Source organism: Stenella coeruleoalba (genome assembly GCF_951394435.1).
Source record: "Stenella coeruleoalba genome assembly, chromosome: 4".
Taxonomy (NCBI): domain Eukaryota; kingdom Metazoa; phylum Chordata; class Mammalia; order Artiodactyla; family Delphinidae; genus Stenella; species Stenella coeruleoalba.
In genome coordinates, this window is record NC_137149.1 from 79,299,566 (window position 1) to 79,587,923 (window position 288,358).

The following is a 288,358-nucleotide window of genomic DNA, read 5'->3' on the forward strand; positions in this document are numbered from 1 at the left end:
AATGTAAAATTTTTCAACAAAATATTGGCAAACCAAATTTAAGACCACATTAAAATGATTATGTACAGTAACCAAGTGGATTTTTCCCTGAGATGAAAGGAAGGTTCAACGTACACAAATCAATAATTGTAATACATTACATTAATAGAATGAAAGATAAAAATCATATGATCATCTCAATAGTTGTAGAGAAAGCATTTGACAAAATACAACATTCTTTCATGAAGAAAACCCTCAACAGTTTGGGTATAGAAAGAACAAACTTCAAAATAATAAAGGCCATGGACAACAAACCCACAGCTAACCTTATATTAAATATTGAAAAATTGAAATCTTTTCCTTTAAGATCAGGAAAAATATAAGGATGCCCATTATTATCACTCTTATACAATACACTATAGTACTGGAAGTTCTAGCTGGAATAGTTAGGCAAGACAAAGAAATAAAAGGCATCCAAATTAGAAAGGAAAAAGTAAAACTGTTTACTCTTTTACGGATGATATCATTTTTTTAATAGAAAATCCCAAACACTCCACCAAAAAACTGTTGGATCTAATCACCAAATTCAGTAAAGTTGCAGGATATAAGATCAACATGTAACAATTAGTTGCATTTCTACATATTAATAATAAAACATCTGAAAAAGAAATAAAGAAAATGTCCCATTTACAACAGCATAAAAATACCTAGGAATAAATACATCCAAGTAAATGAAAGGTCTATTATAACCAAAACTAAAACCTCACATTTGTTAGAATAGCTATCAAGAAGACAAGGTATAACAAGAGTTGGTGAGGATGTTAAGAGAACTTTTGTGCACTATTGATGGGAATGTAAATTTGTTTAACACTATAAAAAGCATTATGGAGTTTCCTCAAAACATTTAAAAAAAAGGACTATCATATGATCCAGCAATTCCACTTCTTGGTATTTATCCAAAGGAAACAAAAATACTAATGCAAAAAAGATATATGCACGCCTATGTTCACTGCATATAAACCAGGTAAATGCCCACACCCTACTCTTAGATTTTCTGATTTAGTTGTCTTGTAATCCTGTTTAACACTCAATAGTTTTTGTTTTAATTGCCTCAGATAATTCTAATGTACAGCCTGATCTGAGAATCATTGACTAGCTCCTGCTTTACCTTTATTTCTCTGGAGGAAACTGGTATCCCTGTTAAGAAAAGATGTTTTTCTACAGACCAAAAAACAAAAAGCTAAATTTAGAAAAGCTATTTGATACAAGGTAGTGAGCAAGTAATTTAAGATTTCTTGTTCTCACTTTTTATGTATAAAACCTGGAATATAATGAATGCCCACCTCACATTATTATTTGAAAGAATATATGTGGTAATGTATATGAGGTGGGGTTTTTTGTTATAATAGCACATCCTAGCTATATTCTATTCATTAATTCATCTGTTTTTCTATTAATTAAATAGGTACTTATTGAGCCTTTAGTGTATGCCAGATGCTGGTGATTAATTAGAAAACAAAAACAAGTTTAAATGCCTTCCTAGAGCCTAGATACTGGGGGTGGAAAAAACTGTAAGTAAATAAATAGATTGATAGATAACCTAATGTCAGGTTGCATTAAGTGACATTATGAAAACAAATAATGGAAATAAAATTAAAAATTAAGAGGGCATACTTTTTAGTTTGGATAATCAAAGAACTCTTGATGAGGTAATATTTATATAAAGACCCAATGAAATGATGAAATATACCACTGGAATATCTGAACAGAATGTTCCATTCAGAGGTAACAATGAAAAAAGACCTGAGGTTAGTGTTATTTCTGTTATTTTTTTGTTTGGCTGGTTTTTGGCTTTGGTTTTGTGTTTTTTGATTTTTGTTTTTTTTTTTTGAGAGATTAGCTAGTGAGCCAGGGGCCTAACAATGTAGTCTTACAAAGTACAACTAGACTACTTTTTATTTTAAGGTTGAAAAGGAAACATTTTAGATATTTTAAAAGTATAATGATGTAAACCAGCTTTATTTTAAAGGATCTTGGAGAGTGGTGTAGGGGGCAAGACTGAATACAAAGCATGTAGGTAGGAGTCATTTGCATTGGCTGTTCATTTGACAAAAGGAATGTTGGTACAGGTGTTGAGAAGTGGTAATTTCAAAGATATGTTTTGAAACCATAATCAATTTGCTTTGTTGATAGATAAGAGGTAGGGTTGGAAAAAATGTGACAAATCCAGGATAACTCCAAGCTTTATAATATAACAAGCAGTGGATTTTACTCACATACTTTCTCTTTTAATCTTAAAATAGCCCTTCAAGTTCAGTGACATTATGCTATTTTACAAATTAGGAGATTTCAGAGAAGTTTAGTTTCTGTGCATCACACAAAGCATAAATTTTATTTCATTATGTTTTAATTTTACTCTAAATTTTTGATATTGTGAGGAATTATACAATTGTTAATGTATTTTACATGTTTTTTTCATTTACTTTGCTGATACTATTTTCAATCCCAATTTATTCTCAGTGATGTAATGAGAAGGCAGTAAGAAACTCAAACACAGGTGAGATTATCAAGAGAAATTTAGATTCAAGAAGCATAAAATATGGGCATAAAATGATAGCACTTTGTTGTTTCTGGGGTATAAAGGGTGAGGGACGTATGGGCTGGGGCTTCTGGGAGAAATTTGTCCACCATATTGAGTAACATGGACTTGACTTTTGAATCAGTTATTCTCTCAAAACCAAATTATTTAATGGTGGATTTTTATGTCTAAAGCCTTGAAATTACTAATCTCTTGATAGACTATGGGAAATCACAACAAAATAGCTAACTCTTTAAAGGTAAGTATATACTTTCAACCAAAAAATCACTAGAATTGACAAAAATGAATCATAACTATTGTAAATATTGTCATTTCCTGCCCAATTTTGTAATTTTTATTCCTTGAATTGAAATAATAATTTATTGAAGAAAAATCACCTCTAGTTTCTTTATTTCAAAGGTCAATAATTAATTACTGTGCATTAATACATAAATGATAAAGTACTTAAAAGCCTACCAGTTTCATCTTTTTATGTTTAATTAGAACAATATGGTTTCACTTTCCAGGAATCTGTCAAAATTCTGGATGTGGTTTAACCACCATGGTAACTGGCCACCAAGTCTGTTAATATAAATCAAAAAGTTATAGCTAGTTGCCTGAAGAAAATATTCCTGACTCTCTTCTGTCTGCCTCTGTATCTCCATGACTTTAAATTGTTCTGACAAGCAGCACATGATTATTTTGCAGTGGATACCTCCTCAATAAGAAAATCATAGTGAAGAACGTAAAAAAACAGTTGACAACAATAACCAGATTTCCACACATTCCATTCTATTTTAAGATTGTTGCTAAGCTTCAGCACAGCTGGTTTTCCAGAGTATAAAGAAATACTTTACCTTTCTCATGGTATTAATACTTCATACCACTCTCTCTTTTATGTGAAAAAAAAAACCTTGCCTTCCATGTCACAGGTTGGTAAACAGTAACCTCGATTTCAACCTGTGTATTACACTTTATGAAAATACTTTAGTATCGTTTGCTTTGGTTTGGTTTATCATCCATACTTAGAAAAGGGAATTACAAAATAAATGGCATTATTCACCATTAAAAACTCTTGGCTTCAGGAATACTTATTAACATGAAAAGGTCAAATCTCTAAACCAGAGAGTGAGTTAAACAATTGGTCGTTTTTCTGTTGTACCTAAAAATGTTTTCCTCAGCTGACACCTATATACCTAGCATTTTACAACAGTACCACTGACATGTAGCCACTGTAATTCTAATAGAGTTTGAGTTCTTGGTCTATGTTCTAATGTAAAGTTATTTAGGTGCTATTTTCATTCTTGTTGCCATTGATAGGTGTAAACATTGTAATTCAATGTCTCTCTGTACTCCATTAACACCTCACTCCATGAAAGTTGTATTTGCTTTTCTGGACCCAACTGGTAATATAACATAGAATAGTGGAAACTTGTTATTACAAGATGATCTCAAGTAGATCTCATGAAATGCTCTAAACCTTCTCTCAAGCTTTCTGGAAATGACCCTAAGTGAAGGGGGCTAGCAAAAAGCTTTCATAGTATGTATATATACAAAAGAAGGACCTATGAAAACAGATGAACCCTCCCCAGGAACCGAAATTCAGTAAGGCGGAACCAGTATATAACAGAAATTATTAGAACATGAAACCAAAGATATAAGCTAATTCGAGCTTGCAAGGTCTAATAGGGCATATTAAAGATTTTGCTCTTATTCTCAGAATACCAGGAAGCCACCCAAGGATTTCAAACTGAGAAATATATGCTCTCACTTCAGTTTTGGAAATTTCATTTTGGCTGAAGTGGAATAGGATAAGAAAAATGTGAGACAACAGTTGTCAAAATGAATAAATGGTAAATGAAGCCAGAATTGAGCCATTTTACGGAGCAGGGTAAAGTTGTTCCATGCCCATCAAAATTGTCCTTCAGAGTGAATCCTGAATCTACAGTCAGGACAACATCCTTTCACCTTACAGCCTTTATCACATATTAATTTACAAATATCCTTAGAAATGATATGGTATGAGTTGTTGCTTAATGGGTATAGAGTTTTAGTTTTGCAAGATGAAAAGAATTCTGGAGATTGGTTGCAAAACAATGTGAATATACTTAACACTGTTGAACTGTACAGATAAAAATTGTTAAGATGATAAATCTTATGTGTACTTTACCACAATTAAAAATTTTTAAGTAAAAAAAAAAAAAGGAAGGGGGCATATTTGTGAGTCATTTAACTGTTTACAAAACACTTTTCATTGTTCTTTAAATGTGATCTATACCAAGAAAGCAATGTTAGTTTCATTAGCAGATTACAATACTGGAAACGTAGAGCAGTTAAATGAATTGCCACAGGTTAAATAGATTTGTAAATGGGAAAACTTTTAAATTCAGGACCTTTGATATGTAATCCCATATTTTTTATACTACCCCCAAAATGTTTTGAAAACATATTTTGGTACTACGAGAAGGAAAAGATTTTATCATTGAGTAAGTGTTAGAAAGTGTATGTCAAAAGTCCATAAGAACAAATAATTGTAAAAAGTCTCAAAGCCCTGACAGCAAATTCTTATGCTTTTTATGTTCTTTCTTTGAGTAAAGGTGTTGTACACAATTGTAATATTCAAACAATATGTATTTTATTTTTATATGGTATTTTTTGCCTTTTTTTCAGCTTTATTGAGGAATAACTTCCAAATAAAATTGTAAGATATTTAAAGGGGGAAAAAATCCACCTACCTCCAGTCACACTTTTACCTGTGTTCCTCCCTGCCTGGTATAATATCATTCCATTTTTCAAGAAATACCTAGTACTAAAGAAAGACAACATCATTCACCTTAGTATAAGTAAGAATTATGAAGACTAGTGAGAGAAAAACAAATTAGTCTCAGGAAAAGAAAAAGCATGTGGAAATAGTGAAGACCATTCAAAGACTATTTACTCAGAGCTTGCTGGCCAAGGGAGTCAACTACCATCATCTGCCTTGGCAAAGACTCTAAGTCAGGGAGGGGAGTGGGAAAGCTTTATAGTAAAAGGAAATAGAGAAGGCTTATGCTGTGCTCTGATTGGGGGCTGATGGCATAGAAGGCTAGTGGCAGGCTACCTAGAAATGGAACATCCTATCTTCCTATGTGATTGGTTTGGGGACTGTACTTGGCTCTCTCTCGTTGGTCCTGAGGAACAAAAATTAGGGAATCTGGCAGTCATTGACCAAGTCCTGACTGTTCTGTGCTGAATGCTTCAGAGATTGTGGGTTGTCTTCTTGGGCTGTTTGCTTTACAGGTCCAAGTTCAATTGTCATGTATTCTCCATTGTATATTCATTCTCTCAGGCACATGAGAAATGTTTAGAAATATCAGATTAGTAATAAATGAGAAAAAGCAAGTACACTGGAAGGTTTTCATGTAGTGGCAAAAGTTTCAATAGGAGTCAAAACCCAAGGTGACCTCAAAAGAAAATTGTGACACCTGTAAAACCTAGAATATATACAGTCATTAAATGGTGTTTATTCAAGCTAATGTAAATAATCTTGGTGCAACGAGAGAAGAAAAAGGAAAAAATAAAAACAGTAACAAAAAATATATATTTTTTAAATAATTTCTCCATATTTTATCAGAAACAAGAGTTCTAGCTTCTCTCTCAAACACCTGTCAAGTTCTCAATTCTTGACTACCAGAAATCTCCATTATTCATTTAAGGAAGAAATCATTCAAGCATACACAATTTACAAAAATAAATTATGCAAAATCCTAAATTGAAATCCATTCAGTATATTTCAATGTAATTTTATGAATTATGTAGTCATTCAGTTGTCTCAAATCTACTTAGCTACATTTTTCTTCACATAATTGAGTCAGTCCACACAGAAATAAAAGTAGTTAAAACAACTTTTAAAACAGTTATTACAATATCATTAAAATCATCCCAACTTAAGATTTAGTCCAATAATGAACCCAAAACAATTAAGAAAATGGGAATAGGAATATACATATTTGTAATTACCTTAAATGTAAATAGACTAAATGCTCCCACCAAAAGACACAGATTGGCTGAATGGATACAAAACAAGACCCATATATATGCTGTCTACAAGAGACCCACTTCAGACCTTGAGACACATACAGACTGAAAGTAAGAGGATGGAAAAAGATATTCCATGCAAATGGAAACCAAAAGAAAGCTGGAGTAGCAATTCTCATATAAGACAAAATAGACTTTAAAATAAAGACTATTACAAGAGACAAAGAAGGACACTACATAATGATCAAGGGATCGATCCAAGAAGAAGATATAACAATTGTAAATATTTATGCACCCAACATAGGAGCACCTCAATACATAAGGCAAATACTAACAGCCATAAAAGGGGAAATCGACAGTAACACATTCATAGTAGGGGACTTTAACACCCCACTTTCACCTATGGACAGATCATCCAAAATTAAAATAAATAAGGAAACACAAGCTTTAAATGATACATTAAACAAGATGGACTTAATTGAAATTTATAGGACATTCCATCCAAAAACAACAGAATACACATTTTTCTCAAGTGCTCATGGAACATTCTCCAGGATAGATAATTCTTGGGTCACAAATCAAGCCTTGGTAAATTGAAGAAAATTGAAATTGTATCAAGTATCTTTACCGATCACAACACTATGAGACTAGATATCAATTACAGGAAAAGATCTGTAAAAAATACAAACACATGGAGGCTAAACAATACACTACTTGATAACGAGGTGATCACTGAAGAAATCAAAGAGGAAATTAAAAAATACCTGGAAACAAAAGACAATGGAGGCACGACGACCCAAAACCTATGGGATGCAGCAAAAGCAGTTCTAAGAGGGAAGTTTATAGCAATACAATCCTACCTTAAGAAACAGGAAACATCGCAAATAAACAACCTAACCTTGCACCTTAAGCAATTAGAGAAAGAAGAACAAATAAACGCCAAAGTTAGCAGAAGTAAAGAAATCATAAAAAACGGATCAGAAATAAATGAAAAAGAAATGAAGGAAACAATAGCAAAGATCAATAAAACTAAAAGCTGGTTCTTTGAGAAGATAAACAAAATTGATAAACCATTAGCCAGACTCATCAAGAAAAAACGGGAGAAGACTCAAATCAATAGAATTAGAAATGAAAAAGGAGAAGTAACAATGGACACCGCAGAAATACAAAAGATCACTACAATCAGCTCTATGCCAATAAAATGGACAACCTGGAAGAAATGGACAAATTCCTAGAAATGCACAACCTGCCAAGACTGAACCAGGAAGAAATAGAAAATATGAACAGACCAATCACGAGCACTGAAATTGAAACTGTGATTAAAAATCTTCCAACAAACAAAAGCCCAGGACCAGATGGCTTCACAGGCGAATTCTATCAAACATTTAGAGAACAGCTAACACCTATCCTTCTCAAACTCTTCCAAAATATAGCAGAGGGAGGAACACTCCCAAACTCATTCTACAAAGCCACCATCACCTTGATACCAAAACCAGACAAGGATGCCAAAAAGAAAGAAAACTACAGGCCAATATCACTGATGAACACAGATGCAAAAATCCCCAACAAAATACTAGCAAACAGAATCCAACAGCACATTAAAAGGATCATACACCATGATCAAGTGGGGTTCATCCCAGGAATGCAAGGATTCTTCAATATACGTAAATCAATCAACATGATACACCATATTAACAAATTGAAGGAGAAAAACCATATGATCATCTCAATAGATGCAGAGAAATCTTTTGAAAAAGTTCAACACCCATTTATGATTAAAAACACTGCAGAAAGTAGGCATAGAGGGAACATTCCTTAACATAATAAAGGCCATATATGACAAACCCACAGCCAACATCATTCCCGATGGTGAAAAACTGAAAGCATTTCCACTAAGATCAGGAACAAGTCAAGGTTTCCCAACCTCACCACTCTTATTCAACATAGTTTTGGAAGTTTTAGCCACAGCAATCAGAGAAGAAAAGGAAATAAAATGAATCCAAATTGGAAAAGAAGAAGTAAAGCTGTCACTGTTTGCAGATGATATGATACTATACATAGAGAATCCTAAAGAGGCTACCAGAAAACTACTAGAGCTAATCAATGAATTTGGTAAAGTAGCAGGATACAAAACTAATGCATAGAAATCTCTGGCATTCCTATACACTAATGATGAAAAATCTGAAAGTGAAATCAAGAAAACACTCCCATTTACCACTGCAACAAAAAGAATAAAATATCTAGGAATAAACCTACCTAAGGAGACAAAAGACCTGCATGCAGAAAATTATAAGACACTGATGAAAGAAATTAAAGATGATACAAATAGATGGAGAGATATACCATGTTCTTGGATTGGAAGAATCAACATTGTGAAAATGACTCTACTACCCAAAGCAATCTACAAATTCAATGCAATCCCTATCAAACTATCACTGGCATTTTTCACAGAACTAGAACAAAAAATTTTGCAATTTGTATGGAAACACAAAAGACCCCGAATAGCCAAAGCAATCTTGAGAACGAAAAACGAAGCTGGAGGAATCAGGCTCCCTGACTTCAAACTATACTACAGAGGTACAGTAATCAAGACAGTATGGTACTGGCACAAAAACAGAAAGATAGACAAATGGAACAGGATAGAAAGCCCAGAGATAAACCCACGCACATATGGTCACCTTATCTTTGATAAAGGAGGCAGGAATGTACAGTGGAGAAAGGACAGCCTCTTCAATAAGTGGTGCTGGGAAAACTGGACAGGGAAACATAAAAGTATGAGATTATATGACTCCCTAACACCATACACAAAAATAAGCTCAAAATGGATTAAAGACCTAAGTGTAAGGCCAGAAACTATCAAACTCTTAGAGGAAAACATAGACAGAACACTCTATGACATAAATCACAGCAAGATCATTTTTGACCCACTTCCTAGAGGAATGGAAATAAAAACAAAAATAAACAAATGGGACCTAATGAAACTTCAAAGCTTTTGCACAGCAAAGGAAACCATAAACAAGACCAAAGGACAACCCTCAGAATGGGAGAAAATATTTGCAAATGAAGCAACTGACAAAGGATTAATTTCCAAAATTTACAAGCAGCTCATGCACCTCAATAACAAAAAAACAAACAACCCAATCCAAAAATGGGCAGAAGACCTAAATAGACATTTCTCCAAAGAAACTTTACAGACTGCCAACAAACACATGAAAGAATGCTCAACATCATTAATTATTAGAGAAATGCAAATCAAAACTACAATGAGATATCGTCTCACACCAGTCAGAATGGCCATCACCAAAAAATCTAGAAACAATAAATCCTGGAGAGGGTGTGGAGAAAAGGGAACACTCTTGCACTGCTGGTGGGAATGTGAATTGGTACAGCCACTATGGAGAACCAGTATGGAGGTTCCTTTAAAAACTACAAATACAACTACCATATGACCCAGCAATCCCACTACTGAGCATATACCCTGAGAAAACCATAATTCAAAAAGAGTCATGTACCACAATGTTCATTGCAGCTCTATTTCCAATAGCCAGGAGATGGAAACAACCTAAGTGTCCATCATCGGATGAATGGGTAAAGAAGATGTGGCACATATATACAATGGAATATTACTCAGCCATAAAAAGAAACGAAATTGTGCTATTTGTAATGAGGTGGATAGACCTAGAGTCTGTCATACAGAGTGAAGTAAGTCAGAAAGAGAAAGACAAATACCGTATGCTAACACATATATATGGAATTTAAGAAAAAAAAATGTCATGAGAACCTAGCGGTAAGACAGGAATAAAGACACAGACCTACTAGAGAATGGACTTGAGGATATGGGGAGCGGGAAGGGTAAGCTGTGACAAAGCGAGAGAGACGCATGCACATATATATACTACCAAACGTAAGGTAGATAGCTAGTGGGAAGCAGCCGCATAGCACAGGGAGATCAGCTCGGTGCTTTGTGACTGCCTGGAGGGGTGGGATAGGGAGGGTGGGAGGGAGGGAGATGCAAAAGGGAAGAGATATGGGAACATATCTATATTTATAACTGATTCACTTTGTTATGAAGCAGAAACTAACACACCATTGTATTGCAATTATACTCCAATAAAGATGTAAAAAAAAAAAATTAGTCCAAAGGAAACAGTTTTTCTTTGTTTTCTCCATTCTTTTCTCTTGATTTTTTTTTGTGTCCTTTTCTTTAGTTACCCCTTTCCTTTTCCTTTCTTCATTCACTCTCTTTGTTACTTTCCATTTCTTTCTCACTTTCCTCTTTCTTCTTTCATTCTATTCTAGAACCATTTGCTTTCTTTCATTGTGAATGCATTGATGATGCTTTTAATTTTCTGATGCTTTGACATGGAAGAGAGTGACATTCCTAGGGCTAGCCAATTTATAGCGATAGGAATGGACTAGCATGCAGGTGTGCCTTTCACATGCAAATCAGCCAATCCAAAGCCTATACTATCAACCCTCTCTTTTGTCCAGATCTCATGTCACTTTCTTTCTGTCCTAATCACCCCAGAGCCAGGAAATAAACATCTAGGGACAGCCCTTATACCCCAGAGCCTACTGAAATTATTCAAACTTGCCAGTCCCAAACCTGCTCACCCTGCCTTGTCTTTCCTGTGGAAACCACAATAAAGGCTCCTACCACTGCTTCTTCCTGCTCCTTCTGCCTCCTGCCTGACTCCAATGTTTCTCCATGTGGCCCTGCATGGCATGGCAAGTCCCTCCTCTTGGGAACTGTGAGAAGCAAACTATCTCTTCAATGGCAATTGCCACCAGATCTGTTGTCCTGACTGTACCCGAATAATAAAATCCACATTTTAAAATAGTAATATCTGATGTGAAAGGTGGCAAAGGACTGCTGAGTGAGAGAAAAAAGTCAGCTTACAATATTTTTTTTTGTAGACTTTCTTTGAGTTTAATTGGTTTTCTGATGAATTCTCAAGCCATGAATGTATATAGTCCTTAATGAGCACTCATGCCCTAACCTTGTGTAAGGAAAGCATTCTAAAGTCAATTTATAGTAGATGGAATATTACACTTAAAGCATCTGGAGCACTTTTAATTTTCTTATCCTCAGAAAATAATAGAGAATTATCAGACTTGCCCCTGTAACTAGTTATGCATTTCTTCAGAAGAAATTGAATAGTCTCATTCTTCAAAATAGCTAACCTAGAGGAGCACCCAAATAATTAAATCCCCTTCCTCAAAATGAAGAATTAAAAGCAAAGACATCTTGCTAGAGACACATATGCAAGAAAAACATTCCATAAGACTACCAAGAATAGACTGCATGAAAAAAAAGAAAACATAAAGTTGGCTGATGTCTAAAACCAGTGTCCTTCAAAAATTTTTGATGGCCTGTCTCCTCAGTACAAAATCTTGAGTGCATCCCTCAATATAAAAATTTATTTCAAAGTATAAATGTGTGTACTGACAAATTAGAGTAGTGAAGCACAATCTATTTCTCGATTTCTAGACTCATACAAAGAAATAGAATTTATTATTTTCTTTTTATACCTCAATGCATTATTTATGACAGTCTCTCCAATGCACATACCTCTTGGAGAACTTCAGGTAACATATAGCTTGCTATCTAGTCCAGATTACTGAAACAGCCTTCTGCCTTTGTCTCTTCTTTTCTGGCCTCCCCCAGCCCTACTAACATTCTTCATACAGCAGCCGCAGTGATATTTTTAAAACATTAGTCAGTTTTTGTCCTTCTCTTTAGATTCCTCCAAATCTTCCAACTGTCAGAGTTTGAGTTTCCCAGATGTAGACTGTGAGATGAGGTTTGGTATGCAAGTGATTTTATAAGGAAATGTTCCCAGGGAAACTGGTAAGGAACTGTTCCCAGGGGAAACTGGGAGAGCAGAACAGAGAAAGGGAGAAATCCAAGCAAGGTTCTATCACAGGCAAAGTCCCAGAGAGGGTCCTTTCAGCCTAATCCCAAAGAACTCTGAAGAGAAAATTAACCCTCAGTATTTTCTCAACCAGAGGCTGCACCCATGAATCATCTAATTACTGGTAGGGAGGTCACAGAAATAAATTTTCAGATGCTTTTCTGCAATGTGGATAAGGCAGGCCACTGCCACTGAAAAGCAATCATCTAAAAAAAGAGTCACAGGCACTAGTTCTTGGAAAAAAAGCACACTGAAGCTGAAATGTGCACAAAAATGGTCATAGAGATCTGAGAGAATTTGGGCACCAATATTATTCATTACATAATCTCACTGAGAAAAGAGTCTAAACTACTTACTATGGCTTTGTGAGATTTAGCCCTGACTCTTCTTCAGCCTCATCTTGTATCATCTCCCACCCCATCCCTCACCATACGCAAACTAATCAATGTACATTCTCTTGCTTTAGCCAACCAAGTTTGATCCATGTGGCTTTATTCCCTTTGCCTGAACTCACTGACCCCCTTGTCGTGTGTCTGATTCTAACTTAAGTTGAAATGGTTTCTTTTAACAGAGTCCTTCCATAGAAATTTCCACACCCCTCAGACTCTTGGCTATAAGAGTTTATTTTCTTTATAGTACTGATTGCAATCTGAAATCATCCTATTTATTATTTTATTGTCTCTATCCCCCCTCATTGTAATGTAAACTTCATGTCAGTCTTAATCATCCTTTTATCCCCACCACACAAAACAGTGTCTGACATGTGCTAGGTGATCAATAGTTGTTTATTTAATAAATAAATAAAGGGCCATACATGACCTCCTTATATCTTGCTGTCTGCTCCATCGTAACTTCCTTAGATACTTATCCTCTAATAACAGGACTGTTCTTAGGAAACGGTAAGCATCTCATCAAGAATAAATTAAAGCAAGAGTTTAAGAAGGAATTTCCTCAGCATAAAATGAAGCAGCTACATAAGCTATTAGAGTGCACTGCCATGTTGTTCAAACTGCCTGTTTGTGATTGTCAAAAAATGCATCTTTGATTGATCTCACTGAGGTCCCTTGCCTTGGACTTCACAGCTTGGACAAATATGAGAATCTATTTCTGTTTATATAAGCTGTATTCTAGAAGGCAGCAATATACCTGAACGCAGCAGGAACAGAATAGAGCCTGAGATTTCTGATGTATAAAATGGCATATGTGGGTGTCAAAATTTAACTCACAATACTTCATATATACTAAGAGAAATATGCCTAATTTAGTTTGCCTATAAACAATGACCATTACTCCCCATGTTTCCACTCATGGGTTAGAGAAAACACTCTCACTTTGGATACTTCTAGTTTAAAACTTAATACAATTCAATAATTTAAAGAGTCTACTGAATAATTTAAATAATTTAAATCCAAGTCCATGATTTAAAGACTCCATTTAGATAATGATCAGTCTTACTAGAAAAATTGCTCAGTCACTCAAGTATCTCAGGCATGTACCTCTTTCCCTGGATCCTCCCTAGGGTTGGGTACAAATATACAAAGGAAGAATGTGCCTTCTGTACACGTCTGGCCAGAGGAAAGTCTCAGCGACTTTCGTTGTCATGTCCTGTGGCTTCACCCCAGGACTATGTCCCCAGTCTGTCCCTTGGCTACTTCCAAATGAGTAAAGTATGAAGCTAATATGACTCAAAGTCTTGTTTTTCTCTCCTTTTATGTTTGGTCTAAGTTCTAAGATATTCTTTTATTATAGGTAGAAGATACAAAGGTATAAAAAATAATTTTATAGAATATGTATAGCTCATATTTATATAAGAAAATGGATAAGTAATCTTATTAAAACCATTATGTATGCTTGTCAATCTAATGTGCATGATGAGTCAAAATTATTTCATGGGCTTCCCTGGTGGTGCAGTGGTTGAGAGTCCGCCTGCCAATGCAGGGGACACGGGTTCGAGCCCTGGTCTGGGAAGATCCCACATGCTGCGGAGCAACTGGGCCCGTGAGCCACAATTACTGAGCCTGTGCGTGCGATGAAGAGTGGCCCCCGCTTGCCATAACTAGAGAAAGCCCTTGCACAGAAATGAAGACCCAACACAGCCATAAATAAATAAATTTAAAAAAATTATTTCATTTACATTACTATATATAATTTAATGTCTTGCATTTTGTCACAGAAGTCTAACATTTTACAACTAAAATGAGTCTTGGAAATCAAGAAATTAAATCCTTCATTTTTTAAATGGAAAAGCTAAGATATGTAGCAAAATATGGGACTTTTCCCAAGTCTCAAAAATCTGGGAGTTTCAAATGTGGAATTAAGGTATCAATTCCCAGCATAATGTATTTTCTTCTTTTCTATAAGGTTTAGCATCACATTCTATGCATTTCCAAAATTGATCTTAAAATACAGGTGACATTTCTTAAGCTCTCCTTCTCTTTGATTTCTCCTTGATATTTGACAGTCTTGACAGCATGTAATGTGCTACTGCACATTACTGTATATCCTCCAGGTTAGTAGGTCTTGTTTTTAAATGCTTCCTTTCCTTTATCTCATTCCGAAATTTAACTAGAAGAGCACCTACTTCTCTCCAAAGCTGTTACCTACTCTCTAGTATCTTTTCTTTCTCAGGACTCTCTCTGTGAGTCACTGACTCTGTCCTCTCAGTGGTTACTACTAAGTAGGTGATTCACAAATCATCTTTTAAGAAATCTCTTTCCACTTCCCCCTGTTATTTCCTACCCACACAAACTGAATTCCTTTCCAGGTAATCACATTCCTGTCAGTAGACAGCAATTTTTCCATAAATTTAGGTATTTGGTATAACCCAGTTGCAAACTTAAAAGTACAAAGTAAAAATTAATACCGATAATCTGTGCTTGAGCTCCTATAATTTTTTTACTTCTGATTCAAAAGAAGTGGGCACTTCTGGTGGAGATGGAGGTATGGAGTAGGACTTGCAACCTTGAGGTTCCGGTGGTTCTCACATGCTAACCATCTTGAAATGAACAGGAAAATTCTATTTCTACAGTATCTGTATATAAGGCTTCTCTCTATATAAATATACCTTACGTTATAAAATTCTACTCTCCTCTGCCACAGATATACTATCATGTGGAACTAAAAACTCCAAATTTTTCTAAGAAAATAATTAATTTTGATTAATGTGATTCATAATTAATGGGTAACTTCTATTTGGCCTATGTAGCATTTAGTCTGAGCCTAGTAATTGAGACTAAGATATTATACGGCCATTGAAATGTTTCCAGGGAATGTTATTTTTTTTAATATTGGAGAATATTTAATCAATAATATTATGAGGAAAACATAGAATAACATCTATAGGAAAGCCTGAATTAAAAATATAGCTAAAATTTAATAGTGTTTCCCATTGCAAGGATGTGGGAAGACTGGGGTGGTTATAGTTTTGTGTACTGATTCTCAATACTTCTATTGATTTTCAACTAAAAGAACTTAGTACTTTTATAACCAGGAGAAAACTAAGATAGATATAAATGGAAATGCATAGTTAAACTCTGTTTTATATATTTGGGACTTTGTCAAGGAAATTGCATTAAGTATACACCTTTGTCCACTATCCTCTATTGTGAGTTCAAGAATTGTCTTTTGGTTTATTTACTTATTTATTTACATCATTTTATTCTGGCATATAATACATCTTCTAAAGCATATTCTCTTATTTTATGTATAATTATTTCATGTATATTTATATTCATTTGTATGCCTAATGCTGTGCTATAGAAATAAGTTTTGCATTTTTCACTCAGCAACATGCTTTGAAAATCTAGACGTGTTGCTTTGTGTAAATGCTTTGCTCTATCAGGTGCACATGGGTTCCCATATCCCCACATTCTACCAACACATTTTTGGAGTTAATTCACTCCATTTTAGCCCTTTATTCTCCCATAAAACTTTAAAATAAGTTCTTTCAATATCTCAAATAAATACAACCAGAATTTTGGAGTGACATATTTACAAATTAATTTTTGTAATTTAGATTAATTTACGATAATGTTACTTCTTATTATTTAAATCTTTAGGTCTTTTGGTTGATTTTTAATATTTTCCCATATAAGTTAGATTTTATTAGTAAAGTCCAGTATTATTTTTATGAGTGCTTATGTTAGTGGTGTCTTTTTATTTATTATAATCTCTTGTCAGTTTTTGCTATAGTATGTACATGCAATCAATTTTTGTAAATATACCTTGTATATAGCAACCATGAACTGTATTATTTCTAATAGTTTGATGAAATTATTTTTTAGATTATTCACATTTTCTATAGTAAATCTATTGTTTTGTAATTTGAAATAATATAAAATATGAAAGAATGTGTTCTAATATATTTGTAAATGTTATCATATTCTACATATACTTTAATTCTGTTAGCATTCTTCCTTATCACTACAACTGAGAAAATTCTCAACTGTAGGACTGAAGAAAAATCTAATTTACCAACAGTTATATGCTATGATTTCTCCTGTCATTAATCTCTGGCAAAACAATGTTTCTAGATCACTTTCAGAATGACTTTGAGGCACTTAATATTATGGAGCTCTGCCCCCCACCTCTGTACTCCACATCCCATTCATTCAGAGGAGACACCATTAGACCTAGTACTAAGCACTAGAGAAGAACCTATGTGTTTCTCTCCTAAAGTGTCTTTCTACATAACAGCATTTTCCATTAGAAAAACTCTCGTACTCTCTCACCACCTATTCACTCACGTTTCCCCAGAAAATACTTGATGTATCTGATTATGGGGTTTAGCAGAATGAGATAGATCTATGATATCTAGCTTCTCCATATGGGGGATCTGCCAGGCAGCAGAAGTCCTACCCTCTTCTTGGTCTCAAGTTGATCACTAAATTTAATTCAATGTAACTCTTACCATGGCTTTAATTTTCTAGTAGTAAAATGTAGCTTCCTTCACAAGTGGTAGATTTTCCTAATAAACAAATACAGCAATAAAGAAGGAGACCTATGAAAATATCCTATCTACTTGTATTTAACCAGATAAACAACTCACTGAAATTATTGGAATTCCAAAGGCTGAAGAGTTTCTTACAAAACCTATGCTTGGTATGTATGCCTCTAAGAATAATACTTGCTCAGAGAATCAAGGAGAAACTGAGGTGATTGGAAAAACATGGTTCAAAAACATGGTTCAATTCTCTCATCAGATATAAGATAGCAAAATAATTAAAACAAAAGAAATGCTGATTATTCTGGGTATAAAGAAAAAAATGCTGCCTGCCATTCCAGTTGTACAAGATTAAGCCATTAGCCACTGCAGTTGTCCACAAACAGTGCATCCTGAGCCGTACTGAGGATGGAGAAAAACAGGAAGTATTCTGTGCTTTGGATATAATGGCCCCTAGATAGTCAAGATACATATCTGAGGATAATTTTTATGACCCCAGGTGCTTGCATTTTCCCATAAAGAAAAAACACTAAAATCATTACTTGAGATGTCTGTTTTTTGTGACTGTCAGTAATTATTTTATGCTTAGCTACATGTTTTTCCCAGTGAAAAAGTTCATACATATCCTGGCTCCTCCCTTACTTCTTCAGAGCAGTTCATCACAGCTCTCCCTGAGGCTGTCTCACAGGCTATAGTCCTCAGTAAGGCCCCAGAATAAAACTTAACTCACAACTTTTACATTGTGCATTTTTCCTTCGGTCAACATGGGAAAGAGAAATTTCCTCAGGGGAAAAGTTGAATCTTAGAAAGAAATTAGACAGATATAAACTGGAAAATGATCTGCAAGGCCAGGATAGAGAGATACAAAAGGGAAAATGAGGTAGACCTGAATGTAACAACTGCTCTTAAAGAGAGTACCAGGAAAGATTATGTTGTTCTAGTTGTTACCAATAAAATAATATGACTCTGGCCCAAAAATGTCAAGATAGACTAAAATGATTTCCAAAGCAAGATTTAGAGACGAGGGAAAAATTGAGAATTTCCCCCTTACACATGCAGATGCAGTGCCTAATATATGAGCAATTAAAAACATAAGGATTAATACAGCGCATCAAGTAGTTATTGAAAACTTGAGCAGATTTTAGAGAAGACTAGAAAGATCACTGTACAGTGCTGAAAGAAAAACTGAGTTGATACCAAAGTGGTTCCTTTACTAGTGGGTGGAGTACAGGGTTACCTGTGCCCTGGACATACATGATGAAAAGTGTATTAAATTAGGATTCCAATAAAATGTAGAGAAACTTTAAGCAGGGCTACGACTATCACATAAGGCAAAACGGTGCAAATTAAAATAAATTGTTCTGTGCTTTGGGTACACAGAGTGTCATGTAAGGGCACAGAGCTCTATGATGGGGATGCAGGTTGAATACCTCCTTTTGCAGTTCACCACCTAAAAACCAAACGCAATAGCTCTGAAATTAACCATACCAAAGGTAAGTCAGGAAGAACTGTAGTAAATACAGTTCAAGCTTGAAGTAGATGTTAGTGTGACAGGAAAATAGCTCCTAGGTGGGATTACTTGACTCAGGATGAGGCAGTGGGAAAAGACTTTTTGAACGGTGGATATATTTGACAGGCCTGTATTTCTCATGAAGACCCCAAGGAAATAAAACTAGAAAAGCATGTTAAAACAGAACAAACAACAACATATAAGACAAAAAGCACAGAAATTGTAAAACAAAAGTAGGCATTTAGTTTCAGCAAAGAATATGCCTGCATGTGCTAAGAAAAGGAAAAAAGGGTCAACCTAAGATGCAGGTTAAAATGTTAAGGAGGATCATTTGATACTTCCTAAAATAGTAGGAATGTGTTTCTTAACACTGTCTGCACATACTGATGCACCTGGGGTACTTTAAAAGAATAATTAAGGCTCCTGTCATAGCTCAGATCTATTGAATTAAGATCTCTGGGGTAGTGGGGGTGAGATTTTTTTTTAAAGAACTCCCGTAATGCTTTCCAAATACAGTCAGAGTTCAGAGGCACCACACTAGAGGCATTTTCTGCTACTGCATAAAGATATGAGTTGGAATGCTACTTACAAAGCTGAGAAAAGACAATGTCTTGAGACAGGCATGGTAAAGTTGTTGTGCACTGCTGAGCCGCTAGTGAGACACCTTTGGATGGATTAAGAGTTCCTTCAATTTAGAAATCTTCAGGAGATAATTCCACAGCAGAAACAATTATGGGGCCTAGGGGCCAAGTTTCCCTGGGAGGCAAGTTTCACAGCATAAGCAATTCCATAGCACGAGATGATAACTTTAGCCAATGAGCAGGACACGAAATGCCTGATCAGGAGACTATAAAAAAACCATCTCACCAGGCAGAGCTCACACCCAATACTATACTGGAAAGAGAGAGACATGGAGATTTAGGGGGAAATGAAAATTAGGCATCTTCAACTATCCTGCATTAAGACCTGGGGTTGCCAAAATTGCAAATTTCTATTATCAAAGGACAGAAATGATTCACATGTCACTCTCTGAGAGAGAACCAAATAGAAGTCATTTTATACATTTCAAAACTGACCACAGATTCCTGAAACTGGACAACAATACAAAACAAAACAAAATGACCATTAAAACCTCTTGTTTTTCCTAGTGATGATGCTAGAACTTCTCTAGTCTTTGTCTATTGCTTATGAAATAAACCAGTAGAATGGATTTCCTCTCACTCCAATGGCCTTTCTTACCCCTTTCCTGCTTCTCACTCCTTTGTGAATACCCATTCCAAAAACTTTTAAAACGCTAACAGCCAGGTTTCCATCCTTCCTTCTCCTGTGAACCCAATCTTCTTGCCTCCCTACCAATGAACCAATAAGCCACTTTATACATTGGGGAGTCAGTAATTTCAAATTATCTTACATTTGTCTTTCTTCTCCAAGCTTTAATTTTTTTCTCTTATTTGAAAATGCAGTAAAAGCGCTACCAAAATGTGAGATGCAGGGTCTAAAAATTTAATCAGATAAAATGCTGGGTCATGTTGTTGTGAGGTTAATGAAATGACTGGGGATAAACCTGTGCAGCTAATTGGTCAGAAAATCAAAGTCTGGGAAATCCAAATCCCTCCAAGTCCTGCCTGCAGTTTGGTGCCACCTGGTGGCAGTTGTCCAAAGCAGCTTAAATAATAAGTTGGGTCTTGTGACAGGATGGAACTTCTGGGATAGAAGCAGTGATTCCAGGAATCTGCTTAGGAATGGACTCATTTTGTTGACCCAGCCTGGAGGGATTGGGCCAGAATAATGAGGATATGAGGACATACTTTCTCAAGATACAGCTGTCTGCTGTTTTCCCCCTTGGCCTTGCCTTCCCTCTAGAAGGAAAAGACTTTAGACCACTCCCATTCGAGAATGTGGTTTGGGCACAGAATGAGAGCTAATCACTAATGTCATTACTTCCAAATTGGATTAACTTGGATTAACTCAGGGCAAACTATCACAGGGTTTTGCTATATTAATTTTCTGGCTTATGCTTAATTTTACCTTTTAGCATCTTTTTCAAGACTTTTGTCATACTTCTCTTGGACAACCACAGCAGCTTCTCTGCCTGTTTCCCTGAATATTGAAGATTTAGCTTAAATATAATCTTTTCTAAATGCTTCCCAGTCTCCTTTCCCTGGCTTGCATGCCCTTCCTCTGTGCCTCCTTAGCACACTGCATAAGCATTTATATGAGGCATATCAGCCTCTCATAACACGTTGCTTAGTCATCTGCCCTTTTGATTTGAGCTGCTTTAGGGCAATGTCCTATAATCGTTTAATTCCCATCATTGACCACAGTGCCTAGAAAATTGCAGATGATTATCTAAGTGTAACTTTATATATTCCTTGCATTTTACACATTCATAACACTACACATCATTTCTTCATTTGCACTCTGCTACTTTAAAGAATGGTTTACTCATAGCAGCAGAATCACAGCTTATTTGAGCTGAAAGAGTCTTTGTCTACAACTTAAACATTTACTTTGTTGATTTAATATAGAAACTATTGACTCTAGGATATTAATTTTAACATTACCACTGTTCATATAAAGTCATCTTACCTTTTATCTTTCCTTTTTTCTCCTCTTTCTTCATCAATGTCAGACAACTATTAATCAATAACAATTTTTTGTGTATCTACCATGGGCAAGACATACTGCTGGGCAACGTGGAGATTACAAAAACACTGCAAGAGCTTATCCTTATATTCTTGGACGTTAAATGTAGTTACAGAAATGATGTTGAGAATGATGATGATAAAAAAAAATAACAACACTATCATCTTGTAAAAAGTAGATTATGTACCAGTTATTATACTGTTTTATAATGACTTGAAAAGGCATATAAACATTTCCTACCCCATGGATGATCAAACGAGGCAGATCTGAGGATACCAAACACCTGCCCAGATGTATAGAGTGAATAAATATAGAGCCAGCACTTGAACTTCAACTCTTTAGATCAGTGGCCCATGTCCTGAACTATGGCATTACTTACATATTAAAAAAGACATAGGCAGGATAGAAAATTTTGATATGGAAGATGAAAAGGAAAAGATTACCTTCCAGTGGACTTTCAGGAGAAGTTTTGCAAAGGAAGTAGGATTTGAACTGGATCCTGGGATCTGTGGAGAGGAAATGAATGGCAGAGTGAATTAAGGAAATATGTTTGGAAAAGAGGTGACTAGATATCAAGTTTCATATTGGAGAATTCTATAGACAATCTTTCTTTGGTTTTTAATACATAAAACTCTCATGTCCTCCCTCTCAATATGGTATTCACATTAATTTATTATACCAGGAGAGATTTTGAGTTCATAGAGATTCCTCTTTTAACTAACTTTTTGCCTGGCACCTTTGAGAAAAAAAATGAGAAGATAGAAAATAATTATTCTAGAGTAGGTCTAGTCTGTGATCATAGGACAGGACAATGTAACTATAGGGTTCAAAAAAGTAAACATCGGGCTTCCCTGGTGGCGCAGTGGTTGAGAGTCCGCCTGCCGATGCAGGGCACACGGGTTCGTGCCCCGGTCAGGGAAGATCCCACATGCCGCAGAGCGGCTGGGCCCGTGAGCCATGGCCGCTGAGCCTGCGCATCCGGAGCCTGTGCTCCGCAACGGGAGAGGCCACAACAGTGAGATGCCCGCATACCACACACACACAAAAAAAGTAAACATCATTTGTACTAGGCATTTTTACTCTCATTGGTAAATAGTATACAAAAATGTCCATATTTCTGCACATCTTTTTGCTTTTAAGCTCATATCCTTTGAAAAGTAATATATTTTATATTTTCAGTTAGGAACATAATAGCAACTTTTTATGATCCTTAATATGATGGCTGGAAAAGTTTTCTTGCTGTTTCATTAATATGCTAAGAGGTCACAGAGAGCAAAAGAATGAGCAAAAGGACAGAAGCCTATATTAATTCTAAGATAACTGGAGAAGTAGTATAAGAATGAGTATTATGAATATTAGTCATCATATTTTGATATATAAGTGAAATGGTTGTTGATAAAATACGTTTTATTGGGGAGGGGTATTAAAGGGAATAGATATATTCCCTTAAAAAATCACTTTAAGGCACTGTAACGTCCAAGATTTCATTTTTTAAAATTTGTTGGAGTAGGGGAATATTTTCAAAATGTCATCTCCAGTTATTATCTGTGACAGAAAAACTATTCAGGAAGAAACTGTAGGTTTAGATTTTATATTCTGGTATGATCCATTTTGTCAGTGTTAATTGCTGTTTGCCAGCCTGAGTTTTACTCTTGCACAGGCAAGGTGTCTGTGATCTTTGAGCAAAAGGAGCAAACCTCTTTCTGCTTCCTTTGTAGTTTATCTGTCCAAAATCTTCTAGTAGTCTGCAACTATGTAGCTGGGTCAAATGTACTGTTTCTTTGTCCATGAATCATTTTTGAAATCAGGTAAGAGATATGAAAGTACTCTGAAACAAAATGGTGATTGAGAGCTCTATGTGGTATTGCCATTACTATTATTTTCTTATTATTATCTTCCTACTGTACATATAAATCTTCCCTCAAGACATCCAGTAATCAGCCTTCTCAAAAAAAGAAGTAGCTAAGAATTCTGTCGAAATCTCAGTTTTGTTTGTTTTACTGAGAAACTTTTGTGTCTAGAATAAGCACATCCTGCCATTTCCTTTTGTCCCCAAATGTGTCTCTCACACACAAAGGCCAAATTAAGTGTGAAAATAATGGCAGATCTAAGTTCCACCATATCAACAACAGTTTTAAACTACCATTTTCCTGGACTTTCCACTTCTCTAAATATATTTTATAAAATATATTCACTGGAACATAATTCCTTAGGATATTAACAGATATCATACAACAAGGGGTTCTGTGGTTTAAAAATGTATTAGATTCAAGTAGTCATATAAGCATAGTAATAATAATTTTTATAACTATAATTTATTCACAAGTTTCTGGAAAAAACAGCCTGTGGGGCTTCCCTGGTGGCGCAGTGGTTGAGAGTCCGCCTGCCGAGGCAAGGGACACGGGTTCGTGCCCCGGTCCGGGAAGATCCCACATGGCGTGGAGCGGCTGGGCCCGTGAACCATGGCCGCTGAGCCTGTGCGTCTGGAGCCTATGCTCCACAACGGGAGAGGCCACAACAGTGAGAGGCCCGCGCACCGCAAAACAAAAAACAAAAAAAAGAACAAACAAAACAGCCTGTGAAATATTTTCTCAATCTTTCCATTTTACAGGTGAGGAATCAGAAATTTATTTGGAGCCTTTAAATAAATGTTGAAAGTCACATAGTAGTAGAACCAAGACTTAAATCAAGGCTTTTCTATTTATTTTAAAATTTCTTTTACATTAAAAGATAAAGAGTTCTTATTTTTTACTCCAGACAGTCTTAGGGCCATTAATATATTAACATGTTAATGTGTAATATGCTGTATTAGGGTTTTACAGAGAAGCAGAACCAATACATATAACCTCTCTCTCTCCCATAGATATATATATAATATATATAATATACATATTATGTTATATATATGAATGATATTTATTGATAGATAGCATTCATATATGTAGATATAATTTATATATCATATATATATATACACACATCCCGGATGGATGGGCAGATTTATTATAAGGAATTAGTTCACAGAATTATGAAGGCTGGGACCCAAGATCTTCAGTTGGAGTTGACAAGTTGGAGACACAGGAGAGCTGATGGTATAATTCTAGTTGATTCTAAAGGCCTGAGAACCATGCAAGCCAATCGTGTAAGTTCTAGCCCAGAACCCAGCAGGCTTAAAACCCCACAGAGACAATTTTTCAGGTTGATCCTGAAGGCATGAAAAAGACCAGTGTCCCAGCTCATCAGCTCCTTTTGCTTAGGTTTTTTATTCTGTCAAGTTCTTCAACTGATTGAATGAGGCCCACTCACATCAGGGAGAAAAATCTGCTTTATTTAGTTTACTGATTCAAATGTTAATCCCATTCAGAAACACCCTCACAGAACACACCTAGAACAATGTTTGATCAAATGTCTGGGCATCCCATGGCCCAGTTACATTGATCAAAAAAATTAACCATCACACATGCTAATATGTAAACCTTGGGACCGAAGTGAGCCAGGGAAATGGGTATTTTCTATACATTTTTGATGACAAATTCCATCCCTTCGAAGAGTAAATCTCAGAACCAATGTTCTATAGAACATCTTGGAGATTTGGTACTCGAGACTTTAGAGAATTACTAAATTATATCACACTCTCTCCAGAACCTTTGGAAAGTATTGTTCTTTTTGAATCAATGAACCCTGAGAAAGCAATAACCCTAATAGAACCTACTGGAACAGAGGGGCTTTCTCTTTTAAGTAACTATGGTAGATTGCTGCAATAATAGTCTCAAATTTGTTCATACCTCTCTGTACTAATGCCCTTGATCCCTTCACACACTGACACTAGACTTGGCCATGTTACTTTCTTTGACCAATGAAGCAGCAGCAATGAAACACAAGCAAAGATTTGAAACACGATTGATCACTGAGGTTTTTCTTTTCTGCTGATTTTGGAACCTTGCTAGATGAGAAGAATATAGCTCAATCTTCCCCAACACCTCAGCTGACAGCCAGTAAACCTTCAGAGCTGACATCTAGCTAACTAACAGTTGACTGCAAATGCTTGAGTAAGCCTGGCCCGACCAGCAGAATAATCATCCAGGTGAATCCAGTCCAGACTGCTGAACTGCAGAATCATCCATGCTGTTTTAAGCCAGTAACGTCTTGGGGGAACTTTTTACTAAAAGTCTGGAATTAAAAGTCCTAGTTCTACCAAATTTGGGCTGTGTGACTCAGCCCCTGAAAAACTTAGTTCCTCCTCTTTAAACTTAGGACAGTAATAAAATATATTAAATAATTTTGCTTTAATAGTTAAATCAAATAATGGATAAGGAATTTGGGAATTATTTTGTAAGCTATAAACACTATACACATGAGTTACTATTACTTCTCTATGAGATCTTATCAGTTATTATTATTAATCATAATGCTAGGTATCAGTGGTATTATTTGTGTGATGTTATTTGCTGCCGGATCAATCTAGTGCTCAACAGGTATAGATTATTTGGTCTCTTGGCCAGACCTATGTAGACGTGGTCCCAAGGCCAAGGCATAAAAGGGTTCAGAATGGACACATAACCAGAATTCTGTGTGCCTTGTCCAGTGAGCCCCTTATGTTGTTCACATGGATCTTCGCTGGACATCTTCAGTAAGCCCAGTGCATGTAGAAATCCTTGCACAAAACTCCAAGGTCAGGCCCAGTTAGGCTTTCTACTGCATGGGAGAAAAGAGAGGCCAGTTTAAGCCATCTCAGGTCACCTGTTAGCAAGAGCTTCCTTCCATATGTTAACTTGATTTTTCTCTGTTTCAGTTTCTTCCTCTACTAAAGTGGGAAATTAACAGTAACTACTGCATAGTATCATTGAGAAAAATAAATTAGTTAATGCTTATTAGAAAAAGCATGTGATCAAAACCATACCTGGAATATTTCAAGTACTCATTAATACACATTGCAAATATTCAAGAAGTAAAGAGCTGTTATTACTCTTCCTATTACTGTAAAATATTAGTACTATTATACTGTTACTATTTTGTTACATTGTTGTTCTTTGGACTTTTCAGTCTACAACTCTGCTAGGTCTTTTATTTTTTTGAGCACACATAAGCAATCATAAATGTGCAAATACTCCAAATTGATCACCTAGACAACTTTTATCAGCAGGTACAACATATTCAAATGCTGAACACCTAATCCTAAAGTAGTAGTTTTAGGAGGTGGGAACTTTAGGGTGATTAGATCATGAGGGTAGAACCCTCATGAATGAGATTAGTAACCTTGTAAATGAGACCCCAGTGAGCAACCTTGACCCTTCCACAATGTGAGTACACAGTGAGAAGTGGAAGTCTGTAACCTGGAAGAGGGCATTCAGCAGAACCTGAACATGCTGACACCTTGAGTTTGAACTTCCAGCCCTCAAAAGTGTGAGAAATAAATTTCTGTTCTTTATAAGCCACTTGGTCTGTGGTATTGTGTTATAGCAGCCTGAATGAATGAAGACAATGCCTAAGCATGTTATCTTTAGATAAATTAAGTCAATATATTTTTTGTGTAAGTTATTGTAATTATAGGAATAAAAAAATGGGACTTTATTCTTTTAATTCTAAAATCTTGAGCATGTTCCCACTAGGGCTAACGTTAACAAAATATCAAAATATTTTTACATTGTGCTTTTTTTTACCTTTTGTATTTGCTTTCTATTGCTATGTACAAATTACCACAAACATAGAGGTACAAAACAACATATATTAATTATCCATGGTTCAAAAAGTTGGGTATGGTTTAATTAGGACCTCTGCTCAAGGTCTCACTGGGCTGAAATCAAGATGTTGGTAATCATTTTGTTTTTCTTCTGATCTTACTGATTGTTGACAGATTTTAGTTCCTGACAATGATCGTTCTGAAATCCCCCTTTTCTTCTGGATGTTGACCAGAGATCACCCTCAGTTTTGGAGAACGCTTCAATTTCATGCCATGTATCCCCCTCAATAGGCAGTTCAAATGTGGATTTTGCTTCTTCAAGGTCAGCAAGAGAAATTTCTCCTGCTTCAAATCTTTTTAGTCCCCTTTTTAATGGCTCACATGATTAAATTAGGTGAACCAGGATAATCTCTCTTTTGATTAGCTCAAAGTCACTGATTAGGAACCCTAATTATATCTTCAAAATCTCTCTGCCATATAATGTAACAATCACAGGCATGATAGATCACAAGTACCTTTCAAAAGGAGGAGATGTTATACAGGATATGTACACCAGGTTGGTGAGAATCCTGGGGGCAAATTTAAGATTCTACCTACTACAGCTGTAATCTTGATATTTTGAAATTTTAACTTGGATGTTTATGATAGCTGCTAAACCACAAACTCTCAAAGATTCAAGAACAAAAATTTACCTTTTAACATGAACTCAGAAGTTGCTACCTAGAGTGATCATATACAATTTAATTGACAACAGCAATCAATGATTGCTATTCGCTCGGAGTGCATATATAAAATTACTAGCATTGTGTTAAATTGTCTAAATAGCTACAGATGTTTACATTGAGAGTCTAGGTAAACATCTGGCCACTTAAATCTTTAAAAGAAAAATATGAGATTGCAGATTTTAGCTCTGGCATATAAATAGATTTTAAACTGTCACTTCCATTCATATACTAAGAAAAATCTGAATAAACAAAAAAATCAATAATTTTTAACTCATCAGAGAACTGTGGTATCAGGACAAATTATCACCCCAAAAGTTGGACAAGAAAATATAGAGTCACAGTGGAGATATGTTTTACTAGAACAGAAGCTGCTAGAGCCACAAATAGGTAGGAACACTTAAATGATGAACTGCTGGAGACTGAACATAGACTAGCATGAGAGTGAGAAACACCTGGAAGCTGCAGTCTTAAGGAGCTCTCCACAATTTCATAGGTTTTACACTCATGTTCTCTACTAGGATCCCATGGTGAAGAACTAAGCATGGTTCTGGCAGGAGGAGGAAAGCAGTTAATTGGGAAATCGCTCAGATTATTCTCTATAACAAAGACCTACTTTCCAGGGGAAAAACTTTACCAAAGTCTTACCCCAGTTGCAGGAGAGAATTCCTCCTCTCCATTCCCCATAAGCTTTCCTTTCTCACCTAATGTAGGGGAGATACTATATACTGGAAAAATATTTGTGAGGGTATCAGCATAGAGACATAGGCCAACTAAAGGCCTGTGGTTTAATCAGAAGATGACAGAACACTTCCCTCCCTAACTTCCATGCCACCACATCAACAGGGTTATATTATAATGAAAGAAAATTACCACTGACCAAACTGCAAGACATAGCCCCTCTCTGAAGAGGAAAACTTAAGAAAGCCTAAAGTTAAGAGTAGAAACAAAACAAGATAAATGAAGTTTGTGGCACCTATCCTTACAGTAAACATTAAACACAGCCCAATTACTAGCCGGATTAACATAAAACCACACACTATAGGCCTATTTACCTCAGTTTTAATCACCTGATACAACATGTCCAGTTTTCAACAAAAAGGTACACTCACCAAGACAGATTATACTCTAGACAATAAAAAAATCAACTAAACAAATTTTAAAAATAAAAATCATAGAAGATATGTTGTCAGATCATAATGGAATTAAATTAGAAATCAATAATCAAATGATACCCGAAAAATGCCCAAATATTTGGAGCTCAAAGAGAACCTGAATCAAAGAAGCAGTCTCAAGGAAAACTCAAAAAGTATTTTGAACTAAATGGCAATAAAAATACAACCTATCAAAATTTGTGGGATGCAGTGTAGGCAGTGCTTCGAGGAAAAAATATAGCATTAAATGCATGTATTAGAAAATAAGAAAGATCTAAAATCAGTAACCTAAGATTCCATCTTAGAAAACTAGAAAATGTAGAGCAATTTAGCTTAAAGCAAGTTAAAAAAAAAATGTCAGCAGAAATCAATGACAATGAAAACCAAAAAATTTAAAAATTAAAGCTAATTATTTGGCAAATAAATTGATAAACCTATTGCCTGGATGATCAGAGAGAGGAGGAGAGAAAAGAGAAAGATGGAAACAAATTCCAGTATCAGAAATGTAGATCATGTAACCATACAAAAGATTATTACTCACCAATAAAAAGAAATGAGCTATCAAGCTATTAATACACATGGATGACTTGTAAATACATATTGCTAAGCAGAAAAAGCCTGTCTGAAAAGCATAAACATTCAATTATTCAAATATATTAGTTCTAGAAACAGCAAAACTAAAGAGATGATAAATAGGTCGCTGGTTGGCACTGTTTGAATAGGTTAAAAACAGTTTAAAATTTTTTGAGAATAAATCTATCTGTATGGCACCATAATGATGAATATGTGACACTGCGTTTGTGACAACCCATAAATCATTATAGCATGAAGAATGAACCTAAATGTATATAAAATGTTTAAAAGTCATTCAGGGTATGTGGAGCAGTGTACAGTGAAGCGGAGGCAGAGCAGCTCCGTGAGCTCCTCTCCACTTTGCAATAGAGAACCCCTGACTGGCCTCTGAGGGTGAGCCACACACATGCCCTTGTGCCCGGCAAGCCCGAGAGGTCACTATCATATGACAAAGGCTTTGCTGCAGTTCATCTTCCTCACTGCGTACTTTCCATTTGTCTTCCTAGCCATGTGGCTGACAGGGTCTTGGTGCTCTGGCCGGGTGTCAGGCCTGTGCCTCTGAGGTGGGAAAGAGCCAAGTTCAGGACATTGGTCCACCAGAGACCTCTCAGCTACACATAATATCAAACGATGAAAGCTCTCCCAGAGATCTCCATCTCAATGCTAAGACCCAGCTCCTCTCAACGACCAGCAAGCTACAGTGCTGGACACCTTATGCCAAACAACTAGCAAGACAGGAACACAACCACACCCATTAGAAGAGAGGCCGCCTAAAGTCACAATAAGGTCACAGACAGCCCAAAACACACACAAAGATGCGATCCTACCCACCAGAAATACAAGATCCAGCCTCTTCCACCAGAATACAAACACCAGTCCCCTCTACCAGGAAGCCTACACAACCCACTGAACCAACCTTACCAACTGGGGGCAGACACCAAAAACAACAGGAACTACGAACTCACAGCCTGTGAAAAGGAAACCCCAAACACAGTAAGTTAAGCAAATTAGAAGACAGAAACACACAGCAAATGAAGGAGCAAGGTAAAAATCCACCAGACCAAACAAATGAAGAGGAAATAGGCACTCTACCTGAAAAAGAATTCAGAATAATGATAGTAAAGATGATCCAAAATCTTGGAAATAGAATGGAAAAAATAAAAGAAACATTTAACATGGACCTAGGAAAACTAAAGAGCAAACAAACAGTGATGAACAACACAATAAATGAAATTAAAAATTCTCTAGAAGGGATCAATAGCAGAATAACTGAGGCAGAAGAACGGATAAGTGACCTGGAAGATAAAATAGTGGAAGTAACTATGGTAGAGCAGAATAAAGAAAAAAGGAGGAAAAGAATTGAGGACAGTCTCAGAGACCTCTGGGACAACACCAACATTTGAATTATAGGGGTCCTAGAAGAAGACGAGAAAAGAAAGGGGCTGAGAAACTATTTGAAGAGATTATAATTGAAAACTTCCCTAATATGGGAAAGGAAATAGTCAAGCAACTACAGGAAGTGCAGAAAGTTGAATACAGGATAAATCCAAGGAGAAACACGTGAAGAAACATATTAATCAAACTATCAAAAATTAAATACGAAGAAAAAATATTAAAAGCAGCAAGGGAAAAAAAAATAAAAATAAAAAACAAGGGAATCCCTATAAGTTTAACAGCTGATCTTTCAGCAGAAACTCTGCAAGCCAGAAGGGAATGGCAGGACATATTTAAAGTTATGAACGGGAAAAAACTACAACCAAGATTACTCTACCCAGCAAGGATCTCATTCAGATTCAACAGAGAAATTAAAACCCTTACAGACAATCAAAAGAGAAGAGAATTCAGCACCACCAAACCAGCTTTACAACAAATGCTAAAGGGCCTTCTCTAGGCAGGAAGCACAAGAGAAGGAAAAGACCTACAATAGCAAACCCAAAACAAGTAAGAAAGTGGGAATAGGAACATACATATTGATAACTCCCTTAAATGTAAATGGATTAAATGCTCCAATCAAAAGACATAGATTGGCTAAATAGATACAAAAACAAGACCCGTATATATGCTGTCTACAAGAGACCCACTTCAGACCTCGGGACGCATACAGACTGAAAGTGAAGAGATGGAAAAAGATATTCCATGCAAATGTAAATCAAAAGAAAGCTGGAGTAGCAATTCTCATATCACATAAAATAGACCTTAAAATGAAGACTATTACAACAGACAAAAAGGACACTACATAATGATCAAGGGATTAATCCAAGAAGAACATATAACAATTGTAACTATTTATGCACCCAACATAGGAGCACCACAATACATAAGGCAAATGCTAACAGCTGTAAAAGGGGAAATCGACAGAAACACAATCATAGTAGGGGACTTTAACACCCCACTTTCACCAATGCACAGATCATCCAAAATGAAAATTAATAAGGAAACACAAGCTTTAAATGATACATTAAGCAAGATGGACTTAATTGATATTTATAGGACAATCCTTCCAAAGACAACAGAATACACTTTCTTCTCAAGTGCTAATGGAACATTCTCCAGGATAGATCATATCTTGCATCACAAATCAAGCCTTGGTAAAATTAAGAAAATTGAAATCATATCAAGTATTTTTTCCAACCACAATGCTATGAGACTAGATATCAATTACAGGAAAAAATCTGTAAAAAAAAAATACAAAGACATGGAGGCTAAACAATACACAACTAAATGACCAAGAGATCACTGAAGAAATCAAAAAGGAAATCAGAAAATACCTAGAAACAAATGACAATGAAAACATGATGACCCAAAACCTATGGATGCAGCAAAAGCAGTTCTAAGAGGGAAGTGTATAACAATACAATCCTACCTCAAGAAACAAGAAACGTCTCAAATAAACAACCAGAACTTACACCTAAAGCAATTAGAGAAACAGGAACAAAAAACAGCAAAGTTAGCAGAAGGAAAGAAATCATGAAGCTCAGATCAGAAATTAATGAAAAAGATATGAAGGAAACAATAGCAAAAATCAATAAAACTAAAAGTTGGTTCTTGGAGAAGATAAACAAAATTGATAAACCATTAGCCAGACTCATCAAGAAAAAACGGGAGAAGACTCAAATCAATAGAATTAGAAATGAAAAGGAGAACTAACAACTGACACTGCAGAAATACAGAGGACCATGAGAGTTTACTAAAAGCAACTATATGCCAATAAAATGGACAACCTGGAAGAAGTGGACAAATTCTTAGAAAAGTACAACCTTCCGAGACTGAACCAAGAAGAAATAGAAAATATGAACAGACCAATCACGAGCACTGAAATTGAGACTGGGATTAAAAATCTTCCAACAAACAAAAGCCCGGGACCAGATGGCATCACAGGCATATTCTATCAAACATTTAGAGAAGAGCTAAGACCTACCTTCTCAAACTCTTCCTAAATATACCAGAAGGAGAAGCACTCCCAAACTCAATCTACGAGGCCACCATCACCCTGATACCAAAACTAGACAAAGATGTCACAAAGAAAGAAAACTACAGGCCAGTATCACTGATGAACATAGATGCAAAACTCCTCCATAAAATATTAGCAAACAGAATCCAACAACACATTAAAAGGATCATACACAATGATCAAGTGGGGTTTATCCCAGGAATGCAAGGATTCTGCAATATACGCAACTCAATCAACGTGATACACCATATTAACAAACTGAAGGAGAAAAACCATATGATCATCTCAATAGATGCAGAGAAAGCTTTTGACAAAATTCAACACCTATTTATGATAAAAATACTCTGGAAAGTAGGCATAGAGGGAACTTACCTCAACATAATAAAGGCCATATATGACAAACCCACAGCCAACATCATTCTCAATGGTGAAAAACTGAAAACTTTTCCTCTAATATCAGGAACAAGACAAGGTTTCCACTCTCAGCACTGTTATTCAACATAGTTTTGGAAGTTTTAGCCACAGCAATCAGAGAGGAAAAAGAAATAAAAGTATTCCAAATCGGAAAAGAAGAAGTAAAACTGTCACTGTTTGCAGATGACATGACACTGTATATAGAGAATCCTAAAGATGCTACCAGAAAACTACTACAGCTAACCAACGAATTTGGTAAAGTAGCAGGATACAAACTTAATACACAGAAATCTCTTGCATTCCTATACAATAACAATGAAAGATCTGAAAGAGAAATTAAGGAAACAGTCCCATTTACCATTGCAACAAAAAGAATAAAATACCTAGGAGTAAACCTACCTAAGGAGACAAAAGACCTGTATGCAGAAAATTATAAGACACTGATGAAAGAAATTAAAGATGATACAAACAGATGGAGAGATATACCATGTTCTTGGACTGGAAGAATCAACACTGTGAAAATGACTATACTACCCAAAGCGATCTACAGTTTCAATGCAATTCCTATCAAATTACCAATGGTATTTTTCACAGAACTAGAACAAAAAATTTCACAATTTGTATGGAAACACAAACGACCCCGAATTGCCAAAGCAATCTTGAGAAAGAGAAATGGAGCTGGAGGAATCAGGCTCCTGGACTTCACACTATACTACAAAGCTACAGTAATCAAGACAGTATGGTACTGGTGCAAAAACAGAAATACAGATCAATAGAAACAGGATACAAAGCCCAGAGATAAACCCACACATATATCGTCACCTTATTTTTGATAAAGGAGGCAAGAATATACAATGGAGAAAGACAGCCTGTTCAATAAGTGGTGCTGGGAAACTGGGCAGCTACATGTAAAAGATTGAAATTAGAACACTCCCTAACTCCATATACAAAAATAAACTCAGAATGGATTAAAGACCTAAATGTAAGGCCAGACACAAAAAAAACTCTTAAAAGAAAACATAGACAGAACACTCTATGCCATAAATCACAGCATGATCCTTTTTGACCCACCTCCTAGAGAAATGGAAATAAAAACAAAAATAAACAAATAGGATCTAATGAAACTTAAAAGGTTTTTCACAGCAAAGGAAAACATAAATAAGATGAAAAGAGAACCCTCAGAATGGGAGAAAATATTTGCAAATGAAGCAACTGACAAAGGATTAATCTCCAAAATTTACAAGCAGCTCAAGCAGCTCAATATCAAAAAAACACACAACCCAATCCAAAAATGGGCAGAAGACCTAAAGAGACATTTCTCCAAAAAAGATATACAGGTTACCAACAAACACATGAAATAATGCTCAGCATCACTAATAATTAGAGAAATGCAAATCAAAACTATAATGAGGTATCACCTCACTCCTGTCAGAATGGCCATCATCAAAAAATCTACAAACAATAAATGCTGGAGAAGGTGTGGAGAAAAGGGAACACTCCTGCACTGTTGGTGGGAATATAAATAAACTGGTACAGCCACTATGGAGAACAGTATGGAGGTTACTAAAAAAATAAAAATAGAACTACCATATGACCCAGCAAATCCATTATTTGGCTATACCCTGAGAAAACCATAATTCAAAAAGAGTCATGTACCACAATGTTCACTGCAGCTCTATTTACAATATCCAGGACATGGAAGCAATCTAAGTGTCCATTGACAGATGAATGGATAAAGAAGATGTGGCACATATATACAATGGAATGTTACTCAGCCATAAAAAGAAACAAAATTGAGTTATTTGTAGTCAAATGGATGGACCTAGTGTGTGTCATACAGAGTGAAGTAAGCCAGAAAGAGAAAAGCAAATACTGTATGCTAACATATATATATGGAATCTAAAAAAAGAAAAAAGGTTCTGAAGAAGCTAGGGGCTGGACAGGAATAAAGATGCAGATGTAGAGAATGGACTTGAGGACATGGGGAGAGGGAAGTGTAAGTTGGGACGAAGTGAGAGAGTGGCATGGACATATATTCACTACCAAATGCAAAATAAATTGCTAGTGGGAAGCAGCCACATAGCACAGGGAGATCAGCTCTGTGCTTTGTGACCACCTAGAAGGATGGGATAAGGAGGGTAGGAGGGAGACGCAAGAGGGAGGAGATATGGGGATATATGTATGTGTATAGCTTATTCACTTTGTTATAAAGCAGACACTAACACACCATTGTAAAGCAATTATACTCTAATAAAGATGTTAAAAAAAAAGTCATTCAGGAGACTGGAGGACCCCAGGATATACTCTAGACCATGACAAGACAATTTGACTGTATTATAAAAATATAAAACGTCCCTCACATGGTGGGAAGAAAGGTTGATACCCTAAATAATTTTGAAAATCAGTAGAATCTTTAAAACAAAGCCAAAAGGAACTGTACATAAGCACTGTCCTGTTGATGATAAACTACAGAGGTATGATATTTTTATACATGTATACTGGCATGTAATAATTAAGTTAATGGATAGCAAATGATGGGAACAAGGTTTCTCACTGTTGTAGTGGGAAGTTACACATAGTGGGAAAGATCCCACTTTACCCAGTTACCCACTGGGTAACTGATTAAAATTGGAAGCATCAATATGAACTTTAATGTTTATTAATATACACCTATAGATATTTTTAGATGTGTATTATTATATACACAAATATGCCTCCTTACTCTGTCAGGTGACAGGACCTAGAAGCAACAACATTCCAGTAGTAATGAGCACACGTAACACCCAGATCTTGATTTCTAATATGATTTTCCAATAAAAGGAACCAAGTCTCCTCGGAAAAATGGCTGGTTTTAAGATGAGGGCAGGAAATATATAAGATGAGCCTAAAGCATCTTGTAGTGCCAGGGAATAAGAAATTGCTGAAACAATTAAATGTTTAAAAAAGAGCAGAATAATGGGAGTATGCCAAAAAGGTACAAGAGCCAAGTGAAAGAGCTCCCAATGGCCAACGCTATAAGAAAGTGTGAAAGAAAATAAGGTAGTATTAGGTTATAACCCAAAGTATGAAATAATTACCCATGAGTATATACTGGTATAAATGATTAAATAAATATTTGTCAAACAAATTTCCAGTACAGAAGAATTCTAAATAATTTATGTAGATATTCTTACCTGAAGGAGATGGAGCATTACTCCCACTCCTTAGGTGTGAGCAGTGAATAATTACTTCTTCCCAGAGAATACAGCATGAAAAAAATGGGGGCAAAAGGGTAATTTCACAGTGGAGAAACCTGACAAGCACTACCACAGCCAGGTCATCAAGGTTCACAACAACAGTGATGTCACCGTGACAGTATATACGCTTGATATGATGTGACGGAAACACTTTACCTCTGTGGTCTTCTTCTCAAAAATGCATAACCCAGACCAATTACAAGAAAAACATCTGACAAATTTCAATTGATTCTACAAAACACCTAATTAGTGCTTCTGAAAAGGCTAAAAATCCTCCAAAACAAGGAAAATCTGAGAAAGAGCCACAGCCAATAGGAGACTCATGAGAAATGACTACCAAAGGTAATGTGATGTCCTGAATGAGATAATGGACCAAAAAGAAGAAAGAATGGAAGGAAAAGAAGGAGAGAAAGAGAGACATAGACAGAGGAGGAAAAACAGTAGGTAATAACTAAAGAAATCTGAGTAAATTATGGGCTTTAGTTAATGATAATGTATGAACATTGATTCATTAATTGTAATGAATGTATCATACTAATGTAAGATGTTAATAATAGGGGAAACTGAGTGAGGGGCATATGGGAATACTCTGTAAGTATCTCCACAATTTTTCTATATACCTAAACTATTTTAAAATTAAAATTGTTTTAATATTATTTAAACAATCTATTATGGACTGAGTGTACCCTTCTTGCAGATTCATATGTTGAAGCCCCTAACCCCCAATGTGACTGTATTTGGAAATAGGGTCTTTATGCAGGTACTTAAGGTTAAAAAAATGTCATAAGAGTAGGGCCTCAATCTGATAGGACTAGTATCCTTATAAAGAAGGGACACCAGAGATCTTCCTTCCCTCCCTCCCTCCTCCCTCCCTCTTTCTCCCCCACCTTCATTCTCCCCCTCCCTCTGAGGATATTAACAGATATGCTATTAGATGTACAACTAAAATAAAAATAGAATGCATGTGCCAATTGTTGGGGAACTGATTTTGAACGATGAACAAGCTTAGTATTCAGAGAAAAAGAATTGTGCTTAGGCAGCAATTGGAACTATAACTCACTCACAATCTGTTATTTGCTGTGTGTTTTTGCATTTCATAGTACTAAAGGGTTGTATTTCATATATTACTTCATTCAAACATGGTATGTTATTTTTAAACATGTAGTGGTGACTGAAGTTAGTAAGAGTCATTAACCTTTGTAATCTACTTAATTTGACAGTCAAATAATTACCTCACTTGTGACTTAACTATTTATTCAAGGTAGGAAGTATTTTCATGTGCCTATACCTTTGGATAAGCCTCCTCTTCCTGCTTATATTTTGGGATAAATATAGTCTTAAAGTAGTATGTAAAGTTTATAGTCTCACTACCATTACACATTTATTCACATTTCTCCTTTATGAGAAGTTATACCCTAACTAGAACAATAACTAGAATTTTATATTATACTAAATTAACCTGTCATAGTTTTGCTGGGTACAAATTCAAATAACGATGCTTGGAGGTACGGTGTCTCTCCTTATTCTCATTTAACGTTAAATATATGCCCTCATTTTTGACTTAATTCAAAAGAATCATTGAAATAATTTTCCATTTTATTTTAAATGGAATTCACAAGGATTTCCACCCACTCCAGAATCAACATTATTTGGAGAGTATGAAAATTGGAATTTTAATTATAGTTCTTCTCAAAGAAAAATGAAATTACATTAAAAGTTTATTTGACTAGAAACAATATAAAGCTATTAACTCATTGGACTCTGCTCACTAAAGCATGATTCTTAATAACCTTCATTAAATATCAGAGCATTCTTTTATTAACTATAATAGCTAATAATTGATGCTTAGACCACTAAAATTAATCATAAAAAATGTATAGTTCTGAAAAAGTACATGACAATTCACCATTTTATGTCTTAGATGATGCTTTCCTTAAGTAGAATACAAGTTCTTTGGTGGCAGGGATCTTTATTTTACTCACTTCTGTATCCCCAGCACCAGAAAAGTGCTGACATAATAGACAATGATTAAATATTTGTTTAATGAATGAATGCAACCATTATGATTTTCACAAAAAGTATGAATTTGAATATTAACATTTTTTTCATCTGAACAGACATTTTACCAAGAAATACATATAAATGGTCAACAGGTATATGAAAAGATGCTCAACATCACTAATCATTAGGGAAATGCAAATCTAAACCACAATGAGATATCACTACAAACCTGTTAGAATTGCTATTATTGAAAAGCTAAGAAATAACAAGTGCTGGCATGGATGTGGAGAAAAGGAAACACTTGTGTACTGTTTGGGGGAATATAAATTGGTGCAGCTACTGTGGAAGACAATCTGGAGGTTTTCAAAGAATTAAAAATAGAACTACCATATAATCCAGCAATTCCATGCCTGGGTATTTATCTCAAGAAAACAAAAACACAAACTTGAAAAAAAATCCACATCCCCATGTTCACTGTAGTATTATTTACAACAGCCAAGACATGGAAACAACCTAAGTCTCCACTGATGGATGAATGGATAAAGAAAACATGGTATATATACAATGGACTATTACTTAACTGAAGAAAGGATGGACATTGAGAGCATTATGCTAGGTGAAGTGAGACAGAGAAAAGACAAATACTGTATGATCTCACATATATGTGGAATCTAAAAAAAAAAAAAAGATCTTAGAAACAGAGAGCAGATTGGTGGTTGTCAGAGGCAGGGGGTAGGAGGTAGGTGAAACGGGTGAAGGTGGTATAAAAATCTTTTTAATTTCTCTTTTTTTCTTAAATAATACTGTGGAACTTATAATCCTAGTAGAACCTATGTGAATTGTCTCTTAACAAGGTTTGAGAAAGAAATCCTATAATGCAGATAATATAGATCCATATTGCTATGTGGCTACTAAAAATATCAAAAGATTTATAGGCTGAACCAAAGACAAGACTAAGCTCAGATAAGAATATTTTTTAGAAGTCTTAGTATAGTCTTTAAAAAAATTTGTAATACATCTTTATTAGAGTATAATTGCTTCACAATGCTGTGTTAGTTTCTGTTGTACAACAAAGTGAATCAGCCATAGGCATACATATATCCTCATAGCCCCTCCCTCTTGCGTCTCCCTCCCACCCCTCTAGGTGGTCGCAAAGCACCGAGCTGTGCTATGCAGCTGCTTCCCACTAGCTATCTATTTTACAATTGGTAGTGTATATGTGTCCATGCCACTCTCTCACTTCGCCCCAGTTTCCCCCTCCCACCCCCCACCCCGTGTCCTCAAGTCCATTCTCTACGTCTACGTCTTTATTTCTGCCTGGGAACCACTGTTCTGATAAATACAAAATCAAAGGTAGGCAAACAGTACAGTGAGCAATCTAGAAATTCTTACCAATGAAGATTTAGCTGTATTTAAATTGTTGAAAGATTGTCATGTAGAAGTGAATATGATTTATTCTTTGTTGCTCCAGAGTGTATAATTTATTTTGGAGGCTGTTTTGAAATCAATATGAAGAATATTTAACAGCTGTAGTGGTGGATGTACAGAGGGAGTACCCACGGGTGGAAGGAGACTCCCTGGTACTGGATATATTCAAGAAAAGTTTGACAAGAATGCTTGACAGTCAGAGAATTGAATAAATATTCATGAAGACCGTTCGTAACCCTAAAAGTCCACAAGACTGTGTTTCTTTCCACATATTTACAACAACTATCCATTTCGCTACTCTAGAGTCAGAAAAGTATAAATTTGGTATGAGACGTCTTTAGTTGGAGTAGTGATTCTGCACACTAATTTTGAGAAATTGGATTATTATAGCTGGAAGTGTTAATACATTCTTCAGAGAACAGTCAGTTAGGATTCAAGAAGATATATAAATCTAAAATATGATATATATAATAAACCATTTGTGGAACACCTATATGCAATTTTCACTTATTTCCCAAATATTAATTTAGTAGGGCTACTGTTTACCAGGCAAAAAAAAAAAAAACTGCTCTCAAGACATGCAGAAGTGAATCAGTACAATACAGCCTTCATAGATCTAACAGATTGTCTGTTATGTGTTCCTCATGATATAGTCATTCTAATACATACCTTACAGGAAACAAAGGTTCAGATGGTTTAATAGCTTACTAAGAACTACACAACTATCTGGTGGCACAGCCAGATTAGAACTAGAACTGTGTATTTTCAAAGCCCCTCTAGGTTAGGCCTTTCTTCCAAAATATCCAAAGATATTCACATACTTTCCATTTTTATTTTCATATAAATAATTTCCTATATAATGTTAATTATCACTACCTCTGCTAAAAATATAGTGAACTTTAACTTCTTGGGATTTACAACATTTTTTCATTATTACTACTAGTCTTTTTAGGTGGTTAATGTTTAGATGAAAACATTTTAAGAGCTCAACAGTCCTGTCATTACGTTTAGAATCATGATTGTCAATATTCATAAAACAATGAGGATTTATAAGTCTGTCACAAGCTTACCCCAGATCTTGAATTATCTCCATTTTTAATGGGGAAAAAGAAATTGTAACCAGTTAATTGAATGGACTGAACTCAGTAGGATATAGTCAGGATATAGTCAGATTTTTTAATAGAAATATAATATACATATAGAAAAGTAAATATTTCATGTGAGTACAATTTTACAAACTGTGAAGGACTGTATAAAATCCATACGTGAAAAACCCTAACATCACTTGCACCCAAGCAGTACCCCTCATGTTCCCTTCCAGTCACAATACCCCTGCCTCTAAGGATAACTGCAGACTTACTTATAGCAACATAGAGGGGCTTTGCCTGACTTTATATATTATACAGCTGAAATTAGTTCATGATGGCTAACGAAGATGAATATGTTTTCACGTATTTATTGGCCATTTGTGACTTTATTGTGAAGTGAATATTCAAGTTTTTGTCCATTTTTCTATTATAATTTCAACATGTAGAGTCTCAGAATTTTTGATCTTGGCACTTGAAATCCACTAAAATATAAATTCTACAAGACCAGCAATATTGATTTTTTCCTGTTTTTCAATATCGTATTCTCAGCTCCTAGACCAGTAAGTACTTGTGTTAGTGAATTTTCAGTAAATATTTAATTAATATAAGAACCTTAATCATAGTAAACTACATATGGAAACAGAGGTATATATCAAGCTAGGATTTATATGTAGGAATCTATCTTAAAGCTTTAGTTCTTTGATTAGTTGTCTTTTGTTTAAATCAATTGATTATCCAGGAGCTAGAGCAGGTTTGTGCTAAGTGTATTATTTAATCGTTTTCTCTTCACATAGAAAACCTCTAGGGTTCCATCTATATTTCCCATCATGAAGGCTTACTCTACAATTTTTTTCCTCTTTAGAAAACCCCTTTGTCTTCAACTTGTATGTAATTGTCATATTCAATCACAGTATTAATCTCAACAGTATTCTCCCTCCAGCTCTAACTGTCTTTTCAATATGAGAGGTAGAAAAGAAAACACAGCTTCTTTCAGTTCGACACATCAGAGGAAGCTAGAAATTCAATTTACTGACTCCCAGTTGGTTTTCTCTGTAGTACAAACATAATACCACTGAGTGAACTTTAGCTACTATATCTACATAAAGTTCTGACATTCATAGTCACAAATCAACATGTGTACAGTCTTCTTCAAATTCAGAAGGTGCAAACAAAAGGGAATAAGGGAAAAACAAAACAATTGTGAGCAATGTATTTAGGTGGGGATTTGATTTATAAACTTTCAGCTCAGTTTACACTTGAACTCTACACACCCAGTTGTCATGGTATTGTCCCTTGAAGTTGCTAGGGTGTTTGACTCAGAAAAGACTAAAATAAACAGAACAGAGGACTGATGGTTAGGAATAAGAAAATAGGAATGGTAATAAATAAAGGCAATGCCTGGGTAAAGGATTATAATTGTGGATTCACACACATAACTATACATAAAAATATCCAGCTGTCATATATAATCAAGACAATACCTTCTGAAGCACATCATTAATAAGTTAAAAACCAAGCCTTCCACTGGTAAACTTTTCCATCTGACAGTAAAATTACAAACACTAAATCATCACACCTCATCAAATATTACTGTATTATAAGGATGCTGCACTGAACTATACTGAAATTCTACAGAACACTGAACAGTATCCGAATATTACTTGCATTACTCACATAAATATTACAAAATAAAATGACACACTAAGAAGACAGAGGCATTTTCATAAAAGGAAATTCTTTTAAGTTGATAGTTGGTGCCATCCTTGCTTTTTTTTTGTTTGTTGATCACAGTGTGAATTGAAAGCAGGGGTATAGCAGAGAACCAGGGAAATTACTGGTAATAGCAGGTTCTAAATTCACTCTCCATCACAACATCAACCACTATAAAGAATGGTCAATAATAAATATCAGGATAGAATGCGTCCTTGTAACACTCATTTTTAAAATGTGTATTCTTAAAATGTAGAAGTATGAAAATATAGGAGCAATGCTCTATCACAATATTTTTCCTAACTTTTATATTATATGTTAGCTTGAAAAATAAAAGCCTTCTCAAAAAAGATATGTTAACACTATTTCTTTTTTTAATTAACAAAATACAATTTTTAAAACATTTTAACACTTACTTGAGTAAATCATCTACAAGCCAATCATTTGCTGAAGCAGAATTTATGTAACCCGGTCACATTTAGAGTATTCATTGTATTGACAATAAAAGATAATTTGGTTTCTGGGATATCAAATCAATGTGTAGGAAAAACGTTATCAAATTCATTATTGATGTCTTTCAAGACTCACAGTAAACTAAACCAGATAAGAACACAGCAGATGAAAAAACAACAACAGCAACAAAGTCCCCTCGTATATTACACAGTCAAGAATACAAATAACCAGTTTTCAGGTCAAGAGGAAAAGAAAAATGAAAAAGAAGAGAATGAAATCTATCAAATAAGTACCAATCATGAATCCCATTTTGACTTCACTCTTACATTTTTGATGTTATAATTTGCCATGCTTTATTAACCTAAATTACATATTTATAGTCTAAATTATAAATTAACCTAAATTTAGTAGGTTTCATGTGCAAATACTCTTTCATAATTATAAATTATTTATATTGTTTTTTATAAATTGTGTTGCATAAAACCAACTTGAATTAAAATAGAGACAACAGGAGAAATATTCAAACAGATTTGCCATGAATCACAAGTAACTTGTCAAAGGCCTAATGGGAAAGATCATTATGGTTGATCTTACATATTGACTCACTCACAATTCTATAGGTACTCACGACGTAAAAACTACATTTCCTACACTACTTTGAAGCTAAGGTTTTGGAGGTAAAATTGATTTCACTGATTAACTGCATTCCAGTCAGATTTGGAAGACAGAAATCAAGCAGAAGCCCTCTTCCAGGCGTTCCTTCTGACGACAAGCAATATCATAGTGACAAGAGTACTGAGAGATAATTTTAGTGGTCGTACTCTGTGTCTCATGGCCAAACCTTCACAGGAAACAGAGGTAGTTATAGACAAAGGTAGCAGCAGTTTCCTGATCTCTGGGTTGCAGGCATGGGAGTGTTCTTGAAATCAGGTGGCCCCCTAATTCTCACTCCTCCAGCCCTTCCAGTCATGCTCTAAGCAATTAATTATATGTATAAAATTCCTAGTAATTGAAATATCTAAGGGGCAATATTTTCCTGTACTCTATTCTTACTGATAGGAAAGAAAAATATACTGGATATTAACAAAGAAACCTAAATACATACATCCATATAAAAATATATACATAAATATATCATAGAAGATATAAATAAATGGAGATACACATCATGTTTCAGGAAAGGTATGAAATGTTTTCTTCATGAACATGTAGTATTATATAAATCCCAATCAAAGTACTAAGGGAATTTTTATGAAACTTTTAAAACATGATTCTAAAGTGTTCCTGTAAACATAAATAGTTAAGAATAGATAGAAAGTATTCAAAAAAGAAAAGTGATATAGGTATTGTACTAGATATTAAGACATATCTAGAGATATTAATACAGTAGAGAAAAGTCTGTAGAAGTCTGTAAATAGATGCAAAAAGGCAGAATCAACGACAGAAAAATTTTTTGTTATATCTAAGTGATTATACAGTAAATGAATCATCAAAATCAATAAGGAAAATATGTTAAGCAATAAATGATTTGGTGGAAAATAAATAAAAAAACAAAAAGCACAAGTTTTGCCTTACACAATTCAAATTTAGTTCCAGATTGATTAACAAACTAAACCTAGAAATTGATATCACATATACTAAAGGATTAGTTGAGGGTCTATTTAAACACTATCTAAATGATTTAAAAATGGCATGGACTTTTTTGAACAAAAAGTCACTGCAACAAATCACAAAGAAAAGTAAATTTTGTCACTATGCAAATGTAAGCCCTTTTTTGTTCCCCTACAACCTCTTCTATAAGATTGGAGACAAAAAATTGAGAGAAATATTGGCAGTGAATATGAGAAACAAAGGTTAATTTAATTATGCACAGAATACAAAGTGAAAAAGAAAGCGTGTCACTGGAAAAATGAGGAGAGAACTTCAAAAGACAATTTATTTAGTAATAAACTAAGACATGAATTTAAGACCAAATACCCTTCACATTTTAAAAATAAGTTTCTGGAAATTTTCATTATTAAATAATTAGAGATGCAGAAAAACAGACGGTGTAAGAAAGACCGTAGTAGTAGTTTAAAATGATGAAAATTAAAAACGATCTAAATGTCCATGCTAGGGGAACTTTATGATAGAATGATGAGGGGGGCATTGAAATCTCATTTTCTTACAATAAAAAGAGAAAATGCTCAAAACGTAGGAGTACGTGATAAAAATAAGCATTTATACTTTACGTGAGAAGTCATTTAAAAATATTTAATAAGTATCTATTTATTTAAATATACTTCTTGGAAGTAAATACACCAGAGTATCAGTTGATTGCAGCATTAGAAGTGATTTTTATTTACTTTAAACTTTTCTGTACTTTCTGTGATAGCATATCTTAATTGCATAATCCAACAAAGTAAACAATATTTGAATACAAGTGACAGATTTAACTTATACTAACTTAAGAAGGAAATGTATTGCCTTGTGAAATAGAAGTTTCCTGCCAGTATGAACTTCTAAAGTAGGCTTGATCCTGGGACACAAAAAATGTCAAAAAATGCTAATCCCCTAATTTCTCAGCTCTACTTCATCTGTGTTACCTCCATTCCCAGGCTGACTCTTACCTAACTGATCAGGATTTTTGTCCATTTTGTTTATTTCTGTATCCTAAGTGCCTGTGCTAGACACATGGTAGGTGTTGCATAACGTTTTGTTGAGTGAGTAAATAAGTTAATGGGTGAATTAAAGAGACATGGCTGTAGTAATGCCAGCTTCCCATCTTCCCAGCTTCAATTCAGCAGAAAAGAGTTTGTCCATCTGTATCTGCACCCTTATTCCAAATCTCATGAATTCTCTTGGACCATCTCTGAACCAAACAATGTGATTCTCTGTCTAGACCCGGGTATAGGGCAACCTATAAGATAAAAACCTACCTCAATCAAGGATGGAAGAATGGGTAGTACCCTAGATGAAAACTGAAGTATCGTTATCAAAAGAATGTGGTATAGTTGTTAGGAACTCGAAAGGTGGCAGTCACTACTGTATATCTGTATAATAAAAATAGCCATACTAAACCCAATCTTAATATTTAAGTCATGCCTATGAAGCAATAAATACACTTCCCTCAATTAATAAAGGGAAAACTTAAGAAACATCAGGGTTAATGCTTTGCAAAATGCTTTGGATTTGGTTGATTGAGTCAGGAGTCTCCAAGTTTGCAGTTGGCTGCTGAAGTGAACTCAATAAATCCTTTTCTTGGTAGAGGGGATCACACAGAATAGAGTCTAAGACTGAAGCAAACTAAAAAAGTGATGACCTGTTAAGACATATTGGATACCTTTTATTAAAAAATAAAAACAGGGCTTCCCTGGTGGCGCAGTGGTTGAGAGTCCGCCTGCTGATGCAGGGGACACGGGTTCGTGCCCTGGTCCGGGAAGATCCCACGTGCCGCGGAGCGGCTGGGCCTGTGAGCCATGACCGCTGAGCCTGCGCGTCCGGAGCCTGTGCTCCGCAATGGAAGAGGCCACAGCACTGAGAGGCTCGCATACCGCAAAAAAAATAAATAAATAAAATAAAAATAAAAACAAACTATAAGAATGGATGACCCCACTCACTAAAGGCCTTTCCATTACACTTTTACCTTCAGTATTCTTCAATGAATTGGTAAAATGTTTTTTGAACTGGTTTCAAGGCACAAATTCATTGATTCACTCAGAGGCTTGGCTATCAATACAGCGTCTCCAGGATGTCTGGCGTACCAGTCACCTCCAGGCAGTGTTTTAAATGAAGGGTAGGTAAACTGCCTTTATATTTTTTGTAGCGTTTCATCTATTGATTAAGAATTATACTGAAAAATGAAATATGAAAAATGGCCTATTGCCTAAAATCTCCATGTAATATGCTGATGATGAAACTCAATCTGATACTATAAACCATTCCATAATGTCCTTTTAAAAGTGCTTTGTAAACATTTTACAAGGAGACCCCTAACATTTTTCTTGAGGTTTGCTCAAATAAACCATTTCTCCATTTTGCATGTATGGAAATTGAAATGTGAATGTTAGTGTTTCAACCCTGAGTCCTGGAGCTGATTAGTTACTTGAGATACCTACATTGTATTAATTCAGTGGACATCTATTGAGAGTTTAGTCACCTAAAGGCAGTATGGCATACAGACTCTGGGATCAAACCCTGCTTTACCACATACTAGCTATGTGAACTTCATACAGTTTTTTTAAACTTCCTCTTTTTCAATCTCTTCAACTATAAGAGATATGAGAGCACCTACATTTATAAGGTTTTGTAAATAAGTTAACACATGTAAGTAACTTAGGAAAAACTGACATAATAAATGCTCTATAAATATTGGCTAATATTATATGTAAGGTGTTATAACCACCCAACATGGCAGAGATTAGTAGGTGAATACCCAAATTATGTAGACTAGAAATGTATGACTCGTTTTCTGTTAAGTGTAGCCATATGACAAAGCTACAGCTAAGGGAATATAAGTGAGGTATGCCAGTTCTATAAAAACTTCTTCACATCCCATGCTCATTCTCCCTTTCGGCTGGCTGGAATGTCAATGCCAATGTTAGCTTTGGAAAGTACTTTGGTGAAAATTGCAGAATCTCTGACAGCCTGGGTTCCTAAATGTGTACAAGCTAACCTGTACACTTGCCCAGGACTTTTCCACAGGCATGAAATACGCTTCTATTGAGTAGAGGCATTACTTTGGGGGATTTTTTTTTTTTACTATATCCTATGCTCTTCTAATTAATATAGATAGCAAGAAATAAAAGATCAATAATACACATTGTTTCATTAAAGGAACTTTTAAGGTTATGAGAGGCAGAAACACACACAAATTAAAAGCTTAATGTTGTGAGAAATTTCCAAAAGAAAAATATCTTGAATTATCAGAACTCAAGGGGTTTCCAGGAAGACAAAAGATAATACCCAGTTGGGAAATCTTTGAATGTTTTTTGCAGTTGTGCCTTTTGACCTATGGCTTCAAGGAAGGATAGAATTATAACAAATACACATAGCTTGTCAGGCATAGGGAATAGCATGAATGAAGAGGAAAAGTGAGAGAGTGTTAAATATTTTAGGAGAACAGCCAATACTAATTTGCCTGGAGTAAAAGAATGAGTTACCAAGAATGAAAGGGTAGGCTAGTATCAGATTTCTACAAAAAATTTCATATGTAAATATTCAGGATTGATTTGATATGGAATGGAGAATACCAGAAGGTATGAGAGCAGAAGGTAGTGATTATGGTTATAATTAAGGAAGATTTTATACCTCTTCATGATGTGACTCTTGATCTACTTTCTGCTTTTCGTACTTCATCATTCAGCAATGTCAAACTACTTAAATATTCCCAAATTTTGCTCTCTCACATCTCTATATCTTTGCATATGTTGCTCCCTTATTTGCAGTACTACCTAGCTTAGATATCATCTTCTTCAAGAAAACTCACCTAACTTTCTCAAGGTTAAATATTTCATTATTCAGAGACAACACTATGTATATGAGTCTGGAGCATAGCAGGTGTCCAATAACTATGTGTTTAATGAATATACTTCTACAATAGAGTGCTTCATGCTATCTTTCTTATAACACAATGAACTCATGGAATACTTTTATTCTGTCTCACCCCGTTTGTGTCACCAGCATTTAACTCATTTTTGGATTCATAGCACACCTTGAACTAAATTGACATGTGGTACAGATTAACATACTGAGAAAATAGAAGTAGGAAAACTCTTTAAAAATGTACCAAACTTTTGTCCTTAAATAAGCACCATAAAATTTTTTTCAAACTCATTGTTCATGTTATCAGATCAACAAAAAAGCAGCACATTACTGAATTAGTAGCTAATGCAATATAAATGAGTCTGGGATGCCACAGGCCATTTTGAAAAGCACAGTGTTCTTTGGATTGATGCTTTTAAATAGTTGTGAGACTAAAGCTGATGTACTCTCAGCAAGCTTAGTGGTATCACAGAAAAATAGGCTGAGATACCAAAAGTTTAATTGTATAGATAATCATACACTAAATCTAAGTCAGATATAATTTTTAAATATAACATTAATATAACCTAAAATATGACAAAGTGTGGTGCTATTGTAATCCTTTTGAGATTTATGAACCAGACTTAGAAAAAAATTCTCTGAGGAATGCAACTTAGTTGATCAGCTATCTCTGGCCACTAGAATCTTAAATATTAATGTCAGTTTGGTCTGCTTGTTTCTTTTTAAAAATATTTAAAGTATTTTTAATATCAAAATTTAAAAAAGATTTAAAATATTTGTTAGTTTTTTAAATTGATGAGTTGAAATTAATAGCCATTATAACTCTATCTAAATAATAAATTGTAATGTTAGTATACTGGTATATATAAAGACCACAAAATATATGTGACATAAAATCCATTGTTCTTATGTGTTAGTAAAACTTACATGCATGAGCCATTAGGGAACTGTCAAGTTTTTCTCTTGCATTCTGCTTAACTTGAATTGACCATATCTTTATAATAGAACGACATGCTAATTTCAGAGACATCTCAATCTATTACAGAATACCTAGTCCTTAAGATACAGATTTCATCATGTGTGCTTATATGACCCTAACATTTTATCCATGTTGCTACCGATCCTGCAGGGATTCCCTTAAGTACCATGGTTGTACATGATTGCCTGGGAATGACTTCTATGCTGAGATGAAAGAGAATTTATAGATTTTTCTCAACTTTCAATGAGAGTAAAACACCTTCCACAGATAGCATCATAGAAGATGTTTCTTCCATTCTTACGGGTTATGCCATCTGAGATTATATCCTGTGTTGAACAATTAGTATTTCCTCTAGTTACAATCAATAAAACTGAAGAAATGTGCTCACTTATTGCCTCACTCTTCTTTTGGTTTATGTTTTCTTGTTTTATATCCTCTTAGCATAGTTTACATAATGATAAAATAAAATAAGTGACATTTGTGAATAGACTATAGAGAGTCTACACTGAGAGGCAGGCAAAGTGATTAAAAGCATCAGATCTGGAGCCAGTGGAACTGGTTGTAATTGGTTGTGTCACATGACATTGGACAAATTGCTAATCCTCTATGACTAGATTTTTTTTATGACTAAATTTTTTCATCTGCAAAATGAAAAATAATAATAGTACTTGCCTCTTAGGATTTCTATGAGGGTTAAATGAGTGTATAATATATAAAACCCTTATAAGGTAAGCACCATAAAAGTGTTTGCTAGAATATCATTCAGCTATAAAAAAAAGAAGGAAATCTTGCCATTTGCAGCAATGTGAATGACCTTGAGGGCTTTATGCTAGATGAAATAAGTCAGAGAGGGAAAGACAAATACTGTATGATCTCACTTAAATGTGAAATCTAAAAAACAGAGCAAAACAAAACAAAAAACTGAGCTCATGGATACAGAGAATAGACTGGTGGTTTCCAGGGAGGGGGTCCTGGGTGCAAAATGGGTGAAGGGGGTTAAAAAGTACAAACTTCAAGTTATAAAATAAATAAGACACGGGGATGTGATGTACAGCATAGTGACTATAGTTAGTAATTCTGTATTGTATATTTGAAAGTTGCTAAGAGAGTAGATCCTAAAAGTTCTTCTCACAAGAAAAAAATTTTGTAACTAAGTATGGTGATGGATGTTAACTAGATTTATTGTGCTGATCGTTACACAGTATATACAGACTCCAAGTCATTATGCGGTACACCTGAAACTAATATGTTGTATGTCAATTACAACTAAGTAAATTTTTTAAAAGAATATTTGTGGGCAAAAAAGTGTTTGTTTTTTCAACATATGGTGGTTTGTCCTTACTGTGAGATTATACGAGAGTGAGTGGAAAGTGTGAATTAGAGACTATTTTATAATATAATATAATGTAATATGATTACTAAAAAGGCATGTAGTTATTTAAAACATTGAGTAAAAAGCACTACAAATCTAAATTTCATTTGTGTCTCTAATATTTCCTAGGAAACTCTTTCAGGTGTCTCTCCTATTCATTATCCTTAGTAGATATTCCTAAAATTTCACCTGTCTTTTCACAGTGCTATATTATTTATTCCTTAGCCTCAGTCTACTTTACTCAGTAAATCAAGGATAGCAACCAAGCACTCTTTCAACTTCTTCCAGGCTAAGAACAAAGCTATTAGAATCCACACTTTCCCTTTCTTTCTTTCCTGCTCCTTCAATGAGACAATATTCAACAGTTGTGTTTTCTGTGTCATCATCACTCAACTTTTTAGAGACTCTGTTCTATCATCAACTCTGTAGTGGAACAAATCTCCTTGGAGGTTTATAAGTACCTCAAGCTCAGCATATCCCAAACTGGATTTGATTATTAATCCCAGAAAGCCAATTTTCTCCCTCTTTTTCCTATCTTAATGAAGGAGACCACCATCTATCCAGCTACCCAACCTTAAACCTGAAGTCATCCTTGAATACTGTTACTCCATAATTTGGCACTTTTAATCTATAATTTTATTTTTGCTTTAGATCCAAATATTCTCCCCACTTTCCCTAAAACTGCACTACCTCATTTACCATCATCCATATACTCTTGTTTGAATAACTGCAACAGCCTTCTACCTGAATGTCCTACCTCTAAACCTGAGGTATTAAAAAAAACAAAGAACAATAATAATTAAAATTCCGCTCTCTAGCCAGTGGTATATTGGAGACAGCTCTTACTGGTTCATGAAAACCAATTGTTAAATATTCAGGGATATTTTTTAGTGAATTGTCAAACCATTGGTAGCTTGAAATTGTCCATGGAGCAAGTATTTGCATCGTAGAAATTAATAAACACTCTAGTTGATTTACTAGCACACAACAGGTCTTCACTCTGAAGCAAGACATACTTTTAAAGCATGATGATATCATTCTCATGCTTAAAATCAGTTAGTGGCCTTGCCCTCTTCCTTCTCAACCCTGGTGGTTGCAGTGGAATAGTAAGACATCAACCTCCACACCTTTATTGTTTTTCTACTTAGCAAACCCTTCTGTCCCTGTGAGCAGACTTATCACCCTTGTGATAACTCAATAGAATCACCAACCCCCAAATCTTAGAATGGTCGCCTACATCTCATTGTTATATATATATCCCTCTTCTCCAGTGGCTTTTTGTCCCATAATTTGGGTAATGTTATCATATGACTCTGGTCCTAGACACCCTTTGTAATCTGAGCTATCCTCTCCTCCCATCCTATCTTCTTCTTCCTTCCAGCATGGCTGGGGCCCCAGCTACTCTAGGGTGACTTTAAAAAATCTGACATCATTTTTCTAGTTTAGTTCAGTCACTGGGGACAAAGGAGGCACAGGGTCATCACTTGTCATCAGGAACCAGAGAATAAAAATACACCTCACACTCTGGGCAAATTAGGTTTCACTGTACTCTTACATAACTATAAGCTAAACCTGTCTATCTGGAGTGTTTGGTTATAGGGGGGCAAAAAAATCACAAGATCAAATAGCTCCTGCAGCAGAATGTGGCTCATTCTCTCATCCTCACCATCACCACTAAAAATAAAAATGATCAAATTATGAAAAATTACTGAAGGAGACAAAGAAAAGCCTGAGAAGGATAACCTAAATGAAGAAGAAAGAAAACTTAAGATCTTCCTACAGTAACACTACTCGCAGTCATTGTGCTGAGTAGAGATCTAAGGATAGAAGTGAGAATCTTTGCCAATGGCCTACCATTCTGTCATCAATGACTGTGAGGCACTCATGTCAGCAGATTACCTGAGCATCACCTTCTAGCACTTGTCTATCAGTATTAGAACCTTTAGTTCAATGACAAATGCTCCCTGACTCTAACCCATTCTTGTCACACACCTGTTGACATCCAAAGAGAATGCCAAGAAAAAAGTCCTACCAGCTTACCAGCTCCTGTGCACAAGCTAAACTAAAACTCTCAAAAGAGTTGATACCCTGAGGTCAAATTACTTTTGACCACATATTTGATATCCAGATCATAAAGAGAAATGTGACAATTTGTGATGTCCCTGTTTTTTAAGCAATCACAGTTGAATAATAGACATATGTCCTCATAAAGCATTAAAGCATGGTCTATAAATGTTTATTTCTGAATAAAAGAAAGCTATAAACTCCACATGGGCAGAAACTTTGTCTTTTTTCGTCACTACTGTATCCCCTACACATAGAATAATTGTTGGCATATTCTAGGGGTTCAATAAATATTTGTTGATTTAACAAATACATGGGAGTATGAACACACTGTTAGAGGGATGCAGAGGAGAGAATGGATAATTACATTTCAGAAGCACCAGGCACTCCTCTAACCCCCCATGATACAGAGTAAATCAGTAGTGCTACCTTCAGGGCACTATCCTTTGGGACGAGGCTCTAAAACTTGGAACAAGATCTTGGTTTTGTCTTCCTCTCAACGTGCAACATAGAACTCAAGTGTCTATGTTCTGACCAATGTTTTAACTAAAGAAAAAGCACTAATTGTATCTAAAGGCCTTTGTTTGAATTAGAAAGAGATACCAATAGTTCAGATGTGCTGGAATATACTTATAATGAAAAGAAATGCATCCTGGCTATTTGAAGTGCCCAGGCATTGGGCCTCTGTGTATCTCTAAGCCATCAGCCAGGACTCTGGAGCTGGTGATGAAGCTCAGTGTACCTATCATTGCAGGAAGGCAGAAAGTGGCATCACTCTGGCTTTGATCCATGACTCAGGCATATTTGTTGCTAACACAGACATAATTGGGGAACTCCAGATTTAAAAGGTCATATTGCCTCTTACAACGTTCCAACAGAATAATTTAGGTCACGAGTGATGTAGAGATAAACCCCAGTTGGATAAAATCTTATAGAAAGAACCATTGTATAACCAAGCAAAAAGGCCAAACTCACTTTCCTGGTGATAACCCATTCTCTGGACCTGAGGCTGTGACCTTGATTTGGGGACAATGAGGCTTTTGAACACTGGCTCTCACCCTCTTTTTGTTCTCTGACCATGGGGTTTCATATTCAAGCCAACTGAATTTAAAAGATTGAACATCAACTCATAGCTCTCTTTTAAATGAGTCAAATGCTAAATGTTCCCTGATGTTGATTATACATTTAATGAAGACCAATGATATGTATCATTATTGAGCCTGCCATCGTATTTTTGAGGTCATCAGGTTTGTGACAACAGTGAAGGTCAAATACTAGAAGTTGATCAAATCATCTGCTGAAATCCACGTCTCAAATGGCTTATAAGACCTGCTAAGCTTTTCAGCTTCTCATCTCGGTCAGTATAATTGATCATTTAATTTTCTTGAAATAATTCTGTAAATATGTCAACATTTTACAATTGCAAATAATGTAAAGCAGGAAGATTGGCTGAAAAATGAGAAAAAGGTGATTTAAAAGAAGAAAAATAAGAAGTGATTAGTAAAAGAATGGGCAAAATGCATGATGATTCATGAAGAGATGCAAATGACATTTACATGTGCCAAAATCAGAGTTAAAAATCTGACTGAGTTGTTTCTGCAATGATGATGGAAACAGAAAGGGAAATGCAATACCAGGTGTTTTCACAGTAATGACTCAATGATTGTTATAGTGAAACATGGATTCTAAGCTGGTAGTGAGGGAAAATGAAGATGGATAGTTAAGGAGTTTGGGATTGACATGTACACAATGCTAGATTTAAAGTGGATAACCAAGAAGGACCTACTGTATAGCACTAGGAACTCTGCTCAATATTCTGTAACAACCTAATTGGGGAAAGAATTTGAAAAAGAATAGACATATTAAAAAAAAGAATAGATATATGTATATGTATAGCTGAATCACCATGTTGTACACCTGAAACTAACATAACTGTTAATCAAGTGTACTCCAATATAAAATTTTAAAAAAAAGATAAAATGGAGCTGGTGGATAATGAAAATATGAAGGCATTAAAGATTAGAGCATTAGACTTTGTTGAAGAACCATTGTAAGTGTACAATGCCTGTTAGCATTCATTAAATATTGAATGAAATTAAATAAAACATCAAGTTCAGAGTTCTTGTGTATTGCCAACCTCAGAACTTGGCACTGAATTGTAATCAGTGGGGACTACAAATTGGAGGTGTTGCAAATTGGAAACATGACCTAGGAAGCCATTTCCCAGGACTACGTAGAAACTTCATGCAGTACAATGAAAACTGAAATATTAGAATCATGAGCATACCTACTTATAAAATATTGGGTTCAGGTACTCACTGAGGAACTAACAGAAGAATAAACCAGTTTAACAAATATTTTGGTTCCCTCCATACTCCTTCTGCAGGAGGAAAGTACTTTAAATTTTAATGTTTCCTGAGTTTAAGGAAAAAAAAAAAGTGTCATCTAAAGCAGAAGTTAAACATTGTTAATCAGGCACTTCCCTGGCCTTCTAGGTCAAAAGATAAAATGCTCAAAATGCATATAAAGAAGAGAAACTTGACATTTGGGGAGAGTTGTGTTCTTAATTTTTAGTTGGAATTTCCTAATTTAATTGTTTTTCAGAAAGTTAATAACATTGTATTTTAAGTATAAATAGAAAAAAATAAAATCCTGTGACTAGAAGTATTGATTTTCAAATATTCATTTTAGACATACTGTCCAGTTGACCGATATGATTTTGGGCAAATTATTTTTAGCCAAATCACCCGGTGCTAGAAAACAGGCAATTACAATGTATTGGGAAATACACGAAGAGCTGGGTAAGGGTAAGATGCCATGGAAGCTCATAACCCAATCTGCCTGGGAGAAACCATGGGTCAAAGGAGAAATCCCAGAGGAAGAAACACATAAGGTGGAAACTGGAGGAACAAATAGGAGTAAACAAGGTAAAAGTGGAAAAGAAGGAATAAGAGGATACAACATGTGCAAAACTCTAGAATGACAGGAAGGAATCACGCTTCTCTTTGACTGGAGCAGAGAGGACAAGAAATGAATTGTCAGCACACACCATAACACCTCATACGTATTAGGCACACTGTAAATACTTGTTAATAAATTATTTTATTTTGCATATCTATATGTTGCATATGAGTATGTATTACTTTTGCACTAAAAAAACCCCAAACATTAAAAGGAAACAATAATACTCAGCTTTTTGATAAATCCTATGGTGCCCCAAATTAACAGTTTTTGCAAGACAGATGAATAAGGATGTTCATTTTTACCCAGTCAATTCAAGCATATTTTTCATGTGCAACAATTTCTAATTGTACCCCTAAACATTGTTCTCATTGCCCAGCAGACTGTAAGCAATTTGAGAAGAGGTGTCTAGTTCACCATTGTCTCATCAGCACCTAGTTCAGTACCTATGGCACACTGTACACATTTGATAATCTGGACTGAATACCTCCTCTTTCCAATAATTGTGCACTTAGTTTAGAATTCTCTGTTGATCTCAATCTGTACATTCAATACCCCTTGAACATTTTTCACTTAGATGTCTCACAGACACCTCAAAGTTTCAAAGCATGTGCTCCTTATATTAATAAATGGCACCACCACAACTGATGTCATTAACTTTTGATTACCCTAGATTTCCCCCTTCTTAATTATTGACTCTCTTTATTAATTACAAAGACCTATAGATTCTCCCTTTCTAAACACCTTGACATCATTTCACCTTTGCTATTTCTCCTGCTATTCTCCAGGCTCTCATTCCTTATTAAGTGGATTATAGTCATAACCTTCTAATTCCACTAACTTTCATCTCATTGTTACTACAGTGATCTCTCTAGGATGAAATTTGACTAGTTTTACCCTTTTTAGAATCCTTTAATATCATTAGGATAAATTTTAAACTCTAAGGTACCTTCTAATAATCTTTTAGATTAAGAATATCCAGTTTTATAAAGAATTTATAGCTCCCAAGAGAATTTATAAATACTCCCAAAATTTTGTTATAAAATATGAGCTATCTACTATATATATATCATGAGTTATCTACTAAAAATAAATTGTAGGATAATTTCTTCCATGATTCTAACATTATCATCAGATTAACTCCCTATTACAACTATTCATAAAACCCATAAACTTTTCATATTTTTTTTTTTGCTCACCCTTTTTTTTTTCTCAATGATGATTTTGACATTCCTAGACATACAGACATTTTGGCCTAGGTAACATGACACCTCAGCATTCTATGTAGTACAATAAATCATAGACACTGAGGAAGGATTAATAATAATCCCTTATATATTTTTTCCAAAATTCTTCTCTCTTTTCTTTCACTGATTTCCAAAATGTTTCCCTGCCTCATTAAGTATTCACTGCAGGGGACAGTCAGTATTCTTACCTTGTTTGTTCTACATTATACCTGCTCGTGTCTCTTAACTGCAAGCTCTCTGGGGCAGCAACCTGTTATTTGTCTAGGACTGGTCACCATGTATATTTCCTGCCTTAAACAGTAAATAATAATAACCATCTGGTAGCTGTAATGTAAAGGAACAACATGAACAGAGCTACAAAGCAAATTATGATTCACAATGTCACAATCATTGTGGGCACTCACATTTGCATCAAAGTGGTAGAAAGTCCAATTTCCTTGTCATCCTCATCTAAACTATGTATGTCTACGTGCTATGCTATATAGTTTTTTTTTCTTCCTCCTACATACTAAAATCCTTATAGTTAATTCACAGTTAGTTTAGGTATTTCATTTCCGCTGTGGTATTTTCTGACAATAATTTCTAGCTTGTTTCTATCAGTTCTCATTTATTGTTTTTAGGTGATGAGGCTTCAATTTGGACAGACAAGTAGTTAAGTTCATTCAACTTCTGTGCCATTTCTTCCTATGAATACATTATCGGTGTTTCTTTTTAATGCAATCAAAATTTACTACTGAGAATCTCATTTTCAATTGACTCAAACGCCTTAGCTTTTATCTCACTTTATTCATAACATTATTTTATTCTTATGCTTTCTCTTGAAAAATATAGATTAAAAGAGGGGGGAGTTCCATTAGAATGTCTACAACTACAAACCAATGCCCTATATAATAAAGCTATACTCAGATACCAGCTGATTACACATAGAAACAAAATATTATTGACTGTTACAAAGAATTGTATAAGTAATTCTATAGAAGGAGAGTGTTCTATTGTGTATAACCATATGTTGGTAGATTGCAAAAAAAAAGTGGCCACTAATTACTCTATGCAACCATCTTTGCATTGTGACTTTACTCTCAAGTGGTGAAGTCTATTTCTCTACCTGTTGCATCAGCATTTGGTCACTTACTTTAACTAACTGGATATTAGCTAGCAGGATGTAAGAAGAGTCTTTAAAACCACTTTTACACTGTGGCTTATTCCATCTTGCTCTTGGGAACCTTTCAATCACCCTGTGAAGAAGCCCAGGTTAGTTTAATGAATAAGGAACTACATGAAGCAGAAACAAGCCATAACAGTTTAGGCCCCCTAGACCTGTCAACTGCCAAAATGAAAGTCAAAATCATCCTAAACTCTTCAGCCACAGTCAAGTCACCATAGAGATCAACTATGCTAACCCAGACCAGTGGAATTACCTAGAAGCTGGCCCAGAGGATTGTGAACAAACGAAATGGTGGTTGTTTTACATTTTGGGCTAGTCTGACATGCAACAATAGATAACTGATAGAACAGATAACTGCTTGCTTTTTGTATTATGAACAGGTAGAAAACACAATGGTGCCATGTACAGCTTCAAATTAACAAGTTATATCTTGTTTCTTGCCACCAAGATGTAACTATCCTTTAACTTCCTTTATTCTTCCCTATGTGTTTTTTTATTTTTAATCTCAGCCATCAAAATAATGTCTATCCAAAATCTCAAACCACCCAAGAAAGCCCAATGAAATGAGGGGAAAATTCAGAAACCAGAAGAAAAGAGTTGTTAAGTACATATTTTAAGTGCTATCATTGTCATTGATCTACTACTTAATCTGATCATAATGCCTGTATATATTTCTAGAACCTCAGAAAGCAAATGTGCTTTATAGAATCATATGAATTTTTAACAATAACCATTATTAAAACTAGCTACTCAGAAAGTTGTAATAGAACTTAATACAAAAAGTACATTTACAGAGCTTTGTAATTGAAAACCATTTTAGCCTTTTGTAATAAGAAAATTATTGGAAAATGATGAGTCCATAATTTAACTACTTAAGAAAAATAACCAAATCACTGTTCATTTGATTATATCTTCTTCTGGCCAGGTAATGTTTCATAGACTTCTAAGTCTTAGCTCTGGTCAATAAATAATACCAATTATTATAAACCATGTTGTGAATTTCATAATATCTACTGGTATTTTTCATTATTATAATTGCTATAATCACAAGCACCAAGAGGATCTTAAAAAAATCAAGAAGTTGTCTAAAGTCTTACAGTAAATCTCTCAGAGAAAAGAGTCAAAATCACATCCTTATGTGGTTCATTTTTGCAAATCAAAGTATTCAATTTTAAACCTTTTAAATGTAGAATGAACTAAAAGAATCTTTAGTTGCAAGAAATATCTTTATCTAGTGTCTTTTTTCCCCTTGGAGAAAATTATTCACCTGTACCAATAGATTGCATTGCTCAAACAAGCTTTGTTTCTGTTCTGGGTAGAGAAACCCCAGAAAATAAATATCTATATAATAGTATATTTACAGCTCTATCCAATAGGGTTTGCTTTGTTTTCCATTTGTTTTCATTTTTATATTTATGGTAGGCTATGGACAAGCCTGCCTTAGGCCACATGATAGCATTAAGAAACAGAATACAAAACTAGATGATACTGGCAAAGCAAGAATGGTAGAATGACCTTACTGGTAACAGGGGAGACGTTTAATTACAATCTGGACCTGTCCTCAGGCTAATGTTTTTGTTTTTTTTTTTTAAAAAAGTCTGCTCTCATGATCTGCTTTAACATGATAGATTCCTTACTCTATAGGAGCTGCACTGCCCATTGAACTTGGAGTGTGCCCTCAGGAGGAATAGGGCAGGCAGCAGAACTGGCCCACACTTAAATGTTGATCTCTTTTACTGTTTGCTTGCTAAGTGATTAATAAAATGAAAGAGAGCATCGGGCTTCCCTGGTGGCGCAGTGGTTGAGAGTCTGCCTGCCAATGCAGGCGACGCGGTTTCCTGCCCCGGTCTGGGAGGATCCCACGTGCCGCGGAGCGGCTGGGCCCGTGAGCCTTGGACGCTGAGCCTGCACGTCCGGAGCCTGTGCTCCGCAGCGGGAGAGGCCACAACGGTGAGAGGCCCGCGTACCAAAAAAAAAAAAAGAGAGAGCATCAACCAAGTATAAATGGTCATTCTAAAGTGTCCTCTAACCTGGATCCACCATCCCCACCTAGCAAAAGGTATCCTCACATACTACCTTAGAGCTACTTTGCAACTTCTTCAATTAGTTGGGCTTTCTGCTTTCTAGCATCTCTTTCCATGGCATGACTATAATCACGGCGAGCATATTAATAGCATTGTCTAGCCCTAAAATACACCCAAAGGTAGCATTATACTTTTTTAACCCTCTCCTCTCAAAATAATAATAATTTACAAACTTTATATATACTCACTATTTTCTGTGTCTATGGAAATTAACTGGGACTCTACTATAATGTATTATTTATATTGCTCCTAGAATTTAAGACCTCTGGTGCTTTGAGTGTTGTTATTTACAAAATTATCTTTTCCCAATATCGTATGACAAATAGGTCACTAAGTAAGGTGAAAAATGAAACAAGATAGTAAGACTTAAGACCTGAGACCTGTGAGAACCAGACTAGGAGGGGAATAAAGCCTTTTGCTCTAAAGTTTACAGTCTGCTAGGGCTTGAGTTGAATATTTGTTTTGTGTGAACAACTTAAAGATTGTGAAAGTCATATGGAAATTAAGCACATATAAGAACAATAATTAACAATAATGATTTTTTGTTGTTTAACAGCAAATGACTAAGATACACTAGAAATTTTGTACGTGAACCAAACAGTACAAAACTAAATCAGGGACGTGGGATAAACTACTTATTGCAAGTAAGCTCTGGATTTAGCTCCTGTTTTTCCTGGCAACCAAGGCAATAAGGAAAATACAGTAAATACAGATTTCATTGTTGGACAAATGGGAACATCAAAGTGCATTTTGACAGCAAGTACATTCTTCACACTAAAGTCTAGGCAACACCCACACTATGCTTCTCAATATAAGGTTATCATAATGAACAGTGTTTTCAGATTTGATCTATAAGCATTCTTCAAAAGACCATGTCTTATAATAAGCCTTGGAAGATAAAGTCCAGGATGTGAAACTAAAGGATAATATAAAAAAGGCCTTTGTATAAGCAACTAAAATAATATCATCCAGGTATTTTAATTATCATGCTCTAAATTAATAGAAGGAATACATTTAGATAAACTACTCTTTAAAGAGGATGACACAGTTGACCTGCTGCTTAAGACTCTGTTTTAGACACCAGATGTTTGCACAGAGATTTTGGCAAGTGCTAGATTACATATGATTCAAAGTTCAATTTTCTATTTCTATTTCTATAGAATTTTATCCTGTAAAATAGTTACAAGAGCAATATCTTATATTTTTATAGATCTTTATATTTTATAAAACTTTCACATGATCTCATCTTATCTAAACAATTCTGGATTATAGACATTTTATTTTCCATTTTACAGACAAGAAAACTGAGGCCTATAGAGAAAAGTGGATTGTTCCAGATCATTTTTATTTACCAAATCGGCGTTAAGTATCTATTCACTACCTTCCCCCCGCCCCATTCTAGGCACTGTGTTTGCAATGGAGATATACTGATAAGTGATGGCAAGACAGATGTGGTCTCTAAGCCAGGCCCACCACATAAATCATTCCTTCCTCTATCAGGTTATCTGACTTCCACTGCAAGGCCCAGCATACCCTTCATCTCTAGGCCAAGACAAATTTCTACAGATACATCTGAGTTACAGCACCGAAGAACATATACTGAAAATTTGTCTCTAATATTGGTCAAGACTAATCCCATTTTTCACCTGATTTCTTTACATCATTGCGAATGTAAACAGCACAATCTCTAGAGGTAAATTCTTATATTCAAGTCTGTAGTCGGCCACTAACCAACTTTCCAAAATATGAGAATATTACTTTACATACCCAAGATTCAATGTCCTCGTCTGTAAAAAGTGGATATTAACAATATCTATCTCAAAGGATTTTCATGAATATCAGATCTAATATTTTACTTAAAACATTAGGCACACAACAAATGCTCATTAAAACAAAGTGCTTTTTATTACCTTAGTCCCTGCCAGTAGCACAGCAGCACACGTGAATCTCAGCTTACATTAGAAGTTAATTTTCTCCAACACAACTTAATTACCTACGCCAAATCTATTCTGCTCAGATGGCTAAGCATTTAACCTCAGTTCTCATCCCTACACCAGGGTTATGCTAGGGGCCTGGAGCCCTCTGTAGTGGCAAGCTCTTGGTTAGGGAGGAGGCTGGAGAAATAAGGTCCTCAGTCATCAGTGACTCTGTTAATTGCCCTTACCTTCTGTGCTGCACTTGTGGCTGGGAAATCGTGGTCGTGGCTGCCTTGGATTCTCTCTTCTGAGATGTCCGCTGACACCATCTCTCTCTTAGGCTTTGCTATCTCTCTATTCCAGGACCCACATATTTCCATGTGCTCTTCCTTCTATTTATCCACAGCCCAGACTAATTTCCTTTTAGACAAGAAAAATATCCTTTTCCCATCATCGTATTAGTTTTAAATCCTCTTCCTAATTTAGGGTTTAATTTTTTAGAGAAAAAAAAAAGCCACAAAAACTCTTTCCATCTTTCCCCATCCATCTTCTAAATAAATGAAAGGGGGAAAACATAAACTCTACCGTTTCAAAATGTTATTTGATATAATACTTCTGGTCCTTCAACGTTGAGACGCCGCATTGCTCTGTTCCTATAGCCCAGGCGCCTTCATTCAGAGGCCTCTTTATAGGGTGCCTTCAGCTGCGGCCTCTCCCAGGTGCTTCTGCTGAGACAGCCTTATGGGAAGGGAAAGCGTGAAGACACTTTTCCCCACTCTGACTCAGTGCTCAGTACTTTTCCACTGTTAGTCCCTCTGTCAGTCTGTCTGTTTCTCTCTCTCTCTCTTCCCAGCCCACAGTGATACAAAACGTCAGAAGCCTTTTGTTTAGAGTGCCATTAGGAGTGAGACATCCCCACCTGGTGACATTCCATGGGGAAAAATGAAACACTGGGAGAGCCAGCACTCTCTCCTGTTCAACCTCTTGCTTATACTTTCACAGTAAGTGATTAAAGGTGTGACTGTTGCTCTCATTTTGGTTTGTTTACCCCTGGCAGTTCTGGCTCAGGCCAGCTCTTGACAACCGCCTGTTCTTAGAGCAGGTCTGGACTTCTGTCTGTTGCTATATTCCCCAGAACCATATTCTCTCTACTTTATTCAACTTCTTTACACCTGCTACTGTTTCTGTGGCCTCTTTTCCACTCCCTTGTATAATTCTGAATTCAGGTCCCAGGATGGTCTGCCCTGGTCCTCTGCAGACAACAGAAACTTCAGCAGTGTGACCTTGAGGTCACGATATATCCTAGAATAAGGATGCTCTCCCAACTCCACCATTTCTCATCTACAAAAAAATACATGTCCTTTAGATACCATAAAATTTCCTTTGTGTTTTGGAAACAGATGAACCAAATTATATGAGCCTATTATCTGAAAGAGGTTTTTTTTAAATAATTAATTAATTAATTTTTGGCTGCGTTGAGTCTTCGTTGCTGCACATGGGCTTTCTCTAGTTGCAGCGGGCGGGGGCTACTCTTCATTGCAGCGCACAGGCTTCTCATTGCAGTGGCTTCTCTTGTTGCGGAGCATGGGATCTAAGCACATGGGCTTCAGTAGTTGTGGCATGAGGGCTCAGTAGTTGTGGCTCACGGGCTCTAGAGCACAGGCTCAGTAGTTGTGGCACACAGGCTTAGTTGCTCTGCGGCATGTGGGATCTCCCTGGACCAGGGATCAAACCCGTGTCCCCTGCATTGGCAGGCGGATTCTTAACCACTGAGCCACCAGGGAAGTCCTTGAGTTTTAATTTGTTTTCCCTCCCAGGAATTTCTCATGTAGCTTGTTGTGTTGAATTTTGTATTTGCTTTGAAATCAGAGAAATGTGGGTTCTGATCTCAGCTCCTCCACTTCCTAGCTCTAAAGTCCCTGAGTTTCCATTTTAATGTAAAAAGTTATTAATATCCCCACAGGATTGTTAGTAAGTAAAATCAGATAGCATATGTAATATACCTAGGAATGCACCTACCCCAACTGTATACACTCAACAAAGGTTAATAGCATTTTGTTTCCTAAGTTGAGAGTAAACAAATACGCATTAAAAAGATGACTAGAATTTTTATCTGAAGAGAAGAAAGGAGTGTTATTAATTTATTGTTATCTTATCAATAAAATAACCTGTTGATCTGTTGATTTTTGATGGCACTCTATCCTAAAGTGTCCAGCACAGTGAATTATAAATACACTCTCAAATAGCATTTTTAAAAAATTGAGATGTAATTGACATATAACATATGTTAGTTTCAGGTGTACAACACAGTGATCCAATATTTGTATATATTGTGAAATTATCACCACACTGAGTCTAGTTAACATCTGTCACCACACATAATTACAATTTTTTTCCTTGTGATGAGAAATTCTAAGATCTACTCTGTTAGGAAATTCCAAATATATAAACAGTGTTATTAACTATTAATACATGGTATTTTGAATTACATTTTAGATAGATTATTTTGCTTATTTAGGTGTTGAAGGATAATTCCCCCAAAAAACATTGTTAGTAGAGTTGACATGAAAATTTTTTCATGATACTAATAAGGTGACAGCTATAACTACATTTTAAGTCCACATTTATTTATTAATAATAAAGCATGTCATCAGCATACAGAAGAATCTAAGAATTTCTACATACTATGATATGGAGAAATCATTTTGGTTACTTTATGTCAATTATGTCAGTATCTGCAGATCTAAGTTGAAAGAAAGAGAGAATCAGAAATCACCCAGTTCTGTACCATGCTAAATTACAACACGAAGTCTAAAAGACCTCTTTCCCACTATGAATCTTGATAGTATTAAGGTAGTGGATTTGAAGAATAATTGCACCCTTAGCCAAAACTGTAAAGCTTGAACAAAAGACATATCCAATATATGGCATTGATGAAATGACAACAGATGTTTTAAATAGTTTTATCAGCTTTGTCATTGAGATGAGAAGCAGAGTATGGTGGTCGTCCTTAGTAGAATCCCATCTAAAAATTTAATTGCAACCAACAACAATATACTCAACTCGTTAATAAAAATAACTTGCTAAGAAAAATAATATTTTAATGGATATAAATTAAAATGGTTCTAGAATTTAATGTGATGTGTCAGATATATTTTGGTAGTCAACCTCAAACCAGGCTTTCAGCTCCAGGGAGTGAATGAGCTTTCTATAATTACTGATCTCTGGATCATGCTTCCTTCTCACTTTTATTCATCCAGCAATAGGCACAGTAGGGGCTTCCTATAATTACTGAAGTCTAAGTAACGCCACAGTCCCCCCATTTGCTTTTGAAACCCTTCCAATACTATTATAACCAATTTCTTGCAATAAATTCTTATCTTATCTGAATATGTACAATAGTTTCTGTTTTCCTGTCTGGACAATGACAGATGTACCGTGGGTGATATCTACCATTATGTGATCCATACCTACCTGAAGGGGATTACATCTAAGAGGTTAGGAATAATATTTGTTGATTTGAAATTAAATGAATTTAATCTTATTGGTTTACAAAGTAATTTCCCAAACATTATTTTATTTGATTTTTACAATGCTTGAAGGATAAGGTAATAAGTGATATTTTTAAAATATGTAAATTTTTATATATGAGAATCGAGAGTTTAATTGACCTCTTAATGATCATATAGCTAATTCATTTATGGTATCACTATGATAACTACGGTATCAGCAGCATCCTTAGCTGTAAGCAACTGAAACTGAATCTGGATATTTTAAGCATAAAGATAACATATTAAAAAATATTGGGTAACTCATAGAATTATTGGACGGCTCTGGTACCAGGCTTTGAAATGGGCAGGAGCAAAGGGATGCTGGACAGCAAATTGACTAAACACTCAGATACCAAAGCCGTGCTACCTGAGTTTGAATCTCAACTTTGCCACTTAATAGCTGCCTGATTTGAGGCACACTGCTTATTTTTTTTCTGTTCCTTGTTACTTCATCTGTGCAATGAGGGTAAAAATAGTGCCTATCTCAGATAATTTTTATAAAGCATAGATGAATTTAACCAGTGTAACGTGTTTAGAACAGTGATATCTCTATAAATATTAAAATGAACAAATGAAAATCCTGCCAGTCTGAGGATAACAACCACTCTATCTCCTCTCCATTGGTTTCATACTTTCTATTGCCAGACATTGGATGCAGCTCCTGGCACTGCAGGACAATTGCAGCTGGGAACACATGGCTTTCCCCTCCATGGCCAGGTTGAATACTTCAGTCTCCCTGCCCCCATTACCACACCCTGATTGTTAATGAAAAATCACAAATTCATGCCTTAACTGGCATAAAGCTCAAAAGATCTTGCTCAGGTTCTATAATTGCAGGTAAGTTCTATGCAACCAAGGCACACAGAGTAGAAAATTCCCCGAATATAAGAAGGGGGTTCATATGCTGGGCCGACCAAAGAAAAGGAAGGGGGAGAAAGAGAAAGAGAAAGAGAAAGAAGAAGAAGGAGAAGGAGAAGGAGAAGGAGGAGAAGGAGAAGGAGAAGGAGAAGGAGAAGGAGAAGGAGAAGGAGAAGGAGAAGGAGAAGGAAAAGGAGAAGGAGAAGGAAAAGAAGGAGAACAGGAGGAGGAGGAGAAGGAGGCGGGGAGGGGAAGGAAGAAAGAAAGAGACTAATGTCCTCTATAGCTATTTGGTACCAAAGCCTGAGTTTTTATCTGAGGATGAAAAGATGAATAAGATATCATTACTAGGGCTTCCCTGGTGGCGCAGTGATTGAGAGTCCTCCTGCCGATGCGGGGGACGCAGGTTCGTGCCCCGGTCCGGGAAGATCCCACATGCCGCGGAGCGGCTGGGCCCAAGATATCATTACTATATATTAACAGGAGGCATTTAGGAGTGGGAATGGTACCTTACTCATCTTTTACATGACCAAACAATCTAATAATCCTATGGACCAGCCCATAATTACAGATTTCCTTTAGAACTCGTATCCAAGTTCTGCATGTGGATAAACTTTGAACAGAGTAGATTGCATTTTTCTTTTCTCTTTTCTTTTAACATCTAACTTTACTCAGTTTCCCCATGTTTCTTGACTCTAATAAAAAAGATCTGATAGGCAGAGTGAGTCAACATAGAGAACTTCTATTGTCATGCAACAACCAGCAAACTCAATGCATCATGTATAATCGTTGGGTAATATCTTATTCTCCCCTGGAAGATTGTTTCCTCACATCAAAGTTTTCAGTCCAGATGAGCTTTATTGCACATAAATAGGACTTAACAACTCTCCTTTCATTCTCTTTTTTCAATCTCTTCTCCCGATAAATGAAACCAATAGGGAGTATCTTGTATTCATAGCACATACGCACAAAATGTGAATCTATGAGGACGAGTCTGATTTATTTACAAACATAATGGTACTTAAATATTCAAATAAGTGCTGTAACAGTTGTCTCCTTTGGGTCAATATGCTATTTTAATGATGCTATTTGTGTTCGATCACATATGGAACTTTCAGAAATTACCTTCTCAATCAGTTTAGAGCCTAAAAAGTTATTCTCTTCTCTCTAAGTGAAATTTCAATTTTTTACCAACCGTATAAAAATGTTACCCAAATAATATAGTTTAATTATAAAATTTATCAGACTTGGTTGTGTATAACTTTTGCATATTTAAAAAAATATGAAGCCATATTGTAAAAATGTATTTTCCCCTAAAAAGGATTTTTAAAAATATTACTGGCTTTGGAAATAATTCCTAAGTATAAATTTTACTGTGTGACTTTTTGAAACCAGTGTCATTTGATTGTACCAAAATTCGTGGTTGTATTATTCATAATATATAAAATGAATTGCTTTTCCTTAACACACATATAATCTGAAACTGATTTGTTTAAGGTCATGTTACATCCTATGTAACACTTTTTTTTTTTTTTTTTTTTTGGTACTCGGGCCTCTCACTGTTGTGGCCTCTCCCGTTGCGGAGCACAGGCTCCAGACGCGCAGCCTCAGCGGCCATGGCTCATGGGCCCAGCCACTCCGTGGCATGTGGGATCCTCCCGGACTAGGGCACGAACCCACGTCCCCTGAATCGGCAGGCGGACTCTGAACCACTGCGCCACCAGGGAAGCCCTGTAACACATTCTTTTAATTCTGGTTTCTAGTTATTTCACAATACGTACTTACCAACAAGGGAAATATAAAATACATGGCAAGAAAGAAATGGAAAGAAAATGGAGTAGAGAAAATAAATGATACAGTCCCACCATTACATAGGCAGCTATTTAACCCCAGAACCTTCACGCCTCCTGGCTAGATTTCTCTGAGACAACAACTTGAAAACTAATTCCATTTCCTTAGAACTCCCTAAAAGCTTCAATTAAATTGTGTACATACACTGAAGCTGAACCAAAGGTCACCTACCCAAGCAAACAGGGAAAACACATAATTGTAAAACATTCAATAAATGTGTCTTAAACAACTACAGAATGTGCCAGGTTAACCTCCAAATTATACAGTAGAGTAAGGAGCTAGCCTAGAAAGCTGGCACATATTTGTTTTCCCTACTTCGACCTCCCTCTTTCTAATAGAGCCTATGATGTTTCTTAATCATTAAGAAATTCCCATTATTATTTAATGTGCTTCTTTAAATTCCAATGAATCATGTCCATTAGCTTCATCTAGATAAACACCTTAATGAATATATTATAATTATAACTGGCTTTGGACTCTTAAAACCAAAAAAAAATGTCAAGCATTAAATGAATCTTTAAGTACCTGATGTCCTATATTGTGCTTAGGTCACTGAAATATGTACCATTCGATAATCAAACAAAAACCCATTTCAACAAATTTAAGGAGGAAGACATAAGTGGATAGGTAGAACAAAAAATGTCTTTTCATGGCAATTGTTCCTACAATATTTGGAAGAGCAGAAAGCTGTCACTTTCTCCAACTTTATTTGCAATATTTCTGTAGCCAAACCTATTTTGTCTACATTATTTGTTGGTGAAGTTATTTGTTTTTGCAAGGCCATGGCAGTAAAAACAAATAGAATATAACTATAGTGCATCACATTGCAGGCCTGCTGTTTTATTATCTCACAAGTGTGACAATAGAAATAGAGCTTATATTTTAGAAAGTTAATTCATATTTCAAGGTGCATAAGTATGGGTAGTTTTACAAGCAAATATTGAACACTTATTGCCCAATGACTAGAAAAAAAGAGGGAAAATGTTGAGGAGGGGTTTAAGCAACATTTTGAAAATAAATCAAAGACTAAATATGTGAAAATAAAAGGTCACATCATTATAAGTTGATATGTTCAATTTAGAATGTGTTCTCTAAAGAGTTTTGAAGGCCTGGGCATTCCTATATTTAAAGAGTAAGGCCTCATACAAGATAAAGAACTGGCATGAACTATTTGTTTCCTCTGATGAAAGTAATCTGGAGAAGCTATAGAAGCCAAAGAAAACTTGGACTTAAACCAGGAATTAAAATTAAAAACAACAAAAACACCCATAGCAACAACAGAAATGTCAAACCCCTGGGGAGATAGACCATTTTCTTGAACTGGTGTGTACTAGATGCAGGAAGAATGAGGATCAGTGTGACCACCTCGGCGCAAGGATAGTCATAGAGGTTTACATTCTGTTCTTGCCTCTCCACCAGCAGATTCTAGAAAATTATACTGGGCCCTTCACCAGAGAAATCCAGACTTAAGCATGGAAGCCCAAGGGAGAATTATCAGGTGAGCAAAAGCCCTATTCCCTACAACAGGAGTTGAAGGAAACAGAAGAGGACTGACCAGAAAACCATGAGAATTCATTCCTCCACAATGTCCCGTTCAAATACCGGTATGATTGAGTTACAGCCTGGAGACAATGGCTCTCACAAAGCTGCTTCTTTTTAAGGGTTTATAATGAAAACCTCACCCAAGACAATTCTTGGTATATTATGGCTATGGAGTTGTTCACTCCAGCACTCAGTGTTCCCTTATTCCTAAACTCCATGAGTCCACCACAGACTAATGCCTGTCTTTAGCCCTTTTCATACACAATCCAGATGGTGTAGCTGACACTCCTCCCTAGAGCAGCATGAAGTCACACCTGAGGTACATAACTACCTTAAATATAAAATGGCTCACTGGAAAACATATCATTCAAAGTAGAGTTACTGCAGTCGACACACAAATAATTTTAAATGATAATGACATATAATTTATTCTTAGGAGATAAGAAGCAATATAAGCAAAATTAAATCAGAAAGAAAATACAACAATCAAAAAGAAGAAAAATTAGGTGAAACAAATGAAACAGTGTATTAGATAAGCAAGTAGAAAGATGAAGCCTGATGAAGAACATGAGTTAGAAGATCCGATGCATGACAAACGTAGCAGAAATGAATAAAGAGATATAGAGACATACAAAAGGAGATAGATATGCTGATATCAGATAATATCATTCCCAGAAGATAAAAGGCATAAGAAAAGACAGGTAAAAGATGAAAAATGCCAGCTTTAAATGATCTATACATTAAAAAAGAGGATAGATACAGTGAAATGTAAAAACACCAAAGACAAAAGAAAATTCTATAAGCCTACCAGAAGAGATCACCTACAAAAGTACAAGGATCAAAGAATTTCTGAAGTCAATGGATACAGGAAGATAGTATAATATTTCTAAAATATTAAAAGAAAAGGGTATTGAGCCAACAGTTTGATACTATAATTTAAATGGACGATATAATAACAACAACAACAAAATCCCTGACATACAAGACAATGTGCCATACAGGGCCCTGAATTGGAAGCGCTTTTAGAATAAAGACTCAAATAATAAAGAAAGTTTGAAAACTAAATATTTTAGCTGGTATTTGAGCTGCAATCAATGTGTTTATAAAGTCTTTTCACTCCACCATATTGACTCTAAAATTAAGAGTAACGTTATCTATTTTTGATGTCTTTGTATTAAAAGTATGGTAAAGCAGCAAAAACTAGAACAGTGGTTTTAAGTTTTTAGTAGGATTTAGATAATTATTTAAAATTCAATTCACTTAAATTATATAATTTCTTTACATATTAATCACAGCACCTTTCATTATAAGATTATAACTTTATGATCATTGTATAAATCAATATGTGTCTGAGAATGAATGTGAGATACCCAAAATAACTAGGGGCAGCTAACTTTCCAACTGAATTGGCTTAAAGCATTTATGTAGCCCTTATCATGTGCAAGACATCGCAGTGGTACCTAACATGAGTGAGGGGAGATAACGGTTATACTACAATGGTGATAAAAAGGATAAAAGGATAAATAGTCATTTTAACTGTCTCCCAGTCCCCATAAGTAAATCTGATTTGTTCACCATCAAAATAAATCTAAATACAACTACTTCTCACAACTCCGCTGGCACCATCCTGTTCCCTTATCGCTGCTCCTATAGCAGTGGTCTTCTAACTATTTTCCCTATATCTAAACTTCTCTTCCTTCTATATAATTTCCCAGAGTGATCATTTTAACACTTTGGACAGATGGGAGCATTCTCCTACTCAGTCTACTCAGTGGCAGCTACTACTCAGTGGCTACTACTCAGTCCTACTCAGTGGCTTCCCATACATTGAAAAAAGCATGTTTCACGTGCACTGTTCTAACTGCTGACATGCGCTAACCTATTTGTTCCTGAAACATACCTATGTTCCTGATGAGTAAATTAAAGCATAAAGAAATGGAGCATCTTACCCAAAGTCACCTAACCAGTGGGTAGCAGTCAACTCTGGAGCAGAGGTGCTTCAGCTGGGTCTAAACTGCCTGATTGATGAATGTATGCTTCTCCTCTATCTTTTTTTCTTTTGCCCTCTTAATATTAGACTCCCACCCTTAGCAAGACACATGGATGCTTCAGATAAAGACCATACTGTCCAGCCTCTCTTGGGGCTAGTTGTGGTCATGTCCTTAAGTTATGGCCAAAAAGATGTAAGAAGAATTGTTCTAAGGAAGCTAAAAGAGAAACTTCCTCACCAGATATCTAGAGGGTGCCTTTGATCCTTCTTTTTTATCTCTTTATTCTTCCTGATTGTTGTGATGCAGACATGATGGCAGGTGCTTGAGCAGACCTCTTGGAGCCAGCAGAAAAGACCTACACTTTAAGGAGACAGGAGAGTTAGAATGGGATTGGGTCCCTGATCATAACCAGCTCTGGATATGCTACCTCCAGACTTTTCTTACTTGAGGAAGAAATGAACTCTATCTTATTTATGCACTGTTATTTGTGTGATTTTTGTCTCATGTAGCCAAACTAATCCTACCTAAAGAAACCTTCAAGTAAAAACGTTGAGTATTTTAATTAGATATAAGAGGAGTTGTGGTCATTTACATTAGATATGAGTTATATGTATAGCCTGTAGTTACAAATAGCACATAGATACTATTCAAAGGCATGGAATGGATGAATATTTAGAATGCATACAGTCATCATTATCACATTTCTTAAATCAATGAGATAAATGCATGGGTGAGATTATTATGTATTGGATATTATGGAAAAGCTAGATATTTGTAATATGTTTCCAATTTCTGAGATTATCAAACTACTACTAATAAAATATATATTAAGGACTTATTATGTGCTGGGCACTGCTACATATTGATTTATTTGGGATTGATTTATTTGATATTCGCAATAACTCTAAGAGTCAGGTACTAATTTTATCTCCATTTGAGAGATACGAAATTGAGGCTCAGAGAGGTGAATAACCAACCAAAGATCAAAGCATTTGTAAGCATTGGAAGCTGGAGTCGAACCCCAACCATCTGACAGTGTGTAATACATATTTGATGCCTGTGTCAGAGACTGAATAATTCTGTTTTATCATGATTACTTGTTGAGTGTTCATTTTCCCTTAGTTTGTGATACTCTCCAGGCCAACAAGCCATACGCAGTAGTAACTTTAGAGCCAGTGAAGTGCCTGTCACTGAGGAGTCACACTGATGGATTATTAATCGAACTGCGCATCTCAATTTTCACCTTCTTAAAAACAACCAAAGGAATAGATTCTAAAGCCATTTCTATTCCCAATATTAAACACTTAAATTTCCACCAATTACATTCTTTTCTTGGGCTGAAGTAAATCTATTCCTTACCATCAGTGAAATGAACTAATGAGTAATTCACATAGTACCCTGCCTGACACAATCAAAAAATTATCCTGGAATTTTCATTTAAGAATGTAAATCTGCATATATTAAGGTTGAAAGTCTGATTTCAATTAAAACATGTAACTTGATTGCAAGATAATGTAAAGGAAAAGTTTCCTTTGGATAAAACCCTGCCGATAACACTTCTATGATGCTCATTGCTTTTAAAATATTAGAGCAGTATGATAAAAAATCAGACATTCTGTTTGGGTTTTGTGGATTTGTATCACCTGAGCTTTCTTCCTCTTTTGAATCTATTTTTTGTTTTGTTTCATACAGAGGCCACTTTATTTATTTCAGCCAAGATCTGAAAATTCTGTGATTTTTGTTCATTGTTACCCATTTGCTTAGTTTTATACCCACTTTCATGCATATAACCACAGAGTCACACAGCTAGAATTTTGGAGATGCAAGTAAAATGCAGAGTCCCTTCCTGGTAAATAAGAGGCCACATACCACTCACTCCTCCTTTCTCTGGCTTTGTTTGCAGAGCCGCATATGTGGAACACAACTGTTCTGTGTTGTCAAAAGTCAAATGCTTTCAGCAGTTGCCCTGGCTCAATTTCTACCTCCCAGCAGATGTATGAATATTTCCCCAGCCGTCCATCACAAATCGGAACCTGCATTCTGCCAAACAGAGCCAATGCATTCCAGACACAAATTCCGGAAACTGAAGAATGAGAGACTCATAGAATTGGATACAACCAAAATAAGTTCCCAGTGAGATATCCTAACCGTTACCAAGGTTCACCTGACACATTCCAGGTATAAACATCACTAACAAGTGCCAGAAGCCGGGGGAAACACTGACAGAATGGAATAAAGAGGCTTCCCACAACCCATTTAGAAAACCCTAATACATCCTCATGACTCCCACTTGCCAAAACATGAGCATGATGAATAAATGTGATGGATTATACACATTTACATGAGCAAAATTTCCAAATGTGAGCATTAAAGAAAAAGTAGGAGAGATGGTTGGCATGGCATGATTTACATTTTTTTCTTTCCATAATGAGTTGTTTCAAGTTGGCACTACCCATGGATCCCCAGATGAAAGACACTTGATTTTATTCAGGCCTGGACTCTTTTCCTTTTTTTCGATTTGGACATTAGGTATACACTGCCAATCTCCACTAGTATCATTAGTTACACACATACTTCAGATTCCCCAGTTGGACCCCTTTCTAAAGTTTTTGGACGGACCCATACCTAATCTGTAGTAGCGGCAATGCTTTTAACAGCAGCTCTTTCCCATATTCCGTATTTTTCACCAACCTCTTAAAGATCAAAGCCATTAAGTACAGAGGAAGGGAGTCCAGGCCACCACTGGAGAAAGCAAAAACAAAGGAAGGGGCCTCTTATTAAGTACTTAAATGCATCAGCACCATCCTAAGCATTTTACATGTATCATAATTTAAACCTCTGAGCAACCTCCTAATATGGTTGTCATCATTATTGACATTTTTATCACAGATGAGGAAACTGAGTCCCAGAAAATTGACGCTAACTGTCTAAGATCACAACAAGTAAGCAGTTATGTCAGGATTCAACCCAGCCTGTCTCATTCCAGAGCCTCGTCTCTTAACTCCTATACTCTGGTTCCTCTCATTCATAATGATAGCCAACATTATTTAAGCACTTTCTAGGGTTTTTCTAAATATTCTGCAGACATGGGGCCATGAGTAGCTGTCTCTTTCCAATTTGCTCAGCAGACTGGGAAAGAACCTTACTTTCCCAGATATTCGAGTCATGTAAAAGTGGTGGAAGCCAGTATAGCTGTCAGTCTACTTTTCCATGATGGACTTTAGAAATGAAGAGGCAAACATATGGTGTAGCTGGATGAAAATAGCGTCCTTGGTTCACATCATTAAGGCTATCAGTTAACCTTGCACCTTACAAAGCTAGGAAAAATAGTACAAAATTGGTCTTTCAATTCACTATGATTCACTATTTTGTTAATATTTGTTTTATCCCGCTTGGCACTCTCTTCTTATACGCCCAATTTAATATTTAAATATGAAGGAGAAACTACTTTGAGCCATCTGAAGGAAAATTTAATCTGAATGCAACGTGGTTCATGTTCACTGTTTCTTTCTTTACTAAGATTATTCAAAAATGATTCAGATCATTGAGTTCAGAGCTCTGATTCAAATTATAACTGGAATGAGGAAATGGATAAGCAATCTCAATAGGTAGAGGAAAAAGGTAAAGATTTAACTAGAAATGTAGCAGAATCAAGTATTGCTTTTTTAAAAAAATGATTTTCATGGCTTTTAGTATGTTAAACACTTAATAGAAATCTGCTGAGTCCACAACGTTAGGAAAGTTGAGGGTCTCATGGTCTGTCTGAGCATGAGTGAGAGAAAGACAAGGAGATAAAATTGTTCTTCATGGGAAAGTAAGAACAATGTTGAGGTTTGGAGTTTCGTGGCCTAGTGCAAGTAGCAAGGGTATCAGGTAGAGAAAGAGGCCCAGGGAGTTGGTGATAAGCTGAGCTCTAATGAAGAATATAGCCATCAAGAAATTCCTTAGGGCATGGAAGAGATGATAAAATTTAGGACAGTGGCTTCTATTTGAATTTGAATTTTGTTCTTCCTTGGGCTCTAATTACTCTTTGCTACCTCTTTGGTAAGTGTCCATTCTACACAATAACCTCGTGTGAGTGGTGATTTAGGAAAATGAAGGGAAGGATCAAATTGGCTGGGTCTGACATGATGGCAGTTGTAGGAGCTTAGGGTGGTGATAAGAATGAGCTCAAATGGTGAAGCCAGATGCAGTGTCTTTTAGAAGAGGATTGCAAGCCTCCTGAAAATGATGTGACCCTAGAAAGTTAGACCAAGAAAGATATAGAAAAAAGGAAAGAAAGAGTGGGGGAAGGAGGAAGGGAAGGTAGAAGGAAAGGAGAGAGAGAAAAAGATAAAGAAAAAAAAGAGAGAGTGCTTCTTTTTAAAGGAATTTAAATTATTTTAGTAAAGGGGCTACAAAGGATGATGTCCGGCCTCCCACCTCCCCCTACTGCCACGAATAACTATAGAAAGAGTCAGAGCAGATGACCCCCAAACTATTCACTGCATCAAAACACAGACCCAGATCCCAAACTAGAAATATGATAATCACATTATCATCTTTTCTCTAATCAAAACAATGACCTCAATCCAATGGTTTTATTCAAAACAGAGTAGAAAAAAATATTGCATTAGGCCTGTAATTGTTTAGCTTTGTCTGCCAATAACAAATAGAAGTATCATGTACATTAAGGAAAGGAAACAAATTTTAAACAGAGTTGACACTTTTAAAATCTGGCTGTGCATCAGCTTTCATTTAGTGACCAGGATGCCCATGAGTGCATGCATAAATGAAGTAATGAGAATATACTTTTGAGTTGAGGATGAAACTTTTTAGGTACATTAGAAAAAAAATAGTCATACAGACCAGTTTTTATCTAGAAGACAAATGAAGGGAGAAGGACACAGTGTTATGTTTACAAGTTCATGAACACAAGAAGATATAGATGAAAACACAGCTTAAATAAAGTTAGTAAAAAAAAAAAGAAATTTTTTTTTAAAAAGAGGAGAGAAAGGAAAGAGTTTATTATATGCAAATGTCTATTTTTCAGGACTTCTAGGGAGATAAAATGTAGGACAAGATAATAAGTAGAACTATCAGGCCATAACAAATACACTGAACTCTATATATTTGTATTAGAAATGCATGTCTTAGACTTCATCCATACCCCACATGGATGGTGTCTTAGTCTTTTTGGGTTACTATAACAAAAATACCATTGACTGGGTGACTTAAACAACAGCATTTATTGCTCACAGTTTTGGAGACTGGAAAGTCCCAGGTCAAGGCACTAGCAGATACCGTGCTTGGTGACAGCCCACTTTCTGGTTCACAGACAGCTGTCTGCTGTTGTGTCCTATGTGGAAGAAGGGGTGAGAGAGCTCTCTGGAGTCTCTTTTTACAAGGGCACTAACCCCTCTCATGAGTGCTCCACCCTCATGACCTAATTAATCACCTCCAAAAGGCCCTGCCTCCTAATACCATCATGCTGGAGTTAGGATTTCAACATATGAATTTTGGGATGACACAAACGTTTAGTACCTAGCAAATGGTGTCACATAAATAGACATGAAGTTATTGGTCAGTTTCTAGTGAAGGACTGTACAGGTGAGTAAGAGGCTGTGATGGTTCATAGCCTGACTGTTCACAGAGTGGAGGTAAAACTGATTATTGTCATAATTTAACAAGGAACCAGGCTCTTCCTAAGTGAAAACACATGTCATACAGTGGACATAACTTTTCTTGGAGTTTCATGTTATTTAAAAATGAAGAATTGTTTTCAGTCCTGTGTCCTGGCCCTTCCTTTACTCTACTGACTGAGTGTTCCTGAAGACTCCATCTCTGAATCTGTGAGAGAGTATTGAGTACTCACTCAAACAGGAAGATACATACACACTTTCTTTTCTGAGCTTCAAATATCACATGCCAGCAGTTTAATATTCATCAACCCTGGACAGATTTAGTGTACCTTCTCAGTATATAAGACATATCTCTCACCTCTCTCTTCCCACTGTAATTTGGAAATGAAAAACTAAAAGTTCATAGTCATTTAAATTGTATTTTACTCTTGACCCATGGTTGAAATTTTAGAATTGAAGTCACTAACTCTGTCTGTATGCCTATTGGTCTGTAATTCAGAGAGGGGAACCATACTCAATATCTTGTAATAACCTGTAATGGAAAAAAATCTAAAAAAGGTTAGATATAAATATAAATATATGTATAACTGAATCACTTTGCTGTTCACCTGAAACTAATGCAATATTGTAAATCAACTATATTTCAATAAATTTTTTTTAAAAATTGTATTTTACAAATCTATAACCATAAATGATAATGCTATAGACCTTATTTCTGTCTCTACTACATTTAGGACTGTGTATGCACAGCTACTTTAAAGAAAAGTTTGGTAGTTTCTATAAAATTAAACATGTCCTATAACACAGCAATTCTACTTCTAGATATTTTCCCAAGAGAAATAAATATATGTATATCTCCCTTCACCAAAGACTTGTTAAGATAATCATAGCAGCTTTACTCAAAGTTATCAAAACTGTATACAACCCAATGTCCATGTGATACATTCATACAATGGAGTACAACTCAACAATAAAAAGAACCAGTACATACATACCCAACATAAATAAATCTCACAGACATTATGCAGAATCAAAGAAGCCATACCCAAATGAGTACATACTGTATGGTTCAATTTATGTGAATTTCTTGAACAGGAAAAATAATTTATGGTGAAACAATTCCGAATATTTGTCTTAGGGAATTGATTGCATTTGGAGAGGTAAGAGAATTTTCTGGATGATGCATTCTGTTGTTTGCCTACCTTTTCTTCTCCTTAATAAAATCTTTTAGTTTTAATTTAATTAATTTATTTTTTCATTCATTCATTCATTCATAGTTATCTATCTCATCCCTAGTTCCAGAGAGGGATCCTGATGACTGTAATTGTTGAAATGGCAACTCAAGTGAACCTAACATGCTTAAAAGATGGAATTACAATCTATGTTTAGGTTAGAGCCTTCTCTGTTGCTCTTCCACAGGACATGAACAAATAAAAATTACCTTAGGTATTCCTATCAGCTATTTTAAGAATACGATGGGAATCAGTATCAAAGTGAAGTCTACAATTAGAATGACAGAACAGAGATGTAAAAAGAACTTGGGTTTTGGTCAAAGTCTAGCCATTAACTAACTCTGTAGACTACCTTTCTCTGTACTTCTTCATATTGAACTTTATACATTTTATTAACTCTACAGCAGTCTCTGTGAGGTAGTCTGCTGCAGAAAGCCAAAGCATGCTAAATGGAATGGCTCCATTCTTCATTTGGGATTCCTGTAAAATTATTTAACTAAAAATATACTGGCACCTGGGTTTTGCTATTTTATCCTGCCACAAACAAGGTTTCCTTGATTTCAAGAAAATTTCCACACCCCAAACTTTTAGATTATGCCCTGTCCCAACTAACATCTAGATAAGAATGGTAGGAAATTAAATCTCTATGATCCCAAACCTGTTTCTCTTGCAGGTTTCGTCATCTATGTAAATGGTATCTCCATACTTCCTGTTGCTTCCACCAAAATCTTTGGAAACATCATTGACTCTTCTCTTACATCCCACAAATAATCCATCAGGAAATACTCTCAGTTCTGTCTTCAAAATATTTCCATACTATTGTCATGTAAGCTACTGTTCTTATTCTTAGTGCTGTACACTGAAGTTAAGAAATGACATGTCATGATTTTTCTATAAAATACCTTTAAATGAGTTGAGCTAAAAAAAAATTGAATGTGTATATACCCACATACTTACATATACACATAAATAGAGGGATGTAAAGCAAGTATAGCAAAATAATAATAGGTGAATCTAGGTGAAAGATATTTGGTTGTTCATTTTACTAGTATTTCAATTTTTTATAGGTTTAAAATGTTAGAATATAAAGTTTGGAGAAATGCTGATTCTAAAATACACAATTTTTTCCAGAATCTAACCACTTCTTACCATCTCCAGCCGACCCTTCCTGCTTGTTCTTAGCCACTCTCTTCTCTTGCCTAAGCTATCACAGTAGCCTCATAACTCTTCTCTTCTGTTTATATGTCTCCATAATCTCTTCTCAATAGCAGCAATAATAATTCTCCTCAAAACTGTATCACATCATCCAATGCTTAAAAGTTTTTTCAATGTCTTCTTATCTCTGTCATAGTCAAAATTTTGACCATAACTAAAAAGGATCTAGCATTTGCCCTGGTCATCTCTGACTTTTGCTTCTTTGACTCTCCCTTTGGCCACTGCACACCAACTACACTGACCTTCTTGCCATTACTCTGAAAGTACATTCCCTCTTGCCTGCTCAGGATCTTTACATTTGCTATTTCCTCTGCCTAAAATGTCTTCATTTAGAGAGCTATGTGGTTGACTTTACCATTTCCTTCATGTCTCTGCTCAAATGTTAACCATTTGGTCAAAAATGTCTTGATCGCCTGCAACAAAGAGAGCTAGCTCTCCACCAAAGATGGATTTCCTCTTTTGTGGTGTAGAGCTGTTGCTGGTAAGTGGCTACCCAGACATGGACCACATTTTCCAAGTACGCTTTCATCTAATGGGACCATGTGGTTGTATAATACTCAGTGAAATCAGTGAGGGAGGAAGTAAAGTCCATCACATTTATGCTGACCCTATAAACTCTCCTGTGAGATCGCTACACTTTCTCCTGTTACCAACCATCTAGATGTTGATGTTCCAGGTGATATCAGGAGCCACACTTTGAAGATAGTGGAGGGTAGAGAATGACTTCAAAGAGCAGAGCACCCCACTGTCACTACCACCATTTATACTTATATATGAACAAGAAACTTCTATTTGTATAAGTCACTGATGTTTATCTGCTACAAAAGCTACTATATACTTCAAGCGAGACATCATCCTATGTACAATAGAAAGCCCCTCATCTCCTTCTAATACACTCCATTTATCTGCTGTCTGTTTCCCTCAGTAGATCATAAATTGAATGACTCTAGATAACCTCTTGCTTTTGTGTGTTGTTCTTTCACCATTACTTGAGGCATGTACTTGCATCCACTTCACTGTCCACAGTCTGCTCCTGTCACAGTCTAACCATGGCACTTCCTTACTTCTGGTTACTTGAAGTCATCCTTTAGCTATCACATTTTTCTCAAATCCCGCTGCCTATCCATCAACAAATCTATTGGTTCTACCTTCAAAATATAACCAGAATATCACTATTTCTTACTATTTCCACTGTTATACCATCATCTGGTGGATTACTGAAGGAGCTTCCTGTGCTCTTTATGCTACTTCTATGCCCCACTTCATTCTATATATTTTTTAAAATTTTATTTTATTTTTGGCTGCATTGGTTCTTCATTGCTGCACACGGGCTTTCTCTAGTTGTGGCAAGCAGGGGCTACTCTTCATTGTGGTGCGTGGGCTTCTCATCACAGTGACTTCTCTTGTTGAGGAGCATGGGCTCTAGGCACGCGGGCTTCAGTAGTTGTGGTGCTTGGACTTCAGTAGTTTTGGTGCACGGGATTAGTTGCTAAGTGGCATGTGAGATCTCCCCGGACCAGGGATCAAACCCATGTCCCCTGCATTGGCAGGCAGATTCTTAACCACTGCACCACCAACTTAAGATATTTAGTTAAAACCCAAGTTCAATCATACTACTTCTCTGTTTAAAACCCACCATCTCAGAGTAACAAGTCATGCTTACTATGGTCTCCCAAGCCCAGGAGACCCTCTTTTTATTCTAACCCGCTTTTTTCTTACTTCATTTCTTAATATTGTCTTAATATCACTGCTCTAGCTATAGTGGCCTCTTCTGTGAACATGGATTAAATTTGCTTGGCCCTCAACTGAGGGCCTTTTTATGTGTCCTTTTCCTAAAAAGCTCATGTGTCAGATCACTGCAGGGCTTGCTCCCTCACATTTTTTGTCTTAACTCAAATGTCACCTGAAAATGAAGGCCTCCCTGGCTACCAAACATTTTCTAAGCCCCTTCTTCATTTATTTTTATAGAGTATTTATCACTAACAAAAATATTATATATTTTAGTTTAAACTTTTTATCTTATATATCTTTGGGCCAGAATTCTAGTTCCACAAGAACAGTGGGTTTTGTATGTTTGTATATGCCATATCCCTGTGTTTAGATAAGTATCTGCTATAAAGTAGATTCTCCATAAACATACACTGAATAAAATAACTATAAAACTTAGGAAGAAATATAAAGCAGTTAAATATAGAGTGACTGGAAATGATATCTTAGAAGGAGAGTCAGGGAAGGCCTCTCTAAATATGTGCAGAGACTTGAATCAAGTAATGGACAAAGCCGTTCAGATATCTAGGGGATGAGAGTTCCAGGGAGAGAGAATGGCAATACAAAAGGAATGAGACACGTGTGTGCTTGGTGTTTTCTAGGAATCTAGCAAAGAGCAAAGTATAACTATAGCTTCAGAGAGAGAAAGAAGTAGTAGGAGGCATAGTCAAAGTTTTTGCCAAGTGAGATTATATTAATGTTCTAGGATATGATAAGAAATTTGGATTTTAATTCTAAGAATTGACTACTTAGTTTCAGGAGCTGTGGCAGAAGATAGGAATACTATAGTGACCAAAATTTCTCAAGCCCTGATCTACTGACAATCTAGTGAGAAAAATACATGTTAATGAACCAAATCACATGCATACATGCAAATTACAACTATTTATGACTTCCTCATAGTATACCTTGTTTACCTCAAATAGATTTGCTCAGAGTGGTAGAGGTATAAAGTTCTACCCTAGGTCTTCCAATTAATTGACTTTGAAGAATTAATTAGTTTTTTGTTCTTGTTTCTTTCTAGAAATTTCAGGATAATATTTCCACAGTGAGAGAATGTGAAATAAAATATTGAAATTATATCTAGAAATTAAAAAGAAAACCACTAAATAAAGGGCTATTTTCATACCATGTCATAGATGTGAAAAAATGCTCTTCCTTTTTTTTACTTACATGAACTCCTCTTTCCTTCCACTCTTTTCCGATGACCTCATTTCTCCCTTTAATTCTCTTCTTTTCTCCTCTTTGCTCTTTGTAACCCAGAAATATCCTGAAACAATCCCTTCCAACTTTCAAAGGACAGTATGCTTTAAGCCATTATTCTCCAAAAAGGTTAGGAGAAAAATGATCCATTGATCGAAAGAAAACATTATAATTATATGTACATTTTATTTATATATAATAATAAGAATATGTTAGTTTACTAATACTAAAATGTTGAATGAAAACAGTACATTATATAAGTGGAAAACAAATACACATATATTAGGGATGGTTGCCTTAAAAAAAAAAAACAAATAAACAAATGAACAGAAACTGATGTCGTGTATGTATCCAAAGAATAAGAAGACTACTTTTACACCTATGGGCATAAACAAAATGCTCAGTTCTGTTATTTTCTTCCATTTAGAACACTCTTTCAACATTATGAATCTTAACTTTTGTTCCTGACTTCAATCTGATTACTCTTAATTATCACTGGGAATATCTTTACAAAATTATAATAATCCATCTGCTATCAGACTGAAACTTTCAAACAAGCCCAAAATCTAGGTACCATTATCCCTATCTTAAAAATGAAGAAATTAGAGCTCAGAGTGACTAAGTCAATCAACATTAGATAGCTATAATAAGGGAAGGTTGCATCTGTTTGTTCTATCCTCAGCCTTCGAAGTGCCAGGTACGCACTAGGTCACCAATAAATATTTGTTGACTACGTGGTCATGCTTAGATCTAAATCCAGTCTTCTAGAAATCAAAACTTCACTATCTCTTGCAGTACATGCTAAGATATTTAGGTTTTATTTTGTGAAAATAGGGGAATAACTCAGAGAAATTTGAAGTGGGGTGGGAGTAGTGTTTGGTCATTTTATGGCTAGATATGGCATCTGAGTAATGAATTTTGTCACAGATAGGTGGGCAGTCAGAAAACATTAATAATGATGCTTATAAAGATACTATATAGTAACTATTTTTTACAGGAAATATCTACACATTTATATTTGTATATATAATGTCATTTTATTCCTTCTCACATTCTTTAGAGATAAGTACTGTTTAGGAGATTCTTTAGGATCCAACATTAAATGGCTGTGCCAGGATTTATGACCTGGGCTGTCTGACTTTGAAGCCATTATGCTAAATACTTAAGGGAGTGCTTTCCTGGTCCAGGTGAGATACAATGAGGCTAATAATTAAAGTAACAGAAATGTGTATAGATAGCAGAGGATTGATTAAACAAGTAAATTGGTGACATCACTGGCAAATTTTGAAGAATAAATAAATATAGAAAGAAAAGATAATTAATGTCAAAGACAAACTTAATGTTTTTAACCAGAGTAATTGTAACATCATTGGCAGAGATCACAAGAACAGGATTAAGAGGATGGAGATGAGGTGGATAATGATTTAAAATATGTTTCTAGAACATTCATTCCCGATGAAGTGGAATGTAAATTACAATAGGGCAGTTGGAGAGAAAAGGTAAAACTGAAGAAACAGAAAAGAATAGCTTGAATATATTAATAGGTTATATAAAGATGAAAGAGATATAAAATTTCTACTGCTCAGATAATGTACTTATGCTTATGTGAAGAGGAAAATCATAAATCTTTTCTCTGAAAAATTGTTTATAAGATGTACTACCTTACAAGTAGCATGGATAGAATAAATGTTCAGTATGATTTTTGTAGTTGATGATGATACTTATTTGGAAGAAACATCTACATCCAATATTTCCTTCAAACAACATCTTGAGGGCAAAGCTTTACATTTTTCTCTCCTCCAACAAGCCCTGAATTCTAGCCTTAATTTCCTACACAATAGATCTGTATTGATTAAGCTTAAATGTTTGAGATTTACGAAGTTAATTCATTGCTCAGCTAGAGTGGTAGGTCATATCATCTCAACCATAGAGGGCAAGGTTGTACACCAAAGGCTGTTTCAGTACACACTCTTGTCAATGTGCCTTTCTTAGTCAAATACGACATACATTTTGGCCCTTGAACGTGCTTGCCCAGCTCCATCTGCCATTATGGCAGTGTGCCCATTCACAAGATGCTTTGCCAGGTTTAGCTGGACAAAGGTACAGACAAGGAGGGGTTAGAAAGGGAATTTGCTTCACATGCAAATGAACACGCTAAACTAAGAAAATGTGCCTGATCCTAGAAGATATCACATCTGAACTGTGAACACTGAAAACATTTCACACCATTTGATCAGCATAATCAATAGCCTTCAAAAGCTTGAAGATTCAGTTTGTTCCCCAATGTGTTAATAATAGGTCTCTTTCATTAAAACTGCAGGAACTAACTGCTGACTCTTCAGCACACTGCTTAGACTTTAAGATCAGTAAGACCTTATAAAAGGAAAATTTATATTATAAAAGAAATATTAATATGTAAAATTAATAGTGTTGTAGAAGAATAACAGTCTTCTTGATAGTGGCTAAATGATCATGTTCAAAGTGATCATTCTATACTCTACATTCTTTAGCTTGCTCATTTTGCTATCTATAATTATATTAGTCCCTCACCTTATGAGATTATAGGAATTCCACCACCATAATATGTCACACAATTTCTCATGAAAGTATGACATTCACTTGAGTCATATTTTTCAGAGAGTCTAGTCATCTAAGAGATCATCACCATCCTCTTTTCTTTAAGAAAAAAAAAAAGAGGTTCTTTATGGTATTTGGTTACAATCATTACATAGGTAGTCAGTCATCAGAAATAAATTATTATTGCTGGTTTTGCTATGGCATCAGAATTACATTTCTTTAATTGACTTATTATCCATCAATTTCTGACAAATTATAGGTTTTACTTATTTAACCACTTTTTTTTTTAACTATCTGTTATATTACTGATGAATGGAAAATTCACCAGAATTTCTGAGGGCACCAAACTCATTTTTCACCTTCAGACCTATAGATATGTACTGCCCACATTCTTGCTAGCTGGCTTCTTTTCATAAACCAGTTCTGATCTAAATAGGTGTCTTTATTATATCACTTCATCTCACTGATTTTCTTCTTAGCACTAATTATTATTTGAGCATATATTTATTTGTTTCTTTACTTGTTAATTATATCTCTCTCAATAAATTTTTAACTTCCACATCTAGGGTTACCTGTTTTAATTCACCAGTTTATGTGCAGCATCTAACCCAGTATCTTATGCTCAATAATTACCTTTAATGGATACATATATGAAAAAGATTATCTTATATTAATAAACTTTAATGAGGCACCCTTCTTTCAATGTTCAAAGTTACTATATTACTTTAGAATTCCTAGCTGCAGACAACAGAGTCCATTCTAGCTAGTTTAAGCAGAAGAGCCCTTATTAACACCTATTATTAACTCATAGAATTGGAGGAAGTCCAGGGAGCTAAACTTGATGCTAAACAGTCAAAAATGACCCAACCAGAAGATATATCCAATGTTACCATCCGAAATGGTGTTGATTTACCATCGGCTGTTCAACAGCATGAAAAGCAAAGGTTCATATATTCAAACATAAGAATGCTCTTAACATATGTTGTAGAAATAAAAGGACTCCCAGACTATGTTCATGAAAAGAAACAAGTAGGCTTCCCCACCAGTATTTATTTTTGCATTCCTAGTCTCATATATGTGTGTCTATTTGGTGGAAAAAAGTCTCATTGGAATTCTGATGCACTGATCTCTAAAAAATGCAGTTTAATTTAATTTTATTTTTAAACATCTTTATTGGAGTATAATTGCTTTACAATGGTGTGTTAGTTTCTGCTCTTTAACAAAGGGAATCAGTTATACATATACATATGTCCCCATAACTCTTCCCTCTTGCGACTCCCTCCCTCCCACCCTCCCTATCCCACCCCTCTAGGTGGTCACAAAGCACCAAGCTGATCTATCTGTGCTATGCGGCTGCTTCCCACTAGCTATCTATTTTACATTTGGTAGTGTATATATGTCCATGCCACTCTCTCACTTTGTCCCAGCTTACCCTTCCCCCTCCCCATATCCTTAAGACCATTCTCTAGTAGGTCTGCATCTTTATTCCCATCTTGGGCCTAGGTTCTTCTGACCATTTTCTTTTTTTTTAGATTCCATATATATGTGTTAGCATACGGTATTTGTTTTTCTCTTTCTGACTTACTTCACTCTGTATGACAGACTCTACGTCCATCCACCTCACTACAAATAACTCACTTTCGTTTCTTTCTATGGCTGAGTAATATTCCATTGTATATATGTGCCACATCTTCTTTATCTATTCATCTGTTGATGGACACTAAAGTGGCTTCCACGTCCTGGCTATTGTAAAAAGAGCTGCAATGAACATTTTGGTACATGACTCTTTTTTTTTTTTCCCTGTTACGCGGGCCTCTCACTGTTGTGGCCTCTTCCGTTGCGGAGCACAGGCTCCGGACATGCAGGCTCAGCGGCCATGGCTCACGGGCCCAGCCGCTCTGCGGCATGTGGGATCTTCCCGGACCGGGGCACGAACCCGTATCCCCTGCATCGGCAGGCAGACTCTCAACCACTGCACCACCAGGGAAGCCCCATGACTCTTTTTGAATTATGATTTTCTCAGCGCATATGCCCATTAGCGGAATTGCTGGGTCGTATGGTAGTTCTATTTTTAGATTTTTAAGGAACCTCAATACTGTTCTCCATAGTGGAGATAATTTACATTGCCACCAACAGTGCAACAGGGTTGCCTTTTCTCCACAGCCTCTCCAGCATTTATTGTTTGTAGATTTTTTCATGATGGGCATTCTGACTGGTGTGAGATGATATCTCATTGTAGTTTTGATTTGCATTTCTCTAATGATTAATGATGTTGAGCATTCATTCATGTGATTCGTTGTCTATTCTGGTATTCCACAGATGAACGGTACGTCAAATTGATTGTGGAGATTTAATCCGCTGCTCCTGAGGCTGCTGGGAGAGATTTCCCTTTCTCTTCTTTGTTCGCACAGCTCCTGGGGTTCAGCTTTAGATGTGGACCCGCCTCTGTGTGTAGGTCACCTGAGGGCATCTGTTCTTTGCTCAGACAGGACAGGGTTAAAGGAGCAGCTGATTCGGGGGCTCTGGCTCACTCAGGCCAGGGGGAGGGAGGGGTACGGATGCGGGGCAATGTTGCACCAGCCTGAGGCACGCCATGCGTTCTCCCGGGGAAGTTGTCCCTGGATCACGGGACCCTGGCAGTGGCGGGCTGCACAGGCTCCTGGGAGGGGAGCTGTGGAGAGCGACCTGTGCTTGCTCACAGGCTTCTTGGTGGCAGCAGCAGCAGCCTTAGCATCTCCTGCCCGTCTCTGGTGTCCGCACTGATAGCCGCGGCTCACGCCCGTCTCTGGAGCTCCTTTAAATGGCGCTCTTAATCCCCTCCCCTCGCACACCAGGAAACAAAGAGGCAAGAAGAAGTCTCTTGCCTCTTCAGCAGGTCCAGACTTTTTCCCAGGCTCCCTCCCGGCTAGCCGTGGTGCACTAGCCCCTTCAGGCTGTGTTCACGCAGCCAACCCCAGTCCTCTCCCTGCTATCCGACCTCCGAAGCCGGAGACTCAGCACCTAGCACCACCTGCCCCGGCAGGTGAGCAGACAACCGGTCCTCTGTGCGGGAATCTCTCCACTTTGCCCTCCTCACCCCTGTTGCTGCGCTCTCCTCCGTGGCTCCGAAGCTTCCCCCCTCCACTACCCACAGTCTCTGTCCGCGAAGGGGCTTCCCAGTGTGTGGAAACCTTTCCTCCTTCACAGCTCCCTCCCAGTAGGGCAGGTTCCGTCCCTAATCTTTTGTCTCTGTTTTTGTTTTTTTCTTTTGCCCTCCCAGGTACGTGGGGAGTTTCTTGCCTTTTGGGAGGTTTGAGGTCTTCTGCCAGCATTCAGTGAGTGTTCTGTAGGAGCAGTTCCACGTGTAGATGTATTTCTGATGTGTTTGTGGGGAGGAAGGTGATCTCCACATCTTACTCTTCCGCCATCTTGAAGCTCACTATGAAATGCAGTTTTAGCTTTTTAGCCTCTGGTTTACAGGAATGTAGGCTATAAGAGGGACATCTGGGGTTGAATGAGCCAATCTACAATATTGTCCACAATGTCTGTGGCTGGACAAAATGTAATGCGATCAAAAAATTGAAAAAAGCCAATGGAGCTGAAGCACAATGAGGGTGAGTATGCACTCTATACACATCTTCCCACTTGATTCTCACCACAATCTACTAACTCAGGCAATCAACTCTTTAACCCTATTTGACTCCAGAACTATGTACCTAAAATTTACCTGTATTTCTTTTACTATCATTACCAAATACTGAACAGCACAAACATTTAGCAATTGCTTCAATATTATATATAAAATATAGTAACAAATGGATGTCTCAGGATCTTAATAACTTAAAAAAAAAATCCCAAAATATTAGAACTAACTTTCCAGTACCTTAGTTGTCTTTTATTTTAGAATCTAAATTTTAAAATTCCCATTATTACCCATATGTAAAGCCCTGAGTTGCCCCACATGATTCTGGAAAATGAGCAGTCAATATTAGTCCGTCTTGTGGGAAACAGTCCAAAAGTATCCTGTTGGTCTACTTAAACTCAGTCACGCATAATTTACTGGATAATCACTAGTGTCCTAATCAATATCTCTATCTACCTACTCACTAATCCAGTTCAAGATGCACCAGACTCAACACTAGCCCTTGGCAAAATTGAAATCTGTGGTGACTTCACTTCTCTGTTTACCAACTCTTCTTTCTGAAACTCAGACTATTGTTCTCATAAAATTTAAAGCAAAAAAGGACTTTAAATATTTTTTTTCACTTCCTCTGTCTTCTTTCTGAAACTCAGACTATTGTTCTCATAAAATTTAAAGCAAAAAAGGACTTTAAATATTTTTTTTCACTTCCTCTGTCTCTATGTGAGGAAATTGAAGCTTTAAAGAGAAAATGACTGACCTAAGACCATTAAATTACACAATGATGAGGTCAAAGCTAACAACCTTTGTCTAAGGCATGCTGATTCCACAACCCATGAAACTGCCCATGGTCTCTTTCTAAAATATTCCTAGGACTGCCTGTGAGTCCTAGTCAGCTCTATCACAGAGGTCACTAATTTAAAAGAGAAAAGAAAAAAATCCCTGCCAGTATGTGATGGAATAAGTACGAGATGGAATAACTAAGGTTCTATCCATTCCACTTAATTCCAGCTCAAGAAATACACATTTACCTTAAAGCTGCCTTGAATACCTAAAAAATCACTGGGTTTCTAGTGTAGCTATAGTATGAACCATATTTTATCTTGGGCAAGTAATTTCATCTCTCTGGGTCTTAACAATAAATAAGAAATTTGGATTTTATGACCTCTAAATTCCCTTCCAACTTAAGAAATTCATGAAGTAGTAGCACTGCTGCTGTATCCACTAAAAGAACAACATCAGGCCAATGATGGCAAATTCACATTTTATATATGCCAACCATCTGTCACAGTTTGACCAAGACAGTGTTAGTTTACGCCTGTGGTCCCCAAGTTCTGTAATTAAACACTTTCACTCTCAAAATTATTGAAAGATAAACTGTAAAAATATACGTGTAGGAGAGGTCAGTGCTGGGCCAGGCTGAGATATTTATGTGTCATGTAAAGCATTGATAGTGATAATAACAATTTCTATATTTATGAGAGCAAATTTGATATGTTTAGACACTTTTTCTACATTATGGCATTTCAGGAATGCAGTGCTATTGCTAAGAGGATGATCTCTTTAGTCAGATTGCTGGATTTGAACTTAGTTGTGCCATTCACTTACTAACTATGTAAGTAAACAGAAATCTCAGTTGCTCATCGAGAGAGAGAGAGAGAGAAGGGTATCTTATTTATAAGATCTAAATGAGTAAATTCAGATCAAATACTTAAAAATAATACATGGTAAATAAGATTTCTCAATGTACATTAGGTATCATTATTCCCAAAGCAGTTTCTGGGTTGTTTGTTTTTTTGACATAGAGTTGCATGAGCTTTTTGTATATTTTGAAGATTAATCCCTTGTCAATCAAAAAATGGGCAGAAGATCTAAATAGACATTTCTTCAAAGAAGACATACAGATGACCAAAAAGCACATGAAAAGATATTCAACATTGCCAATTATTAGGGAAATGCAGATCAAAACTACAATGAGGTATCACCTCACACCAGTCAGAATGGCCAACATCAAAAAATCTACAAACAATAAATGCTGGAGAGGGTGTGGAGAAAAGGGAACCCTCTTGCACTGTTGGTGGGAATGTAAATTGATACAGCCACTATGGAGAACAGTATGGAAGTTCCTTCAAAAACTAAAAATAGAACTACCATATGACCCAGCAATCCCACTTCTGGGTATGTACCCTGAGAAAATCATAATTTAAAAAGAGTCATGTACCACAATGTTCATTGCAGCTCTATTTACAACAGCCAGGACATGGAAGCAACCTAAGTGTCCATCGACAGATGAATGGATAAAGAAGATGTGGCCCATATATACAATGGAATATTACTCAGCCATAACAAGAAATGAAATTGAGTTATTTGTAGTAAAGTGGATGAACCTAGAGTCTGTCATACAGAGTGAAGTAAGTCATAAATAGAAAAACAAATACTGTATGCTAACACATATATATAGAATCTAAAAAAAAAATGGTTCTGAAGAATCTAGGGGCAGGACAGGAATAAAGATACAGACGTAGGCAATGGACCTGAGGACACAGGGAAGGGGAAGGGGAAGGGGAAGCTGGGACAAAGTGAGAGAGTGACATGGACTTATATATACTACCAAATATAAAATAGATAGCTAGTGGGAAGCAGCCACATAGCACAGGGAGATCAACTTGGTGCTTTGTGACCACCTAGAGGGGTGGGATAGGGAAGGTGGGAGGGAGACACAAGAGGGAGGAGATATGGGGATCTATGTATACATATAGCTTATTCACTTTGTTATAAAGCAGAAATTAACACACCATTGTAAAGCAATTATACTCCAATAAAGATGTTAAAAAAATAACTTGTAATGGGGCTTCTAAGGAAAAAAAAAAAGAAATATATAGGGTAGATCACATTAGACCTATTTTTATACATTCTCAGTGAAGTTTGTGGGAGATTTAAAATCTTGCCTAAAAGGTGGTATCTTTCTTTTATTCAATTTTCTAACATGCTCAGCTGTTTCTTCTCATGGGGCTTACAGATTTCACTCCCATTGTCTCAGTCACTCTACCACTTTCCAAATGGCTGCCTCCATTATTTCTCAGAGCCTTAGTTTAATGACCCTTCTTCAGAGAAGCACAGTCTGATCCACCAATTCCAAATGAGCTAAAAACCCCAAGTACCATTACTTTCTTTTTTTTTATTAAAAACAATTTTTTTACATCTTTATTGGACTATAATTGCTTTACAATGGTGTGTTAGTTTCTACACTATAACAAAGTGAATCAGCTATATGTATACATATATCCTCATATCTCTCTCCTCCCTCTTGCATCTCCCTCCCACCCTCCCTATCCTACTCCTCTAGGTGGTCACAAAGCACCTAGCTGATCTCCCTGGGCTATGTGGCTCCTTCCCACTAGTTATCTATTTTACATTTGGTAGTGTATATATGTCCATGCCACTCTCTCCCTTTGTCCCAGCTTCCCCTTCCCCACTCCCCATGTCCTCAAGTCCATTCTCTACATCTGCATCTTTATTCCTGTCCTGCCCCTAGGTTCTTCAGAACCACTTTTTTTCTTTTTTTTTAGATTCCACATACATGTGTTAGCATATGGTATTTGTTTTTCTCTTTCTGACTTACTTCACTCTGTATGACAGACTCTGGGTCCATCCACCTCACTATAAATAACTCAATTTCATTTCTTTTTATGGCTGAGTAATATTCCATGTATATATGTGTCACATCTTCTTTATCTAGTCATCTGTCAGTGGCCACTTAGGTTGCTCCCATGATCAAGTAGGGTTTGTCCCAGGAATGCAAAGATTCTTCAATATATGCAAATCAATCAATGTGATACACCATATTAACAAACTGAAGGATAAAAACCATATGATCATCTCAATAGATGCAGAAAAAGCTTTCAACAAAATTCAACACCAATTTATGATAAAAACCCTGCAGAAAGTAGGCATAGAGGGAACTTACCTCAACATAATAAAGGCCATATATGACAAAACCACAGCCAACATCGCCCTCAGTGGTGAAAAACTGAAACCATTTCTGCTAAGATCAGGAAAAAGACAAGGTTGCCCACTCTCACCACTATTATTCAACATAGTTTTGGAAGTCCTAGCCATGGCAATCAGAGAAGAAACAGAAATAAAAGGAATCCAAATCAGAAAAGAAGTAAAGCTGTCACTGTTTGCAGATTACATGATACTATACATAGAGAATCCTAAAGATGCCACCAGAAAACTACTAGAGCTAATCAATGAATTTGGTAAAGTAACAGGATACAAAATTAATGCACAGAAATCTCTTGCATTCCCATTACTTTCTGTCACATCACTCTCCTTCATAGCATGGATCTCAATGTTTATTTATACTTATCTTATTGGTTGCCAGCTTGTGTCTGTTTTCTCTAGTAGACTAGATAGTGAGGTCAAGACTAATGTCAGTCTTTTTCATTATGGTATATCAAGGACTGAATCCAGTACCCAGCACATAATAAGCATTTTAATGAATTTTTTTAGGAGTTTTGTTATGCATTTGTTCAATGAATGGACAACTTGTAAGTGCCTAACTCAGGATTTACATCTATATCCACTCACTTCAAGTTCTCTGCACACTATGACACATGCTTTGTTGGTGCATTCATTGCACTGCACCTCTGTGTTAGTTGATTCATTCAAGAAATCACATGGAACCTGTAGAAAACCATTAAAAATAAACTTGAAGCTAAAAGTCTTAAAACACACTTTCTAATCATTCCTCCAGGCTGTAGTTTCTCAAACACAGGATAAGAAATATTTATATTAGGTATTAGCCACATGACGATGTCATTTTTGTAGGTTGATATCAGTTAAATAATTTCTAGCCCCAAAGAATCATCCATTTATAAAAATGTGTCTTCTTGGGTTATAATTTCCGACTGTGCATAGCTGATCTGGTAATAAAACTAAAACGATTTGGGAGGCAAAGAATTGACTAAAAAGCAAGAACAAAAGGAAATTGTCCAAAATTGAGTATTTACCACAAGTGTCAAAGAATAAATTAAAGAAACTAATTTTTAATAAATCTTGTTTGAGGATCTTACATCTATGAAAATAATGCTATTATGAATTATAATTTTTCTTTGTTTTACTTGATTTAGGCTAGACAAGGAATGCAAAGTCTGTATTAATATTTTGTTTATATAATTCAAGAATCGTTAAAGGAAAGACTAAAATGAACTAAGGCAATTATATATGAGAAAACAATATTTAATGACTAAAAGTAAGTAATATGTGAGATGGTCATGTTTCTACCCATTTTTTAGCAAAGGTTACTTTTCTTCTTTTATTTTTTAGTAGGCAGTCTGCAACCTAGTTTCATGGTCTCTCAGGGACTGGGGTTCTTTAAATAAAGATTAAATTAGATACCACAGCTGACTCCAGTATTTAAAAGAAATTATTTCTAGGTTTTCTCTAATTCTCCTCATCACATTCAGTTTAGATCTTAGCATCTTGAAAGCTTGTACATTTTATATTTTAAACAGGTAACTGAATAAAATTGCAAGCAAGAATTAATTAAATCTTTGAAATCATCTCTCTCCTTCCTGTTCTTGCTGAATCATACACTGGAAGAAACTTCATCTGTAGAACTGGGAAGATTAGCAGGAGAGACTGTTTAGACAGTTTTCGCATTAACAGGCCGACCAGTTGAAATCACTCCCAAGACTTGATTTGGCCTGCAGCCAGATGGTTGATACTGTTAATAGAGAAAACATCTGTTTACCCTAATGTGTTAGTTTAGTGTGCTTGGAGGCTATCGATATGAGCTGCTGTGCACAGGTATTATGAAAGGAATGAATAATCTTTTTTCATTTGGAAGTCAACAGTAGATAGAGGAATCTTGTTTTATAGTCCCCATATTAGTCCCGTGCTCAGACCCTAAAGATAAAGAATTACAGAAAAACCAGGGACCACACAGTGCTCTCATTAATTCTAAATACCTATTTCCCTTCCTTTAGTCCTGAGTGAAATCAGAAGACTTTATATTCTTGTCCATTTGGCTAAAATGAAGCAATTAATAAAGAAAACATATACACTGCATGTAGCTAATTAGCAAATTCAACAATATCACCTATTATTTAATTCTGTGACTTGTTCTGAAACTGCCTCAGAACATCATCCTAGAACTGTTTTTTGGGGGTTTTTTTGTTTTTGTTTTTGTTTTGCGGTACACGGGCCTCTCACTGTTGTGGCCTCTCCCATTGCGGAGCACGGGCTCCAGACGTGCAGACTCAGCGGCCATGGCTCACGGGCCCAGCCACTCCGCAGCATGTGGGATCTTCCCAGACCGGGGCACGAACCCGTTTCCCCTATATCGGCAGGCGGACTCTCAACCACTGCGCCACCAGGGAAGCCCCATCCTAGAACTGTTTTTCATCTAAAAGAGAAACACCTGATTTACATGTTTTATGGAGGCCATGTCAAAGTCACTGATGGCACTAAGAAGCCATCTCTGCAAATAGATGAAGCCTTGCAAACTGTACAAATGTGTGAGAAAGACATAGAAGTTGGGTATGTCTTCAGAAACTTGGAATAACATGTTCACAGAAGTTCTTATGAAGGTCATAATGTGACCAAGCTCCTGTACTATCTTGGGTAATTATGCAAACCTTCATAAATAATTATTGGTTATTGAAGTACAAGGAAAACAAGTTTGAGTTTATATGGAGAAGGTCATAACTTAAATGTAGACCATCTCATTGCTTTGTGGGATAGGCTAATGAAAAATGTACTTGCTCACCACAGCAAGAATCAGGGTATGAACTAAAGCCATAAAACTTTTATGGAGCTTCTCCACAGATACCACACTGCTTTCTTTGCCTCACTCTCTGCAGTGCACTTGATAGGAAAAAGCTAAGTGCAATACCTTCACTTCAAAAGAACTGCTCAAACTTCAATTGTTTTGCTTTGGAGCCAAAGCAAAGAGTCCTTCTGACCGTTTTACTGGCTGCAAGTCTGGTGGGAGGTAAAGTTGTGCTTCATTATAGTGCTGCAAGTATGAAGTATAAATCAGGTTTCACAAATATGTCCATTTGATGTACTCAATTGACTGTAAAATAATTATGCTCTGCTGTGTAATTGTTGTGCAGTGGAAGAAAGCAGGACTTCTAAACATGTAACAGAAAATGATTATGGGACCTGAATTAAGACTGTATTTTCTCCCACCATCTTCTGTAGTGCAACAAAAGCATTTTGTAGCAATTTCATCTTAAATCTATAGTGTGCAAGGCTGCCTAGGAATTAGTTGTTGTTGTTTGTGTGTGTGTTTTCATAATTTTTCCTGATGGTCTACTTCTCCCCCTGCCCCACCATTTGAAAACCAGGGCATAAATGTAGCACATTTCAGTGAAAGTATTAGGAAGTTCATTTTTTCTAGCTACGTTTTATTGACCAACTAAAGGGTGAGATACAAGGTTTGGGGAGAAAATATTCATTAGCTACAATATTTTGTTTCATCTTTTTGTTCTGTTTTAAGCTTTTACTGGAAATCTGGTAGTTTATGTTTCAAAGTCTACTCATCTGGGAAGCTTTGGACATATTAATAATATAAACATTTCAGGTACACCTTGAAAGGTATGTTCAGTCACATAGCAGCATCCACTTCCCTATCGTGGTACAACCTGACAGAAATGTCAAGTTCTGTGCCCTTTTTTATTTTTCCAGATATTTCTATTAAGCTAAGAAGAAAAAAAAATTACATTAGAAAATGAGTTTTGAGCTTTCAATTATAATATGTTCAGTCCTGTACTCTCCTCTGTTTATAAAATCAACTAAGTGCTCATTGTGTGAAACTTATGACAGGTTACCTACAATCCTATTGTTAACATTTCCATTTGTCAAGTGTACATTTTAATATGAAAATATCTTCCCACATCAAATCATCAGGGTTCTGGCCGTTTGTTAATCAGTATGTGGCCATGTCTCTTGGTACACTGAGTTATGGTCTGAATGTGAGCCACAGTGTGGTATGTACTACTTTATAAATGCTATTATATGCCTGTATTAAATATACAAATCACAGGGCTTTAACATTTAATTGCTCCTTACATGAAAACCTATCACATTATCTTTCCCTTATTCACCTTAAATTTTTCAGTAGCTGAAGAACTTTGTAAAGTCTAGGGTGAAGCCATTATTCTTATGTCTAGATTTCTTCAAAGACCATCACAATCCAGGGAATGGTACTTTGAAGTGTATCTTTTTTCTACTTGTCCTTTGAATCCCCAGGGGGTAAGCATTTAATATTGCTTTAATCCAGAGCCAAAATGACTTCCTGCTCCAGTGCTGGCCTCAATTATAGTGCTAGAAAATTATCCTCTCTTAATTAAGGAAATCAGTGCTGTCTTGGAGCACTGAACATTCCAGTTCAATTTACATCTTCAGATAAATATAAAATATTCTGTTTTTACATGTGTTCTGGCTGGATTTTTGGAATATAATTTATTTCTACCTACTTCATATATAAATAGCACATGTAAGTATCTAGAAACTGTCTAATTAGAAAGATGCAGACTACAGATTCAAAAGAGGATAGAGTCAATAAACAAGTCCTAATGGCAATACTCAATTTACTTAAATTTATTGAAAGTGATGTTTTTTCTGGAAAAAGAGGATAATGCTAGAGTAGCTTTCAAGAAAGTTATTAGGATAATTTGGTGATAATGCAAAATTGTTTCTCATTTAGATGTCGTTCATTAATCTAAAGCATTATCTAGATTTAAATGGTTGAATTCTCTTGCATTCCTATACACTAATGATGAAAAATCTGAAAGTGAAACTAAATAAACACTCCCATTTACCACTGCAACAAAAAGAATAAAATATGTAGGAATAAACCTACCTAAGGAGACAAAAGACCTGTATGCAGAAAATTATAAGACTTTGATGAAAGAAATTAAAGATGATACAAATAGATGGAGAGATATACCATGTTCCTGGATTGGAAGAATCAACATTGTGAAAATGACTCTACTACCCAAAGCAATCTATAGATTCAATGCAATCCCTATCAAACTACCACTGGCATTTTTCACAGAACTAGAACAAAAAATTTCACAATTTGTATGGAAACAAAAAAGAGCCCGAATAGCCAAAGCAATCTTGAGAAAGAAAAACGGAACTGGAGGAATCAGGCTCCCTGACTTCAGACTATACTACAAAGCTACAGTAATCAAGACAGTATGATACTGGCACAAAAACAGAAATATAGATCAATGGAACAGGATAGAAAGACGAGAGATAAACACACCCACATATGATCACGTTATTTTTGATAAAGGAGGCAAGAATATACAGTGGAGAAAAAACAGCCTCTTCAATAAGTGGTGCTGGGAAAACTGTACAGCTACACATAAAAGAATGAAATTATAACACTACCTAACACCATACACAAAAATAAACTCAAAGTGGATTAAAGACCTAAATGTAAGGCCAGACACCACCAAACTCTTAGAGGAAAACATAGGCAGAATACTCTATGACATAAATCACAGCAAGATCCTTTATGACCCACTTCCTGGAGAAATGGAAATAAAAACAAAAATAAACAAAAGGGACCTAATGAAATTTAAAAGCTTTTGCACAGCAAAGGAAACCATAAACAAGACAAAAAGACAACCCTCAGAATGGGAGAAAATATTTGCAAATGAAGCAACTGACAAGGGATTAATCTCCAAAATTTATAAGCAACTCATGCAGCTCAATATCAAAAAAACAAACAACCCAATCCAAAAATGGGCAGAAGATCTAAACAGACATTTCTCCAAAGAAGATATACAGATCACCAACAAACACATGAAAGAATGTTCAACATCATTAATCATTAGAGAAATGAAAATCAAAACTACAATGAGATATCACCTCACACTGGTCAGAATGGCCATCATCAAAAAATCTACAAACAATAAATGCTGGAGAGGGTGTGGAGAAAAGGGAACCCTCTTGCACTGTTGGTGGGAATGTAAATTGATACAGCCACTGTGGAGAACATTATGGAGGTTACTTAAAAAACTACAAATAGAACTACCATATGACCCAGCAATCCCACTACTGAGCATATACCCTGAGAAAACCATAATTCAAAAAGAGTCATGTACCAAAATGTTCATTGCAGCTCTATTTACAATAACCAGGACATGGAAGCAACCTAATCTTATCTGTCCATCAACAGATGAATGGATAAAGAAGATGTGACACATATATACAATGGAATATTACTCAGCTGTAAAAAGGAATGAAACTGAGTTATTTGTAGTGAGGTGGATAGAACTAGAGACTGTTATACAGAGTGAAATATGTCAGAAAGAGAAAAACAAATACTGTATGCTAACACATATATATGGAATCTTAAAAAAATGATCAGGAAAACCTAGGGGCAAGATGGGAATAAAGATGCAGACCTACTAGGGAATGGACTTGAAAATACGGTAAGGAGGAAGGGTAAGCTGGGACAAAGTGAGGGAGTGGCATGGACATATATACACTTCCAAACATAAAATAGATAGCTAGTGGGAAGCAGCCGCATAGCACAGGGAGATCAGCTCGGTGCTTTGTGACCACCTTGAGGGGTGGGATAGGGAGGGTGGGAGGGAGGCAGATGCAAGAGGGAAGAGATATGGGGACATATGTGTATGTATAACTGATTCACTTTGTTATAAAGCAGAAACTGACACACCATTGTAAAGCAATTATACTCTAATAAAGGTGTTTAAAAATAAATAAATAAATAAATAGTTGATTGACTAATTTTCCTCCGAATATTATTCCCGTAGGTGGATATTTGTCCTTAGATACATCTTAATTTTTATAAGTTCTCTGTCCCAATTCTCCATTAAAGTTCTATGAATTGTACTCATATTTAGTATTTGTTAGAGCAGCACTCTCCAATAGAACTTTCTGTGATGATGGAAATGTTATAGCAATATTGGTACAGTAACCACTAGCCAACATGTGACTATTGAGCACTTGAAATGTGGCTAGTGCAACTAAGAAACTAAATATTTAGCATTACTTTTCATTAATTTTGTTTTAAATTTAAATGGTCACATATGGCTAGTACTAAATTGGACAGTGCAGAGTTAAAAGACATCCATACAAGTTCTCAGCAACTCATTCAGGCATGAGTCTTAAGGCAAATAAAAATCTTTTGTGTGCTTAATCATATTTATGCAATTAGATATTCTGCAGCAGTTATTTATTTATTATTTCATATTGTATTACCCTAAACACAAGAATTAATGTCAGCTTAAAAATCACATCTATGCCTTATCATACTGATACCCCTTTAGGAACTGAGCAGTTCAGCAAAATTACCAGATCAGAATACTTGTGTATAACATTTTAAATTGGAAATCCAAATGTCTTATTAAGCTTGGGTGAATTTTAATAACATAAGGTTAGATATACGTGTGGTAAAATTTAAAGTAAACACGTTTAAGATCAACCATATCTAAGAGAGAGTTAAAACAAGTCTTATTGATATACAAAGTCAGTTCTTAATTCTCCTCCATCTTCCTTGAACACAAGATCCCACCACAGGACCTTTGCACTGGCTATTTGCTGCACCCTTCCTCCAAGGCCTCATTACCTTATCTCTTCCAAATGGACACTAATATCGCCTTCTTGGCGTGGTCAACTCTAACTACCCTATTCAAGAGCACATCTCACCTGCCCCTCAACACTCCCAAATTTCCATACCTTGCTCTGTTTTTCTCCACATCATTTATTACTTTCTGACATATTATATAATTTATTCAATTTATTCACTTACTTCTTTTATTTTTGTGTCTTCTAAACAGATGTGAGATTCATGAAAGCAAGTAATTTGGATCATTTTTGCTTACAAATGTGTAACCAACTCCGGGTCCTAACTAGGCAGTTGGTAGCCATCAATAAATTTTAGATACCATCCAAAAGACTTAATGAGTTGTCTAATTCACAGATTGGCAATGGTGAACTTTTTCTATAAAGTGCTAAATGTATATATTTTAAGCTTTATAGGCCACATATGGTTCCTGTTGCAAATTCTTTAAAAATATAAAAGTTTCTTGGCTGGCAGACAGTATGAAAGCAGACTGTAGGCCAGACTTGGTCCATGGGGCATAGTTTGCTTATCCTTGGTTCGATTGAATGGAGAGATGCAACAGAACAATACTCACAAGATGATTAGCCCTAGAATTATTTTTATTTGATATTATGAAAAGTTTTGTGATTTTGCGTGTGGTGTCCAACTTCCTTCAACTAAAAAGAAAACACTATTGAGGTGGATTTAGTCAGACTGGCCAGAAAGTGATCTATATTGACAACTACGGCCTTTGCATTCCCCAGTCTACCAAAATTGTTCATCTCGGTCCCTTATAAAATGTTAATACTAAAGTGATGTTTTTAAATAGATCATGAACCCCATTTAAGAAACCAATAAAGGTTATATACTCTTTTCTTGTTAAAAATGTGCATGTACAGATGATTTTGCACACATTTTCAGGGCTTATGAAATCACTGAGACCTGAGGGTTAGAATCCCTTCTCTTCTTTTTAGATTTGCTGTCTCTCTGGCTCTCACTTGTTTTGTGCAACTAATAGAATGCACAAATTGGCTTTAAATGGCTTTTGTGTCTAACTCACTGTTAAATGACATAGTAGAGGCTGTCAGAGAACTTTAGTCAAACACAGCACCTAGTAATTCAGCAAATACTTAAAAGCATTCTTTGCCTGAGATATCATTTCAGGCAGATAATTCCTTCAGTAATCAGGATTTCATCGTAATGAGGAAACTCAATTTTGTGTTGCCTTTGTTTGTTTTTAGTGATCAAGCCCATTCCACCCTTAGACCACTCCAGGTTGATAAGATCCTCATTCTTTTATTTTGAGTGTTGAAAGTCTTAGTATAAGAAAAAACAAAATCATAATAAGTGTTAATATTCTTTCATTTCTTTAGTGGGGTTATCAAGAAGTCTAGGAATTGGATGTTTACCCATCCTCCTAACATGAATCGTTACCAATGTCATATGAGCATATTCTATAAATGAGGTATGCAAAGATAGCCATTTACCAATCTCTGAGTTTTCAGTGTCAACTTCAGGCCTACAGTCTTAGAGATCATCTAGAACAGCAATCCTCAACCAAGATATTGATATGCCTTGCTGGTGAGAGAAAGGCATGTTAAAAGATTTGTTGCTGATCATATTTAAAATATTGCTTTTCCCAAATAATTTAATTTGCCAAAAAATGCTTAAAGTTGGTTGTAGTTATTCCTAGAATAGTAGCTAACTGCCATTTAGTTGAACATTTCTGAACAAGTGGAAAACAGTAAACTCATATGGGGGATTGAGAGCCCTCCAGCATAAATCCATGGGATCGTGCTGGTTACGAGAGCATCATCTTTCATGTGTGTTTCTGCAGAAAATAATAAATGGTGAGGACAACTGATCTAGAAAAATATCCCTCCTTATTGAAAATATACACTCAGCATCCTTATTAAGGAAAATTGCTGCATAGTGTCACTAATATTAGTGGGCATCCTGTTTAATAATTCTCAAGGACTTAAGAGGCACATCGACTGCTTAGGCTTAAATGAATATAAGCTGAAAATTATTCTGTTGCCTAGTTAAACACAATCTACTTACTGAGGCTGTTTGGAAGGAAATGAAGATAATGTTATAACAAAGCACATCCAGCATTAACAATGTCAATGTCAAATTCACACATATTGCTTGGAAATGATGGAAATTACAATAAGAAAAAAGCAATGACAGAACTATGATAATGACAATCTTTTAAATAGAAATGGATTGTTGCCAAAAAAAAACAATAAAAGAAAGAAGTGATTTACCTGTTTGATTATTCATAAATCCCATTGCCTTTCAATAAGACGTCTCTTAGTGTTGTTATGTCACATCTGTAGATAAAGAAAAACCAAAATGTATCCCGTTAGCCAAGTATTAGATAATATAAACAGATCAGCTTTTGAGATGCATAACAGTAGTAGGAGGCCCAATAAATTATGGATAGAGGGGATTCTCAACAAGCTCTTTCCTCTCTCTTCCAAAATAATAAATTTTTTAAGATCAGAGTTCATATCACATGAAGTTAATAAAGTAGAAAATGACACTATATACCTTCATCAAATAATATAGCAAAAAATTTATAGCTCAGCTCCTTGAAAATCTGTCTTATTTAGCCTGCTGTTCTGTGTAACAATAGCCAAAAGCAAATGCGGAATATAAAGCATGTTAGGCCAACTTTTTAAAGTTTTTAAAAACCCTTTTACTTTATTTGCAGATTCCTCATGACATATGTTTTATTTTTTTTCTGTGGGTGGCATCTATAATGCTACAAAAGTTAACATGTAGTATTAAGTAGTTGGAAGTGGCAGAGAGTTGCATGATGAGTAACTAGCTAAACCACCAAAGGAAGGATAATTGGCAAGACGACTTTATGAATAAGATTTGTGCTTATCCCAGGTCTGTCTACAGATTACTTCATAATGTTCATTACATAATGTTCAACAAATATAAGAAACTCCTATAGTTAACAAACATTTAAAATCAATCTTTATGAATGGATAAAGAAGATGTGGCACATATATAAAATGGAATATTACTCAGCCATAAAAAAGAAACAAAATCGAGTTATTTGTAGTGAGGTGGATGGACCTAGGATCTGTCATACAGAGTGAAGTAAGTCAGAAAGAGAAAAACAAATACAGTATGCTAACACATACATATGGAATCTAAAAAAAAAAAAAAACGTGGTTCTGAAGAACCTAGCGGCAGGACAGGAATAAAGACACAGACATAGAGAATGGACTTAAGGACACAGGGAGGGGGGAGGGTAAGCTGGGATGAAGGGAGAGAGTGGCATTGACATATATACAATATCACATGTAAAATAGATAGCTAGTGGGAAGCAGTCACATGACACAGGGAGATCAGCTCAGGTGCTTTGTGACTACTTAGAGGGGTGAGATAGGGAGGGTGGGAGGGAGACGCAAGAGAAGGGGATATGGGGATATATGTATATGTATAGCTGATTCACTTTGTTATACAGCAGAAACTAACACAACAATGTAAAGCAATTATACTCCAATAAAGATGTTAAAAAAAATTAACCCAACAAAAAGTAAATAAATAAAATAAAATAAAATCAATCTTTAGAATTCATGTGGCATTTTTAGACTCTAGTATTTTTGTTCTTTGTTGCTTAATCCTCATTACCTGTTCATGTGGTAAATGCTTTTCAATACCAGTTTTATAAATGAATACATTGCGATTGAAACAGACTCAGAATAATCTTTACATGTAAATAATACTCTGGGAGGTTTATTTGTGCTATATCATAAAGTTTCAAGATTCTATTAGTAATCATATGATGACTAAATGCCCACTAAGTGGCAATGTATGCTTTGTGCGGCTGAAAATTTCTTGAGGTGACCACTTACTGCTACCTGAGCATTCATTCACTCATTTGGCAAAGCTGAATTTTAAACGTTTTTTTTTTAATTTGAAACTGTATCTAACCCCTACTTTTAATGCCATCCCTTAGTGTCATACAGAAGTAAAAACTAGCTTCTAAACACTTTGCTTTTGTATATTTGAGCTGCCTACATTTGGTGAAATAATCAGGAATTTTCTGTAAAATTTATTTTAAGGTGTACCTTTTTAATATGATGAAACATTTCATCTGAAATATGAAATGATTGCAAGATATGGCTAGACAAATCATCTGTCTACCTACCATCCATCTAAAGAAATAGTGTCACATCATAATATAATTGAAAGCTCCTAAATACTTTTGCTTAATTTTCTCTTCTCCTCCCCAAAATATCTACTCTCCTGAATATAATGTTTATCCTTTACATGCTTTCTTTCAAAATTTTAACTTATGCATATTTATCTTTTAGCAATATATAGCATTTTGGCTATTTTTTAAAATGTATATAAATGGTATTACACACTGCAATCACTTTCGTTTATTGGCTTAATATTTCGTTTGTGACATTCACTTATATTGATATATGCAGCTCTAGTTCACTCTTTTCACTTCTGCATCATATTCAATTTTATCAACTTTTAAAATTTATCTTTAATATACACTGAAAAGGACACAAATCATGATTGTACATCTCAATGAATTTCCCAGAACTGAACATATCTATGTAACAAGCACCTGATTAATATCAGAACTTTACCACATCCAAGAAGCACTTGTGGCTTCTCTGGTCACATGCCCTCCACAATAGCAATCACTATCCTGACTTCTACCACTACAGTGTAGTGTTACATACTTGATTTTGAACATTATATAACTGGATTCACACTGAATGTATTACTTTGTGTCTGGCTTCTTTTATCTAATATTATGTTTGTGAGATTCATCAGCATTGTTTCTTGTTGAAGATTGTTCATTGTTCATTCTCTAGATATCTTCTTAGAAATGGCTAATCCTTCTATTCCACAAGTACAAACAATTCTTATTATTCACAGCATTTGCTTATAAAGTTGTGGCAAATACAGAACTAGCAAATACTGAATTATTACCTCAAAGGAAATACAGAATTAGATTCCTATGAGCCTCAGATCACATTTTTATTACTCAATAAATGCATAACCTTGTTTTATGTGTGTTTCAGTTTAAAGACACCTTATTTAATATATTTTTTTGATTTAATAACATTGAGTTTAACAGAAATAGTACTATAACTCACTCCTAAATAAAGCTTACCTAACATTCATTTTCTGTTAAAGCACACCACAGCCTTCTTTCACTTAGGAAAAATAGACAGCACGTCAATACTACACTTGGGAATTATTTTAGACAGCAAAATCATCAACAAAAAGCACAAAAATGTAGAAAACACGGCACTAAATAGACTGTGAAAATCATACTTGTTTGCAGTATTAGAGCTGAAACCTAAAGGCTGAAGCCTCCTTGTTCGACTTGAGATGAGAATGTTTGCATTGGGTGCCTCAAATTTTTTTTTTTTTTTTTTTTTTTTGCTTTTCTGTACATGTGCCTATCCCTGAATAATTATGAGAGAATCATGAATACTGATTTCAGTGTTACAAATAAATTCTAGTGATTAGGCAAACTCACAGATATAAACTCCACAAATGAGGATGAACTGTATATTCTTTTAAAATCAGCTTTACAAATGGAAGATAGATATTCTGGGTATAGAAATCAATAAACCCAAAAGTCAATAATTATTGCTCCACACCATCTAAACTTTTGTTACCATATCAGATACCTGAAGTCAGTCTGAATCTCAGGTTCTTTTATATTTGTTTCTTGTTTGTTTGTTTACTGAATGGGATTTTGTAGAAATTTTTTCTTAATTTATCTGAAAGAACTATTTATCTAAAAAATAAAGACATGACATTAGGAAATGTCTAGTATAGCTATTTTTATTGTTAATCTTGCCCAGCAAGTAAAGAGCAAGTCCTTTATTTATTCTTTTTTTTTGCTATTGTGTAATGTTTTCTTCTCTTATATCTTTGATTATGGTCTGTCTTCCACTTCATTCATTCTTCCTTTCTTCAAAGTACATAAATAACAAATCATCTGGTTCTAAATTCCATGTTTTTTCTTTTCTTTTAAAATTTCTTTTTCTTTTATCTTTCAAGTAGAATTCTACTATTTCTTCCTTGTTAAATTTCTTCACTCTTTAGGATTATTTATTTGACTATTCCCTATTAATGTCACTTTCCAATTCACAAAATATATTTTATATTTTTTAAAACAATTCACCATAGATGCTGAAATTATTTTTCTGATATCAGTTTATGAGTCAAATATTCCTGAGAATAAATACTATAATTATTTTTAATTTCTTTTCTCTTTTGTCTCAATGGAAGTCTTGTTTAGATTGCTCTTTTTTTTTCATTTGTTTTTCTTTGTTCTTATTCATAAATTAAGGTCTAGTTTGTTTACTATTGGTAGATATCAAGAGCTCCATCAGCAACTGTGTAACTCACATTTTAATACCTACTACCTATCTTAGGTCAGTGTTATTAGACTGTAAGTTTGTGTCCCACTCTAAATTCATATGTTGAAAATAACCACCACTGTGATGTTATTAGGACATGGGGTCTTTCAGAAGTGTTAGATCATGAGGGTGAAGCCCTTATGAATGGGTTTAGTGCCTTATTAGAGACACCAGCATGCTCCCTACCCTTTCCTTTACATGAGGTTTTAGTGAGAAAATGGCTGCCTCTGAACAGGGAAGTGAGCTCCCACCAGGCACTGAGTCAGCCGGCGTGTTGATCTTAGAGTTCCCTGACTGAAGAACTGTGAGAAATAAACTGCTGTTTAAGCTACCCAGTCCATAGCATTTGTGTTATAGCAGTCCAAATGGAAAAGGACAGTAGGCATTCAGATTACACACAGGCACCTCCAACTCAAAGTACCTCCTCCAAACTCATCTATCCCTTGGCTTCTAATACTACCCAAGACAGGAATTTGGGAGTTCCTGAACATCTCACTCTTCCTCAACAAATTAATTTTATCTGTAAACTACTACTATTGATATATATAGTGGGTATTTTTTCCTTTTTTATTTATTTTTATTGGAGTGTAGTTGCTTTACAATGTTGTGTTAGTTTCTGCTGTACAGCAAAGTGAATCAGTTATATGTATACATATACCTCCATTTTTTAAGATTTCCTTCACATTTAGGTCACCACAGAGCACTGAGTAGAGTTCCCTGTGCTATACATTAGGTTCTCATCAGCTATCTATTTTATACATAGTAGTGTATATATGTCAATCCCAATCTCCCAATTTATCCCACCTCCACTTCCCCCCATGGTATCAATAAGTTTGTTCTCTACATCTGTGTCTCTATTTCTGTTTTGCAAATAAATTCATCTGTGCAGTTTTTCTACATTCCATGACATTATACGATATTTCTTTTTTTTTTTTCTGACTCACGACACTCTGTATGGCAGTCTCTCAGTCTATCCATGTCTCTGCAAGTGGCACTATTTTGTTCCTTTTATGGCTGAGTAATATTCCATTGTATATATGTACCACATCTTCTTTATCCATTCCTCTGTTGATGGACACTTAGGTTGCTCCCATGTCCTGGCTATGGTAAATAGTGCTGCAATAAATACTGGGGTGCATGTATATTTTGAATCACGGTCCTCTCCAGGAATATGCACAGGAGTGGGATTGCTGGATCATATGGTAGTTCTATTTTTAGTTTTTTGGGGCACCTCCATACTGTTCTCCATCGTGTGTACAAATTTATATCCCACCAACAGTGCAGGAGGGTTCCCTTTTCCCCACATCCTCTCCAGTATTTATTGTTTGTAGATTTTTTTTGATGATGGCCATTCTGATTGCTGTGAGGTGATACTTCACAGTATCACCTAGTAGTTTTGATTTGCATCTCTTTAATGATTAGTGATGTTGCCCATTTTTTCATGTGTTTGTTGGCCATCTGTATGTCTTCTTGCAGAAATGTCTATTTAGTTCTTACGCCCATTTTTTCATTTGATTGTTTGCTTTTTTGATATTGAGTTGCATAAGCTGTTTGTATATTTTGGATATTAATCCCTTGTCAGTTGCTTCATTTGCAAATATTTTCTCCCATTCTGAGGGTTGTCTTTTTGTCTTGTTTATGGTTTCCTTTGCTGTGCAAATCTTTTAAGTTTAATTAGGTCACATTTGTTTATTTTTGTCTATATTTTCATTATTCTAGGAGGTGGTCAAAAAGGACTTTGCTGTGCTTTATGTCATAGAGTGTTCTGCCTATGTTTTCCTCTAAGAGTTTTATAGTGTCTGGCCTTACATTTAGATCTTTAATCCATTTTGAGTTTATTTCTGTGTATGGTGTTAGGAAGTGTTCTAACTTCATTCTTTTACATTCAGCTGTCCTGTTTTCCCAGCACCACTTATTAAAGAGGCTGTCTTTTCTGCATTGTATATTCTTGCCTCCTTTGTCAAAGATAAGGTGACCATATGTGTGTGGGTTTACTTCTGGGCTTTCTATCCTATTCCACTGATCTATTTTTCTGCTTTGTGCCAGTTCCATACTCTCTTGAATACTGTAGATCTGTAGTATAGTCTGAAGTCAGGGAGACTGATTCCTCGAGCTCTGTTTTTCTTTCTCAATATTTCTTTGGTTATTCAGGGTCTTTTGTGTTTCCATACAAATTGTAAAATTTCTTGTTCTGGTTCTGTGAAAAATGCAGTTGGCAATTTGATAGGGGTTGCATTGAATCTGTAGATTGCTTTGGGTAGTAGAGTCATTTTCACAATTTTGATTCTTTCAATCCAAGAACGTGGTATATCTCTTCATCTGTTTGTATCATCATTTATTTCCTTCATCAGTGTCTTAAAGTTTTCTGCATACAGGTCTTTTGCCTCCTTTGGTTGGTTTATACCTATGTATTTTATTCTTTTTTTTGCAATAGTAAATGGGATTGTTCCCTTAATTTCTCTTTCTGAGCTTTCATTGTTAGTGTACAGGAATGCAAGAGATTTCTGTGCATTAATTTTGTATCCTGCTACTTTACCAAATTCATTCATTAGCTCTAGTAGTTTTCTGGTAGCATCTTTAGGATTCTCTGCATATAGTATCATGTCATCTGCAAACAGTTTTAAAAGTGACAGTTTTATTTCTTCTTTTCTAATTTGCATTCCTTTTATTTATTTTTCTTCTCTGATTGCCATGGCTAAAACTTCCAAAACTATGTTGAATAAGAGTGGTGAGAGTGGGCACCCTTGTCTTATTCCTGATCTTAGAGGAAATGCTTTCAGTTTTTCACCATTGAGAATGATGTTTCCTCTAGGATTTTCATACATGGCTTTTATTATGTTGAGGTACTTTCCCTCTATGCCCACTTTCTGGAGAGTTTTTATCATAAATGGTTGTTGCATTTTGTCAAAAGTTTTTCTGCTTCTATTGAGATTATCATATGGTTTTTAATTCTTCAATTTGTTAATATGGTGTATCACATTGATTGATTTGCATATATTGAAGAATCCTTGTGTTCCTGGGATAAACCCCACTTGATTATGGTGTATGATCATTTTTATGTACTATTGGATTCTGTTTGCTAGTATTTTGTTGAGGATCTCTGCATCTAACTTCATCAGTGATATTGGCCTCTAATGTTCATTTATGTGACATCATTGTCTGGTTTTGGTATCAGGGTGATGGTGGCCTCATAGAATGAGTTTGGGATTTTTCCACCCTCTACTATATTTTGGAAGAGTTTGAGAAAGATAGGTGTTAGCTCTTCCATAAATGTTTAATAGAATTCGCCAGTGAAGCCATCTATCCCTGGGCTTTTGTTTGTTGGAAGATTTTAAGTCACAGTTTCAATTTCACTGCCTGTGATAGGTCAGTTCATATTTTCTATTTCTTCCTGGTTCAGTCTTGGAAGGTTGTACTTTTCTAAGAATTTGTCCATTTCTTCCAGGTTGTCCATTTTATTGGCATATAGTTGCTTGTAGTAATCTCTCATGATCCTTTGTATTTCTGCAGTGTCAGTTGTTACTTCTCCTTTTTCATTTATATTTTTTACAGATTTTTTCCTATAATTGATATGTAGTTTCATAGCATTGTGGTCAGCAAAGTTGCTTGATACGATTTCAATTTTCTTAAATTTACCAAGGCTTGATTTGTGACCCAGGATATGATCTATACTGGAGAATGTTCCATGAGCACTTGAGAAAACTGTGTATTCTGTTGTTTTGGGATGGAATGTCCTATAAATATCAATTAAGTCCATTTTGTTTAATGTGTCATGAAGTTCGTGTTTCCTAATTTATTTTCATTTTGGATGATCTGTCCATCAGTGAAAGTGGGGTGTTAAAGTCCCCTACTATTATTGTGTTACTGTCGATTTCCCCTTTTATGGCTGTTAGCATTTGCCTTATGTATTGAGGTGCTCCTATGTTGGGTACCTAAATATTTACAGTTGTTATGTCCTGTTCCTGGATTGATCCCTTGATCATTACGTAGTGTCCTTCTTTGTCTCTTGTAATAGTCTTTATTTTAAAGTCTATTTTGTCTGATATGAGTATTGCTACTCCAGCTTTCTTTTGATTTCCATTTGCATGGAATATCTTTTTCCATCCCCTCATTTTCAGTCTGTATGTTTCCCTAGGTCTGAAGTGGGTCTCTTTTAGACAGCATATATATGGCTCTTCTTTTTGTATCCATTCAGCCAGTGTTGACTTTTGTCCAGAGCATTTAATCCATTTATATTTAAGGTAATTATTGATATGTATGTTCCTATTACCATTTTCTTAATTGTTTTTGGTTTGTTATTGTAGGTCTTTTCCTTCTCTTGTGTTTCCTGCCTAGAGAAGTTCCTTTAGCATTTGTTGTAAAGCTGGTTTGGTGGTGATGAATTCTCTTTGTTTTTGCTTGCCTGTAAAGGTTTTAATTTCTCTGTCAAATCTGAATGAGATCCTTGTTGGGTAGAGTAATCTTGGTTGTAGGTTTTTCCCTTTCATCACTTTAAATATATCTTGACACTCCCTTCTCGCCTCTGGAGTTTCTGCTGAGAGATCAGCTGTTAACCTTATGGGGATTCCCTTGTATGTTATTTGTTGCTTTTCCCTTGCTGCTTTTAATATTTTTTCTTTGTGTTTAATTTTTGTTAGTTTGATTAATATGTGTCTTTGCGTGTTTCTCCTTGGGTTTATCGTGTATGGGACTCTGTGCTTCCTGGCCTTGATTGACCATTTCCTTTCCCATGTTGGGGAAGTTTTCAACTATAATCTCTTCAAATATTTTCAAAGACCCTTTCTTTTGTTCTTCTTCTGGGATGCCTATAATTCAAATGTTGGTGCACTTAATATTGTCCCAGAGGTCTCTGAGACTGTCCTCCCTTCTTTACATTCTTTTTTCTTTATTCTGCTCTGTGGCAGTTCTTTTTACCACCCTATCTTCTAGCTCACTTATCCGTTCTTCTGCCTTAGTTATTCTGCAATTGATTCCTTCTAGAGTATTTTTTTTTTTTGTGCTGGCATGTGGGGGAGAGAGGCTAGAATAGTGGCTCCTCCCCCTGCGTGTGACTCAGCAGTAGCGCCCTGCTCCCACGGCAGTCTGGTCTTCTTCTGTAGGCATTCCCTGCTGCAGATTTCCTCCCTCCTGTTCCCTCAGTCTGTCTCCCCACAGCCAACAGCAGTTCTTACTCTGGGCCTGTTCTCCAATCCCTACGCTCTGGCTCCCAGCCCCCTTGCACACCTGTGAACGCATGTCCCAGTCCAGGGCACATAGGGCCGTGGTACAGACCATCTATGTATGTCTCACTCTGTCCCGTCTGTCACAAATTGGCCACTTCATGCTATACTGAGAGCCTTAAATGCTTCCCTTCTGTCCGAATCAATTTCCCTGTTGGAGAAGGGCTTTCCCTGAATTCCGAAATCTCTCCTCTGATTTAGCTCCCCTGCCCTGGGGTGCAGGCCCCATCCCACTTCATCTCTACCTCCTTCTCCCTTCTTTTTTTTCATCCTACCCAGTTATTCAGGGATGTTTATAGTCCTTTCCAGTGTCCAAGGTCTTCTGCTAGTGTTCATCTAGTGTTCTGTGACAATTCTTGCATCCATAGATGTATTCCTTATGCATCTGTGGAGAGAGATGAACTCCACATCCTCTTACTCCTCTGCCATCTTAACACCACCCTGTAGATGTATTCTTGATGCATTTGTGGAGACAGATGAACTCTATGTCCTCCTACTCCTCTGACATCTTGCTTTCTCTGGTGTTTTTTTTGTTTGTTTTTCAAGTCTTCTTTTTCTTTAAACTTCCACCACTAGCCCTCACTTTCATGGTTTTTCACTTAAATCCTTGCTGAGTTCTCTTAATTGCTTAATAATTTCCCAGGAATTGCTGTTTACTCTCTCCTTACTGTTCCTAAATATTCAGATGTTTAGAAAAAGCTCAAGAGCTAGGAAAGGTACACAAATGTTGTACCTAAGAATTTTAGACTCTCTTGCTTGGAAAGAAAGTTGGCCAGCACCTCACTTGTGTTTGTGTCTCAGTGCTATCTCTCTCCCCAACTTTCTTTTAGATTCTAATATAATTATCTATGGAAGTTACTGTTTTCCTTTACAATTTGTCCATTGAGGCTACAACAGAATGTATTGGAGAAGAACTATTTATTCCAGAACTAATTTATCACTATCCTTTCCTTCATATGCCATGTGTCATGGTGTATATTAAATCTCTTCCTTTTTTTAACCTGTTTGTCATCACCATTACTGTATGGTTTTCATTTTTATTTCTGTGGCCTAACAGATCAATAAATATATAAAGTGTTGAATTAATGATAAAGAAAACAAAAGTGGCAATTTCCTGAGTACTATTTCCTTTTTCACACACTCTTACACACCAAAATATAAACCAAAAGCAAAAGTCAACTTCCAAGGATATCTTGTATATGATTTTTCTTCATATAAAACTCCTAGAGTTTTCATGTATACATAATTGTATTTGCTCAATCTAATCACATATTAAACCAGAGAGGTAAATTTCAGCAGTTTAAGGGAGAGAAGTTTTTACTGGTTTGGTTGTCAATATACTAATTATTTCTGATAATCTTTATACAAATTAATAAAGCTTTACTCTTTCAAGAATTTATTTTAATCCATTTAGCCTTAATTTCTATTTACCTCTTTTCCCATTGTTTCAAGTTGTTTTAAACCCCTGGTGTCTGTTTTTAAATTAAAACTGTATAATGGACCACTAGGTTTAAACTCTTTCCAGTTAGCATTCTCTTAGCTCTGGAAGTTGATTTAAATTAGTAGAAATTCACAATGTTCCCAGACGTGGTAAATTATTAGGGACAGTAGCCAACCATTCTCTCATATAAGATAAAACAATAAGAGTAAAACTGCAGAGGGAGAGATTTAAGTAAAATAACTGAAAGAATGATCCTTTAGAGCTATATGACAAAACAGATTTTATGAGCAATTGATACTATAGAGTCAAAATTCTGAAGATATGTAGGATGTTGGAAGATTGATAGTTTTCTGTAATTATGAAAATACATCTTAAAAATAGGCTCAAGTTGTGTTCATCTTGAAAATGCCTTCCCTGGAGACTTCCATCTCCCCAAAAGTCTTGAAAGACTTTTGTTGCCTTCATTTTCTCACCTCTCCCCAAAGGAATTTTCAGTTCTTTCCACTTCAATTCCCATATATTAAAATTAATCTGACCACCATCATCACTGATTTCTTTCTACTCTCATATTACTTGTAGTATCTGCTATATCTGGCATTTTTATCATCTTATCCTGTAAGAATTCTCCTTTCCTAAATGTTCATGACATCAAATTCTGCCCTTTTGATTCTCCTTTTAATTTTTTTGATTCCTGATGTGCTGATACTTATCACTCCCACTGATTTGTTTTCCTTGCCATGTCCATAAATATTTGTATTCACTTATACGTATCTTCAATCCCCTTCTTTCATCTTTATAAATTTTCTCACTGTGAAATTTCATTTACCTCTGCATATTCAACTCTCATAGTTATGCTTAAGGATCTTTCATGAAACACATGGCTGTATTTAAACTGCCTACAAGTTCTTAGCCAAATGATTCACAGACATCTCCAACACATTAAATCCAAAGTAAATTTTCCATCTTTTCTTTTGAGAAGCATTACAGTGTGGTGATTGATTAAGAACTTGGTCCTAGAACTACACTCTCCCAAGCTGTCCCACCATCTACTAGTTTATTATCACCTTGAACAAGCTTTGAACTTCTCTGGGCCTCAGTTACTATATCTGCAAAGGGCAGAAAGAATAGCATTAACTTCATAAAATAGGTGTGATGTTTTAATAGGTTAATACATATAAATTGCTTTGCACAGTACATGTTAAGTGCCTGATAAAAGAGAACTATCTTCATTTTTATTGTTCTTATTGTAAACTTCCCTTTCTCAGTGAAGACCATCAATATCTGCACATTTACCCAAGCTGAGACCTTGAAGTAATTCTACCAACTTTATCACTGCCCAGATACTCAATTCTTTACTAAATACTTCCTCTTCTACTTTTAAAGATTTCTTACTGATGTCTTCTTTTTATCCTTTTGTTAATGCCATAATTCCATCAGTTACTGCCAGAATATTTTTCTAAAACGTCCTAATCATGCTCTCTGTCTGTATTCTCCCTTCTTCCATGAGTGTGATATGTTACTTCTTTCAAAACTGGTGTCTACTGATTGACTTTAGATTAAATTCCAAACTTCATAGCATGGTACAAAGGTCATAGTCTGATCTTTTCCTAGTGTTATGTTGCTATGTCCCACTCCTGTTCACTTAGACCATGTGTTTATAACTCTGTGCCTGAAAATTTTGTCTAAAGTACCCTGTCTAGTTGGGAAGGACCTATCATTTTTTAGTCCCCATCCCAAATACATCTCCTCTCCATATAGCTCCCTGACTCTCTTGATGACCTACCCTCACTCTCTCAGAAAGTTGACTGCTTTTCTGCATTTTTCACCCTATTAAAAGGCTTTTCACATTTTATCCTCATTATTTGTACTTCTATTTAGTCTACTCTTAAACTTTGGTATTCTTAAATGACAGAACCAATGCCTTCTCCTGCACATTTTAGTACCAAGTAGATTGTTGGTACTATAATAATTAGATCTGGTTAATTATAACAAATTGTCCTAAATTTAAATAATGGTTTAAACACAGTAGATGTTTGTTTTTTGCTCACAAGGAATTTCTACCTCACCAGGGAGGCTCTGCTCTACACATTGATTTACGAACATGGATGGAAGAAGAAGCTGGAATCTTCAAATGGTAATAAAGGTTGGTCATGGAAAAAACATACAACTGACAGAAAGGGAAGGCCATGGAAAAGCCTTAATAGAAAGATCTTCTTTGTTGAAATCACAAATCACTTCTGTTCATACCATATTGGCCAGAATTCAGCCACATGGCTACACCTAACTATAAAGGAGACTGAGAAATGCAATCTGTCTGGAAGAAAAGAACAGTGATTCTGGTGTGTAGCTGCTAGAATTTATTCCCCCTCTCTTATACGCACATACACACACACACACACACACACACACACACACACACACACACAAAATGAGTGAACTGAATGGTTAACTAGCTCTTGGAATCAGAATTTTTTATGGAGTTTTCTTTTTTAATGTAAATACCTGAACCACTTTCCTAAACCTTCTTGATCTAAATATCCAGCTATAGAACCAAGGAATCTGTATTTTATAGTTACACAGATGATTCTGCTATATAGGCAGGGTAATTATTCTACAGTTACTGACTAACTAGACTACTGAACAGACCTAATAACATACAAAAATGGGAAATGGGGATCGTCCTTATAGCACAGACTAAATCAGAAGATTTTAAAAAATAGGTTAAATTCTAAACAGAACACATCTCATCTATCTCATTAAAAATTCAATAAAATGAATGTTAGACTCAGCAGTTCAGAAATGCTTGATTGTTTTGCATGTTTTCTTTAATTTTCTCCTATAATAAATACATACTACATATGATCAATCGAAGTATAAACTCTTAGAGGACTTTTATCTCCTCTAATAGAGGCTCCAACAATAATTAGTACTTACTTGGGATCAATAAATATCAAAGGACAAAGTTCCATCATTTGCCTTTTCCTTTTACAATAGGCTTGAGTAGAGGACTACACATAAATTAGTGAGTTTCCTGAGGAAAAGGGTAAGTGGTTTTACTTTACTGATAATAATAATCTCTTTGGTTACATTATCTATGTGCAAATCAGACTTCATATTTATTTCAACTTTAATCTTGTGTTCTTCAATCACTTCAGTGCCACAAAATTGGTTTATAACCTACAATCAATTTAGCCTTTCATTACCCAATGTGAAAATATTTATTCACAAGTGGCAATAATTAGCAAAGTCATACAGAATACTACACTACACTATACTCCTGTGTTCACTGAGTTCTCTAGCCTTCTCTCAGTTCACTGGAGTAAATATCAAATCTAGACAGGCATGAACACACAAAAATGCAATGGTTTTAAAATAATAACTAATTAAGCATAGGATAATTCTAGATGTGCAATTCAAATAATTTTGTTCACTATACTGAAAACCATGAATCAGTAACTGGTTTATTTCCAAGAGCAAAAGTGAGGTTTCAAATTTTCAAAATGACTATTTTATTTCTTATCATTATCAGCTTATTTCAAAGCCTTCAATAGCATTTCTTGACATGGGAACATTTTACTCAGATCTATACTGATTTTAGATTAGTCCCAAACTTACATAAAGATGGGGTAGGTCAGGTCCTTTGTGAAAAAACTGTTAAGATATACTTGTTTCATAGAGATGTGGTATTGATTTGTCTTTGAAGCTTGAAGGCTTACATGGCAGTGGATTTCTACTTTTTGTCTAGATGGTACTAAAACTGTAGCCATGGAGGCACTTTCTGTAAAAGGCTAGATGTTAACAATAATGAAAAGGCTAAAGGAAACTGTAAAAAGATTACTGTAATAGGAGGAAAGAGAATCACATTTATTGTACATCTAGGTACCAGGCTTTAGGATAGTATTTTGTTTTGTTTTATTTTTTAAAAAACTGTTGCAGTTATAATGAAATCAATCAAAAAATAATATCTAGGGAGACTAAATAACACTCTGTTAAAACAACAGAAAGTAGAGGGACTTTGGTTGGTTTCCTCATTTAAGAATCTAGCCTTCAACTTTGCAGCTCCAGAAATTCAATTGTTGAATCGAAGAATTGAATAAGTTCACAGAAATTACTCATGAAAAACAAGGGCAAATGGCAGATAAATGAGTAATAGACTACAACAGTATTTTTTCCAGTGGCTACCGGTGCAGGAATACTCTAACAAGGCAATTAGGGGATTAAAAACTTATTACCCAGAATATTATATGGTATGTATTTATGCAATATTCTTTCATACAGTATTGGTATAACTACTTATAAAAACTGTCAGTGTCTACTAAAATCTCATAGATGTAGATATATAGATATAGGTATAGATAAAGATTTGGTCATCCAGCAATTTCATCTTTAGCTATGTACCCAACAAAAATCTCTGTATATGATCACTAGCAACAACAAAATGTACAAGAATATCCAGAGCAATACTATGTGAAAAGTCAACAACTGAAAACAATCTAAATGTCCATAAATACCAGAATTGAAAAATAAATTGTGGTATGTTCATACAATGGAATACCAAACAGCAATCAGGTGAATCAAATTTGCCATATGAAACACCATGGAAAAATTCATAAACACAGAGTGAACCAAAGAATTAAAACATAAGGTAGGACACATTGTATGAATCCATTATAAATGGTTAACCACCAGCAAACTTCATGAATGGTATTGTAAGGATAGAGATTCCTTTGAGGACATTAGACATCTTCTGGGGAGCTGGTACTATTTAAATTTTTGACTGAGATTCTGAATATATCAACATACATACAATAAAAGATACAATGAAATGTTTTCACTTTGTGAAAATTTATTCAGGTAGACACTTATGATTTGTAGATTTCTGTGTGTACATCAATAATATGTGTTAAAAATATTAATAACTTGGGAGTATGTGGAAGTAGGAAGGAATACAGGTGAAACAAGATTGGCTATGAGTTGATAACTGTTGAAGAGGGGTGATGAATACATGGCAGTTCATTACCATTTTTTCTTTTGTGTATGTTTGAAATTTTCATAGTAAAAAAATCAAATTTCTAGAAAAGTCATAGTAGTCTTCAACTTGTATTAGGCATTTATCCAAGCTATTTATAGTATCAAAAGCACAATTCACAAAAAACTGATAAATTGGACTTCATAAAATTAAAAACTTCTGCTCTTTGAAATATTCTGTTAAGTGAATGAAAAGACAGACACTATTAGGAGAAAATATTTGCTTAACACACATTTGATAAAGGACTTTTATCCAGAATGTATAAATAATTCTAAAAGTTCAATATAACTATAAACAATCCAATTCAAGAAATGGGCAAAAGATTTGAACAGACATTTCAGCAAAGACAACATAGGGATGTCAAATCAAATAAGCTCATGAAAAGATGCTCTACACAATTAGACACTAAGGAAATGCAAATTAAAATGACAATGACATGTCACTACTCATCTATTTGAATAGATAAATTTAAAATATTGACCATAACCAAGTTTTGGTGAGGATATGGACAACTGGAACTCTCCTATGTTGTTGACGAGAATGTAAAATGTTACTAACCCTTTGAAAAACGTTTTGGAAGTATTTTTAAAAATTAAATACATACCCATCTCTTAATGCAATATTTTCCTAGGCATTAAACAAGAAAAATAAAAGCATATAAAGACTTGTACCTAAATCTTCACAATGGCTCTATTTATAAGAGTCAAAACTGAAAACAACACAAATATCCACCAATAGGAAAATGGATAAAAACATTTTGGTAAATCTGCACAATAGAATATTACTCTGCTATAAAAATAATGAAGTACCTATACATGCAACACGGATAATCTAAAACTAATTATGATAAATTTTTTAAAGCCAGGTTAAAATGAATTAAAATGTAAATTTCACATTTATGTAAAATTGTAGGAAATGCTAACTAATTTATAGTGAAAGAAAAGAGAGGAATGTTTGAGGATTGGGGGGGTAGAAAAGAAGGACAGAAGAGAGGGATTATAAGTGAGCATGGGGCAACTTTGGGGGGTGATAGATATGTTCACTTTATTGATTGTAATGATGGTTTTCTGGGTGTATATATATGTCAAAACATACCAAGGTGTATACTTTAAATATTGTAGTTTTTAGTATGTCAGTTAAAATTCAATATAGCTGTTAAGAAAAAGAAATAGCTGTACAATATGTTGTTTTTCTAGTATGAACTTACTCATTATACATCTCTTTAACTTGCAATAAAATAAAATAACCCTGAAAAACTTAGCTATTTTATTCAAGATATAGTGCAGCCTGGTTACCTATCCCCACTTCTCAAAAATATATACATACTCAATGCCTAGAATATTTAAATCCATTTTTATAGACTAACCTGAAAAAGTGTGAGACTAAATTTTTCTTATTTCAATGGTTGAATCATTCTGTGGATGCTTTCCCTCACATTTTTTTTCTTTTAAAGAATGTCTACAAACTGGAGAGTCTACAACTTGATTGGTATTAGAATAGTCCAGTATGCTCCAGCCACCATTAAATTATTCTTATATGCCCCCTTTCATTTCCTTTGATGAATCTTACTTCCATGTATATGGTTCATAATTTTATCTTCAGATGTAACCTTATCCTCAGACTTTGAGGAATAGCATATTATGTCCTTATGCACTGTCAAAGTATATGTAATTTAAACTTCACAAACTCTCAAGTAGTTATTATAACAAACTTTTGCTGATGAGGAACTCAGATTCAAAGAGTTAAAGTAATTTGCCCCAAATTACACACATGTTAAGTTGCTAAGCAAGGACACAAACCCAGATCTGACATTTTGTCCTATTACACCACTTTCCAACAGATGAATGTTATAATATTTCTAAGATGCCAGAATTTTAAAATTTTTTTCCTCCTTTATATCATTTTCTCTCAGAATAAAAATTATCTTTAAATGTTCCAAATCTAAGGGCATTTATGTACAGCTACATAATCTTTTGCAGTGGGAAATTCAGTCATTGATAATGATGGTATAAGAGAAAAAAATTCAGCGGCCAACAATGTACATGAGCTTAGGAAAGTTATTTCAACCCCCTAGATTTCTATTTCCTCAATCTGTAAAACTGTGAAATAATACTTAACCTAGCTGACCACTGTCAAGTTTCAAGGTCATGTGGACACAGTAGCAGTCAAAGTGCTCAATAAATGGCTGCTCCAAAAAACAAGATTGCTGAGTAAAGATACTACTTAAAAGGACAGTCATTAGATGTTGCTACCACTTTGAAACAATTATTTACATTTCTGAAAATATATTACAAAAACACTGAAAGAGGATAAAAAAAATCTAAGTTCTGTGTGTGTGTGTATAAAATACTCATTTTTTACAGTAAACCACAAGTATGTTTTTCAAAGATGTATTTGGAGATTTAGAAGACTCACAGATGTGAATCAACGTATTCCTTTTAAATGATGATCATGTTTCCATAACCTCTCTACCAGTTCTGACTGCTTCATGTGGCTTTGAGCAATTTACAGCCAAGTTTCTACCTATTATAATACAAGAAAATAGAACTAGATGTTCTCTAAGTTATATTAAAACCCAAAAGTTCTCTCCTTACTATATTACTCTTCCTAATTAAATAATATAAAATAAGCACAACTTTGACTATTAATTTTATCCCACAAAATTAGCACTCTGTAGGATAATAAATTAATCTATGCCAACCACATTCACCTTGCCTACTATTGTAGAAATGTAGTGAATCACACTGGCTTGCTTTTTCAGGTTAGTTGCTATGGGATTAATGCTGTGCTGGGCAACTCTGAGTTTTGTTCTTAATTTTACAGTGTACAAGCTTAAAATTATCAACTCAGCCAAAAGAAAGCAAGTATCTGGGATTAGATGTACTCTATAAAATTTAAACTCTGTAATGATTCTCTTTTCTGCATCAGCAATTTATCTCTATGGGAACATAGTCAATCCACATGCAAACAACCTTGAATAAAATAAACCCTCCCTAGACCCCGTGTCCTCTATAACCATTACCCCATTTCCCTCCCTGTTGCTCCTAGTATCACTTCTCTGTGTCTATATGATTTGGCCACTTGGCAATATTTGACACTGCTGGCCATCCTTTTTTTCTCTTGTAATCTTTTTTCTCTCTAGACATCCAGGATACCTTTTCCCTAGTTCTCTTCCTTCTTTATGGGCTACTCCTTCTCAATCTCCTGTGCCAGCTTTAATTCTACTAGACTTCTCAGTGTTCATGGATATGATCTAGAACCCATTCTTTTTTCCATATCTTCCTTGACAATCTCATCTATCTAATAGCTTTAAATACACTGATATGCCTTTGAGCTTCAAATGCACACATTTAGACTTGAGGTATTACCTGAACTGCAGACTCATATATCCAAATGTTTACTTGATATATCCATATGGGATTCTAACAGACATCTCAAAATTAACGTGTTTAAGGAAAAACAGTTTTTACCCTCTTCCAGCCCCACTCTCCAGCAATTCTGATGAACTTAACCTCTTATCACCTTTACAGGTTTTACTGAAACCATCATCTCTCATCTAGATTATTGCAAAAACCTCCTAATCTCTCTGCTTCTACTCTTGTGATCTTCCAATCCATTCTCAACAGAGCAACCAGAAGTATTTTTTTCAAAATATAAATCAAATTGTATTGTTCCTTTGATTAAAATCATCCAAAACTTTCCTTTTACACTTAGAATATGGTATATGTACATACAGTAGACCTCAGTATCTATCCCCTGTTGACTTCTGACAACATCTGCCACTTCTCTGTCCCTTGTTCAGGACACTTTAGCAATTCTGACCTTCTTCCTGTTCATTAAATATATCAACATAATTCGTATATTAGGGGCTTGTCCTAGTATATTTGAATGGCTGATTCCTCAAAATTCAGGAATCAGTTGAAATGTATCTCCTGTCCACTTAACCTCTAGCACATCATCTTGTTTTTATATTCAACATATACTACTAATCGTTTTATATTCAGCTATTTGTGTATTGTCTGCCTTTCTCTGTTAAATAAAATCTTTAGACAGAACCTTGTCTATCTTATCGAATTTTTTATACCTAAGGCCTAAAATAGTGTATGTCTCAGAGGAGACTCTCAATACATGTTGAAGGAAAAAAGTGCAAGTATATATAGATGTATCTACTCACAAAAGGCATGAAAATGGTATCAGATATTTGAACAAGGCTTGGATAGTCTCCAGGAAATTAATAAAATGGTAGCTTGGCTTGGGCTAAGAGCAGATTTCTGTAATCTGGTAATAATCAGAAATCAATAATTTTTAGTACCTGTGAGCAGCATAGATATAATGAATTTTTTGTCTTTGGAACCTGTATATATTTTCTGAACAATGTCTTTCCCACACCAAAGCAATTCTAACAGGTAAGCAGCCACTAAAATCGATAGGCATTAGGGAAAATCAGTGTCTAAAGGTCAATAACTTTTGGCTTGTTAGCAGTTGTGCCACTTGGCACATAAGTGTGACTTCTTAGTTAAGTCTCTGGCTCTAACTTAACCTGAACAGGAAGAACTGGATAAGACAAGTCAGTACACCCACTTCTACACAGATTGCACTGATAAGCTCACTTTTGGAGGGCTCCAGGCATAGGCCTGATAGTTCCATTCTTTCAGAGGTCATTATATACGGACACAACACAAATCTTGGGGTTTGGGTTTAGGCCACACTTCCTAGGCCAATAGTCAATTCTCCTATTGTTTTTGAAAAATCTAGGATTGCCTGTTATAATTTATACCATTGTGGGCATATGTTTAAGGATTATTAATGTTACAGGACACTATGTCCTTAGGAATATTCAAAAGAGTTACTATAGTTAGCCTTAGGTGTTGGAAACCATATGTGATCAACCTTGAGTGTCTTTAATAAGCACAGACAAACCCCTTCCCTTCTGTATAATTCAGAGTCACACTTGGTAAAGAAAAACACTATCATAAAAAGGTTAGTCTTTAGTGACCTGAATCTTCCAAATACTTGCTTGAGTGGCAGACATCAGACAGAGGCTGCACTGCTGAGGGTTCAGGGGCGTTTGCTTATTTGCAGATTCTCATCTCTGTAGATGTCTCACTGTTAGACCACCAAGTGTATTAGGGCATGAACACTCCTCTTTTAGTTTCACAGAAAAATTCTCTTTCCTTATTCTTTTCCTCACCAGCACAAAGAACCTGCTAATGACACAGTTCTTTAACAAGTCTAACCTCATTTATCACTATATGTGGTCTAATTTGGTTTCTTTAATTATTCTCCATTTTGCCAATTGTGATTATCCAGAGTACCACAATTTATCATATTTCCCTACCTCTTAAAAGACTCATTTACAGTTCTTGTTCTTTCATGAATTCTTATCGACATTTTTAATTGCAGCTCCTTTAAAGGACCTTCCATACTTCCCTCTTCTTCTCAAAGTGTAGCAGTATTTATCTTTAATGCCCCTAATTATTTTTTCTAATTTATGCTATTCCATGTTGCCTTTGTAAGTGTATTTTCTTAATGTAGGCTGTTCTACAAAGGAAATTTAACTCTGTCATTGACTTTCTGTTAAGACAGTAATGGCATGAATGTCACCTTATAGGAAAGTAAAGGTAGATAACTTAAATGTTTTATTTTGTAACTAATAAAATGTACTGAACTCAATTCAATGAGTTGAATTTCAAAATAGGCCACAAATAAACAAATAAATAAATAACAACTAAGTTCTGCAAAACAAACAAAGACTTTCAGAACTCAGCTTGCAAAGTTACTAACTTATCATTTCTTGGCTTTCACCCATGTCTGTATTCAGGAAACATATATTGTTTACCCAGAAGATTTAGAATGCTATTTTAAGTGATAATAAAAGCCAAAGATGTGTTCCTATATTAAATATATAGCATCTTATAGATATGTATGGTGATACAGGAAGATGCAATGTGCCTTAAGAAGTCAGCAGAAGTTTCTTCTAACTAGGAAAATCATGGAAGACTTTTAGGAAGAGATGACATTTGAGTTGTAATTTAAATTAGATTTGGAATATTTGATATAATGACTAAAGATTGTATCCCAATAAAGCACATAAGCAAAAAAAAGAATGGAATGTATTTAAGAATATTAATATAGTAAGGAAAGAAGAAAATATCCAAATGGAATGGTGTAAGATCAAGCTTAAGTGTAAGTTGGGCTTTGATCACAGAGAACCTGAAATGAAAATTTTGCCCTAATATGCAATAGGTAAGCATTCAACAATTTAACTTTGAGAGGAGTATGGCTGCCTGTATAATGGGAAAACTAATCTTACAATTAAAGGCACACCAGTTATAAGACTACTAAGATGGCAGGGAGGGAAATGGAAGCAAGCTTGATTTAATGCTAAATTTAGAGGTAAAATTAATATATCGGTAACTAATTAAATGAGAGTAAAGCTGAAGCCAAAGCAAGTCCAAGATTCTGTATCCAGGTAACTAACAACAATAAAAACTATAATACCAAACACTTTCTGAGAGGTTTCTAAGTGCCCCAGATGTATTCATTTATTTAACCCTGAGACCATTCCTACAAAGCTAAGGAACTAGCATGTCATTAACAGAAATTAGAAAATTTAATGGGGGAGTAGATCTGGAGTGAAGGATAATGAGTTCTGTCTTAATTTCGTGGTTTTAGATACAGTTTTAGTTAAAATAGGGTAAGCTAGGCTGTATATATTTTAGAAATCAAATCCAATGAAGGTTTATTTTTCACACTCATTAAATATCCCACACAGATTGTCTGGGTACTCTGTGTATACAGTCCCAGGATGCTTTCTTTACCTAACATCTGAAACAGGACCTCTGAAGAGTCCACAGAAGGAGAAAATAGGAATGGAGTAGCCATATGCTTTTTACTGCATCAGCCCAGGCAGGACAGGCATCGTTTCCTCTCAGTTTTTTGTACAAAACGAATCACATGGTTTTAACACACTAATTGCAAAGGAGGCTAGGATATGTAGGTGAGCACATGGACTACTTGATGAACATTATTCTCTCTGCTACAGGCACCATCTGTTCCTTTAAAAGACATAGTAGTATAACAGAAACGGGATCCAGAACTAAGTATAGAGCTCCGAACCAATTTTTCCACTTATGTGTTAAATTATTTATAGGTCCAAGATCCCACTATTTTCTTAATTGTGCTTTTGTCTTCCACCATGTGATTGCATTTGCGGAAAATCCCTTCCCTTTCTTGTCTACATAGTTAACCCCTATTCATTCTTCAACATATAGTTCAATATATTCAGGAAACAGTGCTGTGGTACTTGGTTGTCTATATCAAAGGGAAAAATCTCAAATACAAATAGATTCTGAGTAAAATAAAGAATAAACATTAACTTAAAATATGTTAAACACTAGAAGAAAACACAAGTTAATATTTTGAGTATAGGTATAGGAAGAGTCACAAAAAAAGATCAATTGCTCTAACTACATAACTATAAAATTTCTAGACATAAAATATATTGAAAAATAAAAATAAATAAGTAAAAACACTTGCAAGAAGTAAATCTTAAAAATATTTTACATCCCCAAAAGAAAAATTACAAAGAACTAGCCAATTCACAAAATAAATATGAACAACCACAAGAAACTTTAAAATAAAAAATTACTAATTATTAAAGAAGTTTTAAAATGTTCACAGCAATGAGGTTTACTTCTATACCTCTAATATTGGCACTCAGAATTCTAAGCATAAGTAATGAAAACTCTGACATTTTTGTCAGTATCACTACTAGAGAACATTTCTGGAAAGTATATTCTAAGTTTATTAATTCATTCCATAAATGTCTGCACATGTACTCTGCACCTGATGCTGTTGTAGGCATTTGAGATATGGCAATTAAAAATACTACTACTACTACTAATAATAATAAAAGAGAAAAATCCCTGTCTTCATGAAACTTACACTATAGTTCATGTCTTAGTTTGGGTTCCCTCAGAAGCAGATTGTGAATAAGATATTTGAGTGCAAATAATTTGTTTAGGAGTAGATGAACTGGAAGATATGGTAGTGGGTAACTGAATTAGCAATAGAAAAGCAACCAATTAATGATGAATTTTTATGTCAATTATTATGATGGGAGATTGTCACCTAGTCTTTTACAGAACGTCTGGGAAAGAGTGCAAAAGATAAGCTTGGGAATTATCCAAAATAGGACTGAGAACACTCACATATTCATGAACTAACTCATGTGAGTTGGTGGAGAGCTGCTTTGGGGGTGCTTGTTTCTCTACACATGTAGTTTGCCACACATTGAATAGCCTTCTACAGATCCAGAGCAAAGTCATAAATCCCAGAGAAGCAGAAACTGGCATCTGGGTATGAGTAGGAATACAGTAAAAGGTCTCCTAGGTATAGGTAGGATACTGGCAGATAGGCTATACTAAGAAAGGCACTAAAGAACAAACATTACAAAAAAGTAAGTTACAAGTATGTTAGAAGGTGACCAATGTTATTGGCAAAAAGAAAATAAATAGAATAAGGTAAGAGAGATTGGTATTTCCAGGCAGAGGAAATGCCAGTTTCCAGTATGTAAATAGGGAGATAAGGGAAGATCTCACTGAGAGGGTAAGACATATGCAAAGATTTGAAGGAGGAGGGAGAATCAACCAAACAGACATCTGTGTAGGATTATTATATGTAGAAGGAACGTTTGAGCAAAGGACCCATTGGATTTTGCCTGGAAAGTTTAAGGAACAACAGTAAGGCTAATGTAACTGAAACAATGGCAACAGTGGGAGAAAAAGTAATGAGTTGGCTAGAAAAAGATAGTATGTGAATTGTGCAGGACCTTAGAGGACTTGTAAGGCTTTTCACTGTAATTGAAATGGGGATCCACGCAAGGTTTTGAACAGAGGGAGATATCAAATGTTTTCTCTTACAAAAAGATGCTCTAGCAATTTCATTTCTGGTCATGAGAAAGTAACTGGTGTCAGACTTACCCTACTGGAATAAACAAAACACTAGACAAAATAGATGTGGTAACTTTTCATACATTAGAAAAGAGGCAGCTCAAGGTCCTGATCCTTGAGAGAAAGAAAAATTACAAGCTCACATAAAAACACTTAGGAATGGATTTGATGAATGACAAGCACAACATCTACAATGAAAACACTGTTAAGAGAAATTAAAGGGAATCTAAATAAATAGAGAAATATACCATGTTCATGGATTGTAAGACTCAATATTGTTGAGATATCAGTTTCCACAAATTGATCCAAACATTTTAATATAGTCCCGATCAAAAGCCCAACACAAATTTTGGTAGCAATTTAGAAGTGAATTCAAAGTTTACATAAAAATGCAAAGATATAGCATAAACAAAGCTACCTTTAAAACACTTTCTCCAGCTTTACTGAGATATAAATGACATATAACATTGTGCATTGTGTATGTTTAAAGTATACAATATGAGTTGATGTATATATACAATGCAAAATGATTACAACAATAACGTTAGTTTACACATCCATCATCTCATACAGTTACAATTTGTATGTGTGTGTGTTGAAAACTTTAAAATCCACTCTCTTAGAGACTTTCAAATATATAATACAGTATTACTAACTATAATCATCATGCTGCACATAACATCCCCAGAAAGTATTCCTCTAATGACCGGAAAAACTTTTTTTTTAATATATATTTGGAGAATTTTCATTGCCTGATTTCCAGAATTTTTGAAAAGGTACTGTAATTGCACAGTAAAGTATTGGCACAAGGAGAGAAAAATAATTCAGTAGACCCAAATAGAGAGTTCAGAAATAGAACTTGCAGAAACTTGATTTTCATCAGAGGTGCAATGAAATTTAGGGGGCAGGGAAATCAACAAATGATGTTGGAACGACCAGATAAATATATGAAACAAGATAAACTGTAAGAGCTACATCACACTATATACAAAAATTAATTTGAAATTGATCACAAACTTAACCATGAAAAGTAAAAATATAAACTTCTTGGGGAACCCATATGAGAATAACTTCCTGACAAAAATTTCCCTAGGAGGATACTGAAAGTTATAGCCACAAAAAAAAAAAGATAAATTGGGCTTTATCAAAATTAAGTACTCAAATTTCTGTTTAAGTATAAGATGGTACTACTTGGAAAACTAGGTATTTAATCACCTTTACTATGCCCTGATAATTCTACTCTTAATTATTTACTCAAGGGAAATGAAGACATATGTACACAGAAAGAGTTGTGCAAAAATGTTTATAGTTGCCCTATTTATAACAATCAGAAACTACCCAAATGTCCAACAAGTGAATGGACAATGCAGGTCATATATGTATATATTATAAGCAATTTATAAAATGAACTACTGATTCTGTCAACAGAAAAATATCTAAAATATTATGTTAAACACAAAAAGGAATGAGCTATCATTGTGGTTAAACAGTAAGTATGATAAGAAGGAATGAACTATTATGACTATTGAATAATATATGTGATAAGAAGTCAGAAATGTCCATGGTCTAAATTCCCCTTAATTACAGATCTGCACAAGAGAGGCAGAAGATAGCTATGGAGTATTTTTTAATGTTCGTTCAGATCAGATTATTCTGAGTACAGTGTTTCTCATCTCTGCAGTCCTGATGTCATAGAAAGTACTGAACTACCTAAGAGAAGGGTAGAGTTATATGTAGTTTAGTTGCTTTCTCTCAGTATGACAATCCTTGCCAGGCTTCTGTGGTGTATGATACCAACTGTGCTTCCTGAACGTCATTTAGGGGATGACCCAAGAGGTATCTGTGTTGTTCTGCACTTCTAGGTGCAAACACAGAGGGTAATTAATAGAGAGAAAGGCAGGGAAAAGCTGGATGGAGGAGCCCCAAGAAGAATCAAGAGTTCAGTGTTGAGTTTGGAAATGTGGGGCTTCCTTGCTGAGGTATATGGTACTATTTAATTCATTTCACCACAATTCATATTTGGGTTGACTTTTTTTTTTTGGTAGGAAAAAAGGGAGATGTAATCTTCTTGGCTCATGAGCTTGTGATTCTTTGGCATAGTTCTTATCACAAAACTTAATTCCAGATGGACAATGTGACATTTTTACAGAAGGAAATGACTGCTGAAGTTGGAAATAAAAATCTTAGTGAAGTCTTATTTACTGTGCTCAGCCCTTTCATAACCATGTAACCATGCTTAAACTTGAGGGACAAAAGTTAACAAACAGGGTCTTTGGACTTTTCCTAAGGGTCTAAACTGAGCATATTCCTCACTAAAATCAAGAATTCTCCTACTCTTCCCAGTTTTAGTAACTATAGATAGAAGTCGGAACGTAGATGGAGATCTTGTCATGTATGTCCTGTGGCTCTTCCCACTGAGCTCAGAAGTCTCTGAGGATCTCACTTAATTTTAATTACAGTAACTTTGGTCTTTCCACCATTCCTTGTATCTTTCAGTTAAAAACCTTTATTATGTAAAGCTTCCAGAGAGACCCACATAATCCTGAAAATTTAGGCAAATATGACTCAGCTCTCTAAAACTTTAAATTCTTAAAGGAGAACAAAAAAAAGCTCACATGGGAAGAAATAAGAATCCAATACTGCAGCTGCCTATAAAATCTGGGAGTGTGTTAAGTGGGTGTCCTTACAAGGAGCTAGGTGCAAACACAAACTGAACACAACAGGATTTGCTTTTGATTTCCATGTAGTTTTGGCTGTTGCTATTTTTAGGTCCACAGGTACACACACAGGTGCTGCATCTAGGAGCAGCTGAACCACAAGTGGGTCCAGGGTTTACTAGAGCGTATCAGTAAGGATTATAGCTCCATAAACAGAATGTGGAAATTCCGAGGGCTTATGACTGTCAGTAGTCCAGTAGTCTTGTTGTCATTGCTGAAGATTCCAGGGGCAAGCTGTTCATCTTCTTTCTTTTTTTTTTTTTACGATTTTATTATTTATTTATTTATTTATTTAATTTATTCATTTTTGGCTGCGTCGGCTCTTAGTTGTAGCATGCGAGATCTTCGTTGAGGCATGCGGGGCCTTTCCTTGCGGCACGCCAGCTCTTCATTGTGGTGCAAAGGACTTCTCTCTAGTTGTGGTGCATGGGTTTTCTCTTCTCTATTTGTGGTGCACAGGCTCCAGAGCACATGGGCTCTGTAGTTTGCGGCACATGGGCTCTCGATGAGGCGTGTGAGCTCAGTAGTTTTGGCACGAGCTTAGTTGCCCGGGGGCATGTGGGATCTTAGTTCCTGAGCAGGGATCGAACCCAAGTCCCCTGCATTACAAGGTGGATTCTTTACCACTGGACCACCAGGGAAGTCCCCTGTTCATCTTAGACTTCTGTCTCCCTTGTTCATTATGTTTGGGGAATGCAAGGTCATTGTCATTGGTGAACAACATTCAAGGTGATTTATTATTTTTCAGTTAATATTTAGACTTTGCCTGCTGTGTATTATTGCCAAAAACACAGGTTTCTATATGCTTATGTATTCTGATGTTCAAAATGACCAGAACCAGAAAGGCAGAAAAAGTAGGCAAAAAAGTCTAGTGGGTTCTAAAAGGCAATTTTAACTCTATGTTTAGGGGCTGCAAAAGTTCATCAATATCATCCTCTTTTCTTGAAACAGACCTTAACAGACCTTAATCTAAAAACTGCATTTCTCACCTAATAGAAGAGTCTAAGGACTTTTAATAATCAGTAATACTATGTACCACCTCTTGTCAATCTCAAAGCCTCTACCCCCAGCAAACTCTAATTAAATTTCTGCCTGTTCTTCTCCTCCTGCCTGTCCCTCCCCTGTTGAAAACGTGATTTAAGTGTTCACCATTCTCATTCTTTCTCTCTGTCTCTCTCACCCTCTTACACACACATACACGATTCTGTTCAAAAACCTTATAATATATTCAAGAGAAAATATTTTCTCTTGAATATTGGTAGTATAATATCAGTAGCTCCAATAGCATTGTTCTAAAAACAAGTACATCTAGGTATAGATATGTGACCGTATCTCAATAATCTCCTTTCACAGTAAAAACACAGAATTTCCCCCGTCTTTGCAAACTCCCAACAGCCTTGTTCTGGTTTTCCTCAAAAGGTGGCGGCAAACGCAGTGTTATCATCTCTCCTATTAACTGCTTGATATTGTGCTAGGCTAAGACATACTACATGAGGGTGGGGATGGGGAATGGTGACTGATCTTGGCCTGTGTGGATCCCATTACAGAGGATTAGGTTGACACTAATGGGGTTGATTCTGCAGCCTGTTCATTCTTTGTCTGCCAATAGTCAGAGGAGCAGCCAGAGAACAGAACAGCTGAGTGTTCATGCCAAGACAGCTGCAATAACTGAGGCTTGCTGCTATCAGGGCCTCTCCAGAATGGAAGCAGAAGAGGGCTCAGACAAGGGGATGGCAGCAGCAGTGTTTTCACAGTCCCTGGCAGGAAGGGGCCGAGAATGTCAGGTGTCATGCTCTGGTACCTCTTGTTCAGGAAGGGTTGATTCTCAACTGACTATGCCCCTCAGACTATAAAGGCTGATTTGGGAAAGGCATGGGATTATTACAAGTTCAATAAATAATGTTTTCTGTTATGCTTAGGACAATTTTCTCCTACATGTGGTGTGCCATAGATAAGATTGCATTCATATTTTTTTTCTTGGCACAAAATCTGGCAAAGAAGTAGAATTTGTGCTCCAAATGGAAAGTTTCTATATATTTCCACATATGAGCCTTCCTTGGTGCCAGTTGGTGCAGCCACAGCTGATATGCACAGCAGAGAGCAAGAGCCAATTACCAGAAGCAGGAAGGAGGTAAAATTATATCCAAAAGCAGTTCCTAAATGTTTACTCCCCTAAACTCTCAGAATGGCATATAAGCATTTGACAGCCTATAATCTTTGATTTATTTTTCTAAGAGAGAAAGAAGAGGCTTTTTTTTCAAAATCAGTAGTAAGGTCTTGATCGGACAACTGGCATTTTAGGTTTAGGTTCTTAGATGTCACTATATTGTTGTCCCACCTGCCCAACCTTGACCACAGCATTAAAACTGCTATACTGTCATGGGAGTATTTCTTCAAATGAGAACACAATATTAATAATATTAGAAACGAACATTTTAAGTGTTTTTTAAAGTGTTTAGTATGTGTCAATTACCTTAGGAAGTACTTCAAATTCATTAGTTTTGTATTTAATTTTGGATCTAAACATTATACATTGTTTCAGTCATTTCCTGGAAACTGCTATAGATTTCTCAGGCCCCCACTCAGTTCCTGGTTTCAGTCATCATGACCAGGACAAAACACTTTTTATCCTATGATGTAGAGAGTATTATTCACGGATAATTGAATAGGAATGTGAGGCAAAGTCCCTGACTTCCAAAGACTAGCATTTCAAAGAAGAATTCATGCTAGGGCTTCCCTGGTGGCACAGTGGTTGAGAGTCCACCTGCCGATGCAGGCGACACGGGTTCGTGCCCCGGTCCGGGAAGATCCCACATGCCACGGAGCAGCTGGGCCCGTGAGCCATGGCCACTGAGCCTGCGCGTCCAGAGCCTGTGCTCCACAACGGGAGAGGCCACAGCAGTGAGAGGCCTGCATACCGCGCCCCCCCAAAAAAAAGAATTCATGCTATACTCATGGTTCAAAATGGTATAAACGTCTATATGCATTTTAATAGGGAGATATGCTAAATACGACTGTATTTGTAATTCTTCCTTTTAAAGTAAGAAAAAATGAACGCCAACAAAAGGTTAATAATGCACCTAGACCCTTTCTTATACAATTTAAATTCTTTTTTTTATTGACATACATCTAACTAGTTTTTATTAACGTAGCAATTCCTATTTCTCAAAATATTTTAGATGGATTATTTCTGTCAAAACACACATTCATGTAAATACGGCAAAAATATCTAATTTACTCTTTTAGAAGAAGAAACAAATAGAAATTAAACATACTTATATAAGTTCAGAAATAGTGTACGCTACTGATTTCTTTTTTCATACTCTAATCTCTTCATCATGCTTTCTTCTGCACTGCACTCTTATTATAATATATGCTACTCATTACTCCACCTAGTCTGCAATGAAGAACCTCACCAGGCAATTCAAGAATATAGAAATATGTGGCTGGGATGAAATTACTATAAAGATACAGGTTCTTTTCAACAAAGAGTTGAAATTTGCACCTTTAGGATCAACATCAGAGGGCCACTTAACTTTTTTCTTCCATAACTCTGAAAGCTCTATTAGAAACTGAAATGTAGCCTTGTCTGTGCCTTAGACATTTTAACTAGCAGTGCCAATAATTCAGTCCTATAGTTTTAGTCAGAATCCAGCCATGAAATAAAAGCCACAAGTTATGTCAACAGAGAAAATTTAATAATAATAATTGTTAACCAGGTATTAGAGAACTGAAAAGGTAAAAAGGAACACTGGGGTATCATGAAGTAGTAACTGCAAGAAGCAGATGCTAACCCAGGGCTGTGAGAACAAAAGTTTGGAGTCTTTAAAGTTTAGAATCTTGGAGAAGAGGCCTCGGGGGAACTAGGACTAGGATCTCTACGCAGGGAGTGAGCACTGCTTGGATTTTCTGGAGCCTCAGGAACTCAGAGGAGGGACCCTAAGGAGCTGAGAATTCAAAACTCAGAAAAGGATGTCTCTAACGAGGCTGGCTCTAGGATTGCTAAGAAAACCAGAACCTGGAATGCACTGCTTCACCACCACCACCATTAGGTGAAAAACTGCTGCATAGAAGACACTGACAAAACAGAAAATCTCTTCTATCCCCCAACCCTCTAAGTCTCCTTGTGGTGCCCCCACTGGCAGAACCTAGCAGGAAACAGCTAGCTAATGGGAAAATATGATTTGCCCTGTCTGAGCCCCAGCATCACCAAGCAGAGTACAAAAGGGTAGGTTTGAAGCTAAGACACAGTAGTTTAATAACTGTGACATATAAAGAGATAGTAAAGAAATAATAAAAATCTTCAGATAGGTTGTTTCACCAGTATTTATTCTCCCAATTTCATAGAAGAAGTCTCAAATCTGAAGCTGCATGTATATGAACACAAAATATTTATTAATGTATTTCAGTGGTTCTCAACCCTGGGTAAAGATTATTAACACTTGAAGTACTTCTTTTAAGTACTTCAGGGTCCACTCTGAACAAATTAAATCAGAACTTTTAGAAGTGGGATTTAGATACTATTTTGTTTTAAATAACTTACAAGGTGATTTTCATGTTCAACAAAAGTTAAGAATCATTCATAAAACTAGATCAAAAAAAGAAATAAATTGGCAACAAAAATGAGACCTCAAAAATAAATATAAATAATTCAACCTCAATAATACAGAAAATTCAAAGTGTATAAGACATCATTTTTTTACCTAAGAAGGTGACTATATTCCTTTTTAATGTAATACCTCTTTATTTGACGAATGTTTGAAAACAGATACTCCCATCCATTGAACTAAAACTTAAGACAATCTTTATGAAAGAAATTTAGCTGTTTGTTACAGGAAATAAAATTTTTACGATTTGGTCCAGGGATTCCACTTCTAGGAATTGATTCCAAGAATATTCATCCATTTATTTACCAAATATTATTGAAATATAATTATGTGGTTGATAGTGTTAGTAGCAGTGGGATGATAAAAGCTCTCCAGAAAACAGGAATAGAGGGAACTTACCTCAACATAATAAAGGCCATATCTGACAAACCTACAGCTAATATCATTGTCAATGATGAAAAGCTGAAAGCATTTCCTTTAAGATCAGGAACAAGGTAAGGAAGTCTATTGTCATTACTTTTATTCAACGTAGTTTTAGAAGTCCTAGCCACAGCAATCACAGAGGAACAAGAAATTAAAGAAATCCAAATTGGAAAAGAAGAAATAAAACTGTCACTGTTTGCAGATGACATGATACTATATATAGAAAATCCTAAAGGTGCTACCAGAAAACCACTAGAGCTCATCAATGAATTTGGTAAAGTTGCAGGCTACAAAATTAATACACAGAAATCTCTTGCATTCCTATACACTAGCAATGAAAGATCAGAAAGAGAAATTAAAGAAACAATCCCATTTACCATAGCATAGAAAAGAATACCTAGGAATAAACCTATCTAAGGAGACTAAAGACCTGTACTCTGAAAACTTTAACACACTGATAAAAGAAATTAAAGATGAAACAAACAGATGGAAGGATATATCATGTTCTTGAATTGGAATAATCAATATTGTCAAAATGACTATACTACCCAAACCAATCTACAGATTCAATGCAATCACTATCAAATTACAATGGCATTTTTCACAGAAATTGAACAATTTTTTTTTAATTTATATGGAAACACAAAAGATCCTGAAGAGATGAAACATCCTGAGAAAGAAAAAAGAAGCTGAAGGAATCAGACTCCCTGACTTCAGACTATACTACAAAGCTACAGTCATCGAAACAGTACAGTACTGGCACAAAAACAGAAATATAGATCAATGGAACAGGAGAGAAAGCCCAGAAATAAGCCCAGTCACCAATGGTCAATTAATCTATGACAAAGGAGGCAAGAATATACAATGGAGGAAAAACAGTCTCTTCAATAAGTGTTGCTGGAAAAACTGGACATTCTCTAACACCATATACAAAAATAAACTCAAAATGGATCAAAGACCTAAATGAAAGTCCAGACACTATAAAACTCTTAGAGGAAAACAGGCAGAACACTCTTTGACATAAATCGCAGCAAGATCTTTTTTGATCAACCTCCTAGAGTAATGAAAAGAAAAAAGAAAATAAACAAATGGGACATAATTAAACTTAAAATCTTTTGAACAGCAAAGGAAACCTTAAAAAAAGAAAAGAAATGAAAAGACAAGCCACAGAATGGGAGAAGATATTTGCCAACAAAGTAATTGACAAGGTATTAATCTCCAAAATATACAAACAGCTCATGCAGCTCTATGTCAAAAAAACAAACATCCCAATCAAAAAATGGGCAGAAGATCTACATGGACATTTCTCCAAAGAAAACATACAGATGGCTAAACAGCACATGAAAAGATGCTCAACATCACTCATTATCAGGGAATTGTAAATCAAAACTACAATGAGGCACCACCTCACACTGGTCAGAATGGCCATCATCAAAAAATCTACAAACAGTGAATGTTGGAGAGGGTGTGGAGAAAGGGGAACCTTCCTACACTGTTGGGGGAAATGTAAATTGATACAACCACTATGGATAACAGTATGGAGGTTCCTTAGAAAACTAAAAATAGAACTACCATATGATCCAGCAATCCCACTCCTGAGCATATAACCAGAGAAAACCAAATCCAAAGAGATATATGCACCCCAGTGTTGATTGTAGCACTATTTACAATAGCCAAGACATGGAAGCAACCTAGATGTCCAACAACAGAGGAATGGATAAAGAAGATGTGGTATATATATATATATATATATACACACACACACACACACACACACATATACACAATGGAATATTACTCAGCCATAAAAAAGAATGAAATAATGCCATCTGCAGCAACATGGATGGACATAGAGATTGTCATACTGAGTGAAATAAGTCAGACAAAGACAAATATAATATGATATCACTCCTATGTGGAATCTAATTTTTAAAAAAAGATACAAATGAACTTATTTACAAAACAGAAACAGACTTACAGATATCAAAAACAAACTTACAGTTACCAAGGGGGAAACGTCAGTGGGGGGAGGGATAAATCAGGAGCTTGGGATGAACCAACACACACTACTATAAATAAGATAGATAACCAACAAGGACCTACTGTAAAGCACAGGGGACTTTACTCAATATTCTGTGATAACCTGTATGAGAAAAGAATCTAAAAAAGAATGAATATATGTATATATATATAACAGTATATATCACTTTGCTGTATACCTGAAACTAACATAACATTGTAAATCAACTATACTCCAATAAAATTATTAAAAAAGAAGAAAGTCACTTTCTCAAAAATCTGTATACATTGGAAGCTCACAATAATATGATTATTGACTTCACACTGATAAAATTAAAATGAATGGGGGATGGGGGTTAGCCATTAGTCCAGCTGATTCACTTCATTGTACAGTACAATTCACTTCATTGTACATTCACAACATTGTAAAGCAATTATACTCCAATAAAAAACAAAACAAAACACTGGGAACATGGCAGGAGAAAACAAAGATAATGAAATAGATAACTAATATGGAATTTGTGTTCAAGAGGGCAGAGGCAGAAAAATAATGCATAAATATACACAATCAGATAATATAGCACTTTAATGAAAATCAATTCAAAGTATGCATGCAGAACGAAGTTACTTTAGGTATGATAGTTAGGGATGATCTCTGAGGAGCTGATATTTATAGACTCAAACCATAACAAATTTGTTTTAGTAGTTGAACAGGAAGTTCAACATGGCCAAATTCAACAAAGGGCAAAAGAGAAAAGGGAAAGATTTATTCAGGAACCAGTTCAAGTAGAGCTTCAAAGGCCAACATAAGGAGGAGTGTGAACTTTGCTCTAAGTCCAGTGAGAAGTAATTTGGAGAATTTTAAGAAAAAAATGACTAATTTTGATTTTAAATGTCACTGTGAATGCTGTGGTGAAGAGGAAGCGGGTGGGAAGTGTGTAATTAGGGGGATTAGCAAGAACAGTATTAGGGTTATCAAGGTGAGAGATGAGAGTGGTTCAAACTAAAATAGTCCTGCAGAAGTGAAATAAGTGGATAAATATGGAACACATATTTGAAGTAAGGGATTGGATATTGAATGAGTAAAAAGGAAAAATACCTATGGTTTCACTAATTAAGTAGACAGTGTTACTGTTTACTGAGATGGGATACTGAGGCAAAAAGCTTTGGAAGAAAACTTAAGAAATATTTACTGTAGGTTTTATGTTTTAGAGCATATGCCAATATGATGGTTGGATAAAAGAGTCTGTCGATGGAGAGAGCAGAGTTAAAAGTATGTATTAGGGAGTCTTTAGCAGATAATGATAATCAGAGATGCTGACAAATGTCTTCACAAAGGCATTCATTGAGACATTTTTTTTAACAGAATATGTTGAAAATAAGATGATAAAGGCTAGTAAAGTAATATAGTGTCCATAGAAAGAGAATCAGGTTGACTTCTATCCTCCAGATATCATTACATTTTCTCTAATTAGACAAAATGAGAGTGCAATGATAACAACCATTGTTTGGCTCTGGAGCCACATTTATGATTGTGATTGCGAAAAAATATATATGTGGCTTATAATGGTTCATTTATGCTCATATAAAGATTATTTAAACACTAAAATTAGAGGCATCCACGATTCACAGGAAAAGTTTCCTATAAATAGAAAACTACTCCATGCACTAATGCGTCAAGATTAGGAAGATCTGGCACATCTTGGTTAAGTTTATGATTTAATAGCAGTTAATGTCAGACAATTTTAGACTTTAAGTACAAAACATGGGCCCCTCTACTCATTCATACTTAGACCTAATTATTCTATTTTATCTTCATCTATTATCTAGTGTGCATTACTTGGAATTACTCCTACACAATAGGTTTCAAATGCAGGGGATTAACTATTAAAGGTCAGTATATATTACCAGCACAGAGCATCAGACAATGGAGTTCTCAGAAAAGTTTTGTTTTTTGGTTTTTTTAGCAGCTTAAAATAATGCAAATTTATCATCTTACTTTAAGTCAGAAGTCTTGGTTGGCTTGGCTGGTTTCTCTGCTCCGAGTTTCACAAGACTGGAATCAAGATGTGGGCCAGCTGGGCTCATTGGAAGAGTCTGGGAAGAATCCTCTTCCAAACTTATTCAGGGTGTTGGTAGAATCCACTTCCTTGTGACTGTTTCTTTGCTGGCTGTCAGCTGGGAGTTGATCTTTGCTCCTACAGGCTGCCCACATTCCTTCTAATGTCTTCCTCGTGGTCCTCCTCTAGCAGTTGATTTTCTCTCATGCTTCACATCTCTTGAACTTCACTTTCTGACACATCTCTCTAACTCTTCTGCCTTTCCCGTCTGCTTTTAAGTGCTTATTTGATTACATTTGGCCTACTCAGATAATTTGAGTTAATCTCCCTATCTTAGTGTCAGCTGAGTTTTTTTAATAATAGTGATGGACTTCACCTTTTTTTTTTTTACTAATCTCAAAAGTAAATTACTTACCAATTTGAAACAAATTGGTTTCCAGTGGGGGGAAGGATGTGCAGAGGGATAGATTGGGAGTTTGGGATTGACATGTACACACTGCTATATTTAAAATAGATAACCAAAAAGGACCTACTGTAAAAAAAAAAAAATTCATTAATTAAAAAAAGTATTTTTTGAAAAAAAATGGGAAAAAATCAATAATGGACTAATAAAAACTAGCTAGTAATAGAAATAATTAGTAAAGAACTAAAATAAATGACATATTGGAAAAAATTCAGAGTTTAAAAGAGAAGGATTTTTTTTTTTCTGACAGCCTTTCATTCCCTATTCTCTCCAAGCTGCCCTAAATCAATCTTATCCTCAGACAAGATAAGAGGAAAACAAGAGAGAAGGAAAAAGTGGAAGAAAAAGTTTTTTTTTTTTAACTTGGTATATTTTAGATAGAACAGAAGCAAGTAAGACAGGGCCCAATTATCCTTTTATAAAATTACCCTCCCTGTTTCTAACATGTAAATTTAAAAACGCAACTAACAATGGTGTTGTTAATTAATATCAGGGCTCATACACTTTAGGTATCGTATTTCCTGTAACTTGAAAACTACCTAAACAATAAGCCACTTTCTACTACTGGTAGTTAAAGAAAAAAAGTACACACATTCATATTCAGTGACCTCACTATACATATAGAACTATCCAATTCCTTAAATTAGCCCTGCTTCTGTATCACATATCAGATATTTGATGGTTTTTCTAGAGATACTTTTTCACATATTGAAGTGAGAACAATGAAAATTCCGTATAAATTGATTCAGAGAGAGAATATGATATTCTCTTCATTATATCAAAAATATTGAGAGATTATTATTCATGGACATGCAGATATTAAACCAATAAATTCCCAAACAATAACACAGTCCCACAATTCTATAATAGTAATTCTCACCAATTATTATATAGATCCCTAAAAATTCTGGATTCACCCCAGGGTTGTAACAACACTGTTGCAGTTCTCTTAATGTAGTGTTAACAATATCTAAAACCATCATAGAATGCAGAAGAAACTGCTGATGGTATTTTAGAGCTAATTTTACCACCTTACAAATAGAATAAAGCAGAATTACTGGGAAAAGAAAGAACTGAAAAGCAATTTTCCATTAACTCAGCCTCAAACTTTTGAAATTTTCTTTTTAAAAAGGAATTTTTTAAGTAAAACTGTTAATGAAAGTGAAATATTAATTTTTTTTCACTTTTGAATGAATTCAGTAGAGACTGTTGAGGTTATTATCTGTGCACAGTGTTATGGAAAACACAAAGAAGTAGGAGAAGCATCTCCAAAAAAGTTTAAAGTCTGGCTGAAGAATCAAAACATTGGAATATGAATGGATCAATGAAAAGAAAACAAATTATGGACACCATAAAAATACACAAAAATGTGTATGAAATATCAGAGTAAGGGTGATTAGTGCAGGTTAAAATTCAAGATAAAAAAACTTTAGCAGAGGCAAATATAAGATTTATTCATTTGTATAACCTACCTCATCAAGTACCTTTTGATATATTGTAGGTTTTCTGCTAATCCTAGAAAATACCAAGATGAAAAAAAAGCAATCCCTACCTTTTACATGTAAACTAATTCTTAAACCAGTTTGTTGTGTGCTGTATTCGAGTGTAAACCAGAGGTTAGAGCAGTTCAGGGAAAAAAACCTAGTTAAGTCAGGAGATGGCAGAGAATGTCTCATACAAAAAGTGACATTGGAGTCACTGTAAATGAATAAGAGAACATCCTAAGTAGAACAAACCACAAATCAATGAGCAGGCATAAAATACTGGTCATTTCCTGTGGTTGTCTCCTAGAAGAAATGTTCATAAGTACCACAAATACTGCAAAGATAAGCAAGAATTGGATCATGAATCCCTTGTATTTGATATTAAGAATTTTTAAATTTATCATATGAGCTTTTTGAAATTACATAAGAACTTTAAGATTGGATTGGTAGGATTTGCAATTTAAAAGATCCAGCTGGTGGCATTGCTGAAAATAGACTAGATGAAGTAAAGGAGAAGGAGTTAGGAAATGTGTTAGACACCTCTGATGAAACACTTCAGATCCTCTCAGGTTCAGATGTCTCTGCATTTACAGCCTGACAGCACTTTCCCACATGGCCTTGTCTGATCATATGCTTTGTACCTCTAGTCCTGAGGCTTCCCTGTTGACCTTTGTGGTCCCATTTGATAACCACTTATGTGCAACCCACAAGTGTGAGGCTGTAAAAGCCCTGGGACAAATCCTTGACTAATAGGAGATGGGAACAAGTTAATAAATTCTTCCAACATTTTCTTAACCTCTCTCCTTCCCATAAATGTAAGTTATAGGACTTCTCAGGAATGGTTTTTCAAGGTCTAGCAGTCACATTTAGTGGCAGCCAGCTAGATATTGTGTCCACTGATTGGCTCTCTTTCCTTCCCTCACTCTCACTCCCTGTATTCCGTAAAAAAAAATTTACCAGGTAACTTATTTTAACCATAGCAGTGAAGGAAGGAAGAGAATGGGTTCAAGTGGTATTAAGAAGATAGACTAAACATGACCTTGTGACTGATTGGTCGTAAATGAGTAGTAGATAGTAGGCTAGAGCAGCTTCTAAGACTGTAGTCTGGGAGATATTTTGGAGAGTAATTCCATTGAACATATTAACAAATACAGGAAGAGAGGCAGGATTTGGAATGTAGAAATATATTCAATTTTAGATATGACATCATTTATCATTGAGAAGGAACAATCAAAAAGACTATTGGAAATATGTGTATAGAGCTCAGGAAAAAAAAATGTTTAGTTTAGGAGCTATAGTTTGGAACTCATCAGTTTTAAATTGGCCAGGTAAATTCATAGTTAGAGAAGAGGATAAAGGATGGTATTCTTAAGTATTCTGTAATTAAGGGACATGGAAGGAGAAAAGTCAGAAAGAGTCTTACAAAGAGTTGTGAATGTGGAGGGAAGAGAGGAGAAATAATAAAGGCTTGGAAGCCAAGGAAAGAAGGAGTTTCAAGAAGAGAGGGATCAACTGTGTTAAATGTGGTAAAGAGATTAAATAAGAGAGAGTGGAAAGTGTGAACTGGATTGAACAATTAAGTCATTGCTGACTTAAAAGTATTTCCAGTAGTAGAATAGGGTGGAAAAAAGAAGTCCATGGAATAAAATAAAATAACTAGAAAAATGAAAGGAGCCAGGAAAACTGTATGCTTCATTCATAATTACTGACACTTGGAAGCAACCAAAATTTCCTTCAGTAGGTAAATGGATATAAACTGTGGTACATTCCAGACAATGGACTATTATTTAGCACTAAAAATAAATGAATTATCAAGGCATGAAAAGACATGGAGGAAACTTCAATGTATATTTCTAAGTGAAAGAAGCCAATCTGAAAAAGTTGTGTGATACTGTATGATTCCAACGATACGACGTTCTGGAAAAGGCAAAACTGTGAAGACAGTAAAAAGATCAGTGGTTGCCAGAGATTGCAGGAAGGCACGGAGGGATGAATAGGTGGAGCACAGAGGATTTTTAGGGCAGTGAAAATACTTTGATACTATAATGATGGATTCATGTCATTATACATACGTCCAAACCCATAGAATGTACAACACCAAGAGAGAACCCTGATGTAAACTAGGGACATTGGGTGATAATGACATGGAAGTGTAGGTTCATTGATTGTAACATATGCACCACTCTGCTGGGGGATATTGATAATGGGGGAGGCTGTGCATGTGGGGGGGTAGGGGGTATATAGGAAATTTCTGTACTTTCCTCTCAATTTTGACATAAACATAAAACTGCTCAAAACAAAATCTTTTTAAAAATTCAAAAAAACCCACAAAACATGCAGGTCAATATGTATGTAACAGGCATTTTTCAACCTATCCCGATCTTTTTCTGTCAGGATTTCCTCCACCAGTAACTTGTAGGTACTTTAAATGAAAGAGGCCTGGTTGGCAAATCCCCACTAAAACATGTAACATGGACTTAAGCCTTTCATTGTTCTCCTGGAGATTCACTACTGCTATTATTGGCAATTCTTTCAACTTCTATTTTCCACTGACAAGATTCCTTGTTTTAATCCCTTTACTGAAATGGTGGAATCAGGAAGACTTATCCATTGTTTCACTTGAAGGAATATACCGTATTTCCATTGAAATATCTATTCATGGCATTTTTTATCCATTTATTCATGGGAAATATTTTCACAGAACACTGGGAAACATTTAGCCCATACAGCAGAGCTGCATTGAGACAGGCAAAGCCATTTCTCACAACTACACTGGGAACACATACCCACGATATGTATGATACTCTTGGAACAAACAAATCTCCACCACTTCCCTACTCCATCCTCCCCACCTACCCAACTAAAAAAAAAAAAAAAAAAAAGTCTCTCCTTTTCCAAGACATATTTTGCTTTTCACAGTTCTAAGTCAAGCATTCCTGTCTCATTTGGGTGTTCAGTAACTAAGTAAGAAGGAACAGTATAAAATAATGAGAATCATACATTAACATACTTGAACTAGGCTTACTGTTTACTAAGCAAGGACTACACTTCTTGTTGAATAATAGGGATTTCTAGTATTTTAACATGACTCAGAACAATTAGAAAGTATCTTTATGCAAAGTGGATATTTTGAAAAGGTGATTCTTTATGACTTCAAAGTTAGTTTCAATAACAATTATGCAGGGTTTGATTTTGTCACTGAACACATTACAGTTTGGGCCATCGTTATAAATGTAAAAAAGGCAGAAGAACATTAAAGAATTCCTGCACAGTTTCTTTTCCCAGTAAAAGCAAACCCTGAACATACCAGCACGTTAGAAACTACGTGTAGGCCATGCAGGATCAAGTTTAGTAATAATTTGAGTAAAATAATATTGCTAGGTTATTCCAGTAAACATAAAATAAGTTGGCCCTGATCTATATGGATATATTCAAACATGTTCTGAGATTCTGGCAGAAATGAGAAAGAAAACCCAAGTACAGACAAAATAACCGGAGAGGGATACAGGAGAAGTATGATAAAGAGGTTTGACCTGCTCGGGAATGGAGAAGAAAACTAAATTCTAATAGTTCTGAATCATACTAAAATACTAGAAATCTGTCTGGTTCAATAAGAAATGCACTTCTTGCTTTGTTAAGAATAAGTATAGTTCAAATTGGTGACATAACAGATATGGTCGACTTTGTTCACTAAACTAAGACTAAAAAAAATTGAGCAGCTCTTAAGAATTGTCAGTTTTGAGGAGCTACTTCTGGAAGAGTTAAGTAAGCGTCTCCTAAAATATCCTTTGTGAATATGGTTGCAAATAATATTCAACAAAATACTAGCAAGCCTAATTCCAGCAACATAAAAAAAAATCCTACACCATGATCACATAGGATTTATCCCAGGAATGTGAGAATTGTTCAACATACAAAATGAATCACTGTAATAAACCATATGACTAAACCAAAAAAATACATGATCATCTCAATAGATGCAGAAAAAAGTATTTGATAAAACCCAACATACTTTCCCAATAAAAACACTGAACAAACTAAGAATAAAGGGTAACTTCCTCAACCTGATTGATAAAGGAGCACTAAGGAAAATCTTGTAAGCTAACATTATATTTTATGGAGAAAGACTGAAAAATTTCTCTTTATAATCAGAAAACACAATTATGTCTGTTCTCACCATTTCTATTCAGCATTGAATTGGAGGTTCCATCAAGGCCAATTGTGCAAGAATAAGAAATAAAAGACCTCCATACAGAAAAGGAAGAAGTAACATTATCTCTATTCACAGATAACATAATCTTGTATGAAGAAAATTCTAAATCCACATTTAAAAACTGTTAGAACTAATCAAAAAGCACAGCAATCTTGCAGGATACTTGATCAATATAAAAAAATAAATTGTATTTTTATACACTAGCAGTGAACAATCTGAAAGTGAAATTAAGGAAGTAATGCTATTTATAATAACATCAAAAGAATTAAAAATTAGGAATAATTCAAGACAGGAAAGTAAGACTTGTACACTGTAAAACTATAAAATATCATTGAAAGATGATAAAGGAGACCTAAATAAATGGAAAAATGTTCCATGTACATGAATGAGAAGACCAAATATTGTTAAGCTGGTGTAATGGCTTGTCCCCTTAAAAATTCCATGTTGAAGTCCTAACCCTCAGTGGAATGTAATCTTATTTGGAAATAGGGTACTTGCAGATGTAATTACTTAAAATAAGATGAGGTTATATTTGAATAGCATGGGTTTCTAATCCAATAAAACCTGGTATCCTTATAAAAAGAATGCCATGTGAAGAGAAAGAGATGTGTATAGAAGTCATGTGAAGGCATAGAAAGAATGCCATCTACATGGAACCTCAGTGATTGCCAGCAAACCACCAAAAGCTAGGAGAGAGGCATGGAACAGATTTTAACTCATAGCCTTCAGAAGGAACCAATTCTGCTGACACCTTGTTTTCAGACTTCTGACTTCCAGAACTGTGAGAAAATAAATTTCTGTTGTTTACGCCAGTCAGTCTGTGGTACTTTGAACCGCAATCCCAAGAAACTAATACAGTTGGCAATACTCTTAAAATTTATCTGCTTATTCAGTATAATTCCAATAAGTATTCCAGCTGCCTTTTGTGCAGAAATGGACAAACTGATCCAAAAATTTCATAGAGTAATTCAGGGGACTCAGTATCTTCAAAACAATACTGAAAAAAGAGGAACAAATTTGTTCCTGATTTCAAAACATACTACAAAGTCACAATAATTAAGAACAATGTGGACTGGCATAAGAATAGACCAACATATAGACCAATGAACAGATTGAGCATCCAGAATAAACCCTTATATTTTTGGTCAACTGGTTTTAACAAGGGTGCCAATATAATTTAAAGGAGAAAAACAAGTCTTTGCAACAAATAGTGCAGTGACAACTGGATATCCATCTGTAAAAGAATGAAGTTTAATCCCTTCCTCACATCTTATACAAAAGTAACTCAAAACAGACCATGGAAGTAAATACAAGAGCTAAAAATATAAAATTATTAGATGAAAACATAAATGTAAATCTTCATGATCTTCTATTAGGTAATGGTTTCTAATCTATGACACCAGAAATAAAAGCAACAAAAGATAAAACAAATAGGACAATATATTTTAAGTTTTTACATTTTTGAGCTTCCTTCTTATATTCAGTCTTCTCATATGCATACATCTCTCCAATTATTTTTACTCATAAGCAAAAAATTATTATTCACAAAAAATGTTTAATTACTCATCATTCCACCACCATAATATAATTATTTTTATTATACTATCCTCTTCCGATTTTATGCCTATCCCTGTAAGTAAAATTATGGTGTGCATAAGTTTATATAATTTTATTATCATAACAACTGCAGTGAAGTGAACCAAGAAATTGAAATGAGAACCCAATAAATCGGAGAACATATGTGCAATCAGCTATCTGATAAAGGACTTATATCTACAATATATAAAGAACCATTGCAACTCAATATAGGCAGAACACTCTTTGACATAAATTGGAGCAAGATCTTTTTCAATCCACTTTCTAAAGTAATGAAAATAAAAACGAAAATAAACAAATGGGACTTAATTAAACTTAAAAGCTTTTGCACAGCAAACAAAACCATAAACAAAATGAAAAGACAACCCTTAGAATGGGAGGAAATACTTGCAAACAAAGCAACCGACAAGGGATTAATCTCCAAAATGTACAAACAGCTCATGCAACTCAATACCATAAAAACAAACAACCCAATCAAAAAATGGGCAGAAGACCTAAGTAGACATTTCTCCAAAGAAGACATACAGAAGGCTAAACAGCACATGAAAAGATGCTCAACATCGTTATTAGAGAAATGCAAATCAAAACTAAAATGAGGTATCCCCTCACACCAGTCAGAATGGCTATCATCAAAAAATCTACAAACAATAAATGCTGGAGAGGATGTGGAGAAAAGGGAACCCTCCTACACTGTTGGTTGGAATGTAAACTGGTATAACCACTATGGATAACAGAATAGAGGTTCCTTAAAAAACTAAAAGTAGAACTACCATATGATCCAGGAATCTCACTCCTGGGCATACCCCTGGAGAAAACCATAATTTGAAAAGATACATGCACCCCAATGTTAATTGCAGAACTATTTACAATAACCAGGACATGGAAACAACCTAAATGTCCATCAATAGAGGAATGGATAAAGAAGATATGGTACATATATACAATGGAATATTATTCAGCTATAAAAAAGAACAAAATAATACCGTTTACAGCAACATGGATGGACCTAGAGATTGTCATACTGAGTGAAGTAACTCAGACATAGAAAGACAAATATCATATGATATCATTTGTATGTGGAATCTAATAAAAGGGTACAAATGAACCTATCTACAAAACAGAAATAGAGTGACAGGTGTAGAAAACAAACTTACGGTTACCATAAGGTGGTAAGGGGAGGGGGAGGGATAAGTTGGGAGATTGGGATTGATATATACACACTACTATATATAAAATACATAACTAACAAGAACCTACTGTATAGCACAGAGAACTCTACTCAGTACTCTTTAATGGCCTATATGGGAAAAGAATCTAAAAAAGAGTGGATATATGTATACGTATAACTGATTCACTTTGCTGTATACCTGAAACTAACACAACATTGTAGATCAACTATACTCCAATAAAAATTAAAAAAAAAAAAAAAGATAAAGCAAATAGCCTATGGCAATGTCAAGGAGCCTGTTTACCCTCAGGAAAGAAGCCACTACTTATAAGCATTTTAGGCCATTTTAGTGTGATCAGATCCTGAGTGGCAGGATGGTACTTTAGTATGATAAAACATTTTTTTAATTTAATAAGCTGCAATTCTCATTTATTTTTTCTTAAAAGTTATACAACTGAATTTCTTTAAATAACATTTTAGACCTAAGAAAAATTAAATTCAAATATACAGACTAACCTTTTTAGCTAATCAAAACTAGAAATATTTTACAACTTTGAAAAATTGATCTGTATAATTAATATTTCTTTTGCTTCAAAGATTAGACAAATCATATTTGTCATCACAGTGGTCCATTCATTAATGTCTAAAATCTAATAACTGTGTCAAAGCTTTAACATTTCTAATTGTTGTAATTCTCCATCGACCCCTGGGTGTTCATTTCCTTCCCATGGATCAGAGTAAATTAAAATTTAGATAATTACATCTCTTCCATCAGGAAATATATTTTATTCTTTTCCTGTGAAACATAATGCTAGTGTATTTTTCTACATGCAGGCTGTGGACATGTATCTTCTAGTTAAAGTATATACTTTTTTCAAATCATGCACTAACTAATTTCAGGTAGGATTATACTAGATTTTGTGCATATTTTTGTTTTGTTTGGAGAACAATTTGCAATAGCATTTAAAACCTTTGCAATATTGTCTATTGAAATTTTGAGGATATACTTAAGTCTGACACTTGATCTTTGTTAAAAAATATTTGAAAATTTGTTAATGTTTTCTTAAAATATTATTTTCCTAAGTTCTTTTTGTAATCTGGTAAGACTTTCATCAAGCCCATTTTCAGTTCTAAAAATATCCAAGAAAATTTATTGAGTAAAATATGTATTTTTACATAAGAAAAGATGACTGTAATCATGTTTACATTTTGTCTTTTGAGATATCAATTGCCTTATGCTGCCCAGGACTTACCAGATTCCACATTTTAGATGTCTCACCTTATGTATGATTTATGTTCTGGCCCTAACCTTTACCTCTACCACATATTTTGTGCCACATTTTCCAAAGATTACATAATAAATCATTTTAATATGCTAATGACTGTAAAATATTAGGTCAAGTAAGCTTTGGACATTCACAAATAGTACTCTAATATAACATAGAAATCCAGTTTTATAGCTATGTTAACCTTGAAGGTTCATCCCGGGGCTGTTAGCTGCCAAACAATAAAATCCATCCTTTGTCTCTTTTGTCATAGACCTGGTAACCATTACCTTATTCTGCCTTATATTCTATGTTCCAAATTGTTTCTAAAATCCTCAGCCACTCCTATCATGAAGACTTTTAATATCTTGGATCTTACTTCATCTCTCAAACCTGGGTTTTAGTACTGTTTTCCTTCTCTTCATCTTCAGCTTTCCTCTTTCACTGCAATTTGTACTAGTTTTTTTGAAACAAAGTAGGTTTGTGTTAAGCAAGAAAGATGAGAAAATGGAAGCAAAAATGAAACAACCAACAATATTTTTAGAAAAATAATACACAAAGTGAAATCATAGGCTTCCAGTGTTGAAATACTGCTTCTGTACTTAAAATATAAACATGTATAACCAAAGTGAACTCAGCTACCTTTAATGTCAAAGATTTATATTGGTTTAATGCTTGCACAATAAATTAGTTTATTATTTCATGAAATGGTTTCAGAGACTTCTCCAGGGAAATGTAAGTAAAAATATTCCTAGAGGAATGTATGAAATGTTAGTCATCTCTCTTCTAATATTATCTGTCTTGAAAGTCTCTAAACAATGTTCCCATGACATTTGGTAAGATTTCATTTGAATGCTTAAACCATCTTCATTACTGTTTCCAGAACCATGGTATATTTTGCAAGGTATCTTGATTTTTTTTACAGGAAAAACTATTGATGTTCTCTATGTAGTGGAGTCAGGGTTTATATTTTCTCTAATCCCAATAAGTATTTGCTTAAACTAAGCTATACAGTTAAAGGTATAGTGGTATATTAAGCAGGTGTGCACTTCAAAGATACAGACAAAAGCAAAGCTTAGATGTTCCTTGCATTCTGTTCTCCCACAAATTACCTGGGGCAGATAGAGTGAGAGGATTTACCTAAACATTGCTGTTGTATTACCTCATTCTTTCCTCATTATTTTCTATTATTTCATAATCATCTTTATTGTTTAATACATTACATGTTATTTTCCTCCTGGTTTGTCCTCATATAAAAAGTCAGGGCATAAACCACAAAGACACTTTTCACTGATGAACATGTATTGCTCTTCAGTAACATGCAAGAACGAGTGTATTCTGCAAATGAATGAAAGAATAACTGGGTACATATTTATGTATGTATGTGACTGTGAGGTTATGGCAACATCTGTCAGGAAACTGAAACCTTCTAGATCATATACGCTTGGTGAATAAGAATTGCTCAAAGTCTATTTTACATACATATGTCTTATATTTAAGAAAGGATAAGAACTCAAAGATATTTCTGAGGTTTTGAAAGGACAGCTATTGCCCCTTCCCTTGCTCCAGTTATCCACAATCCTCTTTTATACACTGATGTATGCTTGTGATTCTGCTATCAGAATTCAACTTCTAATTTACAGCTTTTTGGCCTGTTAACAATAAATTATTATTGGGAGATTAATACCTTAAGTGGTTAGTCATTCATGTAAATGAAAAAAAATGGAGGACATATTTTAGTGGGAAGCTTGTGGAATGATTATGAGAGTCCTAGCAGTCACAAAGAAAAAATGGATGGTAAACATTTCTGTATATGCTTGCATGAAAATCAAGGAAAGAATTAAAGATACACACTAGACTGTTAATATTGATTATCATGGAGTTGGAATTTGACTGGCATGTTTTGTTTATCTTTTCATCAATTGATGGACATTTGTGTTGTTTTCACTTTTTAGATGTTATGAATAATGCTGCTATGAACATTCATATCTAAACTTTTTTTGGAGCAGGTATTTTCAATTCTTTTGAAAATATATATACTTTGAAGTGGAATTGCTAGGTCATATGGCAACTCTATGTTTGACTTTTTGAGACAGTGACAAACTGTTTTCCAAAACATCTATAGCATTTTACATTCCCATCAGCAATGTATGAGAATTCCAATTTCTCCACATCCTTGTCAATGCTTGCTATCATATGTCTTGTTGACTACAGTCTTTCTAATGCATGTGAAGTGGTATCTTGTGGTTTTGATATGAATTTTCCTATGACTAATGATGTTAAACGTTGTTTTATATGCTTATTGGCCATCTGTAGATCTTCTCTGGTGAAATGTCTAATTCAATGTCAAGTTTTAAATTTTTTAAAAAATTTTTATTAGGGTATAATTGATCTACAATGTTGCGTTAGTTTCAGGTGCACGGCAAAGTGAATCAGTTATACGTATACATATATCCACTCTTTTTTAGATCCTTTTCCCATACAGGCCATTACAGAGTACTGAGTAGAGGTCTCTGTGCTATACAGTAGGTCCTTATTAGTTATCTATTTTATACATAGTAGTATGTATATGTCAATCCTAATCTCCCAATTTATCCCCCCCCTTACCACCTTATGGTAACAGTAGTTTGCTGTCTACATCTGTCACTCTATTTCTGTTTTGTAGATAAGTTCATTTGTACCCTTTTTTTTAGATTCCACATATAAGCAATGTCCTATGATATTTGTCTTTCTGTGTCTGACTCACTTCACTCAGTATGACAATCTCTATGTCCATCCATGTTGCTGTAAATGGCATTATTTTGTTCTTTTTTATAGCTGAGTAATATTCCATTATATATATGTACCACATCTTCTTTATATATTCCTCTGTTGATGGACATTCAGGTTGCTTCCATGTCCTGGTTATTGTAAATAGTGCTGCAATGAACATTAGGGTGCATGTATCTTTTCAAATTATAGTTTTCTCCAGGTATAAGCCCAGGAGTGGGATTGCTGGGTCATATGGTAATTCTATTTTTAGTTTTTTAGGGAATCTCCATACTGTTATCCATAGTGGCTGTACCAGTTTACATTCCCACCAACAGTGTAGGAGGGTTCCCTTTCTCCACAACAGACTGGACAGCTACATGTAAAAGAATAAAATTAGAACACTCCCTAACACCATACGCAAAAATAAACTCAAAATGGATTAAAGACCTAAGTGTAGAGCCAGATACTATAGAACTCTTAGAGGAAAACCTAGGTAGAACACTCTTTGACATAAATCACAGCAAGATCTTTTTTGATAAACCTTCTAGAGTAATGAAAACAAAAATAAACAAATTAACTTAATTAAACTTAAAAGCTTTTGCACAGCAAAGGAAACCACAAGCAAAACGAAAAGACAACCCTTAGAATGGGAGAAAATATGTGTAAACAAAGTAATCAACAAGGAATTAATCTCCAAAATATACAAACAGCTCAGGCAGCTCAATATCAAAAAAACAAACAACCCAATCAAAAAATGGACGGAACATCTAAATAGACTTTCTCCAAAGAAGACATACAGATGGCTAAAAAGCACATAAAAATATGCTTAACATCACTAATTATTAGAGAAATGCAAATCAAAACTACAATGAGGTATCATCTCACACTGGTCAGAATGGCCATCATCAAAAAATCTACAAACAGGGCTTCCCTGTTGGCACAGTGCTTAAGAATCTGCCTGTCAATGCAGGAGACATGGGTTCATGCCCTGGTCCTGGAAGATCCCACATGCCACGGAGCAACTAAGCCCATGCACCACAACTACTGAGCCTGCGCTCTAGAGTCTGTGAGCCACAACTACTGAAGCCCGTGTGCCTAGAATCTGTGCTCTGCAACAAGAGAAGCCACCACAGTGAGAAGCCCACCCAATGCAATGAAGAGTAGCCCCTGCTCTCTGCAACTAGAGAAAGCCTGCGCACAGCAACGAAGACCCAATGCAGCCTAAAATAAATAAATTTATTTTTAAAACTCTACAAACAATATAGCTATTTGCTTTAAAAGCCATCTCTTCACTGTTGGCCCTAAGTAAACCATAATTTAACCCGTGTTCTCATTATTACAATCAGGAAAGCTTGATGTCACAGTTGGTGCTAAGTAAATTATAATCTGACCCTTGTTCCCATTATTACAATTAGAGATGCTTGATGTAGTGAGAAGGGCACTGAAAGGAAACATGAGGGAGACATCTGGGTGTAGGTCATTGCTTAGTACTACTTTGTTGTAATACTTTGGCCTCATCACTTAATATTTGACTCTAATTGTTCTCATCTCTACAGTGAGGGAATTAAATAAGAGACTTTATTAGGATTTTCCAGCTGACCTGACAAAGTACTAATTAATGAAAAATTACTGTACTAGACTACCAATTGATTTAATAATCTACGATACACAAATGCTTTAATAAATCAGTCAAGACAGTTGATAATAAACACAATGTAATGTAAGACTTAGGCTTAAACTTTGAGAGTTGTTTGGTATATTTTCAAGTACATATTTAATTGTCAGCTCTTGTTACTACTATGTAGCTGTAAGCCTTTTTTTGTTTGTTTGTTTGTTTTAACATCTTTATTGGAGTATAATTGCTTTACAATGGTGTGTTAGTTTCTGCTTTATAACAAAGTGAATCAACTACATATACACAAAGAAACGAAATTGAGTTATTTGTAGTGAGGTGGATGGACCTAGAGTCTGTCATACAGAGTGAAGTAAGTCAGAAAGAGAAAAACAAATACCATATGCTAACACATATATATGGAATCTAAAAAAAACAAAAAAGGTCATGAAGAACCTAGGGGCAGGACGGGAATGAAGACGATGCAGACCTATTAGAGAATGGACTTGAGGACACGGGGAGGGGGAAGGGTAAGCTGGGACAAAGTGAGAGCGTAGCTGTAAGCCTTTTAAAAATATCTAAGATAGAGGTTAAAAAACCAACAGTCTATGAGTTAAACCTCTTCAGCAGTTGATGTTTAGTACTCACTGTCTTTGTTTAAAAGAAAAAAAATAAACTTTTTAAATTAGGAAACTTATGATTAAAAAATATGGATTCTAACTTCTTTAGAAAAAAAGGAAAGGTTTTGAAACACTAGTCCAGTCATTAATACAGAGAAAGAATTGGCGGTTGGAGGTAGCTGGGGCCCTTTGAGAGAGGAGGAGTTCTCACCTCAGTCCCCACCCAGACTCACTTTCTCATTTACTTGGTAGGTTTTGGGTTTGTAAATCTTAATTTATTTCAGAGATTCATCAAGTGATTGATCTGAGTTGAGAGAATAAAATAACATGAGACTTGGTCCTAGAGCATTTCACTGGGGAGAGTGATGTCCTTCAGGAATTCTAGCAGAAGACATGAAATCAGCAACCTTGTCTATTACCTTTTCCTATCTGCCACTAAGAAACATATCATCCTAGTAATATGTCAAAGAAATTTCTTCCCCTAAATATGTACAGACAAAAGGGCATTATCCCATTTTTTAATTTGTTGGATAGAATATACAGTGCCTGAGCTGTATATAGTTTTGAATTGTAGCAGTAAAAAAATTAGCTGTGTGAACAGGAAGCAAAAGACAGACTGTGCGCTATATTTCCTGCTCATATGTTGTCTCAGCTGTTTTGCACTTTCCAGTTTCAGCTGAAGAATGTCCATTTATCACGTAATGCTAATCAGTTATCATTCTACTCTACATTTTGTACAAAACATTGCTGGGAAGTCTGTTCTGGATTTGATGGATAGCCAGAATGGGACAGCACATAGCCAAAAAAGGCATAAATACTCACAGATGTCTGGTCATACAGATGAGTTAAAATCAAAGAAAATTAGTGCTGGATAAGACAGACGTGATCATAGAGCACAACAGGGGAGAATAAACTTGCTTTTTCTTCACCTTTTTCATCCAAATGGGCTTTTTTTCTCATTAAAATAAATATTCAAACCAGAAGGTCTTTTATTTGTTTCCTTAAACTAGTAGGTTTTTTCTCCCCAAATGTAAACCCCACATCAAGAAGACAAAAAGCAGAAATCCTGTTTATTACCAAAGATATCCAAAAAGCTGTCCAAATCCAAATTAGAGCATATGGTGCAAATTGCCCCCTCTTCTATCCTCCAGCATTCCCCATCTCATCCCCTCATCTCACTATCGTTCTGGTTTGGGAAATCGGTATATTTTTTCATTCAAGAGCTACAGAACAAAAATCATTTTTGCTGCACCAAAATAATTGGCTAGCGGAAAATAAAGCAGTAATTTTACCATCTCCTTATTCCATCAATGATTTTGTATTTTTGTCAAGCGATATCTGATTATTGTAAATGTTTCTCACATGTTAATTTTTTGTTGAATATTATTCTTTTTTATATATTGTTATCTGTTCATCATCCTTTTGTTTCATACTGCTGATATCCTTTTAACACTGCCAACCAACTCTCATAGCCACCAATGAAAATTTTTCCATATAAGCTAGACTCTGTCTGAGCTTATTTCTATAACTTTACTATTTTTGCCTATAAAAATAATTAGTTATTGCTGTTTTCTCTTGTATCCTTTCAACCAATGAAAATTTAAAATTAAAGAATAGTAGTTGTTTTCTTCTTGGGAATTTTCCTTTCACATTGTGATAATTCAAAATGCAAAAGTAAATATATTTTATTTGGATATTCTATCATATGATTAATTTTCAAGTCACACATAAATATGAATTCAGCCCTCTCAAAGTTGTATTGTTTTCCAAATTTCTTGACACATTTATACCATAATAATGTTTAACAATATAAAAGATGCTTTTAAAATATTGGATATTTGCTTAACACATATCAAGATTTCAAATCAAGTGATGATGGCAATCCAGGAAAGAGGTTTGAAGATTAGAAAATCTTTGCAGATTTTTAACTCCTAACACTAGATTTTTAAAGTGCAATCTGGTCACTTCAGCAAACTTGTAAAGGCCAAGGTAAGGGTTATAAGAGGGAAGGCTCAAAGTAATCACCCACTTCAAACTGATGTCTTCTGAAGTCATTTGTCAGCATAGATTTTGGGATATACATTTCTTTATAGTTTATTTTGAGTTGGAACTGCTAGAAGGAAATTGACTTGACTTATACATGACTATGCTTTCTTTCCAAGAAAGAACAATGTCATCACATTATTAAGCAGAAAAAAAAGTGCCATTTCTCAAATCTAGCAGCTTCACATACAGGACCACTAATTCTATTTCACTCTTTAACAGAATTGTACAATTCTTGCCAACAGTTTTAAATGATTTAGCAAATAAAGACTATCCCCTCTTCTTCAAGTTGAAGTATTTAAAAAGACAAAGGAAAATTGTGAATTATAAAATGTTGATGGTATATTCTACCTGATGGGTAGCAAATGAGAAACAGCAAATAAAAAGAATCATATATAAATCAAAAATAAGCAAAAAATTACGAATTTGAGACATATCTTTTCAAACTTTAAAATAATCATCTGATGATTTATATATAAATTTAAGACAGAATCTACTTAGTTTATTCATTTATTCCATTTAAAAATTTTATTTATCCAATACACAATTACTGAGTAACTCCTGTGTCTAAGACACTCCACTAACATGTGAAAACATGTTATTAAAATCTCAGGATTCTAGAGTCAAGGCATATTAATTTCAGCTTGATTTGAGGTCACAGAGGATATGCCTTATTGCCTCCTATTTGAAAAAGTCTAGATTTGGGGCAACCGATAATAGAAATTCAGGATCAATATTAATTCACTAGTACTGGACATGTCACCAATAAAGGCTAACAACACAATTTCCTGTGCAAAGAGCAATGTAATTAACTTTATTTATCATAAAATTGAAGGAAACATGGATAACCCCAATGCTTCATAACAATGCTTTTTACTGTTTTGACAAAATCTTAAAATGTATTAATTCATCATTAATTTATTTCATAAATGGTTATCACACACCTACCATGTGACACATTTCTGAGCTAGCTGTGGTGGATGAGCATAAAGATCCAACAAACTAGAGAGGAAAACAGACAAGAAAACAGGCAATTTCAATATAAGGTGGTGAATCAAGGGAGGCATCTGAGGGGAGATGTAGAGGAGGAGCCATGCTTAGGGGTTTCAAATTCTATCCTGTAGACAATAGGAAGACACTGAGGGTATATAAGCTGGGAAGTAACTTAATACGTTTTGCATTTTAAAAAGATCATTCTCATTGAAACAATGGAAAATATTATAGAAAAATAGAAGACTAGAAGCAGAAAGACCAATTGGAAGATTCGTTCAGGAAATAAGACAAAGAATAATGTCTGGAACTAAAACCATGTTTATAAAAATGGAGAGAAGTAATTTGATGTGAGGTGAATCCAAAGAGTTAGAAAAGATGCACTAAAGTGATTTGATTTCAAGGTCGGTGAAAAGAATATTATAGTTGACACTGAGGAATCTGTATGATGATTCAAATTCACCATATGTAAAACTCATTCACCTACATGAACACTCATCACATATATTTATTATTTTTATACCTAAAATTGTTTACTAATTTGATATAGTTTATTTCCTCCAAAAAATTCGAATATTGATCCATTCTTCATTCATGCATTCATTTAGTTATTAATCTGTCAAGTATTTATTGAGAATCTTCTGAGTGTTTCACACTGAATTAGGGTAAATAGGACATAACTGGTTGAAAAGAGATAGAATAATAGAGGGAAAACCATGTGCAACTATGATAAGAGGGACCCAGCATGTACAGTGAACTAAAAAGGTAGAGAATTAGAACTGAAAATGCAAAGGAAATATCATGCAAGTAGGAGCTCCTGGAGAGACCATGCTGAGTCCTATATTCAATATATTAATTAGCATTAATCTAAGAAAAACTGGCAAGCTTCCAAGACTTTTAAGCAGAAGAGGAAAGGTAGTGCCATTACTACATTTGTGTTTTGAAAAGGTTATTCTGGTTACAGTGTGGGAAAATGGATTTAGAGTTGTTAAGGGAATAAATAGGAGAGTGCTTTAAGGGGATATATTTAATGGTATTAAGCATCAGGATAGTGAAGTGAAGAATATGGAGAAGAATAGATAAATATATTTAGAAGACATAAGTTACAAAGGCTTAGTGAAAAATGTAAAAGAGAAGGGAGAGAAAAGAGATTATCAAGATTTCTGTCTTGAACAATACTATATGGCTAGAACTACCATTCACTGAGACAGGCAACATTGGAAGGGGGCAGTTTCGTTTGGGGAAAGATCATATTTTTGAGGTTCCTTTAAGACCTACAAGAAGATCTCATAGGCAGTTGGATACACAGTGTGTTCCAAATACACTGTATTTCTGACCTGAAAGAGATGAGCACTTCTATTTTCTCTGTGAAGTGGAATATAACATTAGGGATGGAGCAGGAAATAAAGGAAGTTGGAGTTTGTGAAGAAAACAAAAGTTTTAAATAGTTGAATGAATGAATTGCCCAAAGAAATATAATAAGGTTGGCAAGCAATGTGGAGATAAATACCATGCATTTACAGTGGAAGTTTTTTCCACTGGACTTTCTCTTTCAGTGTTGGGATATAGACAAGATATAATTAGGTTCATCCATGGCTGGGGAGTTTTCACACAGACATGATTTTTTAAAAAATGAGAAACAAGGGTGTTTGGTGTATTTGTAAGAGTACAATTGAAATTATTAATCATTATTTTAATTTGGATAAAAAGAAAAATGAAGGAAGAAGAAACCTTAAATACTGGGAAATATTAGAGTTATAAATGTTTTCTTGTACTGAGGAAGAATTAAAATGGCAGCTGTAGAATAAGCAAGGTGGAAGAGAGCAAAGTAACATTTAAGTGAGAGATTTCGGAGATAGAGTAGTTATGGATAATGGGAGGGTCCAAAGTGTGACTGTGGAAGAGAGAAACTGAAGAAGTCAAATAACTGCATGAAACAGATTTTTGGAGAGTGATGCATTGATGTGGCTTTGAAATTATTCAAGATGAAGGCAAAGTTTATACATAAGATCTTTACATTTTTTCTAGATAAGAAAGAATGATCAGATCAGAGATTATTAGCAACACAGAGGGAATAGAAGCTTGATTTTCAAAGATGCAAGAATGAGTAGGAGAGTGCCATGGGCTGAACTGCTACCACGCTCCCCCAAATTTATATGTTGAAGTCCTAACCCCTAGTACCTTAGAATGTTAGTATATTTGGAGATAAGTTCCTTAAAAAGGCAATTAAGGTTGAATGAGATGATTAGGGTGGGCCCTAATCAAATATGCCTGGTGCCCTTATAAGAAGAGACAATTAGGTCACAGATGCCCATAGAGGGAAGACAATGTGAAGATATAGGGAGAAGATAGCCATCTATACATCAAGAAGAGGCCTCAGAAGAAACAGCTCTGCTGACCCGTTGGTCTTGGACTTCTAGCCTCCAGAACTGTGAGAACATAAATTTCAGTTGTTTAAACCATTCAGTGTGGTACTTTGTTATGGAAGCAAATTAATACAGGGGAATTAGGGGAAGAATGACCTGGAAGCAGCAACAGAGAGCTACCAACCCCTAATCTTGGCCCTGAGGTTCATGGAATATGATTAAAAAAAAAAAAAAAAAGACACTCACTTAAAGAACTACAGGGGAAATTAGTACTCAGAGTTTCATTTATGACAAGGAGGCAGAGTAGTACTAAGCAAAACATTTGAGGATATAGAGGGTAATATGGATACTTTTCTATTTCTAATAACTCAAACTCAATTCTAAGGAAGAAAGCAATCAAAGGAGATCAAACTCTCCTAGAAGCTGAGGTCAGGATGTAAACCAGTGGGCATTAACCCTTCTAATAGGCACTCCTAAGTACAAACTACATAGTTTATTTAAGTGCACCATTTAGATCAATCCAGATTTAGATAGCCAATTTAGATAGCAGCTGGTCTGGCCTAGAACAGAGGGAAAACAAACAATCTCTGTCTTTCACATTTCTTCTGTTTTCATACTGACTAAAATATACTTTAAAAAAAAGAGAGATTTGTTAAACATTCTCAATAAGAAAAATGGGAAAGGGAAAGGAAAATGAAGGCAGACACACTTATTGATCTGTGAAAAGTCAGAAATTTCCTAAGGAGAAAGTTTAAGATTTAGAGGCCTAGCTAGAGAGTTATGAAAAAGAAAAAGTGATATACCAATTACAAATCCTTTTAAAGATGAGTATAGAAAAGTGAAGATATCCAACTTGTGCCCAGGATTCAAGTTGATTTAAAAGAATAATAATGTTTTCCAAAGTAAGCTGAATTGACTTCCCAAGAGGGAGACAAGATGAAGACACTTTTGAGGCTCTCTCTGAAAGCATAGAAAAGAGTTAGTAATTGGAGCAATTGGGGAACTTATTTTTCATGAATGGATAAATTTCATTAGAGATGAACATATTTGAAAGAGGGAAAGCTAGAAAATCATGGATGAATACTTCTGAAGCCATTTAGTAGTTTCAAAGGGATAGCGTTATTGTACGTGGGGAATCAGTTCTGCCCTGTGTGAAGGTTCAGGGAAGGTGAAGACAGAGGAATGACCAAACCCATTAGAAGAAGCCAGATGAAACAATTTGTCAAAAACTATTATAAAAGTTTATCTCCTGTATGTAAATGCCACAGACAGGAAGAGGATAAAGAGAAGGTGTTTTGTTTACTTTGTCTGTTTAACGTAACAGATGCTTTGGAGAGACCTACGATTTGTTGGCTTTCAAAGAAACCAACAAGGCAGAATGTAGAAGAGTATGCTCAGAGAATAAGTGTCTAAACCTGAAACAAAGAAAACGGAAACTTTTTTTTAAATTCTACAAGTAATATGGTATCCTTTCTATCAAAAACAAAAGAAATATGTACAGTTAAAAAGTAGATTGGACTTCTTAAAACTTTTAAGCAGATTGGCGTAAACCAGGGAAAAGTGGAAGCCTTGGGAAATGGGACCCTTGTTTTAGAAGTAAAAGAAGTAAACTGTTTTTCTCGTGCCTCTGAAATAGCTAATAAAAGATATTACGGCTTGGCAAATTAAAACTCTGAAGGGAAGCCCAACTTTGTGGAGCAGCAAAAAAAGTATGTATCCTTTCGTTCCCTAAGTCACAGAACATATAAGTTTAGAAATGTCAATAACAGTACCTTAAATTCAGGGATCTGTCAAGAATGGCCCTCTAGTTAGTCCAGTGAGAATACCAGGAGAAAGCCTCCTTAGCTTAGCAGGTAGCAGCAGTAGGCCCTACAGCATAAGGCAAAAAATGGGGGATTCCATTTGTGCTGAAAAAAATACAGATAAGAGCATTCATCTGGGCTTGTGTGAAATCATGACAATATCACTTGAAGAGCTGCCTGCTACAAAGGTGAAGTACTCTACTCACAAGTGAAGATAGAAGATACCAGAAAGAGCTCACAATAAGCCCAGCTTTGAAGTGTGGAGCTGATGCAGAACTGTTTCGTTTCTTATTCAGTCATGGGAATTTTGGAACAGTGAAAAACAGGAAAAGTTTGGGGTTAGAATAATTCCCCTTAGGAGTGGAAGAAGGCTTGGGCTAAAGCTACTAATACTACCATATAATTAAGATTTGTATTGCTGAAAGGGTTAATATATATGGATGAATTCAGGGTTTAACATCTTTGAAACTGAATTTCTCCAATCAGGAAGGGAACTTCATTTGTATTATAATTTCTCTCTGAAAATGTTATAGTGAGGTGTGGTTCATGTTGTGAACAGCCCCTCTTACATAGTATAATTGGATTCATTTTCTGGGCTCTCAAATCTTCTGATGGGGCAAGATGGATAGCAAGTTCTCAGTTTTGTTTTGTTTTTAAGGTGAAATATTAAATCAAATGGGTTAAAATTTTAGCCTAATGTACAAAATTTCTTTGAATTTGCTTTAACTAATGTCCTATTAAGATCCATGTCAAAAACTTCTGAGAACAATAAAACTACCCATTTGGGTAGTTTGTGAGTGTGGGCTTCAACCAGAAGCCCAAGGTGGACCCAGGACTCGCTTTAAAGACTACCGGTTCCTCCCCACCAAAAGGAGGTGCCACATGCTGGATGACCATAGTCTCTCTGGATATCCTAATGAGTTAAGAGAGGACAGGCATCAGGGAGCATTGGGAAAAAATACATTCCCCTTCTCATAGCCTAGCAGAGCAATCTAGCATAATGAATGAAAACATAGCTATGATTCCTAATTTCACAAGTTATCAACTTTTTGACCTTGGACAAGTTACTTAGTCTCCTGCTTAGATTTTTCATCTTCAAAATAGGGTTAATAAGTATATACCTCAAACATTTGTTGTGAGGATTAAATGAAGGTACTGAGTATGTGATAAGGACCCAATCAATTTTGGATATGATTAAACTTATTATCTCATGTCAGATTAAATACCCTTCTGTCAGCCTATACCAAATTCTTCATCATCTGTCCCACCCTCACATTCTCCCTTGGACAAAAAAGTATAGTAAAATGGTGAAGAGCATTGGCTTTGGAATCAGACTGTCTATATTTAAATCCAAGCTTGTAATATGATTTGGGAGCAGATACCCTCATTGGACCTCAGTTTTCTTCTATGTACTTACCCAGCAGGGCTGTTATGAGGATTAAATGAGTTGCAATATGTGAGGAACTTAGAAAACTACCTCTATACGGCATGTGTATTTTAGAGTGCATGAGAAACACTGTGTAAGCATTACTTTCATCAGTATTATTGCTGAGAACCTGGGCACTCTGAGGCACTCATTTTACCACTGTGCCTTGAAGACCAGAGCCCTGCTCCACGTTTCCTCTTGAACTTTATGCTCACTATGGCCTGGCTGTAGGGGAAACATGCCTAGTTCCTAGGGCAGCTCTGACTCAGTCTCTCTCATAGATTTCTATAGATAGCAGTAGAGGTGGGGCAGAGTAGGAGATCCCATTTTGGCCCTCAGGCCTACGTCAAGGCTATGATTTAAAATTTTCCCCAATAACCTGCATTAGAGAATTAAGAAATTACACAGCTATGGAATAGTTGATTCCAAACAAGTAATTTAATTAATTAAGCAGCTTCTGTAGGAATCTCATGAAGTATAAGGAGAGATATTTGGCAGGATTCATGGTTCAGGCATTTCTGAGTTCTTAGGAATGACAGCAATACAACTGCATTAAAATTGCATCCTTAACTTTAACACAAAATCTCTGATATGAAGCATATTTTTCAATATTTGTAAAATTATGAAATGCCATAGAGAAAAAATAGTACAAAAGTAATAAATAAAGTTTGAAACCATTAATAAAACTTCCAGTCCTCATCACCTACAAAAAGAAATAGAAAAGGGCTTCCCTGCTGACGCAGTGGTTGAGAGTCTGCCTGCCGATGCAGGGGACACGGGTTCGTGCCTCGGTCCGGGAAGATCCCACATGCCGCGGAGCGGCTGGGCCCGTGAGCCATGGCCGCTGAGCCTGCGCGTCCGGAGCCTGTGCTCCGCAACGGGAGAGACCACAACAGTAAGAGGCCCGCGTACCGAAAAAAAAAAAAAAGAATATTATAAGTATCCTATGTAACAAGATTTTGTTAGTTTCCTTCCTTGAAGAAAATGATATAACTTTCTCATCTTAAAATGTTCTCTCCTTTTTTTCTTTTATTAATGAAATCACAATACTCAATGTTAATATATTTCTAAGTAATATAGTCCAGTCAGAAATACTATAATTCACCAGTTCATAACATTGAAACAATTTTGAACATTCTGGATTTCTTGGTATAGATATAATGTACTTTGATAATGAGATTCCCCAAGAGCTGCCATCTTTCATTTTACACAGTTTACACTTGAATGGGTAAAATTCATTCATAGTCAAAGAATACGTTTAACACTTGGTATACTGACAAGTCCTATGTTTGGCTTTCTCTGCTGAGTTTCACCCTCAAACCCAGGGACTTTTTAATGGTTAGCAGTGTGTAAAACTAAAGATCATTTAACCTTTCAAAGCTTAATTGCCAAAATAGACCTAGCACTGTTGCCTTGAAGTTTCTTGGCTGGAGGACACTGTCTTCAACATGACAAACCTCCCTGCACATGTACCAAATAGAAAAGAGAAGTTGAAAGAGCACAACCAAAAATATCTGCCTTACCTTTTTTGTTTACCCTTGTAAACTGCTTTTACTACTTAGTGTCAAATATCCAAAAGGGTTCTAAAAAGACCTTTGTCCAAAAGACCATAGAAAAAAATTTTTGCACATAGAAGTGTAAACAGGGGGAAAATTTTCTGGAGGAAAAATTGATCATAAGTAACAAAATAAGCACTTTTTGAGGTATAGTTGATTTACAATATTGTGTTCATTTCAGGTATACAGCAAAGTATACAAATATATATATGTGTATATATCTTTATTCTTTTTCTGATTCTTTTCCATTATGGTTTACAAAATAAGCATTTTATATTTCCTTGAATCAGTAATTCACATTGTAGGTGTTTTAACTAAAGAAATATTCAGAGAAGTGTGCAAAGAGATATATGGTCATTGTAGTAGTTTTGTTGCTTTTGCTGCTGCTTGTTGACAAAGTAAAAATAGTCTAAATATCTACTAATAGAAGATTGGGCAATTAAAGTAAATGCCTTTATATACATAGTAGTTAAAAGGAATTTAGAAGATTTATATATATTAAAATGGTTCAAAATAATTGAAAAGATTACAGAGAACATATATAGTGTGATTTCATTTCTATTATTTTCATGTAGAAAACTCAAAGTGTAGACATTAAATTGTTAACAGATGTTATCACTCAGAGCTGAAAAAATGTGAAGGCTTCCTCTCTATACATTTTTATATTTTAATATCCTACAATTAAGTGTATACATACACCTATATTTTTCCAACAGCCGGGGACAAAATGAGAAAAGAATGGTTCTCTGGAGATGATTTTCTCCAGTCTTCTGATATTCACTGCCATTCTAACATGGATTATGCAAAATTAACCAGTCAATACTTAAAGTACTTTTATAATCTCAGAAAGAAGAAGGAATGTATGCAGAACAAGTCCATTTATAAAAGGGCAGGAAAATAGAATACTGGATAGTGCTTAGTGAAGAAGAAAGAACTGAAGAAGAGATGTGTAGTGGGGTTAAGAGAAACTTGGACAATAATTTGCTTATGTCCCAATTTTTGCAGGTAGCTAGGCTTACTATTCAAAATTTTGGGTATCCTACAACATTTAAAGTAACCTCTGACAAGTCAGAATTAGGAGGATCACATCAAAAGAATAAGATGATATAGCTGTCCTGTATTTTTCTACACCAATGTTAAAATTAAGTAAGTTCATATATTGCTTTTGTACCTGTTAATAGAATAAAGTATCCAATTCCTGGCATTCTTTTCTGATATCCAGAGTTAGCACAAGCCATTTCTGCAAGCAGTTTCAACAATAAAACAACATCAAGCAATGTAATTGCTGCTTGAAAAAGCCAAAAGATACACCTAAGAAAAGAATCTCACACACAAAAGCAAATAGGGGGGAAAAACCTCTCCCATCCAGCCAAGAGCCTCTCTCATGATTCATTCATGTTCCCCTTCCCTGTTGTGATCCTACCAGCAAAAGTTTTATATCTGAAATTCAAAGCATCCCTAAATTAAACAATATACAGGCAACTAAACGCTAGTCTTTCACTTCCCATGATGTCTACATTTTATGCATTCTCCTTTTTAACAAATGGTTTTCATTTGTGCTAAATGACTAAAATTGAGTTCTCCTTGTTAATCACTTGAGGGGTGTGTGTGTGAGTGTGTGTGTCTGTGTGCTTAATTTATTGCATAGAGTAGAACTCAGTATGCAATAAAAAATATTCTGGTGATCATAAGGCCTTTAAAAGTCACTGGCTCTAAAGTAAATGGTTATGGTTAACATTTTTGCCTGTATGGTGAATAAACTTTGATTGGTATTAATAGAACTTATAAATATATACTCATGAACTGGTCTTTAAACCTGCTTTCCCTTTCCAAACTGTACAGATATGCAAAGGGTTTCTTACTTGGAAAAATGGAGTACATTACTAAGTATTGAGCTGCCAATGATGTAGCCAAAAAATACAAACAGTTTTACTTACTGAGGCCTCTCCTGAGGATATTAAAGACCACAATTTTCTGCCTTCTAATTCTGGATTTCTGAAATAAAAATAAGACATCTTTGGAATGAAGGAAGCTTATAATCTATCCATAAGGCTATTGCCAGAAAATAAAGCCTATTTAATTTCACTTAACATTCAGAGTGGCATTTCTTTATAAGAACTATAGTCATATTGAAATTATATGGCAATGTTTTGTTGAGTTTGAGTCCTGTAGGGAGAGCTCATTCCACTGTACATTCGTCTAATTGAATATTTTCCACTGACAGTCAAACTAAGATTGTATAATTTGGCCAACAGCCAGATGTAAACTTTGAAGTGTTGTAAGTATCCTGTTCAGGGTACTCCAAGACTGCAGTAAATTTGTGAAGCCAAGACTGACTGACATGGGCTCAGGAAATCCATTGTTGAACCTTAGTGATTTGTATTAACTTTTCCTCTATTCTCAAGACATGAGCGACGTGACTCTAGACAAAGCTGTTTTCTATATCAGGTGATTATCATTAGAGGTACATTCCAATAATTAAAGGAAAGTATATTCCTGAACTACAAAAACATACTTGTATATACACACATCACACATTCATACTCATGTACACATGAATGACGGAGCATTACATATGGTGATGCTCAAATATGTATATATTTATATATAGTATGTAATTCATCATATTTTTCTCAAATATACATTATACACTCACATACATATACAAGTCTGTAAATGCATAGATAATTCTGGAAAAATACATTAGAATTTATTATGTGGAAAATACTCTGGGAAGTATGAGTGGGCAGTTGGGGATTTATTAGAGAAATCTTTATTTTTCACAATGTGCTTCTTTGAATTTTATTTTAAGCAGTATTTACAATTTTATAATTTTTAAACTAATTATAAATATTTATGAACAGGATTAAAGAAAAGATGTTATTAATCTTGATTTTAGATAAATATACTATTAATTTTCTATAAAAATCAAGAAAAATTAATTCCTAAGAGAAATTTTTGTCATATTTACAGATATAAACCTACTGAAACAACATTTAGTCTGTTTTTCTTATGTTGTATATACATACTTAATGCAGATTTAACTTTTATATAAAACTTTTTTTTCACATTTATAGGATATTTAACCCAGAGAGCACAGACTAACAAATATTTAGACATACTGATGTATGTCCTACTCTCAGCAATTTAGTCATATTTTCTAACAGTGAATTGGTTACTCTTGATCAACACTGGAAACTTCATCTCCTTGCAGAGAAGTCACAAATGAATTAAAGAGAACTAGTAGTGTCTCCAAGATAAAACAAATTTAAGTAATCTGAAAACTGTTACCATAAGAAATTGACACAAGAGGGGGATATATATGGCAATAATTGGGTTACAAACGGCAAATTCAAGGTATCTCAAATACTTTAGTAAAATACCCTCATAGGTAGAGAGCAGATGGAAGTCAAAAGAGCGTGCCTCGATTTCATGGAATATGGTCTTGCTTTAAGAGATTAGTGAGGGACATAAAAATATTTTCCTTCAGATAATCTATGAAGAGAGTGTCCAAAGTGTAGTAGCAAAAAACAAAGAGAGTAATATCCCACGAAGACAAGAAACCAGGCTCCATGACAATTCTTCATAGCAAGATTATATCCCACCAAATCAAAACCTAGAAACACACTCCTTTGGTAATATTCAGAATCTGTCAGTCCAGTGGTCAACTCTGTGATTAGGACATTATTTCCAACTAACAAGACCTCAGATCGATGCACTTTTTTTCCCCAGAGAATTCCAATATACCATTCCTCCTCCCTCCCAGTTTCCATTATTATTAACATGCATTAGTTTGGCACATTTGCTACAATTGATTAGCAAACATTGATACATTATTATTAGCTAAAATCCATAGTCTACATTAGGATTCAGTCTTTGTGTCCTATTTAGGTTGCATTTTGACAAATGCATGATATCATTTATCCACCATTATAGTATCATACAAAATAGTTTCAAGTAAGTGGTTGACAGATGCATTATTCATCCTTCCTGCCTTTTGTGGAGAAACTGAGTTACAGGTTACAGATGATGTAGCATTAGTTTCTCCCATCCAACATTGCTGGTGTTTTCCTTACCCTTTCTGCTTTTCTGGAAGCTCTTGAATGAAATAACATCTGCTGGATATACGTGGACCTCTGCTTGCTCCACAGACCACCCCCCTGCATCCTGACACTACAATTATACTTGAAATGGGGGTAAATCTGCTCCTAGAAGTATTCATGGAAAGAAATGTGAAAACTTCTAATACTGCCTTTGGCTTTGTCAGCTTAGATGCATTCATCTATACTCACTGAAACCATAAACGTAAGTCTTAACTGTGGAGATCTTAAATCAACAGTGTAGAGTTTAGATCCAAAAACTGTTGGGAGGGGAAACAAAATAAAAAAATAGCACAAACTAAGTCTCTCACATCAATCTTAAATAAAAGGAGTTTGGGTTTACAGTCCTTGAGAAAAGTGAGCCTGATGATATTATTTATTTATCATTTAATAAAAATATATGTGATAATCACATATTTTAGCATAAGCCAAGTTCTTTAGTACATGAGATTTCTGTTGAAGTTACAGACCATTTTTAAAACTGTTTTGAATGATTACCATGTAAATTCAGTTATTAAATTATTCTGTAATAGTTTTCAATAGGTAGTATAATGTTATATATTAATGGTAATATCTTGATATCCTAAAATTAACACATTATTATAACTTAAGTTTTTGTATATTTCTAACCTCTACTTTGAAATTTATCACAGGTTGATGTCAGAGAATTCATTCAATAAATATTGATGACCTATTTATCCTTAGGTTCTACATTTAAAATCTTCTAAGCAAGTAATGATGGCCTATATTTGGAAATCAAAAGTTTCTAAATACCAGAAAATCAGAAAAATATTAATCTGTTCACACCTTATTTCTTACAATATAATGACTCAATAATAGGTAAACACGGGGGAAAAAAACCTATAAAATTGAGAAAAGAGGTATGGTAGGCAGAATATGCACTGTCCCCCCACCCCAAGGATATCACAAAGTTCTAATACCTTGAACCTATGAACATATTACCTTACATGTCAAGAAGGACTTTTCAGCAGTGATTGTTAAGGTCCTTGAAAAAAGGAGAGCATCCTGGATTACCCAAGTAGGCCCAATAATCACAAGAGTTCTTATAACAGGGAGGCAAGAGGGTCAGAGTTTTAGAAAAGGAGATATGAGGATGGAATCAGAGGTCAGAGTGATGCTGTCATGAGCCAATGAATGTAGATGGCTTCTAGAAGCTGGACAAGACAAGGAATATATTTTCCTCTAAAGCCTCCAGGAGAACTCACCTCTGCAGGCACCTTAATTTTAGCCCCATAAGACTCATTTCAGATTCTGACTACTGAACTGTAAGCTAATAGAGTTACAGGTATACCTCATTTTACAGTACTTCAATTTATTGCACTTTGCAGATATTCTGTTTTATACAAATTGAAGGTTTGTGGCAACCCAGCATTGAGCAAGTCTGTCAGCCCCATTTCTCCAACAGCATTTGCTCACTTTGTTCTCTGTGTCACATTTTGGTAATTCTTACTATATTTCAAACCCTCCACCAGCAGAAAGATTGTAACTCGCTGAAGGCTCAGAAGATGGTTAGCATTATTTAGTAACGAAGTATTTTTTAATTAAGGTAGCTATGGGTTTTTTTAGACTTAATGCTATTACATACTCAATAGACTACAGTATAGTGAGTATGTATACAGTATACATAACTTTCATATTCACTGGGAAATCAAAAAATTCCTGTAACTCACTTTATTTCGATATTCTGGAAGTGAACCCACAATATTTCTGAGGTATGCCTGTATGATATTTTAAGCCACTAAATTTATGGTAATTTGTTACAGCAGTAATAGAAAACGAATACAAAAAATAACATCGGCCAGTTACTTGCTTGTTTATTCTCAGAGCTATGGTATGCTCTACTCTATCTTCAGCTCTTTTTCCTCTGGCTTCTAGGAAATGTAGCCAACTGAAGGATGGTTGGGTGACTGGAGGATGGGAGGCAGGGAGGCCAAATTATGGCCTTCTTTGATTCAGAAGAGCTCCTTCTGAGCTGTGCCCCCTCTGTGATGCCAGCTCCTGCAGGATAGCTCTCCCCTGTTTATTTAAAACTAGAAGTAATCGTTCATTTATCCCAGAGATATCAATATCTTAAGAGCATATGTATTAAGATATTTATAGATTTCTTTTAGTACTAGTTTACTAGCTGTCTTATATGTTGAAAAAATGCAACTTGTTAAAACCTGCACACTTTGTTCAAAATATTCTCTTAAATATGTCCCAGGCTCCCGCAATCTGCTACCCACACCAGATCTTTCATTATCCCAAACTCAGATTTTTATGCTAATGTTGAATTTTTATAACTTGTTACTGTTTCTCACCTTATGTTTTTAACTTGAAATTCCCCAAAACTGCCTTTCCTAGTTGGATCTGAGCTTTCATAAGACAGCAATCCCATTTCCTTCTTCTTTAATGCCACCTTTTAACAGTCTTGACACTTTCAGGCTTCCAGTGCACTGAACATTATTTCCACCTTTCATTCTGGGTGCTCCATCAAGGCAATTGGTCTTAAAAGCTATGACACATGCAATTTTTAAAAAGTATAAAGATATTTTTATATTGTACATGCTGTTAATGAAAGTCTAGAGCAACACAACCTTCGATCTCAGATAATTAAGAAAACGTGATGAAAATGTGCCACTAAATATTTCTTGATGTTTTCATAGATAGCTATTAAATAGAAATTTAATAGACAGTTTAATAGAAAATAATTAAGAACAACAAAAATAAGAGGGCGATAAGTCTGCAGATGTCAATGAGTTGTCCAAGTCCTACATTTTTCAAGGCAGCTTGCTTGCCCTGTTTCTTTGTAATACTAAAAAAATTCCTTAGAGTTATCAATTTTTGAGTAAATTTTAATTCTAAATTTTTTCATAAATCCTTAAAAATGAAATATTCACCTACCATATGAAAAAATGTGTACCAAAAAAGTAATATTATTTTATTTTTCTACTCACAAATGACTATTAGACTTCCCAGGTATGACTTACAATTCTATAATATCTTCCTAATATGCATTACTCACAGACTACATACATCATCAATGCCCTCTCTACTTCCTCTCAAAGTGAACTGGGATTTCAAGGTAATAAACTTCCACAATTTTTTTCCTGAATAAGCCTATATGAATGTATCACTTGCAGGCAAAAAGAAAAGTAACATTAAGCTATGTTCAATTTGAGGACAATTAGAATAAAACATCCGAACAAAGAGTACTGCACAATTTGCATAGTGCTTTTGGAAAAGCAGCAAGATGTCCAAGTATGATTGAGATTGGCCCCTAAATCCAAAATTACATCAACTCCAGGAGTTATGGTTACTTTCATTAGAAAGGTGAAAGTTGCCTGCTCAGTCAGATTACTTTCAGCAATATGCCAGCACTTGTTGGCCATATGTTTCAAGTTGTAAGATGTCCTGTTAGAGTTATGGATACAGTTTTGCAGTCAGGAAAATGAAAGATTTCTCTTCCTTTAAGACATTAACTTTATTCCACTTTGTTCTAACACTGTGTGCAGACAATGTGAATGACGTAGTAGTCCCCTGTTTTCTCAATGAGTATAATTCAAGACAAACCTACTGCTACATCCTCAGATGGCTTCTGTCTGAACTTTTGAATTCCAGCTTACTCTCAGTCTTGTCTTCTACCAGTATTGTCTCACTTATGCTGTTCTTTGATTCATTTCTTACTCATTTAGTAATAATGAATTATTATTTATTCAATAATAAAACATTATTTATTATTACTGCATGCCAAAGAAAAATATTAATCTGTTCATCTAGTCACTTGAGAGTTACTGCATAAGCAAATATTAAGAATAAACTTAAATAGACAACCAAAAAACACAATTAATGACCATTTTCATATAGAATACTTCCCACTAATAATGAAATTTTTAAATATACAGATATTTTAATACCATAACTTGCATTTATATATTAATCCATAAGAGGACTCTTTCTTTCTACCCTAAATGCTGGAATTTTTTGTTTAATCCAAATGTACCTGATACTTTAGCTTAAATTTTTAGGTATTCCTAACAATTCATCCTCAGACACACACTTAAGGATTGCTTGACCCGAGGATCATGACAGTTCCCCAATCTTTCTATTCTACTTAAGCGTCTTCTCTTGTACTTTGCTGCAAATTTTGCTTCTTTAGTGCATATCAATTAACACATAAATTTTTGTTGATTTTTACTAGACCCTAATACAAAGTTGAATCTCCTTTTTCCCTCCATCTTTCATGAGGTATAATTAACAAATAAATTGTATATTTAAAGTGTACAACTTGATGCTTTGAGATATATATTTTTTATTTTCTATAAGGAATATTCTATCTCCTTTTCTTAAATCATTTCTTCATATCTGTAGGTATTTGTTTTATCCATTTAAAATCATGAACAGCTGGAGAGCACAACCATGCATTGCTTTTCTTCTCAGAATCCCATGTTTTAGAAAATATTTAATTAATGGAGTATAAATATGGTGAAAAACTGCCTTTGGCAGGAATATTGAGTCATTGTGGAGCTTCATTTATTCAGCAAGTACTGAGCACTTGATATGTGTCAGGCATGTTGGAGACATGGTACATGCGGCAGAGAAGAGGTCCTGCCCTCCCAGAGCTTACACTCACTCTTACGTTCTAGTTGTAGAAGACAGGCAATGAATAGTGAATCACACAGAATCATGATGCAAAGAACAGTTCAGATAATAATTTGAAGAATAAAAACAAGGTATTATGATAGAAACGGAATGAGGCTGGGGGACTATGTTAGTCTGAGGATGAAAGTAGGCCTCCCTGAGAAGATGACATCTAAGCTGAAACTTAAATAAAATGCCAGCTATGCAGAGTTTTTGCAGATTAGAATCCAGGTAGCAGGAAAGCTAACATAAAGAACCTAAGGCAGAATTAGCAGCGGTTTTAAAACGATAACCAGATGCAAAATCAATATAAAGAAATCTGTTTTCTTTCTAGACACTAATAACAAACTATCAGAAAGAGAAATTAAGAAAACAATCCCATTTACAATTATACCAAAAGAATAAGAACCTAGGAAAAACTTTAACCAAGGAGTTTAAAGACCTGTAAACTGAAAATTGTAAGATGTTGATGAAAGAAATTGAAGAAGACACAAATAACTGGAAAGCTATTCCATGCTTATGAGTTGGAAGACTTAATATTGTTAAAATGTACATACTATCCAAAGCAGTATATGTGTTCAATGAAATTTCTATCAAAATTTCAAGAGGATTTTCCACAGAAATAGAAAAAACAATTCTAAAATTGGTATGGAACCACAAAAGACTTCAAATAACCAAAGCAATCTTGAGAAAGAACAAAGCTAGAGTCATCATTCTCCTTTATTTAAAAATATATTGTATTACAAAGTTATAGTAATCAAAAGAGTAAGTTATATGCATAAAAACAGATACATAGATCAATGGAACAAAATAGAGAGCCCAATAAAAAACCCACACATATGTGGTCAATTAATTTATGACAAAGGAGCCAAGAATATGCAATGGGGAAAGGACAATTTCTTCAATAAATAGTGTTGGGAAAACTGGACAGCCACATGCAAAAGTATGAAACTGGACCACTGTCTTATATTATACACAAAAATTAACTCTAAATGGATTGAAGACTTGAATGTAAGACCTGAAATCATAAAACTCTTAGAATAAAACATAAGCCGTATGCTTCCTGATACCAGTGTTGGTGATATTTCGTGGATTGACAGCAAAAGCAAAAATAAATAAGTGGGACTACATCAAACTAAAAAGATTCTCCACAGCAAAGGAAACCATCCCTAAAATGCAAAGACAACCTACCGAATGGGAGAAAATATTTGCAAATCATATATCTGATAAGGGTTAATATCCAAAATATATAAATAACTTATTCTACTCAAAAGTAAAAAACAAAAAACAAGAACAAAACAATCGATTAAAAAATGGGCAGAGGATCGAATAGACATTTTTCTAAAGAAGACATACCGATGGCTAACATGCACATGAAAAGGTGCTCAACATCACTAGTCATCAGGAAAATGCAAATCAAAACCACAATGAGATATCACTTCCCACCTGTTAGAATAGCTATTATCAAAAAGACAAAAAATAAAAAGTGTTGGCAAAAATGTGAAGAAAAGGGAACCCTTGTGCACTGTTCATGGGAATGTAAATTTGTGCAGCCACTATGGAAAACAGTTCGGCAGTTCTCAAAAAATTAAAATAGAACTACCATATGATCTAGCAATTCCATTCTTGGTATTTATCTGAAGAAAATGAACACACTCCTTCAAAAAGATATATGAACATGGAATATTATTCAACCATAAAAAGAAGGAAATTTTGCCATTTTTCACAACATGAATGGATCTTGAGGGTATTATGCTAAGTAAAATAAGTCAGAAGGAGAAGGACAAATACTATATGATCTCACTTATATGTGGAATATTTTTTTATTGAGCTCATAGATATAGACAACAGATTGGTGGTTGCCAGAGGCAGGGTGTGGAGGGTGGGAGAAATGGATGAAGGGGGTCAAACCGTACACATTTCCAGTTATAAGACCATTAAGTTCTGGGGATGTAATTACAGCATGGTGACTATAGTTAATAATACTATATTGCATATTTGAAAGTTGCTAAGAGAATAGCTCTTTAGAAGTGCTCATTACAAGGAAAAAAAATTTGTTACTATATATGATGACAGGCGTTAACTAGACTTACTGTAGTGATCATTTTGCAATTTATACAAATATCAAATCATTATCTTGAAACTAATATATTATCTGAAACTAATATAAAGTTAGATATTAATTATATCTCAATTAATTAATTGATTGATTCGTTAATTAAAACAGTTACCAGGCAGCTATTTCTACAGCATAGGAGGCAAGGGAAGGGAGGCACAACAATAAGACTGGAGGGATAAGTAGGTACAGTTCCTTTTAGGGTTGCAGCCTATGGTAAAAGTGTTGGGTTTATTCTACATGCAATAAGAAGCCTTTAATAAAGCAAGGTGATCTTTTAAAAAGATCTGGAGAATGAAAGATAGCCTGGCAAGACTGAAACGATAAGGTCAATGAGGAGGTTATTATAACAGTAAAAAAGTTCAGTTACAATAGAGATTGAAAAAAAATGGAGGAGTGCAAATTTATTTCGCTGCAACACTTTTCCAAACTCTTTAAATCCTTAGCACTTGACTATATTACTCTCCACCTTGGAAGAGTTCATTGATTAACATACCACTAATCCTGCCAAATCCCAAATGAACACTTTTTGGTTGGTTTATATATCTATTGTTGTGTGTTTTTCAACAAAACAAAGACTAGAATATTTCTGTTATATTCCTTGCATGCGTTTTAAACCTGCAATACCCTACTTTCCTTTGATGAATGTATTTTTTCTTTCTATATAGCTACACTGAATCAGTTAAATGATAGCCAATCATAGGTGAATCGCAACTGGAAAGAGATATCCTACTTGGTCTCAGCCTTCAAAGGTGGAACTGTTACCATATCTATCCATATTTTAAAGCTATGTTCAAGACTATATTCTGCCTATTTTTATTTATACATTCGTGTATTTTATAAATAAACTGTCAGAATCCTGACTATGCCTGTTAAACTAATGTAGTTATTATTTTAAAGGGTCTTTTATATAGAAATTACTTTGTTAGAAATTTGTGTTCTTGTAGGAATTTCCTGGTGGTCCAGTGGTTAGGACTTTGAGCTTTCACTGCTGGGGAGTCCAGGTTCAATCCTTCATCTGGGAACTAAGATCCTGCAAGCTGCAGGGCAAAAAAATATTGTGTTCTTGGAAGGAAATGGGTCTCGATGCAAGATGGGAAAAAAAGGCTTTTTTAATCCAGTACTCAAGCTGAAGATTGGTTTAACATAGTGACATCATTCTGTCTTCAAAACACAGGAATAGTAATTTATGGTTTTGAGAAAAAGGAAAATGATTTGTTCATATACAAACATATATACGATGCCATGCATAAACCAGAAATTTTTTTAAGATGTTTTCTCAATTAACAGCTTAAATTTCTTGTGAGGCTAGTTTTTTCTTTTCATTTCTATTCTTTTTTTTTTTAATTGGAGTATAGTTGCTTTACAATGTTGTGTTCGTTTCTGCTGTACAATGAAGGGAATCAGCTATACGTATACATATATCCCCCCCTCTTGGACCTCCCTCCCACCACCCCCAATCCCACTCTAGGCCATCACAGAGCACCAAGCTGAGCTCCCTGTGCTATACAGCCGGTTCCCACTAGCTAGCTATTTTACACATGGTAGTGTATATATGTCAATCCTAATCTCACAATTCATCCCATCCCCCCCTTCTCCCAATGTCCACATGTCTGTTCTCTATGTCTACATCTCTATTCCTGCCCTGAAAATAGGTCCATCTGTACCATTTTTCTAGATTCCACATATATACATTAACATATATTTGTTTTTCTCTTTCTGACTTACTTCACTCTGTATGATAGACTCTAAGTCCATCCACTTCTCTGCAGATGACCCAATTTCATTCCTTTTTATGGCTGAGTAATATTCCATGGTATGTATGTACCACATCTTCTTTATCCATTCATCTGTCGATGGACATTTATTTTCTAAAGGCAGATTAGATAATCAAGTATTCAATCTTGAAACTAGTATGAAGTTTTCAACTTTCATTTAAATCTTCCAGTCTCATGTGATAAGATGGTGGAAGGAGGCAACCTTGGTATAATGCATTAAAGCCAAGACACAACCCCCCAACATTTATAGTGATGACTAAAGCAGAGTAAGTTTCACATTCTTGTTAGAGGAGTGAAACTGAGTAGAGTGGTATATTTGGGAACCAGGGCCAAACTAAGAGGAAGGGCCTTTGTAGTGAAGGAAAATGTGACTGGATTTAGTTACAAAGCTATAATGAGGGCCAGGAGTCTAGGTGGAAGTCAGTTCTAAGGAGCGGTAATAAGTTATATCGCAAGATTTCCGTGGCCTCTTCCCTACTACTGCAATAAAGAAGTCATTGCAGCTAAAATTTGAACAAGATTGAAGCATATTCAGCCCTCTCTGAGGCCAATCATCACCTTATTTTATCTGACAACTACTCAGAACCCAAATCCTCCCCTCCAGCCCACCTCAATGACAGATGGGGAGAAGAGATATTCCCCATTCTTAGGTTCAACAGTTACATGCAGATCTGGAGGAAAGGTGGACAGCAGTAACTACACAGAACTGCTTTCCAATGTGGCATGTACATCAAGTTCAGAGCTGACATCTGCCTTTGTCTCTGCCCTGAATTTTAATAAACAAACATAACTAAGGGGTTTGTTCATTCACCATGGTTAGTACTGTATGCTAACTCTTTTGAAAGAAAATTATGAGAGAGGAAAAGTTGCTGGAATAGAATAGTTTTACTGATATGCCTTATTTAGAAAGGATTTTGAAATATGGCTGTGACTTGATTCTGCTTTTAGAAAATTCATATTCCTAAAGTAAAGGAAGGAGAAACAAATGCTCCAACAATTTTTCTTTTTCTCTGCTTGCAGTTGGTAGGAAAGGACTCTTATAAACTACTGCAAATTAGTTGCTTCCATAATGGTGACTAAAGTTCGTCGTGTTTTATAGCAAAAACAAAAAAAAAAGTTCATAAAAATTATAAACTGAATACTTACTCATGGTACTGATAAAATACAGTATAAATGTGTATTTAATGTTAAGTAAACATTCTTTCTTTCCTATTCCCTTCGCGAGACTGTATTCACATAACCCAAATAGTAGTCATTAATAACACTTCCAAGTGTTTGTTAAAATTTGCTATGCATATACATCATATATAGGGGTATTCTTTTTATTTAAAGAATGAAATTTAAAACAATTTTTTTTTTTTTTTTTTTTTTTTTTTTTGCGGTACGCGGGCCTCTCACCTCTGTGGCCTCTCCCGTCGCGGAGCACAGGCTCCGGACGCGCAGGCTCAGCGGCCATGGCTCACGGGCCCAGCCGCTCCGCGGCACGTGGGATCCTCCCGGACCGGGGCACGAACCCGTGTCCCCTGCATCGGCAGGCGGACTCCCAACCACTGTGCCACCAGGGAAGCCCTAAAACAATATTTTAAACTTGCTTTTTTAAAATAACATTTAGAAACATAAATGCTTCTACACTTCTATTAAACTAAATTACCAAATAAAAGGCTGCATTTATTTAGGGCTGTATCAAAAAGCAATGTTAGAAACTCACAGATGTAACTGAAACACAGGTCTTTTCAATATTTCAGACTGCTTATGAAGTTTTTAAGTTAGTAAATAAGTTGAAGGGAAATGAAGAAATTTGAACTTTTAGCTCAGAAAATATCAAAGAAAATATAAAAATCTAACTCCTCACCCCAAATACGTTTATATATTGGTAAATGTGGAAATAAGTATCAATATGGATTTTTTAAGAGGCATACTATTTTTACTGGGGTTGAAAAATAGTTAAATAGAGATACTGGTTAAATGAAGTGAGGAAAAGCTAATGACTCCATTGGTTAGATTCTCTTAGTTCAAAAGTTACTCTAGAAATTTAAGTGTTTTGACAGGAGCATAAACTCAGCATCCTGCAGCTGGAACATAGTCCCAGGAGCAAAATTTACACGCAGAATTTCTGGCTCACCATCAAGAAAACTTTTATACAAATAAATCAAAAAAATTAGTGCTGGAAGGGACAACAGAATTCCCAAAAGAGATAGAGTCTACTCCCCTATATCGAGACATTCCATACCTTCCAAAAGAATTTACCTTCCTTGCTTTTAAAAATCACCAGTGTTGGTAATTCTCCAATATCTTTGTGTAACGCAGCCCTTAGCCTCACATGCTTATGTTTAAAATCATATGGTTTTCTGGAAGTCTAATTGCAAACTATTTCAGCTATAATTCAGTCAATTCATCTTCTGTTAATGAAAGAGAACTGAACACAACCTCACAGTTCATTTAGTCTAAGAAGATTATTAGCATGTGTCAGTCTGCAATATTCCCTGGAGAATTTTTTTCCAGTTTTCTGTAATGCACCTAAAATTTGAGCAATACTTTGTAAAAGCATCAGCATTATTTGCATATACTGTGCACAGCTGGATGAAAACACAGTTTTCATCGCTTCTCTAGTATTCCTTTACAAGGCAGGAAGCTGAAAAGAATATATAAAATGAGAGATCTCATCCTTGCCCGAGACTATTTACTTTGTGGTGAGGAACAGGTAAAAGCCATTTTGAAATGTTTGCTGCTGCCTCACAAGAAACAGGTTGAAATAAAATAAAAGATCAGAACAGCTTTCATTCTGAATGGTATCTGGATCTGTTGGTCCCAAAACAAAAATCCTACACAAGGTCCTTCAAGAGAGGCCAAACAAACCCCAGGAGGAAAAAGACACAGTGGGATAAATGTATGTTCTGCTAAAGGAAATACATTGAATAACGAAGTTGTAAGCGAGATAGAGCTGAGGAGAAAACATAAAGTATTCACGGGTTGATTTCAGGGAATTCAAAGAAATGAACTTTTATGTGAAGTTGTAAATGAACCATATGAAGGACCAGGGAGATGGTGAAAATGATCAAAGACCGAAAAAAAAAAATGTACATAGGATATTAACCTTGCAGAAACAGCCTGTTTGATTTAGGGAACACACGAAAACGATCCAGAAAGTAAAGACACAAAATAAAATGGGGAATACAAAGGGCATTGAGATAGATGATAAAAGGTTTTACAGATAAATAAAGCAGCAATAACCTTATGAGAGACACTGTTGCCTCTTGAGAAACGAAAGGGCAACTGGGTAATGGAACAAGGAGATAGGATGGGATGTGTTTATCCCCCTTTTCGCCATCAGAAAGCAGAAGAAAACATGTTGAAAACAGACTTATTTCTTCTAAAGGTAAAGAGACATTGAAAAAAATGAAAATTGAGAGTAGCTCAAATATATGTTAAACAATTCTTAAGCCAGTTAAACTAGAAATCTGAAGAGACTGCTAGTAATGAAAAAAGAAATAAAATTTGCATGTACTGACTAATACAGGAAAATAAAATGTACAGTTAAAGTTTGTGTTTATATAGCCTAATGATTCTTTTCTTGCTGGTAAACAGAGCAATATTTTAGGTACAGTATGAGATGGTTTGTCAGTCAAACGGAATAAAATTTCCTTTCTATTTACAAGAAATGGAAATGAAAAAAATTGATGAAAACATGTTGTATAGATACATCATTTTTTGAGTTTCTTCATGATATAATTTTACTCCAAGTTTAATATGGCTCTAACTTCTTGCACCCCTAGCAATGGTACAATCTTGTAACAATGTGGAAAAATTAAATTATCAATGTAAATCATTCAGAGACATCACAGAGAAATGCTTACCAAATATCTTTAGCTGCTTGCTAAACATTATTACTATTATACTAAATTATTCAGAAAATTTCTTTAAAATACCTGAATGCTTTCTGTTCTTTATTGTTCCTCTTTAAAGCCACTACAAATAAAAGTAAAGGTAGTCAATATTGTCAGTATGGCAAGTTATATAAAAACATATTCACTTTTATTCATTGTGCTTTGTTTCTGTCAAAGGCACGCAGATGACCAGAAAGCAGTTAGGCAGTTAAATCTGAATAGCAATTGCAAGTCAGAATATGTAGGTTATATGCATGCTGTCTAGTCCATATCTCCATATCCCATAGTTTTCTGTATGGCATCACATCTTCCTTCTCATTTTAGAGGAATTGTCTGTATTAAATCCAGTGCTCTGCACAACTCTTACTTGATCCAGGTCATTGAACCCAGACCTGTAAGGTTGTCTCTAGTACTCTTAATTCACCAGAAGCAAGAAAATAAAAAGAAGTGTAGAAGTTTTAAAGTTCTCACCACTTTTTCAGATCAAAAATAACTGATTACCTCATTATCACATAAGTCCAGGAAAGATTTATTACATGATATTCTGATATTTTAAATGTGTGACGTCAGTAGCCTTTTCTTTATGACAGCATGAGAGTACTGCAGATACATATCAGAGTTAACAGAAAACTTGGGAAAATAACTTCAATGTATTCAGAGAATCACCTCAAATATCTATAAAACATTATCTGAAGGAGTGGCTTTTCTTTAATGGTAAATTTTACAGGCTTAAGGGAAAATCTTCTCAATTGCAGCATCATTGTAATAGAAATGCAGATATCAGTACATCAGTTCTTTCATCTCTCGGCCACGAATAATTTCATTAATACTCAGAAGTGTTACATTCGAAGAGAAGACCTCTGTTGACCATTCAATCTTTATCTCCCATCAGTAAGCGCTCTATTAAACTAATACGATTTAAACAATCTGCACAGAAGCACAGTGTTGATTTTAAATTGATTCAACTGTATAATGCATACATTACCATCAAAGCAAATATTCCAGAATGGGTAGGCTGATATAATGCAATATTCTGTTGATATAATTAACAATATAAACAATTTACCCTATAATGTCTTGCCATGCAGCTAGTAGATTCTGAAGATATAAACTGCTCATCCTCTGTGGTGAACAATAAGCATCTGATTTCTGTCAAATATAGCATTAATTACTACGCCAAAATGACACATAGCACTGATTCTTTAGTAAGCTTTATTTGTCTATTAGCTTACTATCAGGAATATAAATGGTTGAGGAAGCTGCTTCTCTTGCAGTGAATGGTGTCATTCAGATTTCTCTGATTTTACTTTGTTTTTTAATCAACAAGTTTAACTCTAGCTTATATATCACATGTCAGAAATGAATTGGGTTGTAGGGTATCTTATTCTAATGTTTTTCTAGCCTCAATCAATTTAATAAGATGTAACGTAAGGCTGGCCTTGTCAAATTACTTAACACTTAGGGAAAGGAATAAAAAACCAGGGATTTCTGCTAAAACTAGATTTTTTTTGCAATAAGTAAAACATTTAATATCATAGTGAAGTGGAAAATACAATCATGTCTCTTATTATGTCATTGAAAATTAATCACATCAGAAATAATGCCATTAATCAGGGGAAAAAGGCAATAGAAATTATTTTATTTTCACATCAAATTTTGTCCTCTTTCACTAATATCTAGATTACCCATACTTTATAAAGATATATTTTAAACTAAATATACTGCCAATTTTACATCACTCCTACCTTTGGATTGATTCACCTTCAAGGAAGCAAGACAAAAATGTTACCCACAGTAATTTTTTAAAGCCCAGGCATCTTTGCCGTGTGAAGCAAATCTGTGGTTCAAAATATAGAATCTGCCCAACTGATGGGCTCCATGGGGTATGAGCCATGTTCACCAGCTATTCTGTGAAGAGTCCAAATAACTACGGATTGAACAGAAGCATGAATTTTAATTCTATAAGACAAATTCAAAACAATTCCTGTGTTACTTGTAAAATTAAAATTGTTCTTGAATGGGAACACCCTTCACTGCCTTTGACATTCTAAAGGCTAAGTTCGCCATTTTGCATACCACATTCATGTATAAAATTGATGCATAGAAAAGACCAGATCTGCTCTTAATACCAGGGAGGCAATTATCTGGGAAACTATGGTTAGATACACAGATAAAGATAAGATAAAGGTAGAGACACACCTAGGCAGTTCAGAAAATAAATACTGAATAAAAAAACAGCATACAAAATTTGTTTTAAGTTAAATCCATAGAAAGTGTATGGCGGCAGTAATTTTTTTTTTCCAAAGCTTTGTAGTTAAAAGTATTCATTTAACCTAAGTCCAACTTTCAAATGCCAAACACAGAGAGTGACATTGTTTCCAGATGTAGCTTTTAGCAGATCATGTCTTTAGCAATTAAGTGCAGTCAGATCTGAAAACACTAGTAATTGAAGTAGTATAGAACACAATTTATTGCCGAACAATTCCAGACACAAGGAAAAAATTGGAATTAAAGTGCTTCAAACATCAGACTCCATGTTCTTGGAAGTTGCTTTTATGCCTTTGAGTAACAACATTCATTTTGTTTTAATACACACACATACACACATGCACAGCATATACAATAAATAAATAATAAAATTAGTTGACTTGAAGAGATGGGGAAGTTCCTGGAAATATATCATCCCCTCCAGGGTATCCATTGTTTCAGTGTTACTTTGTTTTGTTCTGTTGTACATGTATATATTATATTATCTAGTGCAGTAATTGCACTTATAATGAAAACTCCTTAGATGTCCACTTTACCCCTACCTACTTAGTTCAAAGGACAGACAGTTTGACTCCAAACCTGAACATTAGCTCTTAGCTCTCAGCTCTGATGTGCTCAAAATAGTTTATGTGCATGTATAAACTGAACCATCAGAAATAGGACCTCAATCCATTAAAACGTCAGAAGATCAAGTTCACAGTGAGGCAATAGCTAAATTTCCAAGCCCACAGCCTGAATCATTATCAGAGTCTCAGGATTATTTAGGTGAGTTGATTTACTAACATGGCAGCCAACAAGATTTGTGTTCCTGGAGGTTGATTTATAGACTGAATTCATCGTGTCCCACAAAATGTAAATAATATCTACCTAGAAACAAAATTTCAAAAAGGCCGCTTTTAAATATCAAAAAACATACGAAGTTTTCAAATGTATTACTCTGTTACACAGTGGATGTTAGAGCCCTAGGCAAGATCTGCTTTAACACATGCTCACGAGAAGGACTAAAATAATGAAAATATATATTTCTATTCTTAATAACTGTCATTTCTCACTTTGATGCTTTTTTAAAACACAACAGACCACAATAGAAAAAAAATCATATTTTTTTACTTTATCAGCCTCTTAATCATTGCTACTTTTTAAAGAACCAAACACTAATATCTATGAACTTCTGGGAAATCTAGTTTATCAAAGGTCATCGTATCATTGCTACTAATAGATGTAATGATTCCACTCCAATCAGGCAGATGTCTACATTCAAAATTTTTCATCTTCAAAATCACATAAAAAGGTTAAATTTTAATTTTTGCTTGGTATCCTTGGATAGGAAGATATTCCAAGAGTATTACGGACCAATCATATGCATTGTTTTAAATGATAAATTTCTATGTGAACATTCTTATATTTGTCTCATATATAAAACACAAAGAAGGTTAATTCTTACTAGTCAACAGAGTAGCCATTGCCTATATGACTTAAACATTGTAGGCAAAATGTATATGAGGGGGATAACAAAAAGTTATCTATTAGAAGACATTCATGAAAGCCATTAAGGAATTAAAGTATTCATTTAGCAAAGCCTTAATTAAAAATGAAACTTAGCACTGGTTTTTGGCAAGAAGTGGGTAGAAGAAACATTATTTACTAATTTTCCTAGCACATTTTTATTTTTCATCCAATAGCATTCCTGCTTTTCTAGGGTCAATCAATTTTGTGTAGTTTGCCCTTGCAAATGAGAACATGACCTAAAACCCAGGGAACAGAAGTACCCCTTGGGAAGGTTATCTATTCGAAATGGGCATATAACTAGTGCAGGTTAATCAAAATTCTCTTTGGGCAAATCAACCTGAGATACTCAAGAAAGTATTTTATTTCTCATGGGATTACCAACCTGGCAGGTGTAAGTCCTGGGAAATCAGAGAATCTCTATCCCATTATTAAAATTAAGCATGTCCAATAGATGAAAAGGAAAATGGAACACTGATGGATGTTGTTTGAGTCCCTGGATCCAAGCATACCAGATTCAAATGAACCCTTGGCTTATTTCATTACATAAACAATTAACATCTTTTTTTTTTTTTGCTAATTAGAATTGGGTTGATTTTGTTTGTAACTAAAGCAATTTTTGACTTATACTATTATTAGTATGTCATCTAGACATTAGGGCTGTAATTTAATTGGGCTGTCCAAAATTCCTTTTTAATTATGGCTTGCTATTTATTAAATCTATGGGAGCTTCTCTGATGTGTTTTTGTTTAGAATACATCACAAGACAGAAGGAATTCACAAATTCATTCATTCAGTAATAATTATTGATAGTTAACTATGAGTCAAGTGAACTATATCAACATGGTCTCCATTCGTAACAAGTTTACATTATAGTGAGGAAGATAGATAAAAACAAAAGCAAGTAAACAAGAAAATTATTATTTTGGAATATTTATAATTTAATATTATAATATATATTTACATAATTTATTTTTATATATAAAATATCTAAGAAACTACTGAATATGACTAAGGATCATAATATGAATTTTTAAAATATAAAACTTTTTTCTTCCTTGATATTTCTATAATTAGAATTATAATTGCCAAAATCATCTTTAGAATAAACAAAGAGTAATTAATTTGGCCTAAATTAATTAATTAATTAATTTGCTTCACTATAGAATCATGCTGCAAAAGCTTGATAGTAACTTTTAAATTGAATCACACATATTATGATTAATTGGTTGATTCTTATTACAGATAAATTCATAAAACTGAAGCTGAAATAAATTATGTTTTCAGACACTGCAAAGTAAGCTTTTAGGTTTCCATGATGTTGGGTGAAGGCATCACCCAACATATAATGAGCTGGTTGGTCCCCAGTTTTTAAAGTGCAGCAAAAGATAACCAGAATGAATTTTCAAGATTTCTTGTTCATTTTCCCCTTAAAATGAAACTGATGTATGGTAGTCAGTGCTTGACTATTGTTAAGTTTACCCCCAAAAATGTTGATGAATGAATGAATGAATAATTTTTACTCTTAGAAAAGACTTATAGAGAACTATGTTTCACTTAGGAAGGTATTTGATGTCATTGCTAATTTACTTTTACTGCAGTCTAAATTCTCAGAAAGTCTCCTGAGATATTCCAGTCAAATATGTGGTATATTTCACACAAACGTGTTTATGTTATGCTTTCTGGTGAGTGAAATTTATTATTATTTAACTCCTATTATACATCCTCCAAAAACTTCACCATACTTGAGATCTGATAAAGCATGACTATTGAGGATACTAAGATAGGACATCTATTCCTGAGCCTGATTCCCGTAGACCTGAGAGAGAAAAGGCTTTCTGACATGCACCCTTAGTACAAGACAATGTCAGAATAAGTTTCTAAGGCAGATTAGATGTTGCCATAAACACCAACATAAAACCCACAGTGCTTTAAAACATTATAACAGCACACTGTATATTGTTTTTCATTTCATGCTCCTTAAACATTGGACTCATTTCCTGAGTCAATCTTCTTTACTCCTCAATATGCCTTTGGCAGATATTTTCCTCCATTGCTATTTACAAGCTTAATTTCCTTGCTTGTCTTTAGGATTCTTCATTTTTTCTTTAGTTTCCCTTGGTTTTTTTTAATTAAAAAAATGTAAAATCAATATATTTGAACTTGTGTAACGATACGTCTTAAATATCTTGGTTATAAATAGACACCTAAAATAATGTATGAATATATTTTAATCTAGAAATACATTAATAGGGTACATTTTTAGGCATCTATATAGTATAAATGCCTAAATACGTACCCTATTAATGTAATGTAAGTATATATCAATACATTTTGCCTAATTCATCTTTCTCATCACACTCACTGGCAAAGTTTACTTTAAATTTCTTATGCAAAATCCATTTTCTTACTTTCTTATTGTCAAAGTAAGCATTAATTATGTATGCTATGTAACTAATTCTAAATCCCACCTATGCCTGTTGTTCTATAGCAGTACCACCCCTGAGAACGTCGGCAAATAGTGTTGGGTCCACAGGAAAAGGCTGGATGCCGCAGTATGAAAGAGAAATGTGTGATGACTGTCACTTTAAAGCCAAGATGAGACCTAGAGACTTTCCCAGGGTAGGTGCTCAATAAGTTTATTATTATTCATTACTACACCTGTATTTTATGTTTTCAAATACTGTGACATTACGATGTGTGTTTCCCAAAAAATCCTTATTTGTTATTTCATATAGTTTTTGAAAATTTTCTGAAACTTCAAGGCAGATAATCTGTTTAGATTGTCTTGATTTCCTCTATTAATTTTCCTTGAGTGCAGAGACAATATCATAGCCAAAGACATATCTCCTAATCACTTGATCAGTTACCAATTACATGGTAATTGAAAAATCAAGTAAAGAAATTTAATTGAGAACACTAACACATAGAGAAATTAGTTTTGTCCCAAGTTGCACTGCTAAAAAAAAAACCACACACACACAAGAAAGGTGGTGAAGGTGATTCTAGAAGTGCCGACACCAAACCTTTCTCTCAGCTAGAATATATTTCCAAGATAAGTTATTTATCTGTGGGGTGGGGGAGGGGAGTGCTGGGGAAGGAGATGGAGAGCTGGAGCTCAGTGCCTACCATCTGAAAAAATACATATCTCTAATGTCAAAATTCAAGCAATGCTAAAGACTGTGTTATCAGCTTACAAAGTTCAAAGCAGAATGCTTTTTGTGCTGTTGTGTTATTTCCTGCTGAAATAAGAGTACCTCACCAAGTAAATAACTATTTGTTTAGGGATTTGCTTTTAATTGATCAGTCAGCCCCCAGACTTGTTGACCATGGATCTGTCTCTAATTGTAAGGCAGTCTTTGACTCTTCACTAGATTGAATCACTGCAGCTGTATTTACGTATCCACTGTTCTCCTTGCTGCCTCCTCTTTCTAATCAATTGTTAAATTGATTAGAAAGTTGAGACACTAAAGAGTTACTCTTTCCATCATTTTTTGAAAACACAGCCATCATAGGAGCAGTAGAGAATATACTATTCTATAACATGTCTATTCTATTCACATTGTGACTTCTCATTCACAGAAAATAAAGCTATTTACTCTTTTCTCTGGTCAAAGTATACCTTCAAATGTTATTGGCTGAAACGTGAAATTGACATTTTTAAGGATCAGAAATATAGTTCAATTTAATATATTTATATAATGCCTGCTGATTCAATACTGAGTCACTTCATATGTATCATACTGTAATGGCTAAGAGCATAGAATCTGAACCTAGACTGCCTGGCTTTAAAGTCCTGTTCCCTTACCTGGGGACTTTGAGCAAATTACTTAACAGATTTTCTATGTATCAGTTTCTTCAGTTTTAAAATGAGAATATTAATGGCCCTTACTTCATAGAATTATTTTAGATATAAAATGAGTTAACATTTATAAAGCAATTAGAGCAGGGTCTAATTTTTAAAAAAGGGTCGGGGAGAGAGGTACTAACCCCATTTTATTGATACTCATTCATTATCAAATCTGTATTGAAACTTTACATTCTGGATGGCTACTGAAAGGATTTTACAGAACAGTGGAGCAGTCAGGGTATGTGTTTTTAAAATAATTAATATTATGAAAAATGAGAAAGAAGCAAAGAAAAAGAAGTAGTCTGAATGGCAATTCAGAAAAGATGCATCTTTTTTTAAATGACAAGCACTGAATTTAGGACCTTTCTGTTATTACAATCACCAGAATATCTGACTATTTATATTTAGCACAATCTAAATGGTTATTAAAACAATGCAGACATTTGAGAAAAACTGAGCCTCCTGGGAAAGGCCATTTTAGTAAACCATTTCTTACCTGAGGGTAGGGTCAATGATTAGGAGAAATGGTCTGGTGACATCCAAATTGTGCTGCTACAGCGTTAGTTTTCTATCCATTCTGTTTTCTGAAAAGAAAGTAATGAATTTAAGATCTGCTGGAAAGAAAAAAGATAAGAATGCTAAACTACTAGCCACAGCAGCTGTATATGACATTGTTTAAAAGCAGGGATTCTAAAGTTTGATTCCCTGGGTTCAAGACTTAGTTTTGACATTCTCATGCTCTGTGACTTTGAGCAAGAAACTTTACTTCTTTGTGTAATATTTCTCCAACTGTTGAATGAGAAGAGGGGTCTTTGTGTTTGGTTGCAAACGGTACAGTACATGATCTAAAAGAGGTGTTTCATAAATGATAAATAAACAATATAGCTTTGTTACTAAGAGCCTCTGAAATAAGGTTGACTAGATTTGAATCCTGGCTCCAGGATATGAAAGTTTACAAATATTACTTAATCACCCTATAACTATCAATCAAAAGGATATTTACAAAATCTACATATTTTAACACACTGTTGTAAGGATAGAGCGAAAATTTTTATTTAATTTACCCTAAAGGGATCATTCTGCTCTAATTCATCAAACTATAAAAATGATCCCATATTTAGTAGCTTAAAACAACAATAGGGGCTTCCCTGGTGGCGCAGTGGTTGAGAGTCCGCCTGCCGATGCAGGGGACGCGGGTTCGTGCCCCGGTCCAGGAGGATCCCGCGTGCCGCAGAGCGGCTGGGCCTGTAAGCCATGGCCGCTGAGCCTGCGCGTCCAGAGCCTGTGCTCCGCAACGGGAGAGGCCACAGCAGTGAGAGGCCCGCATACCAAAAAAAAAAAAAAAAAAAAAAAAGCAACAATAGGCAAGCTTCTGAAAGTCCACGTAGGATTGGAAATACTGCTTAGATTATTTCTTGGAAACTATAATTTACCACCATCTGTTCTCTGGTCATAATAATTCATATCCCTCTCATGAGTCTAGTCTTATCCTATCATGGCCTTTGTTTCAGGACTGAGGCCCAGGATCTTCTAAATCAGTTCCAATTATAGATTAAGCTCCTCAGGAGCAATTTATCTAGTATAACTTTTAGAGAACAATCCTGTAGACCTGAAGAGCTGTAAACTAAAAGGACAAGCTCTCTGACCCACACAATCCCAACATACCATGGTTAGACAAGCAATAGATCCTTCATTTTAAAGGGAGAAAAATCTAAGGCATTAAGAAATCACAGGTCCATAGAAATTCTAAATCCCAGTTGGACACAGGTTGACAGGAATGATTCTCCCTATCTCTTGGCTTTGCTTTCTGGGCTTTTGATAGTTTCCTCTAAAGTATTCTTCATTTGCCATAAAAAAAAAAAATTGTTGGTGTTAGCAGATGAATGATTCTTTCAGCCTGTTTTCTACCTACAGAAGTTGGAGGATCCAAAGGTCTCTTTTTATTTGACACTACCCCTGTGTTTTTTAGTCCAAGCTGGCAGTGTTTCCACTGATATTATATCATAAATCTTGAAATAAGGTTTTGTGCGTTGTGGGTTTTAGATCAAGGTATTTTAGGGCAATATCCCTTATAGTCTTAGGAGGCTTATTTTTTAAGAGAGGATCTATGAGATACTAAAAGGAATTTTGTCTAATCAAAGTACTACCTTAAATCCTCCTGAACTCTTTTTTTTTTTTTTTTTTTTTTTTGCGGTACGCAGGCCTCTCACTGTTGTGGCCTCTCCCGTTGCGGAGCACAGGCTCCGGACGTGCAGGCTCAGCGGCCATGGCTCACGACTCATGGGCCCAGCCGCTCTGTGGCATGTGGGATCTTCTCAGACCGGAGCACGAACCCGTGTCCGCTGCATCAGCGGGCGGACTCTCAACCACAGCGCCACCAGGGAAGCCCCAATCCTCCTGAGCTCTTAACAAGGGGATATATAGTTACATCCTTGTCCTCTTCTACAACCATGTTTTTATGACAATACACTGATACAATCTTTGCCTAAAAGCCATTTCTTAAATTTAGTATTGTTCCCAACTGGAGAGGTTGGGAATGGGGAACAAATTTATTTTCAAACCCAACAAATACTTGCTCATTTGTATTAACTAGTTCCTTCTTAGCTAATAGTTTTCCTCTTGAATTTTATAATAGTCCGTAAGAAAAACCAAGAATGACCTTCATCACTCTGCCTGAATCTCCTTAACTAGGTCATCAGTTCATTAGTTATATTTTGTATTTTCCACATTACTACAGGCAATTGTGAAACTTTCTACCACTACACAAGTTTTCTCTAGTCTCCAGCTTCAAATAACATCTTCCTTTCCTTTAAGGTATTATCAACAGCCAACTCACATGCCAACAGTCTTTTGCCTTTTGTTCTTCCAGCTTGTGCCTACACCACAGTCCTAGATTCACATGACTAAGTTTGAGGCTTCCTTACATACTTCTGGTTAAAAATAGATAGATAGATAGACGATAGATAAAGATAGATATCTATAGATATATATTCTGCTACTCCATTAACCATGATTTATTTTCTGTATTTTTATGCTTTAACATATGGGGTCTTGCTGTCCCTGGAAGGACGGTCCCTCCCAGAGCTAGTCAATTCCTAGAGATAGTAAACAACTCATCCCTGAGTGTGCCTTTCAAATGAAAATACAACAATCTGGAGCTCACACAACTAAGAACAGCACTCTGCCCCACAGCCCATCACATTTATTCAAACTAGCCAATCTTAAGCCCACTTACTTCATCCATTCCCTCCTATGGAAGCACAATAGTCTCTTGTCCACACTTCCCCCTAACAGATCCTGGTGCTTCCCCATGTGGCCTTCTGTGGCATGGCATGCCACCTCCTCTTGGGAACTGTGCATATAACAATTTTTTCAATGGCAGTCCTCTTTTGATCTTTTGGACTTGCCATACCAAAATACTAGTAAAACATATTTAAAAAACAGTTACATAACAAATTATACCAAATAGTAGTAGCTTAAAATCACATATTAACTTGGCTCACCAAACTGAATTTGGCAGGTTTAGCTTATAAATTAGTAGAAGCAGTTTAGCTTATAAATTAGTAGAAGCAGCAGTTCTGGAAAAGCATGTGGGATCAGAAGAATGAGGAAGACATTTCTGAGAAATAAAATCACCCACATGGGTCACAATTTGAGTAAAAACCTGAACTAAAGTGCATTTTTTAAATCTTCCTATGCTGGTAATTCTACAAAATAAGCCAAGTAAAATGTTTGATATTCACTCTCAAAAGCAGTAAGATTTCTAAAAATCAGATATCTGGAATATTATCAAAATTTGAGTTAAAGCAAATTATTTTCGTTCATGAGACACTCCTCTTGCAACTACCTCAAATACTTAATATTTCAATTCTGGATGTTTTAATCCACAACTTTTCTCCTATACAAATATGTTAGATCATTTGTACAGACTGGGAAAACTGTCCCTTTGTCATCTATACCTATATGACAAGCTAGAAATTTTTAAAAAATTTTTTACTTAATCCTTCTAATTACCAAATTATTTTGGCACTTTATTTTTCTAATGACAAATTCACAAATACTAATTTATTATCCAACACTCTCAAAAATGGGATTCAATGTAATGGAATCTTCCTGATAATTAAAGTTTTCATCTCAAGCACCATCTATTAATTAATTCAATAGGTGAAAGTAAACAGTGTGCAAACAGTGTTTTTCCTTTCAATTTGGTACCTAGGCTCCTACAGATTATCTTTTTTTTTTCTTAATTCTGAATTTATCTTTCCAAGGTTTGAGATTTAAAGATGTCTGATTTCAAAAGTAGGGTTTGATGCTATATATTTTTAATTAAATTTAAATTAATTTTTCCTGGTGAAGTTGGGAATTTTATTCCATCGCTTGAAATAATCAAACATTCCCTGGGGGTGTTGCAACAGCAATCAATTAACCATTCATAGAATTACTGTTCTAATAAAATTCTAATTAGTTTCTGTCTCTTCCTGTCTTACGTGGTTGCTGGTGTTATCATCAGAATTGTCTAGTAGATTCTGAGATTTTTATTTTTTCATATCTTCAAGAAAAAATATCTGGGGAAAAGCAGTGCTCTGATTAGGCAAAAGATACATATTTTTTCTTTGAGAATTCTCCATTTATAAATTGCTTACTTTTGATAATGAATGTTACAAATATATATTTAGCCATAAATTTAGCTTATAAATTAGTAGAAAATGAAATAAAATTTAAAATAATGTTTTGTTGTTATATCTATACTTAAATCTGCAAAGATAGCAATGCAATGCATAATTGCTGAATTCTTGAGTTGAGTGAGTAAAAACACCTAAAAAGTCTTGAAATCATTATAAGAACTCTGACTTAATGCTATCTACATACAATTTATTTAATATGATAAAATTGGTCATTGTTAACTTGTTACTGGACTTTGCTGGTGGTTATATGGAGGGTTGAATTGATGTGTTTTGAAGTATATCCTGAAGAAAAATAAAAGTCTTTGTAAACAATAGAAATCATCTATTTAATTTGTAAAAGAATAATAATGTAGGAAGAACACTGAATACTGAACTTTCACCTGTGGAGAGTAAACTGAAGCAGAAGAAATGGTATACTATTGGGTTGGCCAAAAGTTCATTCAGGTTTGCCGTAAGTTGTTACGGAAAAACCCAAACGAACTTTTTGGCCAACCCAATACAAGTCACATTCAAGAACTTAGCACTATGTGAGCTCCATAGAAGATAATGAGTGCAAATCATGATAGCTGTGCAACAATGTTAGCTTATCATGTCAACAGGAGAGCATCTGTTCCTTTAATGCAGAATCAACTTTGTTTCAGGCAATTCAAGGCAGAGCAATTGATAAATCAGCATGTATTCAGGCACTGCTTTGAGTCAAGTATTTACATTTTTATTTCAGATGGGGTCAAATGTAGCTAATATATTTTAAAAGAAAAATCTCATCTCTGGGTACTCGGAAAATAATATTTTTCGATCATTTAGATTCTAGAATGACCATTACTCTACATATTGAAATACAAGATAAAGAAACGTAACTAATGATAATAATTTCAACTTTTTTCTCTGACTCTTCTTCTTGAAACCTTTCTTATTCTTGGCTTTTTTGAAACAGCACTTCCCTGTTATTGGATCTGTGGTAACAAGGGCCTGTCCTCACTCTGCTGCCTTTCTTTTTCTACATTGACTCTCTCTTAGGGCATGAATTTTCAAATCCTCAAATGGAGGATATCCTTCCTTTATGTTGACATCAATGAGAAGGAGAGCATTCAGGGAGGTACAAATAAACCATGTGCAATCAGATATTATTGCTTTGCAAGCAACCTACAGAGAAAATCCAAAGACAGTAAATTTAGTAAGATTCACAAAGTCCAACCAGCTTACTAAATCTCATAATTATGTCAAACCAAACACGCTTCAGACCCCAAGTTAACATCAATCTAGAACTTAAGTCGCTTTATATTATAGACTCATCGAACAAATAATGTTCAGAGTAAAGGAGAAATTATTTCCTAAATTATTTATAAGGAGTCTACAAAAACTAAAAGCATGGATACAAAACAGGATATTCAACTCAAATGTAATCATACTACTAGCCTACAGCTGCAAGAATTGGAAAGAAACCAAAATCTTACACAAGGACTGGATGGCTTTGAAAACAAGTACAATGGAAGATATTCTACTGGACTGAAACCAATTTACTCCAGCAGATAATCTGAGGAAATAACCGTTGAGGACTATGTCTCTACCAGAACTAGCAATAAGCACAAACTTATTTAAGCCAACTATTCCAGATGTCCACCCACAGGCACAAAGCCGCAAAATCAGATGGTATGACCTGACTGCCAAAGAAAAACCTTAAAAAGCACCACAAACAGAAATAAAGGGCAGTTGATCTTAATGCCATACAACAGATGGCAATAAATGTAGAAATAATTATATTTTACACATTGTGCCAAGGTTGGAGAGGAAAGGAGGCAATAAACACTCTCATTTGTGGTAAGAGTATATTGTTGTCATGTCAAATCTAGACTATTCTGCAGTCCTTTTCAAAACAGTAAAACACTGAGAAATGAATCTTTGTTTTAAACTGGATCATACATTTTAACTGAGCAAAATTATTTACAGTGGGTCACGTTTCTTTGCCTATGACCAACACATATATAGGGTTTGATGTTGCTCGTAAAACCATCTAAGTGTAACAAGCAACACAATGAGAGGAAGAATGTACGGAATTTACTCTACTCATAGGATAAATGATGGAGTTTTTGATTTAACATTTGACTTCTTTACTTCATAATTTTCATGATTTATTTAGCACCCACTGTATGCAGAGCTGAGTACCAAGATTTATGTTTATCTTATTGTTCACTGCAGATGAGCAATGGCATAACACAGGCGCAGATGGTGGTGTAAGACTACAGTGGACCAGTTTAACCCCATCTTGGTGTCATTTGGTAATATGAATTGACAAGAATATATAATTTATTCTTAATGATCCAGATACGAAGTGTCCATGGAATCATTTAATAATGTCCACTAGTACTTTGGCACTCAAGATACTACCTTCCAGTCATCTGTTGGCATGTATTAAGAGAAGGTAAACTAATGGTGATATTACTCAGAGGAAAATACGAATAAAAAATATATGTATAGAACTAGACAAACACATAACACATACCAGAAAAAAATACAGCAAAGCCTTTGATTAATTTGTTGCTTTGACTATGTGCCATTGTTTTCCAATATAATTATCCAATAATAAGAAACACAATCCATGAAATGATTCCTAAATGTCACACACGTTGCACATACTATCTATACTCATAACAATTTCTTTCTAGAAGAGTACACTGATGCTTATTGAGGTTACATAAATTGACAAAAGTCACACAACCAATAAGTCAATAGACAGAAATCTAAAATTATCCATATACCTTACTAATCTAAGGAAAACCTCTGTGTACCTAACTCTGGAATAATGAATAAGACCTGCTGTGTTCATTTTATCTGCAGCTGCATGCTGTTGGAAATCCATTAAGACATCCAGTGGGGATTATTAAAATTCTCCCCAAGTATTTTACCAGGTATCAATATCCATGATTTGTTAGGATATACATGGTTTTGAAATTGAGTTTTGTCCTTGAAAACTTAATTAGGCCACATGGTTGATTGAAATGGACTGAACATCTAAGCTGAAAAACAACAAATATTTTTATTTTCAAAAGTATCTCTCAGGCAAAATAAACTAATTGTGATGCCCCAGAAATTACAAACTATAGGAATACTATAGGTATAAACAAATGGGGAAGGAGGAATATGATGCTGTAGTATTTTGCTTTTTAAATATGTCTGTTTCTTTTCTTTTTTTTGCGGTGCACGGGCCTCTCACTGTTGTGGCCTCTCCCACTGCGGAGCACAGGCTCCGGACGCGCAGGCTCAGCGGCCATGGCTCACGGGCCCAGCCGCTCCGCGACATGTGGGATCCTCCCGGACCGGGGCACGAACCTGTGTCCCCTGCATCGGCAGGCGGACTCTCAACCACTGCGCCACCAGGGAAGCTCTATTTCATATTTTGACAACTCAGGTGCTTTGCAAGTTTGCAAATTAAAATGATTTATATTTCTAGGCAGATAATATAATATGTGAATGGGCTTATATCTTACAATTGGGAGTGGTAGATATATACATCCAGAGTAAATACTATTCAAGGTGTTGGGTTTTTTTTTTTTAACATCTTTATTGGAGTATAATTGCTTTACAATGGTGTGTTAGTTGCTGCTGTATAACAAAGTGAATCAGCTATACATATACATACATCCTCACATTTCCTCCCTCTTGCGTCTCGCTCCCACCCTCCCTACCCCACCCCTCTAGGTGGTCACGAAGCACCGAGCTGATCTCCCTGTGCTATGCGGCTGCTTCCCACTAGCTATCTATCTTACATTTGGTAGTATATATTAGTCCATGCCACTTCGTCCACAATTCCCTTCCTCTTCCCCGTGTCCTCAAGTCCATTCTCTACATCTGTGTCTTTATTCCTGTCCTGCCACTAGGTTATTGATAACCTTTTCTTTTTAAGATTCGTATATATGTGGTAGCATACTGTATTTGTTTTTCTCTTTCTGACTTACTTCACTCTGTATGAAAGACTCTAGGTCCATCCAGCTCACTACAAATAAATCAATTTCATTTCTTTTTATAGCTGAGTAACATTCCATTGTATATATGTGCCACATCTTCTTTAGCCATTCATCTGTTGATGGACACTTAGGTTGCTTCCAGGTCCTGGCTATTGTAAATAGAGCTGCAATGAACATTTTGGTAGATGACTCTTTTTGAATTATGGTTTTCTCAGGGTATATGCCCAGTAGTGGGATGGCTGGGTCATATGGTAGTTCTATTTTTAGTCTTTTAAGGAACCTCCATACTGTTCTCCATAGTAGCTGTATCAATTTACATTCCCACCAACAGTGCAAGAAGATTCCCTTTTCTCCACACCGTTTCCAGAATTTACTGTTTCTAGATTCTTGATGATGGCCATTCTGACCGGTGTGAGGTGATATCTCATTGTAGTTTTGATATACATTCTTTAATGATTAATGATGTTAAGCATCCTTTCATGTGTTTGTTGGCAATCTGTATATCTTCTTTGGAGAAATGTCTGTTTAGATCTTCTGCCCATTTCTGGATTGCGTTGTTTGGTTTTTTGATACTGAGCTGCATGTGATGCTTGCATATTTTGGAGATTAATTCTTTGTCAGTTGGTTCATTTGCAAATATTTCCTCCCATTCTGAGGGATGTCTTTTCATTTTGTTTATGGTTTCCTTTCATGTGCAAAAGCTTTTAAGCTTCATTAGGTCCCATTTGTTTATTTTTGGTTTTATTTCCATTTCTCTAGGAGGTGGGTCTAAAAGGATCTTGCTGTGATTTATGTCATAGAGTGTTCTGCCTATCTTTTCCTCTAAGAGTTTTATAGTGTCTGGCCTTAAATTTAGGTCCTTAATCCATTTTGAGTTTATTTTTGAGTACGGTGTTAGGGAGGGTTCTAATTTCATTCTTTTACATGTAGCTGTCCAGTTTTCCCAGCACCACTTATTGAAGAGGCTGTCTTTTCTCTATTGTATATTCTTGCCTCCTTTATCAAAAATAAGGTGACCACATGTGCATGGGTTTACCTCTGGGTTTTCTATCCTGTTCCATTGATCTATATTTCTGTTTTTGTGCCAGTACCATACTGTCTTGATTGCTGTACCTTTGTAGTATAGTCTGAAGTCTGGGAGCCTGATTCCTCCAGCTCCGCTTTTTTCCCTTCAAGACTGCTTTGGCTGTTCGGGGTCTTTTTTGTCTCCATACAAATTTTAAGATTTTTTGTTCTCGTTCTGTAAAAAATGCCATTGGGAATTTGATAGGGATTGCACTGAAACTGTAGATTGCTTTGGGTAGTATAGTCATTGTCACAATGTCAATTCTTCCAATCCAAGAACATGATATTCCTCTCCTTCTGTTTGTATCATCTTTAATTTCTTTCATCAGTGTCTTAAAGTTTTCTGCATACAGGTCTTTTGTCTCCATAGGTAAGTCTATTCTTTTTGTTACAGTGGTAAATGGGAGTGTTTCCACAATTTCTCTTTCAGATTTTTCATCATTAGTGTATAGGAATGCAAGGGATTTCTGTGCACGAATTTTGTATCCTGCTACTTTACCAAAATCATTGATTAGCTCTAGTAGTTTTCTGGTAGCATCTTTAGGATTCTCTATGTATAGTATCATGTCATCTGCAAACTGTGACAGCTTTACTTCTTCTTTTCCGATTTGTGTTCCTTTTATTTCTTTGTCTTCTCTGACTAATGTGGCTAAACCTTCCAAAACTATGCTGAATAACAGTGGTGAGAGTGGGCAACCTTGTCTTGTTCCTGATCTTAGTGGAAATGGTTTCAATTTTTCACCATTGAGAATGATGTTGGCTGTGGGTTTGTCATATATGACCTTTATTATGTTGAGGTAAGTTCCCTCTATGCCTACTTTCTGGAGAGTTCTATCATAAATGGGTTTGAATTTTGTCAGAAGCTTTTTCTGCATCTATTGAGATGATCATATGTTTTTTATCCTTGAATTTGTTAATATGGTGTATCACATGGATTAATTTGCGTATATTGAAGAATCCTTGCATTCCTGGGATAAACCCCACTTGATCATGGTGTATGATCCTTTTAATGTGCTGTTGGATTCTGTTTGCTAGTATTCTGTTGAGGATATTTGCATCTATGTTCATCAGTGATATTTGCCTGTAGTTTTCTTTTTTATATAACATCTTTGTATGGTTTTGGTATCAGGGTGATGGTGGCCTCATAGAATGAGTTTAGGAGTGTTCCTCCCTCTGCTACATTTTAATAATTTGAGAAGGATAGGTGTTAGCTCTTCTCTAAATGTTTGATAGAAGTCACCTGTGAAGCCATCTGGTCCTGGGCTTTTGTTTGTTGGAAGATTTTTAATCACAGTTTCAATTTCAGTGCTCGTGATTGGTCTGTTCATATTTTCTATTTCTTCCTGGTTCAGTCTTGGAAGGCTGTACTTTTCTAAGAATTTGTCCATTACTTCCAGGTTGTCCATTTTATTGGCATATAGTTGCTTGTAGTAATCTCTCATGATTCTTTGTATTTCTGCAGTTTCAGTTGTTACTTCTCCTTTTTCATTTCTAATTCTACTGATTTGAGTCTTCTCCCTTTTTTTCTTGAGGAGTCTGGCTAATGGTTTATCAATTTTGTTTATCTTCTCAAAGAACCAGCTTTTAGTTTTATTTATCTTTGCTACTGTTTCCTTTGCATCTTTTTGATTTATTTCTTATCTGATCTTTATGATTTCTTTCCTTCTGCTAACTTTGGGGGTATTTTTGTTCTTCTTTTACTACTTGCTTTAGGTGTAAGGTTAGGTTGTTTACTTTGGATGTTTCTGTTTCTTGAGATAGGATTGTATTGCTATAAACTTCCCTCTTAGAACTGCTTTTGCTGCATGTAATAGGTTTTGGGTCGTTGTGTATTCATTGTCATCTGTTTCTAGGTATTTCTTGATTTCCACTTTGTTTTATTCAGTGATCTCTTGATTATTAATATATTGTTTTGACTCCATGCATTTGTATTTTTTACAGACTCTTTCCTGTAATTGATGTCTAGTCTCATAGCATGTGGTCATAAAAGATACTTGATACGATTTCAATTTTCTTAAATTTACCAAGGCTTGATTTGTGACCAAACATATCATCTATCCTAGAGAACATTCCATGAGTACTTGAAAAGAAAGTGTATTCTGTTGTTTTTGAATGGAATGTCCTACAAATATCTATTAAGTCCATCTTCTTTAATGTGTCATTTAAAGCTTGTGTTTCCTTAATATTTTCAATTTGGATGATCTGTCCATTGGTGAAAGTGGGGTGCTAAAGTCCCCTACTATGATTGTGCTACTGTCAATTTCCCCATTTATGGCAGTTAGCATTTTCCTTATATATTGACGTGCTCCCATGTTGGGTGCATAAGTATTTACATTTGTTATATCTTCTTGGATTGATCTCTTGGTCATTATATAGTGTCCTTCTTTGTCTCTTGTATAGTCTTTATTTTAAAGTCTATTTTCTCTGATATGAGTATTGCTAATCCAGCTTCCTTTTGATTTCCAATTTGCATGGAATATCTTTTTCCATCTCCTCACTCTCAGTCTGTATGTGTCCCTAGGTCTGAAGTGGGTCTCTTGTAGATAGCATATATATGGATCTTGTTTTTGTAACCATTCAGCCAGTCTGTGACTTTTGGCTGGAGCATTTAATCCATTTATATTTAAGGTAATTATTGATATGTATGTTCCTATTACCATTTTCTTATATTTTTTGTGTTTGTTATTGTACATCTTTTCCTTCTCTTGTGTTTCCTGCCTAGAGAAGTTCCTTCAGCATTTGTTGTAAAGCTGGTTTGGTGGTGCTGAATTCTCTTAGCTTTTGCTTGTCTGCAAAGGTTTTAATTTCTCCATCGAATCTGAATGAGATCCTTGCTGGTAGAGTAATCTTGGTTGTAGGTTTTTCCCTTTCACCACTTTAAGTATGCCCTGCCAGTCCCTTCTGGCTTGCAGAGTTTCTGCTGAAAGATCAGCTGTTAACCTTATGGGGATTGCCTTGTATGTTATTTGTTTTTTTCTCTTGCTGCTTTTAATATTTTTCTTTGTATTTAATTTTTGATAGTTTGATTAATATGTATCTTGGCGTGTTTCTCCTTGGATTTATCCTGTATGGGAGTCTCTGAGCTTCCTGGACTTGATTAACTATTTCCTTTCCCATATTAAGGAAGTTTTCAAGTACAATCTCTTCAAATATTTTTTCAGTCCCTTTCTTTTTCTCTTGTTCTGGGACCCCTATAATTCGAATGTTGGTGCATTTAATATTGTCCCAGAGGTCTCTGAGACTGTCCTCAATGCTTTTCATTCTTTATTCTGCTCTGCTGTAGTTATTTCCATTATTTTTTCTTCCAGGTTACTTATCCGTTCTTCTGCCTCATGTATTCTGCTATTGATTCCCTCTAGAGAATTTTTAATTTCATTTATTGTGTTCTTCATCATTGTTTGTTTGCTCTTTATTTCTTCTTGGTCCTTGTTAAACATTTCTTATATTTTCTCCATTCTATTTCCAATATTTTGGATCAATTTTACTATCATTATGCTGAATTCTTTTTCAGGTAAACTGCCTATTTCTTCTTCATTTGTTTGGTCTGGTGTGTTTTTACCTTGCTCCTTCATCTGCTGTGTGTTTCTCTGTCTTCTCATTTTGCTTAAATTACTGTGTTTGGGGTCTCCATTTTGCAGGCTGCAGGTGTATAGTTCCCGTTGTTTTTGCTGTCTGCCCCCAGTGGGTGAAGTTGGTTCAGTGATTTGTGTAGGCTTCCTGGTGGAGGGGACTGGTGTCTGTGTTGTGTTCTGGAGGATGAGTCTGGATCTTGTCTTTTTTGTGGGCAGGACCACGTCTGGTGGTGTGTTTTGGGGTGTTTGTGACCTTGTAAGATTTTGGGCAGCCTCTCTGATAATGGGGCTGTGTTTCTGTGTTGCTAGTTGTTTGGCATAGGGTGTCCAGCACTGTAGCTTGCTGGTCATTGAGTGGAGTGGGGTCTTAGTATTGAGATGGAGATCTCTGGGAGAGCTTTCACCGTTTGATATTATGTGGGGCCGGGAGGTCTCTGGTGGACCAATGTCCTGAACTCGGCTCTCCCACCTCACAGGCACAAGCCTGACACCCAGCCAGAGCACAAAGACCCTGTCAGCCACATGGCTCAGCAGAAAAGGGAGAAAAAAAAAAAAAAAAGAAAGAAAGGAAAAAAGAAATAAAAGAAAGTTATTAAAATAAAAACTATTAAAAATTAAAAAGTAATAAAAAAAACAGAAAAAAAAAGGAAAGAAGAGAGCACCCAAACCAAAAAACAAATCCATCAATGATAACAAGCGCTAAAAACTATACTAAAAAAAAGAAAAGAAGAAAAAATGGACAGACAGAACCCCAGGACAAATGGTAAAAGCAAAGTTATACAGACAAAATCACATAAAGAAACATACATGTACACACTCACAAAAAGAGAAAGAGGGAAAAAAAATATATATATCTTTGTTCCCAAAGTCCACTGCCTCAATTTTGGGATGATTCTTTGTCTATTCAGGTATTCCATAGATGCAGGGTACATCAAGTTGATTGTGGAGCTTTAATCCACTGCTCTTGAGGCTGCTAGGAGAGATTTCCCTTTCTCTTCTTTGTTCACAGTTACTAGGGTTCAGCTTTGGATTCGGCCCTGTCTCTGCATGTAGGTCGCCTGAGGGTGTCTGTTCCCGCCCAGACAAGATGGGGTTAAAGTAGCAGCTGATTCAGGGGCTCTGGCTCACTCAGGCCATGGGGAGGGAGGGGTACAGAATGCGGGTCGAGCCTGCGGCAGCAGAGGCCAACATGACGGTGCCCCAGCCTGAGGCACGCCGTGCATTCTCCCGAGGAAGTTGTCTATGGGTCATGGGACCCTGGCAGTGGCGGGCTGCACAGGCTCCCAGGAGGGGAGGTGTGGACAGTGACCTGTGCTTGCACACAGGGTTCTTGGTGGCTGTAGCAGCACCCTTAGCGTTTCATACCTGTCTCTGGAGTCCGCGCTGATAGCTGCGGCTTGCGCCCATCTCTGGAGCTCATTTAGGTGGTGCTCTGAATCCCCTCTCCTCGCGCACCCTGAAACAGTGGTCTCTTGCCTCTTAGGTAGGTCCAGCCTTTTTCCCGGACTCCCTCCTGGCTAGCCGTGGTGCAGTAGCCCCCACAGGCTGTGTTCACGCCTTCAACCCCAGTCCTCTCCCTGGGATCCGACCTCTGAAGTCCGAGCCTCAGCTCCCAGCCCCGCCCACCCCGGCGGGTGAGCAGACAAGCCTCTCCGGCTGGTGAGTGCCGGTCGGCACCGATCCTCTGTGCGGGAATCTCTCCACTTTGCCCTCCGCACCCCTGTTGCTGCGCTCTCCTCCATGGCTCTGAAGCTTCCCGCTCCGCCTCCCGCAGTCTCCGCCCACGAAGGGGCTTCCTAGTGTGTGGAAACTTTTCCTCCTTCACGGCTCCCTCCCACTGGTGCAGGTCCTGCCCCTATTCTTTTGTCTCTGTTTATTCTTTTTTCTTTTGCCCTACCCAGGTACGTGGGCAGTTTCTTGCCTTTTAGGAAGTCTGAGGTCTTCTGCCAGCATTCAGTAGGTGTTCTGTAGGAGTTGTTCCGTGTAGATGTATTTCTGATGTATTTGTGGGGAGGAAGGCGATCTGCATGTCTCACTCTACCATTTTGAAGGTCTCTATTCAAGGTGTTTTTAACCATTATTCTTAACTTGGAGCACTGATAATATTATAATAAAACATAAATTTACATACAAACATATATTACACATTCTATAGGTACTGATCTCATTTTATAGATACAGTAATTGATAACTTGACCATGAATTAATCCACTCATCTATCAAATTTATATTGAAGTTTTACATTTTGAATACCATGGTTCCTGAAAACCCATTCAGAAAGACGATTATGCCTTACATGAAGCTTCCACAATTAAAGTATCTGAATATTTTATGAGAACTTCATTGATTATCATTTTGGATTTAAGATAATACACTTTCCCTATATACCCCATATTTGGTATAATGCTATGAACAGCTTAAGTTGCGCAGTATGTCTGATAGTTCATTTAAATATTTAATTCATCTTCTACTATGGTGCTATGCTGAGAATGAATATTAAGCTTCCACGGATCCCTATGATTTACTAAAATAGGGTGATGATGTTACCATATACTCTCTAAGATATAATTTGTTCAGTGATGTCAATGACTTCATTATAGCATTGAGCAGGATATATAAGAAAATGGTGAATAGAAAATGTTGAATGCTGAGGAAGAGGAGAATATGATAAATTGGTCTCATCCCACTAGGTGCTATTTTACTAAGTGCTGTACCTTGTAAAGAATTCAGTTCAGAATAGGCAATGTAAGGTTAGGAGGATGTGATCTCCCTATTGATAGCTCTAACCAGTAATTGAAGCCTTCTTCATTCTGTACCATCTGTAGACTCCATGTGGTCCTACAACACAGAAAGCGGAATGAGACCCTTAAGCATGGATTAATCAATCCTATTCCATGTTCTGTCATAATTTACTGCAGCTACAAATGTTATTGAGGAATGCCAGTGTTAAAATTACTCTTTCAAATAAAATACAAAGCCAACATTATAAACAGTGATACTTTTAGAAGTATTCATGCAATTTCTAGCATGTTAATGTCTAACCTCTAGGTTATTGGAGTATTTTTTCTGATGTGTTGATTTTATGTTTTCATAAAGTAATATTTCTTTATTGTTTCCTTCCCCTCTACTCCTCTGTTTTCCACCAGCATAGATGTTAGTCAATGCAATCAAGTTTGTTCATTTTACTATTTTTTTTTTCCAATTGCTGGTACCACAATCAGCTATTTAACAAAAGAAAATAGAAAAGGTGTCTGGGAAGTTTGCTTTTTAATCCCCTCTTTGGGAAAGCTCTCATCTATATCTCCGTTGTTTCTTATAAGAATAATTAATTCTCTGTTAAAACCCAGCACTTGTAACTCCTCATGTATACCCAGAATGGAACAGTTCACAACTACAGAATTTTACTTGGGAAATTGTGAGAAACAACTGCTCCCACTTGAGCTATTCAGAGATGACTACAATTATTAGTCAGCTTATTGGACTCCAGAAGTTGCAATAATAAAAGCACATTCCACCACTTGGGAAGTGAAAATATCACGGACATTGTTTTTCTCCCCCTCCTTTTGAGTCCCTTGGAGATTTTTGGTCAAACACCCATTCCTGCCTAAAACATTCCTCCCACAGACCAATCACCTGGGTAATTGCATTTTCCTTCTGAAACATGCAAGGGAGAAAACAACTAAAAATAACAAACTGTGACTCACAGTCATTAAAAGAAACATTTCTGATTTGGTTTTGTATTCAGCTCGCATACTTCTGAAGGCTTTGGTTCTTAAGTCAAACTACATTGAGCAAGCGTGTTGTTCCTTTATTGTCACTGGTAGTGTGTGTGTGCGTATGTGTGTGTGTGCTGTGTATATTTTTGTCAAGGCACTGAATATGATAAATTCCACTAGGTACAGTAAAAGGCAGAAAATGAAACTTCTTTACCCTTTACGTCTTGGCTTGATAACTGTGAAAGGAGAATTTCTCTCTCCTGCCCCAAAGAGGCATAAGTAACAACAGGTCTGATGAGGGGAAAAGTACATAAGCCACCCCCTCATAGGATGAATTCCTTTCCAGCAAGTTCTTCTTAGGGAATTTTTTTTTTGGTTCAGGTGCAAGCTATTACCCTGTCTGTGACAACAAAACCTGTGGTCTTCGCCTGAATGTTTACAAACGAGTACAGGTGGCATTACAAAATAGGCTTTGGAATAGATACTAGAAAGCAGAAAAACAGCAGGCTGTCAAAGAGATTTGCTTCAAAACTGATTTACTGACAATTTTTTGGCATCCAAAGACCACATTTTCTTCCTTAAACCATTATCTTTATTGTCAACATTATTATTTATCTTACCATTACAAAAGTGCTCACCAAAGCCACCAGTTGTTTTCACTACATTCACACAGTTAAAAAAAAGGGTTGCAACATAATCAAATCTGAAATTTAAGCAGACTTGAATGATTAGCCTTTTTTCAAGGTCATTAATTGTGAACAGAGCTTTGCTTCCACAGAAATGATTTGGGGATATCAACACAAAAGAAGAAACAAATATCAGAAATATGATTTTAAAATGGAGCTCAATCAGTGACCCAAATCCCTATGTATCTCTTTTTACCTCTTATTTTTCATTCATTGAAGCACATCATAAATGTCACATATAACAAAATACCTGGCACCGTCCCTGGTAAATATTCGTTGCACTACAGATATTAGTTTTTTGAATTCATGTCATTTTGCCCCAAGCGGTTATTTTTCACATATAACCAACTTCAGTTTTTTCTTAAAAATCCCATGAAATTTCCTTCTTTGAAAAAATTAAGAAAGGTGACTAAGAAAAAGAAGACAAAGGATATATCTTTCCTTGAAAGACAATTAACTAGAGTTAAATGTATATTGTCCAACTTTGACCTATAAATTTTCTTAAATCTCCACAGTGCATTTTATAAAATGGTTGTTGTTTTTTTTTGAAGTTATAGCTACTAACAAAAATAGTTTTGGAGTAAACATGTGTTAAAACATGTTATTCTTGAGTGTCTAAATCAGCAGATTATATTACTAAAGATCGTCATGTCTAATAGTTTATAAAGCTATTTATAAACTAAATGACAATGTAAGTTAGCCCTGGGGTTAAAAACTTTGTTTCAATTTATGTTTAACCTCTAGCTAAGAGAACTGTTTTTGAAGATTCCTCATTATTCCAAGACCACCATGCAACCTTTCTTTTCAAGATTCCTTACCTTAAAAAAAAAAGTTGCCTTTGAGAAACTTTTCAAAAAATTACATTTTTCTTCAAACAAAAAAAATCAATACCCCAGAACTGCTGTTTATAAAATATTAAATAAGAATAATGCTTAGTGCTTTGTAGTAAGACTCAAACATAAATTTCCAAACCTTGTTAAACCAAGTAACGACTTTGTTTGGGTTTTACATCCTAAATAAATAAATTTTTTTAAAGACTGACAGTATTGATTTTTTTAATTTTTATTTTATGTTGGAGTATAGTTGATTTACAATGTTGTGTTAGTTTCAGGGGTAGAGCAAAGTGATTTAGTTATACATATAAATATATCTATTCATTTTCAGATTCTTTTCCCATATAGGTTATTACAGAGTATTGAGCAGAGTCCCCTGTGCTATATATGGTAGGTCCTTGTTGATTATCTATTTTATATATAGTAATGTGTATATGTTAATCCCAACCTCCTAATTTATCCTTACCCCCCACCTTTCCCCTTTCTACATCTGTGGATCTGTTTCTGTTTGGTAAATAAGTTCATTTGTATCATTTTTTTAGATTCCACATGTAAGTGATATCATATGATATTTGTCTTTCTCTCTCTGACTTACTTCACTTAGTATGATAATCTCTAGAGACATCCATGTTGCTGCAAATGGCATTATTTCATTCTTTTTTATGGCTGAGTAATATTCCATTATATATGTACCACAGCTTCTTTATCCACTCATCTGTCAGTAGACATTTAGGTTGCTTCCATGCCTTGACTATTGTAAATAGTGCTGCAATGAACACTGGGGTGCATGTATCTTTTCAAAGTATGGTTTTCTCTGGATATATTGTTTAATTTTAAAATGTACTAGAAAGGGCTGTTCACTTTTTCACTATTTCTACAGTCTCCTTTTTTTCATGAAAATATCCTTTAAATTCTTGCTATTTCTCCAACTGGCAAGAGAAGAAAACTTTTTTCGGGCCTCTCACTGTTGTGGCCTCTCCCGTTGTGGAGCACAGGATCCGGATACTCAGGCTCAGTGGCCATGGCTCAAGGGCCCAGCCGCTTCGAGGCATGCGGGATCCTCCCGGACCAGGGCATGAACATGTGTCCCCTGCATCGGCAGGCAGACTCTCAACCACTGTGCCACCAGGGAAGCCCCGAGAAGAAAACTTAAAACTCAAAACCATTCAAAAGTTTGAAAATCTGCTGAATAACTCAAGATGGTAATATGTGTTTGCAAATCTTTCTGATGATTTTAAAATATAAATATGAAATATATGACTCACAACACCCATAAAAATTGAACCCAAATCAGAAGGTAAGATGTCTTCCTAAACTAGGCTAATTAAGAAACTTTTGTTTTCTGTGTTGCTACTTTTATTTAAATACATGTAACATATGTGACATTATAAATTATCCCAAATGAATCTGATGACTAAGACGTTACATAGAAAGCTAAAAGCTAAAATCTTAGACTATTTCAGATATTTTTTAAAGTTTGTTTAAAAACTATAGAAAACTATAATTTAGAAAACTATAATTAGTTTATCTATCAATAAATGAAATAAATCTCATCTATATCTTCTATAAAGAGAAGGGCCATGACTTCCACTTAGATTTGCTGTTTCTTCATTATATAAATACATGTGCATATCCACATTTGTACATGAAACTACCACCACCTTCACCATCCCCAATTCCCCTCCACAACCATCATTTTAAAGATATTTTTAAGAGAGCATAACCTTAATAGAATTTCAACAGAGAATACCAACAGTTGAAAATATCCACATTGAAGGAATTCATTAACAACAAAATAGGGTATAAATTACATTAACCCCAGCACATCTCACAAAGAAATTAACTTTACCAACTGAATATTTTTGGTAATATTATAAGTATCATTGAATAAGCATGTGCATCATAAGAAATACCATAATAAAAGGAAATAAGCTACACACAATTTTAGATTGCTAGTCCAGACTAAGTCTTTTTATGAAAACTATACCCTTCAGATATTTAGGAAGTTCACATACTTCACAGTTGTCAATTTTATATCTTCTTCTGTAAATGAATCTTGTAATAATACTGATGAATTTAATCCCCGTTAAAATTACTGGCTGATTGTGAGAATTTATTATGTGAATTTACTTTAACACATTACAGATCATCTATCTCTCAGTATTTTGCCTTGTTATTTAAAATTTCATTTTCTTAGAAACTAAAGATGTTTTCTAATATACAGAGTTTTAAAATTGAATTAAATAGTTTTTAAAATGAACTACAGTAGAGAATTTTCAATATCTCATTGAATAAGGTAAATAAGCCACAGTAGTAATTTGACATATGCTTGTATCGTTGAGAAAGAAATAGTTGGCATAGAATTTTTAACTCTGCTTTTTAATTAATGTAGAAAAGTAGGAGACTATGTAAAAATGATAAGTATTCCTTGATCTCACAAAATATAAAACAATGGCTGTGTTTATTCCAGAATTGTTGAATAGCACATGCTGTGCTCTCAGTTACAGTTTACAATAGTGCATTTTCTCCGTGCTATATAAGGAAAACTCCTTCCTGAGGTGAGAAAACAGTGACAAATTTTGGAAGGAAGCAATGCTCTGGCTGTATTAAACTTAATCCAAAGAAGAAACTGAGCTAAAATACCTATTTGCCAAATTCTAAATCCATACTCCTAGCTGCACAAAGTGAAAACACTTCAGTAAGGACAATGTATAAAACCTAGCCACATGGGCTTCCCTGGTGGCGCAGTGGTTGAGAGTCCGCCTGCCGTTGCAGGGGACGTGGGTTCGTGCCCCGGTCCGGGAGGATCCCACATGCCGTGGAGCTGCTGGGCCCGTGAGCCATGGCCGCTGGGCCTGCGCGTCCGGAGCCTGTGCTCCGCGACTGGAGAGGCCACAACAGTGAGAGGCCCGTGTACCGAAAAAAAAAAAAAAACCTAGCCACAAAAAAGTAAAATTATCTAATTATATATATATATATATATTATATATATATACACACATATACATAATCTAAATCAGTAGATTAACTCTATCAATTAGCTTTTGGTAACTCAGTGGCTTAAAACAACAATCTTTAGTTCACAGTTCTGTGGGTCAGCTAAGGCTGGGCTCAGCTAGGCAGTTCTTTTGATTTCATTTGGGCCCATTTCTGTAGCCTATGAGGTAGCTATGCTTGTGAGGGTTGGCTCGCTATAATGTGGGGAAACAGAATAGACTGGGCCATGGCAATATATCATGCAGCAGGTAGCTGGACAGGTTTCCCAGAGAGGCTCTTGTGCGTAAGGCCTCTTGAGGCCTGTGCTTGGAACTGGTACAATATTGCTTCTACCAATTCTCTTGTCCAAGGCAAGTTACAAAGCCAGCTCAGATTCAAGAAGTGGGGAAACAGACTCCAACACATAATGGGAAGAGTTACAAAGTCATATTGCAAGTGGTGTGGATAAAACTATGGAAAATTTTGTGACAATATTTTTTTGCAAACTACAAACTACAGTGATAGATTACATATATTAACCATCCCATAAAGACTTGTTGAATGGATGAGTGAATAAATGAATGACTAAGTGAATAACTGAATGATGAAGAGAAGTAATACAGTTCTCCTCAGTAAGGTAACATCTTCATTAACTGGACATGATCTAGGTCATACATGTTGATAATATTTTGTAGTCACTCTTTATTTATACACATAGGCTGTTTTGACTAAATTGAGTGCTTCCTTTTTCTAATCTTTTTGATTCAAATACCATTTTCAAAGTTTTTGCTTTCTGAATTGTTATAATAATTCAATTATTACTAAAGAATATTGTTGTCCAAATTTCTTTCTGAATAAAATTTTCACATTCTTTTGTTTTATGGTAATTGACCTAATTAAATTATTTCTGGCCTTTAAATAGTGTTTTTCCCCCTGTCTAATTGTATGAAACTAAACACTTAAAATTTACTAGGAAATTAAAACCATTTATATATATATAAATAAAGACTAATTGCTATCAAGTGTAAGAAGTCTTATATTAAAAAAACCTTCCTTTAAGTAAGCTTTCACTGTATTTTCAACATCTATTCTTCCCTCTACCTCAAAATAAGAATTATTTGAGTAAGCCTTTTTTATCCAAATTGCATCTTCATTTCTGCTGGTGTATTTTTATAAAATGAAGAGCACTCTGATAATGAGACTTAAAAAAACAACTGGAAATCATTCCAAATTAAACATCTTCCCACATGCAACACATCTCAAAGAAAAGGCACATATCTGTGAGGACAGAGACAATGCAAAGATAATTCAATATGAAAGTAATTTTAATATGAGCCTTGGCAATTTTTCTGTATATGACAGTATAGACCTCAAAAGTGTGATGGTAAATACTTGTTCAAATGCAAATGTGAAAGGCATTAGTTTAGAATGCATGGAGAATATGAACTTGATTTTGGCTGGCATTCTACTTTGGTAGGTCCACATGTTAAATTAGGTTCAGTCTCATAATTGCACCTGTAGTTAGCATAGCAGCACAGAAAGACCAATGCTAGGTTCCTGTTCAAGCACAGAAAGGTGCAGGGTTTTATGGTCCCTAGCTTGCTTCACTGTGTGACACTATTAAAATTTCCACAGAGAACAACACTATACAGAGTCCAATCAGAAAAAAAGTAATGCTCCCTTGAGGGAATTAGCTCATTTTCTTTTTATTGGTTGTAATGTGTGTAATTCCAAGCCACTGGTTTCATCTTCATTGTTTTAAAGAGAAAATCTCATGTAAGTCAAAAAAAATAAATTAAAATGCAACTACATCTACTAAATTCTTTGCTTTTTATATACAATAAAAATTTAGTTTTTGTGGTAAAATAATCTTCTATTTGTTTCATTTTATTGTAATGGTGCCTCACAGCTGCCTCCTATGCCTTAGAGATGGAAGGAAAACACAATTTGAAATTAGAAAGAATCTTAAAATTCTCCATGAATGAATCCCTTTGAATTTAAATCGAATTAGGAGTAACAAGACCATTTATAGTAACTTTCAAGAGATACTATGTGTGCAGTCTATTAAAAGCATTCAGAAGTCCTCTCTGGGTTCACATAGGCAATAACATGTATGCGTTGTACGAGCGTGCTCGTGCATGCTAGGGCAAGCACATACGGTACTACCTGCACATACAAATTAGTGTATATACAGTATACACTCATTACTTTGTTCTTCTGCTATGGTTACAGACTCAAGACTTCCTTAATAAAAATGGAACACTTCCTTCTAATTTAAGCTATATTTCATTTAAAATATAGATGCAAATTAATATCTTTTGACTTGATAACCCCATTGGGCAAGTTGGTGCATTTACATAAGTGAAGAAGAATAGTTTTATCATTGAATGAAACTATCTGACAATATCCACATAAGAAAGTCAACCACGCGCAACCGTATATATGATTGTTAATTTTTCAAAGAACTTGGAGGAGTAGACAGTCCATAATCTCTTTTACATATGAGGTTTTTTATACTCAGAAATGTGATTTCTCAAAGCACGCACAAACAGAGAATCGAAATTTCCTTTCTTTGTCAACTAAACTCTTCACTCAGCCTCACTGAAATTACAATCTGAAAGGTTGCTTTATCAATGCCATCTATGTTTTACTTTTGGTCAAGGCCCAGAATGACTTCACAGCAACGTTACTTAACATAAAAAAACTACCAGCTTAGTAACAAAGAAAAGTATATTTAAGGCACAATATGTACTATTTTAGTTTCTATAAGTTATGATAGTCTCTAGCTTATTTTATTTCTTTTTTCTCAGTCTCATTGAGGTATAATTCACCTATAATTTAAATATTTATTTTCTCAAGCAAAAAATATTTCTCTAAAACATTTTGGAAACACAAGATTTTCGACTTTGAAATGAACTATAGAGATTATCTCCTTGAATCTCCCATTCGTTCTAGTATTCCTTTCTATATGTCCCTAATGTCTGCTTCTAAGTTCAGCTGGGAATAGGAGTTCATTATTTCATTAGGAAGACCATGATGCTTTGTTTTCAAAGTCTTATACTGAGTTAATCTTCCTCACTTTAAGTTTAAGCCACCACTGAAAGTTCTGCCTTATGAAACCAGAGTTCTTGATTCCCCTTCCACATGAACTTCTCTCCAAATATTTAGTAGTAACTGTACTAACAATAATAATAACTAATATTTATTGAGTACTTATGTTCCAGGAACAGTTCTATATGATTTGCACATATCTTTTAATGCTAACAACAATCCTTCAGAGTAGACACAGTTACTAATGGTGTTTTACAGATGTGGGAAAAAGGGGGAAAGGATATGGAAGTAGTTTACCAAAGGTTAAGTAACTTGCCCAGTGGCACTGGATCAAATCCAAGGACCCTGGCTGTACAACTCTTAAAACTAACTATTGTGCTGTAATAATACAGCTCTCACATTATTTTCAAATTTTTATTTCTCAAACAAGTGCATTTAATTCAGCTACGTTTCATATATCAAGAATTGGAGTGTCTTCACTGTCTTTTTTAGTCTCCTTTGTGTAAACTGCATCGTTTCAGAATTGAATACAATGGGTTAGATGCGGTGTAAATGGGGCCCATCCTTGAGGATTGATTTTCCCACTTCATCTAAGGACCACACCAGTATTAATTTAATTGAAGGTGGAAAAAACTTGGGTAGACAATATTAGTAATATTTTTGCTCTAATAGAGCCAAAGAATGCAAAACCCCAAAATACATTCACACGAACTTCTGTCGATCAGCTCTCCCTAAATCTTTACTTTATAGTTATATTAGACCCATATAAAAGCTATACATTCACATTGTAAATTTTATCCCATTCAATTTAACCTATCTAAAGTCTTCTGAACTCTGTTCTTTCATCCTGCATATTAGCTATCCTTTTAGCACTGTATGGTTTATCTTATTATCATTATCATCAAACAATTTCTGTTCATTAATATTTCATTCTTGAACTAAAACAATGTTTTCAGTCTAATGGTCAGCCTAAGGTTACCAAAACGTCTTATATTTTATTCTCACAAAAGCAGTCAGGCAAAGCTTATTAAAACTTAAAACAGTTTTGAAAACTCATTTTCCTCTCAAACATTCACTTTCTATTAAAGTTGCAAAGGAATTGCTTACTTGGTAAGGACCCACTTCCTTTCTGACTTATTTACCTATTCTCTTCCAATTCATGAGATTCCTAGATAAGGAAAAAATCATTCCTAGAAGAGAATAAATGTAGTTTCAGCTAAAAACAGGGAACTTTATTCTGATATGTGCTCTAATAAGAACAACATAAATGAGAATAAAGTCACCATGATTGGAGAAATTTTGCTTGTTTTGTCGTTGCAAACTCTCTGCATAATTCTCATTGGCATAGTCATTTTTCTGTTTTTTTTTTTTAATTTTTTTTAATTTCTTTTTTGCGATACGCGGGCCTCTCACTGTGGGCCTCAACCACTGCACCACCAGGGAAGCCCATCATTTTTCTTTAAGTCATTTGAAACTTCAATTCTTTCTATGCCCCATTCTGGGATTATTTTTAAATGCAGATGAGAAACTTAAAAAGTAATGGAGGGCTTCCCCGGTGGCGCAGTGGTTGTGAGTCCGCCTGCCGATGCAGGGGATACGGGTTCGTGCCCCGGTCCGGGATGATCCCACATGCCGCGGAGCGGCTGGGCCCGTGAGCCATGGCCACTGAGCCTGCGCGTCCGGAGCCTGTGCTCCGCAACGGGAGAGGCCACAATAGTGAGAGGCCCCTGCATACAGCAAAAAAAAAAAAAAAAAAAAAAAAAAAAGTAATGGAAAAAAAGTTAAACTAATCAGTATCTTTATTCAGTTAACATTCCATTTCCAAAGTCTTCCCATAATACTTTCAGAAAACACATTCATCTTGCTCCAGTGATAATTCTTGGTATTCACCAATTAGACAAAGAAAGAAGTCAAATACGCTGCAGGAAAAAGTAAAATAGTGTAGGAGGACGAGGTTTTTATTTGATGTGAACCTGGCACATGGTAATTTCTCATCTGATTTAGAGGTCTGAAAAATAAGTGGAAATACAAGTTTTAAATTAATGTATACCAAGAGCAATCTATTCTTTAGTAGAAACTAGACTTGTGTAAACCCTTTAACAATATAATTAAGAATTCGACAGTGCCTCTGTATATAATTCACAGTTCCAAATGTCTGCAGCTCTGATTCTGACCTTTCAAAACCCCATTAAGCTATGTAAATACAGTCCAAAGAAATGTGTACTGTGCATAAACAGTACTCTAAAGTCAACCAGACAAGGACACTGTTGCTTCACTGTTGTCCCCAGTGCTTGTAAGAGCTCTGTTGAGGCACTAATACATCCTTGCTATTGATTTGTATATGACAGATCTACCACAGGACTCATTTTGTGGCCTTTCTGTTCAATATGTGGTTCAAGGGTGACCCCTACTATAAATATTATTCTGATATTAGACAGATCGTGATGGTTAAATTTATGTGTCTACTTAACTCTGTTAAGGGATGCCCAGATAGTTGGTAAAACATTTTTACTGGGTATGTTTTTGAGGGTGTTTCTGGAAGATATCAGCATTTGATTCAGTAGAATGCGTAGAGATCTGCCCTCACAAACACGTGTGGGCATCAACCAATTCACTGAGACCCTAAATACAACAAAAAAGTGAAGAAAGGGCAAATATTCTCTTTCTCTTCTTGAGCTGGGACATCCGTATTTTCCTGCCCTCAGACATCAGAGCTCCTCGTTCTCGAGCCTTCTAACTCCAGAAACCACATTAGCTACCCCTTGATTCTCAGACCTTTGGACTCAGACTGAACTCCACCACCAGGTTTCCTAGTTCTCCACCTTGTAGATAGCAGCTTATGAAACTCATGGCCTCCATAACTGTGTAAGACAATTCCTATAACAAATCTCTTATATATGCTGCTGGCTCTGTTTCTTTGGAGAACTCTAATACACATATATTACAAACACCTTTAGCAATTTAATGAAAATAATAACAGTGACATTTTTTTGAAAAGGGAAAGAAAAGTAAAAGTCCAGGACTCACATTAAATATCATAAAACTCTGATAAGACAGTATTTGATTAGTTTTCTATGGATATATTTTTAAATTATACAATTAATATTTACTATAGAAAAAAGAAAATATAAATCATCTCAATTCCACCAACCATTGTAAATTTCCATTAACATCCTGGTATTCACCTTGCAAAGTATCAACTGTGTTTGGAGCATGTGTATGCATATATGGTTACAATCATATAAACATATATGTAACATCAGAAGTAGACTGCTTGCCCAAGATCCTCGACCTGACTCGTATGATCCTTTATGTTTTCTTGACTTCTTGGACCTTTTCATGTGCACCAAACGTTTTTCCATCATAGGCATGATCCTATGCTTGTTTTAAAAATCAATCCAATTGTTGAGTTTGTGGCCAATTACCTGAATCTAGAACCTCTGGATTACCTGGGTGGATTTCTCTACTCCAAGGCTCTAATTGGTTGGCCTTTAGGAAATTTATTTTAAAGAAAAAATTACAGTCCTGTTCAGGCCACTATTGATATTACTAGATGGGATCCCTTCACCTGGTCAATTAATAACATCTGCTCTGACCCTGGCCATAAATATGAATTTTCCTCTATTACTCAAGCTCTATCAGAGCAACAAGCAAAATTTTCACTCAGGAATAAAACCTCCCACAATTATGGGATGGATTTATATAGTTAACACCAGGCTATGGTAATTTAACTTTAAAGGCTTCTCTACGTTGGGAACAATTAAATCATTCTAAGGATAATCAGTCTAGTAACACTAGGAAACTGGGCTGGATGCCTTATGGACAGTGCCAATATATAATTTCCCTGAAAGATAAGGATTGGTACAGAACAGACTAAGTCAAACAACCTGGGATATACTGTACCGCACCTAATGGAAGTTCTTGGCTTAATTCTTACTTCTGACTTTACTAATACTGCTAGCTATGTTATTTGTATTTTGCCTGTTTTACAAAATTGTTGTTTCTTACATTACCAAATGTGTGACTGAGTCTCTGATAAAATGATGATACACAGTTCCACATGAGATCAATGATTGTAATAATGTAACTCTAGATATGGGAAGAATCAACAAAAGGGAATATTTTCCTGGACCATAAGAGACTAGTAAGACAGTTGATCCAGAGACTTTTGACTAGTATTCTCACTAGGCCTTACCAGTATAAGGCCTAGTCCAGTAATACCACACTGAGTAGCCTATCAGGGAAATCTTCAGCAGACCTGGGAATGAGCATTCCTAACACCATGGGACAAAATGGTAATGAAATGGCCCCAAACCATGGTCGAATTTATGACCATGAAGGGGCCCTGCTAACTGGAAACTGGCACTTGCTATCTACCTCTACAAAGATTAAATCATGGCCACTGCAGCTGCTGACCTTCAACACCCCCTGAAAGGAGTTCAGGGTGGAGATCAGGAATGAGGAACTCTGTGCTCTGGGAAAAACTGGCAGAAAGTATCAGATAGATACTTTCAGGAGAAGATTTTATGAGCCCTAATTCTTGCATCTTCTCATACCTAGAGAAACACTGACATCATTAATGGTGACATCTGCTTTGGCTATTAAGGAGAAAATTACAATTAAAAGTGAAAGTGGAGTAGCTGTGGTTCAGACATCAAGGAAATAACTAGGTGACACTATGGATGTAATTTCAGACAAGTCCTTGTATTGCTGAGAACCTAAGTTTTCTGAGCTGTGTCAGACTTGGGATGCCACCAGCCCACTCTCAAAACGATGTCTGTTTGCAGCTGGTGACTACAGCCTTACTTTTCAAAGGTCTCCTCTTGTAACTATTATATTTTTAGACAATGAAATTGCTTTAGATCATACATTAACAAAAATAAGAGACATGTATGATGACCAATAGCTCCTGTTATCTATGTGTTAACACCACATCAAAAGTTAAAACCTACTTAGATAAAACTAGACAACTGGCTGCCTGGCTACAAGTCTCCCCAAAGTGCCAGGTCCAGATTGGGTTTCAGGCTTATTCTCCTGAAAAGAAATGAGAACTATTTTGTCTATTAACATTCAGGTTGTCACTCCTCCAAATACTTCTAACTGGGTCTGTTACACCTACATCAATCACACTGGGCTAATAGAAGAGGACACCAAAAATATATGACCACACCAAATGGCTCCATTCCTTTGAACAGGGTAACCCAAGCACTGACTCTATCTAAACCAGGATCAAAATTGCTAACAAACGTAACCCGGTCCTTACTTCTGCTTGGGCCCCTGATTACAATAATTCTTTTACTTATCTTTGTCCCTGACCTTCTTAATCTACTTGTTTAGTTTGTTCTTTCTAAGGACACAATGGTTTCCCAGACAAGATGACAGTGAAGCAGAGATTCCAGCCACTCCTTGGAACATATCCTGCTGGAATAACAACAGAAGTCACCCCTTAATGAGACAGGGTGAGAGCTCCCTGACCCCAACTAGGTAGGGTCTACAAGCCCCTAGGCAGCCTGAAGAAGCTACAGAAGGCAGACGTTTGCCCTTCATCCTCCCAGTAAAGATTTCTCAGGGTTTACTTCTCTCAGGGGGATTTGGGGCAGGATATAGATGGGCTCCAGGCTGAGCACCCAGAGTTCATCCCCTGTGGACAGATCCTCCAAAATAGCAGGAGGGAGGAGAAGCTAAGTTTTGCCCAGATAAGAGTTAAAAGACCACATATTCCTCATTCTTGAAGTCAAGGAGACCTTCCCGACTACACACACACACACACACACAGAAAGGCTCCTTGGAGGTCAAAAGAGAGGTGGTGTCACCTCATAGTAAGTGATGGCAACCTACCCATAGGCCTGTTTGCTAGAATCCATCTTGGCTAAGAGATGAGGGCACACACATGGGAGGACCCCAATATGTACCAGATATGGACTCAGAATCAGGAAAAGCAAGATGACTGGCCAAAGGAAACCCAGAAGAAATGCCCCATAAAAGTGATTCAAACTACATTGAGGGCATGACTCTCTCTGAGTCCATCTATGTGTCTATCCACATGTACCCTTTTTCCTCCTAAAAAACACTTTACTTTTTTCACACACACACACAAAAAATGTAAAAAGGAATTAAGGACTAAATATGTTTGGAACTTTTTTTTTATTAACAATATACTGAGAACATATTTTTATGTCAAAAATATATTTCTAAAATATTGTTCTGATGAATAATCAATATTTCATTTTGTGTGTAACCCAAATAAAATTCCTTCTTGCCACTGCCTTAGGGCTTACCATGGTGATGAATTCAAAAGAAGCAAAACAGAACTTGTTAAAGGCTTGGCAAGGCATGTAAAGATACTACTTATCCAGCTGTATTACTTTTCTATCTCTGTAACAACTTAAAACAACAGTAATATGTTATCTCATAGTTTCTGTGAGTCAGGACTGTGAGTTAGCTGGGTCCTTTGCTTAGAGTTTCAAAAGCTGAAATGAAAGTGTCAGCCCACATTAGACCAGTTAGTTTTAATAGGTATCTACAGGACATTCCATCCAAAAACAGCAGAGTACACATGTTTTCAAGTGCATATGGAATGTTCTCCAGGATAGATGACATGCTAGACCACAAAAAAAGTCTCAACAAATTTAAGAAGATAGAAATTATATCAAGCATTTTTTCTGTAGCACAACAGTATGAAACTAGAAATCAATTACAGAAAGAAAAATGTGAAAAGCAGAAATGCATGGAGACTGAACAACATGCTACTAAAAAACCAATGAGCTAATGAAGAAATCAAAGAGGAAATCAGAAAATACCTCAAGACAAATGATAATGGAAACACAACTTTCCAACATCTATGGGATGGATCAAAAGCACTTCTAAGAGTGCAGTTTATGGCAATTCAGGCTTACCTCAAGAAACAAGAAAAATCTCAAATAAACAACCTAACCTAACATCTAAAGGAATTAGAAAAAAAAAGAAAAAGCAAAGCTGAAAGTTAGCAGAAGGTAGGAACTAATAAAGATCAGAGAGAAAATAAATAAAATAGAGGCAAAAAAATAGAAAATTTCAATGAGCTGGTTTTTTGAAAAGATAAACAAAATTGATAAACCTTTAGCCAGGCTCATCAAGAAAAAAACGAGAGAAGACCCAAATAAACAAAATAAGAAATGGAAGAGGAGAAATAACAACAAATACCATAGAAATACAAAAAATAGAGAATACTATGAACAGTTATATGCCAACTAATTGGACAACCTAGAAGAAATGGACAAATATCTAGAAACATACAACCTTCCAAGACTGAATCAGGAAGAAGACAATCTGAACAGATCAGTCACTAGTAGTGATGTTGAATTTGTAATTTCAAAAACAAAAAATTCACAGCAAATGGCTTAACTGGGGAATTTTACCAAACACATAAAGAAGTGTTAATACCTATTCTTCTCAAACTATTCTAAAAAATTGAAGAGGAAGGAACACTCCCAAATTTATTCTATGAGGCCACCATTACCCTCATACTGAAACCAAAGACACTACAAAAAAAGAAAACTAAAGACCAATATCTCTAATGAGTATACATGCAAAAGTCCTCAACAGAATATTAGCAAACTGAATTCAACAATATATTAAAAAGTTCAAAGACCATGATCAAGTGGGATTTATTCCAGGGCCACAAGTTTGTTCAATATTAGTAAATCAATGTGATACACCACATTAACAAAAGGAAAAATAATAATCACATGATCATCTCCATAGATGCAAAAAAGCATTTGACAAAATTCAACATCCATTCATGATAAGAACTCTCATCAAAGTTGGTATAGAGTTAACATATCTCAACATAATAAAGGCCATTTATGACAGACCTACAGTTAATATACAACAGTGAATAGCTGAAAGCCTTTCCTTTACAATCAGAAGCAAGACAAGAATGCCCACTCTCACCACTTCTATTTAAGATAGTATTGGAAGTCCTAGCCACAGCAACCAAACAAGAAAAAGAAATAAAAGGCATCCAAATTAGACAGGAAGAAATAAACTGTCTCTATCTGCAGATGACATGATACTATATGTAGAAAACCCTAAAGTCTTTACCAAAAAACTATTAGAACTAATAAATGAATTCAATAAAGTTGAGGGATATAAGATTAATATACAGAAATCTGTTGCTTTTCTATACATTAATAATGAACTATCAGAAAGAGAAAGCAAGAAAACAATCCCATTTAAAATCTCATGAAAAAGAATAAAATACATAGCAATAAACTAAACCAAGGAGGTGAAAGACATATACTCTGAAAAGTATAAAATATTAATGAAGGAAATTGAAGATGATACAAAGAAATGAAAAGATATCCTGTGTTCCCAGATTGGCAGGAAAATATTGCTTAAATGTCCATACTACCCAAAGCAATCTACATATTTAATGCAATCCCTATCAAAATACAGTGACATTTTTCACAGAGCTAGAACAAATAATCCTAAAATTTATATGTAACCACGGAAGATCCCAGATTGCCAAAGCAATCTTGAGAAAAAAGAACAAACCTGGAGTATCACACTCCCTGACTTCAGTCTATACTACAAAGCTACAGTAATCAAAAAAGCACGGTACATAAAAACAGACACATAGATCAGTGGAACAGAACAGAGAGCCCAGAAATAAAACCACACACTTATGGTCAATTAATCTATAACAAAGGATACAAGAATATACAATGGAGAAAAGACAGTCTCTTCAATAAGTAGTGCTGGGAAAACTGGACAGCTACATGTAAAAAAATGAAATTAGAACATTCTTTAACAGTACACAGAAAAATAAACTCAAAATGGATAAAAGACCTAAATGTAAGACCTTAAGCCATAAAACTTCTAGAAGAGACAATAGGCAGAAACTGCTTTGACACACATCATAGCAATATATTTTTTAAATCTGTCTCCTAAAGCTAAAGAAATAAAAGCAAAAATAAACAAATGGGAACTAATTAAATTTAAAATCTTTTGCACAGCAAAGAAAGCATCGACAAAATGAAGACAGCCTACTGAATGGGGGAAAATATTTGCAAATGATGTGACCAACAAGGGGTTAATATCTAAAATATATAACTGGCTCATAAAACTCAATATCAAATAACCCAATTAAAAATGGGTGGAATAGGGCTTCCCTGGTGGTGCAGTGGTTGAGAGTCCACCTGCCGATGCAGGGGATACGGGTTCGTGCCCCGGTCCGGGAAGATCCCACATGCCACGGAGCGGCTAGGCCCATGAGCCATGGCTGCTAAGCCTGTGCGTTCAGAGCCTGTGCTCCGCAACAGGAGAGGCCACAACATTGAGAGGCCTGCGTACTGCAAAAAAAAAAAAAAAAAAAAAAAAAAAAAAAAGGGCAGAATAACTGAATAGGCCTTTTTCCAAAGAAGATATACAGATGGCGAACAGGCACATGAAAAAATGCTCAACATCATTAATCACCAGAGAAATACAAATCAAAACTACAATAAGATATCACCACACACCAGTCAGAATGGCTATCATATAACGTGTGGATGAGGATGTGGCAAAAAGAGAACCCTCTTACACTGTTGGTTGGAATGTAAATTGATGCAACACTATTGAAAACAGTATGGAGGTTCCTCAAAAAAATAAAAATAGAACTATCATATGATGCAGCAGTTCCACTCCTGGGTATATGCCCAAAGAAGATTAAAACACTAATTTGAAAAGATACAATGTGCACCCCAATGTTCATCACAGCATTATTTACAATAAACAAGATATGGAAGCAATCTAAGTGTCCATTAACAGATGAATGGAAAAAGAAGATGTGGTAAATATATACAATGCAATATTGCTCATCCATAAAAAAGAATGAAATTCTGCCATGTCCAACAACATGGATGGACTTAGAAGGTATTATGTTTAGGGAAATAAATCAGACAAAGAGAAATACTCTATGTTATCACTTACATGTGGAACCTAAAAAATAAAACAAACTAATGTATATAACAAAACAGAAACAGACTCACAGATACCCAAAACAAACTAGTGGCTAACAGTGGGTAGAGGGAAGGATAAGGGGCAAGATCAGGGTATGAGATTGAAAGATACAAACCACTATGTATAAAATAAATAAGAAACAAGTATATATTGTACAGCACAGGGAAATATAGCCATTATGTTATAATAACTTTAAATGGAGTATAATCTATAAAAATATTGAATCACTATATTGTACACCTGAAACTAATATAATATTGTAAGTCAATGAGATTAAAATTAAATTAATTAATAAAAATAAAATAAAATCTAAATCAGCCTTCAAAAAAAAAGTGTCAGCCAGGCTGCATTCTCATATGGAAGCTTGACTCAGAAAAAATCTGCTTCCAAACTCAGGGCGGATTTAGCAGAATTCATCTTCTTACAGCTATACAGCTGAGGTTCCTGCCTTCTGTGGCTCTGCTATGAGTTGCTCTGAGGTCCTAAAGACCGCACATCTTTCCTTGACACATGACCCTCATAGGCCATTCAAAACCTGACAGTTTGTGTCCTCAAGGCCAGGAAGAGTGTACCTCTCTGATTCCTTTGTCTGCTACCTGCCAGAGAAAACTCTCTACTTTTATAGAACTTACTTGATTACGTCAGGCTCAATCTGGAAAAGTTCCTTTTTCCTGTACAATATAACATGACCAGAAAAGTGATATCTTATTGTATTCATAGGTTCCACACACATTCCTGGAGAAGATGTTATACAATGGCAAGTGTTATTGGGGATAATCTTAGAACTTTGATGACTATATCAACAAAAATGGGACCAGTAGTTGTTCAGTTATTTGGAAATATGTTCAGATACAAATATAAGAAAGCAGTTCACATATTTATAATGTAATTTTACCTAAGATTTAAAAATCATATTTATTTACCCATGTTTTGATACAGGGTCATATTATCTTTCTTAATAAATTACGTACATATCTAGTTTTGAATGCTCTAAAATGGAGGAAAGTTTATCATAATTTGTATTTTCTTTTTACACCCAGTAAATTTTTAAATTTATTATTTATTTACCTTTTTTTTCCCCAAAATAAACTTAAAGATCTGTATAATGTAAAACATGACTGATACGATCTTAAAGTTTTATAATTTACTGGGACTGTCTTTGTGACTTGTGTAGAAATGAGCTTCGTAAGTATTGAATAGATGTTTGGAAAGGAAACGGAATTTAGATTTTTCAATAAAAAATTGTTAGTCTATAAAAAAGTGCTAATTATATAAGTCAGATCTGTTACATATAACATACTGTTATGACCACTGTGATAGATTAAAATAAATATCTCTTCCATCTGGCCAAATACCTTCAGGAGCCTTCATTTCATTTGCTGGTCTTTTGTTCTTTTGCCACTTGCTATTCTACTCAGTCCTCTGTACTCTGTGACAGTAGTTGAATGATTTTTAGGTGTGTGATTTCTGTTTTATCTTTTCAATGTTTGATCATTTGTAAAAAAAAAAAAAAAAAAAAAAAAACCCTCTTTTTCCTGTTTGGTTTCTCCCAGCAGTACACTTTCCTCCTAGGAAACCACCACTAACCTTGACCCACTACAAATATTTGAGCTTGGTCAATAACAGAAGACTAATTGCTTACGTTTATGCAAGAGTACCATTTCCCTAGCCACATGCTATGTAAAAAATTCTTTAAAGAAATAAAACAATATTTATTTTTTGCACTTTTCTCAGTGACATGCCTAGCTATACTCATACTAATAGGACTGTCAGTTTATTTCAACAGTCAAGAATTCTGAAAATGACCATGAAGTCTGAAAGAATTTAACATTCTCACATAGAATTCAATGCAAACAAGTCACTGCACACTCTGTAGTATACATCAGAGAATTCTTGGTAATTTCTGGTACTCTCAAGTCCAGTTTACTATATATCTATAGATACAATAGGGCCTTAAAACCTGTGGCTTTTTCAACATCAGCATGCTAAGAATTAATTGATAAATCATGAATGAAATGCAAAGCATAAAATGGTGTTACTATTTGTATTGCAAAAATGAAGCCTCAAAACAGACTATTAGGAGTCTAAAGAGTAAATTCAGGTACATTTTCCATCAAATTAAAGATAAGACAAGAGACACATTTGCCCTGTGATTTTTAAGGTTAAATATCTTTATTCTAAGTACCCCCAAGCAGATCTAGATTTGAGGATCTATGTGCAAGTGATTTATAAGGAAATGTTCTTGGAGAAACCATTAAAAGTGTAGGAGAAACAGGAGGAGAAAGAGTAGGCAGGCCATCTTAGCCCAAGTCCCAGATTGGTACCTTCAGCCTGACCTCACAGAGATATTCTGGAGTATTAGTTGTGGTTGACAGTTGTCCTGAGCCAAGGCAAGGGGGCTGGGGTTTGTGCATACCAACCCCCAGCAGTCATTTCTTAAGGAGCATCATACAGGTAGGCAAAGGGGCCTTCAAAATGCAAAGCAGTCCTTCTTACTTAAATGCCTCAAGCTATTGAAAATAAAAGCAAACGAAAGGGTGCCCTCCACACACAAACATGGGGAAAAGGAATGCTAAGAGATCTGGGTGAAGCACATAAAATAATTTTTATTTGCATTCCAAGATGTAAATTTAGCCAATTACAATATTTTATACAACTAAAATTAGGCAGATAGAATATAAAAAGTGTTGCTAAAGATAAATAATTTTCCAGTAGTTATTTGTTATAGTTGGAATATATACATATAGAGAGTTTTATTCTTTTTTTTTTGAACAACAAAGCTTGTATATCTAGCAGAGATTCCAAAAGGAAAGATATGATCAGAGTATGATTAAGCTGTCTGAGAAACACATATCAGTAATGCTCTCATGAAAAGAAAAATACTATTAAGTCATGGAATTGTTCATTGTAGTCTAGGGCTAAAACATTTCAAAACTAAATGATTTTTAGCTTGAAACTCAAGTTGCCAGCTGAAGCATAACAAGACAGCAGCAGAAGTATTAGACTCAATATTGGCCAGTGCATTATGAGTCTCATTTACTTATTTACATTTAAGTTTAAAAATTAGTATGGATCATGTTATTGGTAACAAAAGGGGACTCATATCGGGCTGCCCAGACACCTTCCTGGTAACTTATATTACATTCTCAGCCCTGGCTCATTTGACATGCAGAACATAGATAAACCCTGGCTCATTTGACATGCAGAACAAATTTGAAAAGGATGTGAATTTGCAAAGGCATGCTCATATTCAGAAGGAGCATAGGAATGGTCAATTTGCCTTAGTTGTAGGGAAAGAAAGTTCTACCTAACTTAGTAATTAAAAAAATATATTTTGGGGTTTAGTTTTCCTTTTACTTCCTCTTTCCCACAATTCCCCAGATTCTCCATCCAGTCACCCTGGCCATTCTGTATTCTTTGCTTTAGGGAATAGCTCTAATTGTGGAGAGCAGAGAGTAGTTAGTTGGTTTCCCTCTTTTAAGTTTCCAATGCTTAGGCTTTAAGAAATCAGAAAGGACACTTGACTGAGAAAAAGAAAATTGATCATGCAGAAAATATCATGAAAAAAAATTGAATAAATGAGTAAAGGACACATACTCAATTGTTTTTAAATATAAAATTTGATTAATAAAAGTGCAGTACATAATTGAGAAGAGGTCCAGGAATCAAATACCATTTTTGCTGGTTTGAGTTCTGAAGTTCCTAGCCACAATGAATTTTAAGCAAAAATGACTCAAGATTTTCTATTTGCTAAAATGACTACCCTGTTCAAAGTCATTTATTTACATACATACACACACACACACACACACACACACACACACACGCACAACGTGCATATTTAAACTTTGTACCCAACAATTAGAGAATACGTATTATTCTCACGCCTACATGAAACATGATCACAGTTTGGCCATAAATATACTCTTGACAAATTTCAAAGACTTGTCATAGAGATCACATTCATTATGAAATAAGGTTAGTGTGATGGTTAATTTCATGTGTCAATTTGACTGGGCCACAGGGTATCCAGACATTTGGTCAAACATCATTCTGGGTGTGTCCGAGAGGATGTTTCTGGAAGAGACTAACATTTGAATGGGTAGACTGAGTAAAGCAGATTGCCCTCCCTGATATGTATGGGTAGGCATCATCAAATAGAACGAAAGCCTAAATAGAACAAAGAGGCTGAGCCTCTCCTAGTAGAGACGGAGTCCTCCTGTCTGACTGCCTCCAAGGTGGGACATAGATTTTTTCCCGCCTTCTAACTCAACTAAAACATCAGCTTTCCTGAGTCTTCTGTTTGCTGATCTTGGGACTTGTCAGCAGCCTCCACAATCCCATGAGCTAGCTAGATATACATCCTATTGGTTCTATTTATATGGAGAACCCTGACTAATAAAATTAGATATTAATAACAATAAAATATATATATTTTAATCCTCATACATTTGCAAAATAAGAAATTCATGACTAAATACTTCTTGAGTAAAAGAAGACATCAAAGTGGAAACTAAAATACTTACAACTAAATGATTCAGACAATATCATATACCAAAACTTATGAAATAACTGTGAGGAATTCCCCTCTTTTCTGGCCATCAAGATTCATCATGATGCCAAAGCAGCAATTTTGGTTTCCATTTCTATGGCCGTATTTGAAACACTTCAAAGTATCTCCTCAATAATTGAATACTTGTTTCTAATTTCCATTGCTTGCTTTGCAAAAGACACTACATTTGTAACTGTGCTTCCACACTACTTTTATCTCCTGATTGCAGCACCTATAAATTGTGTCCTTTACGTGTCTGTTTCTTACTATAGAATATGAGCATGATGGACTTGGAGTTAAGATTATGAATTATTCAACTTCTTTATCATAGTACACAGCACCCAGTAGGAAATTTTTTTTAAAACTTCACTGAATTTGTTCAAACTATTTTGAAATTCTAAAAATAGAGTCATAGACATAGAAAACAAACTTATGGTTACCAAAGGGGAAAGGAGTGGGAGAGGGATAAATTAGGAGGATTGGGATTAACATATACACACTACTATATATAAAATAGATAACCAGCAAGGACCTACTGTATAGCACAGAGAACTATACTCAATATTCTGTAATAACCTATAAGGGAAAAGAATCTGAAATATATATATAAAGAATCAGAAATATATATATAACTGAATCACAGTGCTGTACACCTGAAACTAATACAACATTGTAAATCAAGTATACTCCAATAAAAATATATATATTTATAAAAATAATAAAAGTAAAAATAAAACATTTTTCAGTTTTTTGGGAGAGTTGGGGGAGGGGTGAATTTGTGGGATATGATTAAGTCAGTGCCACCTTATGGCCCTACTTGGTTATATTTCAAAAGAAAAAGGTAGAACATTAATGAAATAAATATCCAAGTTAAGATGTTAGAGAAAAAAGAGAGTAAATGTAAAGAAGTAGAAGGAGGAAGATAGTAAAGATAAGAACAGAAATAAAATTTCTAGAAGCAAAGATAAAGCCAAAACGTTTGGCACTGGAAGGAGTAATAGGATAGAAAAAATTCTGGAAAGTTTGATGAAGAAAATAGGAGAGAAGTAATTAATAAATAATATAAGGGAAACAAAAGAGGACATAGAGCAGCAAAGAATACAAAGATAATAATATTAACAATTTTCTGATAATTCATTTGAATAGTTATATGAAATAAGCAGATTGTTATAGAATTGAAACAGCAAGGTTAACTTAATACTGTGTAGTCTTCTAACAATTGTAGAAGCAACAGTTAAGTATATTCACACATACATACAAACATACCCTGCAGGATCGTATAGTTTGGGGAGAGAGTTCTACCAGACCCTAAAATAATACATCCTTCCATCATTGTCAAGTCTTCCAGAAAGTTAAAAAATGTGACCATTCTCCGCTCATTTCATGAAAGCAAAATTATACAAGGAGAGTAATGGAAGAAAAATTACAGGACAATTTTATTCAAAACATAGCTACAAATGAAATTCCTTAAACTGGTAAAGATTTCTTACCAAAACCTTACAGTAAATATTCTTAATGGAGAAACATTGAAATCTTTTACTTTGACATCACAAATAAGACAAAGATGTTCATTGATTCACTTACTGAAAACATGTTGACTGAACCTATACCAAGCACTCTTTTAGGCATTTGTGATATACAAGTGAAATAAAACAAAGATCCCTGATTTCAAGGAACTTACATTCTAGTAAGAGATGATAGAAAACAAATAATAAATACAATTAATAAATTATATAGAATTTTAGAACCTGAAATATCATAAATATTTATAAATGTTAAATAAATATGATACATCTTAGAATCTGAAATACAATAAAAAAGGAAAAAGTAGAGCATATTAAAGTAAATCAGGTGGTACGGGTTGTAGCATTAAATAGGCGGTCATGAGAAGCCTCTCTGAGAAGAAGTTATTTAACAATCATATGAGAGGTACGAAGGAGACCAAAGAAATATCTGGAAGAATTCCTGGCAGTGAAACTGTGTTAATGCAGTAACAAGCCTTTATGTTTGAGAAATGGCAAAGAGGCCAGCATGGCTCAAGTGGTACTCTAGATTGGGTTTCCCTGAAATTAATCCCAAGGAATTGATGAAATTAATCATCAAGGATTTGGATACTCACAGTTTATTTGAGAGGTGATCCTGGGGAGCATGCAAGAGAATGGGAGAAATGTAAGGCAGAGAAGGAAGAATGGCTGCTAAAAGTTAAGTCTTGATCCTGCTGGGGACTAACAGGATGCATGTACATGGCATCTTAGAATTCCCCAACAAGAGAGACGGAAGCAGAAGTATTTATCCACTGGTTCCCGTCCCTCAAAAGTTAAGGGATACCCTTGCAGCATCACCACCCCAGTACTTCTGGGCTGTCCTTCAGTAGGCTTGGCAAGCTTCTGTGCTGCCAAAGTCAGCCCTTGGGCAGAGAAGCAAGAGTCAAGAGATATTATTTAAAGTGGGATGGTGCTAGTGGACATTTGAAATACCCATCATCATAGCTACAAGTGAACTCAAAAGTAAGTTTAGATAATATGGGGTGGAGAATCAACAGTGTCTGCTGCAAGTGGCAAGAACATGGGGAATGAAGAAAAGATGGGGGGAAGGGGATGAATGGAAGGGAGATATTATAGAGCATTGCACATCTTGTAATGACTTGGTTTTTACTCTCTATTAAATGTAAAACCATTAGAGGGTTGTGAAATGATATGGCTGTGCTACTGAGGATAGACTGTGGGTAATGGAGTAGGGGCAAAAGTAGCAGCAATAAAATGCTAGGAAGCTATTAAAGTAATTCCCGCAAGAAATAAAGATGTCTTAGACTAAGTTGGTACTGGGCAATTAGTGAGATGAGGTCAGATTCTGGATATTTTGCCTATGGTGAAATCTTTTTCTATGCTAAGTATTATTCTATATATATTAGCAGCTGAAGAGGTACCTAGGAATATATCCAATAGAAGATATGTAAGACCTGTACAAAAAATTCATAACATGTATTGACAGACATTAAAGACATAAGTGGAGAGATAATTTGCAATCATGGACAAGATTATTCAAGCAGGATAAAGATATCAATTTACACCAAGTGAATCTACAAAGTCAATTAAATCAAATGTTAACAAGAATTTGAAATACAGATTGTAAAACTTTTGTGGAAGTATAAAGGAGCAAGAATAATTGGGACAAAGAATAATAAAGTGAGGTAATTTCTCCTTCTAGATATCAAAACCCATTACAAAGCTATGGTATTTGGACATTTGTGCCAAAAAATAAAAATTAAGCAATGCAACAGGTTAGAGAGCCTGGAACTGAGATGTATAGAGAACAGAGTATACCAGATTACGGGGAAGAGGTGAGGTGGGGAGAGAGACAAGAAGAGACGTCAATAAATGATGTCAGCACAATTGGTGAATCCATTTTGGAAAAAAATATCCCTACCTCATACTCACATAGAATCAATTTCAGATGGATTAAAAAATTAAGTGTGGAAAATGAAACGCAGATCTTTATGAATAAAACTATTAAACAATATCTTTCTTACTTGGGGTGAGGGAATCGTGTTTTAAATATGACCCCCCCGAAAGAAAAGCTATAAATTTGACTACTAAAATTAAATTCAGTTCATCAAAAATACATAAAGAAGTGAAAAAAATAAGCCACAAAGTGGGAGAAGATACTTGTAATACATGTAACTGACAAAGATTTAGCATCCAGAATAAAGAATGCTCACATACCACAAGAAAAAGACAAATAGGTCCCTTTTTATATTTATTTGCTTGGCAAAATTTTAGAGATCTACAGTTGAAAAAGATGTGGATCAATGGAAACACACATTACTCATGAAATCCAACGTGACATTTTCTGGAAAAAGGAAGAATTCATATACCCTACCACCCAACAATTTGATTCCAAGGTACATTCCAAGAAACTCATTCACATGTATACTAAGACACATGTAAAAGAAGGATTGCAGAGGTGTATAAAATATTGGATACAAAGTAAATGTCCAAAAACAAGAGAAAAAATTAAAAATTAGAGTATGTTCACATTCTCTAATATGAAGAGAATATGTACAACTACATTTGACAGCACAGATGAATCATTAAAGCATAATTTGGGGTTTGAAATAATTTTAGAAAACTAAAATTATATACAAGTATGATAAACTTCTATGAAGTTAAAAACTAAGTAAAACAAAATAGCACTTCACTCAAAGTCTACTGATTTAAATGTTCACTCTATCCAAAAATACTCTCACAGAAACATGTAGAATGAAATATCTGTGTACCATGGCCAATCAAGTTGACACAAAATTGATCACCACAATAAGTATTACCAATATTGTTTTGTACATATCACATTTTATACAATAAAAGCAAATCATAGGGAAAATGTGTTGGAGATTAAGGTGTGGCAGTGGGCTATGGTTGAAAAGAAAGTGGGAAGGGATGAAAGGGATGCTGCAGTTGGAAGCACTTTTAATGAGATGTGCCTCTCTCTGAGGTACAAAATCAGATGCTATAGAGAATATTAAGTTTAACTCATAAATTTTAAATGTCCAATATTTCCAACCAGCCACTTAAACTGAGTTACTGTGTGCAATTTACCTAAGCTCTTAGTGTCTCTGCTTCCTATGCATAAAAAGAGAATAATAATAGTACTTATCTATTAGACTGTTTTCACAATCAAATAAGGTAATACATATATGTAAAGCCCAAAGAACAGTGTATATACAGCAAATGTAAAATGTTAATAAACAGTAAAGGTAAAATGTTACCATTATCATTAGTAAGATCAGTATTTATATTTGTAGCCATATTCATACTATTATGGTTATTGTAGTTATTAAATAGAGGTTTGAAAATAATATACTTTCTTCATGAATGCTAGTTTAAATCTGAGAATAAAAGAGAAGAGACAAAACTACATGTGACTTCTTTCTTAATCTGGTAGAATCCTTCCCACGCATAAAGCATCTATGTGCCCAGCAGGAGCTAAAGTATAAGAGGAAAGCCATACTAACGTGTTTCATGCTTGTCTGCTGTTTGGTTAAATAAATCAAGAAGTTATAGCTGGTGTGTGGCTGGTCCCTTCCCACCATTCAGTACTCCAGCAGATGCATATTACATATGTAAAATATTTTTTAAATATTTGACGTATTTCCTAACTTTGTAAAAGAAAAGCAGTTTTTAAAGCTATGGCAGAATACCCTAAGGACATATCTCTGTATTACATAAAAATCCAGAATTCACTAGTTAGAGATAATTTTTAAGGTTTTATTTGCAAATATGTATTTATATAAAACTGTGCAGATAAAGAATTCACCTCGATGTTCTCAGTCCTTGAAAAGGATATTGATCATTTACTGTAAAATAATCCCAGAAAGTATAATATACTTTGCCAAATCATAATCTGGAGAAACCAAATTCTCTGGTTTCTCCAGAGGAACCACCAGACTCAGAAAAAGTAGCCCTCATTCATTATAAGAATAGTATGAAAACAGTTCCCTCTTTCCCTAAAACACTGGTATAAAATTAATAATTCTGCTACATTATGAGTAACTCAGTCAAGTTATCTATATTAATAATTCGTGCTGCCTGTGTGATCCTCTTTGGCTTTCAGAAATTGTTCTGAAACCCCCAAAAGTGTCCCTTCAATGGCTCACTTGATATTTTCCCCACTTGATGTAATGACACTGGGAATAATTAAGCTGTTAAGAAAAGATTCACAATGAAGCAAGAAAATACAAAACAATTAAGACAAATACCTTATGTTCACTTTATTTCCCTTCATTAGTATTTAAAGATCAGAAAAACATTTATAATTTGGAAAAAATAGAATAAAACATGAATGCTAATTTCCTCTTGGTTTCACTTACAAAAATATTAACATTGTTCTGGAATGTAAACCCAAAAACAATTAAAAAGAAGTAATATTTAGGACTAATGTATGATGTATTATTCATTTGCAGTTTTCAAAATCTCAAAACTGACAGAGTAGCCATACTGCTAAATTAAACCTACCATTCTGGTAGGTTTTAATCCTTAGTCTTAAGTCATCAACTTCCTTTAAGTATTATTTAGAATTGAAGTACCTGGACCTTTTACATGGCTGGTAGGATTTGTATTCTATATACTAACCCTTTATTAGCTTACTCAGATAAAGGCCACACAATCTAGGATTATCTAGCTAATCAGAGGACTAAAAAGCTCTAGTCAAGGTAGAAGTCCTTGGTTAGGTCAGGAAACCAATAATTCCATTACTGATTTTGAAGTTCATTCCCTGATACTGTTAGCTTATTATCCCTCATAAGAATCTAAATCTGCATTTCTTTTCACTTGGAGGAAATTTATTAAAGACCCATTTCAATTAATAGTATTAGATATAAATGCTATCAGTTTAAAATGACTTATTACCCATAGCAAGTACTCCTAATCCCACATTAAAACTTATTCCTATAAATAAGGTTAAAATTCTAGACAAATTTCCAAAAATCACATTTATATGCTGCTTTTTTCTAATTTTTCACTTATCAATAATATTTCTGCTACTATATATGATATAAAAATCTTTTGACCAAAAACAAACCACAGAATTATACTGGGGAAAAAATAATACATTCCAAAGATTAACACAAGCATGATAAATTTTATTAACTCACAATTCCTTGGAATTTTCAATAATTTAGAAGGGATTTAAGCTGATGTTTACCTAAGTTTATCTATCCAATCCTTTTCAGATTCTATAAATGTATGATACGGACAAAATAGCTAGGAATTTATTTTAAATAAGCAAGTCAAAGACCTATTTTCGAGAGCTTCTCAACAATTTACATTAAAAAATATATTAATTACAATGTTTCCCTAGTTATTTAAAAGAAAGTTCCCCAGTGGTTTGCACTTAAAAAAGCATTAAGGCAGTCAATTCCTTTTAGAACTCTTTATTTACTTATTTACTTATTTATATATTTATTTGGCTGTACCAGGTCTTAGCTGCAGCATGCGGGATCTAGTTACCTGACCAGGGATCGAACCCAGGCCCCCTGCATTGGGAGCTCACAGTTTTAACCACTGGACCACCAGGGAAGTCCTGGCAGTCAATTTTTTTATTTACTCCTGTGTGGGGAATTATATGCAACCAAGATTAAAACATTGTGTTTCCTTTAAATATTATCTAATTCAATTTTTAATCTATTAAAATGAGCTTTACTACAAATAGTCCTCATTGGAGAGATTTTTCATCAAAACAGTAAATAACACTTAATCTTCCTACTAGAACAATTAAGAGTAGAAAATAATTTTTGTCCTTTAAGGACACTTGTGAGTCCTATTTACTACTACTAGCTGTATATTAACAATAACTAATGCCTTCCACTTCGTAGACGTTTTTCATCTCATGTCATAATGTCTTCTAGAAAGGAATCTTAAGTCTACTCAATTCTGGAATACAAAGAACTCACATCAAACCTCAAATAGCCATATCTATCACCAATGGTTCTTCATAATGAGTCTGTGTGATGATTAATTTTATGTCAACTTGGTTAGGCCATGGTACCCAGATATTTTTTTTCTAGATGTTTCTGTGAAGTATTTTGGGGATGGGATTAACATTTAAATCAGTAAACCTTGGGTAAGCAAACTGTCCTCCATAATGTGTGTGAGCCTTGTCCAATCCATTGAAGGCCTTAAGGAAAAGACTGACCTACCCCCAGAGAGAGGGAATTCTGCCAGCAGGCTGCCTGTAGACTCAAACTGCAAATCTTCCTTGAGTTTGCAGAATGTGGGCCTACCCCACAGATTTTGGACTTGCCAGCTTCCACAATCACTTGACCCAATTCCTTAAAATCCCTCTCTTTATTTTCTCCCTCTCTCATTTATATATATTTTACATATACATATGGATATGTAAAAATATGTATGTATATATATAGATACATATATAGATACATATATCTTTATATGTATATAAAGATATACATGTTTTCCTCAACTCATGATAGGGTTATGTCCCAATAAGCCCATCAAAAGTTGAAAATATCATAAGTTGAAAATACATTTAATACACCTAACTTACTGAACATCATAGCTTAGCACAGCCTACCTTAAACATGCTCATAACACTTACATTAGCCTATTGTTGGGCAAAATCATCTAACACAAAGTTTATTTTATGATAAAGTGCTGAATATCTCATGTAATTTATTGAATACCGTACTGAAGGTGAAGAATACAATGGTTATGAGTGTATCAGTTGTTTACCCTCAAGGTCACATGGCTGGCTGGGAGCTGTGGCTCCCTGCTGCTGCCCAGCATCATGAGAGAGTATCATACCACACATTGTGAGCCCTGGAGAATGTCAAAATTCAAAATTCAAAGTATGGTTTCTACTGAATGCTTATCACTTTCACACCATCATAGTCAAAAAAAATTGCTAAGTTAAACCATTGTATGTTGGGGACCATCTGTATATACGCACATCCCACTGGTTCTTTTTCTCTGAAAGGCCCTAATACAATTTATAAATACAAAGTAGGAAAATAAATTTTTGAAGAAAGTCATTTTTCTATCCTTAGATATCATTGCTTCAGTTAAAAGAAGTTATTTGACTATTTTAAACTATATAAGTTTATAGTTATAAACTATAATAAACTATATAAATTTATTCATTTAAGTAATTAATTGTACCGATACTAACGATTAGTCTATAATTATTTGTAATTAGTTTCAACATACATAAAGCTGAGTTTTCCTTTCACCATGTCTTCTATATGGCCAATGATACACACAGTTTGCCCTAGAATAACTTGAATTTTTTCAAATTTCACATGATCACAATGTGAAAAAACAGTGGACTTCATGCTCCCTATAATTACAAAATATCAGAAAAAAAAACAAATATCCAACAATAGATGTAATGGTTAATTAAAATTTGGTCCATCCTCATGATGAAATATTACTAAATAATCAACAATAATATTTATAAAATTCTTAAGATACAGAAAAATGTTAGTGCATTATATATAAAAGAGCTGTACTAAACTGTATATGAAATGCAACCTTGACTGTGTAAAATACGGAGGAAATATATATGTAAAATAAGACATAAAGGAGTGTCAAAATGTAAATAAAGGTATTTCTAGAGGATGGGATTGTGTGTGATTATCATTCTATTCTCTTTTATATTTTCCATTTTTCTAAAATAGGCCTGTGTTGTTTTAATCATTAAGAGGGAAAGTTCTAGACTGAGCAAACAAGTAATATGATTTTCTCAAAGAATTCTCCACTGACATCACTGGATTCTGCCTTTCCATAGCGTAAGTTATATGGGCTATATATGATAATTTCTATCAATCGTGCTGTAATCATCTATCTATACATCTTTCTTCCCCTGCAGTCTGTGAGCTTTATAGGGGATGACACTGTGTCCAATTTGCTTGGGCATGCCCTCAGCACACAATAAAATCTGTAATATTCAATAAATATTTGTTCATGATAGGCAATATACAATATTTATGGATATTTAATAATAATGACTATTAATAATTAGTAACTGATCATGACTGTTATCAACAGCATTATTTTTTTAATTTTTTAATTTTGTTTTGCGGTATGCGGGTCTCTTACTGTTGTGGTCTCTCCCGTTGTGGAGCACAGGCTCCGGACGCGCAGGCTCAGCGGCCATGGCTCACGGGCCCAGCCGCTCCGCGGCATGTGGGATCTTCCCGGACCGGGGCACGAACCCGTGTCCCCTGCATCGGCAGGCGGACTCTCAACCACTGCGCCGCCAGGGAAGCCCTCAACAGCATTATTTATTTTCCTAACCAATATTACCTCTCTTACTACGGTCTGCTGTTATACAAAAATGTACACAAGATAATTTGGGTAGTGTTAGGAGGAATCCGTAACTGATTCTCCTCTCTCCACTCCCTACCCCCATGACTTCCCACCCTAATCCAGCAGGACTAGGACTGGAAATTTGACCAGATATTATGCCTGTGATTATGTTAAGTTACATGACAAAAGTGATTTTGCAGATTGAATTATGGTTACTAATTAGTTGACTTTTAGTTAATCCAAAGGGAGCTTATTCCAGTGAGTCAACCAAATCTAATCACATGAATCCTTTAAAAACAGGTAGTTTTTTTTTAACTGATAGCAGAAGAGGAAACTAGAAAGATTCAAAGCATGAGAAAGACATGACTTGCTATTGCTGGTTGGAAGATGGAGGGGACCACATGAGAAAGAATGCAAGTGGCTTCAAGGAGAAGAGAGTAGTCCCCACATGACAGCCAGGAAGAAAACTGGGACTTCAGACCTACAATCCACAAGGAACTGTATTCTGCCGACCATAAATGAGCTAGAACTGGATTCTCCCCAGAACCTCCAGATAAGAGCCCAGGTCTGCTGACACTTTGATTTCCACCTTGGGAGACTAAGCAAAAGACTCAGTTGCGCTTGCCCAAGCTTCTGACCTACAGAACTATGAGCTAATAAATTTCTGTTGTTTTAAGCTGCGAAGTTTGTGATAATTCATTCTAAAGCAATAGAATCCTAATACACTAATAAACTTTCGTTTTTTAATGCAGAGGTTTCCAGTTATTAAGATGTTTGTCCTACACTATGAGTAATTCTTTGCTATGGTTATGAGACCCAAATGAGTACAGAACATCATACATGGAGGATTCTTAAATTTTCTCAAACTGTTCTCAGAGGTATGTAGAAAATATAGCTCCTTTGTTCTCTAAACCTGGCCTAATCTTCTACCACAGCCCACCCCACATAAAAGAAAACTTACTCCTGCCACATAACAGTATTTCAGTCTCTTCTGGTTTTTATAGTTCTGGTTTTATACTTCAAAAACCAAATCCCTCACAGAACTGTTTTTAGGGAGTTTTTTCTTTTTTTTTTTCCCCCTGCTCAGACTTTCTAGAAAGATGCTCCAGTTACTCTTTTCTTCCTCAAAGTGGGGCATGGGTATATCAGGAGGCTCACAGTGTTCTCATGACATCAGAGGGAGGGAGTGTGGGCATGCCCCGCTTCCCTTGGCTCCGCTGGTCTCTGAGGAGGTTTCTTATCTGTCTAGCTCCTCCTCTCCCTGCCAGAATCCCCTGCTGTAATTCATAGTCAGAGCTGGCAAGGCTTCTTCAAGGCCTAGTGCTAAGCTCTTACTCACATGGCCTCATCCCAGCAATTGCTGGTTCTATGAATCTCCTTGAGTCTCTTCTAGATCTTCCACCCAGAGCCTGGAATAGTCAATTAGACTATAATAGTCAATAGACCCCTAATAGTCAATAGTCAATAGTCAATTAGACCCCTAATTTCTAACCACTGTAGTGGTGTCATATCACCTCAGAAGTCCCCACTGGGACATGCAAGAATACTGGGGATTCAATCCACACCTCACAGGTATTACAAGCAACTCAGGAAAGCTTAAAGCACATCTCTTCTTCAACCTAACCATGCTGAGTTCCAAAGTTTACTTTTTCAGGGACATCTGAGAAGCAGTCTCTTTCCAGAGTTCCAGAAATGAATCTAGTCAAGTACTCTAGCCTTGGCAATTCCTTCAACTTATAATATATCTCCTTCTGTTCAAGACAAAGTCTGAAAATGGGAGATTGGGGCCCAGATTCTTCACTCCATTATTCATCTGCTTTGCTCTACCTTTATCTCTCAAAATTCCTTGGGACTAAAAAAAAAAAAAAAAAAAAAAAAAAACAGGCTCTGAGCTATCTATCTACTGCTTTTACATCATATCTACTTACCATGGGTACCAAGCCATAAGGACTACCCATGAAGGTGGCAAGCGTGCCCTCTATATTTAGGGAAATTTTTCCATAGCCTGTGCCATTGATGTCTGGGCAATATATGCCAAAAAAATTTCAAAATATCCAATCCAAGTTCTTCTTTCAAACCTATTTTTTGGTGGAAAATTCATCTCTGGTTTTCCAGAAATTAAACATTAATTCTATCTTAATCCTTGCATACCTGATATAAAATTCCTAGTCCCACCTGTCCTACCTCTGAAACCAATAGAAGCTTGAGTTTAGCTAAACAGAAGTCCTTATAAACAGAAAGTAAAAAGAGAAAATCATAATAACATAATCAAAATTCACCCCAGATATAGAAAATCACCATAAGATTGAGGAAAGATGTCTCAACATAGACAAATTTTCTAATTTTCTCATCTTTGATTGACATTAACCAGTTTACAAATTTAGAGAAATAGAGTTAACCTGAATTTGTTGTGTCACTGGAGGAAAACAAATGCTATATTACTTAATTACTACACGAAATGCTATAATGAGACATTTAGTCTTTCTGTGGCATTGAGGACATTACCAATAGTAAAATTTAAAAGAACTTTCCATAGGATGACTTATGATTGATTCAGACTATATCACTGCAATGTGTACGTTATACACCTTGTAATGGCTTCCTTCCCTAATTTAAAGCAAAGATAATATTCCCATATATCTTGAAGCCTTTAAATCATTCAAGGCCACCACTGTGGACATAAACAGATACAGCATCACGTGGGGCACTCCTCTGCTCCTAGCTTTCGGTGAAATTTAAATGCTTATAAACTAAAACATATTGTTTTTGAAGACTTTTCTCATACATGTAGTGTTCATCCAGCTTTCTCGGCTGAAAACGTAATGTAAGAAACAAACTTTTCTCTACATTCCAAGGCTTTTAGTGTAAGAGGAAAATAGAAGTATAGCACTGTCCTAATTTATTTTTAATTCTTTCCTGTGATTTATTATGTAGGACACTGGACACTCCCTAGAGAGCTAGAATTCTGCACAACAGAGTATTCAACACTGCCATTTATTCAAGTCTATGTTTCTGAAGTTGCCATATCTAATATTACCAGGAAGTTCTCACAGTCTTAGAGAGTTTGCTAAATGGAAATTCCACTGTGTGAGCTTTCAGCTGCAGAGAATTCCACTTTCTATGGAGAAATGTCAGTAACAACTTAATTTCCTCCTGTCGCGCAAGTATCTTTTATCAACAAAATGTTCCCAATAATCACATCACATTTTAGAATGCCGCCTTTGGTTTATACAGACTGAGGTGTTATGTGACAGAAAGAACAAAGGGAATTGGAAAAAAATAATTGTGTGATAAGGAGAGTTCAGTGACTACTAGCTGTGTATGAAAATGAAAATCATGCAGGTTAACCGATCTGATGCCATTCCTTTTAGTCTCATTTATTAAAGCTATAGAAAACTGTTTACCCTGCTGGCTGGCTCTTGCAAGAGTGACTCTGATCTCATGAATGTCAGCACTTGCCCCCTCCAGGTTTACTCAGCTTTCAGCATAGATACTTTTCTTGTCCAGCTCTTCAAAGCAAAGAAAAGAAGAAAGAAGAAGGAAAAAAATGCATCCAGAGGGAGATTACAATATCCTCCACAGGGAATCCCTCCTGAGATCTGCTGACTATAAGAACATGTTAAGAAGGAGCTCAGTGTGTCATAATCCATTCCAAGTGTGACTGGAACCTTCTGTGCAAGGTGAGCCAAAGGTCACTCTGATGTCAACAGGGCAGAAAAAGAATCCATAGTTTGCATCTCTGTCAAATAGTTAATTGAGTATTACCTATAAATTCTTATTGTCCAAAGACAAATTTATTCTTTCCTAAGGATTTCCTCATTTTGCCAGGTGAATAACAGCAAGGTAAAATATTCACCTAAAAATACTTAGGAAATTATAATTTTGTTATTTCAGTCCATGTAAAAGAACCAGTGCCAGCCATAAGAACATGGGACTAGACTGTGGAGCAATGTTCCAGGTAAACTCAACTCTAGAAAAATCTCTACAAAACTCGAGAAGTTCAATAGCCACCTTAAGGAAGAATTGATGGAACCTAATTCTTATGCCATTCAGTGTGGTTATTCTATGTCTAATTCATCTAAACCCATTTTTGAGAGCACCTATTTTATTACTGAAGTATTTCAATAGCCTCATATTGTGTCTAATTTTTCTTCTCCTTTGTCCTATCTGTTCATCTCCCACACCTCCACTCTGACACCACCTTTTGCTCTCCAAAATATAATTGTGATCATGCACTTCCCTATTGAACCTTTTATGGATTTTCATTTCATACAAGACAAACTCCAAACAACTCACCATTCATATACACTTGCAATCTGTTTGAACTATCTTTTCAGGCTCATCTACTCCTTCACTATCACTCTCATTTACAAACACCACTCACACAATGCTCACTCCTTATACTGTTCCAAAGCCTCTAGCTTCTTTCAGTTACTTCACATAATCTTGTAAAAAAAGATACCTTCCACCTCTATGCCTTTGCACATATCCTATATACCTAAAATTTCAGCTACTTTCTCATACTCTAAGTTGTTACTGAAAGCACAAATGCTACCACATCCCTCCCTGACCACCCCAGATGGAAGTGTTTCTCCCACTACAATGTCCACTTAGAAGTTAATTATTTGCTTACAGACCCCATCCCCATAGACTCTTAGCTCCTTAAATCTAGGGACTTGTCTTATTCCAGTTTTTTTTAATAGCAATTATAGAAAAATTTTCAAATGTCCATTGAATAAAGGCATAAAAGAATCTAGTAAACTAATATCTGATATTCTTCCCTATGTCTCTCTCACAAGGTATCAAGGTATTAACTCATTAGTTCTAAACCAATGTTATCTTCCATTAACACCTGCGATATAATTGCTGAGTATATTGCTGTAATTCCACTTAAATAAGTAAATTACAATCATACCATCTGTGGTAAACAGACACTGGAGCTTTACTAAGATCTTATTATTTGATGGTAAATGAATCAGGCTGAGATCATACAATACAGTAGTCCCGTTAACAGCATTTTAGACTTATTTGTGGTATCATAATATGACTCTACGTGATTTTCACAAACCTTGAGGCATTATTAAGAACACCCACATGAAACAATGAGCATATATTTCATGGTTTCACATCCAATTCTTTACAAGTATAAACCTGATCCCCTTGATAATGAGCTTTTACAATCTCTGGTAAATTGAAGGAAAACACTTTTTTTCTCCTAGAATTGTATAGCAAACTCTTCAGATGACTTTCACTTGAAAACATGGAGTTTATTCTATTATTAGATAATATTCAACAAAGGCCAGACAGATAGCAATATTGTTTTATTAAATAACTGATATATTGTTAAAAAGAATTGAATTAACTTCTAAATTATTCAAATTATTTCAGATTTATAACTAAAGATAAGGTACATAACCTTTCTTTGTCACTTTCTCCTATCTAAGAAATGGGTATCATTCAATATTACTTTAAGAATATTTGAACATATAGAAGTGTTAAAGAGGGTTCTGTGAAGGTACTTTAGAAAGCAAAATTATTGATTTAAAAAAGGCAAGGGCTTCCCTGGTGGTGCAATGGTTGAGAGTCCACCTGCCGATGCAAGGGACATGGGTTCGTGCCCCGGTCCGGGAAGATCCCACATGCTGCGGAGCAGCTGGGTGAGCCATGTCCGCTGAGCCTGTGCGTCTGGAGCCTGTGCTCTGCAACGGGAGAGGCCACAGCAGTGAGAGGCCCGCGTACCGCAAAAAAAAAAAAAAAAAAAAAAAAAAGGCAAATCCTTGAAATGCTTACAGAATGATAAAGGATTTAAATTTTAGGAAAGACAATCAATATTAAAACAATTAAACATGGATCTTTAAAAGGTATTCTACAATTTCCCTGTTTCAAACAACAACTAAAATCAGTGACAGTAAAAAGTAGCAAATAAAATTATTGTTCTATTTGCTATTTGATTTCATTAGCATATTTCAACCAATTTTGCAAATCAAACTTCTTTGTGTCACTTCTTAAGTAGAACAGATTTAAATGATCATTCATCTCCAACCAACCCATGGCTTCTTGTAGGCTCACTGTATTTTAATTTTATCCACCCTTGAAAGTTTTTTTTGTAATTTAAGGGAAAAAATTTAAAGACGAAAGTTTTAAAAATCAACGTATATACTAGTTATTAAAATGAAAGAACTCTAAAATCATTACAAAGAGTTTAAGAAGGAATTTATTATCAGATCAACATCTTTTTAAATTATCTTCAAGAATTGTATAAATGTAAGTAAGAGAGTTTGAAATAAAAATCAAGATTCCCTTTCAAGCTGCTTTGAAATAACACTGCAGGTTGGACCAAATCTAGTTTGAAATGATACTATAGTTGGACCTAAACTACCAAAAAGTTATTATCACCATCAAGAAACATTTATTAAACACTTAGGAGTACATGAAGCTTCCCTATATTTCATTAAAACTCTCAAAAAAAGTAATCTACTTTTAGGGTCATGTAACAAAATACTCTATTAATATAGCAAATGCAAGTAAATTAAATAATAATACGTTGTTTTTTGCTTTTGTTTTTGTTTTTTGCGGTACGCGGGTCTGTCACTGTTGTGGCCTCTCCCGTCTCGGAGCCCAGGCTCCGGACGCGCAGGCTCAGCGACCATGGCTCATGGGCCCAGCCACTCCTCGGCATGTGGGATCCTCCCGGACCGGGGCACGAACTTGTGTCCCCTGCATCGGCAGGCGGACTCTCAACCACTGGGCCACCAGGGAAGCCCCACGTTACTTTTTTTTTAAGTAAGAAAGAGATAACCACATTAAAGCCAAGCAAGAAATGCCTTTAAGAATAGTTTCAAGCTTGAACAAAATAGGTATGAGACATTTCAAAACGTGATCTGTGCATTTGAGAGACTGGGTGTGTGGTGCACCTGTGTTTAAGCATGAAATACACTATTCTCTCATTCATAAAAAAGCAGACAAAATAAAATTACCTTATTATCTACAAGAACAAGAGTATTTCTCTCTCCTTATAATTTTTGTAGTTTGATCAGGTCCACAAGAACCTTTTGTCACAGCAAGTCAGGTGGCAGAATTGATTGACCTAGTTATCATATTTCAACACTTCTTACAGTACAGTTTATCCTTTAGCCAGTTTCATGTAAATTACATAATTCTACACTGTAAACCAGAACAATTCTGATGTCTCTGGTACATTACTGTTTCTTTATTATTTCCTTTACAGTTGATTTAAACAAAGACATTTTTACCAACAATTTTAAGTTTATTTGGTATTGTACTCAATAAGTAATCTATTTTATAGATGGGTAAAATGATTAACATGAGTTACTTAGCCAGATAAATTTAGTCAACTCATCCAAAATTTGAAATCAGATTCTAAGTTAGGAAAGAGAGAAACCATTAGCCCCAAGGTCAGTGTAACAAAATGGAAAAAATAGGCAGCCATATACATAATATGATATATTAGTCATTTGTATTTCTGAGGACAATTTAATACAACTAATAGCTAAGAAATACTTTGAGGAGAGAGGGAGGGAGAGTAGAGGAGAAGAATAAATGAGGGTACTGAGCTCCTTCACTATTTTTGAATAAAGGTATAGGACAAAAGTAAGAATCAGCTGGGACTACTTCAAAGTTGTTTCAGTCTTGCCTTTTAGAGCCACACTATAGCTAATAATCATCTCTAATGGTCTGTGATTATTTTCTCTATACTTATCTTTATTGATCATAAAAATATATTTTGATATTTCTCATTTTTTTCCACTTCATATATACTTCATCATTGGCAGCATCTATCTGGCCCTTTCCTTGATTACTTCAACTGTTCATATATTTGCTTTATTACATTTTCTTTCAGGGTGACCTTCCTTTACACTCTTCTTTCTTCCTGCAGCTGAGACCACTGTTAAGTTGACTCTGTACCAAGCTGGAAGCATCTTCAACTTTGATTACATGGGCTTTCATGGTCTCTGCTTCCACACTCATAGGATTCAGCCTCCCTTGTTTTTAAAAAGGTTCTTAGGCTCTAGTTCTGATTTATTTCTGAAACTTTTTAAAAAACGCCTGCAAATGACTACTCACATAGATCCCATGTCTAAATTTTCATATAATTATGTTTATATATTGTACCTGAGGATTACATAATGATATATTATGTGTTATGTTTTCATATAATAAAGTTATATATTTATAAATTATATTGTTTTAAAATAGGTATATATTGTGACCACTTAGCGGGGTGGGATAGGGAGGGTGGGAGGGAGACGCAAGAGGGAGGGGATATGGGGATATATGTACACGTATAGCTGATTCACTTTGTTATACAGCAGCAACTAACACAACGATGTAAAGCAATTATACTCCAATAAAGATGTTAAAAAAAATAAAATAGGTATATTTTGTTATAATATATCTCATATGTAATATAATAAAAACATTGTTCTGAGCCAAATGACTTGATAAAAATTCCTCTGAATGATTAGAAGGCTGCTATGAAATTTATCATGCCTCTATTTGAACACATTTATTATTTCTTTCCCATCATGAATGCTCATGATTTTTTTGAACAAACTATGGAGTTGACCTTTGTGTCTATAGAATTTAATCTCAAATCCTTTTCAATTTTAAAATACTAATAATGAGAACAGTTTTAGACACAACAGCAAAATCTCAAATTCAAATTATCCATAACTGAAAAATGAATTATATATAATTTGTTACCAAAATTTCTCTTTTATGTTAATTCCCCAATATAAGAGATATTATAACATTAATCTCAAACTGTAGAAATAGAAAATAATGAAAAATGGTCATATCTCATCATGTGAAATTCTGAGAAATATTTATTAAAGCATTAAAATGAAATTCAGTTTTCAAATACAGCTCTATGTAATCAAGACTTACATATTTCAACTAGGTCCTCCCAAGTCTAATATGTAAAAGCAAACCTCTACTGCATTTGAAAGAATATTAAAGAGGGATTAATGTTGCAGGCATATTACTAATAAATAAATGCATACATTCCAACTTGGTAAAAGTTTTTTTTTTTTAAAGGAAAGCTGGGAAATTATATTCAAACATTTTGAACTGCTAATACTCATTATAGCTGAAAGAGCTTGGAGCAAAAGTGGGTATTACATACATACTGATAGTATTCTTAATTTAACCTGCCCCTGGAGACTTCCATAAAAACCAGGTAACATACTTAGGCCAAATACTGGGAAAAAACGGGAAATTATCCTCTTTATGATTATTAAAATTAAAAATCCTTTTGACTGAATTATACCTTTTAAAATCAAAAGAATTATGTTACATAGAACATACAATTTTATGCTGATAGGATGTTTTTCATCCATAATTTTGGAAGAAATCTGCCAATATCTGCCCAATTTTATGATCAAAACTTTTTTTCATTGCCTATTGTCAGATTCTTAGATGGGAATATCCTAAAGTTTTAGAAGTAAACATAAGCCTGAAATAAAGGTCATTTTTAGTCCAAGTAAAGATAGACATATATCATTAAGAAATTGAGTTCTCACATCCTTACCACTTACTACAAGGCAGACATTGTTCAGTGTTTTACAAATACATCTAATTTAAATCTTATAATAAACATGTGAAGTGTTATATGTAGTATTTTTATTATCCCTAATTTACAGATGAGGAAACTGGGGTACAGCTTAAGTTGGCCAAGAACATACAACTAGTGAATAATGGATTATAGGTCTGACCTAGGCAGTGTGGCTCTAGAGACTATGAGCCTAGCCACTATACAATTCAATTTCTCATTAAGAAAAACTGCAGACATCTAGGGAAAATAAAAACTGCAGTTTGCATATGAGGATAAACCCAAGCCATATACGTTATTACATTTCATAAAATTCACATAGCACTTTCTCTCTCTCTCTTAAGGTACTTATTTCACTCTATCTACTAGTATAGATATTTTTTACATCTCTCTTCTCATATAAGTATGCATCGAGACCCTAAGTTCCCTGACACAAAAACTGGGCCTGATTTTTTGTATCCCTCAAAATCTCTAGTAAAGTCTTACATATTCTTTAAGCATTCATTTAGCATTTTTGGATGATAGAACATAAATGTCTCCTTCATTAAGAAACAGGATAAAACAAAAATATAGTTAACACAATGTACTATAAATCTGGATTAAATTTTGACTCTCCATATAACTCCCTCTCCTCTGCAAAGAAAAAAAAAAAAAAGGTAGAAAAAGATATCAACCCTCCCATTGACCCTGAATTTATTTCATGAAAACTGAGCAAAATTTAATATAAACTTTGAACCTACAGTGATCTTATTTTTAATTTTTATAATTCCAATACTTACAATCTATTTAAAATTCAGTATATTTTTACTTAGTCTCTAACTTCCAATTTTTAATTTAACTGGTAAAAAAAGTTTTAGAAACCATAGAATGTATGCAACAATTGCATTTTTAGCATTCTGGCATGCAAAGATAGGAAAATACCTAAGACCAAAAGCAGAGAATGACCCAGATAATAGAAGTTAGAATATCAACATCAGGCATATTGATGATCTGGTGGTAACTTTTTCCAATTGGAAAGGTACTTAGGGAAGTAATAGAAAGTAATAATGAAGAAGTAGTAGATATTAAAGACAGAGATAGAATAGGCATTTAATTTCATCTGAATGATAGTTGAAGCCATGGATAAGAATTCAATAATGAAAGAAAAATGGATAACAGAAGGAAAGAGAAAAAAGGATGGGGCAGACCTTGAATATTAACTCTGCTTCACGGGCAGGGGAGTAGATATGTAAGTGTAAGGAAGACACAGGAAAAGAACTCACGGGCATACTAGCATAGATCATTATAAAGTAAACAAGTGAAAAACAATTTTGAAAAATAGGAATGGTAAACAGTTTCAGATATTGTGGACAACATAATGAGAAAAAGAAGTGAAAACAAGTCATCAGTTTTGGTGACTAAACAGTTCTTAGTGACCATAGAATGTTTTTGTTTGAATTTAGCAAGCTAAATCATGGCTGGTAAAGAATGAAGATTGCACGAGTACTGAGAAGTTAAAAAAAAAATAAATGTGCAGTTTACTTTTATATATATATATTTTTTATTTTTGGTTGTGTTGGGTCTTCATTGCTGCACGCAGGCTATCTCTAGTTGCTGCAAGTGGTTGCTACTCTTCATCACGGTGCGTGGGCTTCTCATTGCGGTGGCTTCTCTTGTTGCAGAGCAAAGCCTCTAGGCGCGCGGGCTTCAGTAGTTGCAGCACGCAGGCTCAGTAGCTGTGGCTTGCAGGCTCTAGAGCGCAGGCTTAGTAGTTTTGGCGCACGGGCCTAGTTGCTCCACGGCAGGTGGGATCTTTCCGGACCAGGGATCAAACCCATGTCCCCTGCCTTGGCAGGCGGTTTCTCAACCACTGCGCCACCAGGGAAGTCCTATGTGTAGTTCACTTTTTAAAGAAAGGATAGTGATTGAGTGGTCAACCCAGAAGTTTACAAAAGTGTGGTCTGAGCATTGATAAACACTGTTAGAACTCCTAGCAGAAGGGATATGATTTAACTAAATAAAGAAAGAAAAAGAAAGAGAGAGAGAGAGAGAGAGAAAGAAAGAAAGAAAGAAAGAAAGAAAGAAAGAAAGAAAGAAAGAAAGGGAGAAAGGAAAGGAGGAAGGAAGGAAGGAAGGAAGGAAGGAAGCAGGAGGGAGGGAAGGAGGGAGGGAGGGAGGGAAGGAGGGAGGGAGGGAGGGAGGGAAGAAAGAACATTCTTGAAGAGAAAGTCATTGTAGATTTTTTAATATCCCCAGTCATTATCCTATGGTATATTTGATTCTGAAATATCTCTAGAAATAGCACCTTGCATTTATATAACACGTCAGATTTTTTTTTCTAGACACCTTTCCTGGCCTTCAAAGTATTGGGAGCCTCACAATAACCATATGAGTAAAAAGGTTGACTACCCTATCTTTTCAAATGAGGAAATATGTTTCCTGAGAAACATCCTTTGACCTTGCAAAATTAGTGGCATTGTTTGGGCTGGAACTCAGTACATTGAATCCTAGTGCTAATGATTTTTCCACTAAAATCAATCGGGTTCAGGAACAGTAGCCTTCAGAGTTTATAACCAATACTTGACTCTAAAGGCCCTGATAACCCAAATATGTGCAAATGCAAAATGTTAGGTAACATTTCACCTCCAGTCTCAAGACTCTGAATGAAGTGTTTCAATAGCAATCATTGTCCACTCACTTCTCATTCCTTTTTATTCATTATTCTCTCTCACAAAACCATTAGCTAGGTGATGTGGCAATCTCTATTTTAAAATAGAAAGAAATAAAAAGAAGGAGCTATTTGTGTAAGTTCACAAAACAGATCAGTGACAGAATTGGCTATGGAATTTTATGAACTCTAGAAATGATCCTTGAACATATAGTCTTGCAATAGAATTTTAAAATCTCAATTGCTTATTCACGTGCTTTTATTGAATAATCCTATTCTTCACAAAAATAATTCGTTATTAAAACTGGTTTATTATGTTACAGTGCATATATAAATATGTGTACATATATATACATACTTGCATATACTTGAATATGTAGTATAAGATTTTTCAAGCAATTGGGAGGATCAAAAATTCTTTTTTCCCTCCTAACCACACAAAACCAAAAACGGAATCAGATTTTCCTTCAGTCTGTTATTTAATTAAGTGCACCCTATTCTGAACTCGACTTTGATGTCCATGATGCTACATAAGCTGTTAGATGAGCTAGTGATAGACTTCAAAGTAAGTGCAAGAGAGAGGCATGTAAATATAATAGATCTAAGGAAATAAAAGATAATTATAGCTTAGAAGTCAAGCATGATTTCAAAATATAAACAACGTGGGTTCATGTTGTCTGGCTCCTTATCACTACCTGAGGGAAAAACAATGATTCCGTGTAAGTGTTCAGTACCCATGAAGCTGTAAAAAATATATTGTTCAGAGATATCTACTGATCATGAAATTAACATCATGGGGAAAAACTGAATGTATATTGTACCAAAAACAGAGGAAGCATAAAATATATAATATTGCATTTACAGGGTACATAAAATCTTACTGGATCGGTGATAAATATTTGTGCCTCAGCAATTTTACTATTTTACAGACTACCTTCCTTGAGAATGTTTACAAAATACATAGACAACTTATTAATCAGTGTTAAAACACAACAATTCTAAATCTAGTAGCATGAAATGTGTGCAAAGCAGCCACCCTGAAAAATATTTAATTAATGGAATAATTTTCCATTCAAAAATTATCTTCCCTGAATAAAGTTCTCTCCACACAGAGACATTTTTGAGGCACATGAATACTGGAAGGCTCTTGTTCAGAAAAGAGTGTTGTACAAATAAAAAGTGTTTTGCTTTTGATACTAGTCACATTTTAAAATACATTTATGTACACATGAAATATTGAATAACAAGTTTTATTATTTATGACAGATATCTGCATTTAATTCTGATTCTTGAAGATTTATATATATTTTTTATTATTCTTAATTCTCATCATTTTGGCCAATCAGATTCTACTCTGGGGCTACTGGTTCACAAGAATGTCAAGGAGCTATTTAACTTTCCATTTAATACTCATGTGGTTAATTTGGAATGATAAGGATATGCTTGTTATTTTACAAATGAATTATTCATTACTAAAGACAACACTATCCATGAATACAAGCAAGTAATATTAATCAAGGAAGACTTATGGCCATTAAGCCATCATATTTAAAATCTGAAGACAGAAGACAGGAAAATACAAATTCAAAAAATGCAATTAGCTGAAGAATAGGCCAAACCCCCCCCCCCAAAACCCCTATATATCTTGAATTCCTCCTCAAACATCATATACAAGTCATGACATCTCACAAATCTCATATTTCTAAGGATTTAAATTCTTATTATACCAATACAACATTGTGGTCATTCTATTAACTACCACCTCATCTCACCTCAACCTTCAAAACTGAATTTGGCTTTCTCATCTCTAGTCCAAATTTAATAGACCACAAAATTATGATCCATGTTCTCTCCAAAGCAGATTCTTTATGACTAAGAAGGCAGAACAATAGCTTGAAATATATCGGTCGCTGGTTATTTGAATCATCTTATTAAAATTGAATAATATTAAATCAATAAGTAGCTGAAGAATTGCAAACACTAATCTAAGCACTTTGAGCCATGTTGTTTTTATTTGGAGCCAGGATAATGATAATGATGATGGTTACAGTTCCAAAGAAGTAAGCCATGAAAGTACTGTATACATCTTTTCTTACATAAGACCCCTATGTATGAGGTAGGTTATTATTATGCATGTCTTCCCACCTAGAAAATCGTGGCTCCAAGAAAATATATAACCTGTTCATTATAACGCCATCAGTGTGAGGTTGACTCAGTACTTAAACCAAGATCTGCTTAACCCAAAGTTGTATTATTTTTCTTTGCTGACCTATTTTTGAGGGGTTGTACTTTAAGACCAAACATGGTAAATTGAATGATTACATTTGTCTTTGCTCTCTTCAAAATCCCACAAAAATTACAATAAAGAGAGGAAAAGTATAAACCCAGGAAGACAAAGGAGAAAGGAGTAAATATTTGGAAAATGAAAAACAGATGGAGGGTAGTTGCCATGGCAGCCAGGAAAAAGTAAGTTCCTGTTGGAAAGCCCAGAAAATATTAAGGCTGAATTATGGGTCAGGGTTTTTTAAAAGATAATTGAATAAAAATCTTTAGAAGCTTGAAAACTTTAAAATTTTCCCCCAAAATCTCTTTCCTTACATTTCCCATTTAGGCAATGACTTTGTCTCAACCTAGCAGAGGATTCCAGTTTTAGAAAAAAATCTAGTCTTGCCACCATGGGAACAGTTTAGGGTGGAAGAAAGATGCTATCCGGAAAAAGGAGATGGAAAATCCAGATCTAAAACGGTGAAGTTCCTCTCTGGGCCACCTACCACCAAGCTCTCAGAATGTGACCTAGGAAGCTGAGATCACACAAAGACCACCAAACCTATACCCACCGTGCCCTAGACAAGAGCTGGAATTTTTCTCTCTGGATAACTGACCAGCCCCAGAAAAAAGCCTTTCAATTACTGCAATTTGGTTCCTTAGGAAAATAGGAGTCTTTGCTCGATCACTCTATGGCCTTTTATATGTCAATTTATTTAAGTCTTTTTGTCTTATTTGTTTTGTCTATTTATTTTAAGTCTTTATCCCCTCATGGTTGCTGTTTGTGTGGTACATCTTTTTTGATCCTTTTGTTTTCAGCCTATTTACATCTTTAAATCTAAAATGTGTCTCCTGCAGACAGCATATTTTTGGGTCCTGTTTTTTTTTAATTCAGTTTGATATCTGACTTGATTATTTAATTCATTCATATTTAATGTTATGAATATAGTGAGATTTATGTCTGCCATTTTACATTTGTTTTCTATATGCTTCATATCATTTTGTTCCTCCTTTGTTGCCTTCTCTTATACTGAATGGATACTTTCTACTAACATTTTAATTCCTTTAATAATTTTTAATTATATTTAAAAATTATTTTTCAGCAATTGCTCTAGGGTTTACTATGTATTTATACTGTCTTGATTCCAGTGAAACATAAAAATTTTACTCATATATAGCTGCATCCTCCCCCATTTTTGTGCTGTTTTTATTATACATATTACATTTACATATGTTTCAAACCCTATAATCCATTCTCATAATTATTACATTTTATAATCTTATGGCTTTCAAAGATAAGAGGAGACAAATCATATATAATATTTATAGAGTCTATTATATTAATCTCATTTATCATACTTTAATTAGAGCATAGTTGCTTTACAATGTTGTGTTAGTTTCTGCTGTACAACAAAGTTAATCAGCTATATGTATACATACATCCCCCCCTTTTGGACCTCCCTTCCACTCCACCCATCTAGGTCACAACAGAGCACTGAACTGAGCTCCCTGCGTTATACAGCTTGTTCCCACTAGCTATCTGTTTTACATATGGTAGTGTATATATGTCAATCCCAGTCTCCCAGTTCATCTCACTCCCCCATCCTCCCCCCGTGTCCACATATCCGTTCTCTACATCTGAGTCTCTATTCCTGCCTTGCAAAAAGGTTTATCTGTGCCATTTTTCTAGATTCCACATATATGTGTTAATATATGATATTTGTTTTTCTCTTTCTGGCTTACTTCACTCTGTATGACAGACTCTAGGTCCATCCATGTCTCTACAAATGACCCAATTTTTGTTCCTTTTTATGGCTGAATAATATTCCATTGTATAGATATGTACCACATCTTCTTTATCCATTCTCTTCATTTTCTTCCTGTGGATTCAAGCTACTATCTGGTATCATTTCCTTACTCAAATAAAGCTTTGTTTCCGCCTACCTCCTTTGTGCTGTTTTTGCCAAATACATTATATTTGTATATGTTAAAAACTCAACAATGTAATTATGTACATATTGTTTTATGCAAGTACATTTTTAATTAGTTAAAAAAGAAAGAAGAATAAAGAATATATGCAACTATTCTGTCATATATAATTACCATTCCTGAATGGTTCCCTTAATTTTCAGAAACAATTTCCAAATCTTTGGTTAGCATTCCAAAACCTCTGAGATTTTACCTCTATGTACTTTTCAAGGCTCACTTTTCTCTCGACTCGCTGCCCCATACACTCCCATCTCCAGTCACACAGTGAGCCACAGGTGACATTTCATATCCCTGCACCTTTGCACATGCCATTCATTCTTCTGGGAAACATCATCACAAGCTCTGCTTCTCTGTCTACATAATGTCCACTCTTCCATCAAGTCTCTACACACAATTCACTCAGCATAGATACTTTCCTGACCACTCAGAGTCCCAAACAGTTCTTCCTGCTTCTTCTCCAATGTTTTCTAGCTCAATAAACAATATTAAAATCCAGTTTCCCAAATTCTAAGCCTGGATATTATTCAAAAGTATTTCTTCCTCTCCTCTATACCACACATGAAATCAAGGACTAAATTCCATCAATTCTACTGACAATATCTTTCCAAACAGATTCTCTCAACCGTCAGTCTGTATGGTCACGCCAGTCACTATGGCTGTACTCTTGCTCTCAGTACATACCCTGCCCGACCAAGGCCTGCTTCACCTACACCCTACTCACATGACTGACCTTCCTACATACTTGCCCCACGCCCCAGCTAATGATAGCTTATCAAAAGGGTGGTGAGGGGCATGCCTCTCTACTTGTTTCCCTGGTAACTAGTAAGCCCAGCTGATGCCAGTTCCCCTATAACTGGTAATCTCCCCTTCCCCTGCAGGGAGTGAAGACTGCCACCATGTCATGCCCACCATCTACCTCACACACACATTGGGGTGTCACTCCAGGACCTTGCTTCAGACATGTAAGCTCCCCCATCCGTTAAACCATTGATGTCTCTGTTGCCGACTCCGGGCTCTTTCTTTGGTCTTAAAGCTGGGCAGGCCTTGTAGGCCTGCGCGGTGCAGCCCAACACAGTCTTAATCTCAATTAAGAACACTATCATTTCTCCTCTAGAATATTACTGCATCTTGTGTCTTTACTTCCCATCTTGCCTCCTGTTCCAATCTATCACCTATACTGGACTTAGAGCATAGGCTCTAAAAGGCTTGTATATTTATCGTTATCCCAGTTCAGAGAGAAATTTCAAACTGACTACATCTAGTCCTACATTGAACAGGAGGCAAGGTTTTCCTTTCATTTTGTCACCATCATTGAATTGCCCAAATCTCTACTTTATATCCTAGTAGAGGGCTCAATTAAAGTTGTAAGGGCCATGTGTTTTAGGGTTCTTCACAAATAATGGGATGATGGAGTTGAGGGAAAGCAAAAGCTGTGAGGCAAATGTCACTTTGACTTGATGGCCAGTGAGCTGACCACTGCAGATTTTAATCCTCCCTGGACAGTTACAAGAAGGAGATTAGGCACTGAATCAACTTCTAAGTATCTCCCTAATACTTTATACCCTTGCTACTCAAAGTGGTGTTCATAGACCACTAGCAATTTTATCTCTTGGTATCTTGGAAGAAATGCATAGTCTCAGGCTTTACCCCAATCCTACCAAATTAAAATATGCACTTTAGCAGTATTTCAGATGATACAATATTTCAGATGGTACATTAAAATTTGAGAAGCTAATGTCTAAAAGAAAAGTTTTCTACTAATCCACCATGCCCTTCCGCAGCTCCCTTCCAGGATTAAATGCCATTTCTTCTTTCCCAATTGTCATAGCTTCTTCCTCCTTTCTCAATCTGCATCTTATCTAGCTTCATGAAGTGGAAAAACTTCTCTGCTAACATGCATCTAAATCTTTCTGTCTGGAATTTTGGCCAGAAGCTTCTTTTAAGTGCTAGTCTCTGTTTATGCTTCCAGAATCTGTGAGTCAGACTCCCCAGAGTGATCTGGCAAGAGAGAAGGCCCTCCAGGAGCAGGTGAAAGAATTTCATGACTGCTGAAGGGCAGAGAAACTCACAGAAAACAACAGTTTAAAATTTTGAAATTAATTCTGACACTTGAATTTTTTAAAACACAAATATAAGCATGCCAGTCCACACAATAAAAAATCTTCAGTGGCAACCTGATGCTCTCAAGACAGTACATTCTCTTCAAAATGGCTTGCAAGGTTATGTTGGACATATATTATTTTATGGCCCATTTACTCTTCTAATTTTTCTCAGAGCAGCTATACTTCTTCCACTCTCAGTCTGTGTGCTTCAGATAAAGCTGGTTTCATCTTTAGGTCCAGAGGTGGACATGAAGCCTACACCTGGACAATCTGAACTTGACCAGTGTGACTAGATAGTCACATGCCCATGCCCCAAGCCAACTCAGTCAGGCTCAGAGATAACTACAAGACTTTCACTTAAGGAAGGGAGTTGGCCAGGTGGTAAATATTTTAGGCTTTGAGAGTCCAGCCACTTACTGTCTCAATTACATATTTGTCTCTGTTTAGAACCTTCTAACAATACAAAAAAGCATTCTTAGCTTGCTGGCTATCTTAGTTCATGCTGCTATAATAGAATATAAGAGACTGAGTGGCTTATAAACAACAAGTATATTTCTCACAGTTCTGGAGGCTCCAAGTCCAAGATTAGAGTGCAAACATTGTCAGGCTCTGGTGAAAGCCCTCTTGCAGGTTGCAGATGGTTGTTTTCTTGCTGTATCCTCATGTGGGTGAGGGGACGAGAGCTTTCTGGGGTCTTCTTTATGAGCACTAATCCCATTCATGAGGGTTCCAATCTCATGACCTAATCACCTCTATAAGTCCCCATCTGCTAATACCATCGCATTGGGGGTTAAGATTTCAACATGTGAATTTTAGGGGGATACAAACCACCAGTCCACAACACTGGCCTTACGGTAACAGCCTCTGGAACTGACTTGGCCCTCAGGCCATACTTTGTCTACCCCTGGTAAGTGACCAAGACAAAGGAATCATCTTTTCTGCTGTATTAGAAAGGTAAGTCTTTTCACCCAGAGAGAAAAATGGTTGGAGAAAAAGAGCGGAAAGGCAAAGAAAGACAAGATCCTGAGGACGTTGTTTGAGCACCATCTACTCTACTCCTGGACGTTTCAGTTGTAAGAACTCAAAGATTTTCTTTTTACTTAATTTGTTCTGGACTAGCTTTTCTTTCCCTTGCAATTAACAAGAGTCCTAACATAAAGATCCTTCTTGATCATGTCCAATTAGATTACCAGCATCAGTTTTTATAATAACCCAACCTCACACTTTATGCTCCAGTCATACATTCTCTTGCCTCTGATGTTACAGAATCTTCTCCTTCATCCTCTAGTGACTTTCCCTCCCAACTTTATCAACTTGACCCCAACTCCTCCAGGAGTCAAGTTGGAAGTAGCTGACTCTGAGAAGCCTTTGCAGATCCCTGCCTTACATCTGACATCATGCAGTCTGTTGACACTATTCACATAGTGTTTTCCAGGCAGTTTGGATTGTGTGGTTTTTTAAATCCTTCTCCCATTCACACAGCAGCTGCTGTTGCTGCTGCTGCTTCTTTTTCTTCTTTTTCAAGTCAGTAATAATAGAGGCTAATATTATATTAAGCTTACTATATGCAGGATCTATTTTAATGCATTAAGTAATTTAATTTTCAGAACAATCCTACGAGGAATGTACGTTTTTCCATTTTATAGACAAGAAAACTAAGACACAAAGTTTAAATAACTTACCCTATTTGTGTTCACACAAATACTTGGTGGAGAAGTTGGACTTTATTGAAATGATGTAGATACTCTAGCCACGAAAGTGTCCTGTTGCTTATTTTACCATAATTACTTGCCCCAGGGCCTGGTACAGAGAAGAGAACTGAGTGTGTACCTCCTCATGATCGCAGAACATCCTGAATATATTGCTACTACAGCACTTTGTAAACCATGTTATAATAAATAAAATACATGTTTTCTCCCCTTCTAGACTTTTGGCTCTTTAAGGACAGGTAGCCAGTCATATGCGTCTTTGAATCCTTAGTTCTTAGCCTAGTTCTTAAAAATTAGCAGGTATTCAATAAATATACTGTCAAATGTTCTGTTGGGTGGTGACTGTGCATTCAGTAACTATTTAGCTGTACTTACACTGAAAAACTTAATCAATGATAAACTGATGATGATCAAGATAAAACACTGTTTTTCATAAGTGAGATACATTTGATAAATACAATACATATTTATTTTTACTACAATTCTAAAACATTTTCTTTGGTTTGAAATTTAGTTGGGAGCTTGGGGTTGACATATATACACTAATAGGTATAAAATACATAACTAATAAGAACCTGCTGTATAAAAAATTAAATAAAATTAAATGAAATAAAATTAAAAAAGAAATTTAGATACTAGAGGGAAAACACACATATTCCAACTGCTCATCAACCATAAACTTATGTGTGTCATTTCTTTTTTGTAAAAATCACTCTCAATGCTTATGGAGTACTGAGGTACCCAAATCAAGGAACAGGCAAACAAACTTCCACCCTCATACTCATCAAATTTGTTAAATCTCACTTGTGAATATGATGCATAATTTCAAAATGAAATATTGGCAAGCCAAATTTAGTAGTGTAGTAAAAGAATAAGTAATGATTATCTGTTACACTTTTTCCCATTGTAGTGTGAAAAAGACATGATAAGTCTAATTCAAAGGATAGGAATTCATTTAAAAAATAAAGCAGAATATGAGAATACAACAGGAACAGCTTCACAGCCAGGCTTCCAAAAGCCTGGGACACCTTTTAGGATATTACTGAAATTACAGCCAGGTGTTATTTGAAACTGGACTCACATAGCTGATCAAGGACACTCCTGAGTTCTCTCTGTGTTGTCATATTCTGGGAGCAAGAATCCACTACCCTTTTCTCCACTGCTCTTTCACTTATTTGACTCAGCTAGCCTCTAACCACGCTTTTACTCCTGCCATGACCTTGACTCTACCCTCCTCCTTACGGATGGTTTCCACTTATCATAGCATCTGTTGTCCATAACTTCTAATAAGCAAAATTTTGGCTTTTTTTTTTTTTGGTCACACTGTGAGGTATCAGGATCTTAGTTCCCCAACAACGGATCAAACCTATGCCCCCCGCTGTGGAAGTGCAGTCTTAACTGCTGGGCCACCCGGGAAGTCCCTGCAAAAGTTTTAAAAAGACTGGGATATATGACATATATAATTTTCCTGGATGATAAAATTAAATATTGTGAAGACATCAATTCCTATCAGATTTATTAATAAATGTAGTACACTTGCAATGAAAAAGTGCATGCGTGTGTGTGTATCCTAAAGTGTATCTGAAAGAATGAAGTGAGGATAACAAAAATTAGTTTGGAAAATATTAATAAAAATACGAGAACTCTGCCATGAGCTACTAAATATATATTTTAAAGTTACAATTACAAAAACAGAGTGATATTATGGCAAAAACATTAAAGAGCTGTATACTCTCTAGAAGCATCCTCTAATATTAATAGTGAAAAAATTAACGTATTATAAATAAGGTATCACAAGTCAATAAAGAGATGATGCTGAGAAACAAATAATGTTGGAAAAATGGCCTAGAAATTAGGGAAAAGTTCCAAATAGATCCTTACCTCACCTCATACAACAAAATAAATCCCAGCTAGATTAAGTTGGCAAATGTAAAAATCTACATAAATCCAAATATTCACCTTCAATAGAATTAAATAATTATAAATTAAAACAAAAAATTAATGGCATTTTTTTACTAATCAAACTAGATAAATCCTAGGAATAATACTTTTTATTGCTGGAATAGGTGTTGGAGACAGACACAATCATATACTCAGATGAAAGTGTAATTGTTTACAACATTTTTTAAAAAATAATTTTTCAGTATGAATAAAGAGGTTCAAAGAAGCTCATAACTTTTAACTAGAAATTCCCCTTGAAGGAAACCCGGAATATGTGTAAGTATACATGTACAAAAATGTCCACTGCTCTATAATTTAACATAGATTTTAAAAATTTTAAAGTTCAAAAATTCAAATATAAAAGATTATTTTCCTTGTAAAATACAATGCTTTTATTAGGACAAAAGTTATTAATAATAATAGATTTCCTTAAATATTGAACTACCTCCTAAAATTTTGATATGAGTCACTCACAATTAAAATACCACCTTGTCAGAGAATGATAATTCTAGATAGTTTTTTGTTACACATTGAGCTTTTAGCTATAGCATTTACTACTTTGAGGACATTATACATGGTGCTCCTGCTTTCTGGGCTGTATTTCCTAGTAAGTAAGAAACAGGGGGAAAGAAAAGGCCTAACACTATTTTCATTCTGAAGATTACATAAGCTGATAATAGATGTTCAATTAATGTTATTTCTCCCCACACCCTTCTCCTGATTTTTTCTCTATAGGTGTATCTAATAAAAATGTGTGTATGTACACGTGTGTTTTCCAGTTGAGTTATACTACATGTACATGCCATCATATAAATCTGGATACTCAGCTTTACTTAGGAGACAGTTGAGATAAAGAAATATGATGACTTATCCATGGTGACACAAACAGTAAGCAGAACATCTGCGATGAGGATCCAGGTCTCCTAGCTTTGTTTATTGCTGTAGAGCACACTGAAATAACAATGCTGAAATTGAGCTAGCCTCTAAATATCTGAATGCCTAAAGGACACCTTCCCACGTTTTAACAATTACCTTCTTGTTTCTGGTGAAGCACCCTGACTTGGATGCGCCCCAACTTATTGTCTCGGTTCTCTTTTGTTTTTAATAGTGATTCAAATGCTGGCAATAATAAGCCTTGCTGGCATTTGAAATGCAAGAGTAGACTTTTCTTGTCCATCTAGTTTGGATACCTTTATAAGGAGGAAACTGAAGGTAATGAAGAAGAATTTATGCCCAAAAGACCTAGATTTTTTTTTTAAACCACTGAATGAGCCCTATCAACTAAGAGTTAGTTTTAGAGATTCAATAATCTTAGGAATGTATTTGCTAAATATTTTCAAAGATCTTTTATGACCATAAAGATTATTACAGTATCATCATCTTTGTATCTGCCTACTCACCTTTGGAAAACAAGGATATGAAACCAGAATAGATCGTGCTTCATTCTGCATGATTGTTCCAAGCTGTGTGGGAGAGCTGGGTGTGTTCTTTCTTGCATATCTTTGTGAAAATATATTTTCACAAAGATATGCTGGCCTGAGGAGTGGTGGGTGCTGTGTGCCATGTGGAGTTAGTAATGTGTTTGTGGGAAGAAAAGCTGTAGGGGCTGGTGTGATGTGTCAGGAACATGCATCAGTTTATGAGTTAGGGATGAGTCAAGTGTGTACCTAACAGGCAGCAACATCTTTTGCTCAAGTGAGGCAAAATGTATTCTCAGTATACCTTGAATTAGATTTGAGCCTACCCACTGAAAAATCCAGGGAATCACTTCCAGTATTACTCTCACAGTTAAATATAAACCAAAGGTAGCCATGGTAGCACAGGAGGGACTGATTTTCAAAGATGTGGAAACACTATTTCCATCACTACCAAGGAATGAAAACAAACTTCCTAATTTACCTTCAATTTAGAGGTAGTGCTGGGTTTTAACATGCTGTGCAAAAAAGAACTTTGGTTTCAGAAAATAGAGTATATAGGATAAAATCAGAATTAGAATTATGTTCATTTTAAAAGTTTTAAATTTTATCTTAAAAACTTGATGTCATGTAACATTTAGATCAATAAAAAATATACTTTTAGGGCAATTCCCTCGTGGTCCAGTAGTTAGGACTCGGCGCTTTCACTGCCCTGGGCCCAGGCTCAATCCCTGGCTGCATGGGTGCGGCCAAAAAAAAAAAGAAAATATACTTTTAATTACTCATTACTACTAATAATGTTGTGCTTAGAATTTATTAATCAATGTATTGCACATTAATTGAGAGCCTATTAATTGTTGTTAGATGTACAACATTAATAACATATCCTTCTAGCCTTGTATCCCTCTCTAAATTAAATGCACTGTTAGATTTTTGTTTTGTTTTTACAGCAGCCAATAGGTATCTTTACACCTATATTTCACCCAAAATATTGAAATTCTAGTTTACCGTCTATTTCCACAACTAAACTGTAAATTTTTGAAATGAGGGATGATATTATAGTACTTTTGTTTGCATGCTAATACTAATAGATCTAATGTAACATGTAATCAAAGCAGACACTCAGTAAATATTGATAAATTGAGTTCATACACAATGTACATAGAATAACTGAAGTATGTACAAAATACCATGAACGTAGAATAAAGGGAAAAAGAGGAAAAAATTGTCTAAATCATACAAACTTGAGTCTTAATGAATGATTAACAGTTTGTAATATAAGTCTTGCAACTCATCTGCCTTCCGGAAGCACTACAGCATTAATTCCTGAACCAATCCCCAACACACCTTATTCCTACCATTAGAAAGAAGATATCTGGTAGTCAGACTTACTGGCTCCCCCACAGAGATGGTTTCCTGGAAAGCAGTGTGTAACATTGAGTCAACAGTAAAGAATAATATAAAAAGAAGCCAAACTCATTTTTCAGTCACCTATCACATCAATGAAATGCTTCATAATAAAATAAAATAAAACAAAATAAAAACTTTCTAAATATTGATACCCTCAATAATAATGTTTTACTTCATACATCTATTCATTCATTTGACAAAATATATTTTGTGAACCTACTGTGTACCAGGCACTATTCAAGATTAAGGGCATGGGGAGGGAGGTTTTTTCAAACTCTTTTCATCTCTTTCTGAGGGCAGAGACTGTGATCTAGGGATGGCATACTTCATTCAGGACACTAAAGAAGACACATTTCTCCAATTTTTAATGGAAGCATTCTAAAAATTAGCAAAAATTATTTCAAAACAAAGAGAACATTTTAAGAAAAAATGTGTAGATATTATAAATGTTTTTCCCTTGCTGTAGTTACTTAACCTAACTTAGGAGGTGGGGGGAGGGGGCATCTACAGATCCTGTTTAACTTATTAAGTTCAATAGTTTAAAAAGTCTACAAATAATAAATGCTGGAGAGGGTGTGGAGAAAAGGGAACCCTCCTACACTGTTAGTGAGAATGTAAATTGGTGCAGCCACTATGGAAAACCATATGAAGGTTCCACAAAAAACTAAAAACAGAGCTACCATATGATGAAGGAATCCCACTCCTGGGTGTATATCCAGAAAAGATGAAAACTCTAATCTGAAAAGATACATGTACCCCAATGTTCACAGCAGCACTATCCACAATAGCCAAGATATGGAAGCAACCCAAGTGCCCATAAACAGACAATTGGCTTAAGACAATACACACACACACACATACACACACACACACACACACACAATGGACTGTTATCAGCCATAAAAAAGAGTAAAATATTGCCATTTGCAGCAACAATGGATGGACCTAGAGAATATTATACTTAGTGAAGTCAGACAAAGACAAATATCATATGATATCACTTACATGTGAAATCTAAAGAAAGGAAACAAATGAACTTATTTACAAACAGAAACAAGTTCACAGACATAGAAAACAAATTTATGGTTACCAAAGGAGAGAGGAAGGGGAGAGAGACAAATTAGGAGTTTGGGAATAACAGATACAAACTACTATACATAAAATAGATAAGCAACAAGGATATACCAAATAGCACAGGGAATTATATTCAATATCTTGTAATAATGTATAACAGAATATAAGCACAAAAAAATAACCAAATCACTATGCTCTACATCTGAAACTAATACAATACTGTAAATCAACAATACTTCAATTAAAAAAAAAAAGATCAATAGTCCACTCTGCTTTTCCTACAGAGGAAAACTTGGAGATGTCAGAGAATCTCAGCACCCATAAGAAGTATTTCCCCAAGGTTTTCCCATAACTAGTTCTTGTTTACAAGGACTCCTCAAAGTGACAATTCAACGAGCAGACCCTATAAGAAAACTCCCAAAAGGACAAGCACAAGAATTGTCTGTATATACTGGTATCATCTAAAACTCTATGGTACAACACAGGAATAAGGGCATTTTGAAACTTGTATGCACTCGATCCCTGTATAAGTCTAGGATTTGGACCAGTCATACTGAATTCCACCTTATGCAGGCATTGATACAACATTTCCAGGTAATTTTTATAAAAGTTGTGCCTAGAAAGCTGTTTTGTATCACCTTTTGACAACTCAGCAAGTCTTCCCCTTCTATGCTCTCCCCTGTATCACAGGGTCTAAAAGCCTGGGAACTACATTTCCCAGAATCTTGGGGTTAATTCCCACCCATGAGAGGCATTCATAGGAGATTTGGAATGAATAATGAAAGCAGAATAGCCTTCACAGAAATGAGATTTTGCAGAAGCCTTCTGTGAATCACTCACCTCAGTTCTGAACCTATGATCATCAACAAATCGTTTACTGCAGTTTTTTAAACTTCTGAAATAATCCAAAAGCAATGATAGTTTTTTTTTTTAAATCCATTGATTGGGAAAGATTTATTGAATACCTTCTGTGAGCCAAGTACTGGCAAGGTGCTGTTGATACAAAATCAAATAAACATTTCCCTGCCCCAAAGGAGCTTATTATAACTTTTATAACTATCTTACTACAACAAAAGACTCAAACCTACAGAGACTGACTTTTCTCTCATTTACAGACAGGGAGAAGAGGCAGCACTGGTTTTGCTTTCACTGAATACTGAATGTAGCAATTTGATCTTGTAAAGTTGCCAAGGCAATGCCAACTGTCTGTGACAGCATATGGGGGTAGACAGACACTCACATACACAGACACAGTGATTTTGTAAGACTCCTTTATAATATACCAAACTAAAAATAAAAGTTTCCATCAAGACTATATTTTATCACATTAAAATAGCCTAATTTGCCAGGCTGTGGAGAATAGATGCTGAACCACTTCTGGCAGTTTGAAATGTGACCTAAATATATTAGGAAACACAATTTCATTTGCCTCATGCACTTGAGTCCCCTCACTGAATAGTATTACAAGTAGCAAAAAAACAGAGTAAGAATGTTTATCACACTCTTCATTCCTATATGCCTTAACAGACACCCACTTCCTTATATCAGATGGAAGACTATAATGAGGAAATGATGAATAAATCATTTAAGCCAAGTATCTTTCTATATGCAGTTTAAGCCATGATTTTAAAAATAAAGCGCTTATAATCCTAAAATACTTTGGGCTGCATGCAGGATGTCAGTTTTACATTAAATTCAAATAGGAGGAGACCTTCAAGATGGTGGAAGAGTAAGACGCGGAGATCACCTTCCTCCACACAAATACGTCAGAAATACATCTACACGTGGAACAACTCCTACAGAACACCTACTGAATGCTGGCAGAAGACCTCAGACTTCCCAAACGGCAAGAAACTCCCCACGTATCTGGGTAGGGCAAAAGAAAGAAGAAAAAACAGAGACAAAAGAATAGGGACAGGACCTGCACCTCTGGGAGGGAGCTGTGAAGGAGGAAGAATTTCCACACACTAGAAAGCCCATCCACTGGCAGAGACAGGGGTTGGCAGGTGGCGGGGAAACGTTGGAGCCACAAAGGAGTGCGCAGCAACAGAGGTGCAGAGGGAAAAGCGGAGAGATTCCTGTACAGAGGATCGGTGCCAGCCAGCACTCACCAGCCTGAGAGGCTTGTCTGCTCACCCGCCGGGGCGGGCGGGGGCTGGGAGCTGAGGCTCTGGTTTCAGAAGTCAAATCCCAGGGAGAGGACTGGGGCTGGCTGCGTGAACACAGCCTGAAGGGGGCTATTACGCCACATCTAGCTGGGAGAGAGTCCAGGAAAAAGGCTGTACCTGCCTAACAGGCAACAGACCATTGTTTCGGGGTGCAGGAGGAGAGGGGATTCAGAGCACCACCTAAATGAGCTCCAGAGACGGGCACAAGCCGTGGCTATCAGCGTGGACACAAGAGACGGGCATGAGACGCTAAGGCTGCTGCTGCCGCCACAAAGAAACCTGTGTGCAAGCATAGGTCACTCTCCACAGCTCCCCTCCTGGGAGCCCGTGCAGCCCACCACAGCCAGGGTCCCGTGATCCAGGGACAACTTCCCCGGGAGAACGCATGGCATGCCTCAGGCTTTTGCAAAATCATATTGGCCTCTGCCGCCGCAGGCTCGCCCCACATTCCACATTCCATACCCCTCCCCTCCGCCTGGCCTGAGTGAGCCAGAGCCCCCTAATCAGCTGCTCCTTTAACCCTGTCCTGTCTAAGCAAAGAACAGACGCCCTCAGGAGACCTACACTCAGAGGCGGGGCCCAATCCAAAGCTGAACCCCAGGAGCTGTGCGAACAAAGAAGAGAAAGGGAAATCTCTTCCAGCAGCCTCAGGAGCTGCGGATTAAATCTCCACAATCAACTTGATGTACCCTGCACCTGTGGAACACCTGAATAGACAACAAATCATCCCAAAATTGAGACAGTGGACTTAGGGAGCAACTGTAGACCTGAGGTTTGCTCTCTGCATCTAATTTATTTCTGGTTTTTTATATTTATCTTAGTTTAGTATTAACAGTTTATTATATTGGTAGATTTGTTTACTGATTTATTTGCTCTCTTCATTTTTTTTTTATATATATATTTTTCCTTTTTCTCTTTTTGTGAGTATGTATGTGTATGCTTCTTTGTGTGATTTTGTCTGTATAGCTTTGCTTTTACCATTCACCCTAAGGTTCTGTCTGTCTGCTTGTTTGTTTTTTTTGTTTTTTAGCACTTGTTATCATTGGTGGATTTGTTTGTTGGTTTAGTCTCTCTCTTCTTTCTTTCTTCCTTTCCTTTTTATTACCTTCCAAATTTTTTTATTTTTAATAATTAAAAAAAATTTATTTTGATTACTTTATTTTCTTCCTTCCTTCCTTCCTTCCCTCCTTCCTTTCTTTCTTTCTTTCCTTTCTTTTCCCTTTTCTTCTGGGTCTTGGTGCTCTGGCCAAGTGTCAGGCCTGTGCCTCTGAGGTGGGAGAGCCAAGTTCAGGACACTGGTCCACCAGAGACTTCACAGCTCCACATAATATCAAATGGCAAAAGCTCTACCAGAGATCTCCATCTCAACGCTAAGACCCAGCTCCACTAAACGACCAGCAAGCTATAGTGCTGGAGACCCTATGCCAAACAACTAGCAAGACAGGAACACAACCCCATCGATTAGCAGAGAAGCTGCTAAAATCATAATAAGGTCACAGACACCCCAAAACACACCACCAGATGTGGACCTGCCCACCACAAAGACAAGATCCAGCCTCATCCACCAAAACACAGGCACCAGTAGTCCCCTCCACCAGGAAGCCTACACAACTCACTGAACAAAACTTAGCCACTGGGGGCTGAGACCAAAAACAACGGGGACCATGAACCTGCAGCCTGTGAAAAGGAGACCCCAAACACAGTAAATTAAGCAAAATGAGAAGACAGAGAAACAGACAGCAGATGAAAGAGCAAGATAAAAACACACCAGACCAAACAAATGAAGAGGAAATAGGCAGTATAGCTGAAAAAATATTCAGGGTAATGATAGTAAAGATGATCCAACATCTTGGAAATAAAATGGAGAAAATACAAGAAACGTTTAACAAGGACCGAGAAAAACTAAAGAGAAACCAAACAATGATGAACAACACAATAAATGAAATTTAAAATTCTCTAGAAGGAATCAATAGCAAAATAACAGAGGCAGAAGAACAAATAAGTGACCTGGAAGATAAAATAGTGGAAATAACTAATGCAGAGCCGAATAAAGAAAAAAGAATGAAAAGAATTGAGGACAGTCTCAGAGACCTTTGGGACAACATTAAACACACAAACATTCAAATTATAGGGATATCAGAAGAAGAAGAGAAAAAGAAAAGAACTGAGAAAATATTTGAAGAGATTATACTTGAAAACTTACCTAATATGAGAAAGGAAATAGTTAATCAAGTCCAGGAAGCTCAGAGAGTCCCATACAGGATAAATCCAAGGAGAAACACACCAAGACACATATAAAACAAACTATAAAAAATTAAATACAAAGAAAAAATAGTAAAAGCAGCAAGGGAAAAGCAACAAATAACATACAAGGGAATCCCCATAGGGTTAACAGCTGATCTTTCAGCAGAAACTCTGCAAGCCAGAAGGGAGTGGCAGAACATATTTAAAGTGATGAAAGGGGAAAACCTAAAACCAAGATTACTCTACCCAGCAAGGATCTCATTCAGATTCAATGGAGAAATTAAAACCTTTACAGACAAGCAAAAGCTAAGAGAATTCAGCACCACCAAACCACCTTTATAACAAATGCTAAAGGAATTTCTCTAGGCAGGAAACACAAGAGAAGGAAAAGACCTACAAAAACAAACCCAAAACAATTAAGAACAGGTAACAGGAACATACATATAGATAACTATCTTAAATGTAAATAGACTGAAAGCTCCAACCAAAAGACATAGACTGGCTGAATGGATACAAAAACAAGAACTGTATATATGCTGTCTACAAGAGACCCACTTCAGACCTAGGGACACATACAAACTTTAAGTGAAGGGATGGAAAAAGATATTCCATGCAAATGGAAATCAAAAGAAAGCTGGAGTAGCAATTCCCATGTCAGACAAAACAGACTTTAAAATAAAGACTATTAAAAGAGACAAAGAAGGACACTACATAATGATCAAGGGATCGATCCAAGAAGAAGATATAACAATGGTAAATTGTAAATATTTATGCACCCAACATATGCGCACCTCAACACATAAAGCAAATGCTAAAAGCCATAAAAGGGGAAATCAACAGTAACACAATAATAGTAGGGGACTTTAACACCCCACTTTCACCAATGGACAGATCATCCAAAATGAAAATAAATAAGGAAACACAGGCTTTAAATAATACATTAAAGAAGGTGGATTTAAGTGATATTTATAGGACATTCTATCCAAAAACAGAAATAAATGAAAAAGAAATGAAGGAAACAATAGCAAAGATCAATAAAACTAAAAGCTTGTTCTTTGAGACCATAAACGAAATTGATAAATCATTAGCCAGCCTCATCAAGAAAAAAAGGGAGAAGACTCAAATCAATAGAATTAGAAATGAAAAAGGAGAAGTAACAACTAACACTGCAGAAATACAAAGGATCATGAGAGACTACTACAACCAACTATATGCCAATAAAAAGGACAACCTGGGAGAAATGGACAAATTCTTAGAAAAGCACAACCTGCGGAGACTGAACCAGGAAGAAACAACTTATAAACAGATCAATCACAAGCACTGAATTTGAGACTGTGGTTAAAATTCTTCCCACAAACAAAAGCCCAGGACCAGATGGCTTCACAGGTGAATTTTATCAAACCTTTACAGAAGAGCTAACACCTAGCCTTCTCAAACTCTTCCAAAATATAGCAGAGGGAAGAGCACTCCCAAATTCATTTTGTGAGACCACCATCACCCTGATACTGAAACCAGACAAAGATGTCACAAAGAAAGAAAACTAAAGGCCAATATCATTGATGAACATAGATGCAAAAATTCTCAACAAAATACTAGCAAACAGAATCCAACAGCACATGAAAAGGATCATACAACATGATCAAGTGGGGTTTATCCCAGGAATGCAAGGATTCTTCAATATGAGTAAATCAATCAATGTGATAAACCATATTAACACATTGAAGGAGAAAAACCATATGATCATCTCAATAGATGCAGAAAAAGCTTTTGACAAAATTCAACACCCATTTATGACAAAAACCCTCCAGAAAGTAGGCATAGAAGGAACTTGCCTTACATAATAAAGCCCATATATGACAATCCCACAGCCAACATCATTCCCAATGGTGAAAAACTAAAACCATTTCCACTAAGATCAGGAGCAAGACAAGGTTGTCCACTCTCACCACTATTATCCAACATAGTTTTGGAAGTTTTAGCCCCAGCAATCAGAGAAGAAAAAGAAATAAAAGGAATCCAAATCAGAAAAGAAGAAGTAAAGCTGTCACTCTTTGCAGATGACATGATACTATACATAGAGAATCCTAAAGATGCTACCAGAAAACTACTAGAACTAATCAATGAATTTGGTAAAGTAGCAGGATACAAAATTAATGCACAGAAATCTCTTGTATTCCTATACACTAATACTGAAAAATCTGAAAGGGAAATTAAGGAAACACTCCCATTTACCACTGCAACAAAAAGAATAAAATACCTAGGAATAAACCTACCTAAAGAGACAAAAGACCTGTATGCAGAAAACTTTAAGACACTGATGAAAGAAATTAAAGATGATACAAACAGATGGAGAGATATACCACATGGTATATTTATTTATATTTATATTGGATTGGAAGAATCAACATTGTGAAAATGACTCTACTACCCAAAGCAATCTACAGATTCAATGCAATCCCTATCAAACTACCAATGGCATTTTTCACAGAACTAGAACAAAAAATTTCACAGTTTGTATGGAAACACAAAAGGTCCCGAATAGCCAAGGCACTCTTGAGAGAGATAAATGGAGCTGGAGGAATCAGGCTCCCAGACTTAAGACCATACCACAAAGCTACAGTAATCAAGACAGTATGGTAGTGGCACAAAAACAGAAATATAGAACAATGAAACAGGATTGAAAGCCCAGAGGTAAATCCATGCACATATGGTCACCTTATTTTTGATAAAGGAGGCAAGAATATACAGTGGTGAAAAGAGAGCCTCTTCAATAAGTGGTGCTGGGAAAACTGGACAGCTACATGTAAAAGAATGAAATTAGAACCATCCCTAACACCAGGAACAAAAATAAACTCAAAATGGATTAAAGACCTAAAACTAAGGCCAGACACTATAAAACTCTTAGAGGAAAACATAGGCAGAACACTCTATGACATAAATCACAGCAAGATCCTTTCAGACCCACCTCCTAGAAAAATGGAAATAAAAACAAAAGTAAACAAATGGAACCTAATGAAACTTAAAATTTTGCACAGCAAAGGAAACCATAAATAAGACGAAAAGGCAACCCTCAGAATGGGAGAAAATATTTGCAAATTAAGCAACTGACAAAGGATTAATCTCCAAAATTTACAAGCATCTCAGTATCAAAAAAACAAACAACCCAATCCAAAAATGGGCAAAAGACCTAAATAGACATTTCTCCAAAGAAGATATACAGATTGCCAACAAACACATGAAAAGATACTCAACATCATTAATCATTAGAGAAATGCAAATCAAAACTACAATGAGGTAACACCTCACTCTAGTCAGAATGGCCATCATCAAAAAATCTAGAAACAATAAATGCTGGAGAGGGTGTGGAGAAAATGGAACACTCTTGCACTGTTGGTGGGAATGTAAATTGATACAGCCACTATAGAGAACAGTATGGAGTCCTTAAAAAACTAACAGTAGAAATACCATATGACCCAGCAATCCCACTGCTGGGCATATACCCTTATAGAACCATAATTCAAAAATAGTCATGTACCACAATGTTCATTGCAGCTCTATTTACAATAGCCAGGATATGGAAGCAACCTAAGTGTCCATCAACAGATGAATGGATAAAGAAAATGTGGCACATACATATAATGGAATATTTCTCAGCCATAAAAAGAAATGAAATTGAGTTATTTGTAGTGAGGTGGATGGACCTAGAGACTGTCATACAGAGTGAAGTCAGTCAGAAAGAGAAAAACAAATACTGTATGCTAACACATATATATGGAATCTAAAAAAAAAAAAAAAGGTTCTGAAGAACCTAGTGGTAGGACAGAAATAAAGACACAGAACTAGAGAATGGACTTGAGGACATTGGGATGGGGAATGGTAAGCTGGGACGAAGTGAGAGAGTGGCATGGACATATATACATTACCAAATGTAAAATAGATAGCTAGTGGGAAGCAGCCACATAGAACAGGGAGATCAGCTCGGTGCTTTGTGACCACCTAGAGGGTTGGGATAGGCAGGGTGGGAGGGAGGGAGACGCAAGAGGGAAGAGATATGGGAACCTATCCGTATGTATAACTGGTTCACTTTGTTATAAAGCAGAAACTAACAAAAAAAAATTCAAATAGTAGATACAAAGTTGTTTTTATAAGAGGTGACCTGAGACAGCACTAAACTTTTGATACTATCTTTTCACTGAAATCAAAGAAGCCAAAAGGAAACAGAATAATTTGCTTTTCATTTTAGGTTTTAGTCTGCACATTTCTGTTTACAAAAAAAAAACTTTTTCTTTTACCCTTATGACACTACTTAGTTAAGCATGAATATTATATATGGAATAATTCATTAGGTTAACTTAGAGATTAACAATAATGTATTCAGGAGCACTTGATGATAAAGAAAACCAGAGCTCAAAATAATCTCAGCCAATACATGTCATGACCTTTTCAGAACATAAGCTTTCTCTCTGTTAATGGCTCTGTGGATTCTCCACAGCCTTGTTCTGGCAAAAACCCCTGCATTTTCCTTCTTCACCTTTTTGAGAAGGAACAAAACCATCACCTTTTTAATTAAAAGGAAAAGTTAGATATACTAGAAAATTCAAATATGTCAATGTTAAAAAAAGTCATTAATGACCATTTGGAGACTATATCCAGAGCAAATAAGAAAGTTCAACTTTAAGTTATCATAAAAGAAAACCTAATGTTTTTATAAAACAATAGTATGAGTATATGATTAGAGTGGAAATGTAACAACCAAAAGCAGGAATAGAAGAACAAATAAGTCAATGTCATGGCTATGGGACAGTTCAGAGTAATGCCATCATAGCCAGTGTCACTAGGTTGGTGCTTGAGATGTTCAAAACAATGTTGCGTTGCTGCCAAAGAAGGCATCTGTCTTAAGCTTAATGCCCAAATGGAAAGTGACATTGCTTACTACTGTGCCTGAAATAGTGAATGAATGAGTGAATAAATGAATGAGTAAATAGAGTCCTACTGATCAACCCAAGAAATTGAGAAAATTACAACCAGTACAAATGCAGAACAGTATACTCCAATTAAAGACAGAAGCCAGTCTCAAGTTAAATATAATAATACAAACTTTGCAGGAAATATCTCAGGGAATTCATGTCCATAGAGAACTTGTGATAAAAACTCAGTGCTTGAAATAAAATATTATCAGAGATAAAAAATGTTCTGAAAACTGAAAATAAGCATCCTGAAATAATAGTATGGCCAATTCACAAAGAACCCTCAGCACTGCTCATTAATGCCCTGTTTCCCATCCTCTGGTGTTCCTCAAATGCCCAGAGATGATCTTTTTTAAAAAATACATATTTATTAACTTGGCAGGTATAATTTAAAAACTTGCAGATGATTTCTCAGTAACCTCATTACCAAAAAGTCCGTAGTTGGGAAGAACTGCAAGTTCATATCACAATCAACAAACTACCTTTATTGTTGTTGAATATGTGTATGCTTAAGCTAATGCATCATAAAATGAATAATGTTCTCATTCCAGAGAGAAGATTCAATCGTATTTTTCTAATTCCATGTCATTTTGTATCTGCTTAAGCTAAACAACTATTCCAAGTATTTTTAAACTAGTTCCTGGAGTGATAAAATCTGCCTGACAATTTCAGTTAAAATTCTCACATTTAAAGCGCTAAAAATAAGGTAAGCATCATCTCTTAGGGAATTGTCATAATTATCTTATTTCTATCTAGGTGTGATATATGTTACTACAGAAAAAATCTTTCCACTGGCCTTATAATGTAATTCTCCTCTTAGATAAAATACTATGTATTTATATTAAACAGTGTAGACAACATAATAATTATAATATAGTTTAGGTTGCTATAAGAGAGAGATAAAAAATAAAGTAAGAGACAAAAATAAGGGAGAAGCTTGTTTCTCTTTTAAGTAAAGCCTGAATACAAGCATTTTACGCTGGTACAGAGGCTCTGCAGTGTTTAATATCCAGGCTTCTGTTGTCTTTTCCCAAATTTACAAAAGTGGTGAGTCTTCTACTGTATAGTCAAGATGGCTCACCTCCAACTAGAGAAGAGAAAAGGGGAAATAGCATGATGTCCCCACCATTAAAAGCACAACCTAGAAGGTGCAACCAAAATTTCTACTCATGTTATATTTAACAGAAGCTGGTCACATGATCATATATAGCTACAAAGAGGGCAGAGAAATAGACTCTTTATTGTGAAAAGCAATGGACCAGCAGAAACTCAAGGTTTCTATTCTATAAGAAGTAGGAAAGAATAGATATTGAGAGATGGTTTTGTTCTGGTTCCCCCGAAACAAATGCTGACCCAAGGAAGTGATTTTAGATAGTGATCTCGGGAAGCACAAATAAGGAAATGAGAAAAGTGAGAAGAAAACCCAAAATAAGTAAGCCCCAGTAAGCAGGTTAATTTCATGGCCCATTAGTTTCTAGTCCTCCGGGTGCACTTGGACAGATGACATGAAACATGCATCAGAATCATCCCACCTGACAATGGGAGGCTAAGGCCGTTACTAAAAAACCCCATCCCCATTGGACGAGGGTTGCCTCTAAGTATATTCACTACGTCCTATTTCTTGGTTGCCAGTGTACTGCAGAGAAAGTTTGCACCAAGCCAGAGAAACCCTCAGGCAAGGAGGAAAAGACTCACAGCCACTTGAGGTAGGAAACCAGCAGCACACTGGAAATTTTACTGCTAAAGCAGTAAAAATGCAGTTTTGAAAATATAAAATGAGGATTGTTGTTTAAGAGTTAATATTCAATATCATGCTTCTATTAGAGTACTCCAGCACTCTGAACAACATACTAATACTACATTGTTCATATTATAAAACACCTGAGGACAAGTTATTTGTCTTACTACCTTTCTAATCCTCATAGAGACAAATCCATGCATTGTTCAAAATGGATATTCAATTAAGGCTTCCTGAACTGAAAACAATCTCCCATTTGAAACTTCACTCCAAAGAATAATGGATAAAAAGATAAATAAAATAATGGGTAACATGTAAATCCCACCTCTGCAAAGAGAAGTCACTGGCAGTGAATAATAAAAGTAATAACAGTAATACAAGAATGAAGAAAATATTATTAATTATACTAGTAATACAAGCATAGAGAAAAAGTAATATTAAAAAAACATGTCTCCTGCTGAGTCTTATCACTCAGATCCCACCTAAAATTAGGTCTTGGCTGGGATTTGGTTTACATATAGAAATGATATTCCTGGCCACTACTTGAGAACAGGATACAAGTCATTATCATCATGCATTATCATCAAAGACGTGGATTAATATTTAGCTCAGAATAAATTAGTTACTGCCAGAAACTTAAATATCCTCTGCAGAATGTAATAACACACCATATCAGGATCTTACCCACCCCCCCAAAAAAATATATTTTCTAGGAAGAATTCAATCAGAGGTAGGTCCACCTTGAGCTCTATTCAAATGTCATTAGCTAAAAGACAAAATGACCTTCTAGTCAGGGAAGTAACAGGACATCATGAACCTGGAAAAAATAACATACTCAAACTATTCTACCTGTAAATATCTAACTTTTTACATTTTTCCTATTCCTAAATTTAGCTATTTTTAACACTATATGTTTTCACTTACACTCACATCTGACTAAGAAATGTTCTGTACCTTATTCACAATATGACTCTGGGCTGGAAGTTAGTGAAATATACAGACTGGTCTCATAATAAGAAGGAAAATAATTCTGACAAAGAAATATAAAAATTTATATATGGAAATGGGTCTCAGCCCAGACTCTTAGATCTCACCTAAGAAACTTTTCAAAAGTAGCTAATGCATAGGCCCCATCCCCAAGCAAAAAACTCAGAATCCCTGAGATTGGGGCAAAGTACTTTTTCCAAAGACTTTCCAGATTATTTCAATTTTGCAGCCAAGGTCAAGAGCTATCAAACTAGACAGAAAAAAAATTTTGTTAAAGCAGCATCATATCTCATTACAATTACCTGGTAAAAGCATAAGGATCCTTTTCTGTGACACAAGAAAATATCAAAGATGAAATTTAGCATGTAAAATATCCTATGAAAAGGTAAAATACTGAACGAAATAGTGTAATCATAGTGGTTTAAAGAGTAGATCTTTTTGCTAAAGTTATCTGTTATCATCTAGATTGAATTATAAAAAACTAACCTGCCTGGAGAGCTCTCATCATATAAGAGGAACTGCACTATCAAACTAGATGAGGTAATAGTTCTTAATAAGCAGTTTTCAGAAGTAACGAAGTAAATTCAATTACAGCATACTCCTTCCTCTCCCCTTCTTTCAGGAATACTCAAGGTATTTACTTAAGCAATCTGAAAATGAAAAATTAAAGATATAGATGAAAATATTAATATATATTTTGTATATGTTTTCTTATTTCAAAATCAATAATTATATCGATTCAATAATTATACTGATTTTGAAATACTAAAATCTGCATATAGTCATTGTCTTTCATTTTCAAAATAGTTGTATTGTATATTCATATAACTCAACTAAAATACATGTCTTTTACATGTTTTGCAATTAGCCCTAACTCTTCATCCTATATATATATGGCAATAAATTGCCTGAGAACTGAAAGCCACCTTCTGGATCACTTCTTATTTTCAGGTGAAAAAAAAGTCAAGGATCAAAATAACTTCCTCAAGACCACATAGAATAGGAGTTCTCAGCAAAGAGTCTCAACACACTGTTGTCATTAGCAATTTTAAACCACATTGCAAGTAATGTGTTATTAATAATAGAAAAAATTTTTTAACTATTTTCAGTTTTCTAGAGCAGAATTTATGAGCTTATACTTACACTCTTATATTTCTCTCTTACCTGAATGTCAATATACTATTTTGATTCAGTACAAAAGTATTATCAATAGATTTATGATGATGAAACTGAAAATTTTGTGTGAGAATGTATCACATAAGTAATTTTCATTTACTGTGTGCATTTTGACAAAACAAACAAAATGTTGAAAATATCTAATATAAAGAATTTGTTACAGATTCAAACTCAGAAACTGAAGTTTCTGATTCTCTATTCAGTAATTTTTCTACTTTGACCAGTAACAGTTTACATGTTTTAGTGCAGCATCTTAAACTCACCCTGTAACACAGTGCTAAAATGGAAGTTTCTACTAATACGTTAAGGTGAGGTGTGTCAAATACCAAAAGTGAGATGTCATACCAAATACAAATCTCAAAGTAAGTGGTGAAGAACCAGTTGGATGACTCAACCTCCTCACTGACAGTGAGAAGATAAGAGGCTTTAAGAGTTATGTTGAAAGGAAAAGGATTTTTAAACAAGATTTTGAAAAGAGCTTTTGGTTTACTATGAGTCAAAAAAGGCCTGGGACTTGTCCTTCAGCATAGATTCTGTCCATCAATTCATTACCTGTTTACAATCTGCTGATCAAGCATACTGAACAATCTGCTACCAGAGTTCTTCCCACCTATCCCAAACAAAACTTTGAACTTGGATATTCCATGTTAGATTGAGGGTCTGAGAGAAGGCTCTTGCCCCTTCACCAAGGTAAACTAAATTGAATCAGTGGGGAATTTCCCTGTGAGCAAAGGCAGTGGTGTAACCAGAACTACAGTAAATCCCTATTAAATTCCACCTGTTTGTGCTCTTTATTAGATAATAAAGACTATTTCATTGACTATTCACTTCAGCTTCCTATCATACGTAATTTTGATATTCATATCATCTAGAATGTTAATGCTTATTTTGAACAGGGCAGGGCAGAGGACACAGTCTTGTGGCATAATATTAAATACATTAAAAGCTGGACTTAATATATTAATCATATCCTCCAGGGAAACTTTTCAACACCATATGTCACTGATTCTAAGACCTACATTTTTTCACATCTTAATATATCTAAAATCAGAATAGTGCCTCATAATTATTGTCAGCAGGGCAGTGGTCAATGGTGTAGCTTCATTGCCAGTCCTTGTGTTAAGAACAAAATAAACAACATGAAAGCTTACAGAATGGATGGCAGCTGCTTGGTAGAAAATGCGGAAGACAATAGTGGAGGACTATTTCATAACTACTGCATCACCCATTCTTTCGATGTCACAGAATACAATATTATATGGAAAAACACAGTCTCTGATGACATAGATTCAGAAGAGTCTGAATGTGAAGACATTTTAGAAATCACTACAGAATTCATTTCATTTACATGTTTCTTTTAATATATACATAAGAGTGATATATGAAAGATCTATGTCAAAAATTAGACTAAAACAGCTTTTTCAATAAATATAATGCAACATTTCTAAGGAATAAGAAAGTACTATGTCATATTGATTGAAAATGTTTTTGTTCTTTGTGTTATAGAAGGAGGAAAAATATAATGATATTTTAGATTCATTATAGATTTATAATATAAAATAGTATGTATTAATATTATATTATATATTAATATAACATATTATATGTCATATACAATTATATTCATATAATCATATAATACATATTAACCAATTTAATTACATTAATGTAATTAATCCTATTAATATAATTGATTTTCCATTATATTATTAATTACATTGTATATTTTATATATTAAATATAACAATATAAAACATTTATTTAAAAAGCTAACTTTACATCTCAACAGACTAGCAAAAAAGAGAACAAACTAAGTTCGAAATTATCAGAAGTCAAGAAATAATAAAGATTAGAGCACAAATAAACAAAACAGAGGACAGAAAAACAATAGAAAAAATCAATGAAACTGAGTTTTTATAAGATCAGCAAAATTAATAAACCTTTAAGTAGACAAGGAAAAAAAACACAAAAAAATCAAATAAATAAAGTCAGAAATTTAAGATCAGATATTATAACTGATGCTACAGAAATGAAAAGAATTATGAGAATACTATAAAAATTATATACCAACAATATGGACAACCTAAAAGAAATGGAAAATTACCAGAAACATACTGCCTACCAAGAATGAATCATGAAGAAATAGGAAATCTGAACAGGCCAATAACAGGTGAGAAGATCAAATCAGTAATCAAAACCTCCCAAAGAAAAGTCCAGGACCTGATTGCTTCACTGGAGAGTTCTACCAAACATTTAAAAAAGAATTAGCTGCAATTCTTTGAAATTCTTCCCAGAAAATTGAAGAAGAGGGAACACTTCCAAACTCATTTTTCAAAGCTAGCTTTACCCTAATACTAAATCCAGACAAGGACCCTGCATGAAAAGAAAATTATAGGCCAATATCCTTGATGAATATAGATGCAAAAGCCCTCAAAAAATATTAGAAATCTGAATTCAAAAGCACATTAAAAGGATCATACACGATGATCAAGTGGGATTTATGCCTAGGATGCAAGGCTATTTCAGCATATGAAAACCAATAAATGTGAGGTACTACATTAACACAAAGAAGAATAGCAATCATACAATCACCTCAATAGATGAAGAAAAAGTATGTGACAAAATTCAACACCACTTTCATGATAAAACTCTCAACAAACTAGGAAAAGAAGATTACTACAACATAGTAAATGCCATATATGACAAGGCACAGCTAACAGCATATACAACAGTAAAAAGCTAAAAACTTTTCCTCTAAGATTCAGAATATGATAAGGATGCCAACTCTCGCCACTTCTATTCAACATAGTACTGAAATTGCTAACTACAGCAATTAGTTAAGAAAAAGAAATGAACGGCATCTAAATTTGAAAAGAAGAAGTAAAATTATCTGTTTGCAGATGACAGGGTCTTGTATGGGGAAAACCCTAAAGTTCCACTAAAAATTACTAGAACTAATAATCATATTCAGCAAGGTGTAATGAAACAAAATCAACATACAAAACTCAGTTGCATGTCTGTACACTAACACTAACAATCTGAAAAGAAATTGAGAAAAAAATCCATTTACAATAGTATCAAAAATAATAAAACACTTAGTTATAAACTTAAACAAGGAGACAAAGGACATATACACAAAAACTACAAAACATTGCTGAAAGGAATTAAAGGAGGCACAAACAAAGACATTCTGTGTTTATGGACTGGAAGACTTAATATTGTTTAAATGTCCATACTACCCAAAATGATCTACAAATTCAATGCAATGTCTATCATTTTCCAATGGCATTTTTCATAGAAATAGAAGAATACAGTCCTAAAATTCATATGTAATCACAAATGACCCCAAACAGCCAAAGCAATCTTAGAAAGTAGAACAAAAGTTGAGGTGTCACATGTCCTGATTTCAAAATATACTGTGAAGCAAGAGTAATCAAAAAAGTATGATGCACGCAAAAAGACAGACATATACACCATTGGAACAGAAGAGAAAGTTCAACAATAAACCCACACAAATATGGTCAAATGATCTTTGACAAGAATGACAAAAATAATATAGTGGGGAAAGGATTATCTCTTCAGCAAATGGTGTTGGGAAACTGGATATCCATGTGCAAAAGAAGGAAATTGGTCACTAATACCACACACAAAGATCAATGCAAAATTGATTAAAAACTTAAACATAGACCTGAAACTATAAAACTCCTAGAGAAAAACAGAGGAAAAGGTTTATGACATTGGTTTTGGCAATGATTTCTTGGATAAAACACCAAGAGCACAGGTAACAACAGCAAAAATGGACAGGTAAGACTACATCAAGATAAAAGTCTTCTGCACAGTGAAGGAAACAAGCAACAGAATGAAAGGCAACCTACAGATTAGGAGAAAATATTTAAAAACTTATATCTGATAAATGGTTAATATCCAAAATATACAAGGAACTCTTAAAACTCAGTTAAAAAACAAAACAAAACAAAAAACATCCTGATTAAAAATGGGTAAAGGACTGGAATAGACATTTCTCCAAAGAAGACATACAAATGGCTAATGGGTATAGGAAAAGATGCCCAAATCACAAATCATAAGGGAAATGCAAATCAAAACTATAAACAGGTGTCAGCTCAGACTTGTTAGGATGGCTATAAAAAAAAGAGAGCGAGAGAGAGAGAGAAAGTAAAGAAGTGTTGCAAAGGATGTCAAGAATATGGAATACTTGTGCACTGTTGGAAATATAAAATGATGCCACCATTATGGAAAACAGTATAGAGGTTCCTCAAAAATTTAAAAGTAGAACTATCATATGATTCAGTAATCCCACTTCTGAGTATTTATCCAAAATACTCTACCCAGCAAAGCTCTCATTCAGATTCAATGGCGAAAACAAAAGCTTTACAGATAAGCAAAAGCTAAGAGAATTCAGTACCACTAAACCAGCTTTACAACAAATGCTAAAGGAGCTTCTCTAGGCAGGGGGGAAAAAAAGAAGCCACAACTAGAAACAAGAAAATTGTAAATGGGAAAGCTCACCAGTAAAGGCAAACACACAATAAAAGTAGAAAGTCATCCACACACAAATATAGTATCAAAACCAGCAACTATGAGAAGAGGAGAGTACAAATGCAGGAAATGGGAACTGCATTTGAAGTTAAGAGACCAGCAACTTAAAACAAATTTGTATATATAGAGATTGATATATCTAAACCTCATAGAAAATGCAAACCAAAAAACTACAACAGATATACACACACAAAAGAAAAAGCAACCCAAATACAACACTAAAGAGGGTCATCAAACCACAAGAGAATAGAACAGAAAAGGAAGGGAAGAAAAAAGACCTACAAAAATAAACCCAAAACAATTAAGAAAATGGCAATAGGAACATATATATCAATAATTACCCTAAATGTAAATGGATTAAATGTTCCAACCAAAACACATAGACTTGTATATTTTGAAGATTAATCCTTTGTCAGTTGCTTCATCTGCAAATATTTTCTCCCATTCTGAGGGTGTGACCACCAAGAGCGGTGGGATAGGGAGGGGTGGAGGGAGACACAAGAGAGAGGGGATATGGGGATATATGTATGCATATAGCTGATTCACTTTGTTATACAGCAGCAACTAACACAACATTGTACAGCAATTATACTCCAATAAAGATGTTAAAAAAAAAAAAACATAGACTGGCTGAATGGATACAAAAACAACATGCATATATATGCTGTCTACCAGATACCCACTTCACACCTAGGGACACATACAGACTGAAAGTGAAGGGGTGGAAAAAGATATTCCATGCAAATGGAAATCAAAAGAAAGCTGGAGTAGCAATACTCCCATCAGACAAAATGACTTTAAAATAAAGAATGTTACAAGAGACAAAGAAGGAGACTACATACTGATCAAGGGATCAATCCAAGTAGAAGATATAACAATTGTAAATATATATGAACTCAACATAGGAACACCTCAATATATAAGGCAAATGCTAACAGGCATGAAAGGGAAATTGTCAGTAACACAATAATAGTGGGGATTTTTAAAAACCCATTTACACCAATGGACAGCTCATCCAGACAGAAAAGTAATAAGGAAACACGAGCCTTAAATGACACATTAGACCAAATAGACTTAACTGATATTTATAGGACATTCCACCCGAAAGCAGCAGAATACACTTTCTTCTCAAGTACACATGGAACATTCTCCAGGATAGATTACATCTTGGGCCACAAATCAAGCCTTGGTATGTTTAAGAAAACTGAAATCATATCAAGCAACTTTTCCAACCACAACGCGATGAGATTAGAAATCAATTACAGGAAAAAAATTGTAAAAAACACAAACGCATTGAGGCTAAATAACATGCTACTAAAAAACCAATGGATCACTGAGGAAATCAAAAAACATCTAGAAACAAATAACAACAAAAACATGATGACCCAAAACCTATGGGAGGCAACAAAAGCAGTTCTAAGGGGGAAGTTTACAGCAATACAATCCTAGCTCAAAAAACAAGAAAAATCTCAAATAAACAACCTAACCTTACATCTAAAGCAACTAGAGAAAGAAGAACAAACAAAGCCAAAGTTAATAGAAGGAAAGAAATCATAAAGATTGGAGCAGAAATAAATCAAATAGAACTGAAGAAAACAAAAGCAAAGATCAATGAAACTAAAAGCTAGATCTTTGAGAAGATAAATAAAATTAATTAACCTTTAGGCAGACTCATCAAGAGAAAAGGGATCAATGAAATAGAAAATAGATCAATGGAATAGGATAGAAAGCCTATGAGATAAACCCAGGCACCTATGGTCACCTAATCTATGACAAAGGAGACAAGAACATATGGTGGAGAAAAGACAGTCTCTTCAATAAGTGGTACTGGGAAAACTGGACAGCTACATGTAAAAGAATGAAATTAGAACACTCCCTAACACCATACACAAAAATAAACTCAAAATTGATTAAAGACCTAAATTTAAGGCCAGACACTATAAAACTCTTAGAGGAAAACATAGGCAGAACACTCTTTGACATAAACCAGAGCAAAATTTTTTTTGACCCACCTCCTAGAGTAATGAAAATAAAACCAAAAATAAACAAATGGGGCCTAATGGAAACTTAAAACCTTTTGCACAGCAAAGGAAAACATAAACAAGACAAAAAGACAACCCTAGGAATGGGAGAAAATATTTGCCAATGAAGCAACTGACAAGAGACTAATCTCCAAAATGTATAAACAACACATACAGCTCAATATCAAAAAAACAAACAATCTAATCAAAAAATGGGCAGAAGATCTAAATAGACATTTCTCCAAAGAAGATATACAGATGGCCAACAAACATATGAAAAGGTGCTCAACATCACTAATTATCAGAGAAATGAAAATCAAAACTACAATGAGATATCACCTCACACTGGTCATCATCAAAAAATCTACAAACAATAAATGCTGGAGAGGGTGAGGAGAAAAGGGAACCCTCCTACACTGTTGGTGAACAGTATGGATGTTCCTTAAAAAACTAAAAATAGAACTACCATTTGACCCAGCAATTCCACCCCTTGGCATGTACCTGGAGAAAACCATAATTCAAAAAGATACATGCTCCCCAATGTTCATTGCAGCACTATATACAATATCTAGGACATGGAAGCAACCTAAATGTCCATCAACAGAGGAATGGATAAAGTTGTGGTACATATATACCATGGAATATTACTCAGCCGTAAAAAGGAGTGAAATTGTGCCATTTGCAGAGATGTGGATGGACATAGAGACTTTCATACAGAGTGAATTCAGAAAGAGAAAAACAAATACCGTATAATATTGCTTATATGTGGAATCTAGAAAAATGATACAGATAAACTTATTTGCAAAGCAAAAACAGAGACACATGTGTAGAGAAAAAATATATGGACATATCACAGTGGGAAGGGGGGGTGGGATGAACTGGGAGATTTGGATTGACATACATACACTACTATGTATAAAATAGATAACTAATGAGAACCTACTGTATAGCACAGAGAACTCTACTCAGTGCTCTGTGGTGACCTAAATGAGAAGGAAATCCAAAAAAGAGGGGCTACATGTATACATATAGCTGAGTCACTGTGATGTACAGCAGAAACTAACACAACATTGTAAAGCAACTATACTCCAATTAATTAAAAAAAATACCTAGAGACAAATAACAATGAAAACACAACAATCCAAATCCTATGGGATGCAGCAAAAGCAGTTCTAAGAGGGAAGTTTATAGCAATACAATTTCACCTCAGGAAACAAGAAAAATCTCAAATAAACAACATAACCTTACACCTAAAGCAAGTAGAGAAAGAAGAACAAAAGAATTGAAAGTAGAATCTCCATAAGATATTTGCATTTACTTTTCATTGCAGCATTATTCAAAATAACCCAAAGGTGGAAGCAACCTAAATACTCATAAATGAATGAATGGATAAAGAAAATGTGAGATACACACACACACACACACACACACACACACACACACAATAGTATTATTCAGCCTTAAAAAAAGGAAGAAATTCTGTCAAATGCCACAATATATATGAACTTTCAGGACAAAATAAGGCAGTAACAAATGAACAAATACTGTCTGATTCTACTTAAATGAAGTATCTACAGTAGGCAAATTCATAGAATCAGGAAGTAGAATGGTGCTTGCTAGGGGCTGGGTGTATGCAAATGGTGAGTTGCTATTCAATAAGTGTAGAATTTCAGTCAAGCAAGATAAAAAAGTTCTAGAAATCTGCTGTAAACAATGTGCATATAGTTAACAATACTGTCCTGCACAGCAAAAATTTGTTAAGAGTGTAAATGTCATGTTATGTTTTTCACCACAATAATAAATAAATAAATTCTCTTACCTAAATATCTCCATGTATAAAACAGGGTAAGTGTAAAACAGGCTAAGTTCTGTGAATTCTACATTTATTAACACATTAACCCTCATAGTAAAATGTCATAAATTTACTATGAGGGTTAATGTGTTAATAAATGTAGAATTCATAGAACAGTGCCTGGAATGTTGTCAGGTACTGTTGTTAATTTTTATATAAATTCATAAACAAATAAAATATATTGTTGATTTTTGATATATAAATAAATATACTATTGATGCATAATAAATATTATAACTGATTGAACATTAAGAAGTGTAAAAAGCTGTCAATAAAGCAAGTAATTGAGTCAAGCAACAACAATGCTATTAATTAAATCGACAGTAAAATTTCCCAGGGGGGCAGTTGTTTGAAAGTTGCAATGATGGTATCTAGGTAGCCCACTGTTCTTTTGTCATTATTAATCTTTGTTCAAAGAAACTGGTAAAAGATCTATTACTATTATTCATTATTTCTTTATATACTAATATTCAATTAAATTTGTTTTCTCATACTTAACATCAATTGCTTTAATGGCACCTAATAATAAATGAATATATTAATACTGTGCGACTGTGTAGCATTAGCTGAGATTATACATAGATGCTAAAACATGAGAAGAAAACTCGAATTCTAGTACTGAATTTCCCCTATTAGCTGTGTGATCTCAGGCAGATTATTTAACCTTCTCTGGGCTCATTTCTCTCTCTGGGAGGATGAAGATGGAAAATTGAGGTATCTGCCAAGACGTGTTTTTTCTTAAGTAAGCTGAATACAACTGGGTCTTCTTACTTCTGCCTTGTAGCACATTTCCATATACCATCACATTCAACAATGAACTGAAATATATTTTTACTCAAGTTTCTGAAAATGAGCAAAGGGAGATGCAGTGCGTGACATAGATCAAAATGCTTTAGAATTTCTCCTTGCTACTTTCTATTCCGAAATAGTCACAATGGCTTGCTCAGAAAATCTCTCCTGATCCTATATTTGATTTCCAAGTTTTCTCCCCAAACTATCTCAGTGCTTAAGCATTGGCTTGAATTGTTATATGCCCTCACTGTACCCCTCCACACTTAGCTGTATGTTATATAGATCAATTTAGCCTTTATAGATTTCAGTCAATTCTTTTTGCCCATTATTCCAATCAGCCCCACAGAGCAAAGTGGACACTTATAACTTAATTCTTTTCCTTTTATCTGTATTAAATTTTCAAATGTGGCTCCAAACTCTCTGTGTCCCAGTTCTGATCCAATCATGCATAACATTGAACATAATCCCAAGAAATATCCTTTAAAAGAGACTCACAGCTTTGGCAGTATCAACAGTAGCATTACTGCCAGACACAAGATGTGTAATTAAAATGGATGACACAATGCTCTTCCTCTTAGGCAAAAATGCCTGTTGTTGAGAGAGTGCACTGCAGAGCCCAGATCTTGGCTAAGAAGTAGAAAGTAAGTGAGTTGGAGTTATACTTTCTTCTATTTGCAAGAGACTCTTCAATTGTGTTTGGGGCTCAAAATAAGATACAATCTTCTTAACCAAATTGCTTTTAGAAATAAATTGAAAATTTTGTTACCTAATTCACAATTTTTAAAATTACCAATACTTTTAAAAGCAACTTTCCTATTATTCTGGTTTCTTTTCTATTTTATCTATGTATGTACTTATCAGAAAATAAACCATTTAGCTATTATTACATGTACATATAGTCTCTAAATGAGAAATCCCAATGACATGGAAAAACTTAACTGACTAGAATCTTTCAATCATGTTCAACAAGGTAAGAAAATGAAATGATACCGAGATCTACCTAAAGTATAGGT

The 288,358-nt window shown here is 35.2% G+C and overlaps 1 long non-coding RNA gene across 1 annotated transcript; it reads right to left on the minus strand.

Annotated features, from left to right (window-relative positions):
* Nucleotides 1–21,614: 21,614 nt before the first annotated feature.
* LOC307185183 lies at nt 21,615–192,751 on the minus strand. The gene is made up of 5 exons (XR_013827902.1): nt 192,657–192,751; nt 190,317–190,404; nt 167,615–167,672; nt 103,699–103,764; nt 21,615–22,093 (listed from the first exon to the last, which is right to left on the minus strand). It is a non-coding gene; the product is annotated as an uncharacterized lncRNA (long non-coding RNA).
* Nucleotides 192,752–288,358: the final 95,607 nt, after the last annotated feature.